General features: G+C 59.6%; 8 protein-coding genes across 15 annotated transcripts in view; 4 read left to right on the top strand and 4 right to left on the bottom strand.

The window, feature by feature from the left end:
- Positions 1-18,529: 18,529 nt before the first annotated feature.
- On the top strand, positions 18,530-28,943 carry PEAR1 (platelet endothelial aggregation receptor 1; the record flags this gene model as incomplete). 2 transcript variants are annotated; one of them, XR_013968031.1, is made up of 21 exons in its annotated part: positions 18,530-18,630; positions 19,278-19,382; positions 19,719-19,819; positions 20,507-20,599; positions 20,839-21,082; positions 21,837-21,954; positions 22,111-22,247; positions 22,318-22,530; positions 22,789-22,963; positions 23,045-23,165; positions 23,841-24,004; positions 24,098-24,200; positions 24,322-24,468; positions 24,653-24,778; positions 25,599-25,727; positions 25,826-25,954; positions 26,109-26,321; positions 26,507-26,595; positions 26,708-26,827; positions 27,114-27,362; positions 27,760-28,943. XR_013968031.1 is itself a non-coding variant. In XM_080824618.1 (21 exons), the coding sequence occupies 21 exons, from the start codon at positions 18,530-18,532 to the stop codon at positions 27,909-27,911; spliced, it is 3,018 nt and encodes a 1,005-aa protein (XP_080680744.1). In that variant the 3' UTR covers positions 27,912-28,943. The 2 variants fall into 2 exon arrangements, 1 of the variants encoding a protein (XP_080680744.1); XM_080824618.1 differs by having other exon boundaries at positions 26,708-26,816.
- Positions 28,944-29,890: 947 nt separating this feature from the next.
- LRRC71 (leucine rich repeat containing 71) lies at positions 29,891-40,037 on the top strand (the record flags this gene model as incomplete). The annotated part of the gene is made up of 15 exons (XM_080824521.1): positions 29,891-30,050; positions 33,180-33,329; positions 33,645-33,770; positions 33,845-33,920; positions 34,102-34,179; positions 35,862-35,930; positions 36,128-36,287; positions 36,386-36,469; positions 36,550-36,639; positions 37,131-37,274; positions 37,391-37,481; positions 37,863-37,951; positions 39,203-39,386; positions 39,687-39,808; positions 39,918-40,037. 15 exons carry the CDS (start codon positions 29,891-29,893, stop codon positions 40,035-40,037), a joined length of 1,743 nt encoding a protein of 580 aa, XP_080680647.1.
- A 1,492-nt stretch (positions 40,038-41,529) lies between these two features.
- Positions 41,530-120,976, bottom strand: ARHGEF11 (Rho guanine nucleotide exchange factor 11). 3 transcript variants are annotated; one of them, XM_080824523.1, is made up of 41 exons: positions 120,237-120,976; positions 81,453-81,541; positions 80,559-80,657; positions 74,589-74,638; positions 73,944-74,001; positions 73,046-73,224; positions 72,257-72,328; positions 68,034-68,156; positions 66,518-66,563; positions 65,998-66,074; positions 65,385-65,522; positions 63,243-63,317; positions 62,939-63,040; positions 61,966-62,064; positions 60,938-60,980; positions 59,884-59,980; positions 59,630-59,752; positions 58,064-58,087; positions 57,748-57,892; positions 57,367-57,463; positions 56,658-56,687; positions 54,435-54,561; positions 52,062-52,241; positions 51,924-51,971; positions 51,589-51,776; positions 51,236-51,382; positions 50,876-50,955; positions 50,647-50,772; positions 50,118-50,235; positions 49,286-49,464; positions 48,906-48,981; positions 48,650-48,817; positions 48,175-48,265; positions 47,544-47,669; positions 47,128-47,189; positions 46,108-46,326; positions 45,616-45,942; positions 44,236-44,346; positions 43,331-43,539; positions 42,927-43,113; positions 41,530-42,536 (listed from the first exon to the last, which is right to left on the bottom strand). In XM_080824523.1, the coding sequence occupies exons 1-41, from the start codon at positions 120,266-120,268 to the stop codon at positions 42,478-42,480; spliced, it is 4,626 nt and encodes a 1,541-aa protein (XP_080680649.1). In that variant the 5' UTR covers positions 120,269-120,976; the 3' UTR covers positions 41,530-42,477. The 3 variants fall into 3 exon arrangements, with proteins under 3 accessions (XP_080680649.1, XP_080680648.1, XP_080680650.1); XM_080824522.1 differs by having other exon boundaries at positions 57,367-57,466; XM_080824524.1 differs by lacking the exon at positions 44,236-44,346 and having other exon boundaries at positions 57,367-57,466.
- A 19,035-nt stretch (positions 120,977-140,011) lies between these two features.
- LOC308355576 (ETS translocation variant 3-like protein) lies at positions 140,012-144,535 on the bottom strand (the record flags this gene model as incomplete). The annotated part of the gene is given in 5 exon segments (XM_080823894.1): positions 140,012-140,989; positions 143,350-143,470; positions 143,815-144,004; positions 144,134-144,382; positions 144,384-144,535. Coding segments are annotated over 5 exon segments (1,191 nt in total). The 3' UTR covers positions 140,012-140,510.
- A 21,535-nt stretch (positions 144,536-166,070) lies between these two features.
- Positions 166,071-176,497, bottom strand: ETV3 (ETS variant transcription factor 3; the record flags this gene model as incomplete). Of its 3 annotated transcripts, none has more annotated exons than XM_080824634.1 (5): positions 166,071-167,244; positions 172,358-172,473; positions 173,703-173,940; positions 174,543-174,598; positions 176,403-176,497. In XM_080824634.1, 4 exons carry the CDS (start codon positions 174,586-174,588, stop codon positions 166,115-166,117), a joined length of 1,530 nt encoding a protein of 509 aa, XP_080680760.1. In that variant the 3' UTR covers positions 166,071-166,114. The 3 variants fall into 3 exon arrangements, with proteins under 3 accessions (XP_080680760.1, XP_080680759.1, XP_080680758.1); XM_080824633.1 differs by having other exon boundaries at positions 174,543-174,601; positions 176,403-176,449; XM_080824632.1 differs by lacking the exon at positions 176,403-176,497 and having other exon boundaries at positions 174,543-174,621.
- Positions 176,498-205,490: 28,993 nt separating this feature from the next.
- Positions 205,491-220,904, top strand: LOC308356230 (SLAM family member 9-like). Of its 2 annotated transcripts, XR_013968063.1 has the most exons (7): positions 205,508-205,613; positions 208,450-208,842; positions 209,980-210,276; positions 211,662-211,793; positions 212,318-212,450; positions 213,551-213,895; positions 219,623-220,904. XR_013968063.1 is itself a non-coding variant. In XM_080825061.1 (5 exons), the coding sequence occupies exons 1-4, from the start codon at positions 205,541-205,543 to the stop codon at positions 211,748-211,750; spliced, it is 852 nt and encodes a 283-aa protein (XP_080681187.1). In that variant the 5' UTR covers positions 205,491-205,540; the 3' UTR covers positions 211,751-211,793; positions 212,318-212,633. The 2 variants fall into 2 exon arrangements, 1 of the variants encoding a protein (XP_080681187.1); XM_080825061.1 differs by lacking the exons at positions 213,551-213,895; positions 219,623-220,904 and having other exon boundaries at positions 205,491-205,613; positions 212,318-212,633.
- Positions 220,905-230,422: 9,518 nt separating this feature from the next.
- LOC308355850 (CD48 antigen-like) lies at positions 230,423-249,797 on the top strand. Of its 2 annotated transcripts, XM_080824406.1 has the most exons (6): positions 230,423-230,528; positions 240,540-240,899; positions 245,374-245,673; positions 247,199-247,306; positions 247,598-247,743; positions 248,455-249,797. In XM_080824406.1, exons 1-6 carry the CDS (start codon positions 230,462-230,464, stop codon positions 248,563-248,565), a joined length of 1,092 nt encoding a protein of 363 aa, XP_080680532.1. In that variant the 5' UTR covers positions 230,423-230,461; the 3' UTR covers positions 248,566-249,797. The 2 variants fall into 2 exon arrangements, with proteins under 2 accessions (XP_080680532.1, XP_080680531.1); XM_080824405.1 differs by lacking the exon at positions 248,455-249,797 and having other exon boundaries at positions 247,598-248,135.
- A 22,459-nt stretch (positions 249,798-272,256) lies between these two features.
- The window catches only part of LOC308355577 (SLAM family member 9-like), a gene marked incomplete at both ends in the record, with an annotated part of 13,993 nt that continues 9,644 nt past the window's right edge, over positions 272,257-276,605 (bottom strand). The window contains 4 exons of the mRNA XM_080823895.1: positions 272,257-272,283; positions 273,427-273,518; positions 273,715-273,840; positions 275,345-275,641. Coding sequence (XP_080680021.1) covers positions 272,257-272,283; positions 273,427-273,518; positions 273,715-273,840; positions 275,345-275,641 — 542 coding nt within the window. The remainder of the gene's footprint in view (positions 272,284-273,426; positions 273,519-273,714; positions 273,841-275,344; positions 275,642-276,605) is intronic.

The following is a 276,605-nucleotide window of genomic DNA, read 5'->3' on the forward strand; positions in this document are numbered from 1 at the left end:
ACGCGGAGAGACTGTGCGGGGGCCTGTGGGGACAGAGGAGAGAGAACGACGGACACCGATGGACAGACGGGGTGGATGAGTGGTGGAAACAGACACGGGCCTGCTGGGCAGCTGAGTCCGAGGGCGTCCCGGAGGCCGCGCGGGAGCTCTCACCTGTGCTCCGTCCTGTGGGCTCCGTCCTCGAGCCGCTCTTCGGGGCAGAGGAGGGGGCGGCGGACTGGGAGGCTCCGCGGGTGGAGGCTGGGGGGCCCCTCCCTGAGCAGGATTGGGGCCACCCCTGAAGCAGAGGGGACGGAAGTAGAAGGGACCCACCAGGGCAAGTGGACCCTGTCCAAGGTGGAGAGTGTCAGGGCGTGAGAAGACCTCAAGACCGCAGCTGGAGTTGCTGGAGAAGCCGGGCAGGTAAGGTGAGGGGTTCTGGGAACAAGGTCCAGCCGGGGAGGGGAATGGTCTGCGACAGCATGGGGGAGGGGACGGGAACAGGAGCTGAAGCCCGTCACTCGGACCTTTCAGGCGACCTGAGCCCAGGGCCTCGTCCTGCTCGGTAAGGAGGGGGCTGGCTTGCCCCCACACGGCCAGTTTCATGGCCCAAGAGCCCCACCCCCGCCACTCGCGTGCAGACGACCAGGTCTCACGGGCAGGCACACCGCTCACGTGACACAGCCCCCGTCCCCTCGCTGTGGCTGTCAGGTTCCTCTGCGGTTAATGGTGCCCCGCTCCACCCCACCCTCCCTGCTAATTACCTCCTGGCTGTGCCAAGTCCATTAGCCGCCCCCCGCCCCACGCACACCAGGGCTCAGCCCCAGCTGAGAGGGGACCCCGAGGACCCCACAGGGAGCTGGGACAGGGACAGTAACCTGAGGCTGTGGGGGGCGGACATCTGGGTCCCCTAGACCCAGTGTAAGCCCCAGCCTGAGAAAAATCTGTGTGGGCTGGAAGACGGGCTCAGAGCCGGCGGCGGGCTCTGCGGACATGCTCAGCGTTGAGGGGAGCGCCCAGAGCTCTCTTCTTAAGGAGGTTGTTGCCAGCTTCTCCCAGCTCTGGAGAGAGAAGCCAGTGGGGCTCCCCCAGGGCCACCCCAGTGCGGAGACGGGTTCACTGAAGAACCCAGGGGTCTGAGCCCGCTGGACCCCCTCCGCCTTCGCAAGCGACCTCTGCCTCCTTCCTGCCGTGCTCCCGCAGGGGCTGGGTTTCTGACAGGAGACAGAGAAGCTGGGACTCTGTTCCCGTTTCCAGGAACAGTATGGGCAGAGGGCTGGGCAGCCTGAGGGGGGGGGGTCCTGACCTGCATCGCTATGAACCCCCAAGTTAAGGGAGACCCCAGAGAGTATCCCAGATTCCGGAGGCCCTGGGCTGTCCGAGTCTCAGCTGGAGAGATCCTGTCTTGTCCTAGTCCTGAAGGGGCCTTGGACAGGCTGCCCAGCGAGGGAGGGGACGGCAGTCCCTGGAGGAGGCAGGACCCAGGAATCCCGACCTCTCAGGCTGAGCGCCCCGGCCGTGCAGCCCCCGCCCCCAGAGGCTCCGAGCCTCAGCTCTGATCGAGTGGAGTGTTTGGCCGCTCCGGCTCCGGGGCGGTGGGGAGAGAGGGACCCGGAGCCAGGAGGGACAGAGGCAGGAGGAGCCCGCGGAGAGGCTGAGAGGGAGAGAGGGATGAGGAGCCCAGAGTCACAAAGAGAAATGCAGTGCCCCATCTGCATCGCGGGGAGGAAAAGGGACGGGGCCTGTGAGCTGGGAGCAGAGCCCAGGCGGGGTCGTGCTGGAGCCCTGTCCCCCATCAAGCCCGTCCCCTGCGACACGGGGGCCCTTCCTCCTCCTCCAGGACCAGGCTCCCTGGAGATGAAGCTTCTAGACTCCGGAGCCAGAGTGGCAGGTTCCGTGCTCAGCAGCTGTGCAATGGTGGACAAGGCACTCAGCCTCTCTGTCGCGCCTTGTCCTCGGCTCCAGAACTGGGGGGGGGGGGGGGGGTGTGTGTTGGAGAACAGTGGCAGCCACCTCACCGGGCCATTTGGAGGCTTCAGGAAGTCCTGTGTGTGCGTCCCTTCCAGGGGGGACTGGCCTGGACGATCCAGGCACAAGGCGGCTGGCCTCATTCCTCTCTGTCTCCTCCTGTCTTCCTCCTTTGCATGCCCTCTGTCCCGGCCTGGCCCTGGTCTTTGGGGGTGGGGCAGGACAGGCTGGCAGGAGCCGTGTGTGGGGACAGTGCTCACAGAAGAGGTGCTCTTGCCTGGTCCCGACCGGCCCTCCAGCTGCAGAGCGGACTTGGCCGGTTGTGGGGCTTCATCCTCCCTCTGAACCCCTGCAGCCTGCAGGGCTAGGGACGTAAAGGCCTGAGCAAGCCCCACTGACCGACCCTGTCAACTCCCGTTCCCCAGTTTTCCCCAGGGAAACCTCCCTTCCCCACTCACCTCCTCCGGGCAGCCCTCAGGGATTAGACAGGGACCTGGGTGCCCCAGCAGGGTGCTTCTGAGGTCACACATCTTCACACACTCAAGCCAGGCCTCCAACGTATCCATCCGGGTGGCAGGAACATACTGCAGGGGCTTCCTATGTCTTATCACCGTGGCCTCCCGTTCCCGAGTGTCAGGAAGTCCTCCTTGCTGTCTGCCCTCTCGCTGCCCACCTGGGTCTGAAGGGGTTACTTGGCTCCAGGCGTGCCCACTGCAGGCCCCAGCTGCCCGGGCCTGTGGTCAGAGCTAATGCAGGCAGGAGTCGGAGGACAAGAGGGGATAAAGTTATTAGCATCCTCGTCTTTGAGGGATATCGATTGTCGGGTCTCCAGGCTCACTTGGCCTTATAACGGGGCTCATACGGGGGTGTCGGGGGGACTCGGAAAAATCTCATGGAGCCCCCAGCCATATCCTGAGCAGGAGCTGAGGTGCCTGCGTCTTCCCTGAGGGAGACTCGTAGAGACACAGGGGAGGACTGTGCGGAGGACAGGACTGAGGACAAGGAGCGGACTGTGGGGGACACGGGCTTGCTTTAACGTGTGCTCCTGCATGTGAGTGTGACGCAGAGAGAAAGAGTGACGGGGGGTGGCGAAGTTGAGCTGGAGAGATTCAAGGGGACCGCCCGGAGAGCAGGGGACAGGCCCCCCTGAAACTCAGGGACAGGCCAGTCGGAGTCCCACGGCGGACGCCGGGCCCCTCCACGAACACTGGGATGTTCTGGGACACCTTGCTGCCCGGATCTGGGCAGCCTCCCCTGCTCCTGGGAACCGGGTGTCGCTGGCGTGGTGCTGGGTGGTGCCCCATGGGGCAGCCTGCCATCCCCTTCTCACCCCCAGTGTGTCTGGCTTGGGGTTCGCCTGGGACAGTCTCCGGGAGGGGGTGTGTGTGAATTTCGTCCTCTGCACACAGCCGTGCTCGCTCCTGTTCTCCAGGTGGAGTCGGAAAGGCTGGAAGCAGGGGAAGGGGCTCCGGGGTCTGGCTGCCCACCTCACCCAGGTTTTGCAGCCCTGGGCCGACCACATGGGGGTGGGGGCTGGCGCAGGGGTGAGGGCCTCAGAGAGGGGGTGCAGGTGCGCTGTGCTGGGGACAGGACACTCTCCCTCCCTCCCTTCCTTCCTCAGGACTCCTTCCTGCCTCTCTTCTCCTTCCCTTTCCCTTCGGAAGCCCTGAGGAGGGAGTGGGAGCGGCTGGTTGGGCCGGGGTCAGACTCATTCCTTCTGCCCCAGAGGAACTGGCTTCCCCTGCACTGGGCCAGGAGAGGAGGTAATTAATGACAGCAAGGCCGGGGGGGCGAGCATTCAGGGCTAATGTTGGTATTAATCAGGAGCTGGTCCCCAGCGAGGGATAGCGTTCAGCTGGGGCAGTGTGTGTGTGTGCGCGTGTGTGTGTCCACACGCGCACTGCGAGTGGGGGTCTGGGGGGACCAGGAGCCCTTGACTCATGCCGTCAGCCTCCCTCCCTCTCCATAGTGCCCCTCCCTTGTCCTTGTTTGGTGGAAGTCCCTCCTGCTATCTGTCCTCCGACCTCCTGTGGGCATCCTGATGGAGGGCCAGGATCCCTCCCCAAGTCCAAGTCCACCCCCTAAGCCCTCCCGCGCCCTTACTGCCGGCCGGTGCATTAGGTGATTCCTGAGGCTGTCGGCCCCGCTAATTGCCTCTCATACCTCTCTCATCACCAGGGCGGCCCCCCACCAACTCCATTAGCCCCCCCTCTCTCCCCTGATAGCCCCTAAATCAGCCCCAATTATTCACAGGAGGGGGTCTGGGCTGAGCTGTGATTACAGCTCCAGTGGGGGGGTGTGAGGGACGGGAACTGGAGTGGGCAGGGCTGGGAGGGGTGAGGTGGTGGGGGCCGGCAGGGACCACCAGGGGCAGGGACCTGGGATCCTGAGGCAGGGATGGGGACGCCAGGCGAAAAGGTGGGCAACCAGGCTTGTAGCTCCTTTTCCAGGGTCCCTTGCCCACACCCAAAGACCGGGGAGGGTAAGGGAGGGGTCGGGTAGGCACGACCCCTGTGGGTGGGCCACGCCAGCCAGCGTCATCAGCACCGCGGCCAAGCACCGAGACAGGCTTGGGGAGCAGCAAGGAGGCTCTGTCCTTCTGGGCTTTCCTTTTTTTTTTTTTTTCTTTTTTTAAAGATTTTATTTATTTATTCAACACAGAGAGAGAGATCACAGGCAGAGAGAGAGAGGGAAGCAGGCTTCCCGCTGAGCAGAAAGCCTGATGCAGGGCTCGATCCCAGGACCCTGAGACCATGACCTGAGCCAAAAGCAGAGGCTTAACCCACTGAACCACCCAGATGCCCCTGGGTTTTCCCTTGAGGCTCCCCCTGCCCGCCCCTGTCCTACCTGTGCTGGCCACCACGTGGGCTGCTTGGGGCCAGGGGCCCCTCCCTCCATCTGTCTGTGCATCTGGGCCGTGTGGGGCACCCAGCCTGCTGAGATGAGCTGTGTGCTCAGGGGGCCCAGACCCCAACCTGCTGCACTACTGGCCGCCATATCAGGACCCTCTCTCCAGCCCTGTCTGATTCCCTCGACGCAGCTGCCTCTAGGACTCTTCCGCAACCCCTTCCCCTCCCAGAGGGATGAGGCACCCACACTCTGTGTCCCCCATCGGTGCGGTGGCCTCCGCCCGCTCTCCCTGCTTCCACTGTGCCCCCTACAATGCACGGTTACTCTTTTCAAGCTTGAACAGGATGGTGACCCTTTTCTGTTCAAAATCCCCTCGAGGCCAACTCCAGCCGCCCTAGCACAGCTGACAGGGCCCCGTGGGATTTGACCCATCCAGTCCCCTGACACCACTCGGTCCCAGTCTCCTCCCTGTCTCCATACATGGCACGTGCTCTGGCCTCAGGGCCTTTGTGGCCTGCGGTGCCCTCCCTGCGGAGAGCTGTGTGGTCCCTCTTTCCTCTCCTCTAGGTCCTCACCTGGAGGTTCCCTTTTCGGTGAGGGCTTGCCTGACCCCCTTTCTAAAACCAGGACCCCCAGCACTCCCACCCCCCTCTCCTGTGTCCTCTGCCTGTTTGTGACAGCACGGAGGCCACGGGATGCACCACGAGTTTACAGATTGGTCTTCTCCCCACCAGCCCGCAGTCCGGCTGCGGAGCTCCCTCTTTCCCTCCACGCTCAGGCGGAGGCTTTGCTTTGTCCACAGCTGTCGCCCCCATGCCGTGCAACACTAGGTGCTCTGCAAACCTTCGTTCCACGGATGAATGAATAATCGCTTCGCCAACTAGCATGTGAGCTCTTGAGAACCGGGGGACTTTATTTTTCGGCTTATATAAGGTTCTAAGACGAGTGCCGGGATGTCAGTAGGGTTTGTCCGATAAAAGCTGGTGTCATCAGCATCGCCACGGTCATTTCCTCTGCATCCTGGGCCCAAGCACAAGGGCATTGCTCGTTGAACAAAAGAATGAAGGAGGCGGGCGCTGGGCTGGCTCAGTCCCTGTAGCCTCCACCCCGGTCTCCCGGTTGTGAGTTCACGCCCCACGTCGGGTACAGCGACTAACTCAAAAAAAAAAAAAAAAAAAAAGAATGAGGGCCTTGGACCCCTTGTCCCCTCTTGGGAGGCAGGAGGAGGACGTCCACCCTCCCAGCCGCAGGGCAGGGCTGGGCCCCGAAGCTGAGGCGCAGGTGGCCCCGGGGCTTGGGCGTTCACGAGCTCCGACCCTGCGCCGGGCTCCGGACCCCGGATCCCGAAGGCGGTCTCGGCCTGTCCCCGTCGCTGAAACCCTCGGGCCAGGGCCGCCTGCGTGGCTCGGTTCAGCGTCCGCCGGCAGCTCAGGCCGTGATCCCAGCGTCCCCGGAGCCAGACGCCCGCTGGGCCCCTGCCCCGCGGGGAGCCCGCCTCTCCCTCTCCCTCCGCGGCTCCCCCTGCTCATGCTCTCGCTCAGTCTCCCCCAAATGAATAAATTTTAAACATTTTTTGGGAAAAAAAAGAAAAAGGAACACTCAGGCTAGATGAGGCAAGTTTAAGGGTCAAATGCAAGGGTGGGGAAGGAGGGAGAGGCCGGACAGGGTCCCCGAGAGAGCGCCGGGGCGCGGAACCGAACCGGGAGGGAGGAGAACGCGGGCTCAGGTCGGGGCGGAGCTCCGGTTCCCCCCTTGGCCCCTAGGAGGCGTTGCACCGGAAGCCTTTCAAGGCCCCTCTGGCCTCAGGGGTGCTCCTCCTCTATGGTCTTGGGCCTCCGGACGGAGCCGCGCGTCGGTCTCTGCTGCCCCCTGCTGGAGCCCCCCGGTCCGCCAGCCGCAGACGCGCCCCGCGCCGCTCCTCGCGCTCGGGAGCCGCACCTGCCCGCGAGCCCTCCCGGCCGCCCCGCGCTCCGCGCTCGCCCGTCTCCCGCGGGCCCGAGCCCCTCGGGCAGAGTCCGTGCGCCAGACACGGTTTGGATCCCGGACGGGAAGCCGGGACGCCGCGCGGGTTCATCCCCGGGAAAGCCCACAGCCCCCCCCCCCGAAGGAGCCGCGGGGCAGGGGCGCCTGGCGGGCTCGGAGCGCGTGACTGCCGGTCGCGGGGTCCCGGGTTCGAGCCGCACGCGGGGGCGCTCACTTGGGTCCGCGGGGACAAAGGAAGCGCGTCCGGGCGGACCCGTGCGCAGACGCCCCGAGCGGCCGGCGGGCCCAGCGCTGCGTACGGAGGCGCGGCCCGGGCGGAGGCGGTGCGGCGGGCCTCGGCGACCCGGAGCGCGAGCCGCCCCGGGCCCCTGCGGCCGCGAAGCCCGCCGCGAGCGAGCAGGGCCCAGGCCGGCGGCGCAGACGGGGCGGGTCGGGCTGAGGCGCGCAGGGGCGGGGCTGCGGCTCGACGTGCAAAGGTCACCGGGAGTTCGACGGCGCAGGAAACGTCTTCGATGTATTTATTGTGGGGGCGCGGGGGGCTCCGTCGTTGGGCGGCTGCCTCCGCCTCGGGCCGTGATCCCGGGGTCCTGGGACGGAGCCCCGCATCCCGCTCCCGGCTCGGCGGGGAGCCTGCTTCCCCCTCTGCCTCTCCCCTGCTTGGGCGGCCTCTGGCTGTGTCTGTGAAATGAATAAATAAAGTCTTTTTAAAAATTATTTATTTCAAAAAAAAAAATTATTTATTTCATGGGCCGCTTGGGTGGCGCGGTCGGTTGGGCGACTGCCTTTGCCTCGGGTCATGATCCAGGAGTCCGGGGATCGATCGGGCTCCCGGCTCCGTGCGGAGTCTGCGGCTCCCCTCATTCCCTCTCTCACTCTCTCTCTCTGTCAAATACATAAAATCTTAAAAACATATTTATTTTAGAGCGAGAACGCGGGGCGGGGGCTGGAGGGAGAGAATCTGGAGCAGACTCACGGCTACGCGGGCTCCAGCCCCCCGCGCGGGGCCCCGGCCTGCGTGGAAATCGGGAGTCAGAGGCCGGACTGAGCCACCCAGGCGCCTGGCGGGGGCGGGGATTTTGTAGAAATTATGTTGATTGGGGCATCCAGCCGGCTCGGTCGGTGGAACACGCAACACCTGGTCTCGGGGTGCTGAATTGGAGCCCCGCATTGCGCGTGGAGCTTACTTTTCAAAAGCTACTTTGAAAAAACCGAAAAGCTTCTTTGATCGAAGTGGTGGGTACAGGGGGTAACCCGTCTGTCAACGTTCATCAAAGACACCAAACCAAGTGAACAAACCAGCCCAAAAGACAAATACCGTGATTCCACTTCTGCCACTGGGAGCAGTGGAATCCGTAGACACAGAGGAGGACAGACAGGGGGTGGGGGACAGGGACGGGGAGGAGGAGCCGTGGGGCGCTGCTGTTTCATGGAGACAGAGTTCCAGTTTGGGGTGATGGAAACGATATGGAGATGGATGGTGGTTGCACGGTGTGGAGGTATTTATGGCACCGAACTGCGCACTTTAAAATGGTTAAAGTGAGGGGCGCCTGGGTGGCTCAGTGCGTTAAGCCTCTGCCTTGGGCTCAGGTCATGATCTCAGGGTCCTGGGATCGAGCCCCACATCAGGTTCTCTGCTCAGCAGGGCGCCTGCTTCCTCCTCTCTCTGCCTGCCTCTCTGCCTACTTGTGATCTCTGTCAAATAAATGAATAAAATCTTTTAAAAAAATAACTTGTTGGGGCTCCTGGGTGGCTCAGTGGGTTGGGTCTCTGCCTTCGGCTCGGGTCACGATCTCAGGGTCCTGGGATCGAGCCCCGCATGGGGCTCTCTGCTCAGCAGGGAGCCTGCTTCCCCCCTCTGCCTCTCTGCCTACTTGTAATTTCTGTCTGTCGAGTAAATAAAATCTTTAAAAAATATATAACTTGTTAAAATGGTTAAAGTGGTAAATTTGTTACATAGATTTTTGCATAATTAAAATTTTTTTTAAAAGATTTTATTTATTTGACAGAGAGAGACACAGCGAGAGAGGGAACACAAGCAGGGGGAGAGGGAGAGGGAGAAGCAGGCTTCCCGCTGAGCAGGGAGCCCGATGTGGGGCTCGATCCCAAAACCCTGAGACCATGACCTGAGTGGAAGGCAGACGCTTAATGACTGAGTCTCCCAGGCGCCCCAATTTTTAAAAATGTTAAAAAGCGTCATCGAACAGTACATTTTTTAAAAAAGATTTTATTTATTTATTTGACAGAGAAGATCACAAGTAGGCAGAGAGGCAGGCAGAGAGAGAGGGGGAAGCAGGCTCCCCGCGGAGCAGAGAGCCCGATGCGGGGCTCGATCCCAGGACCCTGAGATCATGACCCGAGCCGAAGGCAGAGGCTTAGCCCACGGAGCCCCCCAGGCGCCCCGAACAGTACATCTTTAAGTGGATACGTTTTTAATTGTCAGTCATGCCTCAGTAAAGCTGATCCGAGAAATCTCCGAGCAGGGGTGTCCGGCTTTGCTCTTGCCGAACCATGGTGGCTTTCTGGGGGGAGACGGTGCAGCCCGGGACGGGAGCGCAGACCACGGCCCGAACCCTGCGCAGCCGCGGGCACAGCCGCCTCTTCCTGGGCGCGACACCGAGCTCGCGCTAAGGGTTCGCTGACGCGGTCCACGCAGAGGCTGGCGAGGGGGCGAGCGAGGGGGCGAGCGAGCCGGCCCGGTCACCGAGGCGTCCCCGGCCTTCGCAGAGTGCGGCGCGCGAGCGCGCTGTGGCCGCCAGGTGGCGCCGGCGGAGGTCGGGCCCAGGTCGCGGCGCGCCCCCCGGGCTCCTCCGGCGGGAGCGGAGGAGGCGACCCTGGGCCGCGGCCCGCCTCAGGTCCCGCGGTCGCCGGGTCGCCGGGCCGCCCGGGGGAGGTGCCCGCCGCAGACGGGCTCTTTGGCTCCCGGCGCGGGCCCACTGTGCGGCCCGGAAGGCTGAGGCGCGGGAGGCGGAGCAAGCCGGGGCCCTGCGGCTGCTGGGGAACCACGAGGGTCCCGGTCCGGGGCCCCCCGCTCCGCTCCAGGGCAGGCCGCCACCCCAACACCGCTCCCTCCGGCTCGCGGCGCCCCCACCGTCCCAACGCCGCCCTCCCTCCAGCCGTCCCTGGCCCCCTCCCCGGCGCCCCCGGCCCCGGGCCCCCCCGGAGCCCCCAGCGCCCCCCCCCGGCGCCTTCCTCCCCCGGCATCTCCCTCCCCGGGAGCCCACAGCCCCCCCCCCCGCTCCCCCGCTCGCCCGGCTCCGGCGTCCGCCCCGGCGCCCCCTCCACACTTCCTGCCCCGCGGGGCCCGCCCCCTTCCTGCCGCGCCCCGCCCCGCGGGCCGCGCGCCCCGCCTCCCCGCCGTCCCGCCGCCCCGCCGTCCCCTCCCGGCCGCCGGGCGGTCCCCACCCCAGGCCGACGACCGCCCGGGTCCAAGGCAGGTGAGTGTGCGCCCCGGCGCGCCCGCGGCCCCCCTGCCCCGGGGAAGGGCTGCGGGCCGCGAGTTCTCCTGCGTGAGGGTGCGGGCAGCGGAGGGGCCAAGGGCACTGGGGTGGCCCTCTGGGGGGACAGCAAGTTAGGGGCATGCAGAAAAGGCCTCTTCCCGAGCCCCCCCGGAGCGACTTGTGGGGGCGGGGGGGTTGCAGCCGGAGAGCGGGGCACCCGGTCCTCTGCTAGGCTGCGGGGAGGCGTGAGAGGCCCACTCAGGAGTTCGAATCTCCACTCTGCCCCTTCCCGGGCTGTAGGTCCTCTGTGCCCGCGGGCCTTTCTGAGAGGGGACGCCTACAGTACCGCGCCTGCCCCTGGGGTCCCCGGAGGCTCAGCTGAAGGACAGCTTGTCTCCCCTGAGCACAGGCCTGACCAGGGCTCCTGTCACTGCTGGGGAGGGGGGGCGGCTAACACTCGACCTGACCCTGCAGGAGGGTGAGCGACTGCTGGGATGCCGCTCCCTGGCACCCACGGCTTGGCCAGTTGGGGGCACAAGAAGTTGGCCACAGGTCTCCCGCATCTGGATGGGCAGAAAGCCTTGGGCTGGCCGGGTCATCTGAGGCGGCAAGGCTGGGGTGGGGGAGGCCGGCCCCGGGGGTGGGGGCTAGAAGACCACCCCGCAGCCCCACCCGGTCTCCCGCCTTCAACGCCGGATCCTCACTCTCCTGTCCTGACCTCTCATCAGCGGCCTCTCCCGGGGCTGGGCTATGACCCCGGTCCCTAGGGATGGGAACAGCTTGTGCCGGCCCGAGGTTCCCAGGCTCGGCCAGATCACTGCTCCGGGAGGGATTGGGCAAGGGGTCAGCTCTCAGCCTGGCCTCAGCTGGGCCAGGCAGGGGCATGGTGTGGCAGGGGCTCTTCCCTGACCCCCGCCCACCCAGTCCACGCTCTAGTGCGCGTGTGTGCGTGTGTGAGGGAGCGCGGGGGCAGCTCCCCTGGCCGGTCCCCTGCAGCTCCTCTCCAGCTCCCAGAGCACCCCGAAGGGTACTGGCCTACTTGCCGCTGCGGTTGGGGGGTTGGGGCTACCTTCCCTTTGCGGAGGAGCTCAGGGGGAGGCCAGGCTCGCCTCTCTGGCCCCCTCTCTCTACCGGGAGGTGAAGCCCAGGGTTGGCCTCTGTTCCTTCACTCCCCAACCCCATTCCTATCAGGCTTTCCCAGAAGAGGAAACTGGCTCTCTAGGCAGAGATAGAGGTCACTGGGCTGCTGTCTGTGTTTCCCCCACCAGCTGCTGGGGAGGGTGCTAGAGTCACGCACGGCCTCCACCACTCTGCTCCCGAGCATCTCCTTAGAGTGGCCTGGGAAACTCTGAAAAAGAGGCTCCCTGGACGCTGGAGGGCCTGGCTGTCCGAGCCCCGCTGCCCTAGCCCCGCCGTCCTAGCCCCACTGTCCTATCCGCGCTGTCCTAGCCCCACCATCCTAGCCCTGTCGTCCTAGCCCAGCTGTCCTAGCCCCATTATCCTAGCCCCACTGTTCTAGTTCCCACCCTGCTCGGGTCCTAGCCCCGCCGTCCTATCCCTGCCATCCTAGCCCAGCCGTCCTAGCTCGGCAGGGGGGAGTGTGGGCACCATGCCTGGGCCTGGCACGTAATCGGGCCTAGAGATTCCAGCAGAAGGAAGGGGAGACCAAGAAAGAAAGAGAAAGACAAAGATGGGGATGTAAAGAGACGGAAACAGGAGAACGGACAGTGACCTTGCAAACGAGAGCCAGAGGCAAGAAAGGGCGGACTTAGGCAAACAGCAGAGACAGAGAGAAAGAACAGAAGGGCTGGAGACAGGCGAGGGGGGCGGGGGGAGCAGAGGGGAGGCCGCGGGAGGAGAGGGAAGGGTGAGCACAGGCTTTGGGGTTTGGTAGACCCCGTCCCCGCTTTGCCCTTGTCTGGCTGTGTGACCTGGGGCACGTGACTTCCCTTCTCTGGGGTATTTCTGAAGCGTACCAGCCGCAGTCTCCAGAGCGCTGGGGGAGTGGGCAGGAGCCGCGGCGCACATTCACGGGGGCTGGGGACAGATCTCCCACGCGTGCCCGGACAGAGGTCTCCAGAGGGGACCCGTGCGTGCGAGGCTCTGGGACATGGGGCCTCCCCTGCCCCCCATAGGGCCTCAGGGACCCCGTCCCTCTGACTGGATGGGAGTGTGTGGATGGCCCGGGGGTGGGTCCCAGTCCCGAGGCCCCTGGCACAGGACAGGGCTCCGGCCGGTGGGCCCAGCCCCTCCTCCCCAGGTGACTCAGGGCCCTGCTGGACTGTGCTCTCATCGCTTAGGAACTCGGGGGCCCGCCGAGGACGCCTGCCTGAGGTCAGGAGGGCAGGGCTGGAGCCGCCTTTCCCTGCCTAAGGGTGGAGGCTCCTTATGAACTCGTTTCCGGTTTTGAGGGCCCAGTGCGGCTGCCCCGTCGGGGTGAAGGCACTTCCCCGGGGGCCAGGCATCCCTGCGGGTCCTGCTGGCCGGGGCCAGGGACAGGGGTGAGGAAGGTGGAAAAGCGCCCTGGCCCCACAGAGCCCCATTCCCACGGGGAAGGCCAACCTTAATAAAAGTGTCATTGCCATGGTGGTCGGTGGGGGTCCCCAGCCCACTCACGGCCTCCGAGCGGCACGGATGGAGGGTGCCCCAGCCTGTGGGGGGAGGCAGAGCATGAACCTGCAGTCCCGGCGCCGGCCTCAGACCGGACAGGACACCGGGGTCCCTCCTCCGGGGGCCTGTGGACTCATGGCTTGGCCTGGGTCTGCCCCACGTGCCCCCAGAGGAGGGACACGGGTTCTCAGCCTTTGGCTGGAGTCTGAGGAGGTGTTGGTCCCATCTGGTTCAAGGCTGGCCCTGGGCTGGGGGGTGGGGGGTCTCCTCTGGGCCGAGGGGGCCTGCAGGCCGGTGCTCAGGCCGGAGGAGCGAGTATTTGTGCCCCCAGGGGGACGGCCAGCCGGCCAGCCTGGCTCCCGGGTACCCTTTCCGGGGGTGGTGGTGTGGGGAGCCGCAGAGGGCGTCAGACAGGAGCGGTAGCCAGAGAGGAGCGGTGCTTTCTGAGGGTATCTGGGGGTGCCAGGGAGTGGGACGGGAGGGTCTGGAAGGGGAGTCGCTCCCCAGCCTGTGTCGTCTGGGGGTTCCCCTCCACCCAGTGCTTTGTTCTTTGAGGCGGATTCTAATCCTGGCATTGCTGCTGGCCCCCCAGGTGGCCCCGGTCGCTCTCCCGAGGCCTCCCCGTGACTGAGGACAGCCGTCAGAGGGCCCCTGTAGGCCGTGGCCATGGCAGGGTCGGGCCTGGCGTTGGCGCCGGCCTCTGGGAGGCTCGCGATAGACGTTCGGTGAATCAGAATCCCCAGGTTTCGCTGTTTCCTGATGAGTAAACAGGTCCGGCTGAGGACCCTCTAGCTTCTGTTTCCTGAGCCACAGAGAACACAAGGCCGGCCCCTCACCCCTGCCCCCTTCCCGGCCAGCCTCTGGGAGCACACAGGCTTCCTGCCCCTCCATCCGGCAGACAAGCCTGGAGTGCCGCAGGCTGGCGGCCTGGCTGGGTGTAGGCGGGGTTCTGTGCTCGCGTGTGCAGGCACACGTGGATGCTGAGCCGTGAGGCGGCCGACTGGGGTCTCACTGCTGGGTGAGGAGGACTAGGTGAGCCTGTCTCCATGGCCAAGACAGGCTTGGAAAGAGCACAGAGAAACAGACGGACAAGGCAGGTTGATCCGGGGCCAGGCCCCCGTGGCGAGGCTAAGACGCATGGCTTGGTGAGCTTCTGCAGCACGCCTGAGGGTGGCTTCCCTTGTGCAGTGAACACACTGCACAACTGTGCTGTGCCTGGCATCCTGGAGGAAAGGAAGGAGAGGGGCCCCTGGGGGGCTCAGTCAGAAAGGAAGGAGAGAGGCAGAAAGACACAGACCAAGAAACTGATGGAGGAAGATGAAAAAGGCAGAAAGCTGAGAGGTTTGGTTTTGGTTTTTCTTACGACTGTTTATTGTTGTTTATTTGAGAGAGAAGCGGGGCAGAGGAAGAGAGAGAAGGAGTCCGAGGCCGACTCTGCACTGAGCGTGAACCTGACATGGGGCTCCATCTCAGGACCCCAAGATCATGACCTGAGCCCAGTCGGGTGCTCCCTGACTGAGCCTCCCAGTTGCCCCAAAGCAGGGAGACTTTGATGAGAAACAAAACAAAAACAGAAAGAAGAGGCTGAGAGCCTAGAACTTGGGGGGGGGTTCTGTCCCTGTGCCCACACATGTCCGCGGAGCGGCTTCTGGGCTGAGACTCTGCTCCAGGGGGCTTACCGGCACCAACGGTTCCTACCCCCACCGTACTCCGTGAGGTGTGGGGGCCACTGTCCCATTTCACGGATGAGGGAATGGAGGCTCACGGGGCTCCAGTGACATGCCTGAGGTCACACAGCTTGTAAGTGCCAGGCTGTAAGTACTGTGATCTCTGGACTCCGTGACATGACAGGAGGGGGCAGAGAGACAGAGATGGGAGGAGGGGCTGGGGCACCAGGGGCGGGGGTCAGGCTGGGAGCCGGGTCCGCCGTAGCCAGGCGTCCTGTCTCAGCCACTGCCTGTGGCTTGAAGGCGTACCTGGCGGGCAGCCCGTCGTTCTTCTGAGGGATCAGGTTTTGTGGGGGGCCTGGCCCCCTCCCACCCTCACTTCCCTTCTCTGTGTCAGCAGCTAAGGCCCCGTTCCCGGATCATCCTGGGGGTTCTTCAGAAAAAAACAAGAAACAGCTTTTCTTGGAATTGATACCGAAAGGGTATGACAGTGCCAAGGGCAGGGGGATGGGAATGGGGTGCGGGGGGCGGGGGGGACGGTGAGGTGAGTGTGAACCCAGCACGTGGGGGGTCTCAAAGCCCTTCGTCTGTCAATTCCCATATCGATCTGCGGGCCAGCTCTGCTGCCTTCAACCCCTCTCATGGGGGGGCTGAGAGCTGTGCTTCACCGCCCAGCTCAGCGGCTGCCGCTGTTGACGCCGCTCCTGGAGAAAAGTTGGGGAGGGGAGCTGGGCGGGGGAGGGCCTCCCGTTCTGTGCCTCCCATAGAAACGGTCACTTTCCTGTCCACCAGGAGCTCTGCCCCACCCTGAAGACCCAGACTCCTTTCCCTCCTCCCAAGGGGGCTGGGGCAGCGGGAGGACAGGGGCTCCCCACCGGAAGGAATCCGCCTGAGCAGAAGGAGGGCTGGGGCTGGGCTGCGTGTGGGCCTGGAGGCCCCCCGGGGCATGGCTGGGGGAGGCCACGCTCCGGCCTGGGGGGGCTCGGGGCCTGGCGGCGGGGGCGGCTGCTTTGTGTCTGGAGGTGGAGGAGAGAAGCTCCACTGGTTCCGGACTGCGTCCCCGTTCCCACGACTCTGCTATGTTCCCCGGCAGCCCCCCTCCTCCTGTCCGCCCCCGCCCCCTCGGCATCTCTCCCGCTGCATAACTGAGACTTTTACAAAGAGATGCAAAGCCCCTGGGATTCCCCCTCTGGGCTGGATTGATGGGAACCACTGGGAGCGCCTGCCAGCGGTCTGGGTTTGGATCCCACCGGCTGTGTGCACTTACGCCGGGCCATGCCCTCACCTGTGAACAGCACTGCCTCCCACGGGGGACTGAGGGCCACCGCACCTGGGACCCGGGGGCGGCTCCCTACCGTTCTCCATGCAGTACACGAGGCCTGGGCCTCCAGGAGCCCACAGTGAGGGGGACTGGGGCATCCTCCGTGAGTGCAGGACGAGAGCCAGAGCTGTCTGATTTAAAACCCTGGAGAGGTGGCCCCGGCACTGGTGGGTCTGGGGGTGTTGGGATGGGCCCAGACAAAGTCTCAGAGACAAGCGGGGCCCGGCCGGGGCTCTGGACTCCTGATCTGGCCTGGGATCCCCATTTCTTCGGGGCTGAGGTTGGTCAGGCCAAACACTGCCGCTTCCTGCTGGGATCCCCCTCCCACCTGACCCCTCCCTGCAGACCACCCACTGGTTGCACCAACCCCACTGTCAGTCCTGTTCCTGACCCACTGGGACCCTGGTGCCTTCTGGGAGCCCGAGGCCCTTTGGAATCTTCCCAGCCCTCCAGCCCCTGATCAGCCATTATCAAGGTGAACCCTGGATGGGCGGGGGTTGGGGGTGCCGAGCCCTCCTCATTGTCCCCTGCCCACCTCCTAAAGCCCCCAGGTGAACCATTTCCTCTAGACCTTGGTTTTCGAGGTGGTGACTGGCAGGAGGGGCCTCAGGTCCTTCCTGTTGTGGGGCATGTGCCCCCCCAACCTCGCACTCGGGAGACAGGGTCCAGGAGAGGGGGGTGCTGGGTGGCGGGAAATCTGGATCCCTTCAGACTGAGCCCCAGTCTGAGGACAGCTGGGGGCCCCGGCAGAGGGTGGTGTGACAACAGGGTAGGGGTGGAAGGCGTGTGGAGGCTCAGGATCCTGCAGGGGCTCAGCCAGGGGAGGCCCCACACGGGGACAGGTCACCTGAAAGCCGGCACCATGGATCTGGGAGGAGGGCCCTGGACCTGGGAAGGCAGGGGTGGAGGGGCTTGCTGGGGATGCAGAAGAAGCCAGGTCTGTTCGGGAGGGGAGTGGGGGGTGCCCTGGGACAGACCCTCGTGTGGCCTGCCTCTCTGAGGACAGGCTGAGTCTCCCCCTCACCCCTTCAGAGTGGCCTGGGTGCCCAGCTCGGGAGACCAGCCACTGGCCCAGCCCCCTGCATCCCACCCTCTGAGTTCAGGGTGTGGGGAGGAGGGAGCCGGTGACCCGCTCCGTGCTGGAACCAGCCTCTGTTTCCTGTTTTCAGGCTCCGCATCCTGAGCGCTGGGATCCCCCAGGACACTGCCAGGTCCCCCAGGCCCTGCCCCCGCTCCTCTGAGCATCTCAGGCCGCAGGATGCCCTAGAGAGCTGGTGAGTGCCCTGAGGCCTAAGGATGGGTGGAGAAGCACCAGGAAGGCCAGCGGGGGGATGGGGACACGTGCCCTGGGGGAGCTGTGACAGGGACACCCCTCATCCTCAGTAGGGACAGCCCTTGGGCCAGCAGCTGGGAGGTGGTGGGAGACAGGGGGAGGTGTCTCTGGGGCCACAGCACAGGGGGACGTGGGGTGAAGTCTGGTGCGTCTCTGGGCTGCGGGGACCCTGGGAGTGTGTGGGTGGGGGGCGCGGGGCGGGGCCAGGGAGCAGGCATTCCAGAATTCCAGAGATACTCCGGGGGTGGGGGGTGGGGAAGGGGCCAGCAACCTCGACCTTCCCGGGAAAATTGTAAGCAGATGTGGGTGCCTCGGGGAGGCAGGGAGCAGGGAGGCAGGACGAGTTTTAGGAACACGGAACACAATCTGACTCCGGCTTCGGCTCCGGGGGTGGGCAGGCAGGAGCTCAGCCCCTCCTGAGCGCGGGAGCCAGAGCGGACCCAGCTGAGGTCCCGACCTGCTCCCCACCCACCGGGCGAGGCCAGGGCGGAGGAGAAGAAGGGAGCCGCTTCCAGATGGCTGGGGGGGAGGCCAGAGCGAGCTGGGGGCCACTTCCATCTGAGGCTGGCTTGGAGGCCAGAGCTGTGGGACCTGGGGGCTTGTGGGGCCTCTGGCGGGGTGGGGATGGGGTTCTCCCTGGCTTGTGGTGTTTGGTGGCGTCCCTGGGGTCAGTAATCCCCTGGAGCGAGCCGGATTTCAGGCTCCTAATGTGTCCTCTGTGACCGGGCGCCATGGGCTCCCGGGAGCCCGTGGAACTGCGCCCGACACCGTGGATCGGCGTGGCCTCCTTCGAGGTCATCGGGACAGGCCCTACTCCCATCGGTCACAGCCGTCATAGCCGTCATAGCCGCAGGCCCCCAGCTGCATCAGAGGGATTTGGCCCCCCCTGCTGGCATGCAGGGACAGGAAGGTCCCCTCCCGTGGCCGATTCCACGATGGGCTGCTGGGACCGGGAATTATTTCTCCAGCCGAGCCCCCCGCGCCTGTGGGCTTCCCGCACGACTTCCCATTGGCTCCAGCTTCCCACTCCGTATCAGTGTCCGGGTGCCCTGGGCAGGGGCTGGAGGGGTTCTGGGGTCGGGGCAGGATCCCTGCCTCTGGGGGCCCTGGGCTGGGGCTGAGTGAATGGTGCTGGGAGGGGGCGGTCTGCAGGGAGGACAGGTGTCACTCGGGGGAGACGGGAAGATTCAGGCAAAGGACAGAGGGAGGACGGCCCAGCAGAGGTAACAGCCACCTGGTCAGGGATGTGACCTTGGGGAGCAGAGCCCACCACAGGCAGGGGGCTAGGGGACAAGAGGCGAGAGCCTCGTGTCTTCTCCCACCTTTTGGTCCCTGCAGATTCTCAGTTGTCCATCGCCTGCCCCAGAGCCCGGCCTTGGCAATGTTACCACCTCTGTGCCCCCTGCAACTCCTGGCCCTGGGCCTGGGGCTGGCTGGAGCCCTCAGCCCCAGTGACCCCAACACCTGCAGCTTCTGGGAAAGGTGAGGGTCCCTTGTGGCTTCCCCAGCCCCCCCTACTGCCTGAGGGGTCTCCTCTCCCTCTCCTTCCCCGCCTCCCCGCCTCTCCCCAGCTCCTCCCCCCGCCCCCCTCCCTCCCTCTCCCTAGTCCTCCCTCCCATCCCTCCTGGTTCTGTCCCTGCTCTCTTTCTGCTCCCCGCAGGGGCTACTTCTGACCCTGTCCTTTCTTGTCCCCATCCCCTGGTCCCCGTGGGAAGCTGGCTGCAGGACAGATGCAGGGTGGGAGCCATTCACTGTGGAGCAAATAGGGGGGCTGGTCCGGGGGGAGCAAAAGGCACGGCGTTGGGGAACAAGGCCCGGGTCAGGGTTTGGCCAGAAGTGTTGCAGCCCACCTCCGCCCCGCCGGGCCCAGGGATCAATTCCAGCTCTCCCCACGTAGGGAGGAGGCGGAGGGGGAAATGGAACGCTCTGGTCCTATAGGCTGAGGAGGGGGCGATGATGAGGGGGTCCCAGAAATATTCCAATTCCGGGAAGACCCCTTCGGGGGGGGCCAGGATAGGGGTTCCTTCTAGGCTTGGGGTAGCAAACCCACCTCCCCCAGCACGGCCAAGCCCTCACGCCCCTGCTTCCTGTGGGCCCCACCCTGACCCCTGACCCCACCCCTGTCGCAGCTTCACCACCATCACCAAGGAGTCCCACTCCCGCCCCTTCAGCCTGCTCCCCTCAGAGCCCTGTGACCGGCCCTGGGAGAGCCCCCGCGCCTGCCCCCGGCCCACGTGAGTGCCCTCCAGTTCCCTGCCCCCCACCCGCCGTGGGCTCATCGCTGGCTCAGCGGCCCCGGCTCTCCATACGCTCCTTCTCTTCTTGGAAACTTGGGAGAGCCGAGGAAGCATCTGGCCTCACAGCACTGAAAGGGAGGTCTGGGGGGGCTCGTGTGGGTGTGTGTGCACCTGTGCGCGTGTGTGCGTGTGCGCAAGTGTGTGTGGTGCGGGGCAGTGAGGGAATGCTCCTGCTGTACGGGAGCGGGGGCCTCCCAGGGTCGCACAGCGCTGGGCGTGGCTGGCCTGGTGTCAGCGGGGGGGCACTGAGGGCCACCTTCGGGGGTCCCCTAGGGTCGTCTACCGGCCGGTGTACCGCCAGGTGGTGAGGACGGAGCACCGGAAACGCCTGCGCTGTTGCCAAGGCTTCTATGAGAGCGGGGACACCTGTGTCCGTGAGTCTGTCCTTCCCGTGTCCTTCCTCGCTGCCTCCGGGCTTGTCACGCCCCCCAGCAGCGGCCACTAGCCACCTCTGTCCTAGCTGCCCCCATGTTTCTCCCTCCCCTCCTCTCCATGTGTTGGAGCATCTCTGTCTCCGTCTGTCTGTCTGTCTCAGGGCTGCCTGCATCCCTCTGTCACTATGAGTCTGTCCCTGCCCCGTCCCTGCCTCTGTTGCTGTGTGTCCTCCCCTAGTTGCTGTCCAGGCTCACCTGCCTGGCGCCACCACACAGCCCAGAGGGGGGCGCCACACCCCACAGGCTCCAGGCGGGAGCCTGCTCTGCGTCTCTCCCCCACGCTCACCGTCACCGTCACCGTCACCCCATCACCCGTAGACTCCTGCCCAGCCTGCCCCGCCCCCACCCACCGATGTCCACATAGCGGCCACGTCTGGTTCCCTCCTGAGGGTCCCCTCTGTTTCCCAACCGCGGTGCTCGGACAATGTCACCGAAAGGGGCTGGGGAGCCTGGGCTCTGCGCTTCTGTCAAGTTCTGGCCTGACTTGCTGGCCCCGTCTTCTGTGGCCACTTCTTCCAGGCCGAGGTGCTGCTCTGGGAGGGTCAGGCCCCCGGGGTCGGGCTTCCGAGGGGGAAAGGCCGGTGGGGGCAGAGGGAGCGGTTCTCACTCCCTCAGTCTCTGCCCCAGCGCTCTGTGCCCAGGAGTGCGTCCACGGCCGCTGTGTGGCTCCCAGTCGGTGCCAGTGTGAGCAGGGCTGGCGGGGCGAGGACTGCTCCAGTGGTGAGTGCTGGGGGGCTGCAGGGGGGTGTGTGGGGGAGGGCCGGGCCGCACCCTCCCTACCGCTCTCGGGGGTTTAGCCCCCCGGGGCAGGCACCCCAACACTCCAAGGGCCCCAGAGCAGCCAGCTGCCTTTTCCGAAGTGGGGCACAGGGCACGGGTTCGGGGAGTGGGCTTGGACTCATGGAGGCTAGGGAGGGGGAGACCCTTGGTGACCCCCTTCTGCTCTCCTCATCCCGCAGCCTGTGCCCCAGGCGTGTGGGGGCCTCAGTGTGACGAGCCCTGCCCCTGTGGGAACGGCAGCTCCTGCGACCCCCAGACCGGAGCCTGCTTCTGCCCCTTGGGCCTGCAGCCCCCACGTTGCCTCCAGCCCTGCCCCCCCGGCCAGTACGGCCCCGCCTGCGGGTTACGCTGCAGGTGCCACGGAGCGCCCTGTGACCCCCGGACCGGAGCCTGCTTCTGCCCCCCGGAGAGGAAGGGGCCCAGGTGCACGATGGGGTCGTGGGCACAGGACCACCTGGGCACACGTGCACACGTACACACCTGGGCCCCCAGTGGGACAGAATGGACAGGCCAAGGTCCTCGTCCCAGCTCTGCCACGGACCAGTTGAGCAACCTTGAGCCCATCGTTGAGTCTCTGGGAGCTGTTCCCTCTTTGTAAGGCGACAGCAGGGTCCTCCAGCTGGGAGGCTCTCTGTGCGGATGACAGAGCCTGCGCGTGTGAGCGGGTGTCCCAAAGTGGGGCTGACCCAGTCCCGGAGAAGCCTGTCTCAAGGAGGTGCAGGCCGGGGTGGGGGGATGCATTGGGCCTCATGGAGCAGCTCCAGCGCGGAGCCCTCTGGGGCAGAGAAACTAGGGCAGGCAGATGTGTCTGTCTCCCCTCCCCACCCCTGCCCCTGCCCCCCACCCCCTGCAACAGCAGGAGCAGAGGTGGGGGGAGGGGACTGGCAGCGCAGGCTGTTTACCCTCCCCCTCCTGGTGGTGCTGGCTGTCCCTGCCATTTCTGGTCCTGGAAACCTTTGCTTTCTGACTCCTCCTGTCCCAGGGTGGGGGGGTGGGGGTGGGGAAGTGGGGGGCCGGGGAGGGGCAAGGCACCTGCAGGCTGGCCGCCACACTGAGCTCTGAGGTCAGGATTTGCTCCCCAGGAAGCACAGGGCAGGGGTTGGGGAGCAGCCCTTGGAGTCAAAGGGGAGGCAAGTGCTGCTTGTGCCCGCCCTGACCTCACTGCTTTGCCCAGCAGCTGTGAGATGTCCTGTCTCCCTGGCCCCGCTGGCTTCTGCCCCAGAACCCAACCTTGCCACAACGGGGGTGTCTACCAGGCCTCCCAGGGCTCCTGCAGCTGCCCGCCTGGTTGGATGGTAGGAAGGGGGCGGCCTGCATGGGGAGCTTCTCCGCCGGCGGGAGGAGGGTGTGTGAAGGGGGTGGGCTCTGTGACCCTGCAGGGGTTTGAGGGGTGGGGGTATCAAGGGGTCCTATGCCCATGGGGAGGGGCTGTCCATGTTCCACCTCTCCAGGGCACCATCTGCTCCCTGCCCTGCCCAGAGGGCTTCCATGGACCCAACTGCTCCCAAGAGTGCCACTGTCACAATGGTGGCCTCTGCGACCGATTCACCGGCCAGTGTCGCTGCGCCCCGGGCTACACGGGGGATCGGTGAGTGGCTTTGGCGGCGCGGGAGCGGCGGGAGGGTGCGCGCCTCCAGACTCACTCGGCAGGCCCCCAGGTGCCGCGAGGAGTGCCCCGTGGGCCGCTTCGGCCAGGACTGTGCGGAGACGTGCGACTGCGCCCAGGGCGCGCGCTGCTTCCCGGCCAACGGCGCGTGTCTGTGCGAACACGGCTTCACCGGGGACCGCTGCACCGAGCGCCTCTGCCCCGACGGCCTCTACGGCCTCAGCTGCCAGGAGCCCTGCACCTGCGACCCGGAGCACAGCCTCAGGTGTGGCGCGGGAGCGCGCTCAGGGGCCGGACGCCAATGAGAGAGGCCCTGGGCGCTGAAGCCCGGGAGCCCGACCCGAGGGCGGGACAGATGTCACAGAAGGGAGAGGGAGGGGCCTCGGGAGTGGGGGCGCGCTCGGAACGGCCCCCCGGTTCGGCGAGGCCCGGCGCCCCCCCGCGCCGAGGAGCCCGGGAGCCCGGGGAGGCGCGGGAGGCGCGCGCGGACCCCGTCAGACGGCGCCGCCCGCTCCCGCCGCAGCTGCCACCCGATGAGCGGGGAGTGCTCGTGCCTGCCGGGCTGGGCCGGCCTGCACTGCAACGAGAGCTGCCCGCAGGACACGCACGGGCCCGGCTGCCAGGAGCACTGCCTCTGCCTCCACGGCGGCGTGTGCCAGCCCGACAGCGGCCGGTGCCGCTGTGCGCCCGGCTACACGGTGAGGCGTGGCGCGGGGAGGACCCGCAGGAGGGGGGAGCGGAGGGGCCGGGCCGCCCCCTCACCGGCCCCCCGCTTTCAGGGCCCGCACTGCGCCAGCCTCTGCCCCCCCGACACCTATGGAGTCGACTGCAGCGCGCGCTGCTCCTGCGAAAACGCCATCGCCTGCTCGCCGGTCGACGGCGCCTGCGTCTGCAAGGAGGGTAAGGGGGCAGGGTCCCCGGGGAGGGGCGGACTGGGGGCGGGGCCACGGGCAAGAAGGCGGGCCCGAGAGCAGGGGCGGGGCCCCCGGGCCGCAGCTGGACGGTGGGAAAGTCGCCAGGCCACTTCCTTCCTGGAAAATCCACTTTGCTTTTTTTCAACCACAAAAATCCTACTTGCGCTTAAAGGTCCAGGCCAGAAGGCACCTCTCGGGCGAGCATCCCTCGCCCTCAGTCATCAAGAACCACAAGTTGGCAGGGCCCGGAAGGGCTTCTGAGACCCACCCGGGGGGCCGGTTGGCAACCTTTAGGCTGCGTTCTGACACGGCTGAGTTGTGTTTGGCTGGCTCTCGGTGATGTGCAACCCGCCTCTGGTCTCCAGTCCCCACTCCTCCCTGTAGTCTTACACGTGATCTGCATTACTCATTTAGGTACCTGGTTTGGGGTTCGCTGCCAAGCCCCCTGCCCCCCATTCTGCAGGCCCCAGAAGGGAGGGGTGGACCACCAGTAGCCACCCAGCGTGTTACCGGTGCACACGCTTGCCTCCCGGCTGGGCCTCAAACACCCCCATGCCCACTCTCAGCTCCCAGCCCAGAGCGGGGCACAGCTCACGCCTTGCGTGCTTGGTGGGGGGGTGGAGCTGGATCCCCGTGCCTCCCTGCGGGGCCTCTCTTCCAGGTTGGCAGCGTGGTAACTGCTCCGTGCCCTGCTTGCCTGGAACCTGGGGCTTTGGTTGCAATGCCAGTTGCCAGTGTGCCCACGAGGCAGCTTGCAGCCCCCAAACTGGAGCCTGCACCTGCACCCCTGGGTGGCACGGAGCGCACTGCCAGCTCCCCTGCCCGGTAAGTGCTCAACAGCCCGTCTGCCCGCGGGAGGGCAGGTCACAGCAAACTCCCAGCTGACTGGCCTGCCCCCCCCTCCACTCCCTCTCCAAGAAGGGGCAGTTTGGCCAAGGCTGTGCCAGCCGCTGTGACTGTGACCACTCTGATGGCTGCGACCCTGTTCATGGACACTGCCAGTGCCAGGCCGGCTGGACGGGTGAGCACTGAAGTGTCCTGGCCCCAAGCCCCCCAGAGCTGGGGGACGGATCCCACAGGAAGTATGTCCATCAGAGCCCCATCAGAGCTGGCCAGGCTCACCCTACCTTTCTTTCCCACAGGGGCCCGCTGCCACCTGCCCTGCCCCGGCGGCTTCTGGGGAGCCAACTGTAGTGAGAGCTGTACCTGTAAGAATGGGGCCACCTGCGTCCCGGAGAATGGCAATTGTGTGTGCGCCCCCGGATTCCGAGGGCCCTCCTGCCAGAAAGGTGAGGCTCCCTCTCCTTCCGTCCCTCACCAGCAGGAGGGTGCAGGGCAATGTCAGATGCCAGAAACCCCCCACTGCCCCTCTCGGCGTCTTCTACAATGCAGAGAAGGGAGGGAGCCGGTGGAGTCCAGGGCTGACCCAGGGGTGGTCCCTGCCCCCAGTCCTCACCGGCCCTTTCCCCCCAGCCTGCCAGCCTGGCCGCTATGGCAAACGCTGTGTGCCCTGCAAGTGTGCCAACCACTCCTCCTGCCACCCCTCGGATGGGACCTGCTACTGCCTGGCCGGCTGGACAGGCCCCGACTGCTCCCAGCGTAGGTGGCGGCTTGTGTGTGAGCGCGTGTGCGTGCTGAGCGCTGGGCTGAGGACCGGAGGCTTCCAGGCCCACTTGGGTTCCGTAGTTTATATAAAACGTACGGACACTCTACTATGACCCAGGTGCCCCGGGGTGCAGCTTGGGACTTCCCTCTGCAGGGTGGCCGGGCAAGGGCGCTGTTTGTCTGGGCCCAGGGGCCGGCGGCGGGTGAGGGAGCCCTGAGCTTGGTTTCACACATGCTTTTCTTTTTGCGTCTGCATTTTCAATTTATATTTATTTATAAGTGGCTTCTTCCCCACAAAAATGCATAAATAACATTACGGAGCAGATTAGCCCAGAGCCCCAAGTACTGCAGGTGTTAGAAGGAAGTGAGAAGCGGTGACCAGAGAGGCTGGGTGCGCGCTCGGGGGCGCGGCGAGGCGATGGAGGGCGGCGTCCCCGTAGAGTTCTGGGCCGGCACCGTTGCGTTGTTTGCTAGTGGCAGGTGCACAGAAACCGTGCCTTAAACAGCACGGACACTTACTTCCGTCTTAGGTTAAAGAGAAAAAAAGAGTCAGAGCTAAGCGCGGGGGATAACAGGCCCGTTGCTTGTCCGGCCCTTGGTGCCCCATTTTGCAATGGCTGTTAGAGAACCAAACGCAGGTTCGAGTGGGCAGGTGGGCACGTGATAAGCATCCGCGGGTTGCCCGTGGCAGCTGTGGTTTGAAACTTGGTGTCCCCGGGAGACCAAGGCCGAGCAGATTCAGTGAGACTGGGGGCTGAGCGTCCGTCCGGGGGGGCTGGCCCTACCCCGGCAGACGGCCACTTGTCCCCTGCAGCATGCCCTCTAGGACACTGGGGAGCTGACTGTGCCCAGCCCTGCCAGTGTGGCCACGGGGGCACCTGCCACCCCCAGGATGGGAGCTGTTTCTGCCCCCCAGGCTGGACGGGACGCCTCTGCTTGGAAGGTACCCATGGAAGGGGAAGTCGTGCCCTGCCCCCCAGCCCAAGGAGGAGACTGCCACTTTGGCCCCTCACCGCACCCGCCTCCCTGCCTCCCTACCAGGCTGCTCTCCCGGGACGTTCGGAGCCAACTGCTCCCAGCCATGCCAGTGTGGTCCTGGAGAGAGGTGCCACCCAGTCACGGGGGCCTGTGTGTGTCCCCCAGAGGACAGCGGTGCCCCCTGCAGGATTGGTGAGTTCTTCTCCAGGCCCCCCTTGTCCCCAGGGCACCAGGACCCAGACCCCTGGTGCTCCCAGCCTCCCTACTGGGGCCTCTCCTGTGCACGTGCCTTGCGCACCGCAGCAGACCCGAGACACCAGGCTGAGGGGCCACCCTGTGCCCCTAGGAAACCAGGAGCCCTTCACCATGATGCCTACCTCTCCCGTGGCCTACAACTCGCTGGGGGCGGTCATCGGCATCGCAGTGCTGGGCTCCCTGGTGGTGGCCCTGCTGGCGCTCTTCGTCGGCTACCGCCACTGGCAGAAGGGCAAGGAGCACCGGCACCTGGTGGTAGCCTACAGCGGTGGGCACCTGGACAGCTCCGAGTACGTCATGCCAGGTGAGCCGGCCTGGGAGCCGGGGCGGGGTGGGGGGGCAGGGGTCCCATGTCCCTCCCCCCCTTCCCGGACCGGAAGATGGGGAGTGCGCCCTCTGCGTCAGAGGGGAGAGGAGGGGTCAGAGAGGCCGGCCTGGGGCCTCTCTCGGACCGGCCGGGTCACCGAGCGCCTGTGTCTGTTTGTGCAGATGTCCCCCCGAGCTACAGCCACTACTACTCCAACCCCAGCTACCACACCTTGTCACAGTGCTCTCCGAACCCCCCGCCCCCTAACAAGGTCAGTGCTGGGGGGTCGGGGGCGCTGCCGAGGGGCGGGCCCGGACCCGGGTCTCTGGAAAGCTCCATCCCGGCCTGCTCGGCTCCCTACTCCACGCCCCTCCCTGCCTTAGGTTCCGGGCGGTCAGCTGTTCGCCGGCTTCCAGGGGCTGGAGAACCACAGCACCCTACCCGCGGACTGGAAGCACCGCCGCAAGCCCCCGCTGGGGCCTCTGGAGCGGGGTAGGAGCGGGGTAGGAGCCCGGAGTCCGAGGCCCCTGCTGGGGGTGGGCGAGTCAGAGCCGGGGCACGGGGGAGCAGTTCCAGGGGAGGGGGTGCCTGCGTGCTCACTGTCCCTTCCTCTTCCTGCCCCTCCGGTAGTGGCGGCCTGCACCGAAGCTCTAGCCCCGGCTCCAGCAGCCGTGGTGGCCCCGGCCTGTTCTCTGGCAAAGGCACGGGCGCGGGGGCGAGGGGGCGGGCTGAGCCAGGGGCTAGGAGCCTGGGCCCCCACGGAGCCTGACTTCCTTCCTCTCCCCTTAGGGCCCATCTCTGAAGAGGGGCTGGGGGCCAGCGTGGCTTCCCTGAGTAGCGAGAACCCCTATGCCACCATCCGGGACCTGCCCAGCCTCCTAGGGAGCCCCCGGGAGAGCAGCTATGTGGAGATGAAAGGCCCCCCCGCAGGGTCCCCCCCCAGGCAGCCAGCTCAGGTCTGGGACAGCCAGGGCCGGCGACACCCCCAGCCACAGAGAGATAGTGGCACCTACGAAGAGCCCAGCCCTCTGACCTACGGTGAGCCCCCCTTTCTCCGCTGGGGCAGGGGGGCTGGTGGTGGCCAGGACAGGGAGGGGGAAGGAAGGGTTAGAGGGAGAGAGAGCAGCGGCGACACGGCGTGGCGGCAAGAGCTTGGGCTCTGGGCTCCGACCTGGGCTCGCACCAGGCACAAGGTTTGGGACATCAGCTGGCCTCTCAGAGCCCGTGAGCAGTGTCCCTGCTACACAGGGCTGAGGATTTGAAATGGTCCCATAGCACCTGACTTGAGCAGTTGGTACCCAGGAAAGAGGGGAATGAGGTTGGTGACAAAGGGTCCTCACCCTGTGAGGTCAGGGTGGCATCCCTGGCTGGCAGTGGGAGGAGAGGTGTGAGGAGGGAGAAGCCGTCTCCCATCCTGTCCCCTCTCTGCCCCCAGACCGAGACTCTGTGGGCTCCCAGCTCCCACTGCCTCTGGGCCCGCCCCCTGGCCACTACGACTCACCGAAGAACAGCCACATCCCCGGGCATTACGACTTGCCTCCAGTTCGGCACCCCCCATCACCCCCGCTCCGGCGCCAGGACCGCTGAGGAGTCACGGTGGCATGCAGGGATCCACATACCTATTCTTTGCTGCCTGACGTTGGGGACAGAGCCTGCTGTATGTACCCTGCCAGGAGCAGGGAGAGGACCGACAGACCAGGAACTTGACATATGCTAGAGGAAGTGAATGTGGAGGGGACGGGGCCTGGCTCCCAGCTTCCAGCCTGGGGGACCCTGGTCAGCAGAAAGCCCACATTCCCTGTCGTCCGTGCTCCAACCTGTGGCTCCCCAAGGCCCTGGGGCTCTTGTGTGTAAACAGGTGGGATCAATGTTACTAGAAGTTTGATTTCAGATTAATGTCGAAAATGTATACGGGGTTCCTTTCCTGTGCACTCCCAGGCTGGGCTGTGTGCGTGTGTGTGTGTGTGTGTGTGTGTGTGTGTGTGTGGCTTCAGAGAGTTCTAGGCTGTCCTGTGTAGTCGAGAGGCAGCCCAAACCAGTTAACTCTAGCAACAGCCTGACTGTCCTGCCTGCATCCACCGGGTACCTGCTCCAAGCAACTGCTCAAAATACCAGGCGGTGAGGTGACCTCTGTCTGAACATCTTCATGGGTGCCCCATGGCTCTCGGACCAGAGTCAGGACTGTCCAAGGCCTTAGGGGCTCTGCTGGCCTGGCCGGTCTCTTCAGCTTCACCTGGAACTGTGTTCACAATCACTCCGTTCCGGTCACCCTGGGCCCCAGGTCCTACGAGCCACACTTCTTCCTACCACAGGGACTTTGCACATCCGTCCTCTTCCACTCTCGCCTGTTCACTGCTGCTCGTCCTTCACTTACTGTCCTACGGAAGCGCCTCTCTTGCACTGCACGGACTACAGCTGTGCGCGTTCCCCGGACGCCTGGAGAAGGCCTTCAGAACCGGCTCTCTCTGGGATGTGTGGCTTCTTTATGGGATCGTTTGACTCATCTCTGCCTCCCCCACCAGACGGTGGGTTCCCTGAAGGCAGGAATCATATATTGTGCCCAACATTGGTTCCCCTTGGCACACAGCAGATACTCAATAAATGTTCCCCCGAAGGCGGAGAGGCTGAGTGAGCGGAAAGTACCAGGGATAAGTGCTCGTAGGTGCCCAGGCGCGGGCCAACGCGGGCTCGGAGCTCACAGGCCGCGGGAGGCCCGGCTTCCGAGGAGCGGCCTGTCCGCAGGGCAGCGGCACAAAGGCGCACAGGCAGGCCGGCGCTGGGAGTGACATTGGGGGCGCACAGCCCTGCGGAGGCTGAAGGGGGAAGGCAGGCGGGAGAGGGGCCGCCGCCGTGGAACCGGCAGGGTCTACACTACCCGCGGACACCGAATCCGGACCTACTAACTGCCCACACTTCCCAGAGGCTAACTAGACGGGTCGAGGATGGAAACCCAGCGCGCGCCTTTCCCACGAGGACCCTCTCCGTACAGCGCCCCGGAAGTGGGTCTGTCCCCACCGACTCTTCTGCCCACTTCCCTCCGACCGCCGCGTCCCTCACATGCTCGCGGCCTTCCGGGGCGCCGCGGGCCGCGTGGATTCCGAGCGCTCCCGACCCCGCTCCTCCCTCGCGCTCGCTCCGTGGCCCCGCCCCCGATTGCTCCGCCCCGGCCGTGGCTCCACCCCTAGCGCCCGCCCCCGGCCGTGGTCCCGCCCCCACACGTGACTCCGCCCCCGGCCGCGGCTCTGCGGCGCCCCCGCGCTCTCTCGCCCCGCCCCCGGGCTGTGGCTCCGCCCCCAGGCTCCCCGCCCCCAGGCTGCCCACCCACGGCCGTGGCTCGGCGGCGCCCCCGGGTGGCCCCGCGCGCTCTGCGGTTGCTCCCGCCCGCCGGCCCGCCGCGCACGGTTGTCGTGGAGAGGGACGCGGAGGCGACGCCGCCGCGGGCGGGGAGGGCGGTGGCCGCGGAGTAGAGACCCCCGGTTCGACCGTCCTCTGGGCCGGCCCCACCGAGTCCTGTCTGGCCTCCTCGCCCGCCGGGCCGTTCCAGAGTCGCTGCGGACCGCGCCGGCATGTCCGGGGAGGCGAGCGCGCCCGGGGTCTCCCCTCGGGCCCCGCGTCCCGGGACCCAGAAGTCGTCCGGCGCGGTGACCAAGAAGGGGGATCGCGCGGCCAAGGAGAAGCCGGTCACCGTCCTGCAGCCGGTGGGCGAGGAGGAGCCCAAGAACCCTGGTAGGCGGGCGGCCGGGCTCCTCGCGCGCTCGGCTTTGCCAGGGCGGGTGGGCGCCGTCGTCGTGCCGCGGGCCGACGCCCTGGTGCGCGCGACACCGAGCCGGGGGACCGTCGTGGCGTCTCTGATGCTAAGGAGCTCTGTGCTCAGCAGGTGCACTACCCCGCCCCGCGCACATGGCACGCGGCGGGTGCTCTGCGTGCTAACGGCTATTGGCAGCGTGGCCTTGGGCTCTCTCCCTAGAAATCACAGCACTTCCAGCCCCGCTCCTGGAACTCAGCTTGGCCGATGTTTGACTCGAACTCGATCCTAGAAAACCCACACTGTGGTTTGGAACTGAGAAATGCGATAAGATGTGCCAAGACGCAGGGGCGAAGAGGGCCCAGAGAGGGACAGGAGGTTCCGGGGGAAGGGGGTGGAAGGAGGGCAGGGCGGCCAGGGAACCTACCAGGAGGGGACTTGGAGTTTTGTTCACTCATTCATTCAACAATCACTTTTTGGGTAGGGAGAGAACAATACACACATAGTCCATTTACATTTTCTGGGAAAAGAAAACCACAGGCAGCGTACAAGTAAGCATATGCTTCTGTCCCTTGGAACCCCAACCCAAACCCATGATACACGAAGGGGAATTTATGGGAAGGCTTTTTTTTTTTTTTTTTTTTTTTTTTTTAAGTAAGCTCCACTCCCAACATGGGGCTTGAACTCATGACCCTGAGATCAAGAGACATGCTCTGTCAACCGAGCCAGCCAGGACGCCCTCTTGGAAGGCCTCTGGCTTCAGATCCAACTGCTTTGAAAGGGGACAGGGGCTTGCTGTCCCTGGACTCATGGGAAACCAACACGGGAAGAGGCCGTGATCGTCAGACCTTGGTCAGGGGCCAGTTCCCCCACACCACTCTGTAGGGACAATGGCATGGAGAGGGGAGAGAATGAGGCAGGGGGGCGGAGAACGAGGTGTTTCAACAGTCCGGCTGGGGCACCGTGGGAGCTGGACTAGAGCAGTGAGGGAGAACGGGTTAGGCTTCCTGGTAATGAGTTGGTAGTCTTGGCTGGGGTGGGAAGAGAAGGACTCCCAGGTGCCAGTAGGTGGGCTGAGGGGCCATTCACGCAGCCAGGAAGGGCTGGAGGAAGGGCGTGTGAGAGAAGCCTCGGCGCGGACACGTCTGGAGCACTCAAGAGAGTGCAGGGCTGGAGGTGTGACTTTGGGAGCTGCTGAGGTCCCGGCCAGCCTGGGAAGGAAAGAGCTTCCTCTGGGCAGGAGGGAAGAACGGAGCACTCGGGACCCAGCCCAGAGCTGTTAGGGGAGCGCAGCTGGCCGGGAAGTCTGACTGGCCCAGCCGACAGCGGGGACAGAATGCCGGTGACTACTGCCCGGGGATGCTGCCCAGGAACACATGGCGGTCAGAGGGTCCTGCGTGCTGCGCAGGGCAGAAGCAGGGCTCTGGGCTGGTGCTTCGGCTCGAGGGATGGCAGCGGTAGGAAGGGTTAGAGGAAACGCCGTCTGCTGGCCTCTGCTTCTCCGGAGTGCAAAGCCGAGGTCTGTAGCGAGAGCAAAGTGGGAGTGTGCGAGGGGGAGCAAGAGAAGGCCCCGTCGGAGCGGCACCGTCCCCCAGGTAACCGCGGGCTCCGGCCCAGACACAGAGCATCTCCGCGTCCCGCCAAGTTCAGCACATGTGCTGCCCAAGCGCGCAGGGTCCCGAGACGCTCCGTCGGGGAGCCGGCTCCTAGGGCAGCGGCGGCGGCTCTCAGGGCGCTGTCCTGGGACCAGTAGCTTTTGCACCAGCCTCGAGGTTGTTAGAAATGCACTTTCCCGGACTCCCCTGGGCCAGTGGAGTCACGGTCCCTTGGGGCGAGGGCGGGGCAGGAAACTATTTTGACTGGTTCTCCAGGCGCTGCTCAAGTTCGAGAAGGTCTGTTGTAGAGAAAGGTGGTGTGGGTGAAGCAGGAAGGGTTGAGGGGGACCAGCCCCCGCAGGCCGGCGGTGTGCGGGAGACCGCTGTGCGAGGGCGTTACCCTGGGACCCTGAGCCTCTTCCCGGCGGCCCTGCCCAGGGAGCTCCCGTGTCTTGTGCATCCTGCTCTCCCCACGGCGGGCGCGGGAGGAACGTGCCTCGCGCTCCTTTGCCACAAGAACCCTCCACCCTCTCTTGTCCCCGTGAACGCGGAGCCCCTGTGCTCCCAGACCATCTCCTGCCTCCGGGCGGGTTTCCTGCTGTTAGCGGTCCTTGTCCACCGGCTCAGCTTGCAACCCCGGGGGGCCGCCAGGTGGGAGTGATGGTGCGTGGGGGCTCCAGGCTGCGCGCGGGGCCCAACCCTTCAGCCTCCAGGTTCTCCCACGTGCCAGGGACACCTCTTCCCGGCTCCGGGAATCACTTCTTCCTGGGATGCCCATGGGGAGGCAGGAAAGACCAGGGGCCTCTGGGGGCTCCCTCAGGTCGGCACCGCCCTCCGGAGGGGATGCGCCGGGCGCCTGTCCGCATGGAGCTCTGGAGTGAACGGACGTTCCCAGCGCATCTAGAAGAGTGCGGGCGGGTGTAGCGCCGTGTACGCGCTGCGGGGCGAACGCACGCCGGAGGCGCTCGGCGTCGGTGCGGGGCGGGCGGGCTGCGTCTGCCGAGGGGCTCCTGGGCTCCTGCCTTTGCTCGCAGCGGGCCTGGGCTGCTTTCCCCGCGTGGCCCTGGGCCGTCCCAGGGAACGGAGGAGGAGGCTGCGCGGGGGACCCTGTGGGAGGTGGAGGCCCCCCGGCGGGCGGGCCGCGGAGGGGAAGCGACCTTGACGGGCGGCTGGCTGGAGGTGCCCGCACCGAGGCTGGGCGCCCCGGGTTGTGCGTGGCCCGCGCCCTTCTGGCCCCTTCTCCGGCGTCTGGATTCCCCGCCATTTGCTCCTGCGGGTTTCTACAACGCATCTTACGTTTAACAAATGGCTGTGAAGACGTTCTCCTGAGGAGGGGCCCCAGCTGTTCCGCCCGCCCCCGACCCCCACTCCCACCCCCCACCCCCGGCGGGCGAGCCTGGGGACGCGGGGCGGCGCGGTCCGGGCGGGCCGGGGACCCCGCAGGGCGCCCGCTGCTCTCTGCTGCCCCCCGGTGGCGACCCCGGGCCACAACCGCCGTCCCCCGCCGCCCCGCAGAGGAGTACCAGTGCACCGGGGTCCTCGAGACGGATTTCGCGGAGCTCTGCACGCGCTCGGGCTACACCGACTTCCCCAAAGTTGTCCCCCGGCCTCGCCCGCACCCGGCCTTCGTCCCCTCGGCCTCGATGTCGGAAAAGACCGCCTTAGGTGAGTGCCCGGGGAGCCCCGGGGGTGTCTGCCGGGGTCGCCCGGTGCAAGCCGGCCTCGCACCGCCGGGCGGGCCGAATGGCGGGGGCGCAGGGCAGTGAGTGCGGCCGTGCGGGGAGGGTCCGACGCGGCCGGGTGCAGGTGGGTGAGTCTCCCGGCTTCCTTCCCCAACCCCGGCCCACGCCGCTTGCGGGCCCAAGACGCTGCGCCCCCGGCCGGAGCCGCCCCCGCCCACCTGAGCGGTACGTCCGTGCGGCCGCCCCAGGCCCGTGGCTCCGCTTCCTCCCTCCTCTCCCCTCGCACCCGCCCTTGCAGATGATCAGCGCCCGTCGGGCTCTTGCAGCCTCAACAGTCTGGAGAGCAAGTACGTGTTCTTCCGGCCCACGGTCCAGGTGGAGCTGGAGCCCGAGGACAAGTCGGTGAAGGAGGTCTTCGTCCGCGGTGAGCCCCGCACCCCCGCCCCCGCCGTGCGCCCGGCCCCGGGCTGAGGCGCCTTCCCCCTCCTCCGCCCGCAGGCTGGAAGGTCGAGGAGCGGATCTTGGGAATCTTCTCTAAATGTCTGCCTCCGCTCAGCCAGCTGCAGGCCATCAAGTGAGGGGACGCGGGGCTGGGGAGGGCAGGAGGCCCGTGTGGGGCCGCCGCCTCCCGGGCTTGGGAGAAGGGCCGCCCGCGCGCTGTGGGAGGAGGGGCATAGGGAGGGTGTGGCTGGAGGGAGGGGCCTGGGGAGGAGGAGGCGAGGCTCCAGCTGGGTTTCTGTACCCCCCAAGTCCAGCTTGTGGAAGGTGGGGCTGACCGATAAGACCCTGGCCACCTTCATCGCTCTCCTGCCTCTCTGCGCATCCACGCTCAGGTCTGAGAGAGGAGAGGAGGGTGGGAGGGCCCTGGCAGGGTGGGCAGTTTGGGGAGGAGAGCGGCATCCCTGCCCGGGGCTGTGTTGATTTTTGAAGCTCCGGTCTGACCAGAAGAAGCGGGTCCCCCGTCGGCCGTACCAGGGCCTGGAGAGGCTAGCCTCTGGGTCCGGTCCTTCCTCGCCTCCTTCCCCTCCCCCCACCTCCCACCACCATCCACTCTCTTCCCGGAGCTTTTCCCTCCTACCTGGGGCCTGGGGCCTACCACTGGAGTGGGGGCAGGTAAGGCGCAGTCACCCACTGCACGGGTGTAGGACGGGGAGACAGGAAGTCTGCCTGGAGGAGGCGGTGCTGAGCAAAGCTGTGCCGAGGAAGAGGAGCGGGTGTGAGGTGTAAGGGGGTGTAGTTACAGGTGCCCTTGGCAAAGCTGGTTTGGGCGCCCCTTCCCGAGGCTCCCTCAGCAGCCTGGACTTACCCTGTTTCACGGAACAAACCCCAGGGCCTCACACTGGCTCGCCCACCTCACACCCCCCCCCCCCCGCCCCGACCCCCCATGGGCGTGTCTGCAGGGCAGGGTGGCGTCCTCTGCCACTGGAGGTCCTCAACCCTTTTCATACAGAACACTATGAAACGTGACTTGTGTCCATCGTGGGAATTAGAAACAAATTAGCCAGCAGAAACAAAACGGTAGCATTCGTTGTAAGATATAAAAATAAGAGGAACGTACAAATCACTTAAGATGAATGTGGTCAGGGTTAGGTGAAAGAGGAGCCAACCCCAAAGGCTGAAAGTGATACTAAATTGGGGGAGAATATATTTTTTAAAGATTTTATTTATTTATTTGACAGACAGAGATCACAAGTAGGCAGAGAGGCAGGTAGAGAGAGAGGAGGAAGCAGGCTCCCCGCTGCGCAGAGACCCTGATGCGGGGCTCGATCCCATGACCCTGAGATCATGACCCGCGCCAAAGGCAGAGGCTTGAACCCACTGAGCCACCCAGGCGCCCCGTGGGAGAATATTTTTAAGTAGAGAAATTTCGTGCCATTATTTCAACTTTTGTTGTGACTTGGGAAAGGTCCTCCATCCCCCTCCCATCCCTGGGCACTGTGGGAGGGGGCACTGCTAGTGGTGGTCCCAGTCAGTTCCCTATTCCTGACTCACAAATCTCTCCGTGGGGGGTGGGCGGGTAGGCGGGTGGGGGTGGGTGGAGCTGTTGGCTGGAGCGTGGGCTGGAGCTGCTGTCCCCTGGCTTCTGAGCTCCACCCGTGGCCGGTGCCCGAAGCACGAGGCCTCCCTGCAGGTGGACAGCCCCGCGCCGGCCACGGAGCCCCTAACCTGGAGGCAACATTCTTTTTGGAACTTGAACTTAGAAGTGACATCTCACCACTTTTGTCATATCCCATTTGGTCAGAAGTGAGTCATCAGGTCTAGCCACCCTCTGGTGGGGCACACGTGGTGGTCACAGGAATCCTCCCAGAGGCCACGTCACCACGGGCCACTATCGCTGGGGAGTGACCACCCCGGGCACAGCCACACTTCTGTCCCGTATAATTTTCTCTGTTGGAAGGCCATCCTTTGAGTCTGTTTCCCATCTGCGCCCCGGAGACCCACACCTCCTCTCTGACCCCATCCCTCCTCGGGCCTTGGGGGTGCCTCCTGGTTCTCAGACCTTCCCTGTCCTCAGGAAGGTGTCTCTGGAGGGCAACCCGCTGCCCGAGCAGTCCTATCACAAGCTCATGGCGCTGGACAGCACGTGAGACTGCTTTTTCTCGCCCCCTTTCTCTCGGCCTGTTCCCCAGGCAGGTAGTCCTAGTCTCCCCTTCCCTGCCGTCCCCCACCTGCCCACGGATCCACGATTCCTGCCCCTTCACCCTCAGAGGTCAGATACCCCGGAGAGGCGAGCCCCGACCCCATGTTCCTAGCGAGTCCCCCTCCCCACCCCACGGGCAGCATCTCCCACTTGTCCCTGCGGAACAACGAAATCGACGACCATGGGGCACAGCTGCTGGGCCAGGCTCTGTCCACACTGCACAGCTGCAACCGCTCTCTGGTCTCGCTCAATCTGGGCTTCAACCACATCGGGGATGCAGGCGCTGGCTACATCGCGGACGTGCGTGTCTGGCGGGACCTGGGAGCTGGGATCCGGGGACCCGGGAGTGGGGTGGCGGGCAGCGGGTTCACACGTGCTCCTCCCCACCCCCGACCCAGGGCCTCAGGTTGAATCGCGCCCTGCTCTGGCTGTCCCTGGCGCACAACCGTATCCAGGACCAGGGCGCCCTGAAGCTGGCTGAGGTGGGTGCGGTAGGGCGGGGGGAGGTGTTGGGGGGGTGTCCCCGGCTGGTGGCTGGCGTCTGAGTGGCCGCCTGCCTCAGGTCCTGCGCCCCTTCGAGCTGACACATACGGAGGTGGTGGAGCGCCGCCGCCTCCTGCTGGAAAAGGGGTCTCAGGAGCGCTCGCGATCGGTGAGCCCTGCGGCCCCCCTGGCCCGTCCTAAGCCGGCCTCTCCTGGGCCTGGCCTGTCGTCGCCCCTGGGCGCAGGCCTAGTGGGCGTCTGCGCTCTGTCTCCTACCAAGCCGCGGCCAGCAGCGTGTGGGCCAAGGGGATGGCTAGAGTCAGAGCCCGGAGCAGCCGGGTCCCAGCCCCGGAGCAGCCCGGTCCCAGCCCCAGAGCTCGAGCTGTTTGCCCACCAGTGGAACGACTGCTTCCTGGGGCCGTGGAGAGGACTGATGCAGAGAAGGCACAACGCGCACTCGGAGCAGTGGAAGTGTCTGGTTTTCCCTCCCAGCGTGGGAGTCTGGGCCCCCAGCCCAGCGTCCCCAACAGCAGTGTCAGAGTTCAGGCAGGGAGATGGGGTGGGGGTGCTGTCGGTCCCGCTGCCAGCCGGGCATGCGGCTCCCCTCGCTCCTCCCTGAGGAAGGGGTGCTGGCTCCTCCCCCTCCCTTCTGTGGCACAGCCTTCCTCCTCCCGACACGGGGACTCCAAAGGCGAGAAGAACCCCTTCACGGGGGTCAGCAATGTTGCCCTGTCGGAGAAGCCAGACAAGACGCCCACCACGAAGACCCTGAAAGGCCTGGGCAAGAAAAAGGATAAGTCAGGGGTGGGTGTGCCACGAGCGGTGGAGGAAGCCCCCGCGCAGCGCAGGCGGGTTGCAGGGAGGAGGGCCTGGGGACAACCCCAGCAAGTGGGGCGTTCAGCTCTCTCCTTGCTGCACAGGACGGGGCAAAGAGAGAGGAGAAGCCGGGGTCAGGGCAGTCACCCACACAGGGGACCCTCAAGAAAGAAGACACCAAGGCCTCCAAGGGGAGTAAGTAAGGGGAGTAAGTGGTGCTGCCCATTGGCGGCCCGTCCTTGCTGGGGGGGGGGGGAGGAAGAGCACCGGCTCCGGAGTGCCGGCTGGTCCTCCTGGGGTCCGCCGCGGTCTCTGGGCCGGTTTCCTCCTGTTGGTGAGCCCCCCATTCTGCCCCGGGCACCCATCCTGCCCCGGAACCTGCGCGCCCCGTGTCCCCTGCCTGGACCCCCGTGGCACTGGCCTGAGGAAAGGGACCCGCCCACCGGGTTCTGTTCCCTTTGCACCCAGTCCCAAGGTTTGAGGCGCGAACCTCCTGGTCCAGCCCGTTCCCTCTGGGGCCCCCGGGCAGTTTGGCACCATCTACGCGGTGCATTCTGGCGCCTCTCCCCACTCCAGAGGTCACCATCCCCGAGCAGAAGCCCAACAAGGGGAAAGGGCCCAAGATCGGAAACAAAGAGAAGCGCAGCTTCCTGCTGGAGTCCGAGGTAGGCTGGGGGCCGGGGCGGGGGGGGGGGGGGGGTTGCACACGCGGGAGCGCAGGGGCGGGGCGGGGTGAGCGCTGGGGGCGTGGTGGGCGCAGGAAGTCGGGTGGATGTGGGGGGAGCTCAGGGAGCCGGGTGGGCGCCAGGGGCTGGGCGTGGGGTGGGGGGAACCGGGTGGGTGCGGGGAGGCAGGGAGGAGGGTGGGCGCGGGGAGGGGGGCCATGGTGGGCAGCTGTGACTTCCCTCAAGTGCGTGTCGCCAGGCCCTCCTGGAGGGTCTCTCCGGCTTCCACTCATGTCCTACCGTCCTCGCGTGCCCCCCACGCCCGCCGGGCTGGCTGGGGGGCGGGTAGGAGCTCAGGGCTCTCCTTTCCCTTCAGCCTTTCCCTGTTATGTCAGCTCTCCCGGGGCCCTGGGGCGGCCAGCCCCTCCCAGCTCTCCTCCGCTGGGCTCCCCGGTCCTCCGCGCCCCAGGAAGGCGGGGCGTCTTACGTCCCCCTGCGGCCCCACCCGCGCACGGCTCCTGGAGACCCCCTCTCCTGCTACCGGAGCCTGGGTTCCCCCTTTCACCTCGGACGGGTCTGACACCTCACTCTGGCGCCGTCCCGACTGCCGCCGCCCCCCGCCCCCGCCCCCGCCCCGGCCCCGGCCCTCAGCGGCCCCAGGGTCTGTGTCCTCCCCTTCTGTCTCCAGCATAGGCAGGGAAGGGCCTCTCTTGGGAGTCTTGTCTGCCATCAAGACAGGATCCTAGCAGAGAGGAAGGTCAGGTGGAGAGGGGCTGGGGCTGCGTTAAAATTCTTTTTTAAATTAATTTCTATGCCCAACGTGGGGCTTGGACGTCAGAAGCCGCCGCTCCGCTCCGGCGCCCGAGCCAGCCAGGCCCCGCCCCCGCCCCGCCCCCGCCCCGCCCATCCCGACCGGGCCGTCCCCGCCGCCGCCGCCGCCGCCGCCCGCCGCCCTGCGGGCGCCCCTCTCTCCCAGGCGCGGCCCTCATCGCTGCCGCGGGCGCCCAGGGAAACCCCGGTGCCACACGACGCTTTGGCTTCTGCTCTGGCCGGTTCCTCTGCCTGGACGGCCTTTGTCCTCCACCTCCTCCGCTGTGGTCCCGGGGACCTGCCCCGGGCCCTGTTCTGGGGACCTCCTCTGGGCCCCACAGACTGGCTTCTGCGTGCGCGTGGGGGGATGGGGCCGCCCTGGCTCCCGGCCCACGTTCCAGGGGTGCTTCTGGGGGTGCAGACTTGTCTCTGGACCCCCAGCACGGAGGACAGAGAGCGCGGCCGTGGGCTGAGCCCCTCGGGTCAGCTGCAGGGGTCCTCCTGCTTCAGCAGCTCGTCTCCGAGCCTTCAGAGGTGGTTAACCCTCTCCTGGAGCCCGTGGAGCACCGAGAGGGGAAAGTGTTCATGCCTGGGAACAAGGTCCTGCTGCACCTCAACCTCACCCGTGCGTGAGCGCCCCTGCCGTCCTCCCACTGCGACCACCTGGGCCCCATGCAGCAGGTGGGGGGGGCAGCCCCGACTCGGTGGAGCAGAGCAGGGGTGTGCCGCGGCTGGGCACCGCGAGGGCAGAGGCCACCCCACCAGGGCTGGGGGGGGGCGGGGCAGGAGCAGGACAGGCCCCGCTTCTGGCAGTCTTAACTGTCGGGAGAGACGTGGGTGGGAGGTCAAGGCAGGAAGGCCAGAGGAGAGTCAGAGGGGTGAGGGGGGCAGGGGCTGGGGGCCACCCGGCTGCTCCCCCCACCAGGAAACCGCATCACCGAGGTCGGGCTGGAGGGCTTCTTGGTCACCGTGCAGCACCAGGCCCAGTTCTCCAAGTCCAAGAGCGCGGCCAAGGGCCCTGTGGGACTGCTGTGCCTGTCGCTGGCGGTGAGTCCCCCGCTCCTGCCCACGCCCCTGCCCTGACCTGGGAAACTGTCCCCTCCCAGAGAAGTGGTATTTATCCCTGTCATCTGTCACCTTCCTTTCCCTCCTTCAGAAAAATTGCTTCTCCCCACAATGTCCCACGTACACCATGATCCAGGAGCTGATGCTGCCCAGGGACCCCATCAGCAAGGCCAAGCCCAGAGAGGAGGAGCCCACGGGGTCCTCCACCTAGCCCCTCCCCCACCCCCTCCCACGTGGGGCCCGGCCGGTGGGCTGGCTTCCCTGGGGGAGATCTCGGAGTCATTAACAAACGACGATCCTGTCCTTTCCCCCTGCTGTTATCTGAAAACTGTTCCAGAACTACACGGAAGGTTTGGACTCTTGAGTCTGTTCTTGTCACGGGGCCTGAAATGGCCGAAGGGCTTTGCGGCTCTCCTGGGATGAGATCGGGCCCTTAGGCTCGGGCGGCCAGGGCCACCACTCTCCTGCCTCCTCGGGCTTGCTTCTTGCTCGCTTTGCCTGTGTTTGCTGGAGGACAGGGGACATGCCAGGACCCGCATTCAGCCTCTGGTCTCAGAGGACGCGGTGGGATGACCTGGGACTCTCACCGCCGGCTCAGGCCCGGTGAAGGGGCACGGGGAGGGCTCGGGCTCCGCCACCGCAGGCCCCCTCCTCTTCTGCGTTTCCCGATCGGCTCAGGTGCCCAGTCACTCCGGAGGAGACGGGGACTCCGCTAGGGATGTGAACCGGAAGGCTACTCTGGAGAGGGTGTGAAGTCTCTGTGCATCGCCGTGGCAAAGGCCAAGCACCTCGAAGCCCGCAAAGCCCAGTGCATTTGCCCGCAAGTGACGGCAGCCTGAAGCCAGGGGCGCCCCGACGGCAGGCGGGCCAGAGGAGCGTGGAGAGCTGCCCCCCCCCCAGATCACCTGTGGAGAGGGCCCAGGGAGCCTGGCATGCAGATGGAACCTGGCATATCCCTCAGTCCACAGAGACGCACTCTCCCTGCCCCCCTCCTGCTCTGCGAGGCTCGGTGAGGCTCTGCGGCTCTCACGGGCCTCTCTGCGCGTCTGGGTACCTGGCCGCTGAGCTGCTGCTGGAGCGTCCCCCGCCTTCCCCCGTCCCAAGCACACAGCAGGGCTCCTTGGGGGGAGTGCCGGATGTCCCCCTGGACCCCAAGCCCGTGGGGTCGGCAGGTGGCATGTGCTGGGTCTGGGAGGGAGCACGAGGCAGAGCTGGAAGGGAATCTGGCCCTCGGTCTGTCAGGGAAGGCAGAAGGGCCGAAAGTCTGGGGAAAACGGGGCTTCTGGGTCCCGTCAGCGCGGTGGGACAGAGCGGAGGCTGAGGCCAGCGAGCACTGGCCGGGCCTCGGACACGGCCTCCCCCTGCCCCCCATTTTGCCTTAAAATCCTGGGGCTCGTGGAGGGCAGCTGCTGGGGTCTCCCGACTCTGTACCCGTTGCCTGTGTGTGTTTCGATGGCACGGGCTGTCTCCCCCCGCTTCAGCCGTGGGGCCGTGGGATGTGGTCTGCCCAATGGTGGCTCACTGAGCACACGTCGGAAGCTCGGGGCCTGGGGGCTGCCTCCTGTGTCTTCCCCCCAGTCCTAAGAACCACAGTATCTTTTATCCGAGCAGTTCCAGAAATCACACACACACCACCGCGATTGAAGAATATTTAACTTTTCTTAAAAAAAAAAAAAACAAAAAAAACTTAACCATGAGAGAAAGAAAATAAAAGAGTATACATTATTTTAACAGGAGAACAGTCATTTCCATCTCTATATTTTATATATTATATATATATATTTATATATATACGTATATATACACCTAGCACAGTGTGTATATCCTACCAGGCCGTGAGGAGGGGGCTGCCACGGGGACAGGGGCCCATGCCGCCACGGCCCCTGGGATGGGCCCGGGTTAATGCGGGGACTTCAGCATTCGAACCCCCTGCCCCACCTCCTGGGCCTGGTTTTCGGGGCCGCACCTGATACACTGGTTTTCCCTAGGGAGAGCGTGGAGAACGGTGGACATTGGTGGGGTCAGGAACTCCCCCGAAGAGGACTGTCCTGGGAGGGGAGAGAAGCTCTTGGCTCAGGCCACAGGGACTGGGCTCTCAAGCCAGGTGGGCTGGGACGCCTTCCTGCCCCCGGGGGACACGGTGCTCAGGTCTGGCTCCCCCTTCGCCCCTGACCCCAGAGCAGGCCTGTTAACTAGGAGATGCGAGCTGTGCCCTGTGGGCCTGCCTCCGGCCCCCCAGGAACACAAACAAAATGGGTCAAAGTTATTTACAGAGCGAGATGCACTTACAGTACGTACATATTTATAGGAAACCAAAGTGACGAAGAGGGGAGAGGCGGAGGGAGCCCGCCTCAGCCCTGGGGTCCTGCGGGGAGAGGGAGGGAGGAAGAAAGTGCATTTACACAGAGACCCCTCCTTTCACCTGTGTCTGGGGGGCCTTTCAGATGCACTCAGCATTCTCAAGAGAGGCCTTCGGGGGAGCTGGAGGGCAGGGGAGACGCTGAAACTGGGCCGGGACCTGAGCAGACCAAGCGACACGTGGGGCGCCCCCAGGGTCTCGGCTGGACCCATCTTCCACGGGCCCACAAGGAGGTCTGGGCTCCCACTGCCCTGCGCCCCTTTCGGGCCAGCCCCCAGAGGCGTGGGGACAGTTACAGTCCTGGGGACGAGGCTGTGAGTGCTGTACCGTCTTCCAGGGGGGTGTCGGAGCCTGTGGAGGAGGTGGGGAGGACAGCTGAGGAGCTGGTCTGGTGGTGCCGGGACAACCCCCACCCGCCCCGGCGCGGCCGTCTGGAACACGGCACGGGGTTTCTCCTGCGGCCTGGGAAGGGCTGTCTGCAGCGCCGCACTCCCGTCCACCCGGAGCCCGTGGGCATCTGTGTCCTGGCCCGCCCTGTGAGAGCAGGTTTCCCGGGGGGGGGGACCTGCTCCCTGGTGCCTTCTCTAATCCAAAGAGGGTTTCCAGTTTTTAGACGAGCTGCTGTGGGGGTTCCCTGCAGATCCCTCTCTGAAGCTGAGGGGATGAATTCACTGTACTCGGAGGAGGAGGAGGACCCCCGTCCACCCCCCGCAGGTACCCAGAGGACATCGCCTCGCTCACCATCCTCCGAGCACGGCCCTGGTTGGTGGCTGTCCCTGGAGTCGGAGGCCAGGGTTTCCCTGGCTGGAGGTGACAGGGAGCTGTCTGGCCATGTGGCCGCCTCCGTGTGGCAACTGCCCACGGGCGTGGTGCCGCCGGACTCTCCCGCGAGGGACCTGAGCAGCTCTCGGTGGGCCAGCTCCATGTCCTGGGAGGGTAGCAGGGGGCATCTGACCTTGGTCCTGGGAGGCAGGGCCCTGGGGAAGGGGCCCGGCTGCCGCTCCCCCGCCACACCCTGGGGTGGCTCTGTGCTCCTGGGCGGCTGTGGGGAGGACCCAGGCCAGAGGACACCCCTCCCTCAAGGCGACGCGTCTTGGGACGGGGACTGAGCACCCCGCCACGCCCCCCGGCCACGCCGGGCCCACCTTGAGCCTGTTGAGCTTGACGGTGAGCTGCTCGATGGTGTGGAAGATGCTGCCCACGTCCCTGAGGGCCAGGCTGGGCGCAGAGTGGCCGGGGCGCCGGCGACCTCCACCGCTTCCCCAAGGCTGCCACGCAGGGAGGCTGTCGGGCTGCGAGGGCTCGGTGCTGGAGTCCGGGGGTCCCGCCGGCATGCTGACATAGAAGCAGTTCCCTGTCCCCGTGGCAAGAGAAGGAGATGAGAGGGATACGGAGGAGGTGGGAGCCACCTCCTGTGCCCCCGGTGCACCCCACACCGACCCAGGGCCGGGGATGGCGTCCTGTGGACCAGCTCAGCGCACGCCGGCCTCACAATGCCCACCCGTCATCCCCTAAAGGCCTTCCTCCTCCAGAAAGCCTTCCCGATGACCCACGTGGAGGGAGGATGCTCAGTGGCGGGGGCTAGGGAATCGGGAGTGTCCCCCAGTCTTTGAAGGAGGGGGAGAGAGAGGGACTGGTCGGGGACAGGAGCGCAGGGAAGCTCCTTCATGCCTGCCCCATCGCAAGCTCTGCCAATGAACGTCCACACAGTCCCCTGCCCCCACCACCGTCTTCCGCAGGATCCCGCAGACCCCTTGGCTCACACAGGGCTGAGGAGAGGAGGGGGGGAGACGCCAAAGACTCGGGGCTCCCGGCCCTCTAGGCCTCCCCACTGTCTCGACTCCGCTCCAAATGGTCTCCCGACTAGGGCCTGGGCTCGCCCCTGTCCCTGGGTGCCACCCCTCCCTCGTGGACACTCTCAGGGAACACCCTGTGAATGCAGGCAGGGGTCCACCGCCGAAGCCTGGCTCTGCCCACCCCCCGCCCTCCCTCCTGCAGGCCCCACACTCTGATCCTGGTCTGGCTCTGGGTCCAAGGGGAAGTTCGTTACCCGCAGCCTCTGCTCCGCCTTCCACGTCGGGTGGCTCATGCCCTGACCGGCCGCTCTCTGGGAGCCTGGCCTTGCCGCCCGCCACCTCCACTGCATCTGTGCCGCCACCAGCTGCCACCACCACCAGGGAGAGCAGGGGAGGGGAGGGAGAGCAGGGGAGGGGAGGGAGAGCAGGGGAGGGGAGGGAGAGCAGGGGAGGGAGGGGGGGGAGGGAGGGGAGGGGAGGGAGGGGAGGGGAGGGGAGGGGAGGGGAGGGGAGGGGGGAGCAGGGGAGGGGAGGGAGAGCAAGGGAGGGGAGGGAGGGGAAGGGAGGGGGGGGAGGGGAGGGGAGGGGGGAGCAGGGGAGGGGAGGGAGAGTAGGGGAGGGGAGGGAGAGGAGGGGAGGGGAGGGAGAGGAGGGGAGGGAGAGCAGGGGAGGGGAGGGAGAGCAGGGGAGGGAGGGGAGGGGAGGGGGAGCAGGGGAGGGGAGGGAGAGCAGGGGAGGGAGGGGAGGGGAGGGGGAGCAGGGGAGGGGAGGGAGGGGAGGGGAGGGAGAGCAGGGGAGGGAGAGCAGGGGAGGGGAGGGGGAGCAGGGGAGGGAGGGGAGGGGAGGGAGAGCAGGGGAGGGAGAGCAGGGGAGGGGAGGGGGAGCAGGGGAGGGGAGGGGGGAACAGAGAGGTGGGAGAAGGCAGCAGAGGAAAAGGAGGAACAATAAAGTGAACACAGGTCGCACACGCAAGCGCCCAGAGGGCTGCAGAGAAGCTGTCCACCAGCTCACCGAAGGGCAGAGAAGGAAGATCAGTTCCCAGAAACCAGGACGGGGCGGACCCTGGGCAGGCACGGCCGGCCGGAAATGCAGCGGAGGCCGGGACCCCTCCCTGGCCGCCGCACCCCCGTACCTTCTTCAGGCTTCACTCGCTCCTCGCCCTGGGCCTCCCTCCCTCCGGCTCCCTGCTCTGCCCAGAGCCCGCCCGAGCCCCCATCGCAGCTGCTCCTGGCTCTTCGGGCTGCCGTTGCCCGCGGCCTCCATCCTCCCCATGGGCTCGCCACGCACCCTCCCCTGCCGCGGGGCCCTCCGTGCGGCCGCGAGCGTCTGCCCAGTGTCTGCCCGGTGTCGGGGGTGCAGCCCCCCCAGGGGAGCCACGGGACTTCCTTAGACCCTGAGCAGAAGCTTTCCGGGACAGCTGGCTCGCACGGCCGTCCTCAGGCTACCGTCAGGTTCAGGGGCTCGGCCTTTGTCTTAGGGGACAGGCTCTGAGGCCCGGCCCTCCGACCCCAAAGCCTCTGGGCGGCACCAGCCTCCGCGCGCTCAGCTCCGGGCTACAGCGCCGCCAGGCAGACTCGCCCTGACCCTGGCAAGCTGGGGTCTGTCTCCACAGGGGGCGTCCCCCTGCACTTTACCTTTTCTCACCACCTTGTAACCTCCTGCTGCCTCGGCACTCGAAGCCTCCTCCTCGGGGTTCCTGTCCAGCTCGGGAGACTCCCAGATCCCGGAATTCCGGGCCCGCGGGGGCAGCCGCTCCAGGGAACGGAGAGCCGCGTCCCCCTGCTCTGGCTCCTCCCCCACCAGGGGGCCGTGCCCCAGGGAGCCGGGGTCCGCAGGGTGACAGCTGCTGCTCCCGAGGGACGGAGTAGGGGTGAGGTCGTCCTCAGGCTCCCCGGCGGGCTGTGCCTCGGGGCGCTGACCCTGCAGCAGGCTCCCCAGGATGAGGCGTCGCAGGCTCTCCACTGGAGGAGAAAGAGGGCGGTGGCGTCCCCAGCACGGGGCGCGTCCTCTCCCCGACTCCCCACGGGCCGGAGCTGGACGTGGGGACGTGGGGTCCCGACCGTCTGGGCTCCTTCTCTCCTCAAGCACCGGCCGGTGGAGGGAACAAGGATCCACCAGGCACTCACCGTCTTCCAGGGCTGAGTCGGCCAGCCCTTCCGCGAACAGAGGGCCTGGGAGGGGCAGGAGGATGGGGTCTCTCGTCCGGCCGCCCCTGTGCTCTCCACCCGCAGACGTGGAGGGGTGAGGCAGGGCGCCCAGCTCCTCCTCCAGGCTGCCCTCCCGCTCGGGGTCCTCCGGCAGGACCGGGTGCGTCCCCTTCGCCCTCTGCTGGGGCCCAGGGCCTGCTGCGGGTGGGAGGGCGGCGTGAGGCAGGGGAGGGAAGGTCCGTGGGGCCCGACCCCAAGCCCAGCTCTGGATCAAGGGGAACCAGAACCCTGGCTGATTCATGCCGGGGACGTTTACTGATGTTTACTGAGTACCAAGTACGGCCAGACACTGGCCCAGGCTCTGGGCCCACAGCAGCGATAAAACAAGGCTCCCCGCCCATGGGGAGCTTAAGTTCCGGCGGGAGACACTCAGGGACCTCTGTGAGAAACACGGCAGGCGGCGCTGCGGGCGCGGGGACAGAGAGCACAGGCCGTGGCGGGGGTGGACAGGGGCGCCGCTTACACTGCGGCCCGAGAGCCGGAGAAGGCCGATGGCCACAGACCCGCAGGAGGCAGGAAAGGGACCTGGAGCAGAAGCATGCCTGGAGGTCTCTCTCTAAACCCAGCGTCCTACGTCCTTCCCCAGAGAATCGCTCAGTGGGACCCCGTACCCTTCCTCCCCAGCCCCAGCCAGGGAACGCTGTCCCCCCGGCATGTCATTCTCCACAGAAGTGCCCAGCAGCAGGAAACAGGGGCCCCTGGACTCCACCCAATGGCCAAACACCTGTCCCCAGAGAGCCAGGGTCAGAAGCTCTGTCCATGCGAGCTCGTCTACACTCGCTCAGGTCTGTTGGAGCCCCTGCTCACTCACTTCTCTGTTCTATCCCGACCTCACACTTCAGGCCCCAAGAGCCTCTCCCGTCACCTCCTGACCTGCTCTCCTAACACTGGCCGGCGGGAGCGGGGGAGGGTCCGGCAGAGACAGCTCAGGGCACGTACCTCCGGGCAGCTCCCCGGGCTCTGGTTCGCCGTGGAACACTTCTGAGCCACCCAGCTGGACCCTGAGGGAAGAAGACACCAGAGGTCACCCGCTGGGGTTCTGACTCTCTGCCAGCCAGAAGGGGTGAGGTCTCGGATGCCTCCTGGCCTCCTGCATCAAAACAGACAGCGAGGAGGGTCGGAACAGGGAGGTGTAAGGCTCTGGCACCTGCCCTTGGCCGGCAATCTTGTGGGGGGGACGGATGCTGCTGGCTTCTGCCAGTCCTGACCGTATACCCCGCACCCCCCTCCGGTGTGGTCTCCAGAACAGGCAGGTAGGGGGCGAGTAGACGGGGTGGACGGCAGAGGTGGGAAGGGCTCGGAAGCAGCAAGCAGGTGGCTTGCAGCGAGGACGCGTGGGGCCCGCAGGCCAGCACCTGCTGGGTGTGGGGCTCTGGTGCGCCGGCTCCTGGGTGCCCGGGGGCGGGGGATGGGCGAGCGTGGGGGCACCTCCCGGGCGCCGGGTGGCATTCCGCACGGCCTCTTCCAAAAGCTCCATCCATCTGTGGCTCGGCAGGAGCAGAGAGGACCGGTGGTGAGAACAAGGCCAGGGTGCACCCCCGTCCACCACCCGGCGGCTGCGAACAGTGAGCCTCTGCTGGGCTCTGGGCTCAGCGCTGTCTAGCTGCTCGCTCCCTCCACACGACCCGAGAGGCCAGACCCACGCTCCAGAGCACGGCCCTGACACCGAGACACTGTCTGACTCCACCAGTCTGTGCTTTGAGTCACGCCACCTCGTCGGGCCGCCGAGAGGCAACATGGGGTGGGTGGGGGACGGCCCGGGAGGCAGGCGTCCGCCAAGGGCGTGTGGATGAAGAGAGCTTAGAGAAGAAGACAGACCCCGAGGGCAGGAAGCAGGCCGAAGCGAGAAGAGCAAGGGGCGCTGGCGACACTGGACTTGAGCGAGGACAGTGGCCCCTGGGGCCCCCTGCCCCTGCGGTGTCCCCGCTGGCCCGTACCCCGCTGGCCAAGGGGAAGGCAACTACACGTGGCCCCCTCAATTCTCACGTGTTCTTGTCTGACGACGTCAGTGCCACCAGCTCGTAGATCTGGGGGGGGCCCAGCTCCGAGGTGCAGATGACGAAGAAGGCCCGCTTGTCTGTGTGGGGGAGGGGGGGGGTCGGTGGGGGGGCGACGGAGGTGACAGCAGCCCTGGAGCCCGGACCCTCGACCATGGCAGGACACGCACTGCGTCAGCGCACCCCGTGGGGCCCGCGCTGGGACGGGCACTCGACAGGTCCCCTTCCCAGCCATCCCCCACCCTCCGCTCCTACCAGGGTGGGAGCACCAGGGCCTTCGTCCCTGTCCCTGCCTGTGAGCCCCGGAGGCACGGCAGGCGTCGTTCCGGGGCCCTCTCCTGCCTGTCTGCCTGTCTGGCCGACACGAGACCCCCCTGCCCCCATTCCGGCCGTGTCTTCTGGCTCAGGGGGTCCACGGGGAGGCAGGGAGCTTGGTCCCGGGCTGCGCCCACGCCTGTGGGTACCGGTGGCCACGGAGCGGACGAGCACGGCGTTGAGCTTGAGCACGGGGCTGAAGGTCTGCTTGCCGTCCGACGAGCCCGCCGCCGTCTTGCTGTGGCATCGGAGCAGCAGCTTCTCGTCCTGCTTCTGCAGCAGCACCAGGAGGTCCTCCAGCAGCAGCGCGTGCAGGTCTGTGGGGGGGGGGGGGGCTGCCGTCAGGGCCCGGCGCTCCGTCCCCGCCCCCCGGGAGCCCCGCGGCCCCCGCGGCCCGACACCTACCCAAGCTCTTGTCCTTGCTGACCCTCCAGCTCAGGGGCCCCTCGTGGACCATCCTTCTGGCGGTGAGGTCCAGGCTCTGGAGGGAGAAGCCACTCACTCGCCGCTCGTCGGGCACACGCAAGAGACGCCCGGGCGCCAGACGCCCCGCGGAGGAAAGGAGGCCCTCTCTGCTCGGATGTCCCCGCGGGGCACGGGTAGGACCAAGGCCTCTCCCCGCCCCGCCCCTGTCTCATTCCCTCCCCGGAGCCCCCGGTTCCAGCTCCTCGTCCCGCCACTGGGGCTGTCTGCCTGGGTGTGCGTGGGGGCCCGTCGGGGCACCCCATCCCAGACTGGCCATGCCACCTGCCCCGGATCCCTCCAGGCCCCGCCTCTGCTCCCACCTTGAACTCTGCCGCCAGCGGGTTGTTGGCCCTCTCCAGGGACGTGGTGTCCAGCCGCTTCTGGTAGCCCTCCAGCCGGTGCCGGTTCTCCGTCTGCTTCACCGCTTCGTTCACGTACTTGAGGATCTCCCGGCATTGGTCCCGTGCCCGGCAGAGCTTCTCGTGTTCGGGGGTGCCACCTGCCGACGGGGCAGAGGTGGCGGTCAGGGGCTCCTGCCTGGGAAGCCCGCTGAAGCCTGAAGCACCTGGCGAAACGGCACGCATGGGCACGGGGCGCTGCCTTTGCCTAACTGAGGCCCTCAAACATAAGGGTCTCTGCTACAGAGGGGCCTCGGTTTCAGACCGCCCCTCTCTGAACACACCAGCAGCTCTTGGGAATTGCCGCCTGGCCTGCAACCAGCTCTGGGGACGTGGGGGCAGGGCCGGGGACTGGCTGGGGGCAGGGACAGCATCCGGGGGGGCCACTCCATACCCAGACTCCAACACCCCAAGTCCAAGGGCACGGAGGCATCCAACAGGGGGACAGGTGGGGTGGGCACCGGCTGCGCCTTGGCCCTGGGGTGGGACCACGGTCATGGGGGAGTCCACGTGCCAACCCCGCGTGCATCCGGATGCTTCCTCAGACCCCACGCAGGCTGGAGGCCCCCCCTTCCCTCCTCTCCTCTCTGAACACCTTATCTTCCCCAGGGCACAGCTGTGATCGCTTTCTTGGAGACGGACCCCAATGAGGCCAGGAAGCAGACCCTGAAGACCGGGAGGGTCTCTCGAAAGGTCACGAAGCAGGGCTGCGCTAGGAGGAGGTCTGCGTGAGGCCATGCCCCCAGCGCCCTACCCTCCGTGTGCTTGAGGACGCTCTCCAGCAGCAGGGGGTACTTGGTGAGCCGCTGCATCTCCGAGATGATGAGGTCCCTGAGCTGCAGCCGCCGGCACTGGGGGTGGCTCTCAGCCTCCTGGAAGGATGGGGGCACGGACGGAGAGGTCAGCCCAGTCAGGAACCAGCCAATGGGCTCAGGGCCCAGATGGGTGTGAAAATTCCAAGTGGGTCCTGATCCCGGAGAGCAACTCCTTAAATATTTAGGTGGGTGGGGGCAGGGAGGCAACCCAGGGAAGGGGGTGGCCAGACAGGCACCCTAGTGCAACTGCCATGCCCACTTTATGGACGAGGAAGTGGACATCGCCTCCGTGCCCACGGGCCCTGGGAGTGAATGACCGCGGATCCGGTCCCTTTTGGGGAGTGGCGGTCTGTCTTGAGAGCGGGCACGGGCCATGTTTCTGAGGGCCATGTTTCTGAGCATGGATGGGCAGGGGGAGGCCCGGGGCTCTCCCGTGACCCCGGCTCCCCCTGCTGGCCGCGGGCGCACCTGCATGAACAGCTGGAAACGGCTCTCCTTGCGCTGCTTGGCCTTGATGAGCCCCAGGGCTGCAGACTGGCAGGAGCAGAACTGGGCGGCCACCTGCTGGAGCTCCTCCCGGGCAGGGCCGTCGAACTACGGCACGAGGGACACCGTCTGGGCGTCACATGCCTGCCCCATACCCTCCTCCGCCACTTACGCAGCCGTGGGAAAGGGGACCCGTCTCCTCCGGGCGTACCCGAGCCAGCATGAGGTCACCGATGTCCTTGACAATGGGGCCCTCCTCCCGGAGCTTCCTCATGGCCTCGCACCAGGAATCTGGGACGGAGAGAAGGGACACGGGGGCCTGGGGCAGAGCTGTGTGGCCGGACCCGGCGCCACCCTCAGAGAGGGGACTCGTGGCACCAGTGCCGGGCAGGGAAGGGGCCAGGGAAAGGGGAATGCTGGTTTCCAGGCCAGGGAGCACTGGCGAGGGGCGTGTGCTCAGAGAGGCCCTGGGGTGTGGGTGGACGAGGGACAGAGACCTGGAGGCCAGCTGGAGCAGGCATGTGTGTGTGCGTGGGGGGGGAGGCAGCAGGTGGGGAGGACGGCCCCTCACTGTGGATCTCGATGAGCTCGGGCAGGTTGGGGAAGAGCCGGGCCAGTTCCTCTCGGGGCATCAGGTTCTCCTTCTTCATCCGCTGGTAGAAGATCAGGTCGAGGACCCGGAGCGTGCGCAGATGGGAGGCTTCCGTCACAAACAGCTCTGAGCAGGATGTTGCGGGACAGGAGAAAGAGCAGGAGACGTCAGCAAGCATCCAAAGGGACGGCTGTCACCCCAACCACCTCACTGCTGAGGCATTCGGGCACTAGTGTCCCAGTGGCTACTTCCACCACCCCCGGGGAAGGCACGGCGAGGCAGAGCCGGTCCCATCCCGGGGCGCCGCCCGAGTGTCGGGCGCACACCCTCACCGTTGATGACCTCCTGCCGGTCAATCTCCCTCTGGCTTAGCCCGGCCACCACGTCCTTGCCCACCGTGTGCTGCCAGTTCTGGGCGTCTGGCTCCGGCTCCAGGTCTGACAGCTGGCCCAGATCATCCTCTAGCAGGTGCGGGAGGAGGGCGTCTGTGCAGAACCCCAGGCTGGGGGACTCAATGCTCCTGGGGGGAGAGGGGCAGCTCCGCGAGGAGGAAGGGTGCACACAACGGCCAGTCCGACCCGCTTGTCCCATGCCCGGGGGAAACCACCGGCCGTGGAGACGGATGCGTACACCCAACCAGCCGCTCGGGGCCGGGCGCCTCACTCACCTGCGGCCCATTTTGGGGGTGAAGGGAGGGGTCGGGTTCTCCAGAGACCTGTGGAGGAAGCCAGCCCTCAGCACCCGCTGCCCCGAGAGAGCACCCCCGCCCCCCCGGCCCCCGCCCAGCTGCCCAAACGCTGCCCACCTGGTGGAGAGGCTGGAGGCAGAAGAGGAAGCTGACTGGTGGAGGCGGGCGGCCTCCGCGGCCGCGTCCATGTCCACGTCGCTGCGGGAGCGGGGCACGTTCTCCGCCTTCCGGGAGCGCCGCATCTCTTCCCGGCCCTTCAGGCTCTCAGAGCGGCCCAGGCGGGTCTCTGAGCGGGAGCTGGGGGGCACGGCAAGAGGCCCAGGGTCCGACAGCCTGGACGGCGTTTACCTGGGACCCTGACCCAGGGGTCCTCTACCCCCAACCCATGGGGCCTGAACTTCCCAGTGACAACTCCTGCTGCTGCCCTATAGTCTCCGTCCAGAGGACAAGTGACATCTGGGACCAAAAGACCAGACTCGTGCTGTGTACAGCTGCCAAAGACTGGAGCCACCAGGACAGCTGTGGGCACTGGAGGCCCGGATCCTGGGCCGTGTGGTGGCCAGTGCCCCTCGCCCTCGGCTCTGGAGCAGGTCAGCCCCCACCGCAGACTCTGCTGGAGGCAGAGCTCTCCTTTTCTGGGATTTCCTACCAGGGGAGACAGGTGCTACCCTCTCTCGCGCATGCCAGCCTCCTCACTGGCAGGCCTGGCACAAGGTCTCCCCGCTGCTGGCCTCCTGCCCCAGCTGCGGCGCAGGGTCTCCCGTTCCTGTCTTGTGCACGCTTCCCGGCTTCTGCTTCCCCTCCTGGGGGCAGGCCAGCTCGGGGGGCAGGGGGACTGGCTTCTGACGGCAGGAAGCTGTGCCCTGGCAGCCGTGTTTGGCCACCGAGTGTCTCTGCGACACGAGAGGCCGACGGCCGGTGCTGCTCTCCTCTGCGTCCTGCAGTGCAGGACCACGGTGGCAACTGGCACCTTGGACCCCCGACTGCCCCGGGTGGGGCCTCCCTGCTGGCCCTGTTGCCGCTGTCACTCGTCTCTACCCCACCCGCAGAACGCCGGGAGCTCTTAGTCGCACCGCGCGCTGCCGCAGAGAGAGAACCAAGTAGCTCGGTCCCCATTCATCACGTCTCTCCGAACCACCAAGGACCCAAATGGAGCTGCCCCTGGGATCCCGAGAGCAGGAGCCGCCAGCCGATCGCCTCTGAACACCCCTCTGGGGTCAGCGAGAGCGTCTCCGACCAGCCCGCCACCAGCACTCTCGCCAGCGCCCCACAGTAGCCGCCTGAGCCGGGTGAGCGCCGCATGGCCTCCTCCCAGGCCCCACGGGTGAGTGACACTCCTCCCCAGGAGCAGGCACCCCGTCCCTAGAAGGAAGGCTGCCTTCTGGAGCTGGGGCTCCTCTCCACTGGGCCGCAGAGAGGGCCGGGCGGGCTCACCATCGGCCAGGCCGATGGCGGCGCCGACCGTGGACGCAGGAGCCTAGTGAGGGCCTCAGGGCACAGTTCGTTCCCTGGCAGCCTCAAGAACACGAGTTTGCAGAAGGCCTCGCCTCATTCCCAAAACGTTATTACGTCTACAGAACCGTTCGTTTGACGCACTTGCGGACATCAGCGGGACAAACATAACCTCTCTCTTCCCCGACTCCCCGTCGGCCTCACTACGGCAGCGCGAGCGGGAACGGCAGACTCGGTGCGGTAATGGTTTCGGAGGGAAGCCGGTCTGGCCACCCGGGGCCGCTCCCTGGGGACTGCACGTGCGCCCGCTCAGGGGCTCAGGCTCGAGCGCACACGCGTGTTCTTTCTGCACACGCAGGACCACGGGGACCACAGCTCGAGAGTGACTGAGGGAACGTGCTCGGAGCTTTCCGACCAGAGGGTTTTCACTGAAGTGCTGGCTGGAGAGTCCAAGACAGGATGTGGCTGCTGTCACACCACAGTCCGGGACAAGCCCAAGCCAGAGAAGGTTCTCATTAGAACCCGGAGAGCACGCTGCAGACCCCTGCGTTCCTTGAGAGGGAACGAGCGCTGTGCTCGGAGGCGGGGGAGCCCCGTCTCCAGCGCTCTTCCTCACGGGCGCCCACAACCGTCTCCGTGGGACCTCGCTATTTCCCAGGACTGCCTCCCGCCGCCCTGCCCCACGGTCGTCTCTCGCCTTGTCACCCGTGGCGACCCGATCAGCAGCTCTATTTCAGCCTCTAGCTCGTTCCCGGGACAGACGCTGCTCAGCAGCCCCAGATGAACCCAGAGCAAACGCTGAGGGTGAGCAGCCCCAGGCTGGGCGGTCAGGGGCCCGGCTCCGTCCTCCTCGGGCCTCACTGCCAGCACGGAGCGTGCCCTTTCCCGATGGTCCCCAGGCGGGGAGGCTGACGGGGTGCCTGCGAGCCCTGCAGCGGGCACCTTACGGGCTAAGGCAGCGGGGGTCGATGCTGGCTGCAGTCCCTGCCCGGGCTCCCCTCCTTGGGGAGGTGGCCAGCACCACGTGGCCCCCCTCACCTGTCACTCTCCAGCAGGTCCTCGGGGAAGCTGCCGGTAGACAGCCGCTGCGTCCCGGGCTCCGGGGCATCATATGGCTGGTTGTTCTCAAAGTGCTGAATGATGTTCCTCACGTTGCCTGGCTTGACTGGAAGCAGAGAGACAAGGGAGGGCACTCGGCTTTCCGTCCCGGGACGGTGTCCCAGGACCCTCGCTCCCGCCTGGCCCCGAAGACAGAGCTATGAGCAAGCAGGATGACAGCAGCACTGGGCGAAGAGCCGGGAGACACGGTGCTCTTCCTCTGCATTCGTCCCTGGGACCAGACCCTGGACTAGACTCGTCCCTGGGACCAGACCCCTGGTCTAGCTCCAGGTCCTCTCCCACTGATCTGCAGAGCAGCACGGGTGGTCTCTCTCTTACATGTTTCTTATTCAAAGAAACAGGACAGGTAAGCAACTCAAAAGGCTCATGTGATGCCCCAGAGAGGGGCTCTCCTCCTCGAAGGCAGTGAGTTCAGCTCCAGGGACCTCAGAACAGGAGCTGGAAGCCCTGATCCCACCTACACTAACTGGAGTCCCGCCTATGGAAACGTACACATCTCCCTGAAGAGCTGATGTGGGGTTTTGTGAGAACGCGCCCGGGCCAGAGGAAGTGGAACGCAGCACCCTCTGGGCTGCAGCTGGGGGAAGAGCTTCCCAGACCTGCTACCAGGGGGCTGTGAGGACGTGTTTGGACGAGGGGCTACTATGTCACCCTCACTCTGGGGACCGGGGCCACATCCACCTGTCCCGGGGTCAGCTACGCAGCGCACACCCTGAGCAGCGCTGCTGAGAGATGGCGTGGGGCCCGGGAGCACCCTGGGACACACAGCCACCAGTGGAGCCCCTGCTCCCCTCCTGCGGGCCATGCGTCCTCGGCAAGTAGCCGCGCGCCATGACGAGGGACAGCGCGGTCTGGGAGCCGAGTAAGTCAGGGTAATGGTGAAAAACAGGCAGGAAGGAACATAGTTTGTTAAAACGAGCCCATTTTTTCACTGGTGTCCCCTGTTCTCCCTCGTCCATCCTCTGGATGACAGTGAAACAAGACGGAAGTACACGTTGCTAACAACCAGATACACTCCCTGCTAATCATGGGTGACCCCAAGCAGTCCAATGCTCAGTGGTGGGGTGTCTGCCTTGGGGAGGGTGGGCTGGTCCTCAGATGCAGATCCAAACTTTCCTGATGTCCCGGGAACTCGAGAACACCAAACCCAATCGTTAAACTACGGACTGCCAGGCCCCTCACCCTCCCAGGGCCCCGGGTGGCAGATCAGTGGGGCTGCTCTCTCTCGGGCAGGACGGACGGGGCGGGGTGTGCGAAGAACAAAGGGCCTGGGACTTAAGGCCACTCTTTTATTTTTCTACCGTTTTTATAAACATTTTGTCAGAATTTTAAACTTTTTCTTCTTTAAAGTAGCATAAAGGGTCTAGGAATTTAAAACCCTGAAATAATTTTGAGTATCACTATTTTTAACTGTCATTTTACAGAAAATGATTTCTGGTGCCCAGATGATTTCCTGACTGCATCCCACAGCTCTCTCCATAGAGACCCACTGCAGAGCCAGATGATCCCCGTCATGTGACGGTGCTCGTGCAGGGGGCCGGGGGTGGGGGGGCGCGCATCCATGGCACCTGGGCTCCCCCAGCCTGGAGGCGCTCAGCCTCTCGGGGTTGATGTGAGGATGTGATTTTTCCACGCGCGGAGCCTAAGCCACCCGAGGCTAACGTGCACGGCGGGACGCTCCCTCCGACCGCCACACTTACACGGCGCCGTCCACATTCAGAGTCAGGGGCAGGGAGGAGCCACGCCGGAGGGTTAAAGCAGAGGCGTGGACAGACAGTAAAAGCCCCAGAGCACCGTTAGAGACCTGCTGTCTACTGAAGAGAGCCCGCACAACCCTTGAGAATGAGGAGTTTTGTCATTTCAAGGGAAACAAAAACCCGAGGAGATTGTCTGGGACGTGGCCCCCCGCGTGCACGCAGAGCCCTGGCACTTCTGGAGCCCGTTCCCCGAGACGGGAGGCAGGTGGAGAGCAGCGCCCGGGGAGGGCTGTGTCACAGAGCCGCTGGGGCAGCAGGGACGGACAAACAGAGGAAAGGGAGGAACGGACGGAGGAGGGGCCAACAGGGAGAAGGAGACACAGACTTGAGAGATGGAAACTCAAAGCTAAAGCAAAGAAAAACCCACAGAAAATGGTCCTTTTACCTTCCACAGGGGACAAGGGAATATGAAATGCTAAAAAAAAAAAAACAAACAGAAACAAAAGTAAACCATGAAAAGTCAAACCAATGCTTCAAGACTCAAAACAAAACTTACATCGAGCTGGAAAGTGAAAAAGTAGTGGCAAACGTCTGGTCTTATTGAGAAGAGACCCCCCCACCCCCAGAGCAATTTCCGAAAAGGCCGCTGGCCCACCCCAGGCCCTTCCCAGATTCCTGAGCCTAACGGTGGCGGCTGAAGATGCTGCCCGGGGGCCGGTGGCAAGTTCCAGAGCAATGACAGAACCGGGAGACCGTGAATGGCCCACCCAAGTTCCAGGTACGCGGCAGCATCGGGGGGCTTCTGGGCCCCAAACCTGCCCCCATCCGCCTAGCTTTGCTGCAGGATCACTTGGACGTCCCCTTGAGGGCTCCCACGTGCTCCCCGCACACCTCCGGGGCCTGGACAAAGCCCACTGGAGAAGGTGAATGGGGCAGTTACTGCTGCTGGCGGCGGGGGGCGGGGGGTTGTTCCTCCGCGGCCACATGGGCTCTGAGTTGCTAGACTCAGGCCCAGGGACCAGCCTGGCCTTCTGGTCCCCGTCCCTGGAAAAGCCCGCACGCACCGGCAAGGGGAGGGCGAGCAGCAGGGACAGGAAGTGGCGTCTGGGCCCGAGGCTGCACCCTGCCCGGGCCGCCGCCCGTGCTAGACTCACTGCTCTGCGAAGAGCTTTTAGGCTTGCCGATGTACTTGAGGATAGGGTTTCGCCTCTTGTCCTCCAAGGCGTCCTTGTCTTTTTTGGAATTGCTGCTCTGCTGAGACAAGAGATGCCGGGTTTGGAGAAGGTCCCAATCCCCAGACATAGCCATTGGCCCCAAGGCGCGACCCGAACTGAGAAGCAGACTACCGCATGTTCCTGAGCCGGCCTGGGTGCTACCGGCCTGGTTCTGAGCTCATCTGTGGGTCCTCATGGACACTCATGTGAGGACAGTGGGGGTCAAGGGCAGGGATGGGGTGGGGGGACTTTCCCAGCATGCCCCCTCCCCACCCCCGCAGAGAACCGCACCAGGGAATACTTTCTAGATAGCTCTGTCACCTTCTTGGTCTTTGGGAAGAACGGCAGCCACTTGTCCTTGTCGGGAGCTGCCTGGGCCTTTTCAGCTGTGCCGGAAGGCCGTGCCTCTCGGAGACGGAGCCCGGCGTGGCTCATGTAGGCATTGAGGGCGAAGTCCATGGGGGCGCTGCGACGGTGGGGGGGAGGGGGCGCGGGCAGAGTGCTTGTGCTGTCCCTGCCACCCAGGCGGTGGTCCCGGAACAGCAGCGGCCTGGACCCCACACCGTGCTGTGACTGGGGGGACATGCAGACTGTGACCCCCGAGGCCAGGGGCCCCCATAACATCACACTCACTCACCTCCTGTCCTCCTCGTACTTGGACCTGGAACAAAAGAAAGAACAGGTGACTCGCACCGCGGGGCACAGCTGTGTCCACGGGCAGCCGTGTCTGCCATGCAGATGTGGAGGATGGGGGCCGTGGGGGACGGAGGCTGGGCCTCGACTCTTGGTCTCCGCTCAGAGCTGGCGTGGGGCCCAGGCAGGGAAAGCTCTCCCTCCCCTGGGGGCCTCCGCACAGCACCAGCAAGTATTCAGGAGAAAGGGCCTCTGCCGCACCCACTGAGGGAGGACAGAAGGTCGTACCCTGAGACCGGATCCAAGGGAACCGGTTTACCGGCAAATGGTACCGGCAACAAACGCTGGAGGGTCTGCCTGGGGCCAGGTGCTGCCTGACATGTGTGAACTTGACACACGTTAACTCATCGGATTCTTGAAACGGCACGTGAGCCAGCAGCAGGTCTCAGTGATCGAGACCGAGGCTTCCCTGCTCAGCCCCATCACAAGTGGGGTGCTCACACTGTCAGCGATACTGATCGCCGTACAGGCCGGTGCCGTGCTCACCCCTGAAGCAGTCAGGCGGACTCCTGCCGTCAAACCACTAGGGCAGTGGGCCTGGGAGGTCCGAGGCGTGGCTGAAGGCTCAGCGGCTGCCCCTTCTGGCCCCGAACGTCAGCCCAGACCTTCTCCAGGAGCCCCAGCCACGCTGCTCTCTGCAGCCCCCAGACGCCAAGTGCACCCACCCGCCCCACCTCCCTCTGCCTGGGATGCTTTTCTCCCAGGTGCGGTGAGGAAGAGGGACCCACGTCCCACAGGTGCCCCAGTGCTGCTCTCCGGGCGTGGCTTGTCCTGACCCTGCTATTTGAAACGGCTTCGTGCTGGCTCCGGACCCCTTCCTCGGAGCTGCTGCCTCCCCTTCCTCATTCTGAACGCGCTACAGAACACACTCGTCAAACGCGGCCTTCTCCTCCCGCTACGACATCAGCATCACGGGAACTGCTGTTTTGCTCACGAACACATCCCAGGAGCCCAGAAGAGGCTCCATAAATCTCACTGCTCGGAACGGCCACGTGAACAGACTACGGAGACCGTCTTGTCCCCCTTTTGTCAGTGTGTAGCTGGGACTGAGGTCACACAGGCCTGAAGCCTGACCCCACAAAGTCGTGTGGGGGACGTTGTCGAGATGGGCCAGAGAAGCACGGCCGCTGTGCTGTGAGCTCCTTCCTCGCACTGCGCTGGTCTTCCGAGCCATTCGTTAAATACGGCCCCTTGCCCGTCCTCCTGCTCATCTGCCTCCCAAAAGCAGCTCCCCTGCAGACACACGGCGTGGGCCTCCCGCCGGCGTCCACGGAACGTGCAGACAGGAGGCGGCGCAGGCAGGAGGAGGCTTGCAAGGCAGCAGACGGCTCCCGTGGGCAGCCCCAGGCCCCGCACCCGCCACGGAGCGCCACCGCCCTCGCCTGAGAAAGGCAGCGGGAGAGCCAGTGGGGAAGGAGCGTGGGGTAGACGTGGAGGGGAGACGCTGGGGCACAGTCCCACAAATGCTCGCGTGTGTTCGTGCAGGGGTGGGTCTGGAGAGCGCACTCACAGAATGTCCGCCAGGGCGGCCAGCTGCTTCTCAGCCACTTGGCGTTCTCGGACAGGGTCCCCGTCCAGGCCCAGCAGGTCGTTCTCCCCGTACAGACTGCCTAGCCCCAGGGTGCGCTTCGCCCTGAGTCAGAGAGAGACACGTACACAGATGCCCGACAGAGACCCAGCAGGGACGACGTGTGCGTGCACGCATGGGACACACTCGGCACGGGGACAGCGGGCGCCGAGGCCGAGGGAGCGGCGGGCCGGCACCTATAATCCTGTATCTGCTCCTGGATCTCGGGCAGGGCCGCGTCCTGAGCTTCACGGAGCGCGATGCGGACATCCTCACCGGCGCGCAGACGCAAGTCTGGCGGGAGCCCAGGGAGCACAGAAATGGGGTGTCAGAGGAGGGGCCCGCACCCGGGGAGCCCCCGGTAGTCCAGAGGGAGGCCGGCTTTCCGCCCTCCGAGCCAAGGGAGGCGGAGGCCTGGATCCAGCCGGTCACTCCTGAACCTAGGACCGGAGCCCTGCCGTCCGGGTCCCAAGGTGAGAACACGACCCCTGGGTGTTCCAAACCACATGACGTGGAAGGACCTTAGAGCCCTGCCTGCCGTCAGACGTGCCCCAGGGGCTGCCCGGCCAGTGCACGAACCTGAGGAGGCAAGGCCCTCGTGGGACCTGGGCGGAGTCTGTCCTGTCCCTGCGGCAGCACCACACGGGCCAGGGCCAGTCCCTGCCCAGCTCCGTTCACCCTTGACCATGGGAAACCTATCGTCTAGAAAGCTGCCTGGGACCCAATCCTTGGGCTGCTGCCCTCTAGGCCACCTTCCCTTAGCTCTTCTACTCACGAGCTGAGCGTGAGAGGGGAACAGAGCGACCACCTAGCCGGCCAGGTCCTCTCTGGGCCGCGGCTCTCAGTGACGAACTTACAGAACCAAAAATGCCGACCCCGAGGTGGGATGGAGGAAGCCCCGGTTTCTGGACTTTGCAGAACTCCCCAAGGGATTCTGATGCTTGACCAGGCTTAGGAACCCGTCAAGTCCCACCTCCCCTTGGTACAGACGACCCCGCTGGGCCCGGGGGGATGGAGAGCAGAAATGAGCACATGTATGAGGGGGGGTCACATCTTCCCTCCCTGGGACAAGCTCCCCAGGCAGGGCCTGTCCCTGGTGCTTGTCCACCAGCCCCCGCAAGGCGCTCTGGAGGAACGGCCCCCACCTCCCCTTCCTAGAGGAGCGGTGCCCAAGGATGGGCTACGTGCCCTCTGTGCTCTGGAGCCCCCCAGGACCCAGGACGACACTAAGTGGCCCATGAGCTGACTTACCAATTTCAGCCTGCAACACCTCTGGGACTTTTACTCTCAGCGGCTACAGGAGGGGATAATAGGGGTGAGTGGTGAGACCCCCAGCCCAGGGCACATGGGAGACGTCACCCTGAGGCAAGGAGGACCTCCCAACCCTCGTCTCCCTCCCTGACACCTGCCGCCTGTCCCCCCTCACTCCCCTGTGAGCCTGCACGCGAGGCTAGGGCGTTTGAGAAACGGAACCTGAAGCCGCAGGGCCAGGGGCCACCTTCTAGGCCGGCCCGTGGGTCTGCCAGTTCCCCACTGTTGCCAACTGGGCAGCAACAGCGACACTTGGCCGGGCCCTTCCCTCCGCTCCCTCCTACGGCTGAGCATCCCACGGAGCACGGAGCACGGGGGCCTGGCCGCGGGGACAGGCTGGCAGCCGCCACCCTCCTCCAAACCCACGCAAGGGGATGGGCACGCGAGTCCTGAGAAACACAGCTTACTCCCCAATCTCATGAATCCCACGAGCTCACACTGTGGAACTGGAAGACTAAAGTCACTGGTCAGACTGTAGGCCCACGGTGCCCTGTGTGGGGCAGGGGGGAGGGGGCACCGTCGTGGCCCTGTGCCCTCGCACGCTGCTCCTCTGCCCACACTCTGGGCTTCTTCCTTGCAAACCCCACTTTGGTCGGTATCCCCAAGGGCTCTCGAGTGTCAGAACCCTGGCTCCTTGTTGTGGCTCACTGATTTCGACTGCCATTGCGGCGGGGTGTCTCTGCGTCTTTGCTGCTCTGTCCCGATGGGCAGGCTGGGAGGGCTGGGGGGAAGCAGCTGTGGCCCAGGGAACAGGCAACGTGACTTCCACCGTGCACATGTGGAATGAAGGGGCCAGGACAGGAGCTCAGGGTTGAGAGCAGGGCGTGAACACGACCCAGGAGCCCTCGGATCCAACTTCTCCTCAAGAACTTGTCTCCATCCAGCCTGAAAGTGTGGCTTCATTTTCCCTCTGCTTCTGAGTGGCCCCAAGGGTCCAGTAAAATTAACTCAATCTGTGACTGCCTTACCGCATTTTTCTCTAGAAAAATGTTCCAGATGTCTTTTCCTAAGGTTCGAGAATCCTTGGGGTTTGTCTGTTGATAAACTTCTGTGCACAGGTAAAAAAGCTAGGAGGAGAGAGAAAACAGGTTGGAGCAGCGGTTCCCCACGCCCCGACTCTGGAGCGGGATTCCAGCCCCAGGGGAAGACGGGCAGTGCCTGGAGACCTCTGTGACCCTTCCCGGGAGAGGTGCTGGGGTGCCTGGCAGGTGCAGCCTTGTGACGCAGCTGAGAAGGGAAGACGCATCCGACAGGCCCAATGAGCAACCTACAGCTCAACATGGCCACACGGAGGTTGAGAAGCCCTGGCTTCCTGTCCAAACCCTCCAGCAAATCCATGCCAGCCTCGGCCCACTGCCTCCAGCAGAGGACTCTGCGCGCCCCGCCCCTGAGGTCTGGCCTCATCCACGTCTGTCTCCCGTCTTCTGAGCGTCCGTGTTTTGCTTCTGTCGCGCAGCCGGTGTCAGGTGCTCAGGGCACACCTGCGGGGCGCATGACGTTGACCCAGGCTCCCGACGGCTGTCAGCCCCACAAGAAATCAGCGGTCGGGGTCTTGTGAGGGACACAAGGTCCTCCTCTCTCGTCCGTCTCTTTCTCGGAGCAGCATGAGAAAAGCTGCTGGGGCTGCCGGCCCCGGCCCCGGCCCCGGGCACCCCATCCCCACGCGTGCCGTCATCCCGTGTCCCCTTGCCCACGGGAGCGCTGCGGATCCGCCATCCCTGGTGCTACCCGGGAGAGACTGTGTCCTCCAACCAGACTGAGAACGGGGGCAGGGGTCCTGCCCCGCTCCCCCGCGCCTCCCCAGGCTACAGAACGCCCTCCGGACTCGCGCCTTCTCGGCCCGGTGTCGGACCCCGAGCCCGCAGGTCCGACCCCTCTTGAGGACGGAGGCGGGAGGGAGGGCACCCGCAGGCCCCGGTCAGGACGCTGCTCCTGACTCACCAGCGGACTGGGGTCAGCCTGAGAGAAGATGTAGCGCAGGAAAACGGCCAGGTGAGCGGGCCGGGCCTTCAACTTCTCCAGGTCCCGGAAGACACTGTCGCTCTGCAACACGGGAGCACGGGGGCGGCTGGACGCGGGGCACAGCAGCTCCGCCTCCTGCAGCCTGGCCCCCATGGCCCCTGCTGCCCCCAGCTGACAAGCGGCGGTGCCCACCCTGCACCCCCTCCCGGCCGCGGCGGCTCTCCCTGCCCCCAGCAACAGCAGCTGGCGGGATCATGACGAAAGGAGACCAGGAAACCGTTACCTCGTTGTTGAAATAACCCGGGTCATAATCTTCCTCCGGGCCAATAATTAAAGGCTTCGGGCTCTGCTCTGTGCCCTGGGGAGAGAAGCCAGTGGCAGGGAGCAGGGTTTAGGGGACAGGAGTCAAGCCCTCGACACGCGTGTGGGTACAGTGCGGCACCGGCAAGGAATGCCGCACGGTCTGGCGAACGTGGCATCTCCCCACCTCCCCAAAATCTCAGAAGACAGGACGGTTTCCACTTGCAGAAGTCAAGAGCTTCTGGGCGGGGCCGCCAGGGCACGTTGTGCGTGGGCACGGGAAGCGAGAGAAGGGGCGCTCTTCCTGTTTGCGAAAGCCCCGGAGGGCAGTGCCAGCTCTGGCGATGGTGGGCTAAGGCTCCGTTGTCCCCTCAGCAGCCCCGCCTGTGCCCACCACAGCGCATACCAGCGCCCGCAGCCACCGGCCGCCCTGTCACATGACAGCTCCCCACCCCGCCTCCCGGAGCAGAAGCGCACAGAGCTGACCTCTGCCCCCTGCGGCCTGCCCGAGGCTATGATCGGTCTCAAATCCAGGTTTCTCAGTGTGACTTGCTTCTCTGTGCCAATTTTACTAAAACCGAACCCTAACTGGTGAGCCGACATTAGGAGCGACGAGAGTTCATCCTGCACAGGCCTTCCGGATGCTTCCCCGGACGGTTCCTTGAGCTCGCAGAGGTCCCTCCCAGCCATGTTCTCCACTCAACGCAACCTGCCTCATTTCCACGGGCTCCCCAGGTCACTCAAACCCACCCTCTCTCTGGCCTCAGATGCCTCCCGCCCCTTCACTCCCGCCGCCTCCCCCTGATGGCGTCTCCCGGGTGCCCCTCGCTCATCCTGTTCTCCTGGACGTTTGTGGATCTCACACTCAGCATGGGAGTCAGAGAACCCGAGGCCCAGAAGGTAGGTCAGTGATCAGAGCCCGGCTCCCGCCTACACGGGAAAGAGTGCGGCCCAGAGACACTGAATGCAGAGGCAGCCTGCGTTCCTGCCCCCTCTACCCGTCCCGTAGCACCGTGGGGTCCGGGATCCCCAGGGGACGCTGGATGGCCACCTGTGGCTCTACCTGGCTCTCGGGTGACGCGTGAAAACACCAGGTTTTTGCTTATTGTGGAGGCAGAAGACGATATTTTAAAAGTCTTTACAAATATGTAGTTTTTCTGATCATGAAGGCAGAAGATGCTCATTATTAAAAAAAAAAAATCAGACGTTACCAAGTTACGCGAGAAAACACAGGAGTCCCCGATGGTTCCTCCTGCTGCTGCTGCTGCTGCACGCGCGATGGCCCCCAGCCCCGCCCTCAACAGCAGGAGTAGGACTCGGGGACAGGGGCCGTTCTGCAGCCGCTCCTGCCATTCAAAGGTAACAACTCCCACCGTCTTCGGGGGAGGGAGAAAGGACTCCGTGGCCAAGGCCTCCACACTGGCTCCTGTCAGCCGCCCGTGGGAGCCCCTGCTCCGGAGAAGCATGAGCCCGGGGCATGACCCCACTGTGCCCTGAGGAGGGCAGGGGGTGGGTGGAGGCTGGGAAATGCTGTTGCACAAAACCGGGAGCTCTTGCCACACTGCTCCCATGCAGGGACTCGGCTTCTGCCTCCAGAACGTCAGAGAAGCCCCACAACAGCTCATGGTCCCTGCACTGAGCCCAAGACACTCCTCCTGCTGTCCCCCTGCACCCAGTCTACCCCTGCAGGCAGTGGTGGCCGCACCAGGTTTTCAGGGCCATGGGGGCAAAGGGAAGCAGCCCCGGCGGGCGGACACGCCTGGGGCAGGTCGCCAGGTAGCTGACGTCTGTTTGGCTCCTACGTTAGTGTGCGGAACAGTGAGACCTGGTGTAAGACTGAGCATTTTCCTAAAGAAGGAAGTGCGCGGGAGTATCCTGGAGACACTGAACAAGGCTCTGTGCCATTTCATACAAACGCCACTTGCTCTTCCCTGTCCTGTCCCTTCCCCGTGGACACGTCCACGCGTCCTCACAAGCAGTCCGCTCACACCACCTTCTTCCCTCACTCGTTCTCTAGGCCAAGTCTCCCTTCAAGGGGGTCTAGCTGGCGTAGTCCCGGCCAGACCCCGGGCAAGCTGGTTCTAGAGGTGGCAGGGAGAACCACAAGGGGCCCTGGACCCCTCACCTGGTCGCCGGCGCTGGGCACCGGCGTGTCCGAGGCCTGCCGCCGGTGGTGCTGGGCCAGCCGGGCCATGACCACAGGTGAGGTGCGGGGACTGTCCAGCCCAGGATCCGACAGTGCTGGGTTCCGACTCATTAGCGCCTGGGGGAACAGAAGGCCCATCCAGAAGGTCCCCCTCGGCCGGTCTGGTGATGCCCATGCCCAGGGCTGCATGCACGCCGAGCGGCACGTGGAGCCTTTGGTTACAGGGCGCCCCGCTCGGGGCTCTGCGGCAGAGCCCGCTGCTCCTCCCACTCAGCCGGCTCCGGGCACGCGTCCAAGATGGTGCGGCCGCAGCCGGGAAGGACCCACGTGTGCGGCCGTGGCCGCGGCTGCTTCCTCAGGCCCAGAGGCTCACCACCGTTTGTGCGCCTCTCTCTGCCCGACTCCTTACAGAACAGACGCCGAGTCTGACGGTCCCGCACGCAGGATGCGTGTGAAACCCCTTCTGCGCACAGAGCAGAGCGGCTAAAAGTCCAGGAGCTGGGAGCGTGGCTGAGGCACAGACCTGGTAGGTTGGAGGCCACAGCACAACCGGCCACAGTTTGAGACGGGGCTGGCCCCCGGGGGCACTCACCTCATTGAGGGACGGGAAGCGCTCTGTCCCCAAGTCCAGGCCGCTGTCCCCCTCCTGGGAATCCAGGGAGAGTTGGCCTGGGGAGGAAAGAGTGTACATGGGAGGTGGTGCCGTGGCCTGGAGGCCTGCGTGGGGTCAGGAAGGCGAAGCTGACACCTTCCCTCCTTTCCCGGTTTCCCTCAGGTCAGACGCTCCACACCCAGCTTTCGGCTCCCTGTGGGCCAGTGCCCGGTCCCATCACCTCCTGGAGCGAGAGTCCATGGCTCTGTCGCCGCGAGACTCACTCTCAACCCACCGCATCCCTCTCTGGCTCCACTCGCTTCCTATCACAAGAGTGGCTCCCGGGCTCCCGAGCACCAGGGGCTGGTGGGCAAGCTGGGGTCTAGACCCCCATCAGCGCAGAACACCCTGGCATTTACCCTCAGTGGGAAGCTCCCGCTCCTGCCGCCCCCGTCCCCGTGAGCGAACGCTGCCTTCTCTCCCTATCCTCCTGCCCGGAGAGCCGGGGTGAGGACCTCACCTTCTGATGCTCTCTGGCTGGCGTCACCATGGTGGAGGGGCACGTCCTGAAAGAGAAAGGTCAGAGGGCGGGCCCGGTCCGTGAGCCGCCCCCCGGCTCGGGCCTTCCCGTGGGCCTCGCGCCCTCCCTCGGTCTCAGCACCCGAGGCAAGCAGCGGCCCTTCCAGCTCTGTCGCCGCGACGCCTGGGCCGGGAGCTGCCGCGTCCCTGGCAGAGTGTGAGGAGGGCTCGAGCCCTAACGTGCAGACGGAGCTTCGCCCTCACAGGAAGTCTCCAGGCTCACGGACACGCCGCCCTGATACCTCAGCACCCGCTGCCTTGGTCAGCGGGACCCGGGAAGAGCGTCCCAGCAAGGACGCGAGGAGCTCCAGTGCAGGGCTGCGTAGAGGAGGGCTGGCCCTGAAGGACCGAACTGCGGTGACCGTGCGCCACGCTCGCGAAGCACGCTTCCCTGGGTCTCGCTTAGGCTGTTGGCAACGCTGCGGCCCGTGTGACCAGGGAGCAAATGGGAGCCCAGACCGTGCGTGACTTGCCCGCCCAAGCCTCGCAGCGGGAGGACCGACACCGGGGTTGGAGCTCGGCCCCGCAGCCCTCGGCCGGGTGTGTCAGCGTCTCCACCCCGGGCAGCCCGCGAGCACAGCTGCAGGGCAGACGCACACGGCCCGCGACGGGGGCTCACTTCGACTCCGACCATCAGCCCCCCGCAGGCCCTGCTGAGCTCTCTAACTCACAGACGAGGACACCGGGGCTCCCGGGGTCAAGCAGCTGGCCCGAGAGGCCGAGAGCTGGTGAGCTCAGATCCTGAGCGCCTATCGGCCCCGTGACATGGACGTGCCCTGCCCTTCAGGAAACAGAGCAGCTTGATTTGATCAGCCTGTGGCTCCCAGACAGTCTGATCTGGGTGTTCTAGCAAACAAAGGAGGTGACCCTCAAGTCCTCCACTGGCTTTGCGAACACTGTTCTTGGAGACCGTTTCTGGAGAGTTCCTTCTTATCTGCCCGCAGGACTCAGGCCTGACGGACGCGAGGCGTGGATTCCCTGACCGGCGCAGGTCAGGGCATCTCCTCCCTGGGGCTTCCTTACAGACGTGGCTGCATGGCGTGGCTGACACAGGGGGCCCTGTGGTCTGGGAGGAGACCCACTGTCTGCGGTGCACATGGCCTGAGAGGCCGCCATGGGTGTGCTGGGTAAAACCAGCGTGGGAACGGCACACTCCCCGGAAGGAGTGGACAAGGAGGACACTCAAGCCAGCGGTCCGGCTGAGCTCACAGGTACCTCTTTGCACCGCGATGGCAGGCTCCTAGAGGGCGACAAACAGTCCCCTGCCCGCCAGCATGGCACCCCGCCCTGTGCCCCCAAAGCAAGAATCGCTGCCCCTCGTCTCTGTGAGACGCTGACCGCTGCCGGTCGGTCCAGGGTCCGGCATGACTCAGGAGGCCTCTCCCCAGGCCGACCTCCCAGTTCTGCCCGCAGCACCCCGCGCGGCGCGCCCCCCGGCGCCCGACCACGGCACTCACCACGCCGCCGCCGCCCGTCTCCTGCTGGATCTTCAGCTGCAGCTGCGTCACGCGCCTCCGGGCCCCTTCGATCTGCTCTTCCAGTGGGCTGGCGGGGTTCCGGCTGTACACCTCACAGATGCGCTGGGGACAGCGAGGACAACAGGCAGGGAAAGGCACAAGGCGGTCAGTGGGGAGCACGACTCCTCAGGGGGGACAGCAGGCCGCGACCCCCGAACCGAGAGAAGACACGGTGCGCTCTGCCTGCAGAGATGCACGTGAGCTCGCGGTCGTTCGGGGGGAGAAAAAGGAGCAGAGGTGACGGGAAGCGTCGTGGAAGTGAGTGAGGCGGCAGCACACAAGCGCCCGTCCTCTCTCGACCGCCGTTCGAGGCCGGGCGTACACCTCACGCGAACAAGGTCTTCTTCGGCTGGCTTGGGCGTCAGATGCTCAGTGTCCGTACGCAACGGTATGCACGGAGCTCCTGCGCAGCCGAGTCCCAGCTGCCCGGTCCGGCCGCAGGTGCAGCCGGGAGCTGCTCGGATGCTCACTCGTGCGTACCTGGTGCGCACGGAGAGCACGGGGCCTGGGCCTTGCCGTCGGGGAGGCCTCCCTCTGAATCCTATCCCCCATGCTCCCTAGCTGTGTCAACCTGGGAAGCTTTCCCGTGTCCTCCCGGTAACACGGGGATGACGGTCCTTGGCCGCCGGGTGGCACTGAGGCCTGGATGAGCCCTGGCCTGTGATGCCCTCCCCGAGCGCAGGTGCTGCGGCCCTGCAAAAGAAAGGGCTCGCGAGGCCGGCCCGTCACGCAAGTGCATAAAGCTGTGAGCTCAGCTGGGTCCCCTGCTGCCCCTCGGCTCTCCAGGCCCGAGGCCCCCAGCCCCGGTAGGCGCCGTCCCCCAGCAGGCTTCCCGGATGCACTGCCGACATCTGTGGCCTCTCCGGCCCCACACAGCAGCTCTGCCTCCAGCCTCGGGGGCTCTCCGGGGACCCTATTTGAGCCCTCAGTCTCCCCATCCCATGATTCCTTCCCTCACCCTGCAGGAACGCCCCTTTCTGTTCTTAAAACGAAAACCGGCCGCCACACGAGGTCCTTCTGTCAATTCTCATTCTTTCAAGCCGCCGCCTTGGCCCTCTCTCCCTCCTTCCACGGACACGTCCCCAGACAGGGCTCGACCCTCAGGGCACAAGGTCTAAGGCCTGTGCACAGTCTCCCTCCTCGGAAGCCACCCCTGGGCCCCCCACCCTCCCTCACAGGCTGGCCGCAGCTTCGGTGGGTCCCGTGCCCCGAGATTTGCGTGGGCCTGGGCCGCTGACGGGAAACACACGCAGAGACGCGGTCCCGGCCTGGACGCTACTTAGTCCCACAGACAGAAGGACAAACAACATTAACAACCAATATAACAGGGATGCGACGGGTGGGTGTGGTGTGCCGTAGAAGCCACTTCCGAAATCCCACGGCACGTGCTCTTCTCCTCTCTGCATGGGCCCCTCAGTCCCCAGTTCTGACGACCGCCTTCACGCCAAGGACACCTGAACGTGTCTCAACCCTGCCCTTTCCTTCGAGGCTCAGCCCTCTCACCTCCACGTGGCCAGTGGATGGTCATTTTCTCAACGTCCCCTGAGCACGCAGAGCTGACCTTTCTGTCTCCCCCCAAAACCCTGCTCTGCTGCCTCCCTTCACCGCCAGCATCGCTGCCGTCCCGGCTCCCAGACTCGGTTCTCCTGCTCTTTCTGCCCTGCTCCCTGCCCCTCGCAGGCCGTGTGTTCACCCATCTGACCTCCGCGATGTCCCCAGCGGCCCCGCGTGTCCCGTGCCGACTCCTATCCCTCTGGCTCGGTCTCCTGTAGCAGCCGCGGGACGTCTCCGGGGAACACTGGTTTAGGGATGGGACCAGTCCCTGCTCAAAGTCCTCTGACGCGTCCCACGGTCTTCAGAATAAACTCCAAGCTCAGCAGGGCTTTAAGGCCCAACGCACCTTCCAGAGCGGAACGGGCTGAACCCAAACTCAAGCGCCACCTCGGGAAGCCGTCCGCGATGGCTGTGGATCCGTCCTCCTCTCGGGCTTCCGTGCACCAGCACCTCAGAGGTGGCCAAGGCGGAATCCACGTTAAGATGAACCTCAGCACGTGGAAGCGTACAGCGGAGGGGCCTGCGCACACGTGCAGGGTTCCGACGAACGCCCCACCGCGCAGTTCCGGAACACAGCAGGGCGGCGTCCCGGCCACCTCCTCCGCTGCCACCCCTGCACTCACTGATCTACTTCGCGTCCTCGTGGACGTACGTGTCCTGGACTTCCCCTTAAATGGGCTCACACGACCCGTCGTCTTTTGCGCCCGGCTCCCCCGAGCCTCACGAGTTCTCGGTGCTTCCTGCCCAAGGTGGGGCAGGGTGGGGAGGGGGGGTCAGTCGGTCCCGCGGTCCAGACAGACCACCCTGGGCTGCTGCTGCTGGACGTCGCGTGGCTTCCTCTCTCGGGCTACGCTGTCATGAACGCTGTCGTGAACGCCCGCAGACAGGTGCGCGTCTGGCCGTGTTTCCAGTTCTCCGGGGTCAGACCCGGGAGGGGGGCTGACGGAACGTCTCTGCGCGTCGCTGTGCTGACCGTTCTCAGGAGCCGCCGAACCGTGTCCACGGCGGCCGTGTGACTCTGCGTCCTCCCCGGCAATGGTGGGAATCCATCAGGATAATGGGCACACGGACGGTGAGTACACCAGCATTTCCCCAACTTCTCCCCTCCCCCGACACCGGCGCTGCTTTGGCTCCGGTCATCCTGGCGGGTGTGCAGTGCGGCTGTGACCAGCACTGGCCTGACGACCAGTCGCCGTGAGCTCACCAGGTGTCTGTGCACATCTCTGCTGTCTGTCCCACTGGCTCACATGTCTTCTTATTAATACGTTTACGGAGTCCCTAACATATCTGGCGCCAGACCCGGATCGGACAGATGAGTTGAAAGTATTTCCTCCCATCCTGGGGGTGGTCTTTTCACTTTTTTGATGGTGTCCTTTGATGCACAGAGACTTTTAATTTGTTTATTTTTCGGTTGCGTCACTTTTGGTGTTACGTGTAGGCAAACGCAGCCGGATCCGAGCTCATGAGGATTTCCACCGGTGTTTTCTCCTGAGTGTTCTGCGGTTTTCAAGTACAGTTTCAGTCCTTACATCCGTCTTTGAGAGATCTGGGATAAGATTCAGCTCACACCATGAAGTACGGATCCACGTTTGTCCTCGGCACGTGGACAGCCGGTTGGTCCAGCACCACTGCTAGAAGACGGTTTTCTCCACCAAATGGTCTGGACGCCTTTGTTAAAATCCAACTGACCCTCTACGTGTGCTTTAACTTCTGGACTCTGAGCTCTGTCCCACGGACCGACAGGTCTGCCCCAATCGTCCCACGTTGCTCGCTAAGACACTTACTTCGATACAGTTTGTCTGCGTTTCCATCCACCCACAGATACCTCCACCGGTTCACACACCCCAGAAGGAAAGCCCCCTCTCCCACCTTCCCGGGTAACCCTCCGGCTTCTGCCCCAGCATCGCCTGCCCTGCCGTCCTCCCCCCACCACTAGCAGCAGCTCAGTCCTGCCAAGCACGGGAGCATGGTTCCACACGTCCGTGCCCTTGGCCTGTGCTGTGCACTCACCGCTGGACCCTCCCCATCTGTCTGCTTGCAGAAGGCCCACCCAAGGCCCCGCTGAGAGACAGCCGTCCCCCGAAGTCCCCTGCGTCCCTGTGGTTCAGGGGCTGCTGCCTTCTTCGTCCCCTCCCTACTACGCTGGGAGTTTTCTTTGCCCCGTCAGAGCCGTGCTGAGGGCAAGGACTGTCTAATCTCTCCACGTCTGTTACCACCCGACCTAAGACACTCTTTTATATGCAGCTTCCAAAAAAAGTGATGAATGGAAATAAGGGGCCACTGCACCCCACCCCCACCCACGGGGTCCCGCTGCCAGCAGCCTGCCCACCCCGCCTCTCTCCCGGGAGACCCCAAGACCTCCCTCGGCTCTAGTGTTCCCTCACTGTGTTCTCCCCACCGTCTCCCGTTGGCACGGGGCTGCGTGGCCACCATTTCGACCTGTTACCCAGGACCTCCGGTCCCTCTTTACTGTCTCATCTGAGTTCTGCTTTAACGCGTCCCACGGTCACAACTGGTCAGCGGGCCTCAGGTTTTGGGTGCCGGGGTTTGGCGGTGACAGGGGGTCCCGAGAGCAAGGCCACAGCCGGCTGCCCTCGGCAGGACCTCACCTGTAACTCTTTCTCCTCCTGCCTCAGCATATTGCGAAGGATCTGGGTGGCATGTTTTTGGAATTCGGGATCCTGGAAACGGAAGAGACCCGTGAGTGGTGAAGGAGGGGAGAGCCCCGCGGCTGCTCTCCCACCTGCCGGTTCTCAGGCAGGAAAACCCAGTAAGGCTGCTGGGGTCGCCCGGAACATCTGAGTGACCCTCAGCCACGCACCCGACTTCAGGCACCTCCCGAATTCCCAGAGGCTTTGGCGGCGACCACCCCTGGTACTGAACCGCTCCAAGGCTCCCTGCCCCTGCTCGCTTGGTCTTCTATCCAACCACACACCCCGGCCCCGTTCCTCGCCGCACCTCGTCCCTCCTCTGCCCTGTCCTGGGTCCGCCCCCGCTGCTGCCTGAGCATTCCCGACCCGCTCCCCTTCCCTCCCTTTCCTCCCTCAAGCAGCCTTTCCCCTACGGCTCCATGTATCCCATACTCTGTGACAGGGGCTGGCAGTAATCTTTAACGGTCACCTCTGTCCGTGCCTGGAGGGGTGCACTCTCCCTGCTGGAGGGCAGCACCCCCAAGGGCCTTAGGGTTCCCTCTGTTTAGGAAGCACGCTGCCCTCCGCTGTCCGGGGAGACGGGATGCATTCACATGGAAGGTGGACACGAAGGGCGGAGTGGCCCCTTCCACGCGGCCAGCCCTCCCCTCGTCCTGCCGACGCTCTTCACGCGTCTGGCCCGCCTCTGCTCACCAGCACACCTCGCTATACCTGCTTCCCCCCTCGGTGACGAGCGGGGACCATCACCTGCAGTGGTTTGGGCCCTGTGATGCGCTGCGGGGGCGGCAGAGGCGGCGGTGGAGGTGGTGGTGGGACCACAGGCGTGGCTCGGGGGGTTCCAGCGGGGGCGGGGTCCTGCTGCAGCCCAGAGACACCGACGGGCGAAGGGGAGGAGCCCAGGAGCGTCAGTGCGACGTAGGCGCCAGCTGGAGGCAGACAGACAAGGACCGGCTAGTTCAGGGCGTGTCGTCCTGGAGGGTGGACACTCAGGCTACAAACTGGGTCGGGCGGGGGGTGGGGGGGGGAAAGAGTCTTCTCCCTCCTCCTTTCATGAAGCTTAACATTCTGTGGATAAAACTGCACTTGAGTGCCCTGCTGTCTCCTAGCTCCAGCCACTGGCCCTGCGTCCACGCTGGTGCCCCTTCCCTCCTCTTCCTCTCGCAGGATGCTCCAAATCCCACCCACGCGTATGGCTGCCTGGCCCTCGTGCCCGTCACCGCGCTCAGGTCTGTCAAGCCCCGGTGCACGGAAGGTGCTCAGGCGCTGGCCTCCCGCGCTCCTAGGACCACCTGCCCGTGAGCGCTTTCCTCAGCATCTCCTGCTTCCGTTGGATCACCTGGGCAGCCCCAAGGGCTGGGTCTTCCCGGCTGCGGACAGAATGTTTGTGCTACCCCCCCAGATAGGCCACGACCGATGAAGGCTGTCTGTGGAGGGGACAGAGGAGCGAATGGCCCTGGAGGGAGCTGGGGGGCAGCAGGATATGGTCTGCACGGGCCGTGACCACAGGGGACAGGGCAGACCAGTGGATGAAGACGAAACATGTGGCCCTGGCTGCATGTCTCACCACAAAGGAGGCCCTGGGTCAAAGGGCCTGCTGCGCCCAGCCCACCTGCCCCCCGCTTTCGTGCACCCATTTCCGACTCACATTTGATAAGCTTCACCACCTCCAAGTGTGAGCTGTTGGTCACCATGGTGCCGTTCACCTGTGGAAGGACAAACACTGGAGTGACCGGGATGGACGCGGGGGTCCTTCCGAAGCTCAGATGCCAGTCCTTCACAAAGCCACTTTCCGGTGCCCCCAGACCCCGCTGGTCATTGTGAATCTGCTCCCGTTCACATCGCTGTACATCCTGTCTTCCCGGCCGGCCCGTGCCCCTGCCCAGCGGGCCTCCTCCCCACTGGAGGGCTAAGGTGTTGCCTCACCTAGGATTCCCTTAGTGCCTCCAGGACTGTGTGGCCCCAGAGGCCGGGCAGGTCCCAGCAGGTGGCAGCTGGCAAGGCCCTCAGGTCAGCACCGTGTGGCGACAGAGTCTGAAGACCCTGAGCCCCTTGCTGGTCTCAGCGCCCCCCATCTTAAGTGTATTTTGATCGTGTGTTAAATGGGAAAAATAAAACCCATTCCAGAAGCTTGGTTAGTTAGAGTCAAGAAAGGCCGAGGCTGGGGCTCCTGGGGGCAGGTCCCCACATTCCTGGGGTCCTCCTGTGGCACTACCCCCAACCCAGTGGCCAACCACCCTGGGGGCAGGGCAGGAGGGTGCAGGGAGCCAGCCAGAAAGGGGGGGGCACTCACTTTGATGATCCGATCGCCCTCTTTGACACCAGCTCTCATGGCTGCCCCTCCTGTAGGGAGAAGATTTGGTCAGGAGAGCCCAGCCCCTCGCTCTTGAGGTCAGTGACCCTGCCCTGCAGTCCCTCAGCCCTCTGTGCCAGGACCTCAGAAGCTGGGCATCCTCCCGTCCTGCTCTGGGGATGGTGGCCTGTGTGCTGCAGTGGGCGTTCTCGCTGGCTGGCTCAGAGGCCAGGCTGCTGGGAGCCAGGCCACGGGGCCAGAGGGACAGGCGCGGCTCCGGGCCCAGACCTGTGCTTTCTTGGAACATGTCTCCACGGTTCCCATGATCCAGCGGGACGAGTAAGTTTACTGCACGAAATGTAACCGCTAACCTACCAGTAACTATTAAGAGAAGTAGAGAACAAGGGGTGAAAAGAGGAGTTTTCAAACTGTACTTCCTGAGCCGGGACAGGCCCCTTCTGGAGTTCACACCGCCGAAGACGAGGTCACTGCTTTAGCGTTAAAATGCGCTTTAGAGCCTCTGTGATCTCTTCCTCTACTTACTGAAAGATCTCACTTATTCGGGAGAAAGAGAGGGACAGCACAAGCCGGGGGAGCAGCAGACCCCCCACTGAGCAGGGAGCCCGACGTAGGGCTCGGTCTCAGGACCCTGGGATCATGACCGGAGCTGAAGGCAGACGCTTCCCTGAGGCCCCCAGGCAGCCCAGTTTCTCCCTTTAAAAGGGGCTGGACCCAGAACCCCTGCTGTGGCTGGTGGCTGTCCCTTGGCTGGAGGCCGCAGCAGTGGCGGCTGTTGTGCGGTTTCTAACGACTCAGTCATCCAGGAAGCACAGGAGCGGAGGCAGCCTAACGAGCGGCCCACAGACTGTGTTTCTGTGCATCTGCCCCAGACGATCACTGAATCTGTCAGCTGCGTTCATCAGATCAAAACAGAACTCCCACGAAGCACACGGAGATGCTTCTGGTCTAAAAGGAGCTTCTCCGGCGGAGCTGCGTTCCAAGTCAGGTTTCCGCAGGGACTCAGGATCGCACCCTCGTCGGCAGCCCGCTAGGCACGGAGGAGCTCGCAACGCTCCAGGCCGTGTCTGGAAACCAAAGCTGGGAATGAGCTGCCTCGCCTGCAAGTCTGAGACACACGCGGCAAGATCTTGAGAAAAAAGCAAAGTCTCCGGAGGAACGGAACCGGAGAAGTTCTCCAAAGTTGGTGAGCGTGATGATTGCTGGGGGTTTTGTTCAAAGGCTCGTCCCCTGGCCCCCTTGCCAGAGAGTGATTCAGCCCTTCCCGGCGTGGGCTCGGGACGAGGACGCAAGCCACCGGGGGTCGGGCAGGCTCTCGAGGCAGCACGGACCACACTCTTGAGAGACAGTGAGCTGGAGAAGCCTCGCGCCGCGGAAAGACGGTACCAACCGCTACTCCTGTGACGTCCGCACTGACACAGGCGTCTCTTTGCGTCTCTTCCCCCAACACACGCACACACACACGCATACACGCGCACACATACACGCACGCACACGCACACACACGCACTTTCCAGAATTCAGGTTCTACCCGCAAGCCACCCGTCTGCCGTTCCGTCTCTGGGTCTGACTGTGCCCAGGCCTCTGGGCCACACTAGCTGTTCCAAGGCGGCCGCAGAGGCGAAGACGCATGGCGGTCCTCCTGGCAGCGCCGTCCCCGTCCGGACCAGGGAGAACGAGGGAAGCGGGGAACAAACGCATCTCCTCGCAGCTCCGCCTCCCGCAGGAAGCCGAGCCGGCCGCGCCCCACAGCAACGCGCAAACAAGCGCGGCCAGTTACGTCCCGTCCCCGTGCGACCCTCACACCCTGTTCTGGTCCTAAGTTTGAGATTCTCCTTTCACCTTCCCCATAAACGAGTCCCAGATGTTTCTCCGGAACTACGTGAAGCACATTTTTCCTCCCATTTTGCCACACGCTGAGAGTGAAACGCCAGCCCGCTCCCGACCTTCCTCGCGCGGACCTCGTCTCGCGGTGCTGGGCCGTGGGGCGCGCGGCCGCTGTTGGGTTTTTACAAACAGAAGGTTCGGGGCCACCGTGTGTCGGCGCCCGTGTTCCGACAGCAGCTGCTCTCCTCCTGTCTCTGTCACACTCTGGTGACTCTCATAGGATCTAAATCTGTTCATTGTTCGAATTTTGCGGGGATCTGTGCCGAGCGGTCGTGGATGGCACCGGCATCCCTGGGGACCCCGCAGGCTGCCCCGAGACAGCAGACCTAACGGATGCGCGTGTGACGACAGCTCCGCCGATGGCCGTTCCTCCATCTCCCTCCCCGCGGGCCTCCCTCGTCCCAGAGACGCCACAGTGTAGACACGAGGCCAGTTCATAACCTGACGACGACCTCGACGTGCTCGTGCGAAAGGAAGAGTCGCACGTCTGAAGCTGGAAGTCAGAAACGAGCAGGGGTGAAGCTCGGCGAGGCAGGCGTGTCCGGACCCGACACCCTGAGAGCCTGGGCCTCGGGCGCCAGCGGTCAGCCGAGCTGTGAACGCAAAGGAGAAGCCGTTGGAGGAAACGGAACGTGCGGTTCCAATGAGCACACGGGGTGAGGAGAAAGTTGGCTGGACATCCCTGGTGGAGAAGGTCAGAAAGGTCCGGGCTGAGTGTCCCCGTGGCCACCGTGTCCCCTTTGGCCGAAGTCCAGGTCAGGGTCGGAGGAGTCTGTGCCAAGCGTCCCAGCAGCCACTGAGTCCCCTTTAGTTCAAGTGTGGTCTGGGGTTGGAGCAGTCTGGGCCAAGCATCCTGGTGGTCATTGCATCCCTTTTAGCTGAAATCCAGTCCAGGGTTAGAGGGGTCCAGGCCGAGCGTCCTGGCGATCACCATGGCCCCTTTGGCTGAAGTCCAGCCCAGGGTCGAGGTAGTCTGGGCCGAATGTCCTGCAGGCCACCACGTCCCCTTCAGCTGAAGTCCAGTCCTGGGTCAGAGCGGTCTGGGCCAAGTGTCCTGGCAGCTACCACATCCCCTTCGGCTGAAGTCCAGTCCAGGGTCAGAGGAATCTGGGCTGAGCGTCCCAGTGGTCACCACGTCCCCTTCAGCTGAAGTCTAGTCCAGGGTCAGAGGAGTCCGGGCTGAGCATCCCGTGGTCACCACGTCCCCTTCGGCTGAAGTCCAGTCCTGGGTGAGAGCGGTCCGGGCCGAGCGTCCTAGCAGTCACTGCATCCCCTTCAGCCAAAGTCCAGTCCAGGGTTGGAAGGGTCCAGGCTAAGTGTCCCCGTGGCCACCGTGTCCCCTTCAGCCAAAGTCCGGTCCAGGGTCCGAGTGGTCCAGGCCGAATGTCCCAGTGGTCACCGCGTCCCCTTTGGTCGAAGTCCAGTCCTGAGTCAAGGGGTCCGGGCCGAGTGTCCTGGTGGCCACCGCGTCCCCTTTGGACGAAGTCTGGTCTGGAGCAAGGCCCGAACACTCCCGCCTCTGGGAAGGCCGAGTGCGGGGCGGACACTGCAGGAGCGCGGTCTGGAGCAGGCAGGGGTGGGTTCAGGGAGGTGTTGGGAAAGAAGCCGTGTCCGTGACCCAGAAGTGGCCGGTGAAGCAGCAGGTGCTCCGGAAGGCGTAGCTCAAGAGAGTTCCTGAAGGTGCCACACTGACCAACAGATTTCCTGTGGGGACGAAGCAGCCTTCCCCGGAAAGGGGGCGCAGCCAGGACTCCTGCAGCTGGCGAGGAGAGGGCAGGGCCTGGCTGCGGGCTCCAGAGGACAGGGTGCCCGTGTGGTTAGGGGCGGTGAGCCGAAGCCGACGCTCGGGGGCCGCTCCCGGAATCCCAGGGCCCTGCGGGATGACGCGGACTCCACGCCGCTGGGGCTCGAGAAACGGCCCAGCAGAGCCTGGAGGGCCACATGCCTGTCCCCAGCAGGGTTGACAGAATGTCTGAGCTCCACCGCCGAGACCTGCTCGGAGCACAGATCCCTTTCAAAACACCCCTGACAGAGGACCCTGGCTGCTCGGTTGGTACAGCATGCGACTCCTGATCTCAGTGTCAGGAGTTCAAGCCCCACGCTGGGCACGGGGCCCATTTTACAATAAAATGCATGTGGCCACCCCCGAGCTCTGACAGAGATGGACGAGGGAGGGGTGTTGCCTTTGTGCCTGCCGACACGACACCTACTCTGCAGCTCATGGGATCAACAAGTGGTTTCACCTTTCAAGTCTTTTTTTTTGTTTTTTTAAAGACTATTTTTTTCGTCAGAGAGAGCAAGAGCAGGGGGACCCGCAGGCAGAGGGACAAGCAGGCTCCCCACTGAGCAGGGAGCCCGATGTGGGACTCGATCCCAGCACTCTGGGCTCATGCCTTGAGCTGAAGGCAGATGCTTCACTGACTGAGTCCCCCAGGCGCCCTGACTTTCAAGTCTTATTATTTGACAAATACGTTTTGTGAGGCCGCGGCTGCCACAGATGATTCTGCTGAGGGATCTGGGCAAAGTCACCAGGAAACCTCGTGGAAAGGATTCGTCAATCTTGATGTCACTGAGAACATCAACGGTTCGTGGGAAGAGGTCCAATACCAACATTCAGCAGGGTTTGGGGACCGATCGCAGTCCTCATGGAGGACCGTGAGGGGCTCCGAACTCTGTTGGAGAAGTGTCCGCAGATGTGCAAACAGCAGCAGAACCAGAACCAGACCCAGACCCGGGGGAGGGGCGTGAAGCCGGAAGGGCTGCGGTCTCCTGTGAGATCGGAACGAGCAAGGAGCTCTCTTCACAGAGGCCCTGAGTACGAGCACAGAGGCCCTGGGGGAGGGAAGCTCCTCTCGGAGGGGATGCTGTGCGGGCCGCCGCGACCACTGAGGGTCTCGGTAAACCCAGCGGAGCGCGCCCCGGCGGGCGGGAGAGGACCATCCCCAGTTCAGGGAAGCGCTCCTGGTGCTATTGAGCCGCACGCACAGGGGACTGTGCTGCAGGGACATCGCTCACGGAAGGGGGGCGTCTGCTGAGGCCGCAAACTTCATCGTGTGACTCTAGGAAATGGCCATGGCCCCGCAGCCTTCAGCGGCCGTCAGCACAGAGCTTACGACCGGCGGACGAGCGAGAAGGTGCTTTTCGTGAAGACGCGAACACCATGCTTCTACACCTAGCGCTACCACACATGGCAAAGCACAGTGTAGCGTACACGTGCTTCACCTGCTGGGAACCTGAGACACGCGTGTGACATGCTTGACGGCAGCATTTGCTCTACTGCGGCCGTCCAACGGGGACCGAGCCCACCTCGCCTCTGCTGGGGGCTGTATCCTGGAGCCCGTATGATCTCCACATCAGCGGCCCGGCCCATCTGCCACAGGGATGGTCACTCCTTCCGGGACACGGGCTTCACAGGCTTCTGTGCTCCTTCCTGCGGGCTGGTGTCAGCCGTGGTCACCGGCCAGCTCGTCCTGCCGCCTGGTGGCTCTTCCCCAGGTGAGCAGTGGCCAGACTGCATCCACTCCGTTCCCTTCCCACCCGATCCCTATCCCACCAGCAAGCTTTCATTCCCGCCTTTCAGACGAGTCCTGAAACCCTCTCTTCCAGGAAGGCTTCAGGCATGAACCGCCCGCACACAGATCTCCCAACACCGCCCTTCCCTGCTGTCCCACGCTCGTCATTCCTCCTGGGGTCACGTTTAAGGTCGCTGCACCCACCACAGGTGACTGCAGGGATCGGCATGTCCCATCCTGTGTGGTGAGGTGCTGCAGGAAGTACGAGGAAGAGGGGCTCTGACCCAGCGCGGGCCCTGCCATCCCGGGGGTCGCCGGCTGCTCCCACCCTTCCCAGCAGCGACGCGAGCATGCAGAGCGACCCCAGAAATCCCGTGCAGGTGCGAGGCGCTCTGATGACGCCCCCAGGCGCCCCTGGGGACCAGGTCTAGAGGCAGGCATTCACGCCCAGAACTTGCCACGCCGCAGAGAAAGCCCGTGCACGCTGCCTGGCTCCGGTGGCTACGGCACACGTGGCTGTCGCACACGGACGGGCCGGGGAGGCAGCACTCACCGGGCCGCACGGACTGCACCAGGACGATACGGTCCCCGCTGACCGTGAAGCCGAAGCCGTGCTGGTCCTTCTGGATGATGACGCAGCGCTGGACAAGACCTGACAAGAGGCGACAGAGGACAAGGGGTTACGGAGGCACAGCCGCTGGAAGGCTGGTGCGCGCAAGCCGAGACAAGCCCAGGACGGCCGCAGCGCTGCCTCCTCCAGAAAGCCTTCCCAGACTGACCCCCCAGACTCCTCCTATCCAAAAACTACGCTCGGCGAGTGACAGCACCCTGTCCCCGACTCTGCGCTGCACCCGAGGAGCGACCCTCTTCTACGCACTGGGCTGGCTCTCTGGGTCCGGCTGAGGACGCGCCTGACAGAAAAGCAGCCCTGTGACAGGCCCAAGGGAGGCTGGGGTTTTCCATCAAATGAAGCCCCATGGGTGTGGCGCACGACCCCAGCTCGCTGACGGGGGTGACCCTGCCAAATCCAGGGAAGGGTGCGTGGAAAGAGAAAACCCCTTCTTTTCACATGAACGTCCGTGCACAGAATATGGAGGAGAAGAAAGCTGGAAGGGCTGTCCCTGCGGGTGTGAACAGACTCACACGCGCCTGCCGACGTGTGACCACCTCCTGTGACGGACAGAGCGTGAGCTCTAGAGTGGGAACCCAACGGGCTTCATACCCGCCTCCGTCCCCGCTGAGCTCGTGCGCAGGGCCGGTTTCTGAGCCCCCTGTGCCTCCGCCTCCTCAGCTGTGAATCACGGTAACATCTACTTTCTAGAGCCGACAGCAGGATGACTGAGGCAGTTTATATAAAACGTGTAATGTCACACCTCACACACGTTGTGAGCTCAGATCTGTCTGTGGCGGCGCTCACGTCAGTGTCCGTGTTAACGCCCAAGCTTACCTGCTGTCTCAGAGGCGTCGGACGGCTGGCGGAGGTGGGAAGGGGACCTGCGTTCAGGCGCCGGGTCTCCCAGAGACAGGCTACTTAACCTGGAGGGTAAGGAAAGCACACTGGTGAGCTGCGCGGGGAGGGACCAGTGTTAGGTTCTGGTAAAAGGGGCCCTGAGTCTTGGGTAAAGAGAGGCCAACCCTCTCACCCCAGAACCTGTTAAGCCTGGTGGGAGACGAACCAGGTCTATACCACTGGCAACACCACCTATTTGGAAGCCTGGGCTGGCAGGGCAAGCACGGTCTGATACCCAGCGGGGTGTGAAGGACGAGAGCCCTCCCCGGAGTCGGGAGACAGAGACGCGAGAGGACGGGATGTGCACAGACACACGCGCTTGTTGGGTCTTACCAGGCTGCAATGGGGCTGACGGAACAGAAGGAAGCAGCACAGAAATGAATGCAAGAAAAAGACAGGAAAAAACAAAACGCTCGTTAGTTTTAGGCGGTGATTTGCAAAGGAAAGGGAGACTGGAGAGCGAGACTGTGGAGGGTCGGAGCCACACGGAGACCCACGTGCACCCAGCGGAGGACGGCAGTGGGTACGGTGGTGGACGGTCTCCCCGACCCGGGTTTCATCTTGCTTTCCCCTCCCAAACCGGCATCTCCAGGAGGGTCACTGAGCATCTGATACTAAGCTGCTGGGGACCCAGCACACGCCTCTCTAGAAAGGAGGGGCCCAGCGATGCCCCGAGCCTCTGAACACGCGCCTATCCTGTGAGCTACGGAAGGAGCCTGGCCTGTCCGGTGGCCGTATTCCAACCCACACACACCCCGCCGGCAGCCAGCCTGGGGTACCTTGCTCAGCAACTGTTAAGACCCTAAAACCTCAAGGTTACCGAACCAGATTTACCACCTGAGCCTGTGTTGAATGGGTCCCCCGTGGGGTGCGGTGAACTCTGTCACTGCCATGCCTCTCCCTCCTGGAAGAGTGCACCTGCCATGCCTCCGATGGGGTCCCTCAGGTGCACCTCCAGCAAGTGACCAGGCAGGCACCGTGGGCAGAGGCAAAGCGCGGACTCGTGGGATGGCTTCTACGGTGGCCGGGCCAGTACACCGCAATGTGATGGGGGTGGGGGGCGCGCTCAGCCGTGTGTGGGGGGCGACTGAGCAAACCCAGTGGCCTCCGGGATGTCTGATGGGGTGAAGGGAGCAAGGGGCAGAACCGTGTGCACAGAACAGGTGGGCACGAGAGCGGGGAAGGGAACCGTGTGCTTCTGCATTTACAGACTCGTTCGCGTGTACACAGAATGTCGCAAGCACCGCTGGGAGGACCCGAGAGAAACCCCCGCCCAGGCCGCCTGAGGCCGGGGGCTGCGTGTCCGGGGCGCAGGGTGGGAGCTGCGAGCTTGAATGCACCTGCTACACTGTCGGTCCCGTGAAGGTCGCTTCCAGTAATACACACAATCCAGCGCGAACAGATCCCTCTGAAACTTCAAAGAGAAGTTTCCCTCACCCTGGTGCCCCTCTTACCTGGACGGGTGAGACTGCTTTTTACTGGTTGGTCTTTGGATCAGAGAGAGAAGGACCCCAAGGAAGAGGAGAGAGCAACGCAGGAAAGGAGAAAGAAAAACAAGAACCAGACCAGACACTGGAGCGGCTCGTTCAGAAAAAGCCACAAGTGAGCCCGGAAGGGCCCGGGAGTGGAAACCGGCCACAGAGCAGCACAGTCACCTCGTGGAAATGCAAACCCGCCTGCGTCCTCTCGCTGCTCAGGACCTCACAGAGCTTCCTAGGGTCCTCGGGAAAGCTGGGCCGCAGCGTGGAGCAGGGAGTCCTGCCGGCCCCCACATGGCCCTGGGACCCCTGTGCCGCACCAGCATGTGCACAGTGGGGCTGCCCCCTCCCTCGACTGCCGGGTGGCCTGGGGCAGTTGCGGGCCCAGGGCGGCGCTCCTTCTCACTGTTGGTCTACGGTCCCTTCACCTGCTCTGGTTTCTGGCTCCTGCCTCTGCCCATGCTGGGCCTGCTCCCCGGAGGTCCTTCCCACTCCACGGCCCAGTACGGCATCCGGACGCCAGAGACGAGGGTGCACGGCCGGCAGCTCCAACTCCAGCTGTGTTCCAAGGACCTGACTCCGTGGGTCCCTGCCCACCTCACCCCTCCACCCACGGCGGGCCCTCCGCTGAGTTCAGCATCCAGTGTTCTAGAAGGTGCGGGAGGGAGCGGCACTCACCCCCGTGACCGTTCCGTGTGACATGCGTCCCCCCATGACTGCGCTGCAGCCCGCGTGTCACTCACGGCGCCGTGAAACTGAACGGCGTCCTAGCACCCAGACCCGTGCTAACAGCCGCCAGCCACAAGGAGCTATGCAAATTTACACTTGAAATAAAATTTAAGACTCAGTTTCAAAACTGCATGAGCCACATTTCAAGGTCTCCGCAGCTACGTGTGGCTCGTGGCGACCACACTCCTGGACCATGCACAGCACCACAGAATGTTCTAATGGACGGCGCCGCTCCAGACTCGGCGTGAGGCACGGGGGCGCAAACCTGGGGCGCGGTCACCGCGGCGAGTGGAGGAGGTACTGCAGAGCTGCCGCAGCCACGGGGGAAGCACTCCGTCCCGGCCCCGCCGAGAGGGTTCTCAGGACGGATCTCCGTGGAAAGTCTCTTATCCCAGCCGCTCCTGTGCTGTCCTGGGTTGGATCCACGCCCCCCACCACTGGGTGACCCCACACAGGTGTGAACACCTCCTTGCCAGCTCGGGAGAAGGCCCGTTTGGTCCTGGGGCAGGTCAGGCCCCCTCGTGGCCTCTGATGGACTCTGCGGCCCTGGGGACACGTCTGTCCCAAAGCCCGGAACAGACAGGGGCTCTCAGCCTGCTTCGCTCTGCCCGAGCCGGGCCGAGTGCTGTGGCCCAAGATCGAAGGCCCCCAGGCCGTGGGGGGTCCGGAGCGTGGCCGAGATCCTTCTAGCAACAGGGGCGGACATTTTCCTCTCCGTGAGAGCTTCACAGAGGAAAACGCACCCCAGAGCCGGAGGAGGAAGACTCGCCGGCAGCAGCGAGCTCGGCTGGACGCAAACGACCCTTGGGCTGCTGGGTCACTGGGCTCGGAGCCTAAGCAGAGGCTCTGAGACCGACTGCGGGAAGGTTAAAGGCTGAGGCAAGGGAGGACGGAGCAGAGGCAGGAGGGCAGTTTGGCAGGAAAGAGGCCATCAGAGAAGAGGACTTCCACGCGGGCCCCCCCTCCTGACATTCCCACGGAAATGTGGCAGCAGAGACGGGATTCCAAAGGACCGACACCTGACGGGTGTGGGGAAGGCCCGGGAGAGTGCGGACTCTCCCCCCCCCGAATCTGGGGCTTGCTAAACGGCCGCCGCAGCTGCTGGCCAGCCTGGCTTCTCAGTGAGCCCCGTGCCCTGGAGTCCCCATCAGATGAGGCCAAGCCCCTTGCCTTGTGCCACCATGGCCGACGGTGGCTTCCAGCCGCTCGCCTGGACGACCACAAGAGCCCCATGTCCGCTCCCCTGCAGCGGACCAGCCCTCCCAGCATGGCCTTCTCTGGGTCCCTCATCAGGACCAGCTGGTCATTGACGCATCACTCCCCAACGCCCTGGTGTGCATGCCGTCCCCCCAGCACCGAGCGCCGAGCACCTGGAGCCTCTCTCCAGGCGGCTCCAACACCGTGCTGGCTCCGTGGTCCCTGCCACCACGGGACCCCGTGCTTGCACTGTGGCTGCTGGTGACGGCCCCTCCACGCTCCCCGGGCCGCAGCAACCTGCACTTCCTCTACTCCAAGATTTTATGCTGAAAAATTTCAAACCCATGTTAACACTGCGGGAGTAGCACGGTGAACACGCACAGAGCCTGACGCTAGATTCACCCGTTAACGTTTCACACTTGGCTTTATTTTTCTGTGATTATTATTTTTTCCCTTTCAGAGCCAGAAGACTGCACGGTACTTCATCCCGAAGTACATTGGCATCAATCCCCCAGGGCTTTCAGGCTTCTACACAACCACAGTGATGTCGGGACAGTCAGAAGTTCACCTCTGACCCAGTAAGGTGACCTCAGACGTGACCCCACTCCACCCCCAACTGTCTGTCGCTCCTCTACACGGCTGGGCTCCAATGGCCTCGGCCACGGTCCCAGCGTGTAGCGCGGATCGCGTTTACTCGTTCCCCATGGTGTTCGTTTGATCCAGAACCCCGCCCACACTGGTCGTCCTCGTGCACGGCCAGCAAAGGACTTCTCCACACCATAGATCCACATCAAGCCTTTTAAGAGAGTATCACGTAAGCAATGCTCGTTTCTGGTTCCACTTGGCTCGATCACTCCTGGGAGCTGGCAGCGGTACAAGCAAATCTCCCGTCCGAATGAGCAGCCGACCTGGGCTGATGTTTGAGCTGGAGGCGCACCGTTCTCCGGGGGGCCCCACGCCCAGCTGCAGCCCCATCCACGGACATCCGTGCCTGACCCGCTCGATGCACTGAGGGCTGCGAACAGGCTGTCTGCTGACTCGATCTTCCCTTCCACGTCTACCAGCTTGCAGCGCCGTGCAGAGAACACGGTCTTCACCCTCCCCTGGAATGGTGCTGTGAACGCGTGAATTTTTTCTCCAATGAAATGCATTATAGTCCATTATCTTCATGACTTTTCTTTTTTAATGTGTTTGTTTTTTTCATTAAAAAAAAAAATCTCCATGCCCAATATGGGGCGTGAACTCAAGATTGTGAGATGAAGAGTGGCACACTCCACTAACGGAGCCGCCCAGGCGCTCCACCTCACCACTTTTTAAAAAAACTGTCAGAGGTCCTGCGTTCGGCTGGTGGGAGCTCTTGTTCAAGTGTCACCAGCTCTGTTCGAGCGCACCCCTGCAGGCTGGACGGATGCTCCTGGCTCACCTGGTACCTTCCCTGAGCCAGACCCGCAGTCGAACATTGCTGCGGGGAGTCCTGGCTGTTGCTCCTCCGGCCCCTTTGCGGGGCAAGATATTTGTGCAGAATGGGTGAGTTCACACGGAAATCCCAGATGTGTCTGCAGCACAACGGGGTCCTCCCTCGTCTTCCCCAAGCCCGGTGCGGACTAGTTCCCACAGTGAGAACCTGGTTCCCATACGGAAGCATCGCGCTTACTGGTTCCCCCGCTCTGGGGGGAGCGCCGCCCAGACTCCCGGAGTGCGAGTCTCCCTGGGGTTCCTTCTGTCCTCAGACAGCGTCGTGCCAACCTCGTGCCATCCACCCACAATGCGGGCAGGCTTCCTTTCAGACTTGCGCTTAGTTTGGTGTCTGCTTTTCTCTTTCATCTAATTTCATTTTTTGAACTTGCTAAGCATAAATGTGTAAATGCAGGTGAAAATTCAAAACGAAACTTAAAAAAAAAAAAAGTACATTCAGGGGGCACCTGGGTGGCTCAGTGGGTTGAGCCTCTGCCTTTGGTCCAGGTCATGATCCCGGGGTCCTGGGATCAAGCCCCCCATCGGGCTCACTGCTCAGCCTGCTTTCCCCCCCTCTCTCTGCCTACTTGTGATCTCTCTCTCTCTCTGTGAAATAACTAAATAAAATCTTAAAAAAAAAAAAAAAGTACATTCAGAACTGTCCCTACTCTGTCCTCCCCCTCCTCCAAGACTCTTTTTTGTGTCTGGCGTCTGGGAAACAGGGGGAGTTCCGACACCACTGTGCCCCGGTCTCACTCAGCAACTGTCGGCTGCCCTCCCCACCCTCACTCCATCCCACCGGCCACGTGGGCCTGAGCAACAGCCTAGCATGTCCCTGTTCCGCGGTGCCGGTTACTAAGTGCTTCCCACCTTCCAGGCAGGGGCTGAACCCCTGACACGCAGCGAACACGGGGGTGAAGTGGAGGTAGGACACACCTGACTTCAAGGTCTGGGCCCCTAAAGGAAGAGCTATCTGACCTGTGGCTCTAGGAAGAGCTAACTGTGTTTACTGGACCTTTCCTCCTCTTCTTTTCCACATACACGCATACGTGGGCACAGAACACACGCACACGGGACAATACATACCTCACATGCGATACACACAGGACATACACTCACACCAGCTCACGGGATGCAGATGTAGCACACACACGTCCTACGCGTCTGGAAAGATAACACGATAAATACAGAGACGAAATCGCACACCACCCGTGAGCTGACCGAGGTCTCCCGCGTCTGGGGAAGTCACATTCCCAGGCCCCTCCCCGAAGCCAGGAGCAGCCGTAAACCAGGAAAGAGCTACCTGACCAGGACCTCCGTTCCAGATAAGTCCACACTCGCTGAACCCTGCCCTGGTCTTACTGGACTGGTTTTCCTTATCTTCCAGGGTGGAGGAGCTTGAAGCAGCCTCCCAGGGCCCTCACGGCCCCAGGATTCCGTGTCTGGGTGGCCCTCCAGGTCCAGGTCACACAGGGTGCCCGTGCCGCACGTCTGCTGAAGGGCCGTGCACGCCCCTCCTTGCGGAGCCGGTGTGAGGGTCACAGGGGCCTCGTCTGTCAGCTTCCCTGACTGTGCAAGTGCTCTCGAGGTCCACACCGGATGGGCGACAGCGTGCTAGTGGCGAGGGCCACAGACCGGTGAGTGGACGAGAGACAGAAAAGTGAGGACGAGTCCGGCGTGCCCAGTCCTCCCTGCTCCCACGCAGCTCTCGGAGGGCCGTGTCCCCCCGGCTCACAGCCACGTGTGTGGGGAGGCTGAGCTTCCACACCAGTGTTTCACACGTGGCCCCCGTGGGACCGTTCAGAAAGTACACTTTCGGGCGCAGTGAAATACGGGCTCAAGCCCAGCCTCTCCTGGCTGTCACCCCACCAAGAAGCCCCAGTTTCTCAATGACAAATGTGGAAATCACGACTTTCCTCCAAGGGCAACCGGGAGCGCGGAAGCACGGTCAGCAAGACCTCGAAGCCAACCTGTCTGAAAGGAAATCCAGCTCCCAGCCCAAGCCCAGCCCAGCCTGAACCCAGCCCAGCTCCTGAGCAAATGTGTCCTCCCAAGGTGAACGCTGGGGCCCGACAGTCATCTCTGACAGCCCTGCAAACCGAGTCACCCCCAAGTCCTATGGCTAGTTCCTTCCTCTAGGTCTGGACCCACCTGCCTCTGCCCCTCCCGCCCCTCCCACCCCTCCCGCCCGTGCAGTGTCCCCTCCCCAGAATCCACCCGTTGTCTACAATCAGCGAGCTTGTAAAAAGACAAATCAAAATATCACCCAAGAGGGCTTTCCCACCATCTAAATCCTAGCGCGGTCTACAGGTCCCCCAGCGGGCAACCCACGCCCTTCCTCCCTGCACCGCAACCCCCACCATGCTTCTCCCCTAAAGTCTCCCCTGTAGCGCTCACTCACAGCTGACCGGTCATTTGGTGCTTTCTGGGGTCGGTTCAGATCTACTTTCCCGGTTTGCCGATCAGCTTCGCTGTCTCCCGCTCTAGAGCACTCGGCTCCAGGACGTGGCACACAGCAGACAGCCAACAGACGGGAGGTGAAAGACAGAATCAGACACATCACGCCAAGGAGTTTCTCCGCCTGCAACCTGGACAGTCCACCTGCTTGCTTCACCTGTCCCAGGAGCGGCCGTGGGAATTACATGAGGGGTTGTCGGGAGGCTTGGGAAACGCCGAGGCACAGGGCAACGACCGAGGGGAGGCTGGGGCCAGGCAGCTGCTGAAGGCTTCCTGGGGCTCACGGGATCCGAGCAAGCCTTGAGAAGTGCAGGTCTGACGGCGGAGGCCGGAGGCTGGAGGCCCGGAGAGCCTGCGGGACAGAGCCGGCGTGTACCCTGAGCGCCAGCACTGCTGTGGGGAAACCCAGGAAGGGCTGGTGGGAGAGAGTCCCCGGGGGGTGGGCGGCACGACCGCCCCCTCGCTGTCCACAGGGGGTCAGGAGCCACGGGGGCCGCTGCAGGGCACTGTCAACGTGCTGACTGGGAGTGAGAGACTCCGTGTACACACCCACGAGGTTGCAGAGACTTAGTACAAACCGTGGAGAAACGGACGGGATCAGCACTTGCGACGCTGCAGGTCAAGACGGCTTACCTTGAGCAGACGGAGCCAATAAAACGTGACGCTGAAGTTCATTTCTCCTACCCCTCCCTACCGTTCCGATTTTTATTATTATGTAATCTCCACACCCAACGCGGGGGCCTCGAATCACAGCCCCGAGAGGGGGTTGCACCTCCCCTGACTGAGCCAGCCGGGCGCCCCCTCCTTACTACTTCAATGTGGCTACTAGAACGTTCCCAACGCCATGTGTGGCCTGCGTTCCGCCCCACCGGGCACACGGGCGCTGACCTCTCTCCCCTGTTCTTGCCTGCTGGGCTGTGAGCTCTGGAAGGGCTCCGCTCGGCGGCCCCGGGGAGGAACGAGGGAGGGGCTCTGAGGGTCGGCCCTCTCCAGCGCTTGGCAGGGAACAGGCTGCTGGCGGGCACGCGCGCTTCACCCAGACCAGCACCCGCCCGCCTCCCCGCTCACCAGCACGGGCACAGACTCACATCCGACTCACTGAGCTGGTCACCCGGTCCTCAGAAGCAGCCCCGGGCTTGGGCCGCCCCCAGGGAGTCAAGGGGGTATCGAGGAGAGGGGTGGGCAGGTGTGGAGCTGGACGGGGTTCCTGGGCATCGTGGCTCTGACCACCTGTGGGGCTTACGGAAAATCGCTCCCTGGCCATGACCCTCAGTGTCCTCACCCCCACAATGGGAACGCTAGCCACCCGTCCTGTGGGACGTGCTGAGCTGGGGTAAGTCTCTGGCGTAGCATCCAGCACGTGGCCAAGCTGGAAAAACCGTCACCGTTCCTGCCCTGAGGCCCTCGGTCCCGCAGCAGGAGCGAGTGGCCCGAGCACAGGAGAGACGACCGCGGGGCGCTCACGGGTCCACGTGACCACGCCCAGGCCTTCGCGGGGGGCAGACACCCCACTGCGGGCTCTTCTCCCCGGTGCGCAGCCCCGTGCTTCCGGCTCCGTGTCTGCGGATGTCGGGGCCGAAGCCGCCCCCCACGGGCGTGTGAGTGCGGATCCCGGTGTTTCCCCAGACCCGGCCCGGCATGTGGGTTGGAGGCGGGGCGGCCAGCACACACGACCGAAGCCACGGCTGCAGGGAGGGGGCGGCCCGGGCCGTCTAGACATGTGGGTCTAGACCAACTCTGCCCCCGTCTTATCGTACGCCCTTGGAAAGGCAGAAGAAAATTACACGGAATAAGCATGTGACAGGACACAGGCCTTCATTTAATCCTCGCGTCACCCTGACGAGGCAGACGCTGTTATTTTCCTCGACAGGTGAGGAAAACCCGAGTCCGAGAAGCCGGGAAGCTGCTCAAAGGACACAAGCTACTGAGCGGTGCAGCCGGGCGCGGGAGCCGAGCTTCTCCTCTGGGCGCCGTGGCTTCACCCCGACGCTGCAGGGCTGGGCCAGGTCCCCCACCCCCGGCTCGTTCTCATTGCGCCCCTCCCGGGGTGTTCCGGGCACACCGGTCTGCGCACCCCGGGGCACGCATGCAGAAGCGCAGTTATTCAATGGACAGGAAACCACCAGACGCCGTCCTCAGCAGTGACCCAGAAGCACGTCAGCGTCTGCGCCGGGGACACCTGGGAGGCGGCCGGGAAGTTTTACTCCGTTTCCTGGTTTTCACAAGGGCCAAGGAAGAGCAGAGCTCGGAACCCACAAGACACAGGCCGAACCCATGTCCCAGGGCCTGAGGGTGGAGGGCCTCGGTCTGGGGCCCGGCGCGTCCTCGCCTGCGCAGTGCCCGTGGCATGACAGGGGACGAGCCACCAAACGCCTCCAGGTCCCACTGCCACGGCAGCACCGCGGGAAGACCAAGTCTCGCCCCTCGCACCGGGCCCCGCAATGGCGCCGTTATTCGGAAACCCCGAATCCCTCTGCAGGCGCAGGCTGTCTCTCGCCAGGTTTTCCTGAAACGCTGACTACACGTTCTACGTGAATCCTCCGGGAGCAGGGATGGGACATGAGGCGCGGCTCTCTGGGGACTGGTATAAACAGAGCTGTGCTCTCTTTATACCCACAAATCCAGGACGAACCATAAAACAATCCCAAATAACAGCCAATCCAAGAATTCTCCATCCCCCTTTAAAAGGTCTGTCATCTGACCCAAATTCACTTTCCTAATTTACTTTGTTAGGGTGGATACGCCTGGGCGGCTCAGTCTGTCGGGCATCTGCCTTTGGCTCAGGTTGTGACCCCAGAGTCCTGGGTCGGGCTCCCTGCTCGGTGGGGAGCCTGCTTCTCCCTTTCCCTCTGCCTTGTATCAAAATTGAGGGGAAATAGTGGTGGGAGGGGAAGTTGGCCTCTGATTTTAAAACGGACGAACTTAAGCCACAGAATAACAGCCAAGGCACCTGCAGAGATGGGGCCACAACGCAGGAGCTTCCAGTGGTACTGAGGAGCCCCCAAGTCAGGAGAGGAACAGAGGTGGGCAGTGGGGAGAGGGCCCTCTGGATTGCTCCTTTCACCCTTAAGAATGCCCGGGAACTCCCTGCTTTCCGGAAGCTTCCCTCAGCGGACTCCCCGGGGTGGTCACTCCTGTTGTTGGCATGGCCCGGCCCGTGGGCTTCCGACGCATGCTGTAAGGACACACCCTTGCCCCCAGGTTACTCTAGAAGGGGACCAGTAATAAAACACATGCCTGGAAGGTGGGACTTCCGTCCTCTATTTTATGTTCCTCCGGCTCCCCGGACCAGGGCCCCCGGCCAAGAGCCCGAGCTCCACACCAGACGCTTCGCAGACACAGCTGGGTAGGACGCCGACGAAGGCCAGCCAGAATGCCGGGACTGCTCTGAGCCGCGCAGCCCCAGGGGCCCCCGGTGCCGGTGGGACGGGGCCTGCGGGACGGGGCCTGCGGGACGGGACAGGGGGTGTAGTGGGACCAGCCCTGCCGCGGGCTCTCCCTAAGTCTGACACACTCGGAGGCCGTGTCAGGGGAAGACAAGCCGGGCTCCGACCACTTCCAGCAAGGCTGGCCTCGTGCCCTTTCCTACGAATCCCATCTTCCGAGTGGAGGCGCGTAAGGAAGGTGGAGTCCCTGGAGCTGGGAGACAGGACACGGGACATGGCTGCCCCGTGTCGGGGAACAGATGGAAACATCTGTTCTGTGCGGCCACATTTCAGGGCCCTCTGTGCGCCTCAAAGGTTACCATCGGGCCGTGCGTGTGCTCTCAACACGGCCTCCCGGCGGTCTGAAGCTTGGGGCAGAACCTCAGCGGTGGGTCTTGGCTTCTTCGCAGCAGAGTGTGGCGCGTGCGGGGCGGTGACGGGGCCGCGTGAGCCAGAGGGCCCCGCAGCTCCTCTCCGGGACCTAGACACACACACTCACTCCTCCAGGCACAAATCACATCACAACGAGGGCCCCCCACCCCGGCAGGGTGAGAACGGTATTTCAAGTCGGAACCTGTCCATCTGCGGAATATCGTCTTGAAGGAACAAACCGGACTGACCAGGAGAGGGTCCCCGGCACCTGGGATGCTACGCGGATTCTCCCCGTCGGGCCAGACACGCACGCATCTCCGTGGAAATGCACTGAATGACGGAAGACCAACCTTGACATTCCAACTCCTCCCAAACCCCGTGTGCAAACAGCAGCCCTGCGCCCCTTGCCCTGTCTCCGACAGCGGAGCTCACGTCCTCCCCGGCCTCCCTGGTCAGCTGGTCCAGGGACCTGTGGTGGCGTGGCTCCCAGCCGCTGTGCCTGGTGCCAGCGTGTCTCGGTGCCTCACTGCTCTGAGTCACCTCTCCCGGGTCCATCACGTCTCCCTCCTCAGGCAACATCGCACCCCCTGAGAGCAGTGCTGGGCACACGCTGCCCGGATGTGCTTGTGGCCGGTGCACAGATGGGCTCCAGCCAGGCTGCGACACGTACGTCTCGAGCACCTCCTGCGACAACACGCGGCTGGTGAGCGGTATGGGCCCTGGGGCTCCCCGGAGGAGAGGGCCGGGCCTGCGGCTCCTGAGCGCTCCCCATCCCAGCCTGCTTGCCCTCTCCTGGGTTGCTCTGAGGACCGGACTGTCCGAACACGAGACAGGAAAATGCTCAGGCTGGGGCAGGCACGGTGAGAACTCAGAACTCCAAGCCCTCGTTTATGTGACTCACTCTTCACGACGCCCCCCGGGGGGGCAGAGATATTGGTGTCGTGACTTCACAGCGGAGAAAGCCAGGCTGCGGAAATGCCGGCCGCCAGGCTGAACTTCACGCGTGCGGCGAGCGGGGTGGTGCAGGTCCACGAGCCCCTCCAGCCCTGGCGGCCCAAGAGCGTCCTCACCACCCGTGCCCCCTGCTCAGACCCACCCTCTCCTTCCGCCTCCATCCCGAGGCCCAGAGGGCAGAGCCGGCCGCTCTTCTCCCCTCCACTGGCCTGTGCCGAGCACCTGCTGGGTGGCAAGGGCAGAGCTGGGAGCGCCGCCTCGGGCCCTCGGGCCGGCTCCGCACATGTCCACTTCACAGACGAGGAACCGCAGTCGGAGATGACACAGGCCTCTCCGAGGTCCCGGGGTCAGTGGTGGTCTGTGCCAGAGCTGGAACTCAGACCTCTGAGCGCCAAGCTCAACGGCAGCCCCACGAGGCCGGGCTGGCTCTGGGCGTGCCCTGGCCGTATGCACAGCACCACGTGGACTGCCGTCTATGCGTCTGTGGGCCAAATGCTCCGGCTTCGCGGTCCCTGGGTCGGACATGCATCCTGCTGCCCATGTGGGCCCTGTGACCTCAGGTGCCCTCACCTGTTGCAGAGGCCACGGCTGCTTCACGGGATCGTCTCGAGGTTTAATGGTGCCGTTCCCTCCATGCTGGGCATCCTACAAACACTCAGAGTAGCTTCTGCTCTTACTACCGTCGCGAGGCAGGGAGTGGAGCTGCCGCCCCCTCTGAGATCAGCACTTCCTGACCCAACGACGACGGATGTCCAAGTCAAGGACAGGGGGAAACCAAGGCACAGAGACGGGGTCCTCCCCTGAGGGCAGGGCCGACCGGCTCTCCCAGGCCCTGCTGCCACCCTGAGCTCTTCCAAACCGTCCGGGGTTTCAGAGTACACAGTCTTGCACCCAGAGGAAGGCCTTGCCACCCTACGCCTCTCCTAACTGCCCCGTCAGAGCTTTACGGGCTCACCCTACCCCCCAACTGGAAATGGGGGCTGGGCACACTGTTCCAAGTGGAAAATCAAGCCCATCCCAGGCGGAAACCCCAAGTCTCTGCTGCTCCAGCAGATTTCCAGCACGCGCTGGCTCCCAGAAACCACAATTACAGGCAAGCTCGAGGCCGAGGAGTAATGAGGCCCATACTGTGGGCTCAGCAGTCTCGGCCTCTCCCACCCCCTCAGCCAAGCCCTCGGCAGCCACTGCGCGGCGGGCCGACGCGTTGGGGGATCTCCACTCCTCCTCTCTTCCAGCCCCCCTCACCTCCAGGAAACTGAGGCAGGGCGGGTGAGGGAGGAAGGAAGCCGCCTCATGGGTATAACTTGAGGACTGGCAGCAGAAGCCGCAGGTAACTTCCGCAGAAAGCAAGCTTTCTTGAGGGCCCTCCCTCATTCCACCGCTTTCCACAAAGATGTCACTGGGAAGGCGTTCCCTGGGTGAGACCCCCAATGTGACAACGAAAGGGACACTGGGGAACAGGAACACGGTGTCCTGTCAGTGTCCTCAGACAGGGAGAACTGCAGGCCGCAGACAGGATGGGGAGCACGGCGTCTGGGGGCCAGAGGAGTCCGGGCCGCTGACTCTTACTCCAGTATCCTGGAGGGACAGGGTCCTGAGTAAATACCCCCCCTCCCAGGGCCCTTCCTAATCCTGGTGGGCAGGGAGGTCTGACAGGCTTGCCCCGTGTCGCTCCAAGGATGGCTCCAGACACACCATTAATAACAAAATGCTGTCCCTGCTGTCCCCACTCCCACCCTCTTTATGTTGTGGTTTTCAGTGGGGCTAAGAGCCTGGGATCATCCACAGAGACCCCCCAGAGGTGCAGTGGGTACTGGACAGTGCAGAGAACAGGGACAGGGACATCCCAAATAGGGCATGGACCTCAAAATCCTAAAGGACCCTGAAGCAGTTATGGTGGGACAGGAGGCTGTCCGGGGGGTCTCTCGAGGCCAGTCCAGAGGCCCCAGAATAGTGGCTGACGGAGCAGACTGGCACGGACAAGTCCACCCATCGAATCAGACTTCAAACAGTAAAATCCCTAGAAGTTTTGCTTGATGCAGTCTCTCCTGGCCAATCTCCCCCAGGCTCAGGCACGCAGCAACCCTGCCCGCACACACTCACCCGCGTCCCTGGTTCTGCACAGCAGAAGCAGCGAGAACAAACAAGCGCTCCGCCCACGTACCCCGAGCTGCACCCGCCATCCTAGCGTGACAGGAAAGATGAATACATCCCCGGAATCTCTCTCCAAAGACCTGATTTGTGGATTAAATGACACTTGTGTTGACACTCTTAATCAGCTTCTATGTCTCTGATGCTCCAGCTAAGCTAAACCGTACACAGCTTGAAAGGAGGGCATGTGTCTTGCACTGCTGGGGCATCTCTGCATCTCTCCTCCCCACAGGCCAGCTGGACAACCTGGGTGTCCCAGCACAGGCACGGACATGTATGCACACCCACAGCACCCACGGACAGCACCCACAGACAGGTGCATGCACATGCACACACACACACGCACAGCACCCAAGGACATGTGCACACACATGCACACCCACAGGTGCACGCACACACATACACACACATGCACGTACACATACACACGCACAGCACCCAGACAGGTGCATGCACACATGCACATATAGCACCCATGGACACACGCACACACACACACATGCACAGCACCCACAAACACGTGCACATGCACGCACAGCACCCATGGACAGATGCACCACATGCACACCCATGAAGAGGTGCACGCACACACACGCACACACATACAGCACCTATGGACAGGGGCACACATAAGCACGCACGCACACACACCGCATCTACAGACAAATGCACGCACACACACACACACACACAGCACCCGCGGACGGGCACAGGCACACACACATGCACACACAGCACCCACTATAAGCTTCGGGACTCTGCGCACAGAGCACTGCTCCATCCACCTCTCGGGCAGATCAGCTGATATGCAGCCACGGGCACACGTCCAAAGGACCAGAAACCGAAGAGGAACAAGACACTGAAGACGGAGCCATGGCCACGCCGGCTGAGAGTCACGGCTGGATTCCATGCGGTCCCAAGGCTGGTCCCAATCGGCAGACAGAGGGGACTGAGGGAGAGTGCCAGGAGCAGGGACACATCCCATCAAAGGTGCTGGAATCATCGGACGCAAGTGGCAGAATCTGGTTTCTCTGGGACTCTTTCCAGTTCTTAGAGGACTCCTGGGGTGCCTGGGTGGCTCCAGGGGTTAAGTCTCTGCCTTCGGCTCAGGTCATGATCTCAGGGTCCTGGGATCGAGCCCCACATTGGGCTCTCTGCTCAGCAGGGAGCCTGCTCTTCCCTCTCCCCCCACCCCTTCCCCCGCCTGTGCTCTCTCTTGCTTTCTCTCTCAATAAATAAATGAAAAAAATCTTTAAAAAAAAAAAAAAAGGAAGAAAAGGAGTCCTCTCGGATCCTGTTCGCCCTTGGGTGCAGAGAGCTGGTGGGGAACGGGCCTCGAGGCTCTGGTTCTTGGTGCCACCAGGCGGTCAGGTGGCCTGCCCTCCTGGGCCCTTGCGCAGGCCTCAGGTCAGAGACGGGGATGACCAATGAAGGTTTCTGCCAACGGCCGGACCCTTCCCCGGAGCAGGCTGAACCTTCAATGATTTGACTGACAGGGGACACCATCCCCATAACCATGGGCTGTAAAAGTGCCAGGGGCCTGAGCCAGAGGACGAAGGACCCAACGAGGCAGCCCCAGGTCTGCAGTCTGAGTCCCACAGCAAGGCCAGTGAGGCTAGGGCTCCTGCCGGGCCAAGGGGCCCAGCGCAGCAGCCGTTCAGGTCCTAACCTACTGGGGTCAGTGCACGCAGCGGGGCGTGACCCGGTGTGGGGAACCGGAGAGCCCCGCCCCCACAAGGAAGCGGGGGCAGCGAACACGTGAGGCCAAGGAAGAGAGGAAGGCCCGAGGGAAAAGCAAGGGAACACCTGAAACAAAGATCTGGGACGGACGGCTTGCCAGGAGGATGTGGAGACCGGGGTGAGCCAGGGCCACAGAGGCAGGTGGCTGGGGAGGAGGGGCTCGGGGGCACTTCCAGACACCCGACGACCTCAGGAGCCGGTCTACAGCCTCCCTTGACTGGCGGCCGGGGCGAGGTGGAACTCCTCATTACCGGCTTTGGGTGGAGATTTTTTTTAAAAGGCTGTGAAATCATTAGCGCAGAGCATCTGGCACAGAAGTGGGTGATGGGGGATCAGGGAGCAGGGCTACGGGAGGAGACGTGGGCAGTCCGTGAGCGGGCAGCAGGCGCGCTGCGGGGTGCTGGGCGAAGGCACCGGCCTCTGTGGGCTCTCAGCTTCCCACCTGGCCGCGCAGAATTAGACACGGGCTCCCCCGCCTCGACTCAAACAGCACCTTCCCGAAAACGCCAACCCCACGTTCCTGATGTTGTCTCCTTACCACGGTTACCTAGGGCACTATACTTTAATTTCTCATTTTTACATTTTTATTTATTTATTTTACAGACAGAGATCACAAGCAGGCGGAGAGGCAGGCAGAGAGAGAGGAGGAAGCAGGCCTCCCGCTGAGCATAGAGCCCGACGCGGGGCTCGATCCCAGGACCCTGGGATCATGACCTGAGCCGAAGGCAGAGGCTTTAACCCACTGAGCCACCCAGGTGACCCTAATTTCTCATTTTTTAAACAGACTTTATTTATTAGAGAGAGAGAGAACAAGCAGGGGGAGGGGCAGGAGGAGAAGCGGCTCCCCGCTGTGCGCAGAGCCCCTGCGGCTCGAACTCACCACCCTGAGATCATGACTTGAGCCAAGATCAAGAGCTGGACGCTGAGCGACATGAGCCACCCAGGTGCCCCAATTTTATTTTTTATTTAATTCGCCTCAAATGGGAGCTCCAGGAAGGCAAAGAGTTCTGCTCTGTTCCGAGCTCACAGCACCAGATGCCCAGCAACACCCAGGGAATGAAGGAACACACCCAGCTCCCGTGACGGCAAACGGTTCGGTTCTGCGCGGAGAGCACAGGACATCTCGCAGGGGGGCATCTCGCAGGACTTAGAACAGAAGACAGCACCCGCGCACCGCCCGCACCGTCATCCTTAGAAGGGAGGGGGCATCTCGACACCCCCAATCTCGTGTCACAGACGAGGAGACAGAGGATCATGAGAGCCTTTGTTGTGGGCCGCACGTGTGTCCCTGCACAGCACTGGGCTGCGGCCCTGACCCCCGGTGAGTGGAACCTGGGCCTCTGGGGAGGGGTGTGGAATGAGGTCGCGGAGGGCCCTCCTGACACGGGACAGCGGGCCCCCCAGGTGTGTACACGCCAAGGATAGGCGGTGGGTGTGCACAAGTAGCACGCGGCTGCCTGCAAGCCAGGACATGGCTTTCTAGGACCCAGATACATGCCTGACCTCGGACTTCCAGCCCCCAGCACTAAGAGAAAATCACCACCCGGTCTGTGGTATTCATTACGGCAGCCTGAGCACAGCAAGGCAGCCTTTGTGTGACATTTCTGGGGTCCCCTGGTGTCAGAACTGGAACCCAGGGCTCCGGGCTCAGGCCCAGGTGTGCGTGCACACCAGCGTGAGCGTGCTGGCCATTCTGGAAATAACCACCTTGGGAGAAACTGCAAAGGCGGGCTCGGCGTCTCTCCCTCTGTCCAACCCTGCAGAGCTTCCTGCTCTGGGCCCAGAGCCCATGGCCTCAGCTCTGGGAGGCCCGCAGGGGACTCCTTCACAAGGTGGGGAGAGGACGAGAGCCAGCCCTGGCTCTGCTTTCGTGCCCCCCCAACCCCCGCTGGGTCATGAGGCTGCACAACATGTGGCACTTGGTGCAGATCAAGTCCACGGGAAGTGAGACGTCAGACGGCCTGCCTGAACTTAAACTCTAGAGGCAGCTTAGAGTAACACCCCGCACGTCTGTAAAACCCAAGACCGTATGAAACTTAAAAACCCGGACTTTCAGGTAAACTCCTTCTTCTCTGCCAAAAGTCTGCTAACCAAGGACAAAATGGATTTACACTTAATGTACTTCCCCAGTGACTCAGACACCCGTGCATTTACCATCACGGTGCTTATCAGTCACAAAGGACCACTCATCGGTCCACGGAGGTGAGTTAGAGGCCCAGGCACACAGCCGGCGTGCTTGATTCTCGTCCTTGCGAAATTTGCCAGCTTGAGGTGTCAGGGGCACAGTGTGCGAGGTACAAGTACGGGAGCTGAGCGTGAATCCACAGCCGGCTGTCTACGGAGAGCACTGAGTCACAGTGCTGGGACCAGAAATTGGGGCTCTCTGGCGATGCCGGGGTCAATGGACTGTGCTGAGCTCTTAAAGGGGCAGAGAGCACGCGGATGCTTCGTCTGATCTGCCGAGCTTCTCACCCCGTCTGAACCACAAACTGACCCAAACGCTAGAAGACTCCTCAGCACGGACTCATTCGCTGGTCAGAGCCGGCTGGTGGACGATTCCGCCGAGATGCAGCCAGGCTACCCGACTGCGAGACTGAAAACACGTGGGGTCCAGGACCGGTCATCTTCGCTCCAAGCCGTGTCGTCGTTCACCATAAAAGCACCCACCCCACCGCCAGGCTCAACATTCACTCGCTGAACCTCTCCTGCCTTCTTCCAACATGACCTTGCTGTCTGGGGCACCCAGCTGACTCCTCTCACTCTTCCCCCAAAACAAATTAAAACCCACGGCATCAAACTTTCATCCTCCAATTAAAGGACGACATCAAGAAAGTGAAGAAGCAGGGCGCCTGGGTGGCTCAGTGGATTAAAGCCTCTGCCTTCAGCTCAGGTCATGATCCCAGCGTTCTCGGATCGAGCCCCGCATCGGGCTCTCTGCTCAGCAGGGATCCTGCTTCCCCCACCCCCGCCTGCCTCTCTGCCTACTTGTGATCTCTGTCTGTCCAATAAATAAATAAAATCTTAAAAAAAAAAAAAAAAAGAAAGTGAAGAAGCTACATGTACAATGGAAGAAAGATGTGCGAGCCGTGTGTCTGGGAAGGGACTCTAACCAGAATACACACAAAACTCTCACAAAACAATAAAAAAAGGGTTTTTTAAAAACGGGAAAAGATCTGAAAAGACCATTCTCTAAAGAAGACACACAAATGGCCATAAGCACATGAAAAAATGTGCAATATCAGTCTTTCGGGAAATGCAAATCAAAACCACAATGAGACGCCACCTCACCCCACTAGGACGGCTAAAACCAAAATAATGGGAAACAGCGAGTGTGGGGACGTGGAGAAATGGGGACCTTGTTTGCTGCTGGGAAGGATGCGGAGTCACACGGCCGCCACAGACACAATCCGGCGGGTCCCGAGGACGCGTCAGCACAGCGACGCGCAGAGACGCTCCGTCAGCCCCACTCCCGGGTCCGACCCCAGAGAACTGGAAACACGGCCAGACGCGCACCTGTCCGCGGGCGTTCACGACAGCGTTCATGACAGCGTAGCCCCAGAGAGGAAGCCACGCGACGTGCAGCAGCAGCCCAGGGTGGTCTGTCCGGACCGCGGGACCGGCTCACTCCCGCTCCCCGTCCCGCCCAGGGCAGGAAGCACCGAGAATGCGTGAGGCTCGGGGGAGCCGCGCGCAAGGACCGCACGTTATGGGGGTTCGGTTACATGTGCCGTGTTCAGAAGAACCATGTTCCCGGACACAGGAAGGGCGGCAGGGGTGCTCTGGGGCTGCAGTGACGGGGGCAAGACAGGGGAATGACTGCTAATGAGCACATGGCTGCTTCCCAGGAAACTGGAAAATTCTAAATGAGACAGGGGTGATGGCCTCCCCACTCTGTGACTGTCCCCAGACCGTCTAACTGTTCACTCTCACAGGTGAATTTTATGCTCTGGGGACCAGAGCTCAATAAAGCTGTAAAACACACACGGCTTCTCTGGCTTTACTGAGTGGAGGAGAAGGGCCCCCAGGACGCTGCTGGACACCTAACCCCTCATCCATCCAAGTAAGGAGTTTCTCTCAGGGCTAGCTGAGGGTTTGGGTCAAATCCCCTCTGCTGAATCCAAAAAGCACCACTTCACAGGCCGGTTCTGAGCACCATGTGGCATGTGGGGCCGCGGCTGCTCGGACTCAGTGACCCGCCAGACCCCCCGCGTGTCCCTCCCTCCCCGGCCTGGGCGTCGCCTCTGTCACCCGCCTGAGAGGGGGAAGTCCCCCCCATCTGCTGCGCACGGGCTCCCGTCTGCGGCACTCCTGCCACTTCCCCTGCCTCGACCGCCAGCTCACCTCTCTCTGGCCACCGCCCCGGGCGTGTGTGCGAGGTCAGCCTCTATCCCGAGGCGGTCTCACCCCCCGCCTCCCGAAGAACGACAGCCTCTTCAGTCCCCCCGAATGCTTCTCAGGACACTCGTGGTCGCCTCCTCACCCTCCCCCAACCCAGGCCCCGCCCTGGCCCCACTCCCCTCTGCGCCTCCGGGAACCTCCTAAACCCTCGCTGTGCCTTCAGTTCCACGGTTCGACCCCCGGCCCAAACGGACCCACATCCCTCTTGGCCTTTGGAGAACGGCGTCCCGGAGGCAGGAAGCTCCTGGAGGAGCAGGAAGCTCCTCCAGCCCCGTCAGCCGGCCCCGGCCCCGTCCCCTTCACCTCCCCGGGCTTCTGGGAAGGGTCGTCTGTCCTGCCGGCTCGCCCTTCCCCTCCTATGCCTCTTTAGCCCACTGTGGTCTGGCCTCTGCCCCCAGAACTGACTGTTCTCAGTGAGATCACTGACCCCCCGCCTGGCGTGTCCCGCAGCCGGCAGGCCTTCTGCACATCTAACCGGGCCCCTCTCCGTCAGACCGCGTGGGCCGCTAGCCCTGCCCTACGCCCCCTTCGTAGGGATGCTGCCTGCTCTGGCGCCTTCAGCCGGCTCCGGAACGCGGAGGATCCCATATCTGCTTGTGCTCAGTCTCCTGCAGGTTCCCGACTCCCATCTGTAACTTTCAGGGGTGACACTCAACCCGCAGACACTCAGTTGAGGCCCCAGAGACCTCCAGCCTCCTCCTGCAGCTTTTCCCCCCAGGGCAGACACTCCCGGGGTGCCTGGGGTCGTTCTTCTCTCTACCCGCTGCCAGTTGAACCATGGATGCTGTCAATTCCGTACTAAGGTCTGTTCCTCCCACAGCAGACAGGGCAGTGAAGACCTCCAGCCTCACTGCCCGGGCCTGGGTCCTCCTCCCCTACTTCCCAGCCGTGCGACCCCCCCCCCCCCGCAGCTGTGATGCGGGGACGCTGCTGGCACCTGACTCACAGGGCCATCGGCAGGCGGCTGAGGGAGTTATCAGCAGCAACAGCTCCCGCTGGGTCAGCGGTCTCCGCGCTGGGCCCGGACTCTGCGCAGCCCGGCACCCGCCAGCGTGGCTGACTCTGGGACAGCAGGGGAACCTCAGGCTTGTTCGAGAAGTGTGCTGAGCCCTGCAGGGCGCCGTAAGTCATTCCCGTGACCTTCACAGTGTCGTCTTCCCTCCAGCTCACTTCACAGGAGGAACACGGCGTGGGACACACACAGCCGACCAAGCGCGTCGTTACCATGCTGTCGGCGAGGCTTCCGGTGATCAGCCTACTGGCAGTTAAGTGTCTGGGGAACCAGAAGTCCCCAAACCCAGAAGGTGGGTTTCTGCCCGGGGCAGGGGGGTGGTTGGCGCCCGATGCTTGTGTTGTTCAAGGGTCAGCTGCGTGGTCCGTCCGACGGCCCGCGAGTGCCCGGAGGCCCGACCGTCTGCTCCCTGTCTGCAGCCCGCAGGCCGCCGCCACCCTCTAGGGGCTCCACAAGTAGGGTCGTGAGGTCATGGACGGCCCCATCACCCTCGGCCCAGTACAGGCAGGGTTGGTCTTCCTAGCGCCCCAGGGGAAAGAGGACCGGGTGGAAAACCCACCACCAGCCTGACGCCCGCTCGACGGCTGGGCTTCCCTGCGCCCGACGCAGCCTTTGCCGGGCCAGGAGCCCCGACCCAGCCGCCGCCCCCGTGCGCCAGCAGCTTCCCTGTCCATCCGTGCCCTCTGCAAGGCCTCGGTTCAGGGAGGGGAGAGACTCTCCTCGCAACAGGGTGGTAGGAAGCGGGAGGTCGTGGCTGCCAGGGTCTCGGACGCAAACGGGGAGCGTGGGCATCGGCAAGCTCCCGTCACTGATGAAGCAGCAAAGCAAGAAGCTGGGTCAGGCTCTCCGCCCGGGGTCCGCAGCACGAGCATCCGCTCGGCTCACCGCCCACACCGCCGCTCGCAGGCCCGGCCTCCGGCCCTCGCGCTGGGGAAGGCGCACTGTGGAACACGGCTACTTCTCAGGTCGCTGGTTTTCAACTGTCTTCCTTTGCTAGGCTCCCCACGAGCGGTGCTGGTCTAGGTTAGTGTCGCCTAAATCATCCCATTTTAACAAACCCATAAAATACTAACTTCTCTACCAAAAAAAGTACCTGCTTCCATCTACTCCCTGGTACCTGCAGACATCTCCTTATCTGTAAAATGGGAACAATCCCGTATTACACGGAAGAGCCCAGAGCAGGACAACCAGGCTAAGAAGAACCAAACCAGTACACGCACCTCCCGCGTGCCAGGTCCTGGGAGATATGCTGGGGCCACAAGGTCAAAAGCTGCTCCCCCAGTTCCACGAGGGAGGAGAGATGCAGATGTCTCACGAGCTGTGGGGCGCCCGGGCGGCTCAGCCAGTCATGCGTCCGACTCTTGGGTTTTGGCTCAGCTCCAGATCAGGGTCCTGGGATCCAGCCCCAGTCACCTGCCCCCCTCGGCCCAGGTCAGGGTCCGTGCTCGGCGGGGAGTCTGCTTGGGATTCTCCCTCTCCCTCTGCCCTGCACGCACACACGCGGGCTCTCTCTCTCTCTCAAATAAATAAATGAGTCTTAAAAAAACCCCAAAGAGGGGCACCTGGGTGGCTCAGTGGGTTAAGCATCTGCCTTCGGCTCAGGTCATGATCTCAGGGTCCTGGGATTGAGCCCCGCGTCGGGTTCTCTGCTCAGCGGGGAGCGTGCTTCCTGTCCTTTCTCTCTGCCTGCCTCTCTGCCTACTTGTGATCTCTCTGTCTCTGTCAGATAAATAAATAAAATCTTTAAAAAAAAAACAAACCCAAAAATCTCAAGAATTGCTACGAGGACACGTGCTGCCGTGTGTTTAAACAAAACAGAGCCTCGCAGAAGTGGGGCAACAGGACTCAGCTCACAGGGTCCTCCAAGGACGTGGCATCATTCGGGACCAAGACTGATGCTCACGTTGCCCTCGGCCTTGGGTCAGGGAGGTTTGGGGCCAGAAGCACAGCACCGAGACTGTTAAAAAGAGCAAGAAAACAGGAGGAAGAGCAAGAACTACAGATAAAGGTAAATTCTTTTCAGACTCTTGGTAACGAAATGAACCACCAGAGCGGACGGGAGGGTTCACTGTTTTCCTGTCGACCATCTGTGAGTGTTCAATCCTGTGTCAACCACGCCACCCGGGGCAGCAGGCCTGCGACACCACCTCCCTGTCCCTGGCTCTGGACAGTCCTGCCTCCAAGCGCCCGACACACTCGGGTCCCCAGCACGGTGGTTCAGTCTCTGCTCGCCGGCTCCCGTGTCTGCCTCCTCCCCGTCACCAGGGAGTCTGACACACACACGTCTGATCCTGCTGGCGAGACTTAACTTCTTGCTTCCTTGTTTTTACAGGTTTCCTGGGGGGGAGAACCCAGCATCTACTCCATAGGTCTAGCAGGAAGTAGAAAAATCCCGACTTTCTCCCAAACTCAAAAATACACAGATTGGAAACGACGAGGTAAACTGATTTAAAACCAGACAAGTGGGTTCTAAAACCCTGGGGAATTAACAAAAAATGTGTAAGACCTAAAAAATGAGTTCCGCAAGGCTACAAGACCCAAGGTCAACATACAACAATCAGTTGTGTCTACGATACTGAAATAACTAAAAAGTGGTTTGTAAAAGCTGCCTTTTAAAGTACGAACCACGGATGGGAGTGGGGGGCGGTGGTGGGAGGCCTGGGTGGTGCCATCGGGTAAGTGTCTGACTTGGTTTCTGCTCAGGTTATCTCAGGCCCCGGGATCGAGCCCCCGCTTGGGCTCCACACTTGGCGGGAAGTGTGCTTGGGGTTCTCGCTCCCTCTGCCCCTCCCCTGCTCACGCACACTTTCTCTCTAAAATAAAGAAAGAAAGAAATAAAATAGGGCCAAATCTGACAAAAGATGCCGAAAGACCAGCACATCAGAAAGCACGAAACAGCACCGAGAGAAACAAAGGACGTCCGTGCGGGGAAACCCGCACACGCTCGTCTGTACAAGATGGGGTGGCCTCAAACGGTGCTGAGTGAAAGAGGACGGACAGAGAAAGGGTCACCGTGTGTGACACAGAATTACACACGACGTGAGCCAATCTACTGTGAAAGAAAGTCAATCTACGCCGGAAAGTTCCAGGTGGGGGACGACAGAGAGACTACAGGAGCATCTGGGCATGATGAGAACGCTCGTGGTCTTGGTGGGGGGACGGCATCAGACGCACACATCTGTCAAACCGCGTCGGGGCACGCACTCTGTGTGCATTTTGACTGCACATCAGATACACCCCAATAAAGCTATCGAAAGGGTAAAGCAGCAGCTTTAAGGGAAACAAGGTCCTCTGGGCCCAAAGGAGAAGCGAAACGCTGCCCTTCTCTGTTTGCAGAGATGGAAGCAGACGCTTCTTCCCGGTAATTCAAGCCTCTGCCCCAAGCCATCCTGTTCCTGACCCAGGTCGCAGTGCTGCTAGATCATAAAATGAGGCAACGGCTTTGTATTTAAAACAGGGAAAATTGCCACACGTACATACTCCTTTGTGTTCTATCTGTTCGTACATACAAATGATTACATTTCATCAGTTAGCGCACCGGCCAGTCCCAAACACCCCCACTGGACAGGCAGCACAAACAGCGAAAACAGACAATCCAAAAGGCAATTAAAATTTGCCTTTGTAATTTAATACACAGTCTGGTTTTGCAGAAAACACGTTCTTGGAGATGTCAGGCCCCAAGTACCACTACCCGAGCCGTCACCCCTCCTCCCATCTCACACCAGGGGGGAGCGAAGGCGATCACAGAGCAGGGCGGCCGGCACGCAGGAGGCAGCTGAGCTGCACGTCGACGGTGAGCATGCAGAAGCCTCCATGCGTGTCTGCCAGTGTCACACGCCTACAGGTGACTGTTCACGGGCCATCCGCTCACCCGCCTGAGCGCCCCACAGCCATTCTGGGTCTCCCTGTACATGCACCTCAATGTGGCCTGCATTTCCGTCTGCTGATGCTCACATCAGGAGAGAGAAAAAGCCAAAGATTTAATGCTGAGATTCTGTCCGTAAATTCTCAGCGATTACAGTTGATGAACCAGTTGTTCTGAGGGAAGGAGACAAGTATGACAGGGCACATGGTCCAGGCAGAAGACGATGCCAGGTGAGCACTCGACCAGCCGGGGACGCTAGGGACGTCTCAGGGGAGCTTTCAGGAGGGCGCTCTGTGCTCCCCTCCTCTCTCACAGCCTTTAATAGGCTTTGTAAGTTATTTTTTTGGGCATGGGAAATGCTGAGCATTCAAGGAAGTAGCATCACACCTACGTCCTTGTTCTGTAAAGCTCCTGACTCCACAAAGGGACAAGGACACGCTGACAATCAAATCAATGACCCTCAAGGATATAAACTTCATTATCATCCAAAACATACCCAGTGTAGAGTCCTAACTGGCGGGGAGGCAGGGGCACATGACAAGAGCATTTCTGAGACCACACCCTCTGGGAATGCTCAATCTACGTAGTCACAGAGAAGTTTCAGACAAGGACAGTGCCCCAGTAAAGGAAAGCAGCTGGTGGTTGCACCAAAAAGAGGGCCAAAGTGAAGCACGTTCAAAAGTCTGCATTTCCGGTATGCGCTGCCACTGTGCAGTCCCAGGCACGCTGCTGAGCTCGTGTCAACCTCTCCATGAGGACCCTGACCTCAGAGGGCTGGCATCACCATTAAACAAGACTCCATGCACAAAAATTCTTCAGAGTATGAGCGAATCCAATCCACCAACATGGGAAAAGGACTTCGCATCATGAGCAGGTGGGATCCGTACCAGGAATGCAAGGTCGGTTCAACACAGACATTTCTCTCAAGAAAGTATGCAAAGGAGCAACAGGCACATGAAAAGCTGCTCAAGGTCATTAGTTGTTAAGGAGACGCAAGGTCAGGGAGCCTCCCCCCAAGGCATCTGGAAGAGATACAAAGGCTAGGAGTGGACGCTGACGGAGGGGATGCCAGCCAAAGTGAGATGGGCTGGAAGTCTGCCGGAGGGAACAGAACCTCGGATTCCTGTGGCATCTGGGCTGCCGGTGGCTGCCTCGGCGTCCTTCCCCCCCCATGCCGTCTCCTGCATGCTTCCCTGAAGCTGTGGGCCCCCGGCCCCGGAGCCGGCCATCTTTCCGCCCGAGCCAATGGATTTTCCAATCCTGTAGCTTTTGTAGAAAAGACTCTCCACACGACGATGGGGACAGATGGGGCAGCCAGACGAGTGGGTCCCCCAGGGAGGGACGGTCCCCCATCCGCAGGAAGACAGAGGAGCAGTGTTGTATCAGAAGGGGGGCAATTCCAATACGGAAAAGAGCTGTCACGGCAGTGTGCCCCAAGGCCACCAGGCCCAAGGAGGGAGAGGGGGAAAGGGAAACCAGGTCAACCTCCTGCCCCGGCGGGCGCTCTCTGCAAGCCCACGGTGAGGTTAAAGTCCAGGACAGGCACAGACGGCTATGCCGAGGGGACGCGCCGCACTGGTGCTCGGGGCTGAGGGTTGCCACGTTATGGGGGTTATCAGTCTCTGCCTGCACCTGGCTCCTGCCGCAGCACCTGACAGCCTGTTAGCTTGCTTAGCAAGGCAGGAAACGCGATGCAGCAGGGCCGACCACCCAGCATGGGTCTGCAGGCCACGTGGGTCGCCAACAGGTGAGACGCACACAGACTGTCCGTCCTGCACCTGCCAGGACTCTTCTCGTCGAAGGAAGAACTTCACGGTCACCGCCTTCCTCTTCTCTCCTCTCCAACCTCCTTCCTGCCCTCCCGCTGCTTGGTGCTTCCTACCCTGTCAACCACCATTCCAGAACGGGCACACACGCACGCACACGCACTCCTGCACATGCACTCATGCACGCGCACGCTCTATCTCATGCTGGAGCACACTTTTCAGAAGTAACTCAGCTCACGGGGCTCCCAAGCAGGTCAGTCTCTGGGGTAACTGGCGGGGCAGCAGCAGTTCCCAGGGGCGAAAACAAAGCTGAGTCCCAGGTCAGCATGATGACGGTTCCAGAGAACGTGGGCACACGCATCGCAGACATCGACTCTCACTCCTCCACTTTACAGTGAAATGGAGGCCTGGCGAGGTTGAGCGATTTGGCTTCAAAGTGTACGCATTCCTCAACAATACAGAGAGAAACAATCCAAACAACCCTGGGCCAGCGGTTTGAACAGACGTTTCTCTAAGGAAGACCCCAAAACAGCCAACGGGCACACGATAAGATGCTTGACAAGAGCTGTCCCCGAGGGGACTCTGATGCAAGTCACAAGGAGAACCCGCCTCGGGCCCGCGAGCACGGCTCCGACACAGACACATCAGCGAGCGTCGGCGAGGACGCGGGGCAAGGACGCGGGGCTCCGACACTTGGGAGACGGGCCGAGGGTGCTCGCGGGACTTCTGCGGAGCCGTCTGGCAGTTCCTTAAGGCGCAGAACACGGAGCTGCGTGGGATCCGGCAACCCCTCCCTCCCGGGCACGAACCCGAGAGAGGTGAGAACACACGTCCCCACAAAAACCCACAGACAAATGTCCCCCACGGTGTCATCCACACCAGCAGGGAGCGGGAGCCTCCAGGTGCCTGCGAGCAGAGGACGGATGGACAGGTGGACGACCTACAGGGCGGAGCACGCTTCGACCACAAGGAGGAACCAACGGCTGACACACGCCACGACGTGGATGAGCCCTGGAAAGACCAGGCCAGGCACAAGGGGCCCCGTACTGCAGGATCCCTTCACCGGGAGAGTCCAGAATTAACGAACCCACGGACACAGAAAGTAGATTAATGGGGTGCTGGGGCTGAGCGAGAGGTGGTGGGAGCGACCGCTTTGGGCACAGGGTTCTCTTAGGGCTGATGAGAATTTTCCACAATCAGCAAGTGAACATGCTGTGCGACACCGCACCGCACACTTTAACGTGCGGAATTCTACGCGTGGGATTTCTCCCTATGAAGCCGCAAACAAAGATGCCGTCGGGGCCCTGGCCCCGCTGGTGCAGTGAGGTCCTCTCGATCTCGGGCGTGTCAGTCCAAGTCCCACGCTGGGTGCAGAGACAACGTAAAAGTAAAATCTTTAGAAAAAATTGCATCCGTTCACTCGAGAACTTCACAAGCGACCCTCGTGACACAGCCCTGGCACCACAGACACAGAGAAGCTCCTGAGAACTGGCAGGTGTCATACCACGTGGTCGCACGCATGGTGACCTCTGAGGGCATCACGCTCTTCCCGTCACCCAACCCGCCCGGCCCCCACCCGCATGCCACCATCTCCCAACCGGGGACCAGGCAGGAGGCAGAAGGAGGGCGGAGTCCTCTGCCTCCGGGACAGTCCCGAGTGGCCCAGCACACCTGCTGAGAAGAGGCCTGCCTGGTGAGGGATGCCGTGCCAGGCTCTAATCCCCACGTCCAGAGTCTGGTGAGTGGCCAGAGCTTCTCTGAGCTTGCCTCCCCGTCTGCGACAAGCACCAAGCCCTGCCTGACGGTGCTGTAACACGAGGGACAAAACTGCACCACCGACAATGTCACCACCCAAACCCAGAGGAACGCCATCGGGGCCCTCTCTCCTGGGTCCCGAACTTTCCATCCCTCTGTCACCCGCATTCTCCCCTGCTTGGAACGCTGACTACCCTCTCGACTCTGATCTTCCCTTTTGTGCAGTTCTGAACCCAGCTTTTACCAAATTCACTTACGTCTGCATCATAAACAAGCTTCCCTGTCGTCTGTCTTCCCCAACAGCCCCTAGTGCCAGTGCGTCCCCAGCGCTGAGAACACGGCCTCCTGTTCATACGCATCTGACGAATGTGTTGAATACGTAAAAAATCCCCGCATCCCAGACCAAGGGCTGTGCAGGGGGCTCTGACAGGGGAGAGGTCTCTGCCCCCACACCCCATGCAGGCGTCTTTCTCACCCTCTTGGGCTCCGGGGTCGGAGCTGGAGAGGGACCAGAGCTGAAGCAGGAGAGCCACCAGGCCCGCCCCACATCCTGCCGGAGAACCGGGATCTCCTCTGGGTTTCTGCCAAGATGATCCAGAGGCCTGGAGTAGGGTGAGGAAGCTCATAGGGGCCGCCAGGCCTCGTCCCGCACCAACCACGGTCCGCTGAGCCACGCGGACACCTGCGCAGATGCCACCCGGGAAGCCGTCAAAGATGCAAATGCTCGGGCCCAAACCCAACCCAGAGTCACGGAGTCAGACACGGCAGAGTGCGGCCCTGCCCTGCAGAAGGGAACGAGTCTCTGGCCCATACTGCGGCGTGCCTCCCGGCGTGAGTGCACCTCAGACGGCCAGGCTTGCCTTGGAAAAGTGAACTCGAAGTCCTACCGACAGGGACGAGGGGCTACATCTTCCCTCCGCTTCTTCCTGGGCAAACTTCAAAAACCATTGGACAAGCCTATCACCATTTCTTTCTTTCTTTCTTTCTTTTTTTTTTTTAAGATTTTATTTATTTGACAGACAGACACAGCGAGAGAGGAAACACGAGCGGGGGGTGGAGGGGAGTGGGAGAGGGAGAAGCAGGCTCCCCGCTGAGCAGAGAGCCCGATGCGGGGCTCGATCCCAGGACCCTGGGATCACGACCTGAGCCAAAGGCAGAGGCTTAACGTCTCTATCACTGTTTCTTTATCTCCTCTTCTCTGGCTCCTGCCTGCCCCTCATACCCAGAGGCCACAGAAGTACCCCCACGTTCAGACTGTTCTCTCTCCCTTCTCTATGCCCCCCTCCTCCCCTGGTGGGGGCATCTGACACTGCCAGCCTTCTGCTTCTCTGCCCCGCCCCCCCAGCCTCTTCTGTGGGACCCCGCTGTCCGCCTCACCTGGGTGTGTGAGCGCCGCACACGCGTGAGCAGCGCACGTGTGCTTCTCCATCCCGGCCTGCAGGCCCAGGGGCGGCTCGCACTCAGCAGCTGCCCTTGGCTCTGCCCTGGAAGGCTGCGGCCCACCCCGTGGCTCCTTCCCTCCAGAACTCTGACGTGAGAGGGGGACTCCCAGCCCATGCCCACACCAAGAACAGATGCGCTGTCCTCCCCCACAGAGCCACCTGCTCAGTCTCCCACCCGTCCCCCCCTACCTGTGGTGATGGCTCCCTGCCCCATCGCCCATCTCCACTGAAGCTGCCGGGACGCGGTTTCCCAACAGCACATCTGACCACATCCCTCCCCATGTAAGTCTGCCGAAGGTGCTCTGTGGCCCTCGGGACAGAGTCCAAACGCCCTAACCCAGGCTTCCACGGTCCCCAAGACCCGGCTCCTTCCCGTTGTCCAGGTTCACGGATCTGTCGTTCTGCGGTCCCATGACAGAGCTCGGCGACCCTCCAGCCCACCGCAGCACGTGTGGCCCCTCTGCCTGGACCCTCGAGCCCTCTCAAGCCCGGCTCTGTTTTAGGCCTCCATTTAAAGTCCCTTCTCCAGGAAACCCTCCTCAGAGTCCCTCCCGTGTGCTCCAGGCGGACTCACAAAAGAGTGTGCTGTCACACCCCCCGCCACCCCCCGCCCTGCGTCCTGTCTGCCGGCCCCTAGCCACGGGCACCTGGACGGCACAGCGCACAGCTTACTCACGCTGAACCCCAGGGCCTGAAGAGCCGAGCAGCTGACCGATGTTCTCATCTGACGGACGGTGCGGACACTCCCAAACCTCGGCCTGCTGCCGACCCTGGAAGCCGAGTGGTTCCTGTCCCCGGCCCCGGGGCCTGAGGAGAAAGGGTCCCATTCACAAAGCTCCTTACTCCACTCTCTCCACCACCTCCCCTAGAACAACAGTGGCCTTTCTCTGCAGGGCAGGCTGCTCTGGGAAATGAATGGGGCCAGCCCGGGGCAGGCGGGACAATGGCAGGGTGGGCCCCCGGTGCCGTCAGACCCCTGTGGGGAAAGGCAGCCCGGAAACCGGGCCGCCGAGGGGGAAATCCCCCAAGCTCCGCGAGGCCAGCAACCCCAACAAGGGTGCTCTGTCCCTACAAGAAGTACCGAGTGCCCCAGACCTAGCACCACCAAGAACAAGGGCAATTCTTGGTCTCGGTTCCCGGCAGCTGAGCTTGGAGCTGCTTTCCTGAAAACCCCGGCTTGGCAGGTGGGGGATGCGGAAGGTCCCGAAGCAGCGGCAGGTGACGGCGGCTCGCGGCGGGCAGGTGTGCGCTCCGTAAGCCGACGGGGCACCGGGAAGCCGTCCAGAAGGACCGACGGACATCGCTTCGAACCCCGGGCAGCAGAAGGCATGATCACCAACACAGGACACGGAAGGAACCAAAGGTCACCAGCCGGCTCACGGCGGCAGACCGCGGGCAGCGCATTCCACGCAAACCTCTCCGTGAGTTATTCTACACACACACAAGTAAGACAGAACAGAGTCCAGACGCTGTGTGCGAAAGGAACGCTGAATGACGGAAACGTCCTGGAGCACGGTGTGAGCCTGCGAGGTCCCCCTGCAGCGGGGGGCAGGGGGGACAACGCCCGTGGACAGGTGCGGAGGGAGGCGCATGGGCCCAGGAAGCCGGTGGGGGGCCCGGGAACAAGACCTGTGGCAGTCAGAGGGGGCTGAGCTGGAGGGAGGAGCCGGGATCCCCGGCTGCGGAGTCGGGGCCGGAAAGGCAAGCCCACGCGGGGGGCCAGCGAGGAACGCGGTTAGGATGAGATCCCATACCCTGTGCTCGTGCAGGGTCCCCAGAGCCACGTCTTCGGGTCCCTCGTGTAGGGCGAACACAGGCGGAGGCCCCACCTCCAGGTATTCCGTGGCAGCTGAGCAGAGCTCAGGCCAGGGGGGTCCTTGCCCAAGCAACCGCCTTCCCAACGCCCACTGCGGCACGCACCACAGAAGCCACTCAGCTAGTTAGTGGCCGGCGGGGGGTGGGGGGCTCCCACAGAGACCCTCTCGCTCAAGGTCCTGGACTCTGGAACGCTGGTCCCAGCACCCTGGGGCTGGGTGTGATCAGTTCACGGCGCTCGGTCAGGCACCTGCCCGCTTCTGCAGATCAGGACGTCTCCTAAGCAATCTCTAGGCCTGGCTTCCCTCGCCGCTCCCCTCAGGGGGGCTCCCTGGGGAACGGCTGCCTGGGGGAGGCCCCACCGGAGGGCGGCACTGGCCGGGGGGGGTGGGGGCCGGGTCTCACTGGCTGTGCCCTGGCAGCCCACTGCTGGGCGTCCATGGGAGGCGGGAGGACTTCTGCGCGGTCTTCTCTCTAGCGACAGCCCGACCCTTCTCCCAGCCAACCAGCCTCAAAACCATAGGAATCAAATTTGATTCAGCCTTAACAGGCCCCGTTGATTTTCTTTCCAAAATGTCTTTTAGATCCTGCCCCTCCTCCTCGCTCAACGCTCGCTCTCACCACGACTGCTGCAAAACCTCCCCCTCCGGCCCTCCTGGGCCAAGGTCCTCTCGAAGACCGAGACTGTTTCAATGTCAGCACTGTCTCTGCGAACAATTTTTCTGACCTTGTAACAAACGACCCTCCCCGGCGCCCAACACCTTCATCCCCCCATCCTGCCCACCTCCACGACCTGCCCTCTCTCCGCTCCACCAAGACCAACAACCCCGCCACCCCGACCCACCCCTCGCTTGTCCCACCTGCGACGGCTGCCCAGGTTGCTCCCGCGTCCGATGGGCCCCGCTCTTCTCTTCCCAATCTCTAACCACCCGTCCCAGCTGCTCTCCTGGGCACCAACCTTCTGCTCGTCTCTGACCATACTTCCTGGTACGCTACAAGACTCGGCAGTTACGACTACGCCTTCACTGTGTCCTGCTGCTTCACCCATAACCTTTCACACCAGGAACGTGAGCTCCACGTGCTTGCGCGTCACTGGCTGCAACACCGAGAGCCGAGCGAGGCGCGGCTCTGGGACAACTACTCGCGGTGCAACAAACTGACTGCAGGTCGGGTGGGGTCACGGGGCCGTGTCCTCTGGGAAGTCACTGGACCCATCACGTCCCCCCTGACCGGAGCCAGGCCACGACTGGTGACTGGAGGTCCCATCAGACCACTTTAGAGTAGCAGCACTTAGTGCTGGAGAAAGTGCCGGAAATCACGACTCGGAAATCACTTGCTCTGATTTTTCAAAGCTCCTCCCTGGTGTGTGCGACTCTCAGTTTACTGTTCTTTAGAACGAGAAGGGAAATCCCAAAGAAATCAGTAAAGATGACGGAGGAACACTTATGATTTTAGGGACTGCGCTGAAACCAGGATTAAAAGACAACGAAATGAGCTTAAACTGTAGCAAGGGCAAGTGTGAGACCCTAAAGGAGGCTCAGGCAGGTACTGCGTGGTACTTCCTCCCACGATGGAACACGGGACACGGGACAGACCCCCACCTGCTGTGACTAGCTCCAAGGGAGTCCTCTTGGAGCCAAGAGGAAGCAGCAAGGTGACCCCTTCTGACTTGGGACGCATGTGATTTTCGGGCCACAGCTCCAGGTGCTTCTCCAGGCGGGAGAGTGCCCTCCGGGTCCCACAAGGGCTGTGGGTCTGCAGTCCTTCCTGCCTCCCTCACTGTCCTTCCACGCTCCTCCCTCGTGTCAGCGCCCAGCGACTCCCTGGTCTCTCCAAGCTTTCATTTTCACCGATTCCAGGAAGGCCAGACAAGATTCCTGGAGAAGGGCCCCAGCTCTGGAAGGTCACGGCACCGTGTTCTCAAGCGGCCGGCGCGCTCGCCTGGAGCTCGGAGCGCGGAAGGTCCCCCCTCCTGGTGGATCCAGCGTGACTGTGAATAGGGGAACGAATCCTTTTTTCTTCCGAGACAGAACCCGCACCTTCTTTCGTGCTGCTCCCCCCACAGGGCGCAGGAGGGACCCGGAAGGCCAGAGCCATCGGGGTGTGGGTCCTTCCGCACACGACTCGGTGAAAAGGAAGCGTGCACGGTTCCCGGGGCACGGGGCTGGCAGGCCACAGATAAACCCTGGAATCAAGCTTTTAAAATAACAAACCAATACAGTGGAGTTTTAAAGGCAGCGAGTGCCACTGTGAAGACCGGAAGCAGGTTCGGCCAACACAGATGAAAACGCCGCCTCCTCCCTCATGTCCTCCAGGACTGCACACCGAGCAAAGCCCTTCCTGCATCGGAATCCCAGACCTTCAGAGGGCGGGCCGGGAGCGCCCCTCAAAGCTTCCAAAGTCTGTCCCGCGCAGGTGAGGGGCTTCCAGGACTCCTCTGTCTTTACGCTAACTTGGGAGCTGGCTGTTACCCTGCATGGAATCTTTTTTATTTTTTTTTATTTTTATTTTTTTTTTTTATATAAATTTTTTTATTTTTTATTTTTATTTTTTTTTTTTAAGATTTTATTTATTAGAGAGAGAGAGAGAGAGCGCGCACAGGCACACAGAGTGGCAGGCAGAGGGAGAGGGCGAAGCAGGCTCCCTGCCAAGCAAGGGGCCCGATGTGGGACTTGATCCCAGGACGCTGGGATCATGACCTGAGCCGAAGGCAGCCGCTTAACCAACTGAGCCACCCAGGCGTCCCGGAATCTTTTTTATTTTTGATGAAACCATACTGTCACGTAACTTTTCCTACTTTCTAACGTACTCTCACAAACGGATGACAGGGACTCTGACCACGATCTGACAGTTAAAAAAAAAAAAAGCTAAAAAATTTGTTAATCAGAGGGTGCTCTTTCAGAAATGTTTCTGAGTATCTGAAGTCAACCTTAGCCTGCTCCTGCCCGTCATGGTGATCACCCACCAAAATCCACGCAAATCCGTGGCCACCTCTCGTCTCACCCCAGACAGCACGAGGGTAGGTTCTGGAGAAGACTCAGCATGGCAGCGACTTAGTATCTGCAGCTCTGTATGGGACACCAACCACCTCAACTCCGCTGACTGTGGATTCTAGGGCCCAGGGCTTGATAAGAACCTGAGGCCAAGGTGGGAAGCCACCTTGTTCTGGGAGCCACCCTGTTCTGGGAGCCACCCCTTTCCTTTCTAGATAAGCCCAGTCTGGGCAACCAGAATCTCCTCTCTAAGACCTTCCCTGAAGCCCAAGGCCTTCTCCCAGCGCCTGCGACCAGCCCCCCTCCTGTGCCTCTCCTCCAACCTCACCGAACACTGTGCTGCTCCTAGAAGGGGGAAAAGTACCTTCAACCTCAGATCCCTGATAAGGATGGTTGCTGGGTCGGACTCATTCTGAACTGGGAATGGCCAGAGACTGCTAAACACATCCTTTCTATTCCGGTCTAAGGGAGCCAAGGTAGCTGCAGCCTCTCCCATTCAGCAGAATTCTTGGGAAGACACCCAGGACCATCACCCAATGCTCTCTTCCAATCCCAGGCGCCTCCGCACACCAAGTCTGCTCACTCTGGGCAAATGCTTCAGAACAACGTGACGCTCCCTCGGCTGCTCAAACTGTTTGGAGTTTGTTTGGAAAGTGGCGTGTGAAGCTAAACCAAACTCAGAAGTCTATGGCCTGAAATGTACAGTTTTACAGCTTAGAAGGCGATTCGAAATATATGAGCGTGTTTGCTCTGCTCCTCCCAACAGTCCCACGAGATGCAATAAATGTTATAATCCTCAAACGACGCACGGCGTGAAAGTGCTTGTGAACCGGATAGGCCTTTCGTGTACGTGAACGCTCGCGACGCCCAGGAAGAAATGAGAGGAGGTACGTGGCGTGTCCAAGTGCGCAGAGTTGAGTGAAATGCCAGGGTTCAAACCAGGCCCTCTTGGTGTGAAGCTAGTGCTTCCCTGTCTGCGCTGGCCCACAGGACTATGGGACTCGGCACAGAGGACAGCAGTTTTACAGATGCAGATGTCTAACCCGCCTGCTGGGAAACACCTGCCCTGGGAGACGAGGCCTAGAGACGGCTCAGCAAAGCTCATCATCACCCCCACAGAAGTAACTCGGCGTCCTCCTCTCTGCTTGCAGCGTCAAACACGCTTTCAGAAATCTTGAGAACATGCGTCCACGGGCAACACGCCGTCCGCCGACAGAAGGACGGGCTGAGCAGCTGCACGAGCCCGCGTGTCAGTACAGAAACATCAAGAGTCGTCATAAACACTTCTCCATCCTACGGACCCAGGTGTCAGTCCCCAAGAGGGAGTTAAAGACGCTTCTGAAGAGATATTCCAGAGGCTTCTTTGGGCCACACGTCTTCTCCACACGTCTTCCGGCACGTGGCTCCTCCCTAGGAAATATACACCAGCGAGGGGGCCGTCTCGGACCTGGCTCTGACTATGTGGGCAACCAAGCCAGGAGTGCTGGACCACTCGGAGGGGGAGGAATGTACACTTGCTGACACGCTCGCTCACCCCTGCATTCTGTCCCGTACGATGGAATGCTCACCGCAGGCCCACCGCTGAGCGAAGGGGATGCAGTCCCTGCCTTTCTGGGGCTTACTGTTGAGTGTCAATAGTTCCTGGGTCTCTGTCGGGAGCCCTATCCTTCCCTTGCTCCCTAACGGGACTGCGCACCCATTGTGACACCTGTCGGGCACCTTCCACTAGACTCTACGCAGCACACTGTGGGTAAGATATCTAGACGGCGACCCGAGCCTCTGACCAGGCAGAAGTGACGAATGCTCTGTCTGCAAAGCTATGGTACCCCAGAGGAGAAATGGGCGCTTTCCTAGAGAAATGACGGCACCGTTCCCAAAACTGTTGAAAAGACCAGTGCAAAGGGAACACCGGACAGTGTTATACACTGCCGTCAAAAGAAGATTACGGAAAGCACATTCCGCAGGACCAGTACACAAACCCACTAAGCCAGCACGGGGCAAGCAGAAGAGCCTGCAGGGGTCAGATCATCTGCATTTGGGCTCAGATTCTGCCCCTAGTTCAGCAAGATGGCACAAGGCAAGCCAGGTATCCTCCCAGAGCCTCAAGGACCCCCCACTGGATAGTGGGAATAACACGGTCCACCTTCAGACCCATTCCACGAAAGCACGTGGGGAGAAACGTCCCACGCCGTACCTCACTAGATGGTGAGGGTATACAAGCTCCCCTAGCAGCATCTCACATCAGCCCAGGAACCCTCCTGGCCTCCTTCCTGCACCCCCAAACCTGGGTTTCCATCTGCTCACATCCCTGATTTCAGAGAAATCACTCACCAACCACATCTCACAAAAGGCAGACGCACTAATTCCCAAACTCCAGCAGGATGAAACGAGAAGGTGGCCCCATGACCATGTCACCTCCCTGCCCAGACGCACCTCGGGCCTCCCTTTACAAGATGCGAGCTACAGGGAAGCCAATGGCAAGGGGAAGGGACACACGTTTTATGCCCTTTGTGGCTGGCTGCCTTCGGCCCACTGACAACTCAGGGCCCAGGTGGGGGTGTGGAGCCAACCAAGCAGGACTCGGAGGCAATCCACACATTAGTGTTCGGGAGGGATTATGTTTATACCACGTGCCACAGCCAGAAAGAAACTACTACTACCACGGATCATCGAAGGTTAACTAGCATGGAGAGACCTCGGCTCCCGGCTGTTCCTGCCTCTCCAGCAACACGGTCTCCAGGCCAGGGCTTCCATCTGCTTGCTCGGTCCTCTAACCTCCACCCATCCAGTCAGGCTATGTACAGGCTATGTACAGAATCTAAGATTTTCAAAGAGAAGGGGCGGGGGAGGTTGGGGAAACAGACACCTCACAAAGTTGGAAACAGTGGGGCTACCGGTGCTGCCCAGGCTGGTAAAGGGGGCTGGATCCTGGGCCCGAGCTCCAAGGACGAGCACCTCTGCCCATCAGGCCAGTCCAAAACAACTCGTTGCGGCTCTAGGCGGAGGGAAGGCCCACCTTGCAGAGTCAAGCTTATTAAGGTCGGTTCGGAAGATTAAACCTTAGAGCATCCGCTGGTCAGCAAGTCTCAAGTTAAACCCTAAGCTTGGAGAGGAAGAAATTCTAATGCGCCCTGTGCATTTGGGGGCCATTATTATCAGTCACTGGCAAAAATCCAGACCTCTATGGGTGCAAAGGGTGCTTCTGTCCCATCAGTCAGGCCTAGAACATCCTCCCCGGCTCTGGAAATGGAATCACCCCCCCCCCCCCCAACAAGCCCCACCATTCGGTAGCAACCAGCCCGTGGAGGCCCACGCCCCTGCCAGGGCCCTTCCCCCAGCAGCTCAACACCTAAAGCCAGTCCCAATCCACCCTGGGGACTCACGTGACCAGGCCCGGGCGGCCTCCCGCCCCTTAAACAGGCAAGTTAGGGGCTCAAATTCAGCCTGTAGCAGGGCAAAAGTCAGAGACTGAGGGAAGCACTTCCCCTCTGTGTCCTCTCCCGGCTCCACTGTTCATCGCTCGTTTTCAAAAAGCAAGGAACAGGGACACAGACGCACCGAGGACACACAAACACACATCATACATGGCGGTGCTGTCCCCAGAGACCCGCGCTCCCACCCCAACCCCTCCTTTGCAACCTTTCACCCAAATGCAACACCCTCTCCCCCAGTCTTCGGTTAAGAAAGTGCGGGAAAGCCCATTCCCAGCGCGCCTACCTGTCTATGCTCTGGGGCAGCCTCACACTCATGGTTTCTCAGCGTCTCCGCGCGGCCAGGATCCTGCGGTTCTGACGTCCCGGTCGCGGCCGAGTCGGCTGCAGTTTCCAGGGGAGGCGCGGGGAGGGCCTCGCGGCCTCGCGGCCGGCCGGTCGGACGCTCGGACGCGCTCCGCGGGCCCTCAGGACCCCGGGAACCGAGGCTCCCCTCTCCTCGGGCCAGCCAGCATGGTGTCCGTCCTCGGCCCCCCGCCCCTCCCCCGCCGCAGAAAAAAACCGAAAGAAAAAGAGGAAAAACTGTGACCTCAGAAACCAAAAAGCCAACCGCAAATCTGTTCAAGGCCGGCGCCGGGGCTCACGCGGGTCACAGAAGAGTCCGCCTTCAAAGCGGCCGTCCTCGCTGCAAGACGCAGGCGGAGCCCATGCCCGGGACGCCGCTCCCGCCGCTGTCCTGCCGCAGCCGGGCGCCGGGGGCCGTGCGGGGCCGTGCGGGGTCGCCCCGCGCTCAGCACGACGGCCGCGCCGGGGCAGGGGCGGCGGAGGGCCGGGCGGGCGGACCACCGAGCGCAGACGCCGGGCCGCCGCGGCCGCCGCGCCTTCGAGACAACAACAGAAACAGCCTCTGCGCCACAGCTCGGGGGGCCCTTCCCGGCGCCCCCCGCCTCACGCCCGCCGGGGCCCCGGCCTCTCCGCGTCCCGCGCCCCGCGCCCGCCGCCCGCCGCCCCGGCCGCCATCAACCGCGGACGCCGCTCGCGTGCCCGCGCCGCCCGCCCCGCGGCCTCCTCCGCGCCGGCCCGCGGGGGCCCGGCCCGGCCCGGCTCCCCCCCGCCCCGCGCGGCCCGCTCGCCCGCCGCCGCCTCGGCTCCGGCCCCGCGCGCGGAAGGCGGCTCGGCGGCTCCTTCCGGGCCCTTCCCCCTCGGCGCGCCGCTCCTCGGGGCGCAGGCCCGGCCGGCCGCCCGTGCCCGCGCCGCCCCCTCCGGCCCCGCTCCGGCCGCGCGGCCCGCAGGCCCCGCCCCCGGCCCGCCCCGGCCCTCCCCCGCCTCGGGTCCTCCCCTCCCCCCAGCTACCGTCCCCCTCCCCTCCCCCCGCCCCGCCCCCCTCCGCCTTTCCTCCCGGCCCTCCCCCTCTCCCGACACGGCCCTCCCCCTCGCCGGGCCCTCCCCCGGCCCTTCCCCCCTCCGGCCCCGCCCCCGGCCCCTCCCCCTCCTCCCGCGGCCCGCAGCCCCCCGCGCGCCGCCCTCCCTCGGTGCGGCCTAGCCGGCCGGGGGCGCGGCGGGATCCCCGGGCTTGCGCGGCCCGGCCCGCCGGCCGCCCCGGCTCCGGCCCCGGCTCGCCGAGGCAGCCCGCGCCGCCCCCGCCGCTCCCCCTTCCTCGGCCCCGGGCCGCTTCCCCACTTCGCGCCCCTTCGCAGGTCCCCCGCCCCCCGCCGCCCGGCCCCCTGCCCGCGGGCGCGCCTCTCTCCCGCCCCGCCCCCGCCGCGGCTCACCCGCCGTCCACCTCCGTCCTCGTCTTCGTGTCCAGAACCGCGTGCGGCCTCCCTCCTGGGTGCCGGGGGCTCCGGAAACCGGCCCCGGCGTCTGCGGCCCCGCGCGGCCGCCGCGCGCCCACCGTGCGGGCAGAGGGCCGTGGCCGCGGCCGCTGCGCTCCCGGGCGCCGTGCTGCCCCCGGCGTGGTGCTTTTGAACCCGGGGGAGGGCCTCTCGGGGCCGATTCTGGTTTCAGGGACGCACAGTTCCCAAACGTTTGCAGGTAACGCGCTCGTCTGAAGGTCCCTGAAGTCGCAGTTAAAAACAAGGAAGATGAAAAGGAAAGTTTTTCCTTAGGGCTGGGGACGGACTTGGTGTTCCTGCCCACGTGTTGGCTGTGTCCTCCCCTCCCTCTCCGGCGGGATTGCTCCTGGGGGACATGCAGGCACCGTCGCCTGGGCCCAGACCCGCACACATCCTGGAGCTCCTGTGGAGGGAGCCGGGGACCCCAGCAGTGTTGGGGGGCGGGTTTGCAAATTGCAAGAGGGGAGAAAACTGATAAGCATGGGTTGATCCTTGGAATAATCAGGAGCTTCCCTAAATTATACCAGTTACAAGCTGGCCAGTGAAGGAGAGACCCACTGCCGGCCCCCACCTCCCCCACCTCCTAGGTCAGGACTTCCAAAGGCGCGGGGTCTGCCGGTGTCCGAAGCACCGCAGCCCGGATCGCTACCGTCCCATTGTCTGGTTCCTCCCCACGCACCTGCCAGCAGGGCGCTCCCGGGTGTGGGCGCTCCTCGGGGTAGACCAAGCCGCGGTCACCAAACACACGCCGGGCTTTCTGAAGAGATGCGGTGTTTTAAAATAATGACACACACCCGTTTTATAACATATTTTATAAAACATGCCCTGGAATAGGAACAGATCAAAACGAAGACGAAGTACATTTTTAAATTCCTACCCTTCAGTGCACGTAACGGGCTGTCACGACTGGAAGAGATCCTTGTCCACGGCAGGTTACAGCGGAAGAAGTGCGTCCTCCACGGCCTTTATTAAAGCAGGACATTCATTTTCCAGTCCGTTCGCCACGATGCGAAGGTTTTAATTGAAATTCATTGGGTAAATGAACATTTTAAGTCAATTAGTCCTTGAATGGTTGGAAGGTGTTGCATCTTATGATTTTTCAAAAAAGATTTTATTTATTTGACAGAGAGACAGAGAGAGAGCACGGGGATCTGGGATCATGACCCGAGCTGAAGGCAGAGGCTTAACCGGCTGCCTTAACCAGGTGCCCCGCATTTTATAATTTTAACAGATGGGCTCAAACCTAAGAAATTCCATTTAGTATTTTTTTAATGTTATGTTATTTATTTTTCTAAAAAATATTTATTCATTTGAGAGAGAGAGAGAGATCACAAGTAGGCAGAGAGGCAGGCAGAGAGAGGGGGGAAGCAGACTCCCTGCATGCTGAGCAGGGAGCCTGATGTGGGACTTGATCCCAGGACCCCAAGATCATGATCTGAGCTGAAGGCAGAGGCTTAACCACTGAGCCACCCAGGCACCCCTCTATTTAGGTTTTTAAAACAGATTTTAAAATTCTGTTTCTTAGTTTCTCACGCATGCAGGCAAAACTTTTAACAGCTGATGGGACACCTGCCAGGCTCTCTCGGTAGAGCAGGTGGCTCATGATCTCGGGGTTGTGAGTTCGAGCCCCACCCTGGGCGTAGAGTTTACTCATAAAAAATTTTTTTAAAAAGCCTTACAGGTGACACACATTGCTTTTGATACATACATTTTCAAAATCACAATATTGGAAGCATCTGTAGTCATACATTTTCAAATGTTTTTTCCATGGGCATGACTTTCCCTTAGAAAAGCCATGGCTTTCTCACTCGTTAGTAGGCTGTCGATTTCATTTTGAAGGAACAGATTAAGTGGATGGCGGTTGTTTTTGGAAATACAGGCCGGGACCCTCTTCCCAGCTAATCCTCAGCCCGGGACTTGTACAGTAAGAGTGTGTATCTCCTCTATGTTTGATATCTCTTGTTGGGCCTTTCCCTGGAGATAAGCAGTCAGGCTCTGCAGAGCAAGGATTTTCATGGTCATTCTCTCTGTCTTTACTAAGAATTGTCAAGTTTGTAGCAATTAACAGGCTCGTTTTTGTCTGGCGGATGGCATCACATTATAAAGAAAGTGAATGTCTGAACCGCGTGTGGCATGACGGCTGATTCTTGGAAACATTTCCCTCATGGCCCGGGACGGATGCCTTCTGAGGCAGGGACCCCTAGAGGGGCTGCTAGGTGGCCCCTATGTCAAAGACGGGTATTATTAGTAAAGCTTAGACGGTTATTTTTGCTCTCGTTAAATACCACCGTGCACGCATTCTTGAATGCCTTCCTGGTACACACCTGAGCATCTCTTTGTCTCCTCCTCTCTGAAGTCTATGGGACTGGGGGGCGGGGGGTGGCTTTAGCGGGATCGAGTTCCCTGAAGTGAACCGACCGCTGAGGCAGATTGTAAGCCTTGGTTTAGAAAAAAGACGTAGATTATGAGATTAGGCCCAAGACGGACTGTATGGTAGGAAGCTGGAAGCAGGGGTTGGTTACTGGAAAGATCTAGATCAGGAGTCCAAAGAAGTGAGTTTGGCGGGGGGTAGGGTGGGGTGGGTCCCTTTTAAGGTCTGGGACGCTGTGCGCAGGTTGTGAGGACTGAGCATCAGGCGTGGGCTCCGTGAACTCTGCTGGACAGAAAAATCGGGATAAGCAGGAAGAAGTGATGTCCTGAATGACATGGTCCCTAGAACCTTTCCCCACAGAACTCTATTAATAGATGAGTCCTTGTCTCTGCCCAGCATCCTATGGGATAGGAGGACGCTGGTTGTCCTGTCCTGTCCGTTCGTTTACGCTTGAGGAAACTGTACCACAGGTGGGTTACAGGTGATTTGCATGAAATTTCATTAATGAATGGTTTGGAGCAAGAATTCGTACCTCCTCATTTTTAGGTGTGAGAAGCAAAGGAAACCACAGGTGTGTCAGCTTCCGCTTGTGGGAGGGCTTCTAGAAACTGAATATTTAACTGGACGGCTGAGGGAGAGAAGCGATCCAGAAGCTCCAGGTGCTTGGAGCGTGACTTCTAGAGAAACGGCCCCAGGCCCGACCCGGTGTGGCCCCGAGAGTGTCGGCCCCAGGTTAGGCCATTCTCCTTCTGGAGCACGGGTGGGGGCAGGCCTAGCAGGACGACATCACGGCGGAAGGCAGGGTGCCCCCCTGTACTGCAGACTTCTCTCCCGCTTCACCCTGTGTCCATTTGAAAGGGGGTGCGGAGGGGCTTGCTTCATTGAGGTATTGTTAGCCCTGAGGCTGAGAGTTAGCTTGCAGCCCATCTCGGTTTCTCTAGAACGCTCCTGGGTAGCCAGTGTGGCGGAGATCATCTCACCGTCACTCAGAATGTTCTGTTCCTTCCACCTGATGCGCTCCCAGTAGTGTTTTAATACGAAGGAATAGCAACACCCGAACCCGTCGGGTGCTTTGCTCCGGACAAGCTGCCGCCACTGAGCCCCGCGTCCTCTCCAGCCACCTTTTGGGGCGGTAAGTCTTACCCCTGTGCTCAGGTGGGAAACCGAGGCCCGGAGAGGTAAGAAGTCCTGCTTCGGGTCACAGAGCTGGAGCCCCGGCGGTCTGGCTCCAGAGTCCGCTTCCCTGTCCCCTGGCCCGCGTCGATGTTGCAGGCACCGAGCGAGCGCCGGAGGGAGAAGGAAAACCAAAGACCACGGCAGAGGCAGGAGCTTCTCGGGAGGACGGAGCACAGGCTCACAGCGATGAGCGGGGCGAGGGTGCTGCGGGCCTCGGAGACGCGCCCGGCCCGGCGCTCTGGCCCACGGGGCGGTGACCGACAGATCTTACCCGAGTGCCCTCCGCTCTCGGGCCCTTGCGACGTGAGCCCAGAAACTTGCTCCCTCGTCGCTCGTGGAGCTCTCGAGGCATTTGGTGGAGAAGGGGCTTCTCACCTTACCTCCCCCTGAAGGGAGGTCAGCATTGCCTGCGGGGTCCAGCCTCCCAGGCTTGGTGCCTCACTGTCTGTGGTGACCTTGGAAACCAGCTCTCTCCCAGCGACACCCCTGGGAGCTGAGACGAACTGGATAACAGGGAAGGTGCCGAGACACCTTGTAAAGGAAAACGTGTGAAAGAAAACCGGTTTTAGATGGAAGGCTAATATTTTGGGAAGTTGGGTGTGTATGTGTGTTATTTTTTTCCCTCTGAATCAGAAAAATTTCCTAGGATCAAAAGTGAGCTCCAAAAAAGGTGAGATGCCAAGGGGGAAGATAATTTTTAAAAACCCAAAGCTTGCTTTAAAAGCAGAACTATGTTCTTAAATTTAAAAAAAAGTTATTGACATATAATAATTTTTTTCATGCTTAAAATGTGCAACTTGGTAAGTTTTGACACTTACAGACACATGAAACAATCACCACAATAAAGATGATGAATATATTTATGACCTTGAAGTTTCCTTTTGCTCATTTCTGGTTCTTCCCTTCTACTCCTTCCCACTGGACCCCCTTACCCCTCCTCGCTCCTGGGCAATCACAGATCTGCTTTTTGTTCTCGTAGATTACTTTGCATTTTTTAGAATTTTATATAAATAAAATCATACAGTAGGTATTCTTTTCTGTGTGACTTCTTCTGCTCAGCATATTTTCAGGTTCATCTATGTTGTTGATTGTACCAATTTATTGCTGAATGGTATTTTTGAAATTTCAATTTTTTTTTTCTAAAGATTTTATTTATTATTTGACAGACAGAGATCACAAGTAGGCAGAGCAGCAGGCAGAGAGAGAGGGGGAAGCAGACTCCCCGCGGAGCAGAGAGCCCGATGTGGGGCTCGATCCCAGGACCCTGGGACCATGACCTGAGCCGAAGGCAGAGGCTTAACCCACTGAGCCACCCAGGCGCCCCTCAATTTCTTTTTATTTAATCTATGTTTTATTTGTGTAAGTAATCTCTGTATCTGACGTGCGGCTCGAACTCTTGACCCCGAGCTCAAGAGTCACATGACTGACCCAGCCGGTGCCTCTGAAATTTCAGTGTCTTCTTGCTTCCTGCGAATACATAGAAATACAGCATTTTTGGTCTATTGATCTTACATCCTATGATCTTCCCCAAACCACTCTAGTGGCTCTAGTAGGTATTCATTGATTCCGTCAGGTTTCCTGTCTCGGTGAGCATCTTGTCTGAGAATAAAGACGATTTCACTCTCTCTTTTCCAGTGCGTCTTCCTTGTATTTCTTTTTTCTTGTCTAATTGCACCAGCTAGAACCTCCAGTGCAGTGTTGATTGGACTAGGAAGAGCGCACCTCCCTGTTTGTTTCTGATCTTCGGAGGAAAGCGTTTGTTTTTATACTGCTAAATACGGTGATATTTGTAGGTTTTTCATAAGTGCTCTTCTGTCAGATTGCGGAAGTCCCCATCTACTCCTAGTGCGCTGACGGTTGTTTTGTTTCGTTTTTTAGTTTTAAGATCAAGAGTAGATGTTTATAGCTTATCAAATTCTTTTTCTGGATTGATAAGGAGGATCATATGGTTTTTCTTTTGTAGTTGCTTCATATTGTGGATTTTCAAGATTGAACCAGCCTTGAATTTCCGGGATAAACCCCACCTGGTTGTGATGTTAACTTTTTATTTACTACTTGATTTGGTTGGCTACAATTTTATTAAGAACTGTTATATCTTACGTTCATGAAAGACATTAGTCTATGCCTTTCTTTTCTTATAATATCCCATCTGGTTTTGAGTAATGTTGGCTTCATAGAATGAGTTGGGAAGAATTTCTTCCTCTTCAATTTTCTGAAAGAGTTTGTGTGGAATTGGCATTACTTCTTCTTTAAATGTTTTATACACTACCCCAATGAAGTTATTTGGGCCTTGGATTTTCACTGTGGGACAGTTCTTAACTACAAGGTCAATTTTTTTATTAAAAAAAAAAAAAAAAGAAAGATGGGGAGAGATATGCCATGCTAACACTAACCAAAAGAAAGAAGGAGTAGCTGTATTCATTTCAGACAAAGCAGACTTCAGAGCCAGGAAAGTTATCGGAGCTCAAGAGGGGTATTACGTAATGATAAAGGACTCAGTATTCCACAAAGACATAATATTCCTTACATGTATGCATCCAACAACATAGTGTCAAAACACATAAGGCAAAAGCTGATAGAACCACAAAGAGAAATAAAATTCATTCACTATTATAGCTGAAGACTTTACACTCCTCTGTCACAGGTGGACAGATCGAGCAGGCAGAAAATCAGTAAGGACGTAGTTGAACTTAAGAGCACCACCAGCCAGCTGGATATAATGGACATGCATAGACTACTTCACCCAGGAACAACATATTCCACATTCTTCTCAAGCTCACATGAGACATTCACCAAGGTAGACCACATTCTGAGCCATGAGACACACTTCAACAAGTTTTTTTTTTTTTTAAGATTTTATTTATTTGACACAGAGAGGGAGATCACAAGTAGGCAGAGAGGCAGGCAGAGAGAGAGAGGGAAGCAGGCTCCCCGCTGAGCAGAGAGCCCGATGCGGGGCTCGATCCCAGGACCCTGAGATCATGACCCGATCCGAAGGCAGAGGCTTAACCCACTGAGCCACCCAGGAACCCCTCAACAAGTTTTTAAAGGGCAGAAATCATACAATGTTTGTTCTTAGACCTCAATGAAATTAAATTAGAAACCAATAATTGAAAGGTAGCCAGAAAGTCTCCCAAAACTTGGAAATTTAACTGTGCTTCTAAGTAACAGATCGAAGTAGAAATCTGAAGATAAACTTTAAAATATTCTGAATTAAATAAAAATACAATTCATCAAGATTTGCAGAATGCAGCAAAAACAGTGCTTCAAGAGAAATTTATAGCATTTAATACATTTTTTAAGAAAAGAAGATCTAAAACCAATAATCTAAGTTTCCACCTCAGGAAAACAGAAAAAGACGAGCAAATTAAATCCAAAGTGAGCCAAAGAACAGAAATGATAAAAATCACAACAGAATAATGAAATTGAAAATAAGAAATGAGTAGAGAAAATAAACCCAAAGTCTGGTTCTTTGAAATGATTGATAAAATTGATAAGCCCTTAACCAGGCTAACTAAGAAAAGGAGCGATGACACAAGTTACTAATACTGGAAAAGAAAGAGGGGCATCACTACAGAACTCGTGGACATTCAAAGGGTAATAGGGGCACCTGGGTGGCTCAGTCAGTTAAGCTCTGGTTTCAGCTCAAGTCACGATTTCGGGGTCCTGGGATCCAGCCCCATTTGCATTATGCATGGGGCTCCCTGCTCAGCAGGGGGTCTGCTTGCTTCTCTCCTTCTGTCCCTCCCCACTGCTTGTGCTCCTTCTCTCTCTCAAATAAATAAAATCTTTTAAAAGGGGCACCTGGGTGGCTCAGTGGGTTAAGGACTCTGCCTTTGGCTCAGATCATGATCCCAGGGTCCTGGAATCGAGTCCTGCATCAGGCTCTCTGCTCACGGGGAGCCTGCTTCCCACCTCTCTCTGCCTGCCTCTCTGTCTACTTGTGATCTCTCTGTCTGTGAAATAAATAAATAAAATCTTTAAAAAAATCTTTTAAAAAAAGGTAATAAGGGACTACTATGAATAGTTCTATGCCCACATATTTGATAAGCTAGACCAAGTGGAAAAACTCCTTGAAAGGTGTAATCTACCAAAACTCACACAGGAATAAATGCACAATCTGAATAGGGCCATGTCTTTTTTTTTTTTTTAATTGAACTAAAAATTAATAACCCTTCAAAACAGAAAGCACCATGCACAGATTTGTTCCCTGGTGAATTCTACCACACATTTATGAAAAAAAAATTATTCCAATTGTCTTTAATCTCTTCCAGAAGGGAGAAGCAGAGGAAATACTTTGTAAGTCATTCTAGGAGGCCAATCTGACGCTCACAGTCAGACAGACAATAATGAGAATACTGCAGACCGATGTCTTTCGTAAACATAATTACAGACATCCTCAACAAAATATTAGCAAATCAGATTCAACAATGTGTAAAAAGAACTATACACCACAACCAGGTGGGAATTATATGAGGTATGTTAGTTTGCTTCAACATTCAAAAATCAGTTACTGTGGGTGTGCCCGGAGGGCTCAGCCGGTTACGCCTCTGACTCTTGATTTTGGCTCAGATCATGATCTCAGGGGCGTGAGGCCGAGTCCTGCTTGGGCTTCCTACTGGGCATGGAGATAGTTAAAAAAAATTCTATAACTAATAGGGGATTATAGAAAAGTTGCAGAAGATAAGGTTAATATACAAAAGCCAGTTGCTTTTCCACATACTGGCAATGAACAAGTGAAATCTGAAATTAAAAACACATTACCATTTACATTAGCATTCTCCAAAGTGAAATACTTAGGTGTCGATCTACAAAATGTACACAAAATCTATTTGAGGAAAACTACAGAACTGGTGAAAGATATCGAGGAATATGCACATATGCGTGTGTGTATCGGGAACCTATAGATTAAGAGATTTTATTTTTAAAAGATTTTTATTTATTTACTTGAGAGAATGAGAGAGAAAGATGCCGAGCAGGGGGAGGGGCAGAGGGAGAGATTTCCAAGCAGACTCTGAGCAGAGTGAGGACCCTGCCGTGCTGCTTGATTCCCCGGATTCTGAGATCATGCCCTGAGCCGAAACCAAGAGTGGGACGCTTAACCAACTGAACCATCCAGGCCCCCCAGATTAAGAGATTTTAAAAAAACATATCATGCAATCATAATATGTGGCCTTTATGGATACTGATTCAAACAAATAAATTGCTAAAACTTTAAAAAGCATATGGCATTTGTGAGTCAATTAGAAATTTGAACTCTGGATATTGGGAATTGTTGATAAGAGTGATACACTGTTGGGGCGCCTGGGTGGCTCAGTGGGTTAAAGCCTCTGCCTTCGGCTCAGGTCGTGATCCCAGGGTCCTGGGATCGAGCCCCGAATCAGGCTCTCTGCTTGGCACGGAGCCTGCTTCCCTTCCTCTCTCTCTCTGCTTGCCTCTCTGCCTACTTGTGATCTCTGTCAAATAAATAAATAAAATCTTTAAAAAAAAGAGTGATACACTGTTAATACTATGGCTATGATAACAGTACTGTGGTTATGTTAGAAATAGTTATTCCTTAGAGATACATATTGAGATATTTACAGAGGAAGATGTTTTTAAGGGGTTAGAGAATAAAACTGATGTCTTTAAAAGTGGCAACATTTAGGGGCACCTGGGTGGCTCAGTCGGTTAAGCATCCGACTCTTGGTTTTGGCTCAGGTCATGATCTCAGGGTCGTGAGATTGAGCCCCATATTGGGCTCAGCACTCAGCAGGAGTCTGCTTGAGATTCTCTCTCTCCCTCTTCCTCTGTCCCTCCCCATGCACACTCTCTCAAAATAAATAAAGAAATAAAATCTCAAAAAAAAAAAAAGTTGCAACATTTAGACTGATGGCTGACTTCTCAATATCGACCATGGAAGCCAGAAACCGGTGGAACGATGGCCTCCGGGAGATAAACACAAATCCTTGCCAACAACTGAAAACACCTGTACTGGGGTAGTTGTAGCTTTCACCAGAAATCCCAAGATTTCAGGGGCTTCCCCCTCGGGACAGGTGAACGGAGGGGCACGCAGCTTCTGTGTTTATTGACTACCTTGTCCAGGCGGGCAGAGCCGAAGCCGAGCTCATCAGACCTGCACCTGCCCCACTGTCGATGACTGATTACAGTACCGTGTGTTGGCTTCACTGTTCCAGTCCCACTGCGAGATTATGTCATCTTTATGATGTGATATTATGACAAAACTTACCTTTTAGGGGTTTTGGTGATAATAGTTTATAATAGTGGAGTTGTTAGAATTTGATTCGGCGTAGAGTAAACCCTCAGCCACTGTTCATTATTCTACTGTGTCCTCCCGAACATGGAGTCTGTGTGTTCTGCTCACTGTCTGATGGTGTCCCCGAGCCAGCTTGTGCTGGGCGGGCTTGTACTGGCTTGCGAGAACTAGTCGTACCTGTCTCTTCCCAGTTCCACGTTCAGTGACGTCATGTAGCTGACAGGACTGTGCTGCAAGTGTTTACACCACAGTCATGGGCACGGGCTCTAAATCAGGGCTTTCTGGGGCATCTGGCTGGCTCGGTTGGTGGAGGGTGCAGCTCGTGATCTCAGCGTTGTTAGTTCAAGCCCCACATTGGGTATGGAGCCTACTTAAAAAAAAAAAATCAGAGCTTTTTAATTTTTGTTTTTGGAGAGCTGGGTTACTAACATCCCATTATCTGGTACTTAGTAGACACTCGATAAATATTTGTTGACTGGAACGAACATGTCCCTAGGTGAGTGGGTCGAGATCATGAGTCCAGCCGTGTGCCTCCTTCTTCCAGCCTCCCCTTCTGAAAGCTGGGTGTGGACTTGGTACGACGAGTGTGATGAGCACGGCGAGCGCAGCCAGTGTGGCGAGCGCGGCGGGGCAGTGCGGGGAGGGGCCGGGCAGGCATGGGACATCTGTCCTTACCACTGTTAGCAGCGCTGTAGGAGACAGCCTCACCACAAAGTCACCGTTGTTGCTCGACACCTGACCACAATGGCCCGTGGTTTTACGGTGTTCACTTGGTTTTCCTGCCCGATCTGTGGGTGTACTTAGGGCCTTAATATTATCATTTATTCTTTTTTTTTAATTTTATATTTTTTTAAGATTTTATTTATTTATTTGACAGACAGAGATCACAAGTAGGCAGAGAGGCAGGCAGAAAGAGAGAGGGAGAAGCAGGCTCCCTGCTGAGCAGAGAGCCCGATGTGGGGCTTGATCCCAGGACGCTGGGATCATGACCTGAGCCGAAGGCAGCGGCTTTAACCCACTGAGCCACCCAGGCGCCCCTATCATTTATTCTTAAATTCATTTACTTTTTATGTAAGTGGTACAATCTCGTAGTTTAAAATCACGGATACAACATCCATGCAGTGAAAAATCCCCTCTCACAGCTGTGCTCTGTCCACCCGGTTCCTTTTCCCTAATGTAACCTGTGATCAGTTCTTGTTTGCCTTCCCAGACATTTTCATGTGCAAGCAAGTAAGCGCGAGTAGGCATTCCCCCGCTTTCTAGACAAAGGGCACCATCTCACACGCACTGCTATGTCCCTGCTTCCTTCTCTCAAGACAGATCTCAGAAGCGTTTCCACATCGGTACCCAGCGAGCTTCCTCCTTCCGTCTGTGCGTGTGTTCCATCATCCGGATACGCCGTAATACTCTGCTTTGAACCCATGCTGTATCATGTTACCTTGAATTTTGCTTGGGGCCACTTTTTTTTTTTTTAAGATTTTGTTTATTTATTTGAGAGAGAGAGAGAGAGAGCAGAAGTGGGGGAGTGGCAGGCAGGAGGGAGAGGGAGCAGCAGGCTCCCTGCTGAGCAAGGAGCCTGATCTGGGGCTCGATCCCAGGGATCCCAGGACCCGGGGATCATGACCTGAGCCAAAGGCAGAGGCTCAATGACGGAGCCATGCAGGTGCCCCGAGACTGTGTCAGTTTATCTGTGTGGTTCTAGTGTCGTAGATGGAGCGGCTGAGGCTCAAGTCATGAAGTGACATGTCCAAGGTCACCACGATCGTCGTAGCACGTCAGGCAGCTCAGCGACAGGGAGGGCTCCCCTCCCCGGCAGCGCGGAGCCTAAAGTTTCGTCCGTGCTGCGGAGGCGAGGCCCGGTATGGGGCCAGCGCGGAGAGACCCTGTCTGACCCTGCCTCGGGGATCAGGATGAGCTTCCGAGTGAAATTCCGGAGGATGACAAGGAGTTAACTTAGGAAGGGGGCAAGAGAGGGCCTTTCCCTGAGGGATGCTGGGGACACAAACAATTTGGCGCCACTGGGATGTCAAGTGGGGGGTGGGACGCCTCTGCCGAGTGTCTCTGAGCGTCTGTGTGGGGTGCAGCGGGGAGCTCCTGGCTCCCACGTTTTCTGAACGTGGACTCGGTTCTGGGGGTCTCAGCCTAACGTCCACGAGTCTTCTGCGGAAAGGATACGAGAAGACTCAATAAGCTAATCACGGTTTGGACTATACGGGAGTATGACCTCTGTGCTGCCCAAGATTCCGTGCCCGCATTTGCCTGTGCGCGACGAGCGGCCCCAGGAAAGCTGCTTTGGCGGCACAGTCCCCGGCGGGGAACAGAGGACGCGGGTCCTGGCAAGCGTGAACGGGCCTTCAGCAAGAGAGCCGTGGTGGGAGGAGGGAGCCCTCACCCGCCTGCCGATCCCCGCGACCGTGCCCCGGAGGGACCCCCAGTGCGGTGACGCCTCTCGCTGCCATCGGTTTCAGCAGATACCCTCGGTTGCGGTAAATCAATGTGGTCATTAAAAAATGTATCCGCTTGATAACTTAGTTTCTATTTGGTAAGTTGCCGCTGCTTTTCTGGTTTGAGGTGCCATAAGTATATATTTATACCTACTTTTATGTCTCTGTGTCTTTAAATGACACTATTGTATAAATAAATTGTGACGACGTTGGGGGAAGGGCACGGAGGACCGTTTTTCCTTTCAGGGGAGCCACCCCAGGATTTAAAATCAGGCATTTTAAACAGAAACGTATAGAACGTGAAAGGCGGTCTCTGCTGGCTGGCGAGGGCTGGTGAGGGTCAGCGTGGGGCTCTCCAGAAGAGGGCAGATTCGGGAAACGCTTCGGAGGTCAAACTGGGAGAACTGATGGCTGATCAGGGGTAGGAGGTGAGGCCCTGACCCCCGAGTTTCTCCTTGGGTGGAAGTAGGGATTTCGTGGTGTCAACTAAAGCCAGAAACAGAAAGGAAGGGGCAGTGGGGTGGGGGGTGGGGGGGTGGTGGCGTGGAGATACTGAGTCCCCCTGGCGCAGGACACGTGTGAGGTGTGCAAGAGCACGGGGCACGGGGCAGATGCTCAGCAGGCGGTGGACGGAGGAGCCTGGGGCTCAGAGCAGACGGGGCGGACGGGGCGGACGGCTGTGTGGATGTGGGCAGGGTCGAGTGTAGTCGGTGGTCAGGGCGATGAGAGAGGACGGAACGGAGGCCGGGGAAGCAGGCGCAGGGTGAGCGGAGCTGTGGCCAGTGCCATGGAGAGCCCTGGGGGTGGGGGTGCGGAGGGGACCCCGGAACGGACTTTGAGACAGAACATCTTAGGGGTGGGAGACCTGGAGGGGCGGAAGAAAGGTTGTTGACAATGGTGCATGCAGGGAGAGGCTGGACGAGATAAGGACCAAAGTGTGGTCACTGGGTCGCGTAACACGGAAGTCAGGGAGAAACACGGCACTGCCCCCTTCTGAGTCCCCCGACACCGGCCTTGGACTCGTCCTCAACCACCTGCCTCTCAGGTGCGGCCCCAGTCACTTCGGTGGAGTGGGCAGGAGAGGGGCACCTGCCTGACCTTCCTCGTCTGGTGGGGGCAGGGAGGGCTGCGTCACTGGGGAGACACCCCCCCGATAGGACTGGAGGGGAGACCTAGCGGGGTAGGGAGCCTTGCTGGGGAGTGGGGGGGACCACCAGGAGGAAGGGGTGGGGGGGAGTGAGAGGGGGGATTCGGGCGGAGCCACGGGCAGGCCTGGGAGCCGGTGCTGTGGGAGGGCGGGGTCTCCATCAGCCCCAGGGCTGGTGACCAGGACACGTGACTGTGACGGACGATGGCACAGGGCTTCGCTGTTCCTCATGATTCGGGACACCTGCTGCCCGGGGACCTGGAAACCTCAACAGGAAACCCATGGGCCCAGCCGATGGCATCCCAGGCTTCATCTCTGAGTGCCTGCTGGGGTCAGCGGTGACCGCGCTCTTGGGTCTCATCTGTTCGTTGGAGCAGAACGTCCGGCCCCCGGCCGGGTCTCAGCCACTGAGACGGAGCTACAGCTTCCTGGGCTGAGCCCTCCGGGACCGGCAGGCAGGGGCGGCCTGACCCAGAGCCGAAGGTCGGAGCAGGGAATCAATTAGATCAACGTTTTGAATGGAAATACCGGCTCCCAGCCCAAGTGGGGGGCGTATCTTAAGGAAATTATTTACCTTTCTAACGGCACACGAGGTGCGTGATGGCCTGGAAAGCAAAGCGTTCGTTCCCCCTCTCCTCCAAGCCTGAAGAGCTCTCCGTTTTGCTTTCTGTCTCTCTCTCTTTTCTCAGTAGGCTCCGTGCCCGGCGTGGGTCCCTGTGCACGGCTTGAACTCACGACCCTGAGATCAGGACCCGAGCTGAGATCGAGAGTGGGACGCTCAACCGACTGAGCCCCCCAGGCGCCCCTGCTTTCTCTTTACATGTTTCTATTTCCTCTCTCTGTCCTTACTTGGCCACATACGAATTTAAAATATCTTTTATTTCTTTTTATTTTTTTAAGATTTAAAAAAAAATGATTTATTTAAGCGATCTCTATGCCCAGGATGGGGCTCAAACTCAAGTCCCACGATCAGGAGTCGCACGTGCCACCCACGGAGCCCGCCGGGCGCCCAGAGGCATTTTTTAAATACGGAAGGAGGGAGGTGGTCCTAGTTCCCGGTCTTAAGGCAGGAGAGTGCAGAGCAGAACCAGCGAGCGAGCGAAGGGTGTTCGGAGAGTGGAGGGACGGAGCAGTTTGCCTCATTAAGAGGAGCAGGGGCAGGTGAGGCGGGGCTGGGCGGCCGGGGTTCGGGGAGAACCGGTCCCTCTGCCGCCGTCAGCGCAGGCCTCAGAGCCGGCTGGCTGTCTGCGCCCCGGCTTGGCCACCTGCTGGGGACGTAGCCCTGAGCAGGTGTTTCCCTCTCTGGTGGGCTTGACGACGCGGCTGGTTCGCGGGAAGTGGTGCGTGAATGTGGCTTTTTACGGTATTACAATCCTTTCTGAGGACAGTGGGGCAGTATGTATCTGCAGCCATTAAAATGTTGTGATTCTGGGGGCGTCTGGGGGGCTCAGTGGGTTAAAGCCTCTGCCTTTGGGGCTGAGGGGGCTGTGCTTCTCCCTCTACCCCTCCCCCTGCTTGTGCGCTCTCTCTGTCAAATAAATAAAAATCTTAAAAATAACTAAAAATGTGATTTTTGAGCCAGTTATTTTATTCTTGAGGATGTAGCTCAAGGAATTATTTCAAAAAAGAAAAACAGATGATAACTTTGGACCGAGGTTTCGACACCATCGTATTTACACAGGAAATAACGGGAAACAGCCCAGAAGGCCAGTGAGAGGCCGCTGGCCGAGCGCCCGCCCCATTGGCATGACCGAACGCTCTGAGTGGTGAGAGGCCCGGCGGGACGTGGACTGTCCGAGCTCAGCGAAGCGCCCACGAAGTAGCCCTCGGGGAGAGAAGCGGTCCCGGACCCACTGGCGTTTTGATGACTTGGATAGCGTTGGGCACACGCGGCCCAGCTGTTTGTGTTTGGGGTTAGAAATGCCTCCTTAAGATTCAGTTTTAGGTACTGTAAAGTAGGTTGGTCACTAAACAAATTGTGTCTTTGAATTCGGTGTTGGACGTGATGGAGAGGGCGTACGCTCAAGCTCTGTGTACGGGCTCGGAGCCCCGCGTCCCTCCCGGGGCCCTGCGGCCGCGCTCAGCTTCTCTGCCGGGCGCTGGCGTCCGAAGCCCCGCCACCCCCCAGAGTCTTCCGAAGGGCCGTCGCTTGTACCTCAGTGCCTCCCAGCACGTAGTAGGCTCTTAAACACTCACTGGGTTATTATGCACGTGTGCGTACGTGTGTGTGTGTACGTGTGTGTATATGTATATACATGTGTGTATAAGTATATGTGTGTATATACGTATTCGTGTGTGTACGTGTGCATACATGTGTATATACATGTGTATACATGTGTGCATGTGTGTATACGTGTGTATACGTGTGTGTGTGTTTGTGTGTGTGTACTGGAATTTTCTTCTCCCCTCTTGGGCAGGGTCCTCATTTGGGAACCGAGGAGGGAGAGGGCAGAGATTATCCTCGCTGCCACCAGCAATTCGGGGCAGCAGATGACTTGCTTTTGGGTTTAGATCCCCGGGCCTCTTGCCCATGCACGTCAAGGTTCTAGTGACAAACGCCTCGCCTGAAAGAAGCATGTGCTGTGTTACCCTGAGAATCCCAGCTTCGTGGGGGCACACGCTGTTATTCACATCACGCAGCCGGGGTGAGCACACGCCGACCTGACCACGTGTGCAAATGCACAGACATAGCGACATGTTTGCTCCTGCGGTCGCACTGAAAATCACACAGGAATCGCGGAAAATCTCCCTCTCGATATGTAATATGCTCGTACCTCTAAGGGGTCTGAGGGCCTCTTAAGCCCTCAGTGCTCGTGACTGTGGTGAGGTGCGAGTGGGGGAAGCTCCCGTTTTACCTGTGACCTCGGACAAGCCTCTTCCTGGCTACGGGCCACGATCCCCACGGGCCTTCTGGCTCCCAACAGTCTAGAGCTCGTGAGGCTGGGGTGGGCGACTTCCTCAAACGCTGCTCGAACCCACGAGTGTCCCTGTGCTTGGTGTGACAGCGCCGGCAGCAGGGGTGTTTGGGGCGCTGACTGCGTGTCTGGTCCTGGTTCCCACTGCTCCCGGAAGAAGGCTGGACGTCTGCTCTGCTCTCCCCGGGGCGGGGGGTGTTGATGGCTGCAGGCAGCCAGAGGCTGTGACGTCGGGGTTGATAGCTGTACCCCGTTGTCCCAGAGGGGCTGCTAACTGGCCGTTTGTGGTCACAGGAGACCTGCGGACCCTTCGGTGGCTCGTCCGTGATTTGCAAAGGGGGCTTGGAACGGGACGGTTTCGTAAACTGTTTCTATCACCCCTTCTCAAACCTAGCCATGTCCCCAGGCTGCGCCCAGCCGCACCGCCCCCCCCCGCCCCCCAGTCCCTGGACGGCCCGGTGGGAGCGGGCACGGCGCTGGTGGAGGCTCTGGCCACCAGAGGGCACTCTCACGACACAGAACCCCCGAGGCGTCCTGCTCCGGGGAGCCCGCCAGGACTTGCTGAGGCCACCCTCTGCTGGAGTGAGTCTCAGCCTGGGACAATTTCCTCCCCCTAGGGACAGCTGAGAGCATCTGCTGGTGTCCGGAGGCCAGGGACGGATGTTGTCAGCAACCCGGGATGCACAGGACGGCTCCCACCACAGCAGCGTAGACGCCCCAGATGGCCACGGTGCCAAGGCTGGGAAAGTGGGCTTTACCCACACGCACAGCATCCCCCACCCCCACCTGGGTACGTCTCCTGGCCTGTCCCGTCCCAGTTCACCTCCCCCAAAGGGAACTTTTGGACACTGGCAAACATTGCTCATTGCCTGAAACGCAGCAGTCACAGAAGGGGTGGGTAGGGCAGAGGGCACACGGGGGTCCCGGGTATGGGACCCTGTCCGTGGGGTTGGCTCTCCAAGCAGCGCCCAGGCCCCCTGACAGAGCGAGCCAGTTCCTGGGGCCGGAGGGACAACAGCAGCTCTTTGTCTCCCAGACTGGGCAGGGTGAGGGGACGCCCCGGCCTGGGGGCTCCTCCCTCCCAAGGGGCTGGGGCTAGGCTTGCAGCTTGAGGAGCCAGCGAGAGGCAGCTCCTGACATCTCCTGGGGGGAGGACCTGTTGTGGGGGAGGCGGAGATGGTGCTCCGGCCTGTGTCCCGCCTGCAAGCCCCAGGGGCCGGGCTCCGGCACGTCTCAGCCTCTCCATGGGGTGAGGGCCTGACCCCGAGCTACTCGAGCTACTCGGGGCCTCTCCCTCCCCACACATCAGCCACAGAGAAGGACGGGGCGGCAGCAGAGAGCAAGGCGCACACCCGCTCCTGGAGGAGGGACCAGGACCCTCTGTGCCGCCTTAGTTCCCGCTCCGCATCCAAGCAAGGAAGGGGAGACAAGTCCTGAACCTGGCATGGGCAGCCGAGAGACAGGAGGGTGGTCTGGTTCGCTTGCCTTGGCTCCGGGAACATTCTGCCCGTCGGCTTTGCCCTCACACAGCAGGAGCCCCCCTCTCGCGTGTCCCCCTCCCCTAGCCACCCAGGCTTCTATCAGCTCCGTGTGTCATTCTGAGGCCCCGGGGAGAGGGGAGGGGACCCTGCCAAGGCCCTCCATCACCCCACCCCCTTCGCATGTGCTCAGAGGTCACGCAGGGACCCGACGGTGGTTCTGGGAAGGCCGTGCTCTGCGCTCAGGGTCCGTCCGTGCGCCTGGTCTCCCACATGGCTGGGAGGGGGGCGCTCCTCGCCAGGCTTCCATCAGCCTCTCGCTCTGGGGAGGGGATGGCGGCCCCTCTCTCCACCCCTTGCCCCTCCCACAAGAGCCTTGGGTGGCGTTTAGCCCTGCGCCAGGTCGGGGCAGCGGGAGTGGGTGGGGACGCGGCAGGGGTGGTCGGCCAAGAGGGCAGGCGGCCAAGGGCCTTTTATTCACAGTCTGCTGGGCAGAATTACAGAACCCACGAGGCCAGTCCCTCCCTGCCCCAGGCCCTTGGGTCTTAGGAGTTGGGGGGGAGGTGACGACAGAAGGAAGTGTCTGCGTGGACAGGAGCTCCCAGGGCTGGTGGAGGAGTGCGAGGAGGGCGGGGCAGAGACTGGGGCCTGACCCTCAGCGGCATGCTGACCCCTGACCCCCCAACCCAGACGCCCACTTTCTCCCTCGTGTGGGCAGCGGGGGGGCTGGGCCCCTTGAAGAAAGTGGAGATGAAGACTGTCTCCTTCATCTGATTGACACCTGGGTGGGAAGGGGGGCCTTGCCTCAATCTTCCTCACGCCTGCAACGCTCCCCACCTCTCCTGTCCAGCTCTACCCCTTCGAGCCGGGCCAGCAAAGCCAAAGAAGCAGCAGACAAGAGGAGGGATGAGTTTGGGGCCCCCCCATCTCTTCCCCACCTAAGGAGGGTCCAAGGGCCACATTGCCTTAAAGTTCTCCCGCTGGGGGGACGCGAGGCTTTTGTCTCCAGTTTTGGGTCCGTGAATGTCTGCGGAGAAGCCCTCCCTGGGATCCAGGCGTCTCTTTGCACCCATCATGGGACAGGGCTTCACCTCCAGGCCCTGGGGCCTCGGCGACAGGAGCCGGAGCCTCTCACCACCCCCCTGTCCCAGCCCAGCCAACAGGGGGAGTCCCAGAAAGGGGCGGGTCCCTGCGGGGCCCCTGGGCCCTGGGAGCAGGGTGTCTGGCTTGGAGGCCCCCGGGAACGGCTGCTCCGGGGGGACAGGAGGCAGGAAGGGCCCTGAGAGGTGGGTCCATTCGGCAGGGAGGGAGGGTGGGAGGGGCGGGGCGCAGGATGCCAGGCTGGGTGGCTGGTCTTGGAGGCTCCCCAGGAGGCAGCATGGGCCGAGCTGGCAGGGGCCCGGGAGAGAGCCAAGGCCTGGAGAGAGAGGAGAGCGGGAGAGATCAGGCGGGATGCCCCGCATCTCCACCCACTTCCCTTTCCTCTTCCTGGAAACCTCCTCTCCCCACTGTGCACCTTCCTGTCTTCTTCGCTTGGAGTCTTATTTCCTGGGGGCAGCCTGGGTGCGCCCTTCATGGCCCCTGTACTCTCCCGGGGGCCCCGATAGAGTGCGGCACTGGTGCTGTTACCTCCTGTAGGTCTGTGTCCCCGGCCCAGCCCAGAGGGGACAGGCCTGCCTGCTGCGCTCTCCCTGGACCCAGCCCCACCGGGCGCTGTTAGGAGCTCAGTGCCCGTGTGTGCAACGACTTGGATGAGGACTTCGTCCTTTGCCGAATCTCCGTGAATCTTGTCCTCACTCCGTCTGGCCTGGAGCAAGGGGCTGAGGCTCTAGTGTGGGGCCCTGGGCTTCTCTGGCTGCCTCTGCTTCCCCAGGAGCCTCCTCCCCGCCGCTCCTCCTCCCAGATCCGCCCTCACGCCCCCCTGCCCTCCTGCTCTGCGGGCATCCTGCAATGGGGTGCCCAGCCCTGGCCCGGGTCTCGGGGTGACTAGCAGAACCTCACACCACTGTCTATGTTTCCAAAGGCCCAACTCCAATCCCTCCAGGTCCCTCCTTGGCAAGGCCACATCCTTTAACCGGAGAGCGGGGTGAGCGCAGCGGTGGGGCTGGAGTTATAACAACTGGAAAAACACATCAGTTAGGACTTCACACACCGGACGGATTTGAAAGGAACACTCTTTCTGAAGTCGGGGCTCTGAAGGGGAGAACAGGACGTGGTCCTGCATGGGGCAGGGGTGCCCCCTCCCTGGGTCCCCAGGGTTACCATCCTCCATGTCCCCGGGTCTCCTGAGGCCGCGGCTGTGTCGGCCCTGGGCGGGGGGAGGCTGAGTCGCACACAGAGGAGCCCGTTCTAAACGAGCTGCCCCCTGCCTCGCCTTCCGGCGCCTGCTGCCCCTGCCTCCGAATCCTGACCTCTCTTCCTCCCTGAAGCAGCGTCCTGCCGGTGAGGGGCGGCTCCAGCCTTCTGGAATCCCAGTCCAGAAGTGAGCCCGGGGCCGCTCCCCCCTCCTGGGGACCTAAGCCACGTCTGGGTGCGCGCAGAGGGCAGGGAGGAGCACGGAGCTCCCTCCAAGCTGGGGCTCACCAGGGACACCGTCTCCCCCTCACGGTTTCCCAAAGAGAAAGCTGTGTGCCCGAGGCATTCCCGGAGCCGGGGGGCAGGGGGGTGGGGAGTGGGGTGGGGTGGAAGAACAGGGGTGCCGGGCTCCGTCTAGTTCCAGGGGCAGGCGGGTGGCCATGCGAGTCTCGGCATGCCCTGGGCGGCCCACACCCACAGCCTCAGCGGCACTCTGGGGCCCAGAGCCAGGCCCTTCTGGGACCCCAGCTACCTACCTACGCTGTGGGTAGGGCTAAGGCCAAGGGTCTACCCCCACGAAATTGCTGGGAGAGGAGGAGCAGGTCTGGGACCTCTGTATGGAGCCTTGGGCTACTGGAGGGTCTCTGGGATCTTCCTCGCAGAGAGAATCACCTCCCTGTTTACAGCCCTGGGAGAGCTGGCCTCTGCCTCCATTTCCACGGTCTCCCCCTGGGCAGTGCTGGCCTTTCCCAGAACCTCTTTCCTGCCCCAGGGCCTTTGCAGATACTGTTCTCTCTACTTGCCATGCTCTCCTCCCTCTCTCTTCTGTTGGGCCTCCTTCTCCCCTGGTCTGGGTGGCTTGGTTCTGGCCCCATCAGCTTCTGCCTAAGTGACCCTCCCCAGCCGGCCGGCACCAGCCACACGCCTCCTGGAAACCCAGCTCTGCATAGACCCCAAGTCGTCTTTCTGAGATAAAAATCTCAGCATGGCCTCCCACCCATGGGGTTCAGTCCCACCCGTTAGCGTGGCTCTCAGTCCTCCGTGACCAGACACCTGCTGCTTGGCCAGCTTCATCTGCCCCCCACCCCGTCCCCACGCCCTCCGCATCCCTTGTCTCTGAGCATGGCAGGCCCCCGGGGCGCTTCAGCTTTGCTGCACCCGCTCTCTGCTGTCCCAAAGCTATTGCCTCTGCCTGGGCACCTCCTGCACCTGCTTCGCCAGCCCAGGGGTCGCCCTCCTGCAGGACAGCCGCCCCTCCTCTGCGTTCCCGGAGCTCCTGGCTCTCCCCTGAGTCTCGGCCCCGGTCACCGACCATCGAGACCTGCACACCGGGGGAGTAGCCGGGGCTCGGTTTGTGGAAGGGTGAACGGCGCGCAGCATTCCTTGTCTCAGCCTCCCACCCGGGCACACTGTGCGCTGGGGCTGGCGGTCCTCCCCTCCTCTGCTTCCCGTCCCTGGGCCCTCCGCAGCCCCGGCACTCACGGGGGGCGCCGCTGCCGCTCCCCTTCTTGTCCTCAGTGGCCTCTGGCAGCCCGTGGGGGGTCTGGTGTCCAGCCAGCTGCTCGGCCGTGGCCCGCGGGGCAAGCAGCAGGCCGTGCAGGAGCTGGGGCGGGGTGAGAAGCAGTGGTGTGGTGGGACGGGCTGGCCGGCCTGCGTTCCCCAGTTCACATGGTGCCCATGGCCACTTGTTAGCACAATGGAGTGTTCTCAGATGGTTGTTAAACGGTCACTGCCCACACGCCCGGGGGCCTCCCCTGGCTCCCCACCACCGGAGGACTGACGCCTGGCAGGGAAGGAGGCGCCCTCACTCCCAGGTGTGTGCTGCCCCGTGAGCCACGCAGGGGTGAGTCATGGCGCCGCTCCTGCCCTTGGGCGCTCAGGGACTACAAGGCGGGGGGAGGGCGGGGGTCTCCTGGGCAGAAGGGCCGGGGCTGTGGGGGCACCTACCTCGCTGGGCAAGCCCATGGGCAGCAGGGCTGGGCTGAGGAGGGCGGGGGCCCCCAGCAGCACATGGGGGGGAGGCGGAGCCCACACCTCCCACAGAGGGTAGTTGACCACGATCAGCCTGCTGAAGTTGAACTTGTACGTGAACCGTTTGCCTTTGGTCTTGTGCAGGATCCTCTTATTGTAGTAGTATCTGCAGGGTCGGAGGCGGAGGGCGCGGACTCGGCCCAGGGCCAGCGAGCCAAACCCCCGCGGGGGGGCGGGGGTGACAGGGACCCTGACCTCTGAGCCCTCGGCCCCGCCCCTGCTCGTGCCCCCTCACCTGAGGGCCCGGCTCAGCTTGTCGTAGTTCATCTGGGGTTTGCACTTCCTGCGGCCCCAGAGGCGGGCCACCTCGTCGGGATCCTTGATGACGAACTCCCCGTACTCTCCCTGCTGCCAGGCGATGACGTGGCGGAACTCCTCCTTCTGCAGCAGCTCCAGGATGAAGTGCCACAGCTGGGTCTGCCGGGAGCCCGGGGACGACTCGGCCTTGCAGGCCCAGTCCGGGAAGGCCACGCCTGGGGGCAGGGGTGTGAGTGCCACCCGGCTGCTCGCTCGGAGGCCCCCCGGCCGCCCCCTGCCCCTGCTGTGGGGGGCCTGGGGGGCTTGGCAGAGGCTCACCTGAGATCCAGGGGCTGCCCGGGCCGGCGGGGGCGCCCTCGACGGTGCAGCTGCGCTGCATGGTCCTCTCGGGGGCAGCGAGGGCCGCGTCTGGGCCTGGTGGGAGGTGAAGGAGGGAAGCAAGAGGAGGGGGGAGACTCGAGGGGCGAGCGGAGACTGAGGCAGGACCCTGGGGCGACCCGAAGCTCCCCCCACCACCCCGAGGGCCAGGCCGGCCTCCTCTGGGGGTGTCCTCCCGGCCAGGGCTGGGGGCTGAGCCGCCTGCAGGTGGGTCCCATACCCAGCCCCCGCGGGGGGACGCACACAGGATGGGCTCTCTGCTCAGGGCTCACGGAATGGAGGTTTCCCCAAGAGAAGACATGAGAAAATGTAATTAATCGGTGGGTCCTGGCCAACCTTGAGGAGATGCGCAAACCCGTAGCTCTGTGGCCCGGTAGGTGGTTGCGAGCGTGGGGAGACCTGGGATTGTGCTTTTCTCAGCGGGGGTCTGCCGAGCGGGCCCAGGCCTGGTGGGCTGGGGCTGTCCCAGAAGTGGCTGGCAAGGGCATCCACGGGGGGCAAAGAAGTTATCCACGGCGTTCAGCATCTGTCTTCCCCTCAGAGTGGCAGCTCGAAGGCGTCAGGAATCCCCGCCGTCTGGTTCACGGCCGGCCGGCTCCCCAGGGGCCTGCCCAGCACCGGCTTCCGACCCGCAAGTGCTCTGTCGGTGTCCACTGAGTTACCGAACCCCGGGCCCTTGGATAATGGGATCTTGTCTGTCCCCAGACTGGCGGGAGGCATGGCGGTGAGATGGGGGGGAGGATGGGGAGTGGGCCCCCACGGCTGGATCTTGCCTGATGCAGGCCAGGGCGGTGGGAGGAAGTGTTCATGTCCTAGAGCCTTCCAGATGGGGTCAAGGCTGGCACTCCGGACCGGCTCCCACTGTCAGAGGGCAGAGTGTGGGGGGGATGCGGGGTGCGGGCCTGCTCCTGGCGTAGATGGTCCCTGCACGGGCAGGATCGCGTGTGCACTGGGGACCAGCTTGGGTGACCCGACTCTGGGTTTGCGGCTTCGGGGGGAAGTCGGGCAGAGGGAGGGCTGCTCTCGGCTGGAACTTAGGAGGCCGGAAGGTCTGGAGGGCATGTGGAAGCCTGTCTGGAGCGGCCGCCTCACTTCCCAGATGGCTCACCGAGGGAGAGCCTCCTGACGCGCGGCGCTTAGCCACTGTCCCTCCACTCCTAAGGCACAGCACCTGCTTGCTTGCCGCGGTCCTCAAACGGAATCTCTCCGCAATGCAGATTCTGATGCTGTGGGACTGGATGGTGCCTGAGAGTCTGGATTTCTAACATGCTCCTGGGTCCATGGACCCTGCTCTAAGCAGGGACCCTCCTGAGAGCGGAATCGGGGAGGGGGTCAGGACGGCTCGGGATCCCAGACACCTCAGCCAGTGAGACCCTCCGGTCCCCCCACCCCAGAGGTCATACGGGTCTCCTGCTTTCCCTTTCCCAGGGGGTCACCGGACAAACCGACAACTCCTGGGGAAGGTGCTTCTGGGGGTCCCCAGTCTGGCCTGAGCAGAAAGCATCCCTGGAAATTAAGGTGGCCGAGGGCGAGCGGGTCCACGCCCACTTGGAGTCTGCGGGAGTAGCTCTTCCCACCCGGCCCTCTGCCAGCTGACATTCTGGAAATTCTCCTGGTTCTTTCCTCCCCTGAAGCGGACGCCTCCACCCGCTCCCACCTTCCTTTCCTGCCTTGTCCATTGGGAAGTTCCTCCTGTCCCAAGTGGGTTGGGAACCCTCCACCTCACCTTTGGAAAATGGGTTGGGAGATGATGGAGGATAGAGCGGGGAGGGGCGTGGAGGTGAGAGGTCGCAGGGGAGCACTGTTCTGTGGAGGGAGCTGGTGGGATTCCTACAGCTGCCCCCGTGCCACTGGTCTGGAGGATTGGAGACTCCGGGGAACCTGGGGGGCTCAATTCTTTAAGCATCTGCCTTTGGCTCAGGTCATGATCCTGGGGTCCTGGGATCGAGTCCCGCATCAGAATCCCTGCTCGGCGGGGAGCCTGCTTCTCTCTCTGCCCCTCCCCATGCTCTCTCACTAATAAATGAATAAAATCTATTTTTAAAAAAGGAGAATGATAAACCCACTGCAGAGCAGACCCTCAGTGTGCCCTGTACCCCGCCCAGGAATTGACATGCCCGCCCCAAAACCTCATCGGAACTATCTGAGATGGAGCTCAGAGAGGTGGAGGAACTTCTCTAAGACCACACAGCCCTCAAGTGAAAGAGCGGAAAGCAAGACCTTAATTCAAGATATAAAATATTCTGCCACCCAGGTGGGCTACCAATACCCTGTCTGGCCCCCAAAGGGAAAAAAAACCCAAATACAAAAACCAAAGTGGCATCAGTGGCGAGGTCAAGCCCTTCTGCCCCTCCCCATTTTCCAGCCTCCCCCGTGTTTATGGGAGTCCCTCCTGGACCCCCAAGTCTTTGAGGAGCTTGTCGCCTGGACGTGGACGTCCTTCCTGCCGTTGAGTCCTGCCCAACGTCTCCCCTCAAGCCCCCTCCTTCTGTGCTAGAGCCCCTAGGAGCTGACCCAGCCTCAGGCTCTAACCCCCGCTCTGGTGATGAGGCTCCAGAGGCTGGGCGAGGAACCCCGCTCTGTCCCCCAACCCTGCACCCGAGGCCCCTGGCTTCATCCCTCCGGTGTTGCCTGGTGCCCAGGGTGAAGGGCTGTGGGGCGGGGGTGCGGGCGGGCTCTCACAGCCCCTAACAGCTCCGGGGCTGGGGTGGGGAACTATCCAGCAAAAAAGGTCCTAACTCTGGGAAACTCTGTCGTTAAAGGGTTATAGCGTTGCTACAACCGTGGTCCACTGCCCAGGCTCTAGCAGTCTCCTTGGCCGTTGCGAGGGCTCCTTACAACACATGTAGGGTTTAGGTCAGGATTGAGTAATGCAGCATAGAGAATGTTGGTGACAAGAGAGAGGGAGCCTTATGCCAGGGCGTGGAGCTCGAGGAAACATCCTGGACAGATCTGATCTTTCTGAGTTGAGTCAAGAGGACTGGGGTCCCTATCCCGCCCGGCACGGGGCTTGACGTTTCCCCCAAAGCTATGGCACTGAATCTTCACGATAACCCCTTGACGTGGCCACTCACATCCCCATTTTACAGGTGTCAGAAATTGAGGCTCCGAGGAGGAGACCCGCGGAAGATCCCAGGGCGAGGGGCAGAGCTGGCCGGCGGGGAACGGGTCTGTCTGCCTCTGAGCTCTGAGCAGTGATCACTCAGGGGGGCCCGGGACCTGAGGCCGAACCCCGGGAGTGGAGCGGGCGGCGGGGCCCTGGGCCCTGGAGGAGACTTCCCGGTCTCAGCTGAGCTGTGACGCTTGGGGACTCTCCGTCAGATGGGGGGGGGGATGGGAAAGACAGGGACACACTCAAGAAGAAACAAAGTTGCTAGTTCAAGACCGATGCTGCCTCCCTAATTGAAGAGCCAGACTTGCAGCTGAAGGGGCTTTGCCTCTGGGCCTTCTGCGAGGCCGGCCTGGGTGACTGCACGGTCGCGTCGTTGGCCTCAGCCGGGTCCTCTCGGCGAGCCCTGACTGATCCGGCAGGAGAGCAGTGGAGAGGAAGGGTGCATGTGGGGCTGGGGGCTGTGGCCACGGGCCAGGACAAGAGGGTCACAGTGGGGAGACAAGCCCAGAGGGGGACAGTGGAAACACAGAGATGACAGCCTCCAGGTGGGGGGCAGCGGTTAGGCTGGTCAGCACGGAGCCAACGGCCCAGCCCCTGCCCCGCCATCAAATCCCAATCTGATTAGAAGCCTCTAGTTTGTCCCCTTGATCTCAGTCCCAAGTGGAGAGTAGGTAGTCAGTCCTGAGATCTCCCTAATGCTATTAGCTAAAGCTGCTTAGGTCGGGGCGGGGGAGGGGAGTGCCGGGGAGGGCCAAGACAACCACCTTTTCCCCTGGGGGGTCTGGGGGAGGGGCAGGGGTAGATGTTCTTTCTTCCCAGTCCCCAAGCCCGGGGAGCCCTTCCTGGTGCTCCTCCAGCTGACCCCCCCCCCTTAACGTCAGCCCTTCCTGCCAGCGCCCCTCCCGGGAACGTGTCCCTCCTTGCCACTCCCCTAGAAGGGTCCCCAGGCAGGCCTGCCTCTCCCACAGCTGGTCCCCCTCCAGGGGCCTTAGGGTCTCAGGTTGCTGTGTCCCCCCCACACCCCCAGCCCGGTCCCTTGCAGACTCTCCGACTCTGGTCTCTGCGTCCCTGGGGGCCGTGGGCTCGAAAAGGTTTGTGCAACTAGGAGCAGAAATGAACAGCCAGACACCCGCAGGCTCTACCCCAGACCTGTCAGAAGGGCAGCTGAAGGCTGAGAGGAAAGTGGCCCAGCCCCGGGGGCAGGGGCTGGGGGAAGGGCCCGGGGTCGGGAGGCAGGCTCCCAGCCCCGCACCCTCCCCTCGTCGCTCTCCCCTCTCTGGTCTCTGCTCCCCTTGCTTTGACCTTTTCATCTCCAGCTCGTTTCCTGCTTCCTGACTATTTCTTCTCTCTCCTTTCCAGTCCCCGTCCGCCAGGCTTCTCGAGGCTTCCCTCCCCGGCGTCTCTGCTCCGTCCTCGTCTGTCTCGGTTTCGAGGCTGTTCCTTTTCTGTCTATTTCTCGAGACCGCACCATGCGCCCAGCCCCTCCTCCAGCCTCTCCCCGAGCCCCTGCCCTCTGTCTCACGCATCCCTGGGAGCTGGAAACCGAATGCAGGCCCTCCGGCTGCCTGGCCCGACCTCTGCAGCCCCCTCACACCACCTGCCTCCCTCCCAATGCCCCCCAGCGCCGCACCCCTCCCGGGGCACCCCCAGCCTCAGTTCCTTTCATCTCATTCCTGGCAGGCAACTGCGCCCCGGGGATCCCCCTGCCTGGACATCCCCGGTCCTTCCCTTTGTCCATCCCCAACCCACCCAGGGACAAGAAATCCCCTCCAGCAGGCGCTGAGGTGGCCGAGGAGCCAGGCCGGCCAGAGGAAGTGAAACTCTCAGCCAAATGCTAAGCTGGGATGGCGGGCGGCGGGGTCTGAGCACGCGGGGACCAGTGTTTCAGGACCTCGCCAGCCGCTGGGGGCTTCTGCCACCTTCTGACTCACCCCTCAAACCCCAGTTGACGTCCAGCCTCCACCTCAACCCTGTCTTCACCCCCATCCTAGTGAACCCTGACTTCCACTTCCACTAAGCCCCGAGCCTGAGTGAGGCCCCACTCCCCACTGGCCCCATGGCCCCCGAGCAGGGCCAGAAAGGCGCTTGGACCTGGGGCGACCGGGGTCCCACACTCCCCCCTGGCCCTTCTCTTGTCCTTTGGGAGGGACTGAGGCGGGCCGGCGCGCTTCGCTCTGCCTCTCCAGCCTCACGGAGCCTCCACCTGCCCTAGGGCCCAGGGCTCTCAGAATTCAGTCTTCTCGGACCTAGCTCTTGGGAAGGATGCCAGGAGTTGGAGGAAGGGAGACAAGCCAGCCCAGGGGACAGAATCCCCCTACCCTGTCTGAGGTTTTGATTCAGTTCCCACCAGCCTGGCTTGGATGGGAGCCCAGCCTTAACTCTCCAACCCCGGGACGTCTGCCCAACCCCTGCTCCTCCCCATCCCCAGGCTGGGGGTGCCCACACCCCCACATCAGTCCTCACCCTCAGCCCGGCGGATGGCGCGGTGAGCTCTGGGTGAGCTGCTGCCGGTAGAGCCCGCGGGGACACCTGAGCCCGTCCTCCCCTCGGGCCCAGCCTGACTCGACCCCGTGAATGCCGGGAGTCCCGTCTGCCCCAGCGAGCTGACACCTGACCCCCCCAGCGCCAGAGGGAGAACAGCTGTCTTTGTGAGCTCCCCACTTCTTTCTGCCCTGGCTGCCTGGCCCCTGGCTCTGCGACTGTCCCACTGTCCCACAGCCGAGGGAGGAGGAGTTGGCCCCCTTGCGGACGGCCTCAGTGTGGCCCCGGGGCGCTCGTCTCCACCAGCGCCCCTGTCTCCTTACGAGCCCCCTTCCCCCGCGTCTCCTAACAAGGCCCCTTCCCATGGCTCCACAGTGGGGTCCACAGCTGGGGCAGGGCAGGGGCGGGCAGGGCTGTCCCCCTGCCACCAGCGTCCCTTACCTCGGTGCAGCGGCGGTCCCTGGCTCCGTCCCCGCTTCTGCAGGCGCACTCTTCGCCCAGCGGCCCTCGCGCATCACACCCGAGTTAGGGTTACTTAAAATGAGAGCGGGATCTCCAAGCTCCCAGGGGAGCTGATGTGGTTTTCAGTCAATAGCATTAACCCTTAGGGGGCCGGTGGCACGATGGCCTGCGCCCCCTCCAGCTCAGCGAGGGCGGGAGCGGGAGGGGGTGTCTCTGGGTGGGTCCTTAGCATCTGGAGCCTGCCTGGGGGCTAGTGGCTCCGAAAACGGGGGCCAACGCAGACGCTGCTAAGGCCACATGTCCTCAGTTCCAGGAAAAGGGACCCTGAAGGGCCGGGAAGTCCTTCCAGCCGTCTACCCTTCCCTAGACAATCAGCCCTTCTCTCAGGGAGCTTTCTGGGGCGGTAGAGCCCAGGCCTGGATGAGCACCCCCTTCTACGCTTGGGCCTCTTCCCACCTGGGTCCCAGGCCCCGGACCTGCTCACAGGGCACCCTGAACCCTCACCTCGGACGTCGTCTCTGAGCTGCGCCCATGAGAGGCTACGAATGGTTTACCCCGTGTGCAAGCACTCAGGCTATCTCTTTCTTCCTGGAGTTCTGGAATGATTCTTCCTTTTCTCTACTAATGTGACTCACAGCCAGACAGCGAGAAGAACTTCCAGCTCAGGCGTAACAAAGCAGATCACGGGGCACTGGAGACCCTGCATCGGAAGCGGCAGGTTGGACTCCAGAACACAGCGGGAGGGGGCCGCTTGACCTTGGGAGAGGTTTCTCAGGGGGAAACGAGCGCCTCTGTCTTTAAAGTCCTGGGGACAACTGTCGGGCCCGGAGCCTGTCTCCCCAGTGTCCCGCGGGGAGGGGAGGTTGACGGCTGTCATCGGGGAATCGATATGATTTTCTTGTTTTCTTCCCTGGCTCTGGGAGGCCAGGTTGCCCTCCCACCCCTCAAGATGCAGCCCCTCCCAGCCCTGATCGGACGGAGGGCCACGGAATTCAATTCTGGGGGTTGTTTTCTGGTTAAATCAACCGAAGCTAACGTGACGGAAAGGTGAGAGAGGGACAGGATGATTGACGGGAGAGACAGGTCGCTGGGGGCCACAGGGAGAGGGTCGGGGGGGTGCGAATAGGTGTGCAGTTGTTGGATGCAGGCCACGGGGAGAAGGACTGGCAAGGACCGGGCAGCCTTGACCTCCAAGGAGGACGCAGAGTGGCCGCACGGGGGCTGAGCTTGGCCCCAAGACTGGGACCCGTATTTCCCTTCGGTGCTGGGGGCCTGTCCTCACCCCCTAGGTGGTCCCACCCCTCTGCACCTTCACCCCATTCCAGCTCCGTCCTCTAAGGGCTCGGGACCCCTGGAGTTAGGAGCCGGTAGGGGCCAAGGCCCAGAGGACGCAGGGAGGAAGAGCTCGCCCCGCCTGTCCACCGGGGCCCTGCCCAGTCGAAGGATCTGCTGGGCTCCGACTCTGAAGGGGGCCGCTGGGGCCTCGGTCTGGGGCCTGGATTCTACACGGAGTCGCTCAGGGTCCCCTGGGAGGCGGCATCTGGGTGGCCTCCAGGGAAGGAGGTTCCTGGCTTCTCTGCTTTCCCACTTCCTGCCGTCACCCCACCTCCCAGGAAAGTCCCCCTGTGTCACCAGCTGCGAGTCCTTGCGGGAACCAGACCATCTGCCTCTGAGCCGAAGGAGGGTTTTCACCTTTCCTCTTGGGCCGTTCTGCAGACGTCCCTGCCCGCTTCCGCCCATACTCCCGGAAACCTGCTCAAAGCGGCAGCCCCCGGCCCGTCCCTGTCCCGCGCTGACAGGAGGCTGGGGGGGGTGGGCAGGAAGCCGAGCGCTTGGCGCAGACGCTGGCTTCTGGGCTGACACACGGGACCTCCCGTTTCTTCCCCAAGACAGAGGCGAATGGCCTCGTGTCCTCTGGGGAGGGGGTCCCCTTCCCAAACCCAGCCCTTTCCTTTGTTCTGTGAGCGCCTGAGGGCGGATGCGGGCCCTGGTCCGGGCCTGCGCCCCCGGGGCTGCCCTCCCAGGGACCGCAGGCTGAGTGATGTCCCTGTCCCTGTCCCAAAAGGCCCCCCCCCCCCGCTTCTCCCGCTCTAGCCGATCCGCTCCCCTGGCTGACAGCGGGCGCCCTGTTCCGAGCTGCCCTCCAACCCCCGCTTAACCGCCAGACTCCAGCTTCCCCCCATTTCCCGGGCCAGTGACGCAAGGACGGGCGCCAAGCAAGGTGCGGTGGAGACCCCCGCCCCGCCGAGAGGCCACAGTCTTCCCACTCTGGGGGGCTCGCAGGGCCCACCTGGGGGCGACTCTCCCACGGCGGGGGGAGGGCCCGCTCCCCTGCCCGCCCCGAGGGCTTGGGGCACAGACTCAGGGAAAGCCAAGGATGTTCCCTCCGAGCCTGAAGGAGAAGCTTCCCGCCGAGGACAGTGACGGTCATACAGGAGTCACCTAGCACCAGCCTGTGGACGCTCGGTGACACTTCGGATCCAGACCTCATCGCCTCGCACGCACCCTCTTAGGCCTCACTTGGGCCTGGGCAGCCCCTGACTTACAGCGGGCGGGCCGGGAGACACGGGGGCGGGCTCAGGCCCGGGGAGGCCCGCTCACGGGGCTGCACAGGGTGCGGGGTGGGGCGCAGGCATGAGGACCGGGCGGAAGGAGAGGAAAAGGGCCCTCGGCTCCCTCTCCACCAGGGTGCGGCCCCGGGTCCTGGCAGCCAGTGGAGTGGGGCAGGGGACGGGTCTGTTGGCTAGGCCAACCGTGACAGTGGTGACTGGATTCAGCGGGGAAAAGAAGACAAGGGATACCCCTGAATAAGGGGGTCAGGGGGCAGGGACACCCCTGAATAAGGGGGGATCAGGTCCCCGGTGGCCACTATGGAGGACGACTGGGGACCCCAGGAGTGGAGGCCGAGGCCGAGGGAGGACAGGAAGAGGAGGAGGGCACAGGCTAGGCTGGGGCACCTGGGAAGCAGCCTCCAGACCGGGGTGGGGGAGGGGAGGCGGTGCGTGCGGACGTGGAGCCCGTGGCTGTGGTGTCGCTGGAGGCTCTTCATGTCCCATTAGTGGCAATGGAAGGTGACATGCGAGATCGATACCAATCGAGGCAACAGACTCCCAGTAATAAACCCATTTCACTCACGCCCCCCCCACCCCCGCCGGCCGCCCACAAGAGAGGGAGCCGGGGCTTCCCCCACCTGACCCCCTCTCCGGCGAGGCAGCGCCCAGATCCGTCCCCAGCCCTGGCACCAGGGTAGGGTGGGGGCCCTAGCCTGGGAAGGGTTGCTGGCAGGGTGGGCTTGTGTGTGTAGCCGGTTCTGTGGAGTGTGGGGTGGCGGACCCCATAGGGCCTGTCTGGGCGCCCTCCACCTGCCCCCAACAAGCCAGCCTCACCACGCTCTGCCTGGGGTCCCGTGGAGCCCACCGCTCTTCCCCCAGCGTGTCCAGGGCTCTCCCGTCTCCGGGCTCTGGGGAGGTGCCGCTCAGCTGGGGGTCCGCCTTGTCCTCCCTGGGGGGTGGGGGGCGCCGGGAGGAGGGGGGCCCCCTCCCAAACCCCGAGCCTACTTCCAGTGCAGAACAGGGAGAGCTCTGGAATGCGCTGAGCCGTTCCCCTACGGGTCCGGTGAAGGCGTCTTTGTGGCCCTGGCTCCTGGGGCTGAGCGTGGGCATCCGCGTGGGTGGCTGTCTGGGTCTGGCAGCGGGCACGTGTCTGTGTGTCTCTGGGGGCCAGCCCTGCGGGTTCGCACGTGGATGTGGGAGCCTGGCTCTGTCCATGGTTCTGTGGGTGTCCGCCGGAGGTGTGGGTCCTGCTTTGTTCTGGAGCCTGCCTGTGAGCGTCTCTGTGCAGCTGTGTGTGTGTGTGTGTGCGCGCGCGCGCGCGCGTGCGTGTGTGTGCACCCATCCTGGTCTCCTCGCGCACGAGGCAGATGCCATCCAAACTCTTCGTGTTTGGACCCAAACCCTGCCCTGCTCCAGGCCCCTGAGCTGGGCCTGAGGCCTGAGGGTCCCGCCTTGCCCGGGCTAGAGAGCTTGCCTAGCCGCGGGAGTTTTGGCACCAACACGGACGGCCCGCACACCCCAGGACGGTCCTTCCGGCTCCTTCCAGGCCTGGGCGGCAGGAGGCCAGAGCCCAGGGCGGGAGTGTGCAGAGAGGCGGGGTGTGCAGGCCAGACGGAGGAGCTGGGAGTGCCGAGGCTCTGCAAGGGAAGCACTGGGAAAGGACTGAAAACGCGGTGGGAGCCGCAGGAGGGATGCAGGAGACACGGGACCAGGCACCTCCCCAGAGCTCGGAGACGGCAGAGCCCTGGACACGCTGGGGGGAGAGCGGTGGGCTCCACGGGACCGCAGGCAGAGCGTGGTGAGGCTGGCTTGTTGGGGGCAGGTAGTGGGCGCCCAGACGGCCTGTGGGGGCTGCCGCCCCACACACCAACCCCCTGCTTGCTCCGGCTGTCACAGGTAGGGGAGGGTGTGCAGTGTGTGTGTGTGGAAGCCCTGCTTTTCTCGCGAGGGCCGGAAGGCGTCTGGGTGGCCCGGGGCGGTGGGCACCGGTGGAGTGGGGGGCGGGAGGCTGGGCGGCTTCTAGTGGCTTCAGGTCTCACAACTCCACCAGGATGGTCCAAGCTGGCGCTTTCCCATGGAATTCCCAGTCCTCACCTCCGTGCCTGGCCCGGGGTCTCCAGAAAATTCCATTGACTAAATCCGTAGCTTTGCCCCTGCTCCTGAACTTGACCTCTTCTCGGGGGTGGAGGCAAGAGGGCACCTTCTGACCCGGGCTGCTCCCACCCTTGGCCCCCATCCCTCCTCTCCCTCCCGCTGCCACCCGGGCTGCACAGGTGAGCAAAGGCCCCGGCAAATCTCCCTTCTGCAGAAGTCTCTGCTCAGACAGTACTGGGGTCCAGCCGGCCGAGGGGCCCCAGTCTCTGCCCAAAGATGTCCCCCGCTGTTCTGTCTCGAGGCCACGCTCTTCAAATCACCCTGACATCGGCCCTTTGGCACCTTGGAGGTGTTTGAGGGGTGGTGCCAGTGATCATGGAGATTTCCTTGTCTTTAGAGGTCACCCAAGGCTTTGATATGTTTTATAAACCGAGTTCTCCGGAGAAGGTTTGAAGACAGGGCTGCTCCAATGTTAAGAATCCTTGCAGTCTGGTCCCCTCCGGACATGGGCAGGTGCTTGTGGAAGAGGAGGAACAGGCACCCACTCCCCGCACCCCTGCTGCAGAGGGCATGTCTGGGGTGTAGACTGTTCACCTGGGCAGGGACTCCGGGGTGCCTGGAGCCCCGACTGCGGGCTGGAAGGAAGACGTGGCTGCGGGTGTGCGTTCCCTCGGCCACAGACCCCAGTCCCCGGGTCCGGGGTACCCTTTGCAAATTTTAATCTCAGGGTCACCCGCCCCTCTGCTCGACTGGCCTGCGACCTGACCTCTGGAAGATGGTCAGGACCCTTCTCTGCTTGCTCCCCTCTGGGCCTTGTCTTTTTGTCTTTTGTGTGGGTCTTCCTGTCTGGTCCTCAGATGGCTCCGTGTCTTCCTGCAGATGGGGGCCCAGGAAGCCAGGAGCTGTTGCTTCTCAGATTGGGGGCTCCCGGGGGGGGGCTATCTCTCCCCCTTTCAGGCTGCAGACCCCTGGGGAGGGTGAGCTCCCTTCTGTGCCTGGGCTCCGGGGGTGGGGGACTGGGTCGGGACAAGGATGGGGAGAGCAGGAGAGGTAGGAAGGGGGGCGCATGGGGCTATGGGGGTGGGGCAGGTCCAATGGGCGCGACCCTAGTTGAAGAGGTGGGAGGAGACAGGACGCAAGGGCTAGTGGAGGGACGCCCATAAGTCTGGGGAGCAGGGGGCTCGAGGTCCCAGTCGGGGGGCAGGGGGTAGGGTGGTGGGACGAGGTGGTGCAAGCTGAGACCCAGGGCATCTGTTTCCCCAGCTCTGTCCTGGGCCTCGGAGCCCAGGAGGGCAGACACTTCCACGCTCTGGCTGGAGCCAGGGAGGGCTTCTTGAGAGCGGAGAGCTTGGGGGGCTGGTCCCCGTCCGCCATCCGCCCCAAACACCAACCCAGGGCAGGCTAACCAAACTCGGATCTATACAAGCTGTGTGTTAAGGAGCTCTGTGTCAGGCTGGTAGAAGAAACAAGGAGAGAGAAGGGAAGCCAGGAGAATGCAGAGCTCAAATGAGACCCGAGATAAAGCAATTACCTGATCAATACGGGTGAAATTGAGTAATCTAGCAGATCAATGCCGTGGGCGGGCGGCGGGAGGTGGGGGGCTCCTGCCCTTTCCTGCTGCAGCCCCCACTCACTCCTTGAGACTTCATCTCTGCGTCTGCCTCAGCCTCTGGCCCCACAGAGGACCCCCTGCCCCCCCCACCCCTGCCCTGGGCTGAGGCTGCCAACCACCCACCTCCTCTCCCCTCATCCCCTCCCTCACCTCCCTCTCCTCCCTTCCCAAGCTGCCGCCTCCTCACCAGTCCTTCTGGGCTGCTGCCCCTGATGCCATCCCCTCTTTTTCCTACTCTCGCCCTGGGGGCCACAGCCCAAGCCAGCTGAGTACCCAGCTGCCCGCCTGTGTCCTGGGGGCATCAGCTAGGGCTCTCCGAGGACAAGAACTAGGTCTGCAGCGGTCAGACCTGACTGGAGGGAGAGTGCCTCGCTCACTGGAAACACACCCTGACCTCTCCAGGGCCGAGCACTCCCCTCTGAGCCCCACTCGGGGGGCAGGAGCTGGGGGGAGGCGCCAAAGCTGGCCCGCAGGTGCCGGCAGGGAAGGGCACTGGCCCACTAGCCCGGCTGGGGACTGCCCAAGGTTAGACGGGGACTCAGGGCCCTGGTTTTTTCCAGAAGAGGGGGGAGCGTGGGCACACCTGAGCTCTTGCCCGCCTGCCGCTGGTCTTGAAAATTCCCTGGACCAGGAACGTGCAGGGGATGAAGAGAGAGGCCCCGGCACTGGGGGGCGGTGAGGGGGCGGCGTGGGCGTGGGGAGGGCCTCTTGATTACCCCGTGGGACCCGAGCTCCTGGTGTGTACGGAGTGTCTTAATTTGACTTTGAAAGCCCAGGACAGAGCGTGGCTCGGGGTGGATACATGAGCGACTCCGGTCACCGGGTGGTCACCGGGCCGTCTGCGGCCTCGCATTTCAGTGCGTTCTGTTGGCTTGTCTGTCCCCTAAGGGAGGATCCCTGGAGAGCAGGGACCCGCTGGCTGCAGGACCCGTGCGTGGCCTGAGGCTGTTCCAGGAGGCCCCCCCACTCCACACCCCCCCACTCCCCGTGTCCAGTTTCTCAAGTCCTGATCCCGCCAGATCCCCTTAGGGAAATCAGGGGCCTCTTTTCAGCCACTCAGACCCCCGCTGCCTTCCTTCCAGGGGCTGTCCCAGGGCCTGTGTGTCACTGCTGGCCCAGAGGCAGGGAGGTGCTGGCGGAGGGGTGGGGGGTGTGGACCTTGGCGTCGGAAACACGGGCAGGTCCTGGTTCAGTGACTCACAGGCAGGGCTGACCTTGAGCCTCCTTTCCGGCCCCTGCAGAACGGGCACAGTAGCAGGTGTGCGCTGCAGAGGGCAAGTGGGGAGTAAGCCAGCGAGCTCAAGTGCCTCCGGTTGTTTGCGGGGGCGGGGGGGGGCGGCCCCCAGAAGACCGTTCCAGGGGAGAGCAAACACGAACTTCCTCCCCTGTGGTATTCCCGAGACAGAGCAACATCGCAGGTGCCGGACTCCCCTCCCGTCTCCTTCCTGTCAGTTGTCAAGAGGACGCAAGTCCCACAAAGAAGACACATCTTGAAACACCAGATTGGGCTGGTTCCCCACCCCAGTGCCTGGTTCCATGGCTCTGAAGACCGGGGGCGGGTAAGGAATTCTTAATGGTGCGCGGGAATGAAGGGTCCTGCCCCCCGCCCCCAACCTTGGTGCAAGGCTGATCTGGCCTCCGGGAGGGAGGGGTCCCTCCCTGTCCTTCCTCCTCCCCACCCCTCTCCAGTGAGGTCCCTGCAAGAGGCCGGCGAGAGGCCAGAGGCAGCCGCCCTGGTGGCCCTCAGCTCTCCGGGACCAAGGCTGTTGTAGACCAGGGTTTGGACTGAAGTCGGGCTGGGGCCAGCAGCTGCCCGCTGAGGCGAGGAGCAGTGCCACGGGGCGGGGCCTGCTGCTTCTCGGCCTTAGACCTTCCCTTCCCAGGCTCCGTCCGGTGCTCGGGCTGTAGGCCGCCCCGTTGTTGTCTGAGCACACCCCCAGATCCTGGAGCCCCGGAGATCAGAGACCCCGGGGGGCTGCTCACTGGCGCTGGTGATGGCTCTGATCTTCTATTGCGATCCTCCCCGGCCAGCAGGCAGCCCAGCCCCTGCAGCGGGTCTGGCCAGAGCTCAGGGCCCCTCCTGGGGCCTGCTGCAGAGAACAGCTTCCCCTCCTGGGCTCCAGACTGGACGGAGAGACACCAAGGCTGGGGTGCGCCCCCTGCTCCCAGTTCTGCATTTCTGATTCTTGGAGGTGTCGTCACCCTTGCCTCAGAGACCCGAGGGCAATGCTGGGGAAAAGCATGGGATTCAGAGTCGGGAGGCCTGTTCGAGCCACCTGGACGGGTCACCCACTTGGGGCCTCATTTCCCTCCTCTGTAAATCAGGATCTGAGCATCTCCGTGCTCTTGAGAGGGGCCGAAGAGGGATGTGAGGGCACAAAGCCCAGCAGAGCACGGGAACCAAGATGACAGAAACATCCAGTCACTTTGCTGAAAAAATAATTCTGAGGGGCTCCTGGCTGGCACAGTTGGGGGAGCGTGCGACTCTTGATCTCGGGGTTGTGAGTTTGAGCCCCATGGTGGGTGTGATGATTACTTAAAAGTAAAACCTTTAAAAAATGATTTTGAGGGGCCCCTGGGCGGCTCAGTCGGCGGAGCTTCCGACTCTTGATCTCGGCTCCGGTCGTGATCGCCGGCCGTGCTGGGCTCCTGCCCCTCTGCCCCGCCCCCTGCTCGTGCAAGCGCGTGCCGTCTCTCTCACAAATAAATCAATCTTTAAAAAAATGATTTTGAGTACGAAGTGCGTTGTGTGCATATTTAATTCCCACCACAGTCCCATAAAATAGGTAAGTCGAGGCGCAGAGAGGTGGTTCTCCCTGCCGGCACAACGGCGGGGGCGGGGCCGCGGGGGCGAGGCCAGCCTGGCCTATCTCCCTCCCTCAGGGCGTCAGCACACCCAGCTGCGGGCAGGGCAGGGCGCCGGAGCGGGACTGGAGAGGAGTGCCGGGTTGGGGGCTGTCTAGACAGCCGGTCTTCTTCCGGCTTTTCAGCTGCCTTCTCGCACGCCCTTTTTAAAAAACTTATTATTATTTTTTAAAAGATTTTATTTATTTATTTGACGGATAGAGATCACAAGTAGGCAGAGCAGCGGGTAGAGAGAGAGGAGGAAGCAGGCTCCCTGCCGAGCAGAGAGTCTGATGCGGGGCTCGATCCCAGGACCCTGAGATCACGACCCGAGCCGAAGGCAGAGGCATAACCCACCGAGCCACCCAGGCGCCCCTTTATTTTTAAAGATTTTTATTTACTTGAGAGAGAAGGAGAAAGGGAGAGAGAGGGAGCATGAGTGGGGTGGCGGGGTGCTGGCAGAGGGAGAAGCAGGCTCCCTGCTTAGCAGGGAGCCCAATACAGGACTCGATCCCGGGATTCCGGGATCATGAAGGATCATGACCTGAGCCCGAGGCAGACGCCTCATGGACTAAGCCACCCAGGCGTCTGCACACAGCCTTAAAAAACTTTTTTTTTGCAGGTCCGGAGGCAGGTGAGTGAAGCTGGCACATGTGGGGCGATCCTGGCAAGAGGCAGGAAGGGAAAGACCCCGGGGGGTGTCAGGGCACAGCCTGAGTGGGACTGGCGTTGGCTCATCCTTCTCCGGTCGCTGTTCTGAGTGAGAACATCAACGCTGGGCGCAATGGGCTGGCGGGCAGGTTGGCAGGGAGGGAGACTGAGCGTGCAGATGGAGGGTGGGAGGGTAGACGCCGGCGCGCTGTCCCCGAGAGTGGACCCAGGCGCTGCGGCGGGGGCTCAGTGCCTTCAGCAGGTGGCACCTATCTGGGGCCTGGACGCTTGCCACAAAGACACCGTGTTCCCTGCAGGGCCACTGCTCGCTCCCTCGTCCCTTCGCCTGTCCAGTTCCAAGCCTGCGTCCCCTACCCCAACAGGCAAGCCCCCTCCATGCGTCCAACAAAACGTCTGTCCGGCATCCGGAGGCTTCGGCGCTCGGCTTCCTGACCGTCCTGTGAGCGGCCGGTGCAGAGCGCCAGCGGCGGTGCAGAGGTCCGCGCGCAGCAGCAGAGCCCTCAGGGGTCCGGGGAAGGAAGGGACGGTGTAACTGGCCAGGCAGAGGGGAAGAAGGGAGGGTGTTGTGGGCAGCGGGACAGACCAGGGGTCGGCAGGCCTGAAAGGCCCTCAGGCAGAGTGCTGGACCACGGTCGTACCAGTTACCAGCTGTGACTCAGCGTCCCCTCGGTAACAGGGGGGCTACACAGTACCTGCCTCAGCCGGCCATCATGAGGTGGAGCCTGTGGACACCAGGCAGCCCGGTGCGGGGTCACTGCCCATGTCTAGCGCAGACTGTGCGACAGGGAGGTAACCGGGAGCCACCGTGGAGGGCCCAGTGCCCACCCAGGTGCCTGAGGGCTGAGGCCCGCCCTCTCCTCTCCTGCCGCCACCACCTCCACACAATTCTCCACACAATTCTGCGAGCCGAAAGGTCAACACAGGGTGGCAGAACCAGACGCTTGGGGCCTCATCTCTAATCTGCACCGGGCTGCGTCCCTAACCCAGCTGCCTGCTTCTGCTTCCAGCGGTGGGAGGCGGTCTGGCAACAGGGTCTGCTTCCCAGCTAGCTCCCAGCTCGCCTTGGGGGGTCCGGGGCTCCACCAGTCTGTCACTTCACTGGTTCCCGAGCCCCGATCTTGACAGGCGGGGTGGTTCCCCAGGGCCCTGATCGCCACGCTCCTCACCGGCTGGTAGAATGGTAAACTCTTGGAAAACACCGGGGACAGCCACTGCTAGCCGAGTGAAATGTGGCCTCCCCAGGCATCTCCTAAGACCTTTCATGACCTGTCCTAGCTTGCCTCTCCCGCCTTGCCCCTCACGGATCCGAGCCTACCCAACCTCACAGGCCCCTTCGAGAGGAGGCAAACTTAACACCGGCTAGGATTCCACACACGTGGGGACCTTAGGGGTGAAATGAGGGGACTCAGCCTGGCACCATCCTTTGCAGGCCACGTCGTGGGACATGCAGCATCCCGGCCAGACCCCTGCTGTTCCCTCCAGCTGCCGGTCCTCCACCGGCTTCCCTAGTACTGGCTTGTCACGTGCTCCACAAAACCACCTTCACTGAGATGTAATTCACACACGCAGAATTCACCCTTTCAGAGTAACCGTGACTCAGTGGTTTCCATTACGTTCGAGTTGTGCGACGACCAGCATGAGCTGCACAACACTGCCATCCCTCCAAGGACACGTGGGTCCACAGCCCCGCTCACCTTGGCCGCTGCCGGCCTTGGCTCCGTCTCGGCAGACTTGCCTATCCTGGGCATTTCCGATCAAGAGAACCAGACAAAGTGTAGCCTGCTGGGTCTGGTTTTGTCAGGCGTTTTTTTTTTTTTTTTTTTTTTTTTAAATTTTAATTCTGAGGTAAGCTCAATGCCCAACGCAGGGCTTGAACTCACCACCCTGAGGTCCACTCAGCCAGGTGGACGCCCCTGTGCCATGCACTCTTCATCCTCGGGACAATCTTGAGGTAGAAATTTCCCCTGCACACCGGTGTCCCTGGCTTCAGCTGTCCCTTCTCTGGCAGTGGCCGGTAACGCCAGGATAAGACAGTCCCCGGAAGCCATCAGACCTGCCTCCTCCCTGTGCAACGGGACGAAGGGGGTGGGGTGGGGTGGGTGGGCACAGGCTCAGCAAGTTCTGGGCCACCACCGCCCTGGCGCAGCATGTCAACACCACCAACGCCCTGCAGACGTTACTTAAAAGTATTTTTTTATTTAACTTTAATTTCTGAGGTAAAATACTTTTTTCTTTCAACTTCCATAACAAAATACAGAGCTATCAGATACCCCTGGAAAAAATATGTATATTATACATATATCTCTATAACATTACATCATATATATATATAATATATATGCGAAAATCTGAAGACTGTATAGAAAGTGGGACGTCTAAAAGGCACTGCACGATGGAGTCGGTTACGTACACCTATGTACACGTACACACTTCCCTCCGCTGCAACAGGCAACTCGCCACGTCCCGGTCACACACGAAGGTCTCACTCACAAATCTGTGCCTCACAATTTTGACTCAAACAACGCCCAGGCATTCAAAACAAATGAACTGATAACTCTCCCCACCCCCCAAAGTGAAAAATAGAACAGTTCTTGAAAGACTGGATCGAAAACATGTTTAAGCAAAATTAAAACGTTCCATTACCCTTTAAAAAACAAAAAGTACAAACATAATCACGGAATAAATAAAAAACGAGGGACAAACAGCCAACTGACTACCCGCTTGGTGAGAAGTGGTGTACTCGACTGTGATTTAATGCTTCCGAACGCCTCCCGGCCCACGGAGGCCCGGGGTGCAGAGCGTCCCTGCGCGAGCTGGCGAGCCGGCGAGCCGGCTTAATGCAGTGCGGCCTGAAGACCGGGGTGAAGGGACCTGGGGAGTCGCTTACGGGACACCCCCCCAAAAAAAGGAGCTCAGCAGCGGATGTTCTTAAGAGATCTGTTTTCTCCTACGGCAAAAGCAAACTGTTTCATGAACAAGTTCTTAACGAAATTTCAAGATTTCTATCTGCGGAGTTTTACATGTTTGGCACAGCGCAATTTGGAAACAATCGGGGGAGAAAACGGTCTGGTTTTATCCCCCGCTTTCCCTTCTGCTGCTGGACAGTGATGAAATGAGCGCGAGAGGAAGGCCTGGCTTTGTGCCCGACTGGCGACAGGTGCTACCAGGAGCGGGTCCGGCAGGGTGAGAAAGTACCCCTGACCCCTTTACCCCAGGAAATGCCAATGACTTCCACATTCCCGGTCCCCGTCCTGAGCAAGCCCAAGTCTGGCTCTGCGGGAGGACCCCCGACCCCGGCCCCGGCCCCGGCCCCAGCGTGCAGTGCACACCAACCAATGACTCACTGCGGAAGGGCAGTCAAAGGAAACAGTAAAACACCAACCAATTCCTTAAAGCCGAAAAGCATTTTTCATGGAGTTGAACATTTTTCGAGCGTGGTTTTTCAAGTTAAAAGCAGTGACTTTTTGTCCCAGCAGAAGCAGCATCGCGAGCAGTTAGTTCCGGCACTTGGGTTCCAGGGGGCTCCAGGCATGCCTCGCGGATTTCTCTCCCTCTTATTTTAAAGGCCTCAAGTTTCTATTCCTGAGTTCGTACCGACACGTGCCGGCCCTCTGCTCTCGAGGACAGAGCAGGGAGCCAGCCAGCCTCCCTGGTTAGACTGGGCAACGCCAAGCAGAGAGCCATCCTGCACCTGCCCGGGCTTGCTTTCTGATCCGAGGTAAGAGGTGCAGAGAGAGAAATGGGCAAAGACATAACCAACCACCAGGAACCAGAACAGGCAGCCCTCTGCGGCCCGACCAAAGCCTGAGCTGGTAAGAGGCCGCGCTCCCGATCCCTTCCCTAGGGAAAGACGAGTCACTATTTGGAATCTGAACCGAACAAGGAGGACGCGTGCCAGACAACAGCACGATGGAGCTGTCATCCCGAGCCACCTATCAACCCACTCCCCGGCTGACCGCTTCCCGTCCCGCACGCGTGGGCTCCTTTCAGAAAGATCCCCAACCCCGTTCAGAGACAACCCCAAATTCTGCTCAGGGTACAGAGTCCACTTAGGCTAAGGAGGAGTCAGGGTCTCTCCAGTCCCTAGACGGTGCCCCCGTGTCCGCTTCTAGCCTCCGTGGGCCACACAGCCCTCCCCTCTCTCCCCGCCTCCTTGACGCCAGGCAGACGCGAGCCGCCTCCACGTGCACGTGACCGCACGTGCGGACATGGTCATGCACCGTCAGTGTGGTCATGTGCGCGCACAGGCGAGTGGCCGTGGCTTCTCTGCACCCCCGGGGCCGCCCCTTCTGCTTCATGCAAGAGCACCACCTTCCCGGTCCTTCATGCTGACGGGAGGGGCCTTCCCTCGGAGAAACCTCTCCTGCCTGTGCACTGGTCTCCCGTGCCATCGAGTCGATCGTGAGGACGACAACAATCGAGGGAAGTGGGCGTGGCGGGGATGGCACCACCACCACGGGACAGACGTCGACTCCTTCACTCCCACAGGCTCTGGCATCTGGCTACCTTCCGTGTGTCTGTCCACTCCGCCTTCAGCCTCGACAAACATCCCCTCGCACCCCAGCTACCTTCTGCGCTTCGGGGTTCCATCGGCCCCGGGCTCCCGCCATCCCGCCTTCCTGCTCCCCGGCCCCCTGAAGTCAAGGGGGGACCACCGAACCCCAAGTCCACATGTCACCACGTTCCAACATTTCTGGGTTGTCTGAAGAGTTGTCCGTCCCTTTTACAGGTTTATGCTGACAGACCCGTAGCACGGGACGAAAGTATGTTCATTGTTAAGGCTTCACTTAGGACACGGTCAGAGACCCAGACACAGCGCGGACATCTCCAGGGTCGGGCCGCTCGGTGGACTCACTCAGTCACTTTGCGGTCTGGCTCCCCGAACCCACAATGGAAAAGGAAAAATGAAGATCATTTTTGTGTTTTGTTTTTAAAGGCATCGGGTTACTTCCTCACGCCCTCTTCTTTCTTCCCTGAACGAGAGCTTACGAGTCCTCATGGCTTCTTAGCAGGTGAAGGAGGGGCGCGTGCGAGGGGCCCCCAGCCCGGCTGCCCCCCCCCACGCCGCCGCCCCGCGCCTCGGCCCTCCCAGCCCCCGGGACTGGCGCCGCGGCTCCTGCTTCCTGCAGCTGGTTTTTTGAGAAGGAAAGGAAAAAAACGCCAAACAACAACAAAGGAAGAAAGAAAAAAAAGCAACATCTGAATATCCCCCTGGCCCAGTAAGACTGAGATTACCTTACTCCTCCTCCAAAGGAACTACACAGAAACATTTCAGGCAACACACTTGGTATAATGGTCTCTCGCTGCTCAGCCTCCCCACCACGCCCTACTCCCTTCTCCCTCTCTCTCCGAGCAAAAGAAATTCATTAATGGCTTTTCAGAGATAAATACAATAGAAAAGAAAGAAGTCTGGAACCTGAACTGTAACGGGACCAAGGGCACCTCGGCCCCCGGGAATCCGTCAGAGAGTGCGAGAAGCTCTTCCTCCCCAGGAAGCAAAGGTGCTTCCTCCTTTCAGTTCACCAGCCTTCCCGGGTGCTCCTCACCAGGAAAGAGGGTGTTCACATCCCCCCTAATGTACAACAGAAGACGCCCATCCCATCCCCCAGACATAAAAATACAAGTATATGCCCCTAGAAGGATCAAACCAGTCTAATCCCCTCCCTCCCTCCCCCCGACCCTGACATCTCGCTACATAAATACACGTTTGCATCTGATGACGGCAGACGCCGCTCCGAGCCGCTTCCAGTCCTAGGCGTCGGCGGCGGCCGCGGCCAGGCCCCGGGGCCCGGGCCCGCTCCAGAGGACTCTGCCGCTCTTGCTCGGCTCTCGGGCTCCGGGGGCGCCATTCCAGCGCCGCTTCAGTCGGAGCTTGGGGGGCATGAGGGCGTCTTCCTTCTTCTCAGGCGCGCTGGGCTCTCCGCCGGGCCTGTCCTCGCCGTCGTCAGTCACCTCTAGGGCCTCTTCACTCGGGCTGCTCACGGGGCCGGGCGGCCACACTGGCGCGGCCGGGCGGGCGAAGACGGTGCCCTTCTCCTCCTCCGTGGTCCTGCTCGGCACAGCGCCCTCCCCGCGGGAGCGCTCCTCCTCTCGCCCCGACGGCCGGAGACTCTCGGGATCCTTGTCGGAGGCCGGCTCCACCTTAATTCTTGGGGGGCCCGGAGCGGCGGCGGGCGCGGAGCCGGGGGCGGGCTGCTCACTGCTCTCCGCCCTCTCCCGGTTCTTCCGCCCCGCGGGAGGCGGCTGCAGCTTGATGGAGAACTGGGCCGACTCCTCGGGATGCATCTGGCACTGCAGCGGCGGGACCACGAGTCCTGGGTAGCGGGGAAAGGTCCGGGGACTCAGATGGTAGTTGAACACAGAGCAGGCCTGAGAGTGAAGGTAGTGTTTCATTTCCTCGGGGTTGAAGGAGAAGCAGCTGCTGCCGGTGAAGGGGCTGAGGCCCGGCGACGGGCTGTAGGAGAAGATGGTGGGAGTCAGGGAGAGGGCCGGCGAGATGGGGACGTTCAGAACACCTCCGCGGCCAGGGAGCGGAGAGACCGCGAAGGGACTGTGCGGGTCAGGGTACACCCCCGGCCTGCTGAACAGAGGAAGCACGATGTCAGGCTTGCGCTTCTGATGGCCGAGCCCTCCCGCGACGGTGCTCCGGGAGGACAGCAGATCCACGCCCCGGCGCCAGTCGGCGGCTGAGCCGTCCTCCAGCTCCGGAAGCTCCCCCTTCCTGTCAGCGCCGTGGCTCGACTCCTGGCCGGAAGCAGTGAGGGAGCTCGCGGAGAACCGGCCCGGCTGCACGTCACTCGGTGGAGAATGGGGGTCCAGAGGCGGGAAATGGAACCGGGAAGAGGCGGTTGGCACTGGCGGCGCACTCTGGGGAACCACACCTGTAACGGTGGAGAAGACAAAGGCCGCTTTAGAGGACTGGTCACGCGTCGTCAGCACGGCCACTCATGCTGCGTGAGCCCAAGACGTTTCCATCTTGTCAGGACAGGAAGCCCACGCTCCAGCCGCGCTGGGTCCCTCTGCTCCCCGTCTTCCCGGGAGCGCAGCTCAGCTTCCTCTACTCGAGCCGGCTGCCACCTCTCCCTAGCCCTTGCCAACTCTGTCTTCACGGTACTCTTTACTGCCTGAGACAAACATTTACTTGTTCACGGGGACTCGAGAACATCAATCCCACAAAGGAGGGGACCGCCTACTGTTCACAAGGAAACGTAAAGCAGCTCGTGGTTAACACCTAGTTGGGGCTCAGGACGTGTCAGCTGAAGGAACGGACGGACGGGCACATGAGCCTTCTCTCCTCCAACTCTAAGTACTACGCACAGGTCACCTGCGGCGATTCTCAGCTCGCTAGACAGTCTCCTCTTATTTTCATAGTTTTGGTTTTAACTATCAAGCAAGAAGCAAACCAAACACAAACACTGGAAACGATGCGCACGGAAAGCAATGCATTAGAAGCCCAAAGACTCTGGACCTCACCGTAGATGGAATCGGGCAAGACCAGATTTAAGAACAAAAGCAGATTAAGAAAGGAAAGGCCGCATGTTCATTAGGATGAGTTCTCACGGAAGACCTTTTACCATTTCCGATACAAAATCACCACAGAGAAGTATTTCTCGACCTCTCTAAATCTGTTTTCCTCTAACGCGTTCTACACAGCGATCTCCATTCCCATCCTGCTTGCGGTGCCACTCAGGCCCCGAGCAGGCTGGGGGACGGTACAGGACCGCCCCTCACCCCCAGTCCCTCTCCCGGGTCTGCCTGCTAAAACTGAAACCCGCCTCAAAGCAGAAACCGACACCACGCTAGACGCATCAAATTCAGAGGCCCACAGGTTCTCCACTCCCCCAGAAGGTCCTTCTCCGAACAAGGCCTAAGAAAGGTCACCGGAGGCCTCAGAGCCCCTTCGGGTTCCTGGGAGGCACCGGAGGCTTCCATCAGTGACGTCACGAGGACTTTTGACACTCCGAGGCAGAGATAAGGGAGAAGGAAAAATAAGGAAACCCCAGTGAGGGTCTGGTGACCTCGAAGGAGAAACAAAAGAGGGCGTGAAGCCTGGCGGGACTGGGAAGTGGCCCCATCGGCTGCCTCCTTCCGTTTCTGAGTAACGGGCCACCCTCGGCTGGGACCCTGGGTTTGGCTGTCGTGTACGTCGTGGCTTCCAAGGCACACGCGACTGAGTGACACTGCCAGAGGGGCACTTCCCAAACTAAAGTTCCACAGAAACTGCTCTTCGTCCCCTAGAGCCAATGACCCGATCCTTCAATCAGGAAACGCTGAGGCCTGACCTTGCATGTAATATGACCGGAATCAAGAAGGTCCCAGGCCCAAAGTCTCTCTCCTGCCAGCCTACTACAGCAGCGGAAATTCTAGCTACTGTTTGATTCATTTGGGCCTGGATAGTATGTCAAGAGCTCATCTACTGAAAAGCAAAAAACCACTTTCCACGTGTGCTGAAGGACTACAGGAGTATAATGCGGTGGGGGCGCGAGGGCGGAGAGAAAGGCCTGTCTCCCCAACGATTCAGTCTTGTTTTTTTTTGGAAACTGGAGGGTCCTCCCTTCTTTACGCAGGGTAAGGTACGCTGTACATTTGCAAGAAGAGCAGAGAACACACGGCACTTCCAAACGAACTTAGGCAAGGTGTGACCGAGGAGCGATGCTGGCGGGGGCGCTCGGGACCCTCGCCTCGGACCCAGTGCAGCCGCCCCACTGTCACATGGGGTATGCGGAGACAACAGGTCTAAGGCTCTGTTTGACAAAAGAAGCTTCCTGCGTCCCCAGCTCTGAGCAACACTGCTCTGGAAGCCGACGACCTTCCAGGAGCCGCTGGGGAACGGGAGCGGCCGCGCAGACGCGTCAGGGGGAGAACCGCAGCTCCCGCACCTCGTTTCGTGGCACGTGACCAACTGGCTTTTGACCCCCTTCGGCAAAATGGAAATAACAAGACCCTTGCCCAGGTTCAGACCCTGGCTCTACCGTTTCTTGGCTGTGTGACTCTGGAACGCTCACTTACCTTTCTGTGCCTCCGTTTCCTTATCTGTAAAAGGGACAGCGACAGGACTAACCCTCATGTTATGAAAACTTAAAGGGTAACAGTATTGGCACACGGCAAATGGCACGCCAGGTATTTGTCAAGGCAAGTAATTTTTTATTACACAATAATCACACTTTAAAAACAAAAGCTCTAAAAGGCACATACTACTAGAATATGCACCACATAGGAAACAAGACTCGCAGAGTCATGTTAAATTTCCCAGGTGTGTTAACGTTACTGGGGTCATGGAGGAGAATGTCCTGTACCTAGGGGATACGCGAAGTACACAGGGGACAAATGTCACGATGTCTGTACCTTAACCTCAAAATAACTTAAAAAGTACGTGTAAGAGGAAAAACGTATGTGGCAACAGTGTCAGTCGTTAGTGAATCTAGAGAGAGGACACATGGGTGTTCACAGTTCTGTTTTTCCCCATTTTTCTATGGGTTTAAAGTTTTCCAAAAGAAAGAAGAAATATGACCCACCAGGGTGGGGGTAGGGAGGCACAGAGGGAGAGCTCCTGAACCCGTCCCGCCCTGCCAGCCGAGCACTGTTCCTAGTTTCCTCTGGATGTTCCCAAAGCTTCTTACGAAGGACAATAAATGTTCAAAAGTACAGAATAACGTATCTTAAAGCTTTCAGGAGTAATGACGTACTGTAGGCAGAAGTACTTCCCGCACCATCCAAACATCAAGCATTCTACCCTGAACTGTCAGAGATGAGGAGGTCGATGCGGAGAGGGAGGGAGAGCGCTCACTTTGCTTCTTACTCCAAACCTCGGGTTATTTGGGCAGGTACCACCGCCACCCAGACCCGACCTCTCTGACCTCGGAGTCCACACAGCTCTGCCACCCGGAGAGCTCGCCACATTCCACGCTGGCTACTCTGAATTGTGCTCAACCTCACCTATCTTATCTCTCCTGCTAATTCTGAAGTTCCCCGAGAGAAAGACCTCCTCCATAATCTTTTCTTTTTGTCTTTAGGACTTAACGCGGCATTTGCTGAGCGCCCAAGCGCGTCCCAGTCCGGGGGAGGAATGCGTGACTGTTCGACACAAGCTGGATTTCCAGCTCAGTCTCTCAGGAATGGTTCCCCGAGAAGCCGTTCAACAGGTAACTGTGCTTAACCTGCCCGTAGCCATCTTGGACTTCGCTGTCCTCCGTAATTTTCTCATTTGTAGAATGTGAATATTGAGATATACGCTTTACAGCAGGCTGGGAGAGTTAAAGGTGGTCACTCACAAAAACACCAAGCAAAAGTACGTCCGTGAAACAAACGCTCAGTAAACGTCACCTTTCCTGTCACCGTAAAAATTGAATCTGGAACACTTGGCCCCTCTGGGTAAATTTCTTTATGAGCTAATGACTCCCGCTCTTTGGGGTTATCTATACCCAGGATGTAAACAACCAAGTATATACCTAAATGAAATGCACACCGTTCTGCCTTCCCTGTGACTTCATGCCACTAGGGTCTGTTGTTAAGGATCGATGTTGGTCCCACTGCTTTCAGGGAGATGAGGCTATGGTAGGCCATTGCCTCTAGGCTAGAAGACCAGAGTCCTCCTAGAGTGAGGATCCAGATTTTCTCACCCTGGAAGGGCACGTTACTCCCAAGGGCTGAGGCGTGTGCCCTGTTCCAGGCTGCCCAAGTGCTGGCCTTCCGGATTTTCAACAGACAAAAATGAGTCAAAGACATAAAGACAAAACCGACGAAGCCCTTTCTGGTGGGGAGTAGGGGTGAAGGGTATGGAAACCAACATGTCTCAGAACTGCTCGTGTATCCACGTAGAGTCCCAATTCCTCTAGGTACGCAGGAAGGGGGCAAGAGTGAAAACTAGAGGAAAAGGGATTCCAGTGGCTAGAATAGGTCTGATTTCCTAACACACCTCTTTCTCAGGCGCCAGGAAAGAAAACAGGTTGTTAATTAGAGAGATGCATTCCAATGCCACTTTTTTTTTTTTTTAACACATGCCCCAGGGACAGGAGGGCGTGGCTACAGGAGAGCCGAGATGGAACTGTCCCGATAGCACCATCAAGCCCGAACTGCCCTAACTTGTTGTGTGTAGTTAGTGACCTCTCTGCAGTGGATCTCAGCAGTAGAGTCTCAGCCACACCCTGCTCCGATGTTTCAAGTTTCTTCCGACTCTTCTCTGAGAAGTTAGAATACTGCAGCACAATCAGCTTTCTTGCCTTTAACACACATGGCCACAGAGTACTGACGGACGGGTCAGAAACTAGTTAAACACAATCTACTTTCCTAGGGAGGGAGAGGTCTTGACTCTGAAATGAAACCAACCATGCCCCTTCCGAGAGTCTGGACAGAGGCCACCCTGAAGCCCCCGTGAGGAGCTGTGATGGAGAGCTACGCATGGGCAGCCCAGAGGGGAAGCCTTGCTGCACTAGAGAGCAAAGGTCAAGTAACTCCAGATCTTACTCTCTGAGGTGCTGGTGCAGATCAAAGACACTGCTTCTCACTGCAAACACAGACCTCCCCTTCTGTGATTAAGGATGCTGTGGTTTTGATGATATTCACTTGATAAGGGAGAGCTCGGTAGTTTCATAGAAAATCGGAAGTGCTTGTAGAAACCGGTTCTCATCTACGAAAGAGCCGCGGGGCAGGGCGTTAACACTCTGAGTTCTAAACTGAAGGACGGACGGGAACCTATGGAACGTAATTCCTAAAGAGGACAGAGGAAGAGTATCTGGGAGACACAGATAATATGCACGAAAGAGAACCAAACAACTCAACAAATCTCTCTTGATCCAGCAGAGCCTGTCACTCCCCGCACAGGACAAACAGAGAAACCAGGGCAAGACTGGGGGGAGGGGGCGAGGGGGAGAAGGGGGGGGCAATCCACGCGACTCCAGTCTTTCTAAAAATCCTTTAACGTGCCAGGTCATAGACTTGGGCTTTTCAACCTTTTTATCAACTCGGAATATCAAACGGAAAGAGTTTGCTTCTTACCACTCGACCGAATGTTGATGAATGGGTAGTTGGGCATCACCAGCTTGTTGAAGTTAAATTTATAAGTAAACCTTTTCCCTTTTGTTTTATGAAGGATCCTCTTGTTGTAATAGTATCTGTAAAAATAGGAAAAGGTGTCACTAGATCTTCTAACTACTGACAATTTCTGACACACACAGGTAACCACTGATCGACAGTTCCGGCTCTAGGCTTGGCATGGAAACATCACTATTGTTCTCACGCAGCCTGGCCTTCGGGTCAGGGCTGGGAGACTTACTCAATTTTCAAACGAAGCTCTAAGTCCTTGGTTGGAGCTCTACAAAGGCGATCTCACTTTAAGATCCTGAACAGCTATCCTAGTGCCAACCACCTTTTCCCTCTGTCACAGTTTCAATTCCATAGTTCATTTCCTTCCTGTTCCCCTGTATGTCACTGCCCCGCCCAGGTGGGGGCAGACAAGTCTCTTGGGAGACCTGATCTGGTCAGTCTGGAGGCTGAGCACAAAGTGCAGATGCAGAAACGCACGACTGTTTTGCGGCGGCAGGTCCGACAACCACGTACCCCAACGGGGAAGACAGCAGGCAGCCTGGCCGGCTTCACTTTCACAGATACAAGAGAGGCCCCAGCACAGCGGCTGCCCAGCTCTGACATTCAATGTCACTAAGAATGAAGAAAGGCAGGGGACTTGGGCAGCCCTGCAGCCTCTGGCCTGGCATCTCCTCGGTAGCACCGCTTACACATGGCCCTCTGGCCCCTTGAGGGCGAAGAGGTTATGAAATGTAAAAACCGGCAAGGGGAAAATGAAGAACCTGAGAGAAGCTCAAGGGGCCAATCTCTAGACATGTCAGGGCAACCTGCGGACGGACAACCGAGCTCACAGACGTGGGTCCCGAACAGCGAGGTCAGGACCGTTCAGGGAGCCCTGTCCCGTGTGCTCTGCTTGCTTCGCTTTTCCCAGTTTCTTCCAGGAGATCCGAAAGAAGAGAAATTCTAACAGATTTCCCACAGGGAAGCCTCAGCTAATCTTCTGGATTACAAATGAGCTCCAATCCGTGTTTCACCACACACGCTCGCCCACTACAGAGCAGAATCGGTTGTCTGTCAGGACCCAGTGCCAACCGCTCTGGAATTCCCTCCTACAGAGAACCAAAGATATGCCTCTTCTCCTCCGGTGCCTGTGCCACTCGGATTCAGCAGCTCCTCTACTCCCACTTCAAAGCCACACATGATTCACGGAGGTAGTGCGTCTCTTACTGCCTGATACCCTTTCCGTCCAACGTTCACCCAGCTTCTTAGCCTCCCTCCCATCTGTTAACAGCACCAGTTTGGGAACCCTGTCCCTCACCTGAGGGCCCGGCTCAGCTTGTCGTAGTTCATCTGGGGTTTGCACTTTCTGCGGCCCCAGAGGCGGGCCACCTCGTCGGGATCCTTGATGACGAACTCCCCGTACTCTCCCTGCTGCCAGGCGATGACGTGGCGGAACTCCTCCTTCTGCAGCAGCTCCAGGATGAAGTGCCACAGCTGGATCTGCCGGGAGCCCGGGGACGACTCGGTTTTGTAGGCCCAGTCAGGAAACTGATACCCTTTAATGTGAAAGGGGCAAAGTGCGGGCAGTCAGGAGTTAGGTTCACACGTATCCGTATCCCCGACCTCATATTCCGATGCTAGAATCTCTAGAGTGCTGTGCAAACGTGCAGCAGACGCCCCTTCGGTCAGCCACGGCTGACCACAACAAGGGAGAGGAAAGCACGGAGACGTCACCCTTCCTGTGGCGATCCTCTGCTCTGCTAGCGAGGGACACCAGCACCCAGGTGCGCCAGCCTCTTGCTCTTTCTTGCATTACTAAATCTCACACCTACTTTCCGTGAGGGCAGGAACGTTCCAAAAGAAACAAACAGGAAAAATGAACTAACATTTTAGGGAAATAGAGCTGAAAACCCCTTGTCCCTGAGGGTGGAACCATGTCTGTAACAGGGAGGAGAGCTAAGGCTTGGGATAAAGGTGTGGTGGCCAGACACGTTAACATACATCCTAAGAAACAAGCCTACAGCTGGGCTAGCCGCATCCACCCAGGCGAGAGGCTGTCTAGTCATGGTCTGACATTTGTGAACAGAGCCCGAGCGGAGAGAAAAGGAACCCCTGAGGGCCATTCCAGGTACATGAGAGATGACTAGCTTGTGCTCACCTCCACCTCCTTCTGGCTTTTCCACGATGCTACAGCCTGCTTTCATCTTCGCCCTCCTGCTGAGAGACACAAGCCACATCAATTACTTTAAGGTACTATTTATTTATTCTCCTCCCAAGGTTTTCTGGCAGAGCCTTTCCCCAAACTTCCTTTCCGTGTCTTCCCCTCCTTATGTAATCCTTTTTCTTTCAAATATGTCACCTCCAAACTGCTAATCCCCAAGTCACCAAATGACGGTCCTCAGGTCATCAGCCTCAAAGGCCGTCATTATCTCTCACCTGACTTCAAACCACAAAGTGCAAACACTGTCTTGAGTATTTGCTTTCTTCCTCCTGACCAGCCCTTCAGATGTAAGAAAGGAAGGGCACAGTGAAACGGGTCCAGAAAGGTAGCCAAAACAAGCCAACAGTTTTTCTTCTATTACTAGACAGGCCCAGATGCCAAGACACACATGCCTGAGTTCACCCAGATGTACCAGTTTTAAAAAAAGAGTAAAAAACCCCAAGTCCGTCTGACTGCAACTCCAGAAAACATCTGATTTTGATTTATTTTGCTGAATTACGGGAGATGGGAGAAGGAAAACTCCTCCCAGTCAGACACCAACCCCCTCCTCCTTGAAAAACACCGTGGGACACAGGAAGTAAACACACCACACGCACAGTTACTCTCATCACTTTGAGAAATATTTTTACACTTTCTCCCTTTGACGGGAAGGAAAGGAGGCGAGCACTTCTGAGAACCTTCTGTTCAAAAGGCGCAGGGAGTCCTGCTGCGATCTGAACGCACTCCGTCCAGATTTACAGTTCCTCCAGAAGTTTCCTGTTCCCGGCAGCAAGCAGCGTTGTATCAGTCAATTCCTCAACAAAACGGAGGGAGGGGTGAAGCTGCCTGAGGGAGAGGCGGGCGGGAGAGGGCAGATCTCCGCTCTCTGCTCCCCAGGGTGGATGACAGGGCCCCAGCACCCACATTAGCAAGAGCGCTCCAGGACGGAATGCAGGAGCCTCAGTGGCCTCGGGGTGGGGTGGGGGCAAATTCCTAATCTTGGAAATTTCATCTAACCTCGGATTCCTCTGGATCCTTGGAGCTTTTTTCTCCCCCCACACATGAAGATAACCCGCGAGTTTGTCGGTGAAACTATGAGGACGACACAAACACCCCGAGCAAGGAGAAAACAGACGCAAACACACACGCGCAGTCACACACACGAGACACAATCACCCGGCGCCGGCGCCGAGGCAGCAGCTTCCTCGGCCGCTGCCCCCATCTCCGCGACAACCGGGGAGGCCGCCCGGACTCCGGGTCCCGGACGGCTCGGTCGGAAAGCGGGGCCTCCGTCCCGCCGCAGGAGCAGCGCCCTCCCAGCGCACGACTCGGGGGTCCGACGCCGCCGCGGCAAGGACTCGACCACGAAACCTCCTCCCGACACGCCGGCTCCGCGCTCGCCCCTCGCAGGAGCCCGCAGGCGCCTGTCCACGCCGCCCACAAATTCACCGCGAGGTCGCTCGTCTCGAGTCTGCAACCCCCCCGGGCCCTCGCCCTTCCCCAGCTCGCGGCCGCTCCCGGGAGGGCAAGGCGGGCCGAGGCCGGCGCTGCGGCTGCCCCCGGCGGCGTGCTGCCCGGAGTCCCGGTCCCCGGAGCCTCCCTCCGTCCTGCCTCCGCCCGGGCCGGCCTCGCCCCGGGGCCCCGCGAAGCCACCGCACGAACGAGCCCCGGGTCCCGGCCGCCCCTCACACACAGGGGGCCTGGTCGCCCCCGCGCTGCCGGCGGCCCGGCCAGGCCGGTAGGCGGCCCGGCCCCGGGGACGCAGCCCGCGAGGCCGGGGTCGGCGCGGGAGGGCCCGGCGACGAGGCCGGGACTCACCTCTCCCCGGCGCGGCCCGTCTTCGCTCCGGTCTCCTCCGCGGCGTCTCCGGCTCCTCCTCATCCACCCTAGCAGGAAGTGACCTCCGCGGCCGCTGTCGTCACTTCCGCCCACGGCCAGGGGCGGGGCCGGGCCGGGGCGGGGCCCAGTCCGCGTCCCTCTCCTCGCCGCAGACGCCGACTTCCGCCGCCCCGCCCCTGCGCTCCTCCCGTCGGGCGCCGCGCTGCGTCACGCCGCGGGGGCCCGTCACGCACGCTCGCGGCGCGGGGGGACGGACGGACGGCGGGGCCGAGGGACGCGCGGCCGGGCGGGGGCGAGCGGAGCGTGGCCCGGGGCCGTCCTGTCGCCCACCCCGCGGGGGTCGGAGCGCTGTGCCCGCCGAGTCCCCGTCCGCCGGCTTCCGGGCCGGGTGTCCGGGGCAAGCGCTGGCTCGCCTCTCCCCGGGTCGCCGGGAAGCGTCTCCCTTTCCTTTCCTTGTGCCCCGTTACCGCGCGAGCGGTCGCCAGTGTCCAGTGCGGAGCGGTCTGGGCCTGGCCCGAGGCTCGTTCGTGGGGAGCGCCGCCGGCAGCTGCCCGGCCTTCGTCCCCAGCTCGGGGCCCACCGGGGGCGGGAAGGGGAGGAGGGGTCGGCAGGGTCAACAGAGGGCCGCGAGCGCCGAGAGGGGCAGACGCGGAGAACGGGACGGAACCCAGCAGGAGCGACGCGGGTGGGGGCGAAGAGCAGACTCTCCTACACCCGTTCCTCCCGAGGGCCGCAGAGCCGGGGACATCACCATCCCGTCCCCTCCGGCTGGGCTTGGCTTTGCCCCGAGCCGTTCTGTAGCTGGTGATGGGTTAACTAGGAGGTGGGTCCCCTCTGGACCTCAGGTTGTCCTTTTTGTTGTTGTTGTTTAAAAAAGAAAGGATAATAGCTTCGGATGGGGGGGCATGTAGGGCCTTCTCTAGTTAGAAAAGGATACGACACAGGTGACCAAAAGGAGCAAAACTCTAGTGGCCGAGCGAAGATTGCTAATAGGGCGACTATACCATGACCTCTTTGTAGGAACCGTCATATGTCCTTTGTGTCTTCTTCAAGTGCCTAGAACAATTCTACCTAAATATCAGATGTTTGGTGGAACATTCTTATTAAAATACTGGGATTTAGCTGAACGATGTAAATTGTAGTTGGCGTCTAGTGCCTTCAGGTACTCGCTGTGTGACCCCCATTAAGTTACCTAACCTCTCTGTGTCAGTTCCTATAGTACCTGCTCATGTGGTTGTATTAAATGTGTTAATACATGCAGAGTGGTTAAAAGAGAAGAGCCCATTGTAAACAGGGCAGATGAGCAAATACTACCAAAAGTAATCCTGAGACTCATCATCACAGAAGCCCTTAATCTTACTGGTTGAGTCAACTCAGAAACCGCAGTGATGAGGAGCAGCTTCCTCTGAAAGTCTGAAATCGCTAAGCTTTGGCTCAGGGCTCCAATTGTCGTGGTTAGAGCCAGCCCTTCGCCTCCAAGGACCCTGTGTTGTACAGAGGGCCAGCAGCCAGAGCCAGGCAGTCTCGGTGAATCCTTACTCACTCTGGTCTCCTAGTGGTTCTCTGCTGCTGCTTCTCTGGCTAATTAGGGTCACAAAGGATGACTTGAGTAAGTAAACACAGTTAACAGAGACAAACAGGTTTCTCTGCCTGGCTGGAGTCTGAATGGGTGTATCCAAGTAGTGTTTATGTCCCAGCAGAGCTCAATGCAACTTTTTAACATTAAAATCTAATCTCTGGCCTCAGACTCAACAGGCAGATTTGGGTTTGACTGTGCAAACTGGGAATTCCCTAAAAATTCCTGGGTCCAGGTAAATAAGTTTTGCAGTTTTGCATTGGAACCTCTCTGTGGTAGCAGAATCTGGAACGACTGGGATGGTTAGGGACTCCTTCACCAGTGCCCTCAAGGTCCCTGTCCCCTCACTCCCTCCCTGTGGCACCTGCTGCCTTCACCTGTTCCAGACAGGCTTCCACAACCATGGAATTTCCTCTTGCCCCTGAAATACAGAGAGCACGAGCTTTCTGAAAGCATGTGGTGCAAACACGGAGGCATAGTCTAGGAGTTAAGAGAGGTCGTAACTGCTCTTGAATTTCCATTTGCTCCAGGCCCTCTCTGGCCACTGCCACTGCCACTGCCCTGCTTCCTACCCCTCTTCGCAATTGTCCCACGTGCTGGGGATGAGTTCTGTTCCAAATCTCACGCTCTCAACTCTGCTCTTGGCACAGCACAGCTACTCCGTTGCTTCTAAACTTTAAAAAAAGAGAGAAGAAAAAGAACCAAAGTTTATTTTTCTTCCAGAAAACCTTTCCTGGATTTTGTGTGTGTGTGTGTGTGTGTGCGTGTGCGCGCGCCTGTGTTCCGTCCTTGCCCTGCTTGCTTTTATCGCTCCCATTTTTATTTATGCACTTATATTCCACATCCCAAACTTCCCTGGCCACGTGTATGGTAGAAATGCTTTCCTCTCTACCCGTGGGGTTGGTCACCGTGGCAGATCTACTGTGGCACATACCGTTGATACGGCGTGCACATGTTTGGTCTTCTCGGTGTTTGTCTTAGCCTGCGGGCCCTCAGAGGTTAGAGCTCCAGGGGATCCCTGGGTGCTCAGACCCTTTCTGTGTCATCGTTTGAAATGCTTGATGATAATTTCCTTCTCTGCCAACACACGAGCCGGTGTGCTGCCAAGACCTCCCTTAATCTCCTCTCAGTGTACCAGTAACATTCAGGTGGCCTCCTCCTCCCCAGAGGGTGTACTCATTGAACCTGGATTCAGAAGACGTGAGTTTCAGTCCCAGTTCCACCCTTTGCTAACTGGGTCCTCTGACAAGCCGCTAAATGAGTCCTAGCATCCTCATCTGTGAAAGGGCGACACAATCGGTGTCCTTGATGGGGACGGAGTGTATGAACAGCTGTGGAGTGCTTGTGAACTGTGAAACTCTCTATGAAATTCAACGGTCATGGTTACTCTCATTACCACCCCAGACCCACACTGTTCTTGGTATCGAGAACTCAAACTTCAGAGCCTTTATCACCTAATTTCGCAAAGCTGGAGGGAATTGAATGTTTCCAACGTGGGTAGGAAGCTAATAGAAAGGAATCTGCTTTGAGAATTCGGGTTCTTGAGTTTCTCATCCAGGCATATGTTTTGAGGTGGACCTTGAGACAGCACATTGTAATCACTCTGTGCCTCAGTGTCCCCATCGATAAAATGATCATGATAAGAACTTACAGAAAGAAAAATGTGCTAACATTAGAACATTATTCATACGGATGAAGTCAAAGACTGAAGGGCGTACGCGAAGTCAACTTGTTTCCTTGCTTTGTGACTCAGTTTCCTTTCAGTAATGTGAAGACAAATTATGAGAAAATAAACTTTGACTATGGATTTATTTGAATTTTACCACGTTGGACTCAAGTAGATCATAAGACTTTTGTGTTTTGGTTTACTTTTCCCCTCAACCTCAGGTTGTTGTGAAGTTGGAGGACTTAATGTCAGTAACACGAGTGGGGATCCCCAGATTAAAGGTTAAGTGAGTCCAAAGCAGAAGTAACTTGGCCTGGAGGCCCATCTCAGTCAGGAGAGGCAGAGCCGGTCTGTTTGTTTAGCAGCGACCTGGGGACTCAAGGACTCTCCCTGATTCCGCATCCATCACGGTCCACAAATACCCCTTGCTCGCATTTCCCGTTTTCAGGTCTCGGTTCCCCCAACTCAGGGGAGTGGGTAGTGAGACATCACAAAGGAACAGAACAGGGGAGCAGGATAACCACGAGGAAATGGCCACTTACGCTATTTTGGCTTTTTTTTTTTTCTTTTTCCTGGCAGCCTAGGAGAAAAATGTTCCCCCAACCACGTATGTGATTGCCAGCATCTATATATTTCTGAAAGCTTGCTTCTCCCAGGAAGCCTGGCGAGGTTAATTGCAGCGGAGGGCTAGCTCCTCCTGGTCTTGACCCACCTAGGGTATGTTTCTCAAGGCCCTTGTGTGTTTATTCCCCACTCTGGTAAGACCTGAAACCTTGACCTCTCTGCTGCATGGACCTTTTTCCTGTCTTTCGTGTTTGCTCACTGTTCGTGTCCGCTCTGGCTCTGTGTTCTTTATGACTGTCTGCACCATTCGTCACCCTAAGAGGGCAGGGACTGCATATCTGATTCTCATACCGAGGCCAGCAAACATGATTATCACCATAATAGACCCTGGGATCATAGTCTAACAAATGCCCGGAATAATTACAGCAATCGATCGATCGAATGGGGCCTCAACTCAAGTTAATTAAAAGGCAATTGCCTTGAAAATATTTTAGAAAAGCTTCCCTTTAATAATCGTCCATGGATTTTCGGATGTGTAGAGTCTTAGAGATGGACTGAAGGTCAGAGGTCATTCTCCCACCCTCTTGCTAAGTGTACCAGCCTCTCCTTGGACCCTCACCATGACGAGGTACTCACTACTTTGCCTAACACCTAGTCAACCTAGGTTTCTCACTGAATAGGTCATACCCACAGAAGAGTATATGGGAATCTGTATGTCTGTTGAGAAGTAATAATAAAGGTGCTTAGGTCTATATGACGCAGGCAAAGAAACGAACTTACCACACCCCAAGGGTTTTTTTTTAAAGATCTTATTTATTTACTTGACAGAGAGAGATCACCAGTAGGCAGAAAGGCAGGCAGAGAAAGGAGGAAGCAGGCTCCCTGCCTAACAGAGAGCCCGATGCGGGGCTCGATCCCAGGACCCTGAGATCATGATCTGAGCTGAAGGCAGAGGCTTAACCCACTGAGCCACCCAGGCGTCCCTGCTTCTCCCTTTTTTATCCAAGTTCAATGTTTCAATCCCCCTGACTGTGGAAAGCTCTTCCTTTGATGGAGCTGAAATGTGTCCTGATGCGACTACCCATGACTCCCAGTCTGGGCACGGGGGCTATGCGGATTAAATGGCAGTTTTCTTTTCCGTGTGTGGCAACCTGTCGTCTCTCTGAAGGCCAGGACCTCGCCTTCTGCCAGGAATTCTTGGAAGAAACATCCTTACTTCCTTTCCTCTTCACATGTGATTTCAGTAACTAAAGCTGATCCTCCAGGAGCCAGGCTGATGAGCAAAGCTAATTCCTTCTTTGTCTGGACAATCTCGTTCTCCCCCCAACCCGCACCCCCGCCCGCCACTCTCTCTCCAGACTCGGATAGGATGGACTGCTTCAGAGGCCAGAATGTTCTACGGAACAGTCAGTCAAAACCCTCTGGTTTTGTTATGAGAACCATCCGGGTCTTCTGTTAAGTAGTTTCAAAATCTAAAGGCCAGAGTTTACTTTAATTATATTCATTCTTGTCAACTTGGTCTGGTTGCTTTGGCTCTGTGACCCGTTCCAGCCTGTTTTTGTCACCTTGATCTACTGGAATGAAGTATTGTATGATTTACTGGTAGAGAGACTCCGCTTGGAGCAGACACCAAACAAGCTTCTGCAGGATGCATTGAAACACCAAGCGTGAAAGCATTCTAAACACCACTGACTGTTTCCTGACTGGCTCAGAAGTCGTTGCAGGAACTTGGAGCAGGTCCTCAGGTATGGGGCCTCTCCTCTGCGGGATGCCCGTTAGCAAAGCTGTAGGTCCCGGGTTTCCGAAGAGCGGGGTGCCCAGTGTGGGAGCCCCGGGCGCCAAGCTCAAGCCACTGGGGGATGTAGCAGCATGAAGGTAATGCTGCTCGGCGTGCCGGCCGCGGGGCGAGGGGGGTGGGGTCAGGCAGGGGAGCTGGGCAGCCCAAGGAACCCGGACTCTACCCTGTCTTGGCATCAGTTCAGAAGGTGGAACTTCTAGACACATGTACCGCCAGGCATTTCTCTCTGAACAATTGATTATTGACATGGGCTGGGCTCGCGCGCTTGCACGAACGCCTTCACACCGGGTTCATTGGCACCACGAAAAAAAATCACCACCATTATAACAACAAGTCTTGATTTTGCAGCAAAAATCCGGGCTGCCACTACTTTCAGGAAAGAAGAAAAACTCAGACCTTGGCAGGAAAACACCCTCGCCGGCACCTCCTCCTTCTGACTGTTGGGAAAGCACCTGGGCTCAGAGGCCAGGCATCGCAGGAGCTCAAAGACACGTGCGTGTGCAAGTGGCATCTTGTCCGCCTTCCACGCCATGTGGCCAAGCCCTCTCCTGTCCCCGTGTGCCAGTCTAGTCCACAACGGTGCTGCTTTCTCTCAAGTTCCTCGTGGAAAATATTTTGCCCTGCCACTGCCCCTGAAGGCCTGAAACACTAATTGAACCCGAACGTTTTAATTGAACCTCATTACTTGAACCGTGTGTAAAGGAGGCATGGGTCCCCTGGGTCAGCACCGGGGCAGGAGGAGCTCTGCTCCGGGTGGCACAGGTGTCTCGTGGTACCAAAATGCACCGCCCCTGGGAGCTCAGTTACTTGGGGCAACTTTGTGTCCCTGGTCCCCGTTTACTCCGTGTACTTCATGCCGTCGCTGCCCGAGTCCTTCCCCTTGAGGCCGAGAGGGAAGTAGCAGTGAGACAGAGTCACGAGAGGCCCTCCAACGTTGGGGAGGCCAGAATTTGGGGAACCTCCACCCAATCGGCCCCTGACTCCCACAGCTGATGCCATTCGTTAGTTAGGCGCTCGGCTCTTCCGTATTCTGCAGAACGTGAAAGGTCAGACGTGTGGGGTTTTGTGGAGCAAGAGTGACATCCCAGTGTCCCGCGTGCTTGGTGCGGACTCCGGGCGTGTTCCCTGCGGCCGGCAGTGCCAGAGCGAGCCACTGCTTCAAACGGCTCCTGCGGACTCGTGGAGCCTCCCCGCTCAGATGAAGTTGCTCTGAGCCCTGTGGGCCTACCGGCCAAGTTCACGAAGACCGTTCTTTATCAGTAGAACAGAAGAGCATGAAAGCAGGTAGCGTAAGTACCTGGGGATGTAGTGTCTTGGCAAGTACCAACAGAGCAGAGGGCATTTCCAGTTCTGGAAGACAGTTTTCTGGAAAACATGGTAACTTCTTAGTTTAAATAAAAATATTTTTTCAAACCTTTCTTTCTTTCTTTTTTTTTTTTTTCAGTAATCTCTAAAGCCCAATGTGGGCCCTGAACTCATGATCCCAAGATCAAGTATGGCATACTTTACCGAATGAATCAGGTAGGTGCTCCATTGTTGTTTGGTATTTTAATGACTCATTTATCCATTATTCATTCCACAAACAATTCAAGCAGCAGACACTCTGTGCCACACGCTATGCCACACTTTGGAGGGACAAAGCTCACGAGCTTGGTTTCTCCTGACCGTGGAAACAGTCCATTAACAGTGCTCCCTACAGTGATTCAAAGGTGTGAGCCACAGACGATGTAAGGCAAACATACAGACAGAGTTTAATGTCGTAATCGAACGTGACCTGAGCAGGTTCATCTAGTTCGTTAAGTTCTGTGTGTTCATTCCTTCAGTAGATATTGGCTGAGCATGTCGGTGAAGTGTGCTCCTCATTGCGGGTGCACCCATGATCGGCCTGCTGGTCTCTGTCGCAGAGATCAGAGAACCTCATGGGAGCGGTAGGCACAGGAGCAGACGGCCCGACACGACGCGGACGCGGACGCAGGGCCGGAGGTCGCTAGCCCCCCTCCCAGCCCCCCGATGCTTGCCTGCTGGCAGGCAGAACTCTCTTCCCATTCTAAAAGTGAAAACGACTTCCCAGCTTCCCTTGCATCTGGGAAAAGGGCACGTTACCAAATCCCGCTCCGCAGGTTTACCGGAAGCGTTCGGGCGAAGATGTTCACTTGAAAAGAGCGATTCCCAGAGAGGGATTTCCGAAGCTGCATCTCCCACTGTCATGAAGGAATTGTGCTCCCCACCCATTTCTTTGGTTGAAGTCCTAACTCCTAGTCCTCAGAATGGGACTCTATTTGGAGACAGGGTCTTCAGAGAGGTGATTAAGTCACAAGGAGGCCGTCAGGGCCTAGAGAACTGCGGACAGGCTCACTTAGAGCCCTGACATCACTGAGCCGGCTCTGGAACCATCCGAGTCCAGGCTTCTGGTAAAGAGACAGTAAGTCCCTGTTGTTCAAGCTGCTTCAGATGTGGGAGTTCTGTTACCCCAAACCGCAAGCATCCTAACGGATACATGCAGGGACAGAGGCCTCGTACCGAGATAGGTATCAGAGGGACACTGAGAAGACTTGTCTAGGTGGCAACCCAGCCTGGGTCTTTTAAGATACTCGGAAAGTAATCAAGTAAGTGCCTGGACGAAGGGCATTTCAGAAAGGCAGGATCACACGGAGAGCAGAAGCCACCAGCACTGCGGGAGCAACTTAGTAGCGCATTGTAGGAGAAACTTAGTAGCGACAAGCCTTTGGAGTCCTAGGAGTCCCAGCGGGGAGCTGGGAGGGTTGGGGAGTGAGGCCTGGGGTTCTTCGGGGGAGCTGAGCCTCACTGGTCCCCCTGGGAGAGCTCTTGTTCCCTTGGGATGGGATGGGGGGGCGGGGAGAGGCACGGTTCCTTCCTTCTGGGGGTCAGAATACCAGGGGAGAGGCGGGGATCGCAATCAGGAGTTTCCCGGGAGTTCAGAGGAGAGAGGAGGGATCCGAATTCAGGTGGAGTAGAGATGGGGAGGAAAGACTGGCGGCAGAAAGTTCTGGAGACTCACTTCCCTGATGTTGCACACAACCTTATTGTGCCATACAACAATTAGGCCTAAATGGCAAATGACTATATTTATAATGTAGCCAAGAGCAGAACGTGGACCCGTATCCCAAATGCCAAACATTGTCAATTTGCATCACTTTTCATGCAAGACTTTTCAAAGGTACTACCTACTTCCCTGTCTTTTTCAGCAGAGTTGACTAGATGTCCTCTAGCCTTTTCTCGATGACTCATGGCTGTCACTATGAAACAGAGGTGTCCCGGTGCGGAGGGGTGGCGGTGCCGCACCCCTTCGGCTCTGCCTTCATTCCCAGCCCCACACTTGCGAATCTGTGTGGTCAGGGAAAAGGCCACCCAAGGCTGTCTTCTCTTCTTGGCCGCCTACTTCACCGGCTGGTTGTGGAGTAACTTGGAGAATCAGTACAGAAGGGCTCCGCGAACCAGCACAGAGAGAGGCTTTAGCATCCTCTCCTAGAGCCAAGTGACATAGGACACAGCGCTGTGTCTGCCTTTGGGTCCAACTGTCTTTTGCTCTTGGGTCATCGGCTGTCTCTTCCCTGTCCAGACACTTCCCTTGCTGGAAGGCCCTTTACCCACACCCCACCTTGACCTCCACGGGCCATGTGCTGGGAAGCCAGAGGTCAGCCTCCGACCGCGTTGCCGGGTGTAACCCAGGAAGGCTCTGTGAACCTGGCTTTGGTTCAAGCAATTTGTGTCCACTATTTTGGGGGCTTAAAGGCCGTTTTCACTTCCGGATTTGGGGCTGCCTTCCACAGAACCGAGGGTGTTGGAGCCAGACCTCCAGTGTGCTCGGACGGCTGAGCGAGGCGTCCAGCATCCACCCCTACTGCTCGGTCCGTCGTGGGTGGCGAGGCCAGGCGCAGATCCGTCCTCCCCGCCGCGGCACACAACAGGGCGTGGAACAGATCCTTGGCTGTGGCTGTTGCCCAGAGCTGCTCCCCGGATTCCCTCCTTGAAGGATGGGGGGTCCCTGAGTTTCCACCTCCCCCCCTTGCCCTCTAAGGGGGCCTTGAGGAGCATGTCGAGGGCATCCAGGCTCTCACATGGACTGTGGGGACTCGGTACTTATGGCCCAGGTGTAGGAAACGGGCAGTTTGCTGAAACGGTGGAGAATTCCATGAGTGGCTGTGTGGCCTGCTGCTTGATGCCTGGGCTCCTGCACTTGGCTCTGGCATGCCGAGGGACCTCTCTGTGGCTCAGTCTCGTCACCCGGAATGCGAGGCCAATGCAAAAGGAGCCAATGTCCCACGGCCTCTGAAGCACTGAGCACAGACCCTGGTAGGAAGTCAGGGCCCATTAAATGGAAGTGGGTGATGCTGGTCGGAAAAACCAGTCCCAGGAGGCATTAAGGCTGGGGGGTGGGGTGGGCACAGAGTCCGAGCTCCTTCGGACAGAAGGGGACTACAGGAGCTGTTAGGACACAGGGATGGGGCATTAGTAGAGGACGGCTAGGTGTCTGTATACAGTAAGTTCTAGACCCCAGGCTGGATTTTGAATCATTCAGTGGGGGTAACTCCTAGGATCTGGGCAGGCTAGGTGGGGGTACAGAAAAGTGAGGGGTTCTGGGGGGCCGAGGTGTTTGGGGAGCTTTAACTTTCGTATCAAGGAGCTCTCGGTGGCCGTGGCGGTGGCTGTCCCGTGTCCCCTCCCCCCACATCCTTCCTGTTGGGTCCCCATTAGCTCGCCTGCCCCGTGTGGGGATTAATGATGGCCAGAGATCCTCTGATACCCTTCCCTGCAGACCTGGGATCTAGTTCCCCTTCTCTGGAATTTTGGCCACAGAAAGCGCATACAAGACTCCAGACTGCATGGACAGGGAAAGGCACCCAGCCTTTCCACCATCTCAGGCAAGACGCCACAGAAAAGTCATCTTGGAGAGCCCGGCCATCCAAGCCAACATCTAAGACCACCAGGTAACTCCAGTCTGAGCAATGGGTCACAGAATCGCCCCGGGCGTCCTGCCAGACTCCTGGCCCGTGACATCACGAGATATGATAAAATAGCTCTTGTCTTAGGCAAGACATTTTTGTCTTAAATTTTGGGGTGGTTTACTGTGCAGAAATAGAAAACAGAACCAAATAAGGACCAAATAAGGTTTATTTGCAATATTTTGAATGGGAACCAGGAATTTCAGGGATCAGAAGGGCTCTCTCCATGATGTCTCTGTGGAAATAGTCCTCGAGGTAATGATTTGCAGTCAAATGCTCTACCCCTGAGCTATACCCCCCACCCCCGAGGTAATGACTTGACTGTAGAATGCAGTCAACCCCCTCACTGTAGCTGATTATGGACTGAAATCTCATTGACTGGAGAAAGCAGACAGATGAGTCGTCTCACGCCCACAAGGGTGGGCTCCACTGCTCACATGGTCGCATGGGGACACGTAAGGATTCAGGACACACTGGGGAGAGGGGGCCCTGTCCTCTCCTCCCACGAGTACTGGAAGAGCGTGGAAGGCCTCTGAGCAGAACGAACCGGCAGCAGGACCAGCAGACGCAGTTTCCAGAACTCGGCCAGCTCTCCTTTCCCTCAGTCGTAAGTGGACAAACGGAAGTTCTGCCCTTGGGGGGCGCAGCCACACTCACAGCCTGGAACCGGCAGGCCCTGGCCTGCCCCGCACTCAGAACCCCAGATTCCGGAGGGCTGGGTCCCCGCCCCCGCACTCAGAACCCCACGTCCCGGAGGGCTGAATTCCGAACTCCCTCACTCAGGTCATCTGTCATGTCCGCGATCGAGCTGGACTTGGGACCTCCGGGGGGATTTTCCCCCGGGCCCGTGCTGTTTCCTATACTCTTGTGGCTGAGCACAGGAGCACACTTAAATAATAATTATCTCGCAGTTTCTGGGATGCGGACTCCCAGAGGTTCAGCCTTCTGCTGAGTGGTCACCTGCTGTCACTCGGGCAGGCGTGGGTTTGCTGTCTTCGACAGAGGGGACAGTGGCCCAGAGCAGGGGCTTGAGTGGAGCTGGAGAAATGCAGACGCCGGGCGCTGCGGGGAGAACTTCGAAGGGGTCAGCTTCGGTCCTCAACCGTTTACATTCTAGGTGGGGATGTGGCATCTGCTTCCTCCAAGTGGGTGGGGGACGGCAGGAAGCCGTGACTAAGCAGGTCTGAGCTGTCGCGCTGCTCCTGGAACGGAGGGGAGTAGGGTAGGAGAGGTGCTGGTCACAGAAGGTCTCATGGAGGAGGTGATAGGTCTGGATTGGGAAGGAGGAGGGAGAGTGAATATCTAGGAGCAAACGTTTTGTGCAAAGTTTCAGAAACAGACAAGCACACTCATGTTTGTGGCCTGATAAGAACGTGGCCAGAGATAGAGAGCAGGCCGGCCAGGGAGCAGAAGAGGCGCCGTCAGAGAAACGGGGGCCTCCCGGACGCTCAGGAGCACCTTCTCTGATCCAGGGGCCCGGTACCACGCGTCCGGGCCCAAGGCCAAACCTCCAGCTCTTTCTGTCCCACTCACATTCCCCTCTTCCCGCTGTCTGAGCGAGTCACGCTGCACGGCTGATACCGGTCATCTGCCTCCTGCTTGCCGCGTGCCGGGCACGGCCGGAAGCCCCTGGGACCAAGGGCACTCTGTATGTTCTGACCAGGAGAGCACCAGTGTGACAGCGCCAGGAGCAGGGTGACAGAGGCCTGGTGCCTGGCCCCACGGAGCCCTGGTCCCTCAGGGCAGCTGGGCCAGGAAGGAGCTGGTGTCACAGTTCCCCTCCTTCTGAGTGTGGGACCCAGGGTCACTGTCCCTGTCTTTCCAAGTGCGGGACCCAGTGTCACAGTCCAGGTTGTCACCCACGAAACCACCTGAAGGTCATTTGGAGACACAGAGGGACAGACCCACGTTTAGCCGTTTTTCCTCTTCTCTGCTCGGACCACCTTTGCGCGCTTTGATTTCCTCCTAAGACGGTTGTATCTGCCGTTCAGTGTTGTTCTGAGTGATGTGGAGAACAGAGGCAAAAGAAACGGAGATAAATTTCAACTTCCTTCGAACCTGCAGCCTGTCGGCCAATACGCGAGGCAGAGGGTAATCTCCGCCCAGGAGCTCCCAGCTCTCTGACTGTTAAGGCTGTCCCCGAGGGGAGAACGGCCTCGGCTTGAGCGCAGCCAGGCCTCGAGGCCGCTGTGCAGCTCCTGCAACACCAGAAGGTCCTTTTGGGAACGTCCTTGGTCGTGACCTGCCCCGGCCCCCAAGTGTACAATCAGTTGCTTCTCCCAACCCCAGAGCAGCTCGTTCTGCCCCCGGGGCCCATCCTCGTGCTTTCATAAAACCACCTTTTTGCACTGAACACGTCTCCAGGGTTTTTCTTGGCCGTGGGTGCACGGACCCAAACTTCAAACCACATCGCTAAGGACCGAACAGTCAACACAGAGCCTGGCGTGGGGAGAGCCGAACGCGAGTCGGCTGTGTCGACCGTCGAAGGCACGGGCGCTGGGCCGAGGAGGGTCAGAAGGCGCCTGCCGAAAACCCTGGCTCCGGTAAGCTCTGAGCCTCAGTTTCTTCCTCAGAAGGTAGAGATGATCGTGTCCCCGCCTCATCGGGGAGCAAGGCGGAAAGGACACAAGATGTACAAACACTGAGCACGGGGCCTCGTTCCTGGTGACCAGTAGCCCTTAGGTGTCGTGATGGCGAGCCCTCCCCTCGTGAGGAGGGCTTTTGTCACCCCCACACGGTTGCGGACCAACAGTCTCAGAGGTTAAGTGACTAGTCCCAGGCTACCCGGACAGTCACTGGTGAGCCAGGACTTCCACAAAGAGCAAACACACGCGTCCACACCGCCTTCCTCGGCCGCAGGAGGACACGCAGCTGTCTGGTCCCACAGCCCTCTGTGCCTCCAGGATGACACTTCCTACAGTGGGACCTGCCCCGCGGTGACTCCCTCCAGGGCGACTGCCCTGTCTTACTCCTCCCTCAAGAACCAGCACCTGAGGTCAGCCCGGCCCTGGAAGGTGCAGCTGACCCGAAATGAAACAAGGTGCCGGGGTTGGAGCCCCAGAGGACGTAGGGCTTCTCGTGACCTGTGTCCCGGGTGTCAGAGGAGAGAGGCAAAGACGACTCCACTCCGGGGACCAAGTCCGGACCAGCAGGAGGGAGACGGGGCTGACGGCACAGAAGGGAAGTTGCAGGAAGCTGCTGGCTTGGGTCAGAGAGGAAAGTGGGGGAAGGGGACACGCAAAGGTCAGGTTGACACAGGTGGTGATGGAGAGACAAGGGCCACGTACCTGGGCTTCCGGGCTGTGAAAATCCACTGATGGCGCCCTCCCCCGACCCCGTGCACTGGCTTGTGACCCGGCCTCGAGGTCCCTGCCCTGGACTTGCTCCTACAGGAGAGACCCGAGACACACCCAGAACCCACAGTACTTCGGACACGTGCACAGCCACCTGTCAACACGCAGGAAAGGAAAGGGAGTCCAGTCACTGTGAGGATGGGGAGCTCTGGATGGGGGTGGGGAGGGTCTGTGTGGAGAGCTTCCTGGTGAAGGAGGGGGAGGGAGAGGCTCAGCTTTGGCCAGGATGGGGCAGCTGGCTGCCAAGGCGGAGGAGAGAACCAGGGGGTGATAGTCTTTGAAGGAAGATGAGGCTTCCTGCCTGAGGCTGGGATGCTGGGCCCGGTCCCCTCGCCTGTCCACGGGAGTTGCTGGAGGAAGAGACCATCACAGCTGTCTTGAGGGGGCCCAGAACGAGATCTCCAGGGAAACAGGACAGGAATAGCCATTGTGGTGCACCTTCCAGCTCAGCCGCCTTCTCTCCCTGTGGGGGCTTTGCTTTCTGCCTTGAGGACACCCCGCACTCCCACGGCCTCCACCCTCCATCCTCCAACTCTGCACCGGGCAGACGTGGGGGGGGGGACCACCAGCTCCCAGCAAGGGGCACCGGCTGGCCCCGCCAGCTGTCCACGCCCTCGCGTTGGCCCATCGTCACGATACCTTCCTCCTCTCTCTTCCCCGGGGGTTGGCAGGGCCAGCTCTGGCCCGACAGACAAGTCAGGCATCCCTGCGTGTGTCCCGGCCCCCACCGCCCCCTCCTCCCGGCTCCGACCCTCTCCCCCCAGCTGGCTGGGAGCCATATCACCCTGATGTGTAGGAAGTGAAAGCCTGGATGAGGCCACCTCTCTCTCCCTCTTGGGCTGCTGGCCCTGGGCTATCCCCGGTATCTCCCAGGATGCTCTCTGACCTCCCACCCCCACCCCCACCCGGTGCACCTCAGCTCCACCCTCTGCCCCCACCCCCTCTGCCCTGCCGTCAGGGAGGCACAACAGCTCCCTGGTCCAGGCCAGGCCAGCTGTGAGTCCCCGGGGGACAGGGGCAGTTCTGTCTCTGGGATTTCCCCAGGCTGCACCAGCAGGAAGTCTGCATGGAGAGAGAAACCGTATTCTTGGCTTCGGGCCAGCTTCGAAACCAGACCAAAGTTCAGACCGGGAGCCTGTTGCCCTGGTCAGCCGGGGACTCCCAGTGACCTCTACTCTTCAGGTCCGGGGGTGAGGCCTCAGGAGCCCAGAGAGCAAGGTCAGGTGTGGGGCGGGAGAGAGAAGGAGGTGCCGGAGGGCATGGGACCCCATGCTGACCCCCGCCCCATCGCCCTGTCCTCTCTGACCCTGCCCTCGGCTGTCCAGCAGTGGGGCGGGGGCTCTGCGGGCCGCCTCCACTCTCCCAACATACTCTGGGAGCCAGGTAGGTGTGGCCTGAGCCCAGAGTGTAAAGAAGGGTGTGTGACACCATCACCCTGAGCCCCTGTGGGTACATCTGTGTGTCCCTAGAGCATAGCAGGTAGGTGGTGTCCTGCATTGTCTCATCCTGACACACCCATGACAGAGGCAGACAAGGAGGGTAGCTGGCAGGGGGTGCTTTCCTCTAGTGCCTCAGTTTCCCCTCCTTAGGGTCTTGCTGTTGGAGGGGGACAGACCCTGAGAGTGGGGGTGGGGCATGGCTTCCTTTCCCAGTGGCCCTGGTGGGGTAGGGTGAGGGCCACCAGTCACCACCACTCCCTGCTCTCTGCTCTGCCTTCACCCCGCCCCCCTGCCCAGTTCCCTGGCTCCAAATGAGCCCCTGGGGACCCGCAGCAGCAAACACAAGAGGGACAGGCAGGAGCCAGCCCCAGGAGTGTGGCAGACAACACGGTGACTGTGCACCCTGCACCTGCCCGGGCAGCCCTCCTCTGCCCTTCCTCCTCGCCCCACCCCTGCAAACCAGGCTGGTCGCCCTCAGAGCTCTTCCCGGGACCCCGGCCAGAGAGACCCTGAAGCCCGAGCAGCGAGGCTGGGAAGGGCCGCTCCCAGGGGCTGGGCTGCAGTCAGGGCCCTGGGCCAGGGCGGCCCTGGGACCACAGCAGGTGCAGGGACTGAAGGCAAAGCCGTGCGAGCGGCGCCCCCTGGTGGAAGGAGCCGCAGCGACAGCCACCCTCACCCAGGTCTCCCAGCCCCACCTTCCTGGGCCATGGGGAAGGGGTCCGTCCCTGACACTTGAAGGCAGGACAGCACAGCCGTACCCTGGGAGCCAAGTTCTGTCCCGGTGCCCCTGGGTGTGCCTCCCCAGCCCCACCCCCGGCTCTGGCTTTCTCACCTGTCCAGCAGGGGGTGGGTGATGGGGCAGACTCTGAGGCCCTTCTGGCCCCGGCATCCTGGGATTCGAGGTCAGGATGGACCCGATCGGGCCCCCTGTTACCTCTCGGACCTCCATCTCCTACCTGTCTTTCCTGGGCTCACGGAGGCTCTGGCCACACTGAGCTCTTGCTCCTGGAACAGGCCAGGCAGTGTCCGGCCTGAGGGCCATTCCACGGGCCGTCACCTGGGCCGGGGAAGTGATTCCCCAGATGTCCACGGTCACTCCTCACCCCCTTCCCGTCTTTTCTCAGAATTCTCCTTCTTGAGGAAGTCTGTTCTGACCTCCTGGTGTAACCTGGAAACCACACTCCCAGGTGCTGAGCCTCCCGCCTCTGTCATCCAGAGCCCTGCTCACTGAACTTACTGTGGTTCCTGAGCACAGCCTTTCCCCTGCTAATACAGGGAGAAAGGCAGAGGGTTCCCTGGGTGCACTTGTGCGTATGTGTGTGTGTGTGAGAGAGAGGGAGAGAGAGCACTGCAGCGGGCTGGTGCACAGTAGGAGCTCATGCACTGTTTGCAGAAAGATGAGTCCACCATTGGGGAGGGTCTGGGTCGGGGTCTGATGGGTCCCCCTAAACTGCTCACACTCAGTGCATGGATGGGGTTGTGTTACTGTGACCATACAGGGGTTCAGGGAAAGGAGCCCGTGGCCCAGGAGCTGCCCGTGGGGAGAGCGAGAAAGAGCAGAGGGCTCGTGGGGAGAACTCAGCCCAGCTCGGCCGCTGTCACTCAGCGTGTCCACACATGGGCAGCCGATTTACCCTCATCAGTGATTCTCAGTGTGATCCAGGGAGCATCAGCGGTGAGAGATGCTCCTCAACAAGGGATGGGGGGCCGAGGTCAGATGAATATGGAAATGTGACAACCACATCCCTCCTGCGATGTTCACTGCCCTACTCCAGGGGAACATTAGTGTGTTGCTTTAGTCTGAGATTCACAACATGTATGACCACGGGGTTCAGGTTCCTTCTTCCTTTTTTGGAGCAAAAGCTCTATGGAGGTCCTGCAAGTTATCATCAGAACCATCACCTACACTGGGAAATGTCCACTAGAAGAGGAAGCTGAACCCTGAGCCCAGCATCACACCGTGGGGTCCCCACCAGCCTGCAGCGGGTCCTGGGTCTGGGCCTGGTGGGGCAGGGGTGAGGCAGGTGCTCACTGGGGTCGGTGGGGGGTGGGAGCAGCAGCCTTCTCTGGCAGGACCTCTGGGAACCAGGCGGTGGGAGGCCGAGGAGCAGAGCTCAAGCAGGCGCGGCTCTGAGCCGGGACTGGGTCTAGAACACCTTCCCGGGAGGAGAGCAGACAGAGCCTGAGGCCCTTTGTCTGTGGTGACGCCCGTGGGAGGAATCCTGGGTTGCTTCGGGTGCGGTCAGTTACCCACATCGGGGCTTAGTGTCCAGAGGAGAGTTGTCCCAGGTCCACCCCAAAGCGTCTGGAAGCAGAGTCGTCCTCCCATCCAGCAAACGTCCTTCCGCACCCACTCCCTGAAGGGCCCGTGTGACAGCTGAGGACACGAGACGGAACGGGTGTCCTTGGCCCCAGGGGCCTGGATTTCCTACGGAGGCCCCAGACTGCCCCCAGCAGGACTGGGATGCACAGTCTGTGGGGAGGAGGTGTTGGTCCTTCGAGTGCTGTCCACGTTTATGATGCTCACGGGTCTGTGACACAGACCTGCCCGCGGTCCTGGCATCTCAGTGGCTGAGCTCTCCTGGCCGTCACCCCGGGCAGCGTGGCCCGGCTCTGCCTCCCACATGTGGGCTGTCCTGGCTTCTCCCCTCTGGGATTGTTCTCAGTGGATGGCAGACCAGGACCTGGCCGCTTCGGGATCCTGCGGTCACCGCGTCTGCAGGCGCCTGTCCTCAGAGGCCATCGTCTTAGGGCTTGGCCATGTGACCCGCCCTCCCCCCACTCACAGGGACCCCCTGGCCTGAATCAGAGAGCTGGAGGGCCCCTGAGGGACTGCGGTCTCCCTCCTCTGCCTGTTTACTCCCCTCCCCCATGCCGAGGCCCCCCTCTTCCCTGACCCCTCGGAAGCCTGTGAGGGGAGACCTGGACACAGCAAGGATGCCCAGGCTACCCCCTCCCGATCTGTCCTTCCCACCAGGCTGTCACCGCTATAAACTCTCATGCACGAGGAGCCTGTTTTCTCAACGGAGCTGAACTTCAAGGCCACTCCCGGCCACCTGCTGAGCCCCCTCGGGACTCGCTCCTGCAGGACCCCCGCCGCACAGGGAGCCGCGCCCTCGGGTTACAGCCGCCGGCCCTCCGTCCCTCAGGAGCAGAGACCCGCCACAGGGCCGGGCCGCCTGTCTGCCCCTGCCCGCAGCTCCTCCCCCTCCTGCTGGCCGCGTGCACCCAGCCGCCGCCGGACGGGGCATCCTGCTTCCCTCCTCCCAGGCCCCTCCCTGCCCGGTTTCCCCGTCCCTGCGCTGCTCCGGGGCCCGGGATGAAGGACGATGCTCAGGAGCCTCTGGGTGGGGGATCCCCCCCTCCCCTGGAAGGGTCTGTGCTTCTGCCTCCCGACAGCCTGTGCGCCCCCCTAGGACAACGACCCAGCTTCCCCACGCGCTGCACACAGTAGGTGCTCATGACCTGTGTGTGCAGGTGAGCTGAGGTGCGAGGGCTCCTTCGCAGGAGTCTCTAGCGGCAATTCGGACGTCGGCCGCCAGGTGGCGCTGGTGCCCGCGCTCAGGGCCTGGAGGGGGGATGCTCAGGGAGGCTGGGGCGGGGGGCACAGGTGCTGCCCAGGGGGGCGGGGCCGCGGAGCCTCTCCCTTTGCTCCCAGACCCACCACAGGGCCAGGTCGGGGTGGTCAGCAGCAGAGAATCTGGGAGGGGCTGGCAAGTCGACAGGGGGCCCCGGTACAGACATGAAGGTGCGGCAGGAATCAGGGATTAGGAGCCCAAACTGGGAGATCCTCTGGTTGGGGGGGAGTGGAGAGAAAGGAGACAACAAGGTGGAGACATGTGAGAGGAAGGATGGGGTTCCGGGGACCCTGAGGGCACTTCCGGCCTGGTCCCCACCTGGGGCACTCACAGCTGTGGCTCCTGTCTGACTTTCCTCTCCAGGCCGCCTTTACCTTTCTGAGCCGTTGCCCTCACCCGTCGAACAGAAAAATCCCTAAGGCGAGGTGTTCCTTGGAGAGTGAACAAAACAGCGCCCCTTCCAGCCAGAGCCTGACATGGGGACACAGGTCACTCCTGTGTGCGGTGCTACACGTTTCTCACTCGAGGAGAAACTGGCCAATAGTCCCAGTCATTGTGTCTTTGTTCCCTAACGGACAGTTTTCCCCGATGCACAGTTGAAAACTAGAACAGGTTCCTTTGGGGCGGGAGGGGGGTCGTGTCAGCATAGAGCTCGCTCGCTCTCCTGGGCTCCCACCCCACACCCTCCACACAGACGGGGACACTGAGGGAACCTTTCTTTAAAAAAGCTCAGGTCCCCCTCGCCCATCAGTGAGAGAAGTCGCACCAGCACGGTCGCTACCCAAGCCAGGGCCGGGAGCACAGGACGCCCAGAGACGAGACGGATCAGGTGCAGGAGCCCGAGAGATGGTCGTCCTGGCAGGTCAACGCACAAATGCGAACTGAACATTCTGGCCACCCTGTTTGCCTGTCAAATGAACGTGTTTGTGTCTGTGGTGTTGAGAGTCCAGAGTGCAGTGACTGGGCGGGGACAGGCTCTCTCCTGTCTTATGGCCAATGCCCCCTACCTCAGTGGTCCTCCCCCGGGGCCGCTGTAGGAAAGACTGGACCCCAGTCCTGGGCTCTCTGGGGGGGGGGCAGGTGAGGCCAGGACAGACAGGGCCGTGGGCCTGAGTGTGCAGGGAGCCACGTGCCAGGCTCGCCAAGGGCTGTCCGTGTCAGGGTGACGTGGGTTCCTGCCTCCGCGCTCGTCTGTGGGGGCCTGTCCCCCAGAGGGAAAGACTCCCCTGCAGGAAGCGTGCATTGGGTCATTGACCCCGGGATTTCTAGCTGGGTTTTTGTTCGGATTTTCTGGTTTTCTTTCTGACATTTCTCCTGGAGGAAGTTGAAGAAGACACACTGAGGACCCTGAGGGCGCCCGGGCCTGCGGTCTGCAGCCCCAGACCCTGGCCGGTCTGGACAGAAAGCACGTTCAGGTGGATGAGGGCTTTATTCTTATTTGGGCGAGCTACCCAGTCACCCAAAGTTCAGACCAGAAACCCGTTGCCCTGGTCAGCCGGGGACTCCCACTGACCTCTACTCTTCAGGTCTGGGGGGCGAGGCCTCAGAGGACCAGAAGGCAAGGTCAGGTGTGGGGCAGGAGGGAGAACGAGGTGCCGGAGGGCATGGGACCCCATGATGACCCCCATCCCATCCCCCTGTCCTGTCTGACCCTGCCCTTGGCTGTCCAGCAGGGGAATGGGGGCTCTGCAGCCTGCCTCCGCTCTCCCAGCAGGCTACGTGTGCTGGGAAGGTGTGACCTGAGCCCTGAGTGTTCGCAAAGGGTATGTGGCCCCACCACCCTCCTGGGAAACCCTGTGTCCCTAGAGCAGAGAGGGCAGGTGGGTGTCCTCCACTCGGGTCTCATCCTGAGGCAGGAATTAGGGGCAGGAAAGGTGGGTACCTGGCAATAGAGCAATTCCCCTGGTGCCTCAGTTTCCCCTCCTCGGGGATCTTGCTGTTGGAGGGGACAGACCCTGAGAGTGGGGGTGGGGCATGGCTTCCTTTCCCAGTGGCCCTGGTGGGGTAGGGTGAGGGCCACCAGTCACCACCACTCCCTGCTCTCTGCTCTGCCTTCACCCCGCCCCCCTGCCCAGTTCCCTGGCTCCAAATGAGCCCCTGGGGACCCGCAGCAGCAAACACAAGAGGGACAGGCAGGAGCCAGCCCCAGGAGTGTGGCAGACAACACGGTGACTGTGCACCATGCACCTGCCCAGGCAGCCCTCCTCTGCCCTTCCTCCTCGCCCCACCCCTGCAAACCAGGCTGGTCGCCCTCAGAGCTCTTCCCGGGACCCCGGCCAGAGAGACCCTGAAGCCCGAGCAGCGAGGCTGGGAAGGGCCGCTCCCAGGGGCTGGGCTGCAGTCAGGGCCCTGGGCCAGGGCGGCCCTGGGACCACAGCAGGTGCAGGGACCGAAGGCAAAGCCGTGCGAGCAGCGCCCCCTGGTGGAAGGAGCCGCAGCGACAGCCGCCCTCACCCAGGTCTCCCAGCCCCACCTTCCTGGGCCATGGGGAAGGGGTCCGTCCCTGACACTTGAAGGCAGGACAGCACAGCCGTACCCTGGGAGCCAAGTTCTGTCCCGGTGCCCCTGGGTGTGCCTCCCCAGCCCCACCCCCGGCTCTGGCTTTCTCACCTGTCCAGCAGGGGGTGGGTGATGGGGCAGACTCTGAGGCCCTTCTGGCCCGGCATCCTGGGATTCGAGGTCAGGATGGACCCGATCGGGCCCCCTGTTACCTCTCGGACCTCCGTCTCCTACCTGTCTTTCCTGGGCTCACGGAGGCTCTGGCCACACTGAGCTCTTGCTCCTGGAACAGGCCAGGCAGGGTCCGGCCTGAGGGCCATTCCACAGGCTGTCACCTGGGCCGGGGAAGTGATTCCCCAGATGTCCACGGTCACTCCTCACCCCCTTCCCGTCTTTTCTCAGAATTCTCCTTCTTGAGGAAGTCTGTTCTGACCTCCTGGTGTAACCTGGAAACCACACACCCGGGTGCTGAGCGCCCCACCCTGCTCTGTCATGCCGAGCCCTGCTCACCGAATGTACTACGGTTCCCGAGGAAGGCAGAGGGGTTGCTGGGTTCACTCATATGTGTGTGTGTGTGTGTGTGTGTGTGAGAGCACCTGGAGTGGGCTGGCGCAGAGTAGAAGGATCGAGGAGGGTCGGAGAGGGTCTGGGTCGGGGGCTGACGGATCCCCCCTAAACTGCTCACACACAATGCATGGATGGGGTTGTGTTACTGTGACCATACAAGGGTTCAGGGAAAGGAGCCCGTGGCCCAGGAGCTGCCCGTGGGGAGAGCGAGAAAGAGCGGAGGGCTCGTGGGGAGCCAGCTTGGCCGCTGTCACTCAGTGTGTCCACACATGGGCCGCCGATTGACCCTCATCAGTGATTCTCGGTGGGATCGAGGGAGCATCAGCTGTGAGAGATGCTCCTCAACACGGGGTGGTGGCCAAGGTCAGATGAATATGGAAATGCAACAACCCCATCCCTCCTGGGATGTTCACCGCCCCTCTCCAGGGGAACATCAGTTTTATCCTTTACTCTGAGATTCACAACATGTATGACCACGGGGTTTGGGTTCCTTCTTCCTTTTTTGGAGCAAAAGCTCTATGGAGGTCCTGCAAGTTATCATCAGAATCATCATCTACACTGGGAAATGTCCACTAGAAGAGGAAGCTGAACCCTGAGCCCAGCATCACACTGTGGGGTCCCCACCAGCCTGCAGCGGGTCCTGGGTCTGAGCATGGTGGGGCAGGGGTGAGGCAGGTGCTCACTGGGGTCGGTGGGGGGTGGGAGCAGGCAGCCTTCTCTGGCAGGACCTCTGGGAACCAGGCGGTGGGAGGCCGAGGAGCAGAGCTCAAGCAGGCGTGGCTCTGAGCCGGGACTGGGTCTAGAACACCTTCCTGGGAGGAGAGCAGACAGAGCCTGAGGCCCTTTGTCTGTGGTGATGCCCGTGGGAGGAATCCTACGTTGCTTCGGGTGCGGTCAGTTACTCACATCGGGGCTTAGTGTCCAGAGGAGAGTTGTCCCAGGTCCACCCCAAAGTTTCTGGAAGCAGAGTCGTCCTCCCATCCAGCAAACGTCCTTCTGCACCCACTCCCTGAAGAGCCCGTGTGACAGCTGAGGACACAAGAAGGAACGTGTGTCCTTGGCCTCAGGGGCCTGGATTTCCTACGGAGACCGCAGAATGCCCCCCAGCAGGACTGGGATGCACAGTCTGTGGGGAGGAGGTGTTGGTCCTTCGAGTGCTGTCCACGTTTATGATGCTCACGGGTCTGGGACACGGACCTGCCCACGGTCCTGGCATCTCAGTGGCTGAACTCTCCTGGCCGTCACCCCGGGCAGCGTGGCCCGGCTCTGCCTCCCACATGTGGGCTGTCCTGGCTTCTCCCCTCTCCCCTCTGGGATTGTTCTCAGTGGACGGCAGACAAGGACCTGGCCGCTGCGGGATCCTGCGGTCACCGGGTCTGCAGGCGCCTGTCCTCAGAGGCCATCGTCTTAGGACTTGGCCATGTGACCCGCCCTCCCCCCACTCACAGGGAGCCCCTGGCCTGAATCAGAGAGCTGGAGGGGCCGTGAGGGACTGCGGTCTCCCTCCTCTGCCTGTTTACTCCCCTCCCCCATGCCGAGGCCCCCCTCTTCCCTGACCCCTCGGAAGCCTGTGAGGGGAGACCTGGACACAGCAAGGATGCCCAGGCTACCCCCTCCCGATCTGTCCTTCCCACCAGGCTGTCACCGCTATAAACTCTGATGCACGAGGAGCCTGTTCTCTCAACGGAGCTGAACTTCAAGGCCACTCCCGGCCACCTGCTGAGCCCCCTCGGGACTCGCTCCTGCAGGACCCCCGCCGCACAGGGAGCGGCGCCCTCGGGTTACAGCCGCCGGCCCTCCGCCCGTCAGGAGCAGAGACCGGCCACAGGGCCGGGCCGCCTGTCTGCCCCTGCCCGCAGCTCCTCCCCCTCCTGCTGGCCGCGTGCACCCAGCCGCCGCCGGACGGGGCATCCTGCTTCCCTCCTCCCAGGCCCCTCCCTGCCCGGTTTCCCCGTCCCTGCGCTGCTCCGGGGCCCGGGATGAAGGACGATGCTCAGGAGCCTCTGGGTGGGGGATCCCCCCCTCCCCTGGAAGGGTCTGTGCTTCTGCCTCCCGACAGCCTGTGCGCCCCCCTAGGACAACGACCCAGCTTCCCCACGCGCCGCACACAGTAGGTGCTCATGACCTGTGTGTGCAGGTGAGCTGAGGTGCGAGGGCTCCTTCGCAGGAGTCTCTAGCGGCAATTCGGACGTCGGCCGCCAGGTGGCGCTGGTGCCCGCGCTCAGGGCCTGGAGGGGGGATGCTCAGGGAGGCTGGGGCGGGGGGCACAGGGGCTGCCCAGGGGGGCGGGGCCGCGGAGCCTCTCCCTTTGCTCCCAGACCCACCACAGGGCCAGGTCGGGGTGGTCAGCAGCAGAGAATCTGGGAGGGGCTGGCAAGTCGACAGGGGGCCCCGGTACAGACATGAGGGTGCCAGGAATCAGGGATTAGGAGCCCAAACTGGGAGATCCTCTGGTTGGGGGGGAGTGGAGAGAAAGGAGACAACAAGGTGGAGACATGTGAGAGGAAGGATGGGGTTCCGGGGACCCTGAGGGCACTTCTGGCCTGGTCCCCACCTGGGGCACTCACAGCTGTGGCTCCTGTCTGACTTTCCTCTCCAGGCTGTGTGGCCCTGGGCAAGTCACCTGCCCTCTCTGTGCCTCTGATTTCTGCTGAGCCCAGTGACGATGTTGATAGGATTAACCTCGTCAAGCCATTCACAGATTAAATGAAAAACCACATGAATCAGTGATGAGCATTACGTACTCAGCAAGTAATATCTGATTTAAAAGGTCCTCTAGGGACCCGGCTTGCTCGGTCGGAAACTCGGGCAGTCTAGATCTGGGGATGGTGAGTTCGAGCCCCACACAGGCCTTAGAGTCTACTTCAAGAAATGGCAGGCTGAAGTTGGTTAACTAAAGTATTAAAAATTAGTGATACAGAGGAAATAAATTGTTCTATGTTCTCTCAGGCAGAGAGCTCCTGATGACGAAGCTCATGTTGTACTCGTGTGATTGAAAATTGGAGCAAAGGTTTCCAAAATGAACGTCTCCCTCCCACCTGTGTGTCCCACAGCCCCTCGGCTCCAGGGCAGCCAGTCCTACCTTCTGTGTTTTCTCAGAGTTACTGTGTCTATAACCGCTACGTTGTTGACATGGCTATATCGTATCTATGATGTGTCTACAGTATCCAACGCGGATCCATCAGTACTTTATGTCCCAACGAGTAACATCAGTGCGAACATGTATCCTGATCTCAGAAATGTCCCCAGTGAGGAAACCCGAGCCCAAGTGTCCTTGACGAGCCGGAGCCATCAGTCCCCTCCCGTGAGCCCCCGTGGCAGCTGCTGGACCTCAGCCTCCTTCCCAGTCATGCCTGCGACTCTCTCCTGGTCTCATTCAAATTGCCCCCCACTCTGTGGCCTTTGTCCCCGCCCCTTCCTGCTTCTGGTTTAAGGCCTAACTTAGTCCTTCCTTGTCCCTCAGATTCCCAGACTGTTCCCTTGATCACTCCCTAGTTAAGAGTGTCAGTCCCCGGACGTGGCCTGTCCCCTCCCTCCCCTGCTGGAAGACGACCCTCCGAGGGCAGGGCTTCTGTCTCCCTCACCTGTGACCCCCATGGGCCTCAGTCCATAGCAGGGAGTAGGGACTGAGATGCAAAGGACCTCAGGGGCTCCTGGCTGGCCTGGTTAGTGTCCTGACACCTCCAATTGGGGCCACGGACCTTCTGGAGAATCTGAGGAGAGCTCGAGAGCCCCTTCCTAGAGAAACATTCACATTTGCCAAAAACAATACAGGAAGGAAGCCTGTGAACATGAGGCCATTCCCTTAGAAGTGGGGTTACGGACTCAAAACACTAATGACACATCGCAGACAGGCAGTGCTGGGGGCAGACGGTCAAGGTCACCATCTACAGGGTCAGGTGGTCTCTCCCTGGGACGGGTGTCGGGTTCCTTTGAGGAGGCCCCTGTAGATGGGTCCCACTGGCTGTTTCCTGTCAGTTTCTTGATCTTGTTCTGGAAGCTGGGATACCGTCAGGGTGCAGCGGTGGGGTACCGAGCGGTATCTTCTCCATGACCGGGGGCCTGGGATGCGCTCGGACCTCTTGTCTGGGTGTCGAGCTGGGGGCTCCGAGTTCAGCTAGATGGGGCCTCCAACCTTCTCCGGGTTTCCCAGTTTCTCCAGGCTGGTGGCACTTCCCAGGTCAGGAGAGCCAGGCCCCTTCCTTCGGCACGAGGCCAGCAGACAGCTGCCCGGCGGAGATGCCAGGAAAAATGCAGAGCATCAGGGCTCCCCGGCAACACTTCCAGTTCCCTAAGCATCACCTGGAAGGTTCACCTTCCAGACACTAAGAACACCAGAGCCACAGGTGGAGATGGACCCCACGGTGGGGTGGGAGGTCCCCGGATGGCCAAGGCAAGAGATGACCTGCGGCTTGGGGCGCTCCTTGGGGAGTCCAGGGAATAGGACTACGTGTGTTTATTGGAGACAAAAACGCCACACATGCGAGGTCCTCTCTTTGCCATGCTGCGGTACCCATCCTCCATCATGAGCTCGCTGGATGCGGCCCAGAAGGACTGGCCTTGGTTTCTTCCGACTGTGGGGTCAGTGGGGCCCATGGCCTCCTCCTGCCCATGAGGTTCTCAGTGTTCTCCTGTTACAGGATTTGGGACAAGCTCCCGGTTCTCCATAAAGATCCAGCTTCTTCCTGAGAGCGTGTCCTCCTGTCCAGACCGCCCCCGTCCTGTGGGGTGCAGACTGGGATGATTGGACTGGCTAGGAGGTGGGGTGCACGCAGGGGCACCAGTATCTGGGGAAGGCCTGACTCTGGCCGGAGCTGGGCAGCCATCAGAGGCTCCTGAGAGCTGTGTGGTCAGAGCTCAGATGCCAGGTTCCGGAGCCTCCTTTTCTGGAAGCTGCCATGCAGCCCTCCCGCTGTGGGCCTGCAGACCCCCACCTCCCCTGCTCGGATTCCCTCCCCCCCACTCCCTGCAGAGCGAGGCACTCCCCACAACCAGGGCTTCCCTCCCGATCTATCTCCTGCACAGCAGAGCACCACGGAAACCACACGGACCACTAGTGACCTGGGGCTGGGGGTGGTGAGCTCTCTGCCCAGCAGGGAGCTGTGCCCAGGTGGGATGAAAGTTTCTAGAAGTACCTGAGTGTGGGAGAAGCCACTCCCACCGTGAGCTGGGCTAAAGGCGTTGGTCTGAGTGTGACTCAGCCAGTGCAGGGGAGTGGCTGTGGTCAGCAAAGGGCCGCTGTGGACCCCAGAGGCTGCAGAGACGCCACCACAGGCTTATGTCCTCTGCCTGCGGGTGTGAGATGGGAGAGAGGCTGCCCTGGGTCAGGCCTGGCCTCCCTCCCGCTCAGTGTGGCTTCTCAAGGTCTGCAATGAACTTGATTCTGGAATACCAGTGGCCTAGGAGGTCTGAGACCTGGGCCTAGCTCTGCCCCATCCCGGCATCCAGACCGGGGGCTCATCAGATCACCTACGGGTCCTGACTTTGCTCATCTGTGACATGGATGGTAACCCTGAGCCCCGCTGCCCCCCACAGGGAACGAGCTTGGGAACCACAGAGACCTGGACACACAGAGGACTGGTGACCTGGGCTGTCTTGTTGCACAGGGTGGTGGGAGGGGACAGAGATCTGTGTCCGCAGGTGTAGAAAGTCCTGGGGCTGCCCCGGCATGGAGTGTGTGCAGGCTGACCCTCTGGGGTCCCGGCCTGCAGCTGCTGGGGGCTCCCTCCTGGGCCCTGCGCCCCACCCGAAGGTGGGGTTTGCATAAGCAAACAGTTCTCACCCTGAGAGGGCTCACCCAGGGCTGGAGCGATGGGACAGGGGCACAGGCGACTTGGTCCCCGTCACCCTGAAGGGACCAGGGGATGAGCTGCCCAGATCTGGACTCTATCGGAGGAGTCTCTGCCCACAAGGCTCAGGGACGGCCCGTGGAAGGGATCTCCCATCACTGGGTGGGAGCGGGGCAACTGGATGAGTGCCGAGGGCTCTCTGGTCTGAGGGGCGCAGAGCAGTTCCGGGGGAGCCCAGACTGGATGCGGTGATCGCTGGAGGCCACACACTGGGATGGGACAGCGGCGGTGACGCGGGATTTCTCAGAGTTCCTTGCTGGGAGTCAAGACCCTGACTCTTGCTCTGCTGGGTGACCTCTGGCAGGAGGACCAAACGCTTAGGACTCGGGTCTCACATCCATAAAATGGGTTCAACAGCCAACAGGCTGACCACCTAGAGTGCGGGGCCCGGGCCAGTCCTGGGGATCCAGCCGGAGGATCTGAGGGTCTGAGCAGCTGAGGGGGAGGGGTCCGGGAAAGGGGCGCTGGCCGGGGTTGGTGGTGGAGCTGCTCCCCTAGGGCCCACAGGAGACCAGGGCTCTTGACGTTAGGGGAACCCATCTGGGAAGAGGAGGCCTGGCCTGACCCTCTGTACGTGGCCGTGAATCTGAGGCCGCTGAGCCTGTGGCCAGAGGCGCGTGTCCCTCTCCAGCCCTGCCTGTGTGTGAGCGAGGACCCAGGCCTGGCAGAGCCTCACAGGGAAGGGGGGCTGTGGGCCCGCTCCTGTGGGGGTGGGATTGGTCCTGTGGGGGGGGGCAAGGCAAGCCCTAAGCTGCAGACAGAGCCCTGGGGACCAACAGTGGGGACATGTCCGTGTGTGCACTAGGGTGTGGGGGTGACACTGTGTCCTTGGCTCTAGGAGATGACTCTGCCTGGCCATTGGCTAACACTGGCGAGCAGGGTGGCCCAGGCTGAGTGGGAGTCCAGGGACAGAGGTCAGGGGTTCTAGGGGTGCAGGCTTGGGGAGGGGAGACCCCCAGGCTGGTTGTGAGCACAGGGACGGGACCTCTCCAGCACCGGGCCTCCTGGAGGGGGGCTGTTCCCACATTTTCTCTACAGTTGTCTCCTGAGGCCCCCCTGCGGGTGCTGAGCTAACATGAGAGACGGGAGCGGGTTACTCTAGGCTGGACGGTGAGGTCCCAGAATGAACAGTCAGTCCCGCCTTGGTGTGGGGAGGAGCTAGGGCTCTTCTCTGTGATGCTTTTCCTCTTTTCTAGCCTTTGCGCTCTGGTGTTTCCTCTGCAACCTCACAGGCCCAGGCGGAGCCAGCAGGGAGGCAGCGGCCATGGGCGCCTGCTCCGAAGACCCCCTCCTGTGCGGGGCCTCCTGGCCCCTGCGATGGACCAGCCTCCTCCTCAGTGAGTGGCCCGGGCCCCCTGGGAGGGAGGCCGCCGGGTGGGCAGGGAGGCAGGAGCTCCCGGGCTGGCCGAGGTCTGTGCTGAAGAACCAGACGGAGCAGGTCCGTGATGACGGAGCACACGCGGTGCGCTGGGTTAGAGCCCCGGGGTGGACGGAGCGAACAAAGGGAGCTTTGGGCTGAGGCCAGGCTGGGAACCCTGACCCGGCTGCCTGGCGGCACGAAGGGAATCCCCTCCCCCCCACCCAGGGCAGTGAGGCCGGGAGAGCCTGGAGTCTCCTGGGGAGAGGATGGAGGAGACACAGGAGCGGTTGCAGGGGACCCGGGGTGGGGATGGCACCCCCCGTGCCGTGCACAGGGGACCGGCAGCCTCTACAGCTTCTGTGAGCAGGAGGGGCCGCCCCAGAGCCCTGTCTGAGCTGGAGGGGCCGCGCTTGTCTGGCTCCTTGGGCAAGAGGAGGCCCCGAATCCAGTGACATTCTGTTTGCAAGGGACGGAAAGGAGCCCCCAGAATTCAAGGGTCTGCGCCCACCTGCTGAGTGTAGGGGTGAGCCCGGAACGGGAGACGGCTGGCCTGGGCTCTGGGTGGGGCAGGGAGGAAGCAGCCAGGGCTCCAAAAAGGGAACTGGAAATACCCTGTCCCCACAAATGCCGGATTTCCTGGTTCTTACTTCGTCAGAGTTTGTCGCTTTGGGTAACAAATGAAATAAGAATAAATGAGAAATGTTTTGTTTGTACTGTTTCGTGTGAGCGCAGCAGCCCCTGTCTGAGCTGCAGGGATCCTAGGAAATTCCAGAATCACGGCGCGTGTGTAAACAGGGCACTGCGTCCTCAGGGACCTTCCCGTCGGCAACACGTGGTGTTTCTCTTCCTTTCAGTTTCATCGACGTGGAGACGTGGGAAATCACATAGTTTCCTACGCAAATGTCTGGGTTGGAAGATGGAGAAAGAAAGTGAGGAAGAAAGAGAGAAACGGACAAAATGTTATGTTGACAGTTGAAAGTCAAATTTCATCTAATTTAAATAAACTCGGACTCTCTTGCTCACGGCCACCCCCGCCCCTGACCTTCTGTCCCTCTTCAGGGTCAGCACCTTTTGCAGATCTGAGCACTGTCGCGTCTTCCTCCCGTCCTGAGTGGGCTTCCAGCTTCCGGGCCGCTCCTTCCCCCCAGCCTGAGGGCTGAGCCTCCTCTGTCCCCGGCTCCCCCCTTTCCTGCAGATGCTGGGTAACCCTCAGGTAGCCCCAAGTCCCCATCCTGCCAAAGCCCGCCGAGTACTTGAGTCCCCTCTCCTGGGACAATATTTGGAGGATGAGACCCCAGACCTGCTAAGACTTTTGACCAGAGAGCAGTGCTGGGAGGTAGGAGCCCTGGGTGGGACAGGGGGAGAGCAGGGGGAGGGCAGGGCCGCTCCGTGCAGGGGAAGCACTGGGCTGAGGGAGGGGAAGCTCCAGGTCTGACTCTCACCCGGGTGACCCGGGACAGGTCCTCCTCCCCCACTCCCCGCCAAGGGAGTCCCTCCTCTGTGAAAGGTCCCTTCTACGGGCCTCCAGCGGTGACACCCTGGGACTGGGGGTCTCCCGTGCTGCACGCAACTTTGCATATTTCTACATACATGAGCTTTGCGTGTGTTGATCTAGGGCGCGAGCCAGGTCACACAGGATAGTGTTTTTCTGTCTTTTAATTCATAAGGGAGCCACCAGGCTCATTTACAAGAGAAGCGGTCATTACAAAATGATATGATAAAATTTTCTCTTATCAGTTTGGCGAAGGGCAGAAAGCTTGATCACTGTGTGTTGTTGGAAAACCTCAGCATTATTGGCGGGAGAGCAGCTGGGGTCGCTCTCAGGAGGGCGATGAGCGGGGTTTGTCAGAGGCTGAGACGGAGCTGCCTTTGGTCTAATCGACCCACTAGTGGGTTACCCCAGTGTCCACACAGCCATGTGTGCTGTCCACACACCTATGTGTGAAGCACATACGTGCACGTTGGGCATGTGCTGTTTCAAGTGATCGCAAACCAGGATTACACACTCACGTGTGACACGTATGTCCTGGGTGTGGTGTCCACACACCCACAGCCGCGGATATGCCCCCCCAGCTGACGTACCTAAGTCCCTGTGTGCAGAGAATCCATCCAACGCTGCTCGGGGCAGTGGTGTCCGCAGGGACAACATCAGTAGAACTGTCCCACGAGGAGGGAGCAAGAGCCCCGTTTGGGCCGTGAGCAGCCGTTCATGACGCACTCCCACGAGGGTAGACCCTGCACACTGGTGGCCAGAGGCTGCCCTCTGTCCCGCCTCAGGACGGTCTCTCCGTGGGGCTGCCCACAACACGGCAGCAGACTTCGTCACAGCGAGCAGGAGACAGGGTCACAGCAGGACAGGGTCACACTCCTGTCGGACCTGCTGTCCCTGAGGGCCGTCTGTCACGTTAGCGGCGCTCTGCTCCTCAGAGGGGAGTCCCCGGGAGCGACCCCCCTCCAGGGGCAGAGCTCACACGGCCTGTGGGCACGAGGGGTCTCTGCAGCCCCGTGAGAACCTGCCTCTCGCAGAAATGCTCTCGGTGTGGCCCCAAAATGTACTCGTGCTTCGGATCCGAGACCTCCTGACATTCGTCCTCTCGCTGTCAGGGGTCAGGACACTGCAGGTGAGCAAGATCCCGTGACCTGTTCAAGGGGACGCTCCCCTGGGACCAGGAGGGATTCCAGCCCCAAACTCATGGCACTCTCCTGCCTTCTCAGGTCAAGGGGGCACATGGATGGGTTTCATGAAGGATTCTAGGGTTTTCTCCTTTATTCCTAATGAAAACCACCCATGTTTTCTGTGTCCTATGCCCTAGGTGTCTGCAGCACTGTGACCCTGAGTCCTGGAGCCCGTGAGTCTGCAGTGGACGATTCCAAAACCCCTGTTACTCTGAAGGGGACTCAAGGAACTCCTGTGTTGTTTCAAGTGATCGGAAATCCAGAATTACCTCCAGAAGTCGAGCTGGAGAAGATGACTTGGGGCGTCGTATCCAGATCAAATTACATAGTCATGCTGCACGTGCTTCCTGGGAGAGACGTTCCACAGTGGGTCAACTTCCAGGAGAAGTTCGAGAAGAGGGTCCATGTGCTCAACACAACGACGCTGAGGATTGACAACCTGACCCTTGAGGACAGTGGGCTGTACCGGGCTCGAGAGTCCTATACGAGAGGAAGACAATATGACCAGGATTTCCACCTGACGGTCTACGGTACGTGGCGGCCCCTCCCCCAGTCCCACAGCTGACCCCCTTCCTCTGTCCCCGGGAGTGTCCGAGCGCCCCGCTTGCAGGATTCATTGCAGACCGCAGCCTTCAGACTCGATCATCTCCCCTGAAATTAGACATCATGTGGTCACCGGGGAATCCAGACATCTCTAGTTTAGCATCAGCTGGTTCTCAGCCTCAGTTCCCCTTTGCCCTGGAACCTAAGATACCTCCAGGCTCTGGGGGTCAACACATGGCCATGGTTGGGGGACACTCGTCACCTAGCAGGATCCGGAATCCCATGTGTGGTTCTCCCGCCCCGTCCCCTTATCCTTCTCAGCCCCAGCCCGAGTCAGCTCACTCACAGACTCCACGGTCCAGCTCTGAACCTCCACGGATGGAGGAGAATTCAGAGGGTCACCCCTCCTCAGACCCTCAGGGAGCAGCTCTCTCTGTGTGCACCCCTCCCCCCTGCACAGGGAGTCGTCCTGCCCCAGAGAGAGGGGACTTTGCACTCCCAGGACCTGGAGATTCCCAAGAGTGACTGTCCATCTGTCCCTTGTCTTCCTGGGTGGACCCCCAGCTCAGTGCCTGTTATAACCACCTTGGAGTGTGCATACCTTGGAACCACCACCGTGTCCCCCACTGCGGTCTCTCCTGGTGGAGCCTGGGGCTGATCTCTGGGCTCCCAGAGCTGCCGGTGGCCGTCTACACCACGGGCTGTGCGGTCCCGGGAACCATCCAAGCAGGAGAAGTAGGGCCATGGCCTGGACTAGGACAAATCCTGTCCCAACTTCTCCTTCTTTTAGGGCACACCCCACTCTCATAGAATTCATGGGTTTCAGGTAGGTGGCTCTCGCATTTATTTTATCGAGGGCAAATTTTAAGACGCAGTCTAGTGAAATCTAGCGAAATCTAGGGAAAAAGTGCTCAGTCTAGTGAAATCACATAGAGCTGAACTCAGTGGCAACTTCCTTATTGGCACCTGCTGTATATTTGGGTCAATTCCCTGTTATTTGTAAAATGCAATCACTGTCCTTAGGGGGAGGAAGCCAGAGCGTCATGGAGAATCTGCAGTAGAGGGAGAAGCTATGATGTTGTCTACTCATGGGAGCCTCTGTCTTCTTGTCCCTTCTGCCCCAGAGCCTGTGCCCCTTCCCCAGATTCGGACCATGATTCTGTCCCTCACACGAGGCTGGTGCAATGTCACCGTGGGGTGTGACCCCACGGGAACCAGGAAGGACCTGACTGTGTCCTGGGAGAGCGAGGGTCTCCCCAGGGAGCTGGAGCAGAGACTGGCCCTAGGACCAGCCTCCAACCCCCGGACCCTGGCTGTGAACCTGCCGCTGAGCCGGCCCAGCCCCAACCTCACCTGTGTGGTCAGCAACCAGGTGGACCAGAAAACTGCCACCCTGGACATTGGAAACGTCTGTGGCCGCGGTGAGTGCACCTACCAGTGGAGAGGGACTCTCCCGCAGCTCAGGGTGAAGGTTCTCGGCTTCTGTCCCCCATGTCTATGTCACCCCCTGCCACCTGGTCACCCCGTCCAGGACTCGGGCAGCACATCCAACCTGCTCCTACCCTTCAGTGTCACTCCCGTGCTGCTCTCCAGCCCTCACCCCTGCTGCTCAAGGCAGCACCCAGCAGGTACCTCTCCCTGCCCTCATCCACCCTTCCTTGTGTGTCTAGGGACGTTTTCAGGAACAGCGAGTTGGGGGTGTCCGTGGTCTGTTCCACACACCTGCTTGCCTGCAGTCCCGATGTGTCCCGCTCTCCTCGGCGGCCAGCCTCTGCTCAGGCCCCTCCCTCTGCCCTCAGCCCTTCCAAGTCGGGAGTGCCCCACTCCCCATTATTCCCATCCAGGGACCCCCTCCCTGCAACTGGCTCCAGGGGCCTGTGACCTGGGCAGTCCCACAGGGCCACGTGCTGGGAGCAGTCCCAGCATGAAGAAAGTTTCCTCAGCCTCGACGGCTCAGGGCCCTGCAGGAGCTGCTGCTGTCCTGCCCTCGCACCTCGTCTCCTCTAAGGAGGGGTCAGTGGCCCCACACTGGGAGCTGATGCTCTGGCCCAGGATTAGTGTCCTGTGCAGCCTGAACCCCTGGTGGGCAGGGGCATGTCTGCTGCTCCTTTGAATGCCTGTCCTAGCCTCGGCCTCAGGCCCGTTGCTCCCAGTCAGCGTGTCCCTGAATGAATGAATGAATGACCTGGTTCCCTGTGAGACCCCTCTCCTTCTACCCCTCATCTGCCAGCTGCTGGAGGGCCTACTGTCTCAGTATCCCTGATCCCAGAGGAAGCTCATGGTTCAGAGACCCACTGGGCCCTCTGGAAAGAGGCTCCTGCCTCCACCCAGCTTCCCTTACCGGGTCCCTCTCTGGCCTGTCCCCGTGGGTGCTGGGGACTTGTCACAGCCATTCCTGGTCATGGCTCTCCATCCTGGCATGCCTCACCCACCCCGAGTATCGGGCAATCTCCTACTCCTCCCTCAAGACCAGGCTTGCCCATCACCTCCTCCAGGAGGCCCTCCCTGATGACCTGGGTACAAGCTGTAAGCTCTAGTGCCCTGGGATGGCTCTGGCTGGCTGCCTCTGGCATGTGCTCAGCCCTCCCCCTGCTGAGGGGCTCCTCTAGGGCGGGCACCATGTCCTGCTCCTCTCAGCACCCTGGCCCGAAGGAGAGCTTGGGAACTGGCTGAGTGAGAGCCGCTGCCATGCTCCTCCCTCTCGAGCTCCTGACCAGGTCCCTTCAGAGTCTCCATGTGCCTGGCAACGGGCGTCCTCATTCTCTGTCGCCTTCACCTTCTTCACTCTCTCTGTGCGATGGGACAGATCCAACTGGAGAAGCCTCTGCTGTCCACGAGGGAGTCATCCCATGGACTGTTGTTTCTGTGCTGGGGGTCCTCGGAGCTCTGCTGTGACTTTGTGTGACAAGGAGGAAGAAGATGATGGAGCCTGGAAGAGGCAGGTTGCACATCTCCATCCCTCCCGCACTGGACCCTGGGCTCCTGTCCTGTATTTCTCTGCCCAGGGGATGTCCCTGCAGGAGGCTGGCTGCTGTGGCCAGGCTGTGAGGGCCACGGAGGGGGAGGGAGGGTACAGGCTTCCAGGGTCAGAGTCGACCTCCATCTGTGTATGACTCAGGGGCAGGACGGCAGGAGGAGCCCAGGGACCCTGATTTTGGCATCTGTAATAGAAAGCAGGTGTCTGGAGACACCGGGGATGGGGATGGGGATGGGGCAGCCTGGGTTCTCCCAAGTCCCTCTGTGCCTGGGTGCCAATCCCAGTCACCTGCAGCTTCTGGCCTCCATGCCTCTGTACCCTTTCTGGACAACGCAGTATCAACTTAAAAAGTCTCCAGGGGTCCATGCAGTGCTGGGCACTAGGGGAGGTCATGCGCAGCCTGTGGGTCTCTGTGGGTCTCTGTGGGTCCCTCTGTGTCTTTTGCATCCCTCAGCTGTTCTAGGAACCCTCCGTCTGCATTCCAGGGTAGGGGAGAACCACATCTAGAAGAGGAGAACTCTCTCACTGCTGTCTACAGTGGGGTGTGCAGGCCAGGCCAGGCCATGACCACGATTTAATGGGAAGAAGCAGGAGATCCCGCCCCATGACCCCTGTCTCGTAAGCATGACGCCCGCAGCTCTCGTCCTGTCTTTTCCACCTCCGATGGCTCTGAGCAGGGACTGGATGGGACCAGGAGTTACTTCTGTGCTAAATCCTTGTGCACAAGCTCCCCGTGAGACACACACAGTGGTAGATCAGGGACACTGAGTAAATAAATTGGTCCAAACCTGTTCCAGGACCACTCAGCCTCTGCGTCGTGACAACCCTAGACGGCCCCCCTGTCCCCCTCATCCGTACGACATCAAACTGCCTTGCAGACCCTCAGCCTCTGGGGCAAACCGTGGAGAATCACCACAACCCCCCGGGCCCGTCCTGAGCACCCCCAACCGTCAGTCCTGCACTGAGAGCTCTTTACAGACATTGTGAATTCGTAATCGTCCCTGCTTGCTGAGGGCGGGCTCTGTGACCCGCACTCTTCAGACCATTCTGCTCGCTGGTAACTCAGTGGGTCCTGGTGGACTCTCTGTGTGGTGGGGATCCTTGTGCCCACTTTACAGACCAGTAGAAGGAGCCAGAAAGGCTGACTCTCCAGGCCGCACGGCTGGGAGCGCCGGAGTCAGGACTCAGCCCAGGGATCGGAGCTCCAGGCCCGTCTCTCCAGGCCTCGGCTGACCGTCCCACGTCCTGGCCAACCTCCTTCTGTCCTGTCCTGCAGGCCAGCGGTCCGGCCTCCTACTGCTCAGCACAGGCAGAAGTTTCCTGACAGTGAGCTTTAACTGACTGCACAGAGTGACACCCGTGTCCCTCTCTCTGCTGTCCCCACGCAGGACACGGAGCTCCTCGGGGCTCAGTGAGGACTTTCCCTGCACTTCAGGGCCCTTCTCTGGGGACGTGGCGTCTCCTGCGTGCCTCTCTCTGGCTCGTCCCCTGACCCTGCCGGCTCCTCCCCTGCAGCCCTCACCCGCTCCCCATGCTGCCCCTGCTCCACACCTGAGCCCGCACGTTGGCCTCACCTCACGGGGACCCCTGGACCTCCAGGAGGTGACCCCTCTGAACTTTTGTTCAGACCTCAGTAGTTTACTTTTGATTGGGGTTTATGTTTTTACATCAACTTTTGATGCTGCTGTTTAACCTCCTTCGTTATTGTCATCGTGCAGAGAAGTCAGGAAGACGTCTGCCGGCTGCCGCCGTCCAGCTTGGCGGTCCCAGGCTGAAGCAGGTGGCTCTCGCTCTGGAACAGGAAGTCAGGCGACGGCAGTGGCTGGGTCGGGCGTCTGCTCAGCGCGGTCCCCGGGCGCCCGGGCTGCCCCATCTTTCTGCTGCACCATCCTGGGCACGGGGTCTTGTCCTCCTGCTTCGTCCTGGTGGTCCCGGACGGCTCTGTCCGCAGACACCAGCCCCCACGGAAGATCGCCAACGAGAGAAGGACGAAGGACAAAGTCTCTGTTGTCGTGAGGCTCTGTCTCTGCGGGACCGAAGGCCCTTCCTCCCGTCCAGCGCAGGTGCCCTACCTCGGGGTCGGCCCCGGGGCAGCCATAGGAAAGACCTGACCCCAGCCCTGAGCTCTCCAGGGGCCTGTGGGGGAAGCTGTGCGAGCAGGGGCCTGTGGGGGAAGCTGTGCGAGCAGCGCCCCCTGGTGGCAGGAGCCGCAGCGACAGCCGCCTGCACCCAGGGCTCCCGGCCCCACCTTGCTGGGCCGCGGGGGGCAGGTCTGTCCTGGACACTAGAAGGGAGGACAGCAGGCCCTGCCCCAGGCGCCGGTGAGCTCTGCTCCGGCCAGAGTCGGGTCTGAGAAAGGCTGTTCAGGAGCCAAGTTCTATTCCAGTGCCCCAGGGCGTGCCTTTCCCCTGTTTTCTCACCTGTCCAGCAGGGGGTGGGTGATGGGGCAGACTCTGAGGCCCTTCTGGCTCTGGCATCCCGGGATTCTAGGTCAGGATGGACCCGATAGGCCCCCTGTTACCTCTCGGACCTCCATCTCCTACCGGTCTACCTGGGCTCATGGACGCTCCAGCCACTCTGACCTCCTGCTCCTGGAACTGGCCAGGCAGTTCCCAGCTGAGGGCCGTTCCACGGGCTGTCACCTGGGCCAGGAAAGCGATTCCCCCAGATGCCCACGGTCACTCCTCACCTCCTTCCAGACTTTTCTCAGAAGTCCCCTTCTTGGGGAACCTGTTCTGACCTCCTGGTGTAACCTGGAAACCACACTCCCAGGCACTGAGCCCCGACCCTGCTCGGTCAGGGATGGAGGAAGGCAGAGGGGTTGTTGGGTGCACTCGTGCGTGTGCATGTGTGCGTGTGTGTGTGTGCGTGTGTGTGCGTGTGTGTGTGCGTGTGTGTGTGCGTGTGCGTATGTGTGTGTGAGCACCTGGAGTGGGGCAGGTGCACAGTAGAAGCTCATGCACTGTTTGTGGAAGGAACGAGTCCACCATCGGGGAGGGTCTGGGTTGGGGGCTGATGGGTCCCCCTAAACAGCTCACACTCAGCGCATGGATGGGGTTGTGCTACTGTGACCATACAGGGGTTCAGGGAAAGGAGCCTGTGGCCCAGGAGCCGCCCCGTGGGGACAGCGAGAAAGAGCGGAGGGCTCGTGGGGAGAACTCAGCACAGCTCGGCGGCTGTCACTCAGGGTGTCCACACACCGACCCCTGATCTACCCTCATCAGTGATTCTCGGTGGGATCCAGGGAGCATCAGCTGTGAGAGATGCTCCTCAACAAAGGGGTGGGGGGCCGAGGTCAGATGAATATGGAAATGCGACAACCACATCCCTCCTGCGATGTTCACCGCCCCAACTCCAGGGGAACATCAGTTTTATCCTTTACTCTGAGATTCACAACATGTATGACCACGGGGTTCAGGTTCCTTCTTCCTTTTTTGGAGCAAAGTTCCTTTGGAGCTCCTGCTAAGTCGGCGTGAGCCATCGCCTACTCAGGGAAATGTCCACTAGAAGAGGAAGCTGAACCCTGAGCCCAGCATCACACTGTGGGGTCCCCACCAGCCTGCAGCGGGTCCTGGGTCTGGGCCTGCTGGGGCAGGGGTGAGGCAGGTGCTCACTGGGGTCAGTGGCGGGTGGGAGCAGCAGCCTTCTCTGGCAGGACCTCTGGGAACCAGGCGGTGGGAGGCCGAGGAGCAGAGCTCAAGCAGGCGCGGCTCTGAGCCGGGACTGGGTCTAGATCACCTTCCCGGGATGAGACCAGACAGGCCTGAGGCCCTTTGTCTGTGGTGATGCCGGTGGGAGGAATCCTGGGTTGCTTCGGGTGCGGTCAGTTACCCACATCGGGGCTTAGTGTCCAGAGGAGAGCTGTCCCAGGTCCACCCCAAAGCGTCTGGAAGCAGAGTCGTCCTCCCATCCAGCAAACGTCCTTCTGCACCCACTCCCTGAAGGGCCCTTGTGACAGCTGAGGACACAAGACGGAACGGGTGTCCTTGGCCTCAGGGGCCTGGATTTCCTACGGAGGCCCCAGACTGCCCCCCAGCAGGACTGGGACACACAGTCTGGGGGGAGGGAGGTGTTGGTCCTGGGAGTGCTGTCCATGTTCATGATGCCCACGGGGCCTGGGACATGTGCTCTGCGAAGACATGAGCCGCAGTGCTCTGCACACAGCAGGCACTCAATAAATGTGCACGGCCTGAAAGATGGCGGGAACACCTGCTCGGGGAATCATGGAGACCGGATGTCCCAGGCCCACAGGGTGTGTTCAGACCCACAGAGAGAATTGTTACAACAGCAGACTGTGGTCTCTGCTTTAGGATACGGGCCCAACTGCTTCAAGGTCCAAATTCAGCAACACCCCGCACAGCCGTCAGTGTCGATTCTCCCCCAGGTTGGGGTGGGGGCCCTGCTCTGTGGCTCAGATCCTGGGAAGCAGGTCCCCCGAGATCTGTCCACCCTGCAGAGTGGGGACAGGGGCCTGACTCCCCTCCTCACTCGATCCACAGCCAGGGCGTCCAGGAAGAGAAAGGGGGGATGAGCTGTGGGATCCTTACGGTGCTGGGGTGGGCCGAGGCCAGCTCTCACGGGGTCTGGAGAATCAAGGGCAGATTCTGACCCCAGGACGGCATCTCAGGGAGGGAGGAGTCCTTCCATCCCTGTGTCGGAAGGTCTTGTGGGTTTGGGCACAAATGGCAACATCTGGTGTGGGGTCCCATGGCTCTGAGTGTCACGGCAGGGGAGGACCCCAGGCCTGAGCCAGGACGGAGCCACTGTGCCAAATGGTGATGGTGGCAAGGGCAGGGCTCTGCTCTCACACCAGCCCCAGGTGGGACGCCACCTTCCTGGCCTGGTTTTTCTCGGATTGCTGTGTCTGGCACCAGGCCAGGGGGATCCCACAGGTCCTCAGGCCCTCACCCCCAGCTGCAAGGTCGGAACACACATCCCTCAGTCATCCCATATTTGGTCCAGCGCCCACGGGAAGTAGTGCATTTCTTGTTCCTCACCTGTCCCTTCCCACCCGATGGCCACAATGAGATCATTCATTCCCTAGGGTTCATGGGATTGGTCTCTGGTGGGGGAAGAATCCAGTGTCCACGTTGGCAAAGATGTGATTCACACTGACGTGTTCTCACTGCACGTGGGCTTCAGGCTCCTGTGTGGAAAACCTGACTGTGCCTGGGTGAGGGAGGGCATTTCTCCTTCAGGGGCTGCCTGTCCCCAAGGTCACTTCTGCTTCTCTGAGAGCAAATGAAGGGAAGGGAGAGGCAGGAGGGGTGCCCCTGGGAACTTGGTCTAGTAGGAAATCGAGCACGTTCCTGATGCACATCTCTCCCCCAAGGGCATTCTGGAGTCTCCTGGAGCACGGGTGAGCTCACCGGTCCCGCACAGGCCCAGAGACTTGCCCAGTGACTCCTTCAAGTTCCACGTCCCCGCTGTGCTGAGAGCTGAGGGCTTGGGGCCATCTAGCCGTGTGTCCTGGGACAGGCAGGGAAGGCGTGAGGAAGAGAGATTCAGCCCCACCTTGTCTGGTCCGAGAGCCCGAGCCCCCCCGAGCTCCCCCGGCCGCAGACGGACACCCTGCATCTCCAGGAGGGTGTCCAGCCTGAAGCCCAAGGTCAGCACAGAAGCCTCGACACAGCACGTGTCCTCGGGCTCAAGGTCACGAGTGCTCTGCCCACCAGGGAGCTGTGTCCAGGCAGGATGGAAGTTCCCAGAACAGTTCGAGTATGGGAGAACAACCCCCACCCTCCCCCGGGGCTGGAGGTCTGTCCTCTGTGTGACTCAGCCAGTGCAGGGGGTGGATGTGGTCAGCAAATGGCCGCCGTGGACCCCAGAGGCTGCAGAGTTATAACCATAGGCCTGGTGTCCTCTGCCTGTGGGTGTGAGACAGGAGAGAGGCTGCCCTGGGTCAGGCCTGGCCTCCCTCCCGCTCAGTGTGGCTTCTCAAGGTCTGCAATGAACTCGATTCTGGAATACCAGTGGCCTAGGAGGTCTGAGACCTGGGCCTGGCTCTGCCCCATCCCGGCGTCCAGACCGGGGGCTCATCAGATCACCTACGGGTCCTGACTTTGCTCATCTGTGACATGGACGGTAACCCTGAGCCCCGCTGCCCCCCACAGGGAACGAGCTTGGGAACCACAGAGACCTGGACACACAGAGGACTGGTGACCTGGGCTGTCTTGCTGCACAGGGCGGTGGGAGGGGACAGAGATCTGTGTCCGCAGGTGTAGAAAGTCCTGGGGCTGCCCCGGCATGGAGTGTGTGCAGGCTGACCCTCTGGGGTCCCGGCCTGCAGCTGCTGGGGGCTCCCTCCTGGGCCCTGCGCCCCACCCGAAGGTGGGGTTTGCATAAGCAAACAGTTCTCACCCTGAGAGGGCTCACCCAGGGCTGGAGCGATGGGACAAGGGCACAGACGACTTGGTCCCCGTCACCCTGAAGGGACCAGGGGATGAGCTGCCCAGATCTGGACTCTATCGGAGGAGTCTCTGCCCACAAGGCTCAGGGACGGCCCGTGGAAGGGATCTCCCATCACTGGGTGGGAGCGGGGCAACAGGGCAGTGCCGAGGGCTCTCTGGTCTGAGGGGCGCAGAGCAGTTCCGGGGGAGCCCAGACTGGATGTGGTGATCGCTGGAGGCCACACACTGGGATGGGACAGCGGCGGTGACGCGGGATTTCTCAGAGTTCCTTGCTGGGAGTCAAGACCCTGACTCTTGCTCTGCTGGGTGACCTCTGGCAGGAGGACCAAACGCTTAGGACTCGGGTCTCACATCCATAAAATGGGTTCAACAGCCAACAGGCTGACCACCTAGAGTGCGGGGCCCGGGCCAGTCCTGGGGATCCAGCCGGAGGATCTGAGGGTCTGAGCAACTCAGGGGAAGCCCAGTGGTCAGGGAAAGGGGCACCGGCCGGGGTTAGTGATGGAGCTGCTCCCCTAGGGCCCACAGGAGACCAGGGCTCTTGACGTTAGGGGAACCCATCTGGGAAGAGGAGGCCTGGCCTGACCCTCTCTGTACGTGGCCGTGAATCTGAGGCTGCTGAGCCTGTGGCCAGAGGCGCGTGTCCCTCTCCAGCCCTGCCTGTGTGTGAGCGAGGACCCAGGCCTGGCAGAGCCTCACAGGGAAGGGGGGCTGTGGGTCTGCTCCTGTGGGGGTGGGATTGGTTCTGTGTTGGGCAGGGCCCACCCTAGGCTGCAGACGAAGCCCTGGGGACCAGCAGTGGGGACATGCCGTGCGTGCACTGGGGGTGACACTTCCCAGGAGTGCTTTGTTTTGGGGCTCCTAGCTTCTCACTGTGACACCTGACAGTGAGGTTCCTAGAAAATCAGAAAGGAAATGTGTCTCCTGAGATGGTATAAAGACAGAGGACAGGCCCAAAGCAGGAGAGGCCCCGTGTCCTTGGCTCTAGGAGGGGACTCTGTGCCTGGCCATTGGCTGACACTGGCAAGCAGGGCAGCCCAAGCTGAGTGGGAGCCCAGGGACAGAGGTCAGGGGTTCTAGGGGTGCAGGCTGGGGATGCGAGACCTCCAGGCTGGCTGTGAGCACAGGGACGGGGCCTCTCCAGCACCGGGCCTCCTCGAGGGCGGCTGTTCCCACATTTACTCTACAGTTATCTCCTGAGGCCCCTGCAGATGCTGAGCTAACATGAGAGATGGGAGTGGGTTACTCTAGGCCCCAGTGAGGCCCCAGGACTAACAGTCAGCCCAGCCCCTGGGGTGCGGAGAAGCCTAAGGGCTCTGGTGAGTGAAGAAGCTTTCCTCCTCCTCTTACGTCTGTATTCTGGATGTTTCCCTGAAGCAGAATCGGTCCACGCTGAGCCAGCAGGGAGGCAGCGGCCATGGGCGCCTGCTCCGAAGACCCCCTCCTGTGCGGGGCCTCCTGGCCCCTGCGATGGACCAGCCTCCTCCTCAGTGAGTGGCCCGGGCCCCCTGGGAGGGAGGCCGCCGGGTGGGCAGGGAGGCAGGAGCTCCCGGGCTGGCCGAGGTCTGTGCTGAAGGACCAGACGGAGCAGGTCCGTGACGACGGAGCACACGCGGTGCGCTGGGTTAGAGCCCCGGGGTGGACGGAGCGAACAAGGGGAGCTTTGGGCTGAGGCCAGGCTGGGAACCTGACCCGGCTGCCTGGAAGGGAATCCCCTCCCCCTCCCTGGGGGTGAGGCCGGGAGACCCCGGAGCCTCGTGGGGAGAGGGGTGGAAGAGACACGGGAGCGGTTGCAGGGGACCCGGGGTGGGGATGGCACCCCCCGTGCCGTGCACTGGGGACCGGCAGCCTCTGCAGCTGCTGTGTGCAGGAGGCGCCGACCCGAGCCCCTGTCTGAGCTGGAGGGGCCGCGCTCGTCTGGCTCCTTGGGCAAGAGGAGGCCCCGAATCCAGTGACATTCTGTTTGCAAGGGACGGGAAGGAGCCCCCAGAATTCAAGGGTCTGCGCCCACCTGCTGTGTGTAGGGGTGAGCCCGGAACAGGAGACGGCTGACCTGGGCTCTGGGTCGGGGTGACCTGAGGCGGGGGAGGGGGGCAGGAGAGGAGCAGAGAGGGCTCCAAAAAGGCAACTGTACCACTGTGTTAACCAGGGCCCCACTTTCTGGTTCTTACGTCATCGGGATCCATGTGCTTCTGTGTAACATATTAAATAAGAACAAAGGAGAAAACTCTAAGATCCTCCGAACTGTGAATTCTGAGGAGGGTAGGGGAGGCTGTTACTGTCTGTAATGTTTGGTTCGAGGGAAACACCCCTCCCTGGGCCACAGGGATTCCAGGAAGTTTCTGGAATCAGAGGACGTTTGCAAACAGGGTCTTTCCTCATCAGAAAATGAGCCTGGCACGGCGCGGAGACCACGTTAGCAGGTCCCGTCCCGTCTGCGCGTGCGCTTTCTCCACTTTGCCTGCTTTGCTGAGCTGGAGACCCACGGGAAGTGACACGGTGTCGTCCATAAACACCGAGGCTGGAAGATTGAGAAAGAAAGCGAAGAAGGGAGGGAGGGAATGAAGGAAGGAAAACAGAGACATGGACAAAACGTTACGTTGATGGTGGGAAGTTAAGTTTCATCTTATTTAAATAAACTCGGACTCTCTTGCTCACACCCACCCCGCCCCTGACCTTCTGTCCCTCTTTGGCGTCAGCACCTTTTGCAGATCTGAGCACTGTCGCGTCTTCCTCGCGTCCTGCGTGGGCTTCCAGCTTCCGGGCCGCTCCTCCCCCCAGCCTGAGGGCTGAGCCTCCTCCCTCCCCGTTCCCCCCTTTCCAGCAGGCGCCTGTTAACGCTCAGGTAGCCCCGCGTCCCCACCCCGCCAAAGCCCACCGAGTACTTGAGTCCCTTCTCCGGGGATAATAGCTGCGGGGTGAGACTCCAGATCTGCTCAGAGTCCCCTGACCAGACCGCAGTGCTGGTTGGAGGCAGGAGCTCTGGGCAGCGCAGGGGAGGCGGGGGGGGGCGGGGGTGCAGAGGATGGGGGGGCAGGATGAGTGGTGTAGGACAGCTTCCTACAGGGGAGGCAACGGGCTGGAGGAGAGGGAGGCCGGGGCCAGGTCTGGATCTGCCTTGTGTGACCTAGACCAGTCCCCCTCCTGCCCTCGAGGGAGCTCCTCCTCTGTGAAAGGTCCCCTTGAAGGTCCTCCAGCTGTGACATCCTGGGATTGGGGGGTCTCCCCCTGGACAACTGTCCTGTGGCTTCTCCGAGGCCTCTGCTCCATGTCTCCCTCCTGTCCTGCCCTCGTCCTGTGTCCTGACGGAGACGGACAGCCCGGGAGCCTGCTTGGGCCCTATCAGAACCCAGATCCCAGGACTACCCGTGGTCACCTCCTCCGCCCTCCAAGCGGGGAAGGATGCATCTTCGAGGCTCCCTACAGTCCTCGGGCCTCTGCTGTCTCTGTCTCTGCTCCTGAGTGTGGTCTGCAGAGCTCCCGTCCCGGTGTGTGGACCCCAGTGTGCACGGCCCGCTCAGGACAGCGACCTGCGGCGGCGGCGGGGGGTGGCACGGAGTAGCCGCTCAGGAACAGCCTGGCCGGAGCCCCGCAGGTGCTGCCCGTGGTCGGCAGAAATGCCAGTGTCCATGTCCCTGTACGCTGGGGCAGACCCCCCTGACCCTCGTGGGAGACAGTGTGGGCTCAGAATTCCTGGGGAGCAGCCCGCGGGCAGGTGCCGCCCTGGGGACGGATCTGCTGTCCCTCAGGGAGCCCCGTGCACTGTCCCCCTGTTGGAACAAGGGCGGCTTCTCTGACTCGGGGTCGGCGTCCTGTGTGCACCACACTCTGCGTATTTGCACACGAGATGGGCCGCGGCCGTGGACGGGGTGGGGACGCGGGTGTGACGGGACACCGTTGCTCTGTGCATTAATTCATGAGGAGCCGCCAGGCTCATTCCCAGGAGGAATGTTCCTTCAATATAATGTGACGTAATTTTCTCTTATCAGTTTGGCGAAGGGCGGAAAGCTTGATCACCGTGTGCCGGTGGGAACCTCAGCATTATTGGGGGGAGAGCGGCTGGGGTCGCTCTCAGGGGGGCGGCGAGCAGGGTCTGTCAGAGGCTGAGACGGAGCTGCCTTTGGCCATTAGACCCCCCATGTGTCATCCCAGTGTCCGCACAGCCACGCGTGCTGTCTACACAGAAGCCCTGTCTTGGGGCAGGTGCAGCGAGCTCACCAGACGATCATCGTCTCCCCCACATTTTCTCGTCCTTGGCAGTGGGCCAGGCCCGGCGACGAGTGCGGCCAACAAGCGCGAGCAGAGACCCTGCTCCAGGAGCGAGTCCACGGTCTGTGGCCCTGCTGTGGCCCCTGTGGCAGCTCCCAGGGCAGGGAGCCTCGCCCGCAGACCCTCCCTCAGTCTGGGGAGCTCCCCTGTCCTCAGACCCGGGACTCCTGGACGTGTGAGGGACGGCGGCCCGGCCTTGCCGAGCCTGACTGTGGGCCTGCTCTGGAAGGGGACAGGCCACCACCTCCGTCAGCGTCTCCGTGGTCACCTGCGGGGGGTCACCTGCCGCCCTCAGTGCCTGGACACCCACCAGGTGTGGGCTCCCAGCTTGTGTGGATCAGGACTCAGGGGAGTACGGCTGGGTCCTCAGGTCCACTGGGATGGACATTAGGTCTGGCTGGGGCTGCAGGGAGCTCAGGGTCACCCAGGAGGCTGGGCGTCCAGGCTCCCGCAGGCGCACTTCCTGCGGCTGCGGGACAGAGGCCTCACACACCCTGGGTGTTGGCCAGAGGCTGTCCTCCTTCCCTCCCTGTGGGGGTCTCTCCACGGGGCTGCCCACAACACGGTGGTGGGCTTCGTCACAACGAGCAGGAGACAGGGTCACAGCAACACGGGGTCACACTCCCGTCGGACCTGCTGTCCCTGAGGGCCGTCCATCACGATAGTGGTGCTCTGCTCCTTAGAGGGGAGTCCCCGGAAGTGGCCCCCTTCCAGGGACAGCTCGCACGGCCTGTGGGCACGAGGGGTCTCTGCAGCCCCGTGAGAACCTGCCTCCTGCAGAAATGCACTCGCTGTGGCCCCCAAAACCTGCTCCTGCTTCGGATCCGAGACCTCCTGACATTCATCCTCTCGCTGTCAGGGGTCAGGACACTGCAGGTGAGCAAGTTCCCGTGACCTGTTCAAGGGGACGCTCCCCTGGGACCAGGAGGGATTCCAGCGTCGCCCCAAACTCATGGCACTCTCCTGCCTTCCCAGACTCCAGGGGGCACATGGGATGGATTTCATGAAGGATTCTAGGGTTTTCTCCTTTATTCCTAATGAAAACCACCCATGTTTTCTGTGTCCTATGCCCTAGGTCTCTGCAGCACTGTGACCCAGAGTCCTGGAGCCCGTGCGTCTGCAGTGGACGATTCCGAAACCCCTGTTACTCTGAAGGGGACTCAAGGAACTCCTGTGTTGTTTCAAGTGATCAGAAATCCAGAATTACCTCCAGAAGTCGAGCTGGAGGAGATCTCTTGGGGCGTCGTATCCAGATCAAATTACGTAGTCATGCTGCATGTGCTTCCTGGGAGAGACGTTCCACAGTGGGTCAACTTCCAGGAGAAGTTCGAGAAGAGGGTCCATGTGCTCAACACAACGACGCTGAGGATTGACAACCTGACCCTTGAGGACAGTGGGCTGTACCGGGCTCGAGTCTCTTTAACTGGAGGAATAGAGTATGACGAAGATTTCCACCTAACGGTCTACAGTACGTGGCGGCCCCTCCCCCAGTCCCACAGCTGACCCCCTTCCTCTGTCCCTGGGAGTGTCCGTGCACCTCGCTTGTAGGATTCCTTGCAGACCGCAGCCTTCGGACTCGATCTTCTCCCCTGAAATTTGATGCTGTGAGGTCACCACAAATGTAGACAGAGCTGAGACTCACACCGGGGATAAATCACATCTGTGCTTCAGGAGGGAACATGGAATGGGGGGAAATGGGGATTTTGCCATAACACTCATTGTCCCCATAGGACTCTGGGCCCTTAGTGGGACTCTTGCTGTCTAGTGCTGCTGTAACAGGTGACAACACCTCAGTGGCTGACCACACCACCCCCTGGGGGTCCTCCTGGGCTGTAGGGCAGGAGTCAGACCCCAGAGCCTCTGCCATGAGGTCCAGGTGTCATCAGGGCTGTCTCCTCTCTGGAGGCTCCGGGGAGAATCCACTTCTGTTCTTGTCCCCCCTTCTAGGGGCAGCCGTACCCTCTGGATTGTGGTCCCTTCTTCCCCCTTCACAAGTGGAATGGTGGGATGAGTTTCTCTGGTACTGTGTCCCTCCCACCTCCTCTCCTGCCTCCTCCCACTTGTGAGGACCCTGTGATCACATGGGGCTTGTCCGGGGAATCCAGACCATCCCTAGTTTACCGTCCGCTGGTTCGCTGCCTCAGTTCCCCTTTGCCCTGGAGCCTAAGACATCTTCAGGCTCTGAGGGTCAGCACGTGTCCATGGTCGGGGGACACTCATCACCTAGCAGGATCCGGAATCCCGTGTGTGGTTCTCCCTACCCCGTCCCTTCGTCCTTCTCATCCCAGCCCGAGTCAGCTCACTCACAGACTCCACGGTCCAGCTCTGAACCTCCACGGATGGAGGAGAATTCAACCCTTCCTCAGACCCTCGAGGAGATGCTCGCTCTCCCTGAACCCCTCCGCCCCTGCACAGGGAGACGTCCTGCCCCAGAGAGAGTGGCCTTCGCAGACTCAGGTCCCTGAGATCCTCAAGACTGTCCGTCTGTCCATTGTCTTCTTGTGTGGACTCCAAGTTCAGGGCATCTTGCAACCACACTTAGGGAGGCCATTCCCAGTGACTCCCACTACGGTCTCTCCTGGTGGGAGCCTGGGCTGATCTCTGGGCTCCCAGAGCTGGCCAAGAGCCGTCTGTACCATGGGCTCTGCCGTCCTGGGAACCATCTGAACAGGAGAAGTAGGGCTGCGTTCTGGACCTGGAAAGTCCTTTTTCAACTTCTCTTTCTTCTAGGTGACACCTCAATCTCTTAGAATTGATTGGTTATGGATAGGCGACTACAGTATCTTTTTGTCCTGGGAGAATTTTAAGACGTGCTCAGTCTAGTGAAATCACATAGAGCCGAACTCAGTGGCTCCTTAATGATCCTGCTGTATATTTGGGTCAATTTCTGTGACCTGTAAAATGCATTCACTGTCCTAATGGGAGGAAGCCAGAGCGTCAGGGAGAATCCGCAGGGGAAAGCAGGAGCTGTGATGTTCTCCACTCACCTGAGACTCTGTCCTCTTGTCCCTCCCGCCCCAGAGCCTGTGCCCCTTCCCCAGATCCAGGCCACACTTCTGTCCCTCACACCAGGCGGGTGCAACATCACTGTGGAGTGTGACCCCACGGAAACCAGGGAGGACCTGACGGTGTCCTGGGAGAGCGAGGGTCTCCCCAGGGAGCTGGAGCAGAGACCGGCCCCAGGACCATCCCCCAACCCCTGGACACTGGCTGTGCACCTGCCCCTGAGCCAGCCCAGCCCCAGCCTCACCTGTGTGGTCAGCAACGAGGGGGACCAGAAAACTGCCGCCCTGGACATTGGAAACGTCTGTGGCCACGGTGAGTGCACCTACCAGTGGAGAGGGACTCCCGCAGCTCAGGGCGAGGGTTCTCGGCTTCTGTCCCCCATGTCTATGTCACCCCCTGCCACCTGGTCACCCCGTCCAGGACTCTGGCAGCACATCCAACCTGCTTCTGCCCATTGGTGTCGCTCCCGTGCTGCTCTCCAGCCCTCACCCCTGCTGGTCCAGGCAGCACCCAGCAGGTACCTCTCCCTGCCCTCATCCATCATCCCGAATGTGTCTAGGGTGGCTTTCAGGAAAAGCGAGTTGGGGGTGTCCGTGGTCTGTGCCATCTGAGGGGTCTGGGCCAGTGACTCCTGCAGGATTCAGGGCTCGCAACTCCTCTGCCCATTTCTGGTCATGTCACACCTACCTGCTGGCTTGCAGTCCCAATGTGTCCCGCTCTCCTCGGCTGCCAGCCTCTGCTCAGGCCCCTCCCTCTGCCCTCAGCACTTCCAAGTCAGGAGTGCCCCACTCCCCACTTATTCCCATCCAGGGATCCCCTCCCTGAAGCTGGCTCCAGGGGCCTGTGACCCGGGCAGTCCCACAGGGCCACATGCCGGGGGCAGTCCCAGCATGAAGAGAGTTTGCACAGGGGCTCCTCAGCCTCAATGGCTCAGGGCCCTGCAGGAGCTGCTGCTGTCCTGCCCTCGCACCTCGTCTCCTCTAAGGAGGGGTCAGTGGCCCCACACTGGGAGCTGATGCTCTGGCCCAGGATTAGTGTCCTGCACAGCCTGAACCCCTGGAGGGCAGGGGCCATGTCTGCTGCTCCTTTGAACGCCTGTCCTAGCCTTGGCCTAAGGCCCTTTGCTCACAGTCAGCGTGTCCCTGAATGAATGAATGACTTGGTTCCCCTTGAGCCACCTCTCCCTCCACCCCTCCTCCCCCAGCTGGGGAACCTTCTGCCTCATTATCCCTGATCCCTGAGGAAGCTCATGGCTCAGGGACTTACTGGGCCCTCTGGAAAGAGGTCCCTGCCTCCCTCTCATCCTCCCACCCAGCTCCTCCTGCTGGTCCCTCTCTGGCCTGCCCCAGTGGGTGCCGGTAGCTCCCAGGGCTGGGGACTTGTCACAGCCATTCCTGGTCATGGCTCTCCATCCTGGCATGCCTCACCCACCCCGAGTATCGGGCAATCTCGTACTCCTCCCTCAAGACCAGGCTTGCCCATCACCTCCTCCAGGAGGCCCTCCCTGATGACCTGGGTACAAGCTGTAAGCTCTAGTGTCCTGGGATGGCTCTGGCTGGCTGCCTCTGGCATGTGCTCAGCCCTCCCCCTGCTGAGGGGCTCCTCAAGGGCAGGCACCGTGTCCTGCTCCTCTCAGCACCCTGGCCCGAAGGAGAGCTTGGGAACTGGCTGAGTGAGAGCCCCTGCCATGCTCCTCCCTCTCGAGCTCCTGACCAGGTCCCTTCAGAGTCTCCATGTGGCTGGCAATGGGCGTCCTCAGTTCCCTGTCGCCTTCACCTTCGTCACTCTCTCTGTGCGATGGAAACAGACCCACATGGACCGTCTCTTGTTGCTCTCCTGCGTGACATTCTGGGGACTATTGTGGTCACACTGATGATCCTTGAAGCTGGACTGTACCTTTGGATGAGACGTGGGAAGAAGAAGTTGGAGTCTGGGAAAGGCAGGTTGCACTCTCCTCCCTGTACTCAGACACCACCTTCCCCTGCTGGACTCTGGGTTTCTTTTCTCCTGCATTTTGCTGCTCAGGGAATGTCCCTGCAGGCGGCTGGCAGGTGTGGCCATGGCCATGGGGTCATGGAGGGGGAGGGTACAGGTCTCCAGGCTGAGACTCAAGCTCCATCTGTGTGTGACGCAGGGACAGGATCGCAGGAGGAGCCCAGGGACCCAGATGGTGGCATCCGCTATGCAGATCAGACCTATCAGGGGTCTGGAGACCGGAGGGACAAGGTGAGGCTGGGGGAGGAGGCAGTTCTCCCAAGTCCCTCTGTGCCTGGACGTGTGCCTGTTGATCCCAGTCACCTGCAAGTTCTGTCCTCGATGGCTCTGTACCCTTTCCCATAAAGCAGTATCAACTAAGAAAATTCTTCTGGGATCCCGTGAAGTGCTGGGCGCTGTGGGAGGTCATGCCAGCAGCTCTGGGTCTGTGTGAGTCTCTTTGGGTTCTCTGTGCCCGTTATGCTATCCTCTGTCTGCATTCCAGGGTAGGGGAGAACCACATCTAGAAGAGGAGAACTCTCTCATTGCTGTGTACAGTGAGGTCCGCAGGCCAGGCCAGGCCATGAGGAAGATGTAATTATAAGAAGCAGGAGATCCCGCCCCGGGGACACCTGTCTCGTGAGCATGACGCCCGCAGCTCTGGTCCTGCCTCTTCCACCTCCGACGGCTCTGAGCAGGGACTGGATGGATCCAGCACTTATTTCTGTGCTAAATCTTGTCCACAAGTTCCCCATGAGACACACGCAGTGGTAGATCAGGGAAACTGAGTAAATAAATTGGTCCAAACCTGTTCCAGGACCACTCAGCCTCTGTTACGTGACAACACTTTACGGCCCCCACTGTCCCCTCATCTGTACGACATCAAACTGCCTTGCAGACCCGCAGCTCTGGGAGAAACCGTGGAGAATCACAACATCCCCCCGGGCCCGTCTTGAGCACCCCCAGCCATCAATCCTGCGCTGAGAGCTCTTTAAAGACAACGTGAATTCGTAATCGTCCCTGCTTGCTGAGGGCAGGCTCTGTGACCCACACTGTTCAGACATTCTGCTCACTCCTATCTCACTGGATCCTGGTGGACTCTCTGTGCGGTGGGATCCTTGTGCCCACTTTACAGATCAGTAGAAGGAGCCAGAAAGGTTGACTCTCCAGGTCGCAGGGCTGGGAGTGCCAGAGTCAGGACTCAGCCCATAAATCTCTCAGTGGATCTCATTTCTTCTACTGCGTCCCCATCCAGGTGGAGCGGAGAGGGCCCCTCTACTCCCTCTGCCATCTCACCCCCTTCCAAACCTCCGCAATCATGGGCATTAGTGGGATAGACCAGACTCTGGGTCCTGGTCGACTCTCCTCCAGGGGAGACTCTCCAACACTGTAGAGTTCCTGCTTTCCTGATTTCTTTTGCCAAAGTGAGCAGATAGAGTCTGTGTGAGAAACAGTCTCTCCTCTCCCTGCTTCCCTTTCTCAGCTGCTCCCTGGGCTGCTCACAAATGCTGCTCGTGCTCATGGGCGTCCTTCGTTTCAGTGTAATTTCTCCCTCACGAGCCTGCAGGCAGCCTGAGGGCAGAAGCGACCCCTTGTTCTCTGTCCCATCACCTGTGACGCGGACAGAGCTGCTAGCTGGTACCTGTTCAATACTTGGTGGGAGATGAGAAACATTTGCCCCCAAATCATTGGTCCCTTGTCTGGGCTGCTAGGGGAGCCCACGCAAGCCTCCACGTCAACCACGTGAAGTTGAATGTCATTGTCCCTGCAGACGACCTATCCTGAGCTGCCCACGTGGTTCTGCCTAGATAAGCTCCAGGGTCTCCTATGATCAGATCTACTCAGTGTGCCTCCAGCCCCAGGAACTCAGCTGTGCTGGGATCATAGCTGCTAGTGATGTTGGGAAAAAAGGCAGAAGAAAAAATACTAAATTTCCTTATTTCCTACAGCCCAGTGACAAGTCCTTGAACCAGGCAGAGTGACATTCCTTTAGGGATCCAACCACCTTGATGTTAATACTTCTCTAAGGGCAAGAGGCGATCCTGGCCTGAGCCCCCCACACCCCCTCCCCAGGATCCTGTAAGTCTACTTTAACCTATAAAATTTCCTTTATCTTTATTTCCCCAAGATATGTGTTGGCAGTCATCCCCCAAGCATATGGGCCACCAAGGTACATCTGAAGGGTCTCATGACTCAGGTTTTATTTTATGGTAATAAATGACCTTTTCTGAATAATATCTCGCCCCCTCAAGGCCTTGGAAACCTTGCTTCCAAACTCCTTAGAAACTTACACTCTCCCTAACCCCCTCTCAACTTGAAAGGATATAATGGGAAACGCCTCATGACCGCAGTGTAGCTCTTTCTGCCCACGGGTCCTGTCCCTGTGCTTTCATAAAACCACATTTTGCACCAAAGAGGTCTTAGGAATTCCTTCTTGGCCATTGGCTTCGAACCCTAACATCTCTCCTACATGACTAGGATCATGTCTCAGCCCGTCTGCCCTCATGCTGACCTCCCACGGGATTCCATCATGTTGATGTGGCCAGTGAGAAGGAAGTAGCAGGTACACTAGATGTCCCTGCACACAGAGAAGCACCAGAAAATGGACTATAAATCCCATGAAAATCAAGGGGCTGACATCATAGTAAAGTTTCTAGGGGGTCCAATCATTTGGGAAACATCAGCATATCCCTTTGAAATTATTTCGAGTTCTAATGATCTTTATTCTTCTGTATCATTTTCTATGTTTTCCAAATTTTATATGATCAGCATGGATTATTTTCATCAGAAAAAGGCCTTATTTTTCAGATCTTCATGCCTGTTGCTGATCAGGCAGCCTGAGCCCTGAGAGTTGGTGGATCATTAAAAGGGAGGAGGGGCCTGGGTGTTCGGCGGGCAGAGGGGGTTGCGGAAGGAAGGCAGGAGCAGGACAGGAAAGGGAGGAGCTGATGTGTTCTGGGTCCCACAGTTATGGACTCCCCGCGGGGCTGCCGGTTCCCCTCCCAGACCCTGATGCTCCAGGTCAGCCTCCTCCTGGGTGAGTGGCAGATCAGTGGGGGGGGGGTCTCTGGGATGGGTGTGGTGGGGGGACAAGGAGGGGCAGGAAACAACTGTGAGGGAGGCAGATGAGCAGTGGGGGCTTGCTGGTATCCACACCCTGATTTCCCCAGACTCTTGAGGGTTGAGGGAGGGGAGGGGGGACCAGGGCCTGTCTGGGATGCCCTCACATCCCAGGACGGGGAAGCCACCCTCAAACTGTCTTAGGGACAGCAGGCTTTGTCCTGCTCTGGGGCCGAGGCTGAGGTCACCAGTAGCTCAGAGTCTCACTTTCCAGAATCCTGCTTTGTTGGCGGAGCTCTGTCTACAGTCTCAGGCCCTTGTGTGCACCCCCCACCCCACCCTCCAGGCTGCTTGTGTCCCAGCTCCCCGCTGAGGAGGGCGTGTGTGTGAGTGAGGGGCCAGCACAGCCTCCCAAGGCCCCTGCATTAGGGACGGCTGGGCAGTGACACTGTCTGCGGGGGATTGGGGGCAGGGTAAGGGAACCTTCCTTTCTTATCTGTCTGAGGCCTCTCCATGTGGTTACAGCTGTTTCCAGGCTCTTGTGGGGGAGGGGGTCTCTTGTGAACCAGGCTCTGACTTGGGGGCCTGGACCCGCCCCTGTCCCCACAGCTCCTCACGGTGCAGAGACGGACTGAGCTCTGCACTCAGACCTGCTGGGTCGCTCATTCTGCCTCTGCCACATATTGGTGGGAAGATTTTAGACAAACTGTGCAGATGCTGGAAAACTGCCTTTAAGTTTCTTGCTTTCTTTTTTTTTTTTTAAGATTTTATTTATTTATTTGACAGACAGAGATCACAAGTAGGCAGAGAGGCAGGCAGAGAGAGAGGAAGGAAGCAGGCTCCCGGCTGAGCAGAGAGCCCGATGCGGGGCTTGATCCCAGGACCCTGAGATCATGACCTGAGCCGAAGGCAGAGGCTTAACCCACTGAGCCACCCAAGCACCCCTGGCTTTACCTTTCTGAGCTCTGTTGCCTTCACCCGTCGAATAGAAAAATCCCTAAGGCGAGGTGTTCCTTGGAGAGTGAATGAAACAGCGTCCCTTCCAGCCAGAGCCTGACACAGCGACACGTCACTCCTGTGTGCGGTGCTACACGGTTCTCACTTGAGCAGAAACTGGCCAATAGTTTCAGGAAAAGAAGAAAAATGTCATTGTGTTCTTGTTCCCTAATGGACAGTTTTCCCCGATGCACAGTTGAAAACTAGAACAGGTTCCTTTGGGGCGGGAGGGGGGTCGTGTCAGCATAGAGCTCGCTCGCTCTCCTGTGCTCCCACCCCACACCCTCCACACAGACGGGGACACTGAGGGAAACTTTCTTTAAAAAAGCTCAGGTCCCCCTCGCCCATCAGTGAGAGAAGTCGCACCAGCACGGTCGCTACTCAAGCCAGGGGCGGGAGCACAGGACGCCCAGAGACGAGACGGATCAGGTGCAGGAGCCCGAGAGATGGTCGTCCTGGCAGGTCAACACACGAATGCAAATCGAACATTCTGGTCACCCTGTTTGCCTGTCAAATGAACGCATTTGTGTCTGTGGTGTTGAGAGTCTTGAGTGCAGTGACTGGGCGGGGACAGGCTCTCTCGTCTCCCCGACAGCTGTTTAAGGAGGAAAATCTCCTGGTGGTCCCTGGGTCGTGTCAGAGACACTGAACCATTTCACACGTTAACCCCTAGGGTCCCGCTGAATCTGTATCTCTTTCCTCTTCTGCCCACAAATGCTGGGGCTTCCTGATTTCGGGTCCTGGAGCCTGTGGGGCGGGTGAGCAGGCAGGAAGCCCTGCGGGGGTTCTTGGAGCCGCAGGTGGTCCAGGCTGCTCCTCCGCGTCCCCAGAGCTCTGCCACTGTTGAACCCACACACCTGTCCCTGATCTCAGAGGCTGTGAGCGTGGCAGTGTGAGGACGGCTCCGCGAGTTAGACCCGTGTGTGTGCTCTGGGCTGCCCAGCAACCACAAGGGCCGGACGTGCCCTGAAGGGGGGCAGGGTTCCTGCCTTGGCCACGTGGGGTCACCTTACCTGCTGCCATTGCTGGGAGAGGACGGGGAGTAGCTGGGCCAGGTGGCTCTCCCAGGGATGTCCTTTCTGTCCTTCAACACTGACAAACAAGACTCCTTCCTGGGAACACGACTTGGAGTCAGGCAGATTAGGACGGGGATGGCTTCGTGACAAACTCACTCCTTTTTTGGTCAAAGCTAACTGAACAAATCTGCTAACTGTATGTTATCTCAAAGGATAATTTTTAGGGCTTCTGGGGCTCAGCTGTAGAACATCTGACTCTTGATCTCAGGTCTTGATCTCATGGTGGTGAGCCTATTCAGAAAAACAAATAAATGGATACTTTTTAAAGCAGTCAAAGAACATGGCATCACACCGTCATGTTTAAGTGTAGGACTCTAAGTCCGGGAGGGAAATTGTGGACGGATGTCTGCACGGGTCCTCGGGGGAGGACACAGGACCGCGGGCAGAAACCACCAGGATGCAGAGCTCTTCCCAGCCTCTCATGGGACTGGATTCGGTCCTTTTCCTGTGTGTTTTGTGTGTTCCGGAAGGGCACCGGGAGCATGAACGCCGGGAACCTGGAGCCCATAAGGACTGTGGCACCAACGTCTTTCTAGTGGTTTTTCTCAGGCTTCCCGGAATCGGAACTCCATCGCCTTGTTCCCAGTAAAGGGTCTGTCCTGCAGTCTGGGAGAAGTCCCTCCGCAAATAGCTTCAACATCAGTCAGACAGACAGACAGACAGACAGGAGTGGGGCGGCCCGCAGACCCTCAGGTGCACAGGTCACCTGTCCTGCTGGGGGAGCTCCTGCCTCCGTCTTCACTGCACAGTTGGTCTCTGGAAATTCCCTCAGCCCCAGCTTTCCCAGAGGCCTGGCCACTTGCTTCTCTTCCTGCATGTAGTTCCTGTTCACAACCCAGCATCGCTGTGGGGGAACCTGCTGTCCCCCACTTCAAGGTGTTTTGTCTGAAAGATAAACTCCTGAGCCCGTGGGGCGCAGGCACGCACAGGATCTCTTTGATCTCTTTGATCATGTAGTTTCTGTTCACAACCTAACACAGCTGCCTCATGTTGACACTTTGCTACGGGCAAAAGGCAACCTTAACCCACCCCCCAGGGTCCTGTGAGTCTGTTTTGACACATAAAAATTTCTTTGGAAACTTCCCCCAAGATACATGTGGGCAATCATCTCCCAAGCATATGACCCACCAATACACATCTACAGGGTCTCGCGTCTAAGGTTTTATGAAATACTGATAAATGACCTTTTCCCAACAACAGCTCGCCCCCTCAAGACCCTGGAAAACTTGCTTCCAAATTCCTTGGAGACTTACACTCTCCCTAACCCCCTCTTGACTTGAAAGTATATAATGGGCCCCTCCTCAGGACCCCGGTGCACCTCTTCCCGCCCACGGGTCCTGTCCCTGTGTTTGAATAAAACCACCTTTTTGCACCAAAGACGTCTTAGGAATTCTTTCTTGGCCATCGGCTTTGAACCCTAATGACTTCCCTAGATCATGACCGCATACAACGGCACTGAAACAGAAACTGACTTTGCTGAACGTTATACAAATATACTGAACTCTTGGGTGAGAGGATGATTCTCTAGGAAGCGTCATCTACCGCTAGGACCCCAGGGGGGAAGGAGCGTCCGGGCAGGTAAGTGTCTGGGAGCAACTCGCTGCGGTGTGCCTTCCTCAGCCCCAGACCCCGCCACACCGAGGCTGACCCCGGATGGGGGATCATTCCCCACACCAGGCACCTTTGTGGTTCTTGGGTCAGACCCCACGGGGCAGGGTTCAAAGTCCCTGCACCTGTGCCTCCTCTCAGATGCCAGGCAAGGTCTGTGCCTCTGAGCACCTGCGGTGAGTCGCAGGTTCCCACTGGAATGTCGGTGAGGTTGGAATCAATGGCCAAGAAAGAATTCTTGAGAGTTCTTTGGTGCAAAAAGGTTGTTTTCTTAAAGCATGGGGACAGGGCCCAGGACCAGAAAGAGCTGCTGCCCTGGGATTTTAAGGAGCAACTATTTATTTACTTCGGGGGTTGGGGGAAGTAAAGATAGGGGAGGTTTGAAAAGGACTTCATCTGCTAAACGAGACTCACAGGGTCCAAGCAGTCTTGCTGTTGTCAAACCCGGTGTTTTCCCCCTAGCAAGGCATTAATATTAAAATGGTTGGGAGCTTCCTGCCTCTAGTATTGTCAGTGGGCAGCAAGTTATAAGGACACTTGTTTTAGCTACATTTCCTTCTGCCTTCCTTCTCCACATCATCCCCCACCTGGCCAGTTTTGACCCTTACATCTTTAAGGTTGCTGAGGGAGGGAGATGTGATCTTCTGTGACTTTGTCCTGTTGATTAGGGGCATAGAGATGCCCCTACCTATGGGTCCACAGTGGTCAGCTGGGGAGATTTATATATGAGTCACTAAAGTCGGAGGCAACGAGTGCATGTACATGAACCTCCCTGAGTAGAAAGGCTGGTCTGTGGGCTGGAAGCTGTGGTAGTGAAGGAGTCTGGGCACCAGGCAGGGAGAAACCAGAAAAGACAAAAATAAGGTTAATGCTATAATGAGAAAGAGAAGCCTGACTAAAAAGACCTTTGATACTCACCTGAAAATTTCCTCTAGTCCTTTATTGTCATTTGAAGAGAAAATTGAGTCTGCCACAGGTTCATGGCAGTAATAAGAAGGCGTGTTAGTTTGCTCGTTGGTTTTCCATGAAGGAGACTCAGGTTTTATTCTGATGTATGGGCCCACAAGGAGCCTCTCTCTACGCTTACTGCTGCAGGAGTACATAATGCAACCCACCAGGGGCCCCTTCATTTTGGAGTTAAATCCCCTGTTGTGCCAGACGTCCGCTCCTTTACATACACCAGCTGTCTGGGGTTCGCATGGGGCGGGTTGCTGGTAGCCGCCAGCTCGGGTTTAGGGAGGATACGGTTTGCCTGTTCATTCAGAGATTTATGCGTTAACCTGGTCTCGAGTGAATAATTTAACAGGGTGTTATAGTCTTCATCTTTTGTTCGGTCTACAGTGAGGAAAGCTTTTTCATATTGTCACGCAAAGAGACTTAACTCTATTGGTTGTTCTGGGGACAATCCTCATTCTGAGAAGCCCAGCTGTAAGAGTCACCCAGTTTTCTTGAGTCTCTATTCTTAAAATCTAGTAACTACAAAGACCTCACTGAAACATTTTATCTCTATAATAGCTCTCATTTTTATTTTTAAAAGATTTACTTATTAGAGAGAGAGAGAGAGTGCACACAAGCAGGGGGAGGGGCAAAGGGAGAGGGAGAAGCAGGCTCCCCACTGAGCAGAACGCCCAGCGTGGGGACTCGACCTCAGGACCCTGGGATCATGACCTGAGCTGAAGGGAGCTGCTCAAGTAGCAGAGACACCCAGGTGTTCCAACAACCCTCGTTTTACACCAGAGATCACCACATCTGGACTAATTCATTTGTGAAACAAGTCCAGTTCGAACAAACTTGGCCTAATTATTTATACACGCTCAGCAAGAACAGTGAGTGATCACATAGATCGTCTGGAAGCTGTGTTGCTGGAACGTCTTATAAGGAAGCTCTCGGTTGAACTTCTAGCAGCCTCTCCAGACCAAAAGCCAAACCAAGTGCTTGCCGTCAGACACGCCTACGATCCCTGTGGATGTGCGCAGATTCCTCTTCAAGAGGTCCCCAGCATATCTGGCAGGTGAGGGTCCTGCCAAAGTGACATTCTTCACTCACCTGGTGAGGATGCTGGTAGCTCTGTAAGCAAGGTATCGATGGGGGAAACGAAGGGAAAAGAAACGTAACTTAAATCACAATCCCCTTAGAGCCTGCAGCTCACTGATAGATCCCTGACATAGACAGAGTGCAACCTTCCTCGAGGACCTCGTGGCTGCCTCAGTGCCTTCATGTTTAAAGGAACCTTGTCTTGGGAGCAGCCGGCTTCCAAACCTTGCTTTCAGATTCCCTGGAGACTTGTGCTATCCCTAACCTCCACTAATTAAAAAGCATACAGTCCGTCACTGCTCAGAATCCCGGTACAGCCCTTTCTGCCCAAAGGTCCTGTCCCGGGAGCAGGTAAGCGGTGAAGGTACAGACAGGAGAGATAAGAGACCCCTGATTCCCCCAGTGAGGCTCACATAGCGGGCTACATGGCCAGGCTCACAGAAAGCCCAGATGTGAAGAAATGCTGAGGCGTATAAAACCAGAGCTAAGGGAGTGTTAACTAGACCACCTCGTTATGTCTTAAATGTCAGAGACGTGATGTTCCTAGGACAGTTACAGCTGGACCACGGAAAATGACCAAACTTCAAAGAGCAAGTAAACACGGTTTTGTCTGTGCCAGAGACGTCGAGATTTCAGTTTCCTGGTCAGTGCTCAATAAAAGGCTGCCGTTGACAGGCCACAGTGAAACCCATCTGGGACCCTCTCCCTCTAGAGAGCTCTTTCTTGCCTTTCTCCTCTCACCTTCACTTGACCAACTCCCACTTCACTCACCCTTTTGTGTCCACAAGGTTCATTCTTTGGCCTCGTGAGCCAGGAACCCTGCAATCCTGCGACAGTGTCAAGCCGGCATTTAAGGGGCTCTATTGGCTTCATGCTTCCTAACATCAACCTTAGTTCCTTCAAGCTGTTTGGTCATATCTGAGTCTGTGAATGTCTCTCTCAAACACGAGATTGAAGTCAAAGCCTTGGTAAAATAACTAATATTTCCAATGGTGGACAGATTCTTATTGAACTCAGGCAAATGACCATAATTACCATGGAAGAAAGAACCCTTACTGAGACCTTTGGAATTTCAGAGGGTTCAGGTAGAGAGAAAGGTTACAGGCATTCACTTGTTCACAGAGGAATACTTCAGAATTCTTGCTGTATATCATTGATGTCTAAGAGAAAGTTTCCTTAATCTGGAAGAGCAAATATTAGAGAACCAGCAATGTTTTAAACAAGAGTCACACACTGTAATCTTCCTCAGTTAACTTACTCCCATGTGACTAATTTTTGTTCTGTTTGAAAGCAACTTTTTAAAATTAATTCCAGAAGTTCTTACTCATTTTAATTTTATGATTTTAAAGATATAAAAAACCCATACTTGTCAAAAGCCCTTTCTATTAACTTTAGCCATTCTGACTAGTGTAAGGTGGGATCTCATTGTGGTTTTGATTTGTATTTTCTTGATGCTGAGTGACGTTGAACACTTCTTTTGTGTGTCTGTTGGCCATTTGTATGTCTTCTTTGGAGAAATGTGTGTTCATGTCCTCTGCCCATTCCTTGACTGGATTATTTGTTTTTTGGTGTTGAGTTTTATAATTTCTTTATAGATTTTTTGATACTAGCCCTTTATCTGATAAGACATTTGCAAATATCTTCTCCCAATCTGTAGGTTGTATTTTGGTTTTGTTCGCTGTTTCCTTTGCTGTGCAGAAGCTGTTTATCTTCATGAAGTCCCAATAGTTCATTTTCACTTCTGTTTCCTTTGCCTTTGAAGATGAGTCCAGCAGGAAATTGCTGCAGCCAGAGTCAAAGAGGTTGCTGCCTATGTTCTCCTCTAGGATTTTGAAGCACTCCTGTCTCACATTTGAATCTATCATCCATTTTGAGTTTATCTTTGTATATGGTGTAAGAAGATGGTCCAATTTCTACATGTGGCTCCAACAATTCACAATTTGTCGAAGAGACTCTCTCCCCCTCCCCCCACCCGCCCCCCCCACTGGATATTCTTTCTCACTTTGTCACAGATTAGTTGGCCATAGAGTTGAAGGTCAATTTCTGGGCTCTCTATTCTATTCCATTGATCCATGTGACTCTTTGTTCCAGTATCATACTGTCTAGATGATTACAGCTTTGTAATATAGCTTGAAGTCTGGCATTCTGATGCCACCAGTTTTGGTTTTCTTTTTCAATATTCCTCTGGCTATTTGGGTTTTCTCCCACTCATACAAATTTTAGGATTATTTTTTCCAGTTCTGTGAAAAATGTCGATGGCATTTTGATCAGGATTGCCTTGAATGTGTAGATTGCTCTAGGTAGCATAGACATTTTAATAATATTTATTCTTCCAATCCCTGAGCATGGAATGTTTTTCCATTTCTGTCTTCCTCAATTACTTTCATAAGTGTTCTGTAGTTTTTGGAGTATAGCTCCTTTACCTCTTTGGTTAGGTTTGTTCCTACGTATCTTGTGATTTTTGGTGCTATTATGAACAGGATCAATTCCTTGGTTTCTCCTTCTTCTATCTCGTTGTTGGTATATAGAAATGCAACTGATTTCTGTGTATTGATTTTATATCCTCCCACTTTGCTAACTTCCTGTATGAGAACTGGCAATTTTGGGGTGGAGTCTTTTGGGTTTTCCACATAGAGTATCATGTCATCTGCAGAGTGGGAGTTTGACTTCTTCTCTGCCAATTTGGATGCCTTTTATTTCTTTTTGTTGTCTGACTGCTGAGGCTAGGACTTCCAGTACTATGTTGAACAACAGCGGTGGGAGTGGGCATCCCTGTCATGTTCCTGACTTTAGGGGAAAAATTCTCAGTTTTTCTTCATTAAGAATGATATTCACTGTGGGCTTTTCATAGATGGCTTTTATGATATTGAGGTATGTTCCCTCTATTCCTATACTGTGAAGACTTTTAATCAAGAAAGGATACCGTATTTTGTCAAATGCTTTTTCTGCATTCATTGAGAAGATCATATGGTTCTTGTCCTTTCTTTCATTAAATATCCTTTCATTTATTAATGTGGTGTATCACATTGATTGATTTGTGGATATTGAACCACCCATGCATCCCAGGAATAAATCCCACTGAATTTATTCAGTGGTGAATAAATTTATTCAGCAGTGAATAATCTTTTTAATGTACTGTTGGATCCTATTGGCTAGTATCATGGTCAGAATTTTGGCATCCATGCTTACCAGGGATATTGGTCTGTAATTCTCCTTTTTGATGGGGTCTACTTTTGGGATCAGGATAATGCTGGCCTCATAAAATGAGTTTGAAAGTTTTCCTTCCATTTCTATTTTTTGAACAGCTTCAAAAGAATAGGTATTAGTTCTTTACATGTTTGGTAGAATTCCCCTGGGAAGCTATTTGGTCCTGGGTTCTTGTTTGGTTGGAGATTTTTGATGACTGTTTCAATCTCCTTATGGTTATGGATCTGTTCAGGTTTTCTATTTCTTCCTGGTTCAGTTGTGGTAGTTCATATGTCTCTAGAAATGTACCCATTTCTTCCAGATTGTCGAATTTGTTGGCGTAGTGTTGCTCATAGTATGTTCTTATAATTGTTTGTATTTCTTTGGTGTTGGTTGTGATCTCTCCTCTTCCATTCATGATTTTATTTATTCGGTCCCTTTCTATTTTCTTTTTGATAAGTCTGGCCAAGGGTTTGTCAATCTTATTAATTCTTTCAAAGAACCAGCTCCTAGTTTCGTTGATTTGTTCTATTGTTTTTTTGGTTTCTATTTCATTCACTTCTGCTCTGATCTTTATGATTTCTCTTCTCCTGCTGGGTTTAGGCTTTCTTTGTTGTTCTCTCTCCAGCTCCTTTAGGTGTAGGGTTAGGTTGTGTATTTGAGACCTTTCTTGTTTCTTGAGAAAGGCTTGTATCACTATGTACTTCCCTCCTAGGACCACCTTTGCTGCATCCCAGAGGTTTTGAACTGTCATGTTTCCATGTTCATTTATTTCCGTGAATTTTTAAAATTCTTCTTTAGTTTTCTGGTTGACACATTCATTTCTTAGTAGGATGCTCTTTAACCTCCATGTATTTGTGTTCCTTCCAAATTTTCTCTTGTGACTGAGTTCAAGTTTTAAAACACTGTGCTGGACCCAGCGTTGTGAGCTCTAGGCAAGGACAGCATCTAAGCAAGCTGCTTGCAGCTTTTCCTCCTCATCTGTGAAATTGGAGAGGCTCCTTTTCTTGTAAACATGCCCGTGATATGATGGGACCATGGGTTCTACAGCAGCATCATGCTTGTTCACTTTTTCTTCCCCATGTCAGCTATTCCCTCACCAAGTTTCCAGACTGTGGACAACCCCAGCACTTCTCACATCCTGGAAAAGACGGTGGGGGCATCTGTCCAGCTGCAGCTGACCTCCTCCTTGTACCCGAATGTCCGAGAGATTGAGTGGAGTCGGCATTCTGAGACTGAGAAAGAAGAGATCCTGGTGTCCTGGAAACCTAATGCCACTCCTGACTGGTATGAGCTGGAGGAAAAATACAGGAGCAGCTTCTCTCTGACAGAGAAGGCAGTTTTGAGCATCAGGAATCTCACCACGGAAATGAATGGATGGTATACAGCAAGGGTCAAATTCCGCACAGGAAAATCCCAGAAGGAAGTCTTTAAACTCTGTGTATATGGTAAGGTGAGCCCCAGTCAGTATTTCCAACAAGCACTTTATCTCAAGTAAGTTGGCCTAAACAGGTTTAAAAAAAAAAATCAAATCTTCTTTAGAAGTATTTGCATCTCTTTTGATGCCCTAACCCTAAAAGCTAAATTCTAAAGATGTCATCTTAGGAAAAAGTAGCTAATATGCCTTAAAAAGTATTAAAAAACACATGAAACGGGGGAGGGGCAGGAAGCCATCCAAAAGGATAACCTAAAGCTATCTTCGATTGCAAAGTATTGCACAACTGATTATCAGAATACAAAATTGTATCAGAAAGGTTCTTAACCAGTTATTTCAAAAACTAATCTAGAAACTTTTAAGTGACCCAAGAAGTTGGCAGAAATAAAACAAGAAACCAGGACATCAGCCCAGTGAGGAGCAACTCCAGGATGTAGACTGAGGGTTAGAACTCGGCATTGGGTAAAACCCTTTCCACCGCCTGCCCTGCACTCTTACCAGGAGGACCACGGGACGCAGCCCCGTCCTAGACAAAATGGAGATGCAGAAGGAGACACAGGCCTGGCGCCTGAAGCTCCCAGGCCAGTGACGATGCCCTACCCCCAGGAGCAGAGAGCTGGGTAGACAGAGCAGGGGCAGCAGGACAAAAGGAGGAGAGGAGCAGAGCCCAGGGTGTCCACCCAACCAAACTCTCTCTCATCTGTCCCCTGCTCTGGGCACCACAGCAGCCTCCTCACAGTCTCCCCTGCCCCTGGTTCCCCTCCAAATCCCCCTCCACCTGACTGATCTCTTGAACTTTCAGAAATGCAGGACCCTCCTGTCCTTTCCCTGCCTACAGCCAACCTGCTCCCGCCCCTACTCCCCACAGGATCAATGGCCCTCAGGAGAGGGAGTCTAACCCGCCCAGGATCAGCTCCCTGGATGTCCAGCTGTGTTTTCAGCACTGTTCTCCTTGTGCCCTGCTCCCATGTGCTGCCTTCCACCCTACCTGGCTGCCCACTCTGTCCTCTTTCCTGGATGCTGGGGACTCTCAGCACACTACACACCTCTCACCCTCTCTAGGCAAATGCTCCTACGTCCAGTGCTCTCCCGGACCATCTTTCTCTCTGCCTTGCCCTGGAGCAACAGGGTGTGGTCTGCTGTCCCCTGACAGCCCCATTGCTGGCCCCATCCTCTGTGGCCCCTGTCCACGGCTCCACACAGTTCCCAGCAGGCATTCAGCAGGTGTCCTTCAACTGGGTAAAGGCCAGCAATAAGTAAAGGAACCCTACAGAGACACACCTAATTGTCCTGGGAGTTTTGATTCTCCAAGCTTGATTCACAGTCCCTCACCTGTTGAAAAGAGGGTATAACATTCATATAAACCAGCTGATGAGCAGATTCATTCCTAAAGGCAGAAACTTTCTAAATACCTGTGTGTGCTTCCTAACACTTTGTAAATCTGTTTTTTTTTTTTTTTTTTTTTTTAATTTATTTATTTGTTAGAGAGAGAGCAAGCAAGCACAGGCAGACAGAGTGGTAGGCAGAGGCAGAGGGAGAAGCAGGCTCCCCGCCGAGCAAGGAGCCTGATGTGGGACTCGATCCCAGGACGCTGGGATCATGACCTGAGCCGAAGGCAGCTGCCCAACCAACTGGGCCACCCAGGCGTCCCGTAAATCTGTTTGGTTTTATATTTAAATTATTACCTGTTAATCAGTTCAGGTATTTTAAAGAAGCTACTTTAAAGTATTATTTTCCCTAGTCACATGTGCTATGAGTTTTGGGAAGGTTGCAAGTTTGTATTTTTACTAATTCCCTGATCAGGGGTTGGCAGACTATAGCTATCAGTCAAATCTACTGGATGTCTTTTTTTTTTTTTTTAAAGATTTTATTTATTTATTTGACAGAGAGAGATCACAAGTAGGCAGAGAGGCAGGCAGAGAGAGAGGGGGAAGCAGGCTCCCCGCTGAGCAGAGAGCCCGATGTGGGGCTCGATTCCAGGACCCTGAGATCATGACCTGAGCCGAAAGCAGAGGCTATAACCCACTGAGCCACCCAGGTGCCCCTGCATGTCTGTTTTTATAAGTAAAGTTTTATTGGAACACAGTCACATCACTACATTTGTATGTTGTATTTGGCTGCCTTCTCCCTATAGTGGCCAAGTTATGTAGTTGTGACCAAGACCATATGGCCAGTGACACCTTACATACGTACTATCTGACCCTTAGCACTAAAGTCTGCCTCCCCTGCCTGGATACCGCTGTTGACACAGCAGATGCGTGTAGCTTTGTAGGTTATCATGGGAGTTAAAGAAGGTAATGGAAAGTGCTTGGAGCTGTGCCTGGGAATATCCACCTGCTCCCCAAATGCTAATTACTTTCTTTTCATTTGTTAATGGAGTAAATGCCACTAATAAATTTTGTAATTATACTGTCCTTCTATTCCTGCAACAAATTCAACATGATCGTGATGTGTCATGTAATATTATTAGCAAACATTTAATTTAGGAAGATTAAGTTCTCTGTGTACGATTGACTGTAACCCAGGGGTTAGCAGGTGTGTTTGTCCTGTGTCGGGTTTGGGCTTCTCCTCGTCTGACCTGAGTGGTAAAGCTGAGCTATACTCTCACGCCCTGACAACCTTCTACCTTTCCTAAGGTGCAGCACCGTCTGTAACACGGGAGTGCTCTTTTCCTTGGCCACCGGGCAGTGCTCACGCCCAGAACTGTGTGCCCCTCACACCTGTGATGAGGACAGACCGTTAGCCGCCTTCCCAGTATCTTCTAAGTCGGGGTTCTTGCATCTTCTTACTAGAATTTTGATCACTTCACTTTCCTAGAAAGGCATTACCTCACCTACATCTTAAAATTTATTAATGTGTTTCTTAAATGGTGTTTCCCTTTAATTTTCAATGTTGTTTCTGTGTTTATGCCTGGATCCTCATTCCTAATGACAATTATGTAGAACTTCAGCTTTTTATTCAGACCTCAGTGTCTTGCTTTTGATTGGTCTATTCTTATTTAAATCAACTTTTGATTTTAGCTGGTTAATCTTCTTTATCGTCATCCATGCACAGAAGTCAGGACTCCGTCTGACCGCAGTGAGCCTACAGCTTGGCGGTCCCAGGCTGAAGCAGGTGGCTCTCGCTCTGGAACAGGAAGTCAGGCGACGGCAGTGGCTGGGCCGGGCGTCTGCTCAGCGCGGTCCCCGGGCGCCCGGGCTGCCCCATCTTTCTGCTCCACCATCCTGGGCACGGGGTCTTGTCCTCCTGCTTCGTCCTCGTGGTCCCGGACGGCTCTGTCCGCAGACACCAGCCACACGGATGATCGCCAACGAGAGAAGGACGAAGGACAAAGTCTCTGTTGTCATGAGGCTCTGTCTCTGCGGGACCGAAGACCCTTCCTCCCGTCCAGCACAGGTCCCCTACCTCAGGGTCAGTCCTGGGGCAGCTCTAGGAAGACTGGACGTCATCTCTGAGCTCTCTAGAGTGTGAGCAGGCGAGGCCAGGACAGACAGGGCTGCGGTGCTGAGTGTGCAGGGAGCCGTGTGCCAGGCTGGCCAGGGGCTGTCCTTGTCAGGGTGACTCGGGCTCCTGCCTTCCCTCTCGTCTGTGGGGGCCTGTCGCCCAGTGGGAAGAACTCCTCTGCAGGAAGCGTGCATTGGGTCATTAACCCTGGGATTTCCAGCCGTGTTTTGATTTGGATTTTCTGGTTTGCTTTCTGATGTTTCTCCTTCTCCAGGCTCTATGGTGAGGACCACAGGAATTTAAACTCTCTGTGAGGGGCCGTTTAGTGTTTTCTTTCTGAACCTGGATTCGGTCTGTGTGACTGTTGTCATACCTGCCATCATGTTGCTGACATGTCCCCTGTGGGTGGTTTTCTGTCTCTGTCTCTTCAATCTCTCTGTCATAGGTGATGGGATGAGCACACAGTGGCACGAGCGGAGTGGGAGTCTTGGGTGTGTAATAGGGGGGGCGTCATGCCCACAGATGTAGTTCAGGTTTACCCAGATGCAACTTCTCCTGTCCTCTCCTAATCTTGATTCACCATCGTTTATGTCTTCTTCTTGCCTTTTGTTGAATTGGTAGAGTTTTCATCCATCCAAACATCTCCAGTATGTTGGAAGTTATAACCCCTTGTACTCTCATCCTAGTGGATACTTAACTTAAATATTTAATTCGACATTTAATGTTCATCAGTATTTCTCTTAAAAAAAAAAACAAGAACTTCTAACATGTTTTCCCCTTGTATTCTCAACTCCTTTCACATTGTTTATTGTATCCTTGAGAATAGATACAATTATTATCATAAGTATAATCATCATGTGTATATATAATTACAGAGTTATTGGGGCTGGGAGTCAGAACCCCTAGGCCAGGGGCACTAGGTCCCTTCCCCAGGCCCATAGTTAGGAACCCCCCGGAGCTGGGTCAGCTGGTGAATGTGCTGGTTCCCTTGTGTGCCCTCCAATGCTGACTCTCAGTTTCTCTTTTGTCTCCTTCTACCCCAGAGCCCATCCCCCACCCCCAGATTGTGATTCATTCGTCATCCAACCAGGCAGGCTGGTGCAATGTCAGTCTGGAGTGTGGGACCCCAGGAGCCACAGAGATCTGGACCGTGACCTGGCTGAGTGAGGGGCTCCCCGGGGAGCTGGAGGAGAGCGAGGCTCTGGGGCCGGCCCCCAGCTCCAGGAATCTAAGCCTGAGCCTGCCCCTGAGCCGGCTGAATGGCCCCCTCACCTGTAGGGTCAGCAACCCCGTGGACGAGAAGAATGCAACCTTACTCCTGCAGAACGTCTGTCTGTGGAAGGGTGAGTGGGATCTGCTGGGAAGCGCTCGCAGAGACTGCAGGGACTCGGGGAAATCTGTGGGACAGAGGAGCACTGGAAGGGGGTCTCTGTGGAGCAACTAGAGACAGATACATGACCACACCTTCCTTCTAGAACTTAAACCAGTACCTGGAGACTGGTGAGTCTCCCAGGATGTACCTGTGGGCTCATGTGGGCACCCCTTTCCAGCATCAGGGAGCCTGGGACACTGACCTAGTTAGCAGAATGCAGGCAGGGGAGGGGAAGAACTCGAAGAGGACAGACCAAGGACCCTGAGGGGGCCCCGCCCCCAGCCCTGAAATCTCAAGTTCCAGGACCCTGTTTGGTCTGGATGCTCATAGCCCTTTCGTGGTTGTAAATGTTGTTTTTTTGCCGTGTGGTATATGTGACCTTTCTGAGGATGGTTACCACCTCTGAGTTCATAAACCACAGTTCAACCGTCCTCTGAGCCGTGTGAGCCCCTGTGGTCGTCACACTTCCACATCAGCTTCAGGGGACCCCTTGGCCATGCAGAAAGGGAGTATATACAGTAGTGCATGGTAGGCGGGGGGCAGCCCTGATCCCATAAAATACCAAATCCCCTGCTTTCCCAGAGCCACAGAGCAGGAACAAAGGATGTGAAGAAGGAGGTTAGTGACTGGTGTGGCTGTCCTGCCCCACCAGCGCCCCCGTGGCGTCTCCTTGCCATGTCCTTACTCAGCCCCCCAGCGTGGAACCCTTACACCGGGGCTGAGTGCCCACTACGCACGGGGAGGAGGGAAGAGGCAGGGGACAGTAAGACAAGCCCCACCGAGGAAACTTCCAGCACCGTGCGGGCACCGCCTCTTCCTGGCTGTGTGACTCCGGACAAGTTAACTCAATTCCTGGAGCCTTTCTGTGAGACAGGTATTAATTATGTCCACTTCAAAGGGTCGTTTAGGCTATCAGCACAACGTGTGACTCGGAGCTCATCAGTAAGTATCAGGTAACAGTTCATGGACGAGGAGGGGTCGGTTTGCCGACACGAAGCCGCGTGATGGCTGCAGAAGTTGAGGCAAATATAAGCTCTATGGTTCCCATATGAAAGGAAGAAAACCCCTGAATAGTTGCTGCAGGACTCGGGAAAGGCGTCACAGAGAAGGGAACACCTGAGCTGGACCTTGAAGCGGGAGCCGTTTTCGTGTGACAGGCAAACCACAAGGCAGAACATGGGCCGACGTCAGGCGGCCCCGGAACCTTCCTTCGCCTCCCCCTCCTAGGCTGGTCCTCACCTGGGAGTCCTCCAGGGGAAAACAGGGCCAGTCTGCAGGCATGGGTGGCGCCTGCGGCTGCTGGGAGCCTCTGAGGTCTCTGGGCAGAAGTGGCAGACAGCCTGGTATGAGACCCCGGCCAGCGGGCAGGAACCTGTCGGGGCTGCAGCAAGGATGCGCCCTTGGGATGTGGGCCCCGAGCCATGGGGTCCCGCCTCCCCCCTCACCTGCCTCATGGGCCCCATAGGGATGCACCTGACACTGGCCTTCGGTGGCAGGTTCTCAGAGCAAGTGGCTTTGGAGAGGCGTCTTGTTCACAGTTCTGATGCTGAGCCTGGCCTGTGGAGTGTGCATCTGGGTGAGGAAGAAGATACAGTCCAGGAGGGGTAGGTGCTAGCGAGAGCCTGAGGGGAGCTCTGGGGGAGGGCAGTGGATGGAGGGGATCCCCGGGAGGGGCCAGGCTGGCAGACTGGGCTTACTGACCTCGCCTCGCCTTGCCTGTGAATCATCCGGGTAGAAGGCTGAGACTGCGCAGCACAGAGGGCAAGGGCTGTGTGCACGCCCAGACGGGAGGGGGGCGGATGGCAGGGATGGGCAGGAAGCAATCGCGCCCTACCCTGGGGCTGGTGAGGGGCCACCTCAATCCCACATGCTCTCACTGTGCCTGCCGTGTGCAGGCAGGTCCCCTCTGCTGCCTACCGAGCCGGGCTCAGCAGCGGTTCCCCAGGCCCCGCCCACAGAGGACCCTGCTGGCCTGCGGACTGCAAGGGCCCACAGCCACAGTCCTCCTGACGCGGAGATCAGCCTCCTGCGACACCCCAAGGTGGGTCCAAGGGAACTGAACCTGGTCCACCGACTGGTGCTCAGAGGCTGTGAGTCTGGCTGGTCCAGGGCCGGCGGCTCTTCGGCTCTGGTCCGGTCCTTGCTGCGGATGCTACGGTTGTTGGGTCCGGAATGGCGAGTGAAGGGTGGAAGCCACCGACGGGGGCGATGCTTCGCTCATACGCACACAATCTCATCGGATCCTCACCACCACCCGGGGAGGAGGGATGGTGGAGCGGGAGCGGGACGAAGGCGGGCCCGGCTGGGTGTGTGACTGACCCGAGGGCACACAGCTTGGCAGGGGAAGCAGCAGGAGAGAACCCAGGCTCAGAGCACACACACCCTAGGCTGGGGGAGAGGAGAATGGCAAATAAAATAAACAAGCAAAATGTGAAGTCTTAGGTGATGGTGCGTGCTCAGGGAACATGGGGCAGGAAGAGGGCGGGGTGCGCTATGAACCAAAGCAGTCAGGGAAGGGAGACCAGAAAGTGAGCAAAGTAGGGGTCTGGTGGGGGAGGGGAAAGAGAGGGGTAGCACCAAAGGGAGAGGCCAGAGACGCCACGGTGTTCAAGAGGGAGGTCTGCACCGAAGCTATGTTTTAGGGTTACGGGGTAGAGTCAGGGAGCACGTGAACTGGAGCGAGGTGACTGACGTCGGCGCCTAATTCTTTGACGGTGACCACGAGCACCCTTAAACTCTGCTTGAATCACAGAATGACATGGAGAGGGACAGCTGCCATCCCCCTACGCCTGAGTGCAGCCCAACCATCTACACTGTCTACGACAAGGTCCGGATGAGCCGAATGCCCCAGAAGGACACCTAGGTTAACGACGGCGTCGGGGTATGAGGGGCCTTGGCAAGACCTGCCCCACCCTACACGCCACCCAGGGTCCCAGAAATCCCTCCTTAGGTAGAGCTAGGACAAGACCCCAGGTCTTCCTGAGGCGTTTCCCTACCCCAAGACGGCAGAGCAGCACCACGTGCCCCAGGGCTCCTCGCCGAGGTCTTTTCACCTCACGGGTGGTGAGCTTTGAGCACGTCGCTAGAGCACCCAGCACGACAGGCTGATCCTTGGGCGGGCAGTCAGGTTTCTGACCTGTGACCCACTGGCCCCCGTGAGGGAACGCCCGTAGTCAGCCAGGACCTGAGGACGCACGTCTGGGAACAGAGATGCTTTCCCAGAATTGGGCGGGCCTTGGATGGAGAATTTCCAGGATGTCACTGCCCAGCCCACCCCCACGAACAGAAGTGGGGTGGCCTGGACTGTAGAGAAGCAAGAGCTGCTGAGATAAAGTTCAGGGTCAGCTTCAGCACAGAGGGAGGGGCAGAAAGGAAGGAAATAATTTTTGAGCTCCATCACCTGCAGGCTTATTGCAAGCACCAGAAATGCACTAGCTCCAGATCTCTCAAAATTCAAGCAATTTATCAACCCTGTTAAAAAAATTACCTAAGACACATAAATTGGAAGAAAGTCAAAGGCACGTCTCCTTGAATTTATATTTCATTAGTTGCAAATGGGATCCTGTTCCTGTTGTATCTCCTGATTAGTTGTTACAATAATGCACACACAACACGTATTGCCACATCGCTAAGTTTCTCTACTGTTTGAAATAGTTTTTCGTTCCATCCCTTCGAATTTCTGGGCAAAGAACCATATTAATGACAAGTAATTAGAATTTTTCCTTCCTTCTTTCCAATTTTTACGCTTCATTCCTCTCCTGTGTCCTGATGCTGGTGAACACCCCCCAGACCGTGTTTAATAAGAGTGATTCCGAAGCTCATCCTTTGTTCCTAACTTATTGTAAGTGCTTCAAGGGTGTCCCTGTTAAGCATGATGTTTATTGTAAGGCATGTAAGGCATGTCTAAACAGTATGTTCTTATTGCTACTTTATCAAGAATTTTGCCATGAAGAAGATGTTAGAGTTTATTCTTTCCCTTTTATCATCCACGATGATGTCATCCGGTTTTCCTGTTTTTCCTCTGTGAATGATACATTAATAGATTTCCTCCTGTTGAACTGTTCTTACGCTACTGGAATAAAGCCCAGTTGCTGTATTATTCTCTCTCTCTCTCTTTTTTTTAATTTATTTGACAGACAGAGATCACAAGTAGGTAGAGAGGCAGGCAGAGAGAGAGAGAGGAGGAAGCGGACTCCCTGCTGAGCAGAGAGCCAGATGCGGGGCTTGATCCTGGGATCATGACCTGAGCCGAAGGCAGAGGCTTTAACCCACTGAACCACCCAGGCGCCCCGCTGTATTATTCTCTTAATGTGCTACTGTCTGATATTTTTTTCATTTGGGATTTTACATCATTATTCGTAAATGAAATTGTCCTGTGTTTTTTGTGGTTTACTTTGTTAGTTTGGTATTGGTATTATGCTTATTAGGGGTTCCTTCTATCTCCACTTCTTGTATTAATGCAATAAAAATTTGCTTTGTAGTCCCAAAAAAGATTCCTTAAAAAGAAAAAAAGAATTCTTGGGGCTCCTGAGTGGTTCAGTTGGTTGAGTGTCTGCCTTCTGCTTAGGTCATGATCTCAGGGTCCCAGGATCAAACAACGAGGCAGAATCTAGCTCCCCGCTCAGTGGGGAGTTTGCTTCTTCCTGTATCTCTGCCCCTCCCCCCACTCACACGCGCGCGCGCCCGCGCGCTCTCTCTCTCTCAAATAAATAAATCTTAAAAAAAATTAAAAAAGAATTCCCATTACCTAGTACCAATTTAAATTACTTTTATTGTAAATTAAAGATCTGTAAGTATGCAACTATGTAAAAATGTTTTGTGCTTATAGTTTTTATATTATAAACTCAAAAGTATGTATAAAGTAGTTAAAAACAAAGCAACAAAATAACAAGCAATGGTTATGCAAACTAGTACTCAAACCCACAACTTTAATGTTACATGATGGGTGTTTTTGTTTTGCTACAATGAAATCATTAATATCAGGATTATAGGAAAACACTGTAGCTTCACATCGCCCTCTTTATTTAATTTTTAACACTTGAATACAAACAATGCTATCTCATATGCGTTTGTTGTATAACACTTGATTAAAGTCTTTGTTTATGAGTTCAAGCTGGTCAATGTCATCCTTTAACCAAAACTCCGACGGGCAGCAATGGATGGGTCTGTAAATTGTTTCATTCACCTTAAAAAAAAAAAAAAAACTAGCACCACAGCACCGATAAAATCCCCACTCCCTACATACCTCTCTTCTTACTCTTGGAATCGTAGAACAAAAAGTTTTTTCACTGAGTATTTGCTGCCACAGTGGGTGTTTACTACACTCCTGCTAATGACCTTCTGTAAGGGGGTGCTGCAAAGATAGATTTCTATCCCTGTTTGTACATCAGATTGGCGCCGGGTGGCCACAGAGCAGGAACTTTGGAATCTGACCTGTTTGAGAGGTGTTGTGGGGCAGAAGTGGGTCAGTCTGCCGGGTGCCGATTCAGTGAATGATCGAGTCACCAAAATGATCAAATCTATCTTTCTACCAGAAACTTCTTTCTTTTAGCTATGTATAAAGCTTAACACCTTTTATAGTGGACAGAAGAATTTAAACAGCTTTTGAAGGTTTCTGTAGTTCTAGTTAACGGGTTTTCATTCTTTCTCTGAGGAGTTCCCTAAGCAAGGATGGATGTTTCCCTACCTGGCTCCCTGTAGGGGAAGGGGAAGTCAGTGCGCAGACGGCCTGGATTGGTGTGTCTTGCACTGGGGAGGCTGGGGGACACAGAAGGACCCTGAGGCCAGGGAGGACATCTGAAGCCAGAACCCTGGAGTTCTCACTGGATCTCTTAATCCGTCAACTCAAATCACCATAGACTTTATCAATAATTGATGAAAATAAGTATTTGGTAAGTTTAGCAAATTCAGCAAATAGCGTGTTTAATGATTTGCTCATTTAGGAGTAAATTAGTTCTGGATGAATTGACCTTTAGGCAAGTTGTTGTGAACCTTACAGCTTAATGGAGAAGACATGAGGTTTGGGGCTGAGCCGCCTGTGTGGAAACCTCACACACTTCCTGGCTGCCTACCCCTGGGCAGGGACTTGGCTTCCGTGGGGCTCTGTCTCCTCATGCAGAAAAGCGGATCATCAAAGGCCTTCCTGCACAGACTTGCATTAAGAGTCACTTGTGAACACCTTCGTGGTGCTCAGAGAGTGCTGGCATGGCGAGGGCTCTGTATGGGCTCCTGGTGTCCCCCTCCTGCACCCGGTGATGGCCCTTCCCCCACCCATCTGTCTAAGTGAACCACAAAGTGCCCTTTGGGACCACGTTCTGCCCGCAGCCTCACCGGGTCCTCCTGTGAGATGCTCTAGCATTAAAGCAAACCCGGCCCCTGGGAGCACCTTCGCTATAAGGTGGCCGCCTGCAGGATCCAGGAATGTACAGATTCATGTACAGACTATCTGAGCAAGAGCATGAGATAAAAATGTTCTCCCAGCCCACGCTATCCCCTGACCACAGAGCACATCAGTTCGAGATCTACCATTCTAGGAGCCGCAGAGCCACACAGGAAAGGGAGCAGACAGAGGAGCAAGGGTGGGGGCGGGGAGGCCAAGCCCATGAACCACAAGGACGTCAGGTCACGGTCACTGGCCCAGGCTGATAGGGGAAAGCGGGGGAGGAGGGAGAAGGAACAGAAGCCCAGAGGGCCTTCCTCGTGGGACCTCATGGGCGGGAATACCCTCCTCCGTGGAGATGGTTTCTCTGTGGCTTTCCCAGAGCCGGGCAGCTAGAGCACACAGGGTCCTGGCCAGTTCGGGCGCCCCTCCTACCCTTCCAGGCAGCTGTGAGACGGGCGCAGAGCACAGGCCATCCTGTCTGGTTCTCTAACTCCCGTGCTGAAAGCTCCATGGCTAGAAGGCAACATCACAAAGAATCCAGATACACATGCTTGTTAAGCAAAATGAACAGAAATCCCCCAAAGACATGAAAGCAGAAAAAAGAAAAAAACCTAACAGGAGACCTACACACAGATGGGGACTTCCCAAATATAAGAAAGAAACAACCATTCCCCAAAGACTAACTGAAGCCAGAGATGGAAGTTGAACAAAGACACTGCAGTGTGATGGGGAGGGGGAGGGCTAAGAGAATAACTGGGGAGAAAGTGGTTCTTTGGCAGAATTTAAGAATGCAAAGAACAGAATCCGATCTGCACGACAAGAAGGCAGGTCGTGACGTGGAGGAGGGAAGAGGAAAGCACACAGAACGGAGAAGAGCAGTATGGGCTGGCAGCGGAGACGAAATGTAGAAAACTTGGTCCCTGGAGAAGAGAGAGGAGGAATGTCTTCCCCACCATCCATCCCCTCCCTCGGAGCCACTGTTCTCCCCAACAGAACCTGCCTGGCTCAGCAGCTGCCCCAGCACCACGGTGCACATGGGACCCTATTCTGGCTGGCGATGAGGAAGAGAGGCTCACTGGGGGCATCTGGGAAGGACTTCCATCCCGACAGGAGGAAGAAGGGAGGCGAGACGCCCTTGCTCCTGCTGCCCACTGGCTCTTAACCTCTTAAGAGCTGGGTGACAGTGTGAGGCTGGAAACCCACGGAAGCCCTCTCTGAGCAGCGGGGAGGTTGGGAGGTGGCCAAGGCTGAGCCGGAGCCCTGGCATCGCTGAGCACTGATCCAAACCCAGCCCAGTTTCTCTCTGCCTTAGGAATTACTGGGGAGCCGTGAAGGTGGCGAGGGTGGCGTTACAGACCTGGGAAGGAGCAGTGCGTCCACAGGTCAAGTGACAAGGAGCGGTCGTGGAGCGGTTTGCCGAGTTAGTTTGCTCGTTTGGTTCTTCTTGCTGAGTAACAGAGTGCAAAGGAGTGGTTGGAAACTAAGTCACACGTGGGCAACGAGATCAGGTTTGGGACTTCTTGTTCAAGATGTTCAAAATCCATGTAAACGCACGTGTCTCCTCCCGTTCCCCAGAACCTTAAAACTATGGTAAGTTTAGGTGTCTAAATCACATCAAAGAGAGGCCGGGTGGTAACTGCAGCAGAAGGAAAGGGCTGCCTGGGTCGGCGGAGCCCACGTGTGGATCCTCCCCACGAAAATCCCTGGGGTAGTGCCCGGGAAACAGTTAATGACCCATCGTGGTTAGTCCATGATGCAGCCGGTTCCAGGACACCCGCCTGGAATACACACGCAGGGCCCGCAGAGGCTGAAGCTGCCTTCAGGACCGGGGGGACTCGGATGTCAGAGAGGCTACAGACGACCGGGAGGGGCTCTTGGGGTTGGCGCAAGGGCGATGCTCGGGGGTCTGAGCATGAACTAACTCCCAGCCCACCGCCCGGCTCCAGGAAGGGAGCGTCCCAGAGCCAGGCCTCACCTTCTGCGCCACCAACAAAGGAGTGCTCTGCTCAAACGCCCGAAAACACCCTGCAGAGAGCTCGGGGCCGCTGGTGCGCTGGAGCCTCGGGCAGGCGTCCTCATTCTGACGCGGGGGAGGGGGTCCTGGGATAATGGCCGCTCCCTGCCCCCACCCCAAGGTGCAGCCTGACGGCCCACGGCGCTGCTGGGCTCTTTTTGAAATCTAAGAGGAAAACCAAGGATCCCCGCACAGGCGAGAAACGCCAGCAGCGCAGGGACCGCTGCAACCACTGGCAGCGGCCGCGGCGTGTTCAAGGGAGTCGTGCCCCGCTGTGTCGGCTGGAAGGCGCCACCGTTCACCTCAGAAGCAGGACCCGGAGGCCCAGGAGTGACCCGAGACGGCAGCGACTGCCGGCCACGGGCCCGGGTGCCTCCGGGAGGGCAGCTGCGGCCGGCGGGGACGGAGGGCGTCCACGCGAGCCGTGATTTGCGGGACTCGATGCGCTGCGCACTGGTGCGCGGACTCAGCACGTGGCCTTGTCTTAAGATTTCATTGATTTATTTGACAGAGATCACAAGTGGGGGGGGCAGGCTCCCCGCTGAGCAGAGAGCCCGATGCGGGGCGCCATCCCAGGACCCCGAGAGCATGACCTGAGCCGAAGACAGCGGCTTAACCCATGGAGCCACCCAGGCGCCCCATAGCATGTATATTTGATTATATGCACGTGCTTGTGCTCTAAGCTCGGATATTGGGTTGTGCGCGTGCGTCCGCTCTGACGCGCACGTGTCCTGGGTTGTGCGCGTGCGTCCGCTCTGACGCGCACGTGTCCTGGGTTGTGCGCGTGCGTCCGCTCTGACGCGCACGTGTCCTGGGTTGTGCGCGTGCGTCCGCTCTGACGCGCACGTGTCCTGGGTTGTGCGCGTGCGTCCGCTCTGACGCGCACGTGTCCTGGGTTGTGCGCGTGCGTCCGCTCTGACGCGCACGTGTCCTGGGTTGTGCGAGTGCGTCTGTGCTCTGACGCGCACGTGTCCTGGGTTGTGCGCGTGCGTCTGTGCTCTGACGCGGCACGTGTCCTGGGTTGTGCGCGTGCGTCTGCTCTGACGCGCACGTGTCCTGGGTTGCGCGCGTGCGTCTGCTCTGACGCGCACGTGTCCTGGGTTGTGCGCGTGCGTCCGCTCTGACGCGGCACGTGTCCTGGGTTGTGCGCGTGCGTCCGCTCTGACGCGGCACGTGTCCTGGGTTGTGCGCGTGCGTCTGTGCTCTGACGCGGCACGTGTCCTGGGTTGTGCGCGTGCGTCTGTGCTCTGACGCGCACGTGTCCTGGGTTGTGCGCGTGCGTCTGTGCTCTGACGCGCACGTGTCCTGGGTTGTGCGCGTGCGTCTGTGCTCTGACGCGCACGTGTCCTGGGTTGTGCGCGTGCGTCTGTGCTCTGACACGGCACGTGTCCTGGGTTGTGCACGTGCGTCTGTGCTCTGACGCGCACGTGTCCTGGGTTGTGCGCATGCGTCTGCTCTGACGCGCACGTGTCCTGGGTTGTGCGCGTGCGTCTGTGCTTTGACGCGGCACGTGTCCTGGGTTGTGCGCGTGCGTCTGCTCTAACGCGGCACGTGTCCTGGGTTGTGCGCGTGCGTCTGTGCTCTGACGCGCACGTGTCCTGGGTTGTGGGCGTGCGTCTGTGCTCTGACGCGCACGTGTCCTGGGTTGTGCGCGTGCGTCTGTGCTCTGACGCGCACGTGTCCTGGGTTGTGCGCGTGCGTCTGTGCTCTGACGCGCACGTGTCCTGGGTTGTGCGCGTGCGTCTGTGCTCTGACGCGCACGTGTCCTGGGTTGTGCGCGTGCGTCCGCTCTGACGCGCACGTGTCCTGGGTTGTGCGCGTGCGTCCGCTCTGACGCGGCACGTGTCCTGGGTTGTGCGCGTGCGTCCGCTCTGACGCGGCACGTGTCCTGGGTTGTGCGCGTGCGTCTGTGCTCTGACGCGGCACGTGTCCTGGGTTGTGCGCGTGCGTCTGTGCTCTGACGCGCACGTGTCCTGGGTTGTGCGCGTGCGTCTGTGCTCTGACGCGCACGTGTCCTGGGTTGTGCGCGTGCGTCTGTGCTCTGACGCGCACGTGTCCTGGGTTGTGCGCGTGCGTCTGTGCTCTGACGCGGCACGTGTCCTGGGTTGTGCACGTGCGTCTGTGCTCTGACGCGCACGTGTCCTGGGTTGTGCGCATGCGTCTGCTCTGACGCGCACGTGTCCTGGGTTGTGCGCGTGCGTCTGTGCTTTGACGCGGCACGTGTCCTGGGTTGTGCGCGTGCGTCTGCTCTAACGCGGCACGTGTCCTGGGTTGTGCGCGTGCGTCTGTGCTCTGACGCGCACGTGTCCTGGGTTGTGCGCGTGCGTCTGTGCTCTGACGCGGCACGTGTCCTGGGTTGTGCACGTGCGTCTGTGCTCTGACGCGCACGTGTCCTGGGTTGTGCGCATGCGTCTGCTCTGACGCGCACGTGTCCTGGGTTGTGCGCGTGCGTCTGTGCTTTGACGCGGCACGTGTCCTGGGTTGTGCGCGTGCGTCTGCTCTAACGCGGCACGTGTCCTGGGTTGTGCGCGTGCGTCTGTGCTCTGACGCGCACGTGTCCTGGGTTGTGGGCGTGCGTCTGTGCTCTGACGCGCACGTGTCCTGGGTTGTGCGCGTGCGTCTGTGCTCTGACGCGCACGTGTCCTGGGTTGTGCGCGTGCGTCTGTGCTCTGACGCGGCACGTGTCCTGGGTTGTGCACGTGCGTCTGTGCTCTGACGCGCACGTGTCCTGGGTTGTGCGCATGCGTCTGCTCTGACGCGCACGTGTCCTGGGTTGTGCGCGTGCGTCTGTGCTTTGACGCGGCACGTGTCCTGGGTTGTGCGCGTGCGTCTGCTCTGACGCGCACGTGTCCTGGGTTGCGCGCGTGCGTCCGCTCTGACGCGCACGTGTCCTGGGTTGTGCGCGTGCGTCTGTGCTCTGACGCGCACGTGTCCTGGGTTGTGCGCATGCGTCCGCTCTGACGCGGCACGTGTCCTGGGTTATGCGCGTGCGTCTGTGCTCTGACGCGCACGTGTCCTGGGTTGTGCGCATGCGTCCGCTCTGACGCGGCACGTGTCCTGGGTTGTGCGCGTGCGTCTGTGCTCTGACGCGCACGTGTTCTGAGTTGTGCGCATGCGTCCGCTCTGACGCTCACGTGTCCTGGGTTGTGCGCATGCGTCCGCTCTGACGCGCACGTGTCCTGGGTTGTGCGCGTGCGTCTGTGCTCTGACGCGCACGTGTCCTGAGTTGTGCGCATGCGTCCGCTCTGACGCGCACGTGTCCTGGGTTGTGCGCGTGCTACAACGAAGTCGGGCCATCAGGCGGTACTGGGCAGCTGCCTGGGCCGGCGACTCGCTGGTCGGTCTTAGCAGAAGCCGATTCCGGTTCCGGAGTTGTGGAGGCCGGGGCGGTCAGAGGCCGTGGGAAGGAGCGGCGTGGCCACAGCAGGGCTCCGGGCAGAGGGCGGCCGTGGGCTGTGCAGCGGGGGGGGGCTGGCGGTCGGGGCCCCGGGCAGCAAGGGGAGCCCCGGCCTGGGCCCGGCCTGCAGGGCCCGCGGAGCCCGCAGTGGCCGGCCGCCCCGCGAGAATGTTTGTACCGTCTCCGCCCGGGCTCCGGAGCCAGAGCCCCGACCTCGCGTGGCCTTTCCCGGGCGGCAGGAGGCGATCCGGTGGGGCCCGGGGCGGGGGCTGGTCCCCAGAAAGTCGAGCCCCGGCGAGAAGCTCGGAACTGTGGCCCCAACCCCGGCTGCTCCAGGGAGGGGAGGGGTTGGGAGTGGAGCCCGAGACCCGCCAGGCCCGGGCACGGAAGCCGCCGCCAACGCCCCGAAGTCTGCGGCTCCGGAGCTGCCCGGCTGGCGCACGGTGGAGCTGCGGGGACGCGGCACGCCCGGTCCGGGCACGGAGCGCCGCGCCCCTGCCCTCGGACCTCGCCCGGCGCACCGCTTCGCCGGCGCGATCCTCCGTGCCCTTTGCCACGACCCTTAGCGAGCCGGCCAGGAGCAGCGGCTTCGCGCGTGTGAGCTGTTCTCGCGGGTTAGCGGACCCCTTCCTCGGTGTCCCGGCTCGCAGGCCACCAGGCACAGGCACAGGGGACGCTCCAGACTTCGTGGCCCGGAGCGGGGACGTGGGGCGGTCTGGCGGGCCGAGCCCCTACCTGCGGGATCTGACGGGCTCTCCAGGCGGACGGCGGCGGCACGGCACTGAAGAGTCGCCGGCGGTGCTGGTGCGGGTGAGAGCGCCCCACACCCGTGTCAGAGCTGAGTGGGGCCTCGGGGGCGCGAGGGTCGGGTGGGACACGAGGGGAGGAGACAGACTTCGCTCCGCCGTCGTGCAGGGCAGCGGCTCTGAGAAGCAGAAGCTGATGACGTGGCACAAAGGCACGAGTCGTCCATCCCTCCCGGACGCCACAGGACGTGCTGTGCGGGGGCGCGCCCTGGGCCTGCCTCCGACTGGCCTTCCGGCTGCTGGAGTCACAGTGCAGCCACTCCGGAGGCCTCTGGCCTGCAGCCCTCGCGTGCTCTGCCTCTGTTCTGTGGGCCCAGCAGCACCCCTGGGAGCCCGGGGCCTGAGGCTGAGCAGAAAGGCCCCGGAACCCCGGGACACACCTCATTCTCAGGAGACGGGCTCTCCTTCTGGGGCCCAGGCTCAGAGCCGGCCTTCCCGCGTGCCTGGGGCTCGGGGGGGCACAGCGCAGCAGGAGGCCAGGGACAGACCGAGGTGGCTGCCATCCTTGCCCTCCACAGGTGGTTACCGAGCTTGCAAAGGGTGCTGAACTCGTGCCCGGTCCCAGGACGGTCCCGGCAGGTCCTCCTACGTGGCACTTCTGTGCAGCTCCTCACGTCTCATACTTTGGAAAAAATCTGTAACATACTTTGGTGTGGGTTTACAGGGAAAACACCTGCACATCTCCGTGTGAGACAGTCGAGAACTGCCTCCATTCCAGCAGGCCGAGGGCCCTGACTGAGGCAAAGACGCTGAGTTCTGAGCCGTGAAGGACCGGACAAGTCTGACCTACGGACAAACGGGCCATTGCTCCATCGGTTCCTGCTGCTGTCCCATCGCAGATGCCTGCCGGGGCCTCCGGTCTGCCAAGGCAATCAGGGAACTCAGTGGTCACCAGTCCCCACCCCGTTCCAGTATTCTCCAGTTCACAAGTTTGTTCCCTGTGGGGGGCAGTGGGGTTCAGGGTTACCATCCATGCCACAGATGAGCAAAGTCAGGACCCGTAGGTGATCTGATGAGCCCCCGGTCTGGACGCCGGAATGGGGCAGAGTCAGGCCCAGGTCTCAGTCCTCCTAGGCCACTGGTCTTTCCAGAATCAAGTTCACTGCAGACCTTGAGAAGCCACACTGAGCGGGAGGGAGGCCAGGCCTGACCCAGGGCAGCCTCTCTCCCATCTCACACCCGCAGGCAGAGGACATAAGCCTGTGGTGGCGTCTCTGCAGCCTCTGGGGTCCACAGCGGCCCTTTGCCAACCACAGCCACCCCCTGCACTGGCTGAGTCACTCCTGGCCAGCACCACCCATGCGGCTCAGACCCGCAAGGCTGCTGACCTGAGAAGCAGCCCAGGCTGTTCTCCCAGGAGGGATCAGGACCCTCAGAGACTGTGAGCCTGGAGAGGCTGGTGGAAACCGCCCTCCTTGCTGGGGCATGAATGTTGTCCTCCTGGGGGTCTGGTGGTCTGGCTTCCCGAAGACCTCCCCTTGCTCTTGACCTCCCCACCAGTCATTCCAACGCCGTCTCCTCTGAACTTGAAGAAGCCCATGGGTGCAGAGAAGGCTCCTGCCCCATCTGGGCCCGGCACCCCTGCAGGGCTCCCGCCAGCCCAGCTTCCTGGGGACCCCCACCCAACTGACCAGTCTGTCCCTCCTCTGGGCTTCCTTTATCCCTGGTCTCCCTGGGGTGTCTGGGCTGGACAGTCCTCAGCATCTGTCCTCTCGCTCCCCCACAGGGCAGCTCCTCGGCCACAGGCTCCTTTCTCTGAACCCATATATGGTCACAGAAGCACAAGGAAATAAGGGAGATGGCTCTTGTCCCAGGCCTGGCCGACTTCTTTGTCTGCATGCTATGAGGCTGCCCAGATCACTCGATTAAATCAGACCAGAAGCTGGCCACAGATTCTTGCACGTTTAGGTCACTAGGATGAGAGCTCTCTGACTAGCCTCCAAATGTGTTTCTAACAGAGACGGATGTTTGCTGTAACGTGGCTTTAAAATAGAGGAGTAATGTAAACTGTCGAAATTTCCCTAGCTTCTAGAAGTCCCTGCCCTGAATTTTTTAATTCAGACGTTCAGATTTGCAAAAGAGTTAAGAAGACCGTAGGAACTCCGGCGTGGCCTCTACGGCTCTGAGCGCTCTTACTTTAAATGCGTCTGGAGCCTTGAGGGACGAGCTGATGTATAAAGTCATCATCAATGGCAAGATATTAACATGTCTTTGTTTCAAAGACATGGATAGCTTGTATTTTATAGGTTTTAACTTTTGGCATCTGCTTTAAAATGTGTGATTCACAAATTAATAAATACTTTGTTGTGAGCTTGCCTGCTTAAAATCTTTTAACTTATTTTTTGCATCCGGCCATATAATTGACGGACCACTAGCATAGACTTTCTTTGCCTCTCTACCTCCCAGTGAGTCTGAAGGTAAACGTCCTATTTTCAATTTTATTAGCACTTTCCTGTAAATGACAAGGAGGAGTTTAAACTGACCTTGTCTCCAGTCAACGCCAGGAGCGGACGGCAATTTCCGTTCCTAGGTCAGTGAGACTGGAGTACATTTGCTCTCTTTTTGTTTACATAATCTGGGGGTTTATACACAGCTTGTAGTTCTTGACTCTGGTTGATTCCATGTCTTCTTTTCCAGGAATTTAGAATATTTGAATTACACGCTGGTTCTCTGGCAGCGTGGGAGGTTGTGTTCAAGCAGAGCCCAGCTCAAGTTTCGCTTTGAGAAAGAGGTTGAGTGTCAGGGTCTCGCCTGCTGAGACTGGGGTCGGATCTGGAAAACCCCAGGGAAGGGGAAGCTAGGGATGTTTAGAACGCGCTTACATTATTCCTCTATGTTAAAGCTGTGTTACAGCCAATATCTGTGTCCGTTAGGGATACAGTAGTTGCTCTCAATCCCCAGGAGACATGTTCCTAGACCCTCAGTGATGCCAGAAACACAGAACTCTATATATACTGTGTGTTTTCCTATACACACATACTGCGGTAATGATTAATTTACAAATTAGGCACACTCAGAGATTAACAATAGTAACTAATAAAAATGGAACAATCATAACAATGTGCTGTGTAAAAGCTATGTGAATGTGGTCTCTCTCTCAAAATATCTTCCTGTCCTGCACCCACCCTCCTCCATCACATGAGGATGTGAGGTGATAGAATGCCCATGTGATGAGAGGAAGAGAGGGGAGTGCTGTTGGCTCTGTGGCAGCGTGTTAGGCTACTACTGGCCTTCTGAGCATGCGTCAGAAGGAGGCTCATCTACTTCCTGACTGCGGTTGACCGCAGAACATGAAATCACGAATAGCGGAGGCTCCTGTGCACTGGCTGTGTGTGACAGAGAGCTAACCATGGTGACCTAAACAAACGATGGACTTGTTTTTCTCTTGTGTTCAGGGAAAACCTGAAGGCAGGCAGTTCGGGGCAGAGATGGTAACAGTATGAAGCATCAGGGTTCCAGCTTCCTCTGTTTCTGTGGGTTACTGTGTGGTTTCCATCCGCAAGGTCACAAAATGGCTGCTGTGACTCTAGCCATCATGTAACAGGTCCTGGATACCACAAGGAAGAAAAGAGGGGAAGGGTGAGAGGGCTTTACTCAAATTCCACCTGGTGAATTCTTACCTTATTTCAATAACGCTCCTTTTCTTACAAAGGTCTGGGAAATGTCAGTTTCATAGCTGACTATTACACCAAATATATAGTTAGAGATGGAAAGAATAGAGAGCAGATCATGAACTCGAGCATCTTCTTACAACTTGTTGTCTTTGAGGAAAAGGAATTTGTCCAGGGGAAAGACTCTTCCCTTCTTTCCCATCCCAACTGTCCACATGAGACTGGGCTTGTGGAGAGTATCCCGAACCAGAGATGTGTGAAACATTGGGTGAGCTGATGCAGACGGCTCCAGTGACATGGGAGAAAATGAGTTTCTTGCAAACAGAGTACGATCCAAACTAAGAAGAGAAGCCCAAGGGGATGCTTGTTAGTCCCGAGGGCTGCGTGAGGAGAGAGACAAAGAAGTGGTTGTTCAGAATGTTCTGGGAATTTGCTGGCTCAATTCCCATGTAGGGCTCACAGTGAGGGGCTCTGTCTGGGTTGATGTCCTTGGGGGAGGAGCGGCTCGGGGGAGGAGGACCATCAGCCCAGCCCCTGCTGAAGGTGCGGCTGGTTCCTGCTGCTCGCTGCAGACTCACCCAGCCTGGACGCGGAAATGCCTTCTGGGCACCTACCCAACATAAAACCCCGTGCGCCACCGAAGATGACACACTTGTCCCTGAAAACCCAGTGAGTGGGAGTTCATTCGCTCCAGCAGCTCTTGGAGGGCAGTCCTTATGTAACCCAGACGGGAACTTCGTGAAACTTGGCCTGAATCTCACTTTCACAGCCTACAATGAACAAGCCGACCTCAGGCTCCAGTAACGTTTGAAGTCTGCCTCCTCCTGGTCCCCTCCCTGCCTTGTCCGTTAGGAACCCCGGCAGCTTCAGATCTGGCCTGTTGGCAACCTGCCGAAATGCTCTGCTTGAGCGAATCGCCTGGCCAGCTGGTGACTCCCTCCAGCATCTGGAGGCTTCCCTAAGGGGGCTGCCCGTGAGGCCTGACCTCCTGGTCGGCACCCCTCACTGTGCACTTCCTACAAGACAGCCTGTCCTACAAGTGACCTCCCTCCAAGGGCGGTCCAGCCTCTCCACTCCAAATGCTTGTCCCGTGTCCTCTTCGGACCAGTCTGGTCCTCAACCTTGGAATCTTGGGGAATAAAATTTTCTGTATCTCATTATGTCTTCTTGGGGGAGTCCTTGTAGCTCCCTTCACATTCCGTCTCCCGAGGTGGGAAAGGAGAAGACAAGCCATAATTGCTGTGATTCAGGGCTGCCCTGTCCTGTGGGATCTTATACTCTGTCCTTTTTCTAATATGGGGGTGGAACTCTTCTCTGGGACACTTGCAACAGTCCTGTCCCTGTAACTTTGTGGTCCCTTGTGGCTCTGGCCCTCTTCTCAGGGGTATCAGTTCACGAGACACAGCTTTACCTGTCCCGCCGAGCTAGGCAGGGTCCCCCTGTCCCAGCCGGAAGTACTGGGGGTACGAGAGGGGATGTGTGCTGCTGTTCTTGGATCAAATCTGGCCGCATTAGGGCTTTAGAGCTGGTCCGCCCACATGGCCTGCCTGCTGCGGGTCGGGGCCAACCCTGTTCTCACTCCCTGCCCACTGGAAGAGAACATCCTGTCCTAGGTGTCATCCCTCTTTCAAGGGGAGCAGAAAAGTTCATCTACTAGGGTTTTTTTTTTTTTTTACCTCTCTGTCTAAATCTATCCATCACTCTGACACCCACTCATGACCTGGCTTTATTCCTGGACTCCCAGGGTGGGGTTTACTTCTGGTGCTGGTGCTAATAACACCCTTTCTTGCCTTAGCTTGAAACAAACCAGTAGGACTTCCTGCCTGCCAGTAACCGGACAGCGCTTTTAATATGCCTGAATCTACATCAAAAAACCCCGGACTGCTAGGTGCTCGTAACTGTGACGTTCCTTGGCCCATCCCACGCGCACGAGGGTTAACTAGTGGCCGTTGCCTCGGACAGTGTTCCCGACACAGCTGGGCTGAGCCCCTCCCGTGGCTGGGATATTCTTTGTCCCCCACCTGGAAGGCTGCTTTGCACAATTCTAGCCTAAGGGGCTCAGCATCCCTGCATTCCTCCCGATCCCTGACCCTGACGGATGTCCCTTACCCAACCCAGTTGCTGGTGAATTGCCACCAGCTCTGCTTCCTCCTCAAACCTGCTGCACCAAGAACAGTAATTTGGAGGCCCATCTGGTGACGTCTCGGCCTCCCTGTAAGACTTCCTTGAGGACTCCCTCAATGCTCTGCAACTTTTTGTCACTTCTGGTAAATACATCTCTCCAATCCCAACACAACTGCAGAGGCCCCTCCCTCCCCGTGGCTGATGTGTGCTCAGAAGCCTCATGTGCAGGTCTCACAGTACCAACAGCCGTGGGAATCCCGCCAAGCATTGACTTCGCGGAGAAAGAAGCATCGGCAGCTTTAAACCCAGACATGGTCTCTGACAGTGGACCTTGTAGACCTTCTCTTCCTGTCCCTTGCCTGCCTCCAAACCACACCGTGGCCTGCTTTCGGGTGTTGGCCCTGTGCTTCTGCAAACGCCTGCTGCTCCCAGGATCCGGTGTCCTCCAGCAGGGGTGCCAGAGCCATCCTGGTTGGGGGGGGGTCCCCGGCAGCAGCACGCAGGCTTCAGGAGACTCTGTGCTTCAGGTAGGGCAGGAGGAGGCCCCCCACCCAGCCTAGGTTGGCTACAGGCCTCCTTGTCCCCCAGGAAAGTTTCTGATTTCGTAAGGACTTGTGGCTCCATCAGATTAACACCAATGTCCAGCTTACAGCTTCATGAGTGACTTTTTGGGATGTACTCGTTCATTCCTGTATGCTACGGGAGATTTCAAGGTAGGAGAGTTGGACATGTTTTATTTAGCATTTAACCACGCATAGACATATGCTGTGTGGATCTCCATTTGTCCACTCGGCCTGTCTCCACCAGTGTTAGAAGTGGTCTTGGTAGCGGGAGCAGGTGCACCGGGATGGTAAGTGTGTCCCCAGGTCCTGCTGGAACCTACGCTTGTATATAACTTCCATGTGATAATGGAAGGGAAGTAGACATGACTAATGGTATGATTTCATGGGTCAGAAAAAGCATGGCTGAGGATAGCCGGCAGGGGAGTATGGTCATCTGGTGTGTCCCATGCTCAGCTACTAAGTGTCCTCTAGAGTCCAATGTCAAGTCTAAAACCTTATGAAATAACGGTAACTTTCCAAAGAAGATGGGGTTCTGCTCAGTGTCAGAGGCTCTATCAGGCCCCAATGAGCAATTAAATAGCTCAGTTACCCCTTCAAACAACTGTGGGGCTCCAGGACCATGAGAACCAAGCGCAGAGCTACTTACACTGTAGCTGGCACTGGCTAGGAATCTTCTCTTGTTCTTCCAAGCCCGTTGTTGAGTGGTTTACTGGTAAATATGGTGATAGAGCACACCCAGTTGTGATAAGTTTGGCTCCAGATACACAAACATGCTTATGAAGTGTGGTGTCTCTTTACTTGTGACAGGGCATACAGGGGAGACAAATTCGTTTTTAAATTTATAAAGGTATATGGTGTTTCCCCAAATGATTGGACCCCCTAGAAACTATACTATGATGTCAAGACCCTTGCTTGTCTTGGGATGTATAGTCCACTTCTGGTGTTTCTCTGTGTGTGGGGACATTGAGTGTATTTGCCACTTCCTTCTCACTGGTCACATCAAGGTGATGGAATCCCCATGGAGGTCAGCATGAGGGCAGATGGAGTGAGGCGTGGTCCTAGAAGCTATGATCCCAGCACAACTGAGGTCCCAGGACTGGATGAACACTGAGAGGTACCAAACATAGGAGACCCTGGAGCTTGTCTTGGCAGAACCACGTGGGTAGCTCTGAATAGGTCGTTTGTAGGGACAATGACATTCAACTTTACGAGATCTGATGTGGAGGCTTAGGTGGGCTCCCCTAGCAATCTGGATGAGGGACAAATGATTTCTGAGCAAATGTTTCTCATCTCCCACCAAGAAGTATTGAACAGGTACCAGGAAGCAGCTCTGTCCGCGTCGCAGGTGATGGGACAGAGAACAAGGGGACGCTTCTGTCCTCCAGCTGCCTGCAGGCTCGTGAGGGAGAAATTACACTGAAATGAAGGACGCCCATGAGCGTGAGCAGCATTTGTGAGCAGCCCAGGGAGCAGCTGAGAAAGAAAAGCAGGGAGAGGAGAGACCATTCCTCATACAGACTCTATCTGGTCACTTTGACAAAAGAAATCAGGAAAGCAGGAACTCTACAGTCTTGGAGAGTCTCCCCTGGAGGAGAGTTGACCAGGACCCAGGATCTGGTCTATCCCACTAATGCCCATGATTGTGGAGGTTTGGAAGGGGTGAGATGGCAGAGGGAGTAGAGGGGCTAGAGACACCTGGGTCCCTCTCCACTCCACCTGGATGGGGATGCAGTAGAAGGAACAAGATCCACTGAGAGATTTATGGACATCTCAGATCCCATCCACCGGATTTTGTCTTCTGCATCATGGAGCCATTCAGTTTCCCTTCCTGCAACCTTCTAACATGGACAGTCAGGACTGAACCACTCAGAGACCACGTGTCCAGTGCCTTCTCAGGGACTTGTCACCTCTAGTGTCCTCAAGCCTTCCTCCCCTGCCTCTGGCTGTGCAGGAAATGAAGAGTCATGGTGTAACCAGACCATGGCCACTGGGCACATGTGTGTCAGTGTCTGTCAACATTTCTCTCCTTCCTGGCTGGCCCTTTACTGTTGTAAACAACATTTTACTAAAAAACTTTTACAAGGAAAATCTGCTCTGATGAGCAGCACTGATATTATGTGTTACCTTCTTCTTGTCCCAAGAAGCTCAGAGGAGCTGGAAGGACAGACCTGTCCAGGCATTGCTGCTCGGTTCCTCCCCCACACCTGTCCTCCCTCTGCATCCTGGTCTGGGTGTGATGTCCATGCACCTGCTGAGGTCCCCCTGGGACAGAAGATGCCCTGGGAGTCTCCTCAGGCTGGGTGTCTCCCTGTGATGAGAAGGGAAAAGTGACACTCACTGGGACAGTCAGGGAGAATGGGGGGAAAAGTTGGAAGAAGTGAGGGTGAGAGAGAGGATCTCAGGAAAATCAGCCGATGGGGAAACCGCAGCCTGGTGTGGAGAGCAGGATAATGCAGTTTCTGTGGGGCCATTCAGTGTGCGTGCTGGGATGGGGTAGGAACAGGACCAGGCAGAGGAAGGTCGAGGAGCACTCAGATGGGTGCTGCTCAGACAGGAGACTGGATGCAGGACTGAAGGGCCCAGGTCCCTCTGGAATCAGTGTTCCCAGTCTGTGCTGATGGAGCTGGGTTAGCAGGAAGGAGATAGGAAAAGATGTGCTGTGGATACTAGTCTGGATTCTGCAGGAACCAGCAGTGTAGGACGCTTACAGATCCAGAGAGATGTGCTTTAAGGAATGGCTCACACTATTATAGAGGCTGGTGAGTCAGGTCTGCAGGGTGGGTGAGCCAGGCTGAGCTGCAGGGAAGATCTGCTGTTGGGGTTCAAGTCCAAGGTGGTCAGAGGAGACACAAGAAAGAGCCAATACCGCAGTTCCAGTCTGACGGCCGTGTCCTGTCTAATTCTCCCTTGCTCAGGGGAGGTCAGTCTTTGCTCTCACCCAGCCTTCAACTGATGGGGTGAGGTCCACCCACAGTGTGGAGGGCAGTCTGCTTTACTCAAAGTTCATCCATTTAAGTGTATCTCATCCCAAATCACCTCCTGGAAAAGTCCAGAATCATACTTGACCACAACTCATGGCAATGGGGCCCAGCCACTTTGACACATGAGATGAATGATGAATACACACAAACACTAATCCAAAGACACCTCGATGGGCCAGTAAACGTCAGAGGGAGTAGACGTCAGAGCAAGGATTATTTCCAGGGTGAAGAGTAGTGCAGAATAACGGAAGGCCAACTCAGCAGGAAGTGAGAAGAAGCCCAGGTGCGTGTGCTCCTAACAGCAGAGCACTGGACGGACACACGGCGCAGAAACTGGCAGAACCGAAAGGAGAAGCACGTGAGTCCACTGTCACGTCAGAGCCGAGCACCCACTCTCCGCATGGAAAGTCAGCAAGAAAACAGCCGGTGAACACGACCCTGAGCCCACGCGACCTCACTGACATTTAGAGAATGTTCAACCCCAACAGCAGACCTCACATTCCTTTCCAGTGCACTCGGGAGCCTCCCCAGACAATGTCCTGTCCTGCGTCATGACACTAACCTGATGGCGCTCAAGAATTTGAAATAATGTATTTCTTTGACCACAATAGAATTAGAGTCGAATTTTAAAAAAAGATTTTATTTATTATTAGAGAAAGGGAGCATGAGCACTGGGGAAGGAGAAGCCAACTCCAACTCCCTGCTGGGCAGGCAGACCCAAGGCTCGATCGTAAGACTCTGGGCTCACAACCTGAGCCAAAGGCAAATGTTTAACACACTGAGCCACCCAGGTGCCCCTGGGGTAGAATTTGTAAACAGAAAAATAACAGGAAAATTTGCAAACATGCAGAACTTAAACATCTACTCCCTAATAACCCGTGAGTGAAAGAGGAAGTCTTGAGGGAAATTTTAAGTATTTGAAGTAAATGGAAATGAAAAATACAAGATATCAAAGTGTGTGAAAAGACGCTAACCCCGTGTCTATAGGGAAATATATGTGTAATGATGGACAGACATTACAGAAGAAGAAATGCTCGAGTTAATAATATAAGTATTTACCTTATGAATCTAGAAAAGTAAGAACAAAATAAACCCAGAGCAAGTGGAAAAAGGAATAAGAAAGATAAAAGCAGAGATAATGAACCTGATGAATCTAAAAAAGCATATTTACAAAAATCCCTGCAGTTAATATCATCCTTAGTGGTGGAAACTGAAAGGTTTTCCCTGAGCACTGGGAAGGAGGCAAGGCTGTTTGTTCTCAGCACCGCTATGCAACATTCTCCCGGAATTCTCATCAGTGTGATAAGAGAAGAGAAGGAAATAAAATAATATATAGATCAGAATGGGGAAAGAGCAAACCTGTATTTGTTATGGACACTGTTTATATGTGTGTCTGACAGAAAATCCCAGAGTTTCTACAGAAAATTCCCGAGACTAATAGGTGAGTTCACCAAGACTGCAGGATACAAGGCCACAGGGAGGGAAGGGACCCGTCATGACACTCGTCAGGATCTAACACAGATTTAGAAGTCCGTGCTCTGGGTCATGGGGAGCGCACTGCGGCTTCTGAGTGGTCTGCAGACATGGAGAGTCATCTAGTCCATCTCCATTGATCTCTGCTCTAATCAATGCATAGAAATCAGCTGCTTTCTTATACACTAACAATGTAACTGTAGAAAGACAAATTAGGGAATTGAGTGTATTTACAGTAGCACCCAAACCCGTAAGATACCTTGGAATAAACCTAATGAAAGAGGTAAAGTGTCTATACTCTAGAAACTACAAAACATTTAGGGAAGAAATTGAAGAAGATGCAAAAAGATGGAAAAACACTCCATGCTCATAGATCAGAAGAACAAACATTGTTAAAATGTCTGTGCTCCCCAGAGCAATCTAAACTTTTGACACCATCCCAATCAAAATACCAATGGCATTTTGCAAAGTGCTGGAACAAACAATCCTAAAAATTGTATGGAATCAGAAAAGACCCTGAATAGCTAAGGAAATGTTGAAAAAGAAAAACAAAGCTGGGGCTATCACGTTGCCTGATTTCAAGCTATATTACAAAGCTGTGATCCCCAAGACAGCATGGTACGGGCACAAACACAGACACATAGATCAAAAGAACAGAATAGAGAGCCCAGATATGGATTCTCTATTCTATGGTCAACTAATCTTAGGCAAAGCAAGAAAAAATATCCAATGGCAAAAAGACAGTTTCTTTAATAAATGGTTCTGGGAAAATTGGACAGCTATATAGAGAGGAATGAAACTCAACCATTCTCTTACACCATACACAAAGATAAACTCTACATGATTGAAAGACCTCAATGTGAGACAGGAATCCATTAAAATCCTAGAGGAGAACATAGACAGTAACCTCTTTGACATAGGCCACAGCAACTTCTTTTAAGACACATCTCCAAAGATAAGGGAAACAAAAGCAAAAATGAGCTTTGGGATTTCATCAAGATAAAAAACTTCTGCACAGAGGAAACAGTCAGTAAAACAAAGAAGCAACCTATGGAATGGGAGAAGATCCCTGCAAATGACAGTACAGATAAAGGGCTGGTATCCAAGATCTATAAAGAATTCCTCAAACTCAATAGCCAAAAAACCCAAATAATCGAGTCAAAAAATGGGCAGAAGACATGAACAGACACTTCTGCAAAGAAGACATGCAAATGGCTAACAGACACATGAGAAAATGGTCAACATCACTAGCCATCAGGGAAATTCAAATCAAAACCCCATTGAGATATCACCTTCCACCGGTTAGAATGACAAAAATTGAAAAGGCAGGAAACAACAAATGTTGGAGAGGTGGTGGAGAATGGGGAATCCTCTTACATTGTTGGCGGGAATGCAAGTTGGTGCAGCTACTTTGGAAAACAGTGTGGAGGAAAACAGTGAAGTTTCTCCTCAAAATGTTAAAAATAGAGCTACCCTAAGATCCAGCAATTGCACTCCTGGGTATTTACCCCAAAGATACAGATGTAGTGAAAATTAGGGCCATCTGTACCCTAATGTTCATAGCAGTATGTCCACAGTTGTCAAACTGTGAAAAGAGCTGAGATGCCCTTCAACAGACGCATGGATAAAGAAGATTGGTCCATATTTACTATGGAGTATTACTCAGCCATCAGAAAGGACGAATACCCAACTTTTACATCAACATGGACAGGACTGGAGAAGATTTTGCTGAGTGAAATAAATCAAGCAGAGAGAGTCAACTATCATATGGTTTCACTTGCTTGTGGAGCATAAGGAGTAACACGGAGGACATCGGGAGAAGGAAAGGAAAAATGAAGGGGAGGAAATCGGAGGGGGAGATGAATCATGAGAGACTATGGACTCCGGGAAAGAAACTGAGGTTTTTAAAGGGGAGGGGGTGGGGGATGGGTGAGCCCGGTGATGGGTATTAAGGAGGGCACGGATTGCATGGAGCACTGGGTGTTATACACAAACAATGAATCATGGAACATTACATCAAAAATTAATGATGGCAACTAACATAACATGATAAAAAAGTAAAAAAAAAATGTAATGTGTGCATTTGTAGGATAAACCCAGTTCTGAATCACAGAGCTGAATGGCTGGAGGCTGGTGTATGTGTGTGTGTGTGCACACGCATGCACCCCCGTGTGTGTATGTGTGTGTGTGCATGTGCATGTATGTGCGCGCGTGTGTGTATGTGTGTGTGCTTCTGTGCAGACACTGAGGTTTTCAGGATGAGAAGCTTCTCGACTTTCCTCTGATCTGAGGGGATCTACCTGCTTCCAGTGGGTCTCCAGGTCAGCTGCGGGATGGAGAAGGGACATTTGAGACCCACTTTGTCTTATTTGAGTTACTGATTCTGGCCAACAGCAGGCTTCTTTGTCACCTGGGGGAACAGTGGTAGAGCATGGAAGGAGAGAAGGTGTCTCTCTTACCAAGAGTAAGAAGGAACCTTACAGTATTTCCCTGGGCTCAGGTGAGCAGCTCCCACGCCCCACCCCCAACACAAACATGCACTGTTACTGCCTGATTACACACGTGATCACAGCTTCTGCTTTCCTTCCTGTGGGAGAGGAGCTCCGGCTCTCTCTCACCAGGTTCCTGGTATTACAGAAAGGGAAGTGGGGGACGTGACCCTGCGAGGAGAGGGCAGAGGACACAGGGGCAGGGGTGTGGCTGGTGGGGCTGGGAGTCAGTGTTTGGGATCAGCAGAGGGGGCGGGTGGGGAGGCTTCCCTGGGCATCAACAGTGTGACTGGTCCCTGAACCCCAGGAGCCGGGGCCCCAGAGTGAGAAGGACATGGGGGATGGGAAGGATCCTGCCCAAACGCTGGGAAGCACCACCCTGTGAGCGAAGAGCAGCCCCGGGGGGACGGCGGAGAGTCTGGGAGGAGGGCAGGTGGGCCCGGGGTCCCGGGGAGTGGCCGTCAGGGGACCCGAGGAGAGGGGGTTGGAGCAGGAAAGGGGCATCAACGGTGTCACATGGGGGTCATCTCCCATGCTCTAGGGGTCCCCGTGAGGTGAGGCCAAAGTCCAGGCTCAGGTGTGGAGCAGGGGCAGCATTGGGATGGGGTGAGGGCTGCAGGGAAGGAGCCGGCAGGGTCCGGGGGACGAGCCAGAGAGAAGCATGCAGGAGATGCCACGTCCCCAGAGAAGGGCCCTGAAGTGCAGGGAAAGTCCTCACTGAGCCCCGAGGAGCTCCGCGTCCTGCGTGGGGACAGCAGAGAGGGGGACGTCACTCTGTGCAGTCAGTTAAAGCTCACACTGTCAGGAAACTTCTGCCTGTACTGAACAGTAGGAGGCCGGACCGCTGGCCTGCAGGACAGGACAGAAGGAGGTTGGGCAGGACGTGGGACGGTCAGCCGAGGCCTGGAGAGACGGGCCTGGAGCTCCGATCCCTGGGCTGAGTCGTGACTCCGGCGCTCCCAGACGTGGGACCTGGAGAGTCAGCTTTTCTGGCTCCTTCTACTGGTCTGTAAAGTGGGCACAAGGATCCCCACCACACAGAGAGTCCACCAGGACCCACTGAGTTACCAGCGAGCAGAATGGTCCCAAGAGTGCGGGTCACAGAGCCTGCCCTCAGCAAGCAGGGGCGATTATGAATTCACAATGTCTATAAAGAGCTCTCAGCGCAGGACTGACGGCTGGGGGAGCTCAGGACGGGCCCGGGTGGATGTTGTGATTCTCCACGGTTTGCCCCAGAGGCTGCGGGTCTGCAAGGCAGTTTGATGTCGTACGGATGAGGGGGACAGGGGGGCCGTCTAGGGTTGTCATGACGCAGAGGCTGAGTGGTCCTGGAACAGGTTTGGACCAATTTACTTACTCAGCTTCCCCTGACCTACCACTGTGTGTGTCTCACGGGGAGCTTGTGCACGAGGATTTAGCATAGAAATAACTCCTGGTTCCATCCAGTCCCTGCTCAGAGCCGTCAGAGGGGCAAGAGGTGGGTGTCATCTTCACGAGACAGGTGTCCCCGGGGTGGGATCTCCTGCTTCTTCCCATTAAATCGTGGTCATGGCCTGGCCTGGCCTGCGGACCTCACTGTAGACAGTAGTGAGAGAGTTCTCCTCTTCTAGATGTTCTCCCCTACCCTGGAATGCAGACGGAGGGATCCTGGAACCGCTGAGGGACACAGAGGGACCCCCACAGACCCAGGGCTGCTGACATGACCTCCCTCAGCACCCAGCACTGCATGGACCCCAGGAGAAAGTTCTTAAGTTAATACTGTGTTGTCTGGAAGGGGTTACGGAGGCGTGGAGACAAAAACCTGCATATGACTGGGGTTGACAGGCACACACCCAGGCACAGAGGGGCTTGGGAGAACCCAGATGCCTCCTCCCTGAGCCTCACCTTGTCCCTGTGGTCTCCAGACTCCTGCTGGCTCAGCTCTGCATAGTGGATGCCACCATCCGGGTCCCTGGGCTCCTCCTGCGATCCTGTCCCTGCGTCACACACAGATGGAGCTTGAGTCTGAGCCTGGAAACCTGTACCCTCCCCCTCCATGACCCCATGGCCATGGCCACACCTGCCAACCTCCCGTAGGGACATTCCCTGAGCAGCAAAATGCAAGAGAAAAGGAACCCAAGGTCCAGCGTGGGAGGGAGGTGTCTGGACATGGGAAGGAGAAGTGCCACCTGCCTCTCCCAGGCTCCACATTCTTCTTTTTCCCACGTCTCTTCCAAAGGTGCAGCCCAACTCCGAGGATCAGCAGCAGGACCGCAACAGGCACCAGGATACCGGGCAAGTGGGCAGCACCGGTCTGTCCTTGTGGATATGTTTCCATCGCACAGAGAGAGTGAAGAAGGTGAAGGCGACAGAGAATGAGGACACCCGTTGCCAGGCACATGGAGAATCTGAAGGGACCTGGTCAGGACCTCGAGAGGGAGGAGCATGGCAGCGGCTCTCACTCAGCCAGTTCCCGAGCTCCTGCTTGGGGCCGGGGTGCTGAGAGGAGCAGGACACGGTGCCCGCCCTTGAGGAGCCCCTCAGCAGGGGGAGGGCTGAGCACATGCCGGAGGCAGCCAGCCAGAGCCATCCCAGGACACTAGAGCTTACAGCTTGTACCCAGGTCATCAGGGAGGGCCTCCTGGAGGAGGTGATGGGCAAACCTGGTCTTGAGGGAGGAGTAGGAGATTGCCGGATATTCAGGGTGGGTGAGGCATCTCAGGATGGAGAGCCATGAGCAGGAATGGCTGTGACAAATCCCCAACCCTGGGAGCTGCTAGCACCCACTGGGGCAGGCCAGAGAGGGACCAAGTAGGGGCAGCCAGGTGGGAGGATGAGAGGGAGGCAGGAGCCTCTTTCCAGAGGGCCCAGTGGGTTCCTGAGCCATGAGCTTCCTCTGGGATGAGGGATACTGAGGCAGCAGATCCCCCAGCAGCTGGTGGAGGAGGGGAATCACGGGGAACCAAGTCATTCATTCATTCAGGGACACGCTGACTGTGAGCATAGTGCCCGAGGTCAAGGCTGGGACAGGCGTTCAAAGGAGCAGCAGACATGCCCCTGCCCACCAGGGGTTCAGGCTGCACAGGACACTAATCCTGGGCCAGAGCATCAGCTCCCAGTATGGGGCCACTGACCCCTCCTTAGAGGAGACGAGGTGCGAGGGCAGGACAGCAGCAGCTCCTGCAGGGCCCTGAGCCATCGAGGCTGAGGAGCCCCTGTGCAAACTCTCTTCATGCTGGGACTGCCCCCAGCACGCGGCCCTGTGGGACTGCCCGGGTCACAGGCCCCTGGAGCCAGCTTCAGGGAGGGGATCCCTGGATGGGAATAAGTGGGGAGTGGAGGACTCCTGACTTGGAAGTGCTGAGGGCAGAGGGAGGGGCCTGAGCAGAGGCTGGTAGCCGAGGAGAGCAGGACACATCAGGAATGCAAGCCAGCAGGTAGGTGTGACATGACCAGAAATGGGCAGAGGAGCTGCAAGCCCTGAATCCTACAGGGAGTCACTGGCCCAGACCCCTCCGACGGCACAGATCACGGACACCCCCAACTCGTTTTTCCTGAAAATCGCCGTGGACACACTTGGGAGGATGGATGAGGGTGGGGAGAGGTACCTGCTGGGTGCTGCCCGGAGCAGCAGGGGTGAGGGCTGGCGAGCAGCACGGGAGTGACACCGAAGGGTAGGAGCAGGTTGGATGTGCTGCCAGAGTCCTGGACGGGGTGACCAGGTGGCAGGGGTGACATAAACATGGGGGACAGAAGCTGAGAACCCTCGCCCTGAGCTCCCTAAGCTCTGGGAGAGTCCCTCTCCTTTGGTAGGTGCACTTACTGTTGTCACAGACGTCGCCAAGGTCCAGGGCGGCAGTTTTCTGGTCCACCTGGTTGCTGACCACACAGGTGAGGCTGGGGCTGGGCTGGCTCAAGGGCAGGTGCACAGCCAGTGTCCAGGGGTTGGGGGATGGTCCTGGGGCCGGTCTCTGCTCCAGCTCCCTGGGGAGGCTCTCATTCTCCCAGGACACCGTCAGGTTCTCCCTGGTTCCTGTGGTGTCACACTCCACAGTGATGTTGCACCCGCCTGGTGTGAGGGACCGAAGTGTGGCCTGGATCTGGGGAAGGGGAACAGGCTCTGGTGAGGGAGGGACAAGAGGACAGAACCTCACGTGAGTGGAGAACATCACAGCTCCTGCTTTCCCCTGCGGATTCTCCCTGACGCTCTGGCTTCCTCCCCCTAAGGGCAGGGATTGCATTTTACAGATCACAGAGAATTGACCCAAATATACAGCAGGGGCTAGAATGGAAAGGAGCCACTGAGTTTAGCTCTATGTGATTTCACTAGACTGAGCACGTCTTACTAATCTCGCATGAGAAAATAGTTGCTGGAGGTTCCCCCAATAATCCATGAATTTTGAAAGAGTGGGGTGTCCCCTAGAAGGAGAAGTTTGGACCAGGATTTGTCCTTCTCCGGGTCCTGGTCTTGATTTTTCTGCTCAGAGGGTTCCCGGGACCGCACAGTCTGTGGTATAGACGGCCACTGGCTAACTCTGGGAGCCCAGAGATCAGACTCAGTCTCCACCAGGACAGACCGCAGTGGGAGTCACTCGGAATGGCCTCCTGCAGTGTGGCTGGACCAGGCACTGAGCTGGGGGTCCACCCAGGAAGACAAGGGACAGATGGACAGTCACTCTTGGGAATCTCCAGATCCTGGGAGTGCAAAGTCCCCTCTCTCTGGAGCAGGACGACTCCCTGTGCAGGGGGGAGGGGTGCAGGGAGAGCGAGCTGCTCCCTGAGGGTCTGGGGAGGGGTTACCCTGTGAATTCTCCTCCATCCGTGGAGGTTCAGAGCTGGACCGTGGAGTCTGTGAGTGAGCTGACTCGGGCTGGGCTGAGAAGGACGAGGGAACGGGGCGGGAGAACAACACGTGGGATTCCGGATACTGCTAGGTGACGAGTGTCCCCCAACCATGACCACGTGCTGACCTTTAGAGCCTGGAGATGTCTTAGGTTCCAGGGCAAAGGGGAAATGAGGTTGAAGACAAGCTGACTGTAAACCAGACATGGTCTGAATTCCCTGGACAAGCCCCATGTGATCAC

The sequence above is a fragment of the Martes martes genome (genome assembly GCF_963455335.1).
Source record: "Martes martes genome assembly, chromosome: 15".
Taxonomy (NCBI): Eukaryota; Metazoa; Chordata; class Mammalia; order Carnivora; family Mustelidae; genus Martes; species Martes martes.

Excerpts from the sequence above, each read along its gene's own strand:
- ARHGEF11 (XM_080824522.1), bottom strand. The coding sequence starts at position 120,268 with ATGAGTGTGAGGCTGCCCCAGAGCATAGACAG. Across the intron at positions 74,639-80,558 it reads GGTGCAGTCCGTGCGGCCCG|GAGGGGCAGCCATGAGAGCT; the intron begins GTGAGTGCTGCC and ends TTCTCCCTACAG. Across the intron at positions 42,537-42,926 it reads AGGGCCGTGCTCGGAGGATG|GCTCCGACACCCCCCTGGAA; the intron begins GTGAGCGAGGCG and ends CCTCCTCCACAG.
- LOC308356230 (XM_080825061.1), top strand. The coding sequence starts at position 205,541 with ATGGGCGCCTGCTCCGAAGACCCCCTCCTGTGCGGGGCCTCCTGGCCC. Across the intron at positions 205,614-208,449 it reads ATGGACCAGCCTCCTCCTCA|GTGTCTGCAGCACTGTGACC; the intron begins GTGAGTGGCCCG and ends CCTATGCCCTAG. Across the intron at positions 208,843-209,979 it reads TTTCCACCTGACGGTCTACG|AGCCTGTGCCCCTTCCCCAG; the intron begins GTACGTGGCGGC and ends CTTCTGCCCCAG.
- LOC308355850 (XM_080824405.1), top strand. The coding sequence starts at position 230,462 with ATGGACTCCCCGCGGGGCTGCCGGTTCCCCTCCCAGACCCTGATGCTC. Across the intron at positions 240,900-245,373 it reads CTTTAAACTCTGTGTATATG|AGCCCATCCCCCACCCCCAG; the intron begins GTAAGGTGAGCC and ends CTTCTACCCCAG. Across the intron at positions 247,307-247,597 it reads GAAGATACAGTCCAGGAGGG|GCAGGTCCCCTCTGCTGCCT; the intron begins GTAGGTGCTAGC and ends TGCCGTGTGCAG.